This window comes from Drosophila eugracilis, unplaced genomic scaffold (assembly GCF_018153835.1).
Source record: "Drosophila eugracilis isolate 14026-0451.02 unplaced genomic scaffold, ASM1815383v1 contig_367, whole genome shotgun sequence".
NCBI lineage: Eukaryota > Metazoa > Arthropoda > Insecta > Diptera > Drosophilidae > Drosophila > Drosophila eugracilis.
Genome location: NW_024573224.1, coordinates 1,101,161 through 1,362,514, shown reverse-complemented (window position 1 = coordinate 1,362,514; position 261,354 = coordinate 1,101,161). Strand labels below are relative to the sequence as shown.

Here is a 261,354-nt window from a genome sequence, read left to right as displayed (position 1 = left end):
CTACCAGTTTTCCATGTAACAAAAGGGAAGGGGTGTGTGTTGCAAAGGCGGGGGAAAAGCGAGCTGCAAATGAATTGGACCTGAAACGCGTGTAGCCGTGCGATACCCGGACGGACTTGGACGTGGCACGGACATGAAGCGCCCCAAACATGCAACAAAATTTATGCCAAGCTTTAATGAAAGCCAGACCGAAGAGGGGGCATGGGGGAAGACTTTTGGTCAGAACAGGAGATACAACACTCCCAGCGAACGGCTGACCACTGACCAATAGCAAGGCAGCTGCTTCAAAGACTGACTCCACCTCAAAATGGGGACCAGCATTGTGTGGCACCCGAAACGGGTTTCCCGTTGCAACTTGCCCCTTGTCGGCCTGCAGCGGCGTCCTGCTGATTTCCCGGCCTGATAGCCGCCGCGACAACCATGACAACCGAAAAGCCCCGCTCCTGCCCAGCTGGAGGCCAGGCCCCCGGTCTGGTTTGTGCTCCGATTGTGGCTCTGATTCCGGGGTGTGGCGTGCCGAGGTTGTGGGCTGGGGCAGAAGCCGCCAGTCTGTCCCAGCAGGGTCAAAAGTGGTAGAATTTGTAATGGTGGCCAAGAAAGAACTGCTGGCTAACAGCAGGGGCGCTCCCAAAAAAGGGTTTAACATCTTGACATCTTCAGACTTCGAAAAAGTTAAATTATTTTTCATTTTCCTTTCTTATTTTAGGTAAGAATTAATGTAAAGTTTATGCATTTACTTTAAAGATTAATAAAAAGGTGAGATCATAGATATGAGATTCCTAAGCCTTAGGACTAACATTATAAATCCCAGAAAGCTAATCTAAAAGATCTCCTTTTTTACAGAACATCGAATCCCCTTTAACCTTGTTCAACTCCACCCTTGACCTGTCCCTCTTTGTGGCGCTTGAAAAGTGGGCTGTGGCTTAAGACCGAAGTTCTCCTGCGACTCCGATTCCGACTCCTTCTCCTTGAGATGGCTGCATGGCAGTGCTTTTGGCTCCTTCTGTGCCTTCTCGTGGACTCTTATCCACGGCACTGCCATTGCAATTAATTTTGGCATTTTGACATTTACGCTTTTTGTTGGCCATGGCTGTGGCTGTTGTTGGAACTGTGACTGTGGCTCTTGTTGTGGCTGTGGTTCCTGGCCACTATCTCAAGCATACGCACATACATTTTTGTTCAGGTATGCTGGCGCTCGATAACGAGACATTTTGCCTATACAATTTCGAGCGGAATTTTCTCACGTTAAAGGGTCCACAGAAAGCGGCGCCAGTTGTGGCAAAGGGACTCGATCGAAGGAAGCCAACCTTAATTGCAACTGGTTGGGACCACTTTTGAGGCAGCATTTGAAATATTTTCCCCCTCTCCAGCATGGTTCGATAAACTAATGAAAAGCCCTGCAGGATTCTCGCAGTCGCTTAATTGAGGAGAATGCCAGTCATAGATTTCTTTACCCGGTTTCGATATGAGCGATGCTCTCAGTAAGTGGGTGCCATACATTGTAATTATTATGGCCAATATGGAGGAGACTCTACCACTTTATTTTTGTGTCGGATATGGAGGTGGCGCCTGCCAACAAAGTTGTTAAGTCTTGAGTTGGTCGTAAAGTTTATCTCTTATTAAAACATCGTCTTGGTGAATGATCTTAACATTAATGACACTATGAAAGACTATGTAAGTATTGCCATTATTGACTTATAGCTATCTTTATAGTGGAAATAAGCACTTGTTTTTGCATAGTTACCATCATTAAATGTTTGTTTTTTAGACTATAAATCCTTTTTTTTTGGAAAGAATATTTAGGTGACTAATTTTGAACTTTAGAAAAAACCAAATCAAATGAATGAATGAATCATGATTAATGAAATCATTATGAAACATCAAATTACAATGTTCTTTCTGTAAATAATGTTAAAAATATTAGTCAAAAGTTAAAATCATCTCCTTGTTGATCCCAAAACACACTCCCATAACAGCAAAACAATCGTTCAAATGCAAATCTCCCTTCGACATAAACAAAACCAAGCAGATATCAATAATTATTCCAATTGAATGCACTCGAGTGCTGGCCCAGAGAGGGGCCAAGTCTGCGGGGGATTACAATATCACAAAGTGGCCTAGCTGTTCCAGCCAAGATCATGATCAAGACTGGAAGACAGGAGGAGTGCCCCTGGTGACATTTAAAAGCTGCAAGTGCATTAGTGTGAAACAAGGTTCGAGGCGCCGTCTAAATTACAGTCAGAGGAGAGTCATCATGATCGCGATCAAGTACCATTTTCAACGCTTCCTTTGGCGCCACATTTCTGAGCTCCGGCAACCCTTTTTCCCATCTCATTTCGCCCAAGTTGCATTTCGTGATGCAAATGCGATGATGGCCAAGTGAGATGGAGTGGAGAAGCGGTCAGGCAAAGTCTGCAGCTCTGGGCGATAAGGAACGACACAGAAATATGCGGAGGAGATGGGACTGCAACTTCTATCCAGAACTCTTTTTGGGCTTCATCTTTTCGTTCTCTGCTCTTTTTTTTTTCCTCCTCGATAAGCGCCGCATCTTCAATCTTCTTCCAGGCGGCGTCTGCAGCAAGAGACAGGGAAGATAGTCTGAGAGAGAGAGGCCCATCATCATCATCATCATCATCTGTGATATGTTATACCTTATACCTTATATATGTATATATGTATTTGTGGATCTGAATGTGGATGCGGCGTATCCATTAGCTGCGTCGCCATCTCGCAACGGAGAGCAAAGATAATGTGATTTCGGGTCCGAGCCGAAAACCGAAATGGAACGAGACGCGCGTGAGTTGTGATAAGGGCTCCGAGACAAGGGAATACCTTAACCCACATCCATCCCCCATTCCCTCAGATCCACATCCATAACCATATCCATTCCCCTGTCTGTGCGGCGCTCTTTCAAGAGCAATCGCATTTTGTCTTTCGTGTGAATTCTTGGAATTTCGATATTTTTTCCTAGAACTTCAAAACGAAGCGGTTAAGTCGAGGGCTGCTGCTGCTGTTGCAGCTCTTGTGACGTCACTGGAACGTTGGGTGTGTCTTTTGTTTTGGGATTATGGTGGTGTCTCGGAAGAATGGATGTCAGAGAGTGGGGAATTGGTATTGGTAATAGCAAATTGAGAACCAATTACTGGATAACTTTACAAATTAGAGAAAGTTAAAAAGAGAAAACAATTGGAATAAACTAAGAATTAAATCCAAGACATATAACTTATTTTGTTAAGATACCTTTCTAAAACTAGAAGGATCAAATTGATTAAGTTCTGATATATAAAGTTCCCTTCAGATATCATATCAACTCGAAATTCAAATCCTATTAATCAGTTCCTTTTATTTAGAAAGCTTAAATATATGGCTAACTAATAGAAACCATTTATTGTGTAGTATAATCTGGCTGTTTTAGATCTCCTAAGCTTTGGCCAAAACAAATGATACTGGCATTCGTTCCCGATCTTAGGGTTGCCTTGGCTTCTCTCCCAATCCCCCGAATAAACCCTCTTTACGGACTTGCAGTTGCCTGGCGGCGTCCGACTATCGGCTTTTATCTATTTTAACTGCGAGTTGTTAAAGCGCATTTTCGTGTCGTTTGTCGATTTGTAATGCCAGCCATGAAGATGACGCTGACGATGATGATGGTAGCTTGCGGCCCAGGGAAGATGCATATACCCAGAGCCAGAGCCAACCCGCGACTGCGGTCGGACTTTGAAGTTGGCTAAGTGGCGCCTCGGACCCGGTTTAGGGCATATTTTTTTTCGGGCTCTCGATCCAGTTTCAGTTCGAGGCGGGTTCAAGAGGCCGCCGTGCTAGGTGGTCAACGCTGGCTAATTAAATGCACAGGGAGTGGGAGAGTTGACAGTTTCGAGTTTATGTTGGCTTTTATACCCCCACCGAATGACCCTGCCCTGGCCTGTACTCTATCTGCATCATATATGTTTGCAGTGAAAGAAAAGAAGTTTGGTTTATCATTTTCATGTCAATGTGATAAGTGAACTACGAAGAATTGGAACTGATTTTTCTTTATCATAGCTAAGTATACATCTTTCTTTACAGTATCTTCAGAGATCATTTAACATCACATTTTCTTTTTGTGTAACAAAAAGTAACAATCGTTACTTAACTGTTATTGGACATGAGCAAATGCGCGTTCGCCTTGGCCAATTGCAATTAACTTAATAGAAATTCAAATGCATGCAAGGCTCCGGAGATTAGCGGATCGTTTTCTCGAATCCCCTCCACCTCCCCAGCCAATCCCTCAGTTCTTGCGACGTTGTACGTCTGTCATAATTCCAGCGATAATGTCAGAGCGTTGCAACTTGTATAGTAAGTGTGCCAGGAGATCAGGCAAAAGGGGAGTGCGGCGTGGTGGCATCTGAAAAATGGCGCTCGCTGTCGTATCTTGTTGCCTGTCACATTGAATTATTATTTTACGGACTCGTTACCCCTCTACCCCTGCTAACCAAGCACTTGGCCAAGAAAATTGGAAATGGAACAGGTTGGTCGCTAATGTTTTAATTCGCTGCTGCAGAGGATGTGCCGCAGTGGCCACAGGTGCGGCAGCAATTAGTGCTACGCTTATTATGGATTGCAGAGTTATTAAAGCATAAATACAATTGCGATTCCGATATACTTTATGTGTCTGATGGGTCTAATTAAAATGTGTATGCAGTAGCAGCTCTTTGCCGCTCGTCTGTCCAGGAAACGCTCAGCACAAATGTAGGAAATGTGTTTTTACATGCTTTAGGAAAAATTCCGCTATTTTTGCGAGAAAATACATTTTCCATTTTTAAATTCGAATACATAAGTAAATTAATAAAGAGCTTGAAATTGTATTATTTTCCATATTTTAACCATTTTTAGCCTTTTTCTGACTGAAATATTTTTTTAACGAGAAAAATGAGAAAAAAGTTTTTAACAACATTTGGTATACTTATTATCGGGTTTTAAAGCTATAAATTGGTCAAAACAAGACGAACAGCTTTAGGAAAGACAGTTTTGAGTAGGTAACAATCCAAACTAACGATCTGTTAGGCTTTACAGATGAATTTGGGAAAATCATTTTTGGCCAATTTTTTGCATTTTTTAAGCGACACCATCATCTTTGAGAAAAATTGTGAAAATTGTCACTTTTAGGCTTGAATGCAGATCGATTAAGAATTAAAAAACATGCCTAACGAGGTATTACATTCCATATTTGGACAAGTATAGACTTAGTTATGGTCATTTTTGGGGGAAATAGGAAGAAAGCAAATTTAGCATTTTCGATAAGGGGTAACATCATCTTTTTTTGTAAAAAATGTTCAAAAATTGACATTTTAAACTGTGAATGCAGTTCGACTAGGGATGAGAAAAAAAACTCAACGTGATATGGCATTCCACATTCGGACTATTATTGGCTTAGTTATAGGCATAATACTGAGACTTCGAGGAGAAAATCTGAGAAAACTAATTTTCGCATTTTGGATAAGGGCTTAACATCATCTTTTTTTGTTAAAAATGGCCAAAAAATTACATTTTCAACTTTGAATGCAGATTTACTAAGAATTAAAAAACAAGCTCAACGAGGTATTGCATTGGATATTCGGGCCATTATTGGCCTAGTTATGGGCATAATACTGAGATTTTGAGGAGATAATCTTAGATAACCCATTTTCCATCTTTTTTTTTTTAAAATGAGCAAAATTTTACATTTTAAACTGTGAATGCAGCTCGACTAGGAATTAAAATACAAAATCAACGAGGTATTACATTCCATATTTGGACCATTTATATCATCATTTTTTAGGTAGGGTTAAAAATGTGTTTTTTTCAGGTTTAAGTGCAGATTTATAATAAATTAAAACACAAACTCAACGAGATTGAGCTTAACACCTAACGAATTTACCTATGCCTAAAGTTCAATACTCACATCTTTTTTGGCCTTTTGGCTTTTCTTTCTTTACCCCTAAAAATAGAGCTCCACGAGTCCGTACCATTTCGTTTAGATCCGTTGGAAACCATTCCATTCCACTTGCACAACTTGACGCTGCACATAATTTTTGCCAACACATTCCATAGCTGCCGGGTGCTGGGGCCGCCGTCTCATTACTCATTCGCACCCCAGCCTGAAAGGCACAACCACAGGTACAACTTTTGAGCCACCAGACTCTCCTCCAGAGCCGCAACTTCGCTGGGTCTCGGTAAACTTGGAGCGCCGGCCAGAGCGAACGCTAATAAAAGCGGTCGTAAAACAAGTTTGCCTAATTGATCGAGCGTACGCCAAAAACAAAAAAGAAGGCTCTTTCGGACAAAGGCTGTGGATGGTGGATGGTGGAGATCCCAAAGCCGAGGCGTTAACTTGGGGGAACTGGACTCCATCTTCGGGCCGTGGGGCATTTTTGCCATACCATACCATACCATACCGTACTGTCGAAACCGCCGAAAGGAGATCAAAGACAGCGGCTGCAGGCGGTGGCGTTACTCGGCGGCGGCGTTGTGCGTCGGACAGGCTTTTAAGCGATGACACCAAATCGCTATTTAGACACTGCTCCAGGGATCCTCGGATCTCGGATCTCGGATCCGTTTCGTTCCGTTCCGAGGCCTTTGCCTTTTTGCCTTTAGCAACTTGTTAAGATTTTATGGTCTCGCGCTGTGGTCTGTGGAGGTCATTAAAATTAATTTGGATCAATTTGGTTGGCTGCCAAATTGTTGACAATGAAATATAACGAGCTCCGGCGAGGTCTTTCGCGTCCTGGTAAAGCCATCAAAGTCCCCGAGTGTCTTGCGTTTACAACTTATTTATTTTGTTGAATTTAAAAAGAGATGCTTAAACATACAAAATCGTAGACTTCATTATGGGCTCTTGTGCTGTCTTTTAACTAAACTATATATATAGTACAGCGATCTGAACCTAAGTAGTTGGCACAAATCATTTCAAACTAGTTGCTGTAAGCAGTTGACTAAAAAGGAGGAAGACGTTTAAGTATCTTGGCTATTGGAAACCCATTAAGTCTTCCTCTAACTGGGACATTGGTCTTGGCTCTATATATATATATATATATATATATATTGATATATCTAAGAATAGGGCTTAAATAAATATTTTGGCAACTTTGACATTTTGGTTAGGTTAACTTTAGATTACTTTAGTTCGTAGTTAAGTAAGGATTATCTTAGTTATTCGATGATCTCTCTGGGAGTCCAGTGCGCGTGATGACGCTGGGGGTCAGTTCACTGTTGGAACTTCGACCGCTTTCGATGGTGGGTACTCTGTGGGATATAATCCACCATGATTAGAATTTCTGATAGAATCTGGAAGGATCTTTAACTTACGGTTGAACGATCTGACGGTTTATCGCCACAACGCTTGGCAGGTGAGGCGACTGGCTCTGGGGAGTCGATTGTTGGCTGTAGGGCGAGTGACTCTCGCCGGTCACGTGGTGACGAGCGGACATGTTGAGGGTACCGTCGGAGGTTGGTGGTGCCGAAGTGTTCAGCGAAATGGCCACACCCCGCTGGCCACCTGACGGACCCGTCGTCGACATATCATGCAGCTCCGGACTGGCATTCTGCTGGCTACTCATCATGGTGATTGGCACCTGGGAGGGATAGAGCGGATTGTTCGCCATCAGGGTGACTCCTTGGGACATGCCTGGCGTTGGAAATAGGAACAAGCCAAGAGTTGGGATTAGTTTTTTAACTCTACCACCAGATTTATCAGCTGAGCCTTCCTAGCTTCTGATAGGAATACTTACTTGGCAGCGGTGCCCGATGAATGGGAGCTCCTCCATTGTTCTTTGGCTTCCGCTTCCGCTTCTGGATGCCCTCCTTCTTCATCGAAAGCGGGCGATTCATGTTGTGCAGCTTGAAGTACAGCCCGCATGCGTTGCACACGGGATTGCCCTCGTTGTTGCGACGCCAAAGCGTTGTCGAGTTGGTCTGGCAGTTGGCGCAGGTTACCCCGTTGCGTCGATTGTTGGGTGCAACGGCTGCCTTGGGCTTGGCCTGGCGCTGGGGCATGCGCGGTACTCTCATATAGGGTGAGCATTGGTGGCAGAAATACTCATTACCTTTGCGGGCTAAAGGTCCGTTGCAATTATCGCACTTGATGTCGTGGTTGGGTGACGAGGTGGACGAGGCAGACACCAAACTTCCATCATACTGGCCAATGCTGCTGGCGGCTGACCAGTGGGCAGCGGGCACGTTACCCGCTGCATAATCATCAATAACCTGCGGATGAAAGTTGGTCTGTGGAGCATAAAGAAGTTCAGTTAGATAGGCAACATAGGTTTGGGATTAATCTTTACTTACAAAGGACACATTCTGGTACTCTGGCGGTGCGGGAGATGGCCACATGTCGATGGCATTGCCGCCGTCGTTGAATGCTATCGTCTGGAAAGTGGCTGGTCCAGCCTGGCGCAGTTGATTTATACCAGTTTCGGACTTGGTCAGGAACTGCCCGGTGCCCGGAACACTATAGATGGTGTTGCCCTGCTGCAACGCGGCCGGATAGCTGTTGCTGGTGAAGCTGTGGTTGGGCGGGAAGGGGGTGTAGGCGTTGCCCAGATCGGCGTAAGTCTTGGCCTCGTTGACTTGAACACTCCCATCCACCACTGGTGCATCGTAGTACAGACTCGAAGTGGATGTCTCCGGTCCTGCAGTGGTGAATCGCCCATCCTCCGTGACGAAGCGAACGGTGCCGCCATGAGAACTTGTGGCTAGGTGGACACCTTGGGCTGCCGCCGCTGCTACCACTGCGGCGGCTGCCTGATTAACCTGGTGGTGTTGGTGCTGCTGATGCTGCTGGTGCTGATGGTGCTGCTGCTGCTGATGATGCAGTGCCTCCGCTGCATTGCTTATCACAATGGTCTCGCCATAGCTACCGCCATTGGGCGTTGGACATTGCTGCTGCTGCTGGAGTTGTTGCTGCTGTTGCTGTGACTCTCCCGATGTCTCACCCTTTTCGATAGTTTCGATTTTAATGGCAGCCACATCATCGCCGGGGCAGATAAGCTGTCCGGAGGAATAGGTATATATGGTACCCGGTGGTGCTCCGGCGGCATTTCCCACCTGTTCCTGCAACTCTGCATTTCGTGGCGCCATCTGCACGTAGTGGGTAGCTCCGGGCGAGTGATGAGCACTGCGCTGGAACTCAATGTGACTATCCGGAGCAGATCCCGAGCTAGCGTTGCTGGCGTTTGTGCTGGGCTCACCCTCGCGAACTTCGTTCAGTTCACTGAAATTGTTTATGAATTTAGTATAGCAAGGCAAGAGGGAACAGTAAGCATTTTAGATATATATCTGATAGATATACTATATAGAATATCCGCAGGGTTACTAATCATACTTACAGAGTGCCCGCTGTGGTGAGAATGCGCGCGCGCTGAATGCGCGGCACCACGTACTGCTCTTCTGGTTCACTGACACCCGCCTGGCTTGTCTGCACTACCACGCCCACCGATGTTGCTGGCTGCTGTTCCTGTTGCTCCTCCAGATTGCCGGACAGCTGCTCGGCCCCGTTGCTAGCCTCAAGCTTAATCTTGTCCAGCAATTGAAGTTCCTGCTTGGTCAGAGCCGACTGCTGTTGCTGCTGTTGCAATTGTTGCTGCTGCTGCTGCTGCTGTTGTTGCTGCTGCTGCTGCGTTGTCTGCTGTTCCATCTGCAATGAGCAAGCGACAAGTGTTGAATGTTATATTTCGCTCGGCTTGCCACAAAAGTGTGGCTCCAGTTCCGGCCGACGCAGTGCGAACTGGCCGCCTCGATTTCCGCCACAAAAGTCAACAAGACGCAAGCCCCGGGCCAAGATGACTGAGTCGGACTTCAAAGGGGCCCGCCCGCTCTCGGCTCACAGCTCAATTTGTCGCCTACAACCATAAAGTACCAGAAACAGCAACAGAAACTGAAACGTCAATGGAGACGGGCTTGAAGACGACCCACTCCTCCTCTGCCTGCCTTTCTGCCGCTCAGTGTCAACATTGTCGAACACATTTTTCACTTTTATTCCATTTCATTTCCCCGCAGAAGAAGTATTTACTCACAGAACCCTAAACCCAGAGCGGTGTCTTGGTTTCGTTTTCAGTTTTTTGTTTTTTTTTTTGGTTGTGTATTTGGGTTTTTTCTTTGGTTTTTGGCGGAAATTAAAGTTGGCCATAAAATCGCTTTGCTTTCCCCGTCGTACGTCAGTCCGCTTGGGTTTATGACCTCATTCCGTTGGGGGTGGCACTTCCACTTCCACTTCCCATTCCCATTCTACGCCCCTTTCCCGTCCTCAAACTTATGTCAACACATTCGATCGTCACTGTCACCTGATTCACGATGCGGCCCCGGGCGGAATTTGACGCCAGTCCGCTCTTGACAAGTGCCATATAGCTGGGAGGCTTTCAGGTGGGTTTCACCTTTACTATAGCTATAAATATATTTTTATATAGTGTGTGCGTGTGAGTGTATGTCGGTGTGTAACCAATATGTTCAATGAACACACCACTGGGGAAATCCAAAGCAATATTCAAGGATGGCAGGCCATCAAGTTGGGTTTACCAATTGCGTTTAATTTATGAAGCAAACTTCATGAAAATATTCTTTAAAATGGAAAATCAAACACACTTTTATTGGAATAATAAAAAATATATTTTATATTTAACTAGTTGACTCAATTCGATGTACAATAAATCTAATGATACTTCTATAACACTCTGATTCTGTCATTTTATGTTTTTCTAAAGATCATAAGAAGAAATTAAATGAAATGTTATTCCCCTTGTTAGATCAATAAGTCTTACAAGAAAACTCACAAGAGAACTCACCTCTAAGAACCCTAATTACTTATTTGCTTTCCCTTAAATAATATTTGATTCATTTTACGCAGAACTTTTGGGTGACTTGCCACAAATGATTGATACATTTTATGGGTAGATACAAGCTAAGGCCAACCTGTGATTCATAAAAATAAGTTGACAAGTCATAAAAATGAAAAATTACCAAGTACAAAGTTTAACTATCTTTTTGGAAGAGCTTAAAAGAGTTCTATGGAAAATCCAAATCACTATATAGACTTCCAATGATACTATGCGAAGCTTGTCATCGTCTTTGGGCAAAGTTCAAAGGAATTCCCTGGATGGGAAGAGACCAAGATAATGTGGTGCAAACGTCACTTTGACAATCGGCTGGCCAAATGCAGATAAACCCGACTTTGAGTGTGTATATATAGCAGTACGATAGGTATGCCCCCATGCACGTGCCATGTACCGCAAAAAAGTTAAGATACTACGGCCGAACGATACGGACAATATCTTATCCGGGCGCTATCAATGTACATAATCAGCTGCTACTGCTACTGCTGCTGCTGCTGGGCCTGAGTCTGAGAGGTCATGGTTGGTATCCCCCAACCCAGTACCCAGTTCCCCCAGTTCCACCTTCAGCTACGTCATCAATAGGGACAGATAAATCCAAGAATTACAATAAGTTGGGCAAGACTCGGGCTGTTTGTCAGTCGCCTCGAGAAGTATGGCATGTGCTATTTGCTTGGCTTAGTCAAGACCCATTGCGAGGGTGTGGAGTCAGTCCACTCGACTTATGAATGAAATCTCCCCAGTCACACCCACAGTCACATACAAATGCTCCGACTTTATCTATATAAACAAAAGATATTGGCTATATATAATCGCACCTCGTTTCACTTTCGTTGAGCTTGGGTTTGTGGTTAAGTCAATTTCCAAAGGCAACCCAACGGTTAGTAACTTTCAATGTTGCGTTTATGTAATTTGAATGCTAAAGAATTTATATATATTTATTTGATTTAGTAACAGTTTGAAGATCTTTATAACCATTATTTTTTTTTCAATTTATGTTTGTGAAAAGAAGTTCAGCTTTTAGGTGATGTAAGGCAAGGCGTTTTACGCACAAAAACCATTCAGTATTAAAGATGAATTCTGCATTGTAGCAACTTATTTGTTAAAAAATTTTATTTATATTCAAAATATCTTACATTTATATTACATAAACAGAATAAAAAGATCTGCCAATAGTTAAAATAAAACATAGTTATCTTATTATATAAACTCAACCCATTCCCAAAACCCCAAAAGAGCCTCTTTACTCTTTCTTTCTATCAGTCATTAGAAGATTCTCCGATTAATTAAAAGTCCATTGCAGTTGGCTAATGAAAGTGAGATAAGCTGCCAGCTGCATTTACAGCTCTATTAAAGGGCCATCAATCGCAACCTTCGCCCCCCGTCCTATCTCGGCCATCAACTGTCAACTGGCGACGCGTGTCTAATAAAAGTATCTCCAAAAGCAACTGCAACTGCAACAACTATCGATGCCGCCATTGAGAGCAACTGTTAACGAACTGAGTTTCCATTGGCTGGCTGGCCAACTTCCGGCACGGGCAAAGTAACCCCCAGATGGGCCAAGGGTTGGCAATCGGCCGGTTCATTCATGAAACCACCCCAAAAACCCAAAAAAGGATAGGCTCGAGACAGGGATAAGAACCAGGTCTAGAGCCAGGACCAAAGCGAGGTGATAAGATTGACATAAATTTCACATTATCCGTGCCGAAAACTGTCCTTTTTTTTCATGAATGAAGTAGAAGCAGAAGTTGAAGTCGGCGGCTAGCGTGTTTCAAATTTTATTTTTGTCAAAGGTATTTTGACGCCACCTCCGATCGCAGCTGAATTTGGGCCTCATAAAGATTAGCCATCTTTCCACATTTAACTTGGTTTCTTATTTTGTTGCCTCATTCTCGTTTCCTTAATGGTTTCGGTTTTTCTTTTTCTTTAAGAGCAGATACAAAAATAAGTGTCGCAGTTTTGCCGCTGCATCCCACAGATGACTCATTATAAATCTATTTGGCTTATCGCGTGACGCGGCGCTGGGTAATCTGGCTAAGAAAAATCACTGTCGCTTACGGAAAATCCTTTTTTGATTTTAAATTAAATTAAATTACTTCCCTCAACTGTTTTGTAGCTCTTTAAATTCCATTAATTAATAAATTAATATTTATTTGCGTTTTTCTACTGATCTATAAACTTGATCCGTCTGCTTTTTATGGCCCTATATGGCCTGTCTATTTAGCTTAATGAACTTGTGTGAGAAAACGTTAAAAACTTTTATGATCTTGTCTCTTCAACAAAGTTGAAATGATAGATAGGCTTATAGAGATCTCGTAAATTGAGCCTTAAAAAGGTATTTAAATGTGTTTAAAAGAGTTCCCGTTTAGTTGCTTGATTTTTAAACGATTTTTTGATGTTTTTACATTAGCTTGAGGCAGCAAAAGCAAACTAAAAATATTTAACCACTTAAAATAGAAATCACTTAACCATTTTTTAACACACTTTTTGATTTTGAATTTTTAGATTTTTTCTGTTACCCACCTTCAGCTGCATTTTCAAACTCGTTGAGATAGTTTTGCAGACCATCAAACAGAATTCTTCTTTTTGGGTTTCTTCCGGCGTTTTATCTAAGTTTGGTTTTTATCACTTGATTTCCAAGTTCTGTTGTGTTTCGTATCTTTTTTTTTTGTTTTTAAGAAGCTATCACATGCACGATGTGTCCAGGTGTTGGGACCACTTCTTGAATGAATCTCGGCAGCGGGTAAACTGGCGCGAAAAATGCGAAATAGGAACTTTTGTGGGTGATCTAACTCTGTCATTCGAGGAGCAAATCGAGGTTGTGGCCCGCGCGCAACCTTTAGCGGTAAGCAGTGATACGAAAAAGTGCTACTATTTTCTTTTTTTGATTCGAGACCAACTCGACTCTGACGATGGTACTGGGCTCTGGTCTGTGGTCTGTGGTCTCTGGGCTCGGAACACTGAACACTGAACGCCTAACAGTGCGATGACAACAACGACGACGACGCAATGCGGTGTCTGGCGCGAGTTTGCCGCCCAATTAGTTTACCCACACTGATGCACAAACAGCACCTCTGCGGTTGGGCGGACCCACACCTGTGTGGGTGTACGATCCTGTCCGTGTGCGCCATCGTTATGATTTATTCTATGGTATTGGTTATCTTATCGCCTCATATGCGATAAGGTGTGATCATAGTGTTGGTGTCTTGGATGCGATAAGTATCCGTGAGATACAAATTGCGCCTGCGTGCTCGGCGACGTTGTTCCGATTTTTCTCTACCCTCTTTACTCTATATTACTCTCTATACTCTCTTTTCGTACTCGAATATTACGAGGTCCCGAAGAGTGGCGTCAAGAGACCCACCGCAGGCCGGCATAGTTCTGCCAGCCCCACACGTTTGATACCATTTCGTACCCCGATCTTCAGCTCACCACCCCGCCAGCTATTTGTCAATTGTGCAATTTAGTCTAGCGCATTTTCTAATTGCACTCATAAAACACTTTTCTGGCAAACTAATAAACACGACCAACGTTAGTCAACGTCAACAGAATATCATCGGATCCGGCGGGCTTGGGTCCGGGTCTGGAAAGTGGGTCCGGGCATGGGCACGGGTACGGGCCTTTTGCCTGGAGACTTTATATGACCCCACCGAACACTACATTCGCTTGAATGTGGGTTGCTTTGACAACTCGACTGCTTCGTTCCACTTCACAATCGACTCTCGAGTGTTGAAACTAATGAATGTCGGAGGCGAAGGCGAAGGCGGAGGGCAGGGACACACGTGGTCGAGGATCAGGTGCTGCGAATGTATATTGCAAAACCCCTGAAATGTCACCAGCCAGGAAAAGATTGAGTTTGAAGTGGCTGCCTGATTGGAGTGCTCGATGGGTGATCTGATACATTTTTCAACCTGTCTGTTACAGAAATGTACTTTGTAAGCAAGAGGCTCGGTGAATAAGTCAATAATGTTTAACTTTGTAGTTTCAAAAACCATTCTGGGGAAAATCGAAGGATTTTCTATAATTCAGACTAATATCAGCCGCAAATCTAAAGAAATACACCACAAAGTAAACGTATATTTGATTTTCTTACAAAGTTTACCCTTTATTTTCATTTTCTCATACCAATCTAACATTTCTGTACATTAATCTTTAATAATTTTCAAAGAAATCCAAGATAAATTGGGTATTTCAGCGAAATTCCTTCATCTACTTGCATACCCACAGCTTTCACTCCTTGGAAGAGGGGCAATCTGTAAGCTAGCCACATATCTTGGACACCCAACCAAGTTGGCCCAGCAAATCATAAATTGTTTATAGTTAAAGTCATAAAACAAGCAGATATATGACGGCCATTAACATGCACAATCCCCTCTTGGAGTTGTGGCTTATAATACGCCACAATTACGAGGCAACTTTCCGCTCCTCGAATGAATGGAAATGAAAATCGCTTGGTGGTGGCCGCGATAATTTTAATTGTTGCAACTCATGTGGTGCATAAATCATGGAGCAAATCTTAAGAGCAAAACCGGCAGACAAAAAGTATCTAATAGTAGCTGCTGCTGCGTGTCGCGAAATATCTTTGCAGTGATTAATCACTCAAAAAACTGACAGCAATGCCAGTTTCGATCTCTGAGCGTTGCCTAACAAATGGCGCTACATGAATTCAACATTACAGGCGATTAATGCGAGACCTGAGAGGACTTTGGTCTTCAGTTCGGGTTCCATAGGAAACTCGATCCTCTGGAGGGGAGAGGACTGAAACTGAGTCATCTATAGGTGGTTTCTTTTTGTAGTTGGCCTGGCAGAGCCGGGCAATTAATACCCTAATTGATGGCACCGCCGCACCTAGCTTTAGGCGCTTTACCAGCGAATTTACGACCCTAAGACGCAAGACTTAGGGGCGGCAAAACAGACAGAGTCTTAAGATTGCTGACCATGGCGTATCGTGCATTGGAATCGGTACACCCTTCAACTTGTCCACATCCGTGCAGTTTCAAGTGGCGGAGCAATGCCAATGTGGAGCACAAGGCAAACCAAAACCAAGAACCCGAAGCCAAAAAGTTATCTACTTTCAAGTGTTCTCGGGCCCGTTGACAGTATCACCGATCTTTGCCCGGAATGACGCTATGGAATTTAATTTATATATATATATATATTGTATACCATTCTCTTCTTGTTTTGTTGGAAAAATAATAATAATAATATTTTTTTTATATTTTTTGTTTGGCGGCGCAAAAGGGTTGCTCTGATAAGGAAAATATAAGAACACTTTGGAAATTAAACGTCCCAGGGCCAACAAAGGCGTGCGCCATAGTTTTAATTATAGCCAGCAGCAGGGGTGCGATCCGATCTGAGTCCAAGACCCGCTAGCCCCTCTTCTATGGATGATCCAACCCCGACGTCGAAACGTTGCCCAATCCCTGCCAGTCCGCAATGGCGTGGCTCAATCGAATAAAAATGAAATGGAGATGGAAATGGAAATGGAAAATGGAAATGGAAGTGCTGTTATGGCTGCATTCTGCGCTTTTCGACCAAACCAGCAAATTGGGTTCAAGTAAATTCTATTAACCCGCCGGCGGGGTCATAAATCATCCGGCGAAGGCACGCTACCGACATTTCGGACATGAGTTATGAAAATGGAACTGCGCACTCCGCATTGCCGGGTGATGGGCCAAGTGGCGTTCCAAATCGATGAGGAACTGGCGGAGGAGCAGGAGGTTGGATATGGCAAAAGGAGCTGGCTAAAACAGTTAAGCTTTCTTTGTTTACGCTCCGTGGAGTTGACACTTGGTTAACGAATGTTCGTTCTTATATTTATGGATTGGATACTCGGACAGTGATGTATCTTTCGGATGAGTCAGGGGAAAGTTGCGATATCAGAGAAGAAAGGATGGATATAACGAAGAAGCTCCACATATCACATTAATGGTATGAGATATGAGAGTATGAAGATAATTAAATGATCTTCAAATAATATATTTCCGTTTTCAGTAATAGTCCAAAAATCTTAAATCTCCAAATGGCTGTTCAATCTATCAAATCTTTTACTTTTAAAAAGCTGGAACTGTTAAAATTGACTTATTCCTGTTTTAAAGATGATTCCACATCAGCTTTATGATGTTATAAATAAGAAGTAATGTAAGTTTTGAAATATATATAGTATATATCCCATACAGGTTCCCCAAGTGCATAACCACTTGCGATTGGCAGTGGCAGCGTCTTCAGTGCGAAGTTCTCGCGTTTGTTGAGTATACGCACCTTTGTTTGCCAATGGGGCCTGGCTATGACTCATCATCATTATAACTGGCAATCCATAATAATCCATGAGAGGTGCTGCTGCTGCTGGGCATTGTTTTGGCATGGCCAATGTGGTGGGACGTGGGACGTGGGGCAACCACAAAACAGCAACAGCAACAGCAACGACATCGACGCCATTAACGTTAACAATCATGGCTACTGGGGTTGATTGGGATCGCCACTTGGAGTGGGTACCTCGGGTCTGAGTACGGTTATGGTTACGGGTACGGGTATGGGTATGGATTTGGGTTTGGTTTTTTTTCTTTTGGTTTTTGGGTAGGTAGCTGGTTAACTGACGACTCCAGCGACCCCAAAACGCATACAAACATTATTTATTACTTATGAGCGCTGACATTTTGTTGTTTTGGCTTAACTGGAACCTCGAACGAACGTTGTTTTTGTCAACTTGCGATTTAGCCATGAGAAATTTATGGCTAGACTTTCGTTGCCACCGATTTGGATCGAAAATAACGTAAGGCCGAGATACACGATGTTACTTTTCCGCGGCTGCTCGAGGAAATGCTCCTAGGGAATTGGAAACTCCGGTGGGTGTTGCACACCCTCCGATTGCTCCTATCAACCAAAGCGATTTTTCCTATCGTCGGCGCCTCTAATACGGCCATGTATACCCACCTATGTGCTGTACATAGCGGGACATATCGAATATCTGAGAATAGATAGTGGCCTTAGATAAGTTAACGTATCTTAACAGAGATTTCGACTACCCCCCAACACGGCATTCCGAGATATCCCTAAACATTGTGGCAGGCCCCCCAACGGATCGAAATCGTAAGTCAATCGGTGGCGGCTACTTAACCTACTCATACTCCGACTCCTCGTCTTGGACAAACATCCGAATGGGTCTGGGGAAATTTGCTTAACCGATAATGAGAACTCTATCTGTGACGTCGCCAATTCCTTTAGGGGATTGGGGGATGGGGACATGGTTGACCCAGCTAGATAAAAGTATCTAATCTTGGCTTTTTAGCGATACACGACCACCAATGCCGCCGTATTTATAAGATAATGAAGATTTGCTATCAATTGGGAAGTTGTTGTTAGTGTTGTTTGGCGTTCCTGATATTGCCGTTGGTAGGATATCGGTATCAGTTTGGGGTATCTGCAGCCAGTTAAGGTACCCACTTCCAGTTTAGGTCGGGGTTCTGGGTATGGGTATGGTTCTGGTGTTCTGGTGTTCTGTTTCTGGTTCTGCGCCTGGGCATGGCTCTCTCTCGCGGTCTGTATCAGTATATCAGTGTTTGAACTGATAATGTCCCAAGATAATAAGCGATAATAATTTGAATTTTTCAGTAATTCCTTAAGTTTGGACGACCAGCGGCATGGAATCTAATCACAGTTGGTGAGTGTAACTGGGATTTTCAACATGGAAACATTGCGCGTCCGTCGGGTCTGTCGTCCGCTTTTCATTTAAGGATACCAATCTGTGAAAATGTGATGTGTTACTCAAACTAAGACAAAACTGAAATGAATCTCATTAATGGATTACCAGTTATCCCCATAAAGTGTATTTAACTAAGGCAGCCGTTTATGTAAGTGCTGCCAATGAAAAATTGTTCTTTTTGCTGTGCGTTTCGGGAATTGAAAATTTGATCTTTGGCTCATCGATAAGATACTGGCTAGGCCCTGTGTATAAATTCCAACTGCCAAAGCAGCGCTCAAGTAACACTTGAGAAAGCGAAAGTCAACTTTGGAAGTTAATTAACGATCCGCTGATTAGATTAGAATATGCTTATTAACTAACACTCCGGGTCGGTATCAACCCAACCAAAAAAGTACCTCAAAATAATTTCCAAGAAATCGCCAAAAACGCCATGAAGTGCAGTTTTTTTCGGACCAAAACCAATTCCTATCGATCTTATCCATTTCGCTGATCGTCTACCAAGGAAGTTTGTGTTTTTTTTCACTGAAAGTTTAAATCATAAATTCGTGACATTCTTTTTTCATTTTTGAATTGTTGTTTCTGATGAGGTGGTGGTGCTGCTTCTTGCTCGTTTTCATTATCTTAAGTACACATTCTGAGGTACAAACGTCAGTTGGGCGATAAGGCCAGCAAGAGCAACGTAACCACCCGAGGAAGACATCAAAAAAGCAGTCAAGTCAACAACAAACAGAAAAGAACAGAGGGGCAATGGCGGGGGGAATGGACTGTTCTAAATGCAATCTGTTTGCGCAACTCACAACCTGAACTGAACCCGTATAAGGGTATACCTACCTAGCCAGAAATCGGGGAATTTTCAGCATTTTCACGCTAAATAAATCAGGCAAATGTCAAACATTTAATTAGGTGCACCGCAGCCAAGGAAAGTGAATAAGGAAACAAGCAATTCTTATACAGAATATAATATATAGTAGTATGGTATATAGCATATAGCATAGAGTATATAGAGTTACAGAACTCAGGTGAGCTGCCTTGGAACTTGGGTTTCTGCATATGGTAAATACCATTATCAAATCATATTATCTTATTTATAAGCATTATCGTGCCACAGATACAGATTGCCTATCTATGGAATGGGCATGTAAAAAAATCATATATACTCAGATATCTTACCGAGTGTGGTTATTTCGTTGCTGGCACAGTAAGTTTTGCACTTTCCATTAAAACGCGCTCCGTTCTCAGTCAAATCGTGTAGCAATTATAAAATAAAATTATAATCATAATAATAATGCATTATGGCATTGAATGGAGAGCAGCCAGATCGTAAAGTGACTAACCAGAAAAGTGTGTGAGCAAAAAAAAAACAAGAAACGCTTCTAATAAAAAAATAGAGCCATAAAGTGTCGAGCGTCAGGCCTAACATGAACTCATCGTAAATTACGGACAACAAGTGTGTGTACTAAAAACGTAAAAAACTGAGGATACATCTATATATATATATATACTTGTATATATCATCAAACAAAAGGACTGAGAATAAAGCCCATTGTGAATTTGTGACAGCTTTAATGGTCGTATATACAGTTTGTGACCTAAGTGCCTTACGTAAAGGAAGTCACGGGCTAAGCCCTAGTGAAATTTCGGAAGCTGATTAAGTATATCCCGCTTCCGATTTTTTAATATTCTATATCTCCTTGGTGTAACTCGGTACCAGTCTTCAGAAATTCTGTGATATGACATTAGTCAACATGCGTAGCAATTTCTGAAGATATATTTTAAGAACTTTATCATATTTCTTGGAATTTCGAAACTTTGGTTGCCGGCGAAGTCTCAAAAAATCTTTTCAGAGCTTTTGATAAATGCTTATGTAAGAATTATATTATAAAATATTAAACGATTTTTCAGAAAAAGAGGTTTATACGCATCTGATTTGCGCATAATATCCATTTATGGTCATTATATATATCTAGCCTAGTTTATGAACAAATAACCAAGTTATTTACTAGCAGCAAACATCAAGTCTGAGCTCTTATAAAATGAGAGTCAACAAATTCAGTCTAATGATCACCAAACAATGATTCAAAGTTGCCAGGGCTTAGCAAATTAAGGTTAATTGAATATTATTTGCGAGTTTGGTTACTTAGAGGCCACAATTTCATATCAGATTTATAAATTTATTGGGTAATTCATATAAGAAACGAATAGTTTTAAAGTGAAAAAAGAAAGATTTCAATGGTAGTTGAAAATTGGGTTAAAAACCATGTGAAAACATTTGAAATTTGTACAGAAAGATTCAAAATATAAACATTGAAAGACTTTATCTTATCGTTCATGATTTGATATCGTGCAAGACAAGGCTATGTGGCTGGCATTATCATTCCATTATTTGCCCAAAGCTCTGATAGTGGAAACCTGACCCGGCGCCAAAAAAAACTAGCAATCTCTAGAGTGAAAGTTTGCGAATAGACCTGAGCAACGACCGATTAGGCTGGAAAATGCAGATAGTATCCGTAATTATCAAAAGAAAGGTTTCAGTGCCCAAAATATTTATCAAGGGGAATATTTTCATTTGAATGGACTTCGTTTCGTGGCTAATCGAGAGCGGTATCAATCAAATTTACTGAACGGAGCCTCCTGCTCAGAGCCACTTGAACGGTGCACGAGCCGTTTTCAGCCAAAGGCCCTCGCGACATGCGGCACTTTTGTACAGTCACGTAGCCAGGCGGGGCTGCCAACCACCAACCAACACCCACAGCTAACCCAACAGCCCACCTCAGACCCTCCCTGGTGGATCCCCACCCTCGACAAAAGAGCAAACAACCCTGGCAATAAACAAAAACTGTTTTGCCACAGAAAATGACTTTCAGATTTTGTTGCTGTTGTCGTTTTGTAACGCGTGACTCCCATAAAAAATCAACAGCAACCAACGTTCGGAAAGTTTATTAAAAAAGAAATAGAGCGAAAAAAAAGAAGAATATAAATAGAGCGAGAGGGTTAAGGAGAGGGAGGACCCAGGGAGTGACAGGGACAGAGACAGAGCGGAGGGGACTCAGCAATGCGACGTTATCTTATCACTGAAAATGTCGCTTTCGTAAATGGCGGCGCACAAAATAATATAATACACACATACACATCCCCCCAAACCTCCCACCTCACCTCCTACAGATACACACAGGCACTCTGCTACATTGTTTTGTTCCTGTCAGTAATTGTACAATTCTAGAGTGGCCCAGAGTAGGTGGCACCTGAGTTCGATTTTTCATTTGGTTAAACACTTTTAAAGATTTCTTTATTTTTGTAAATATTTTTAATATAGCAATAAAATATGGTGTTCTTGAATCTACAGAGGTGTTTTATTTTATATGGAACTTGAATTAACAGTTAATATATGTGGGCACTTTTTCTTTTAGTTAAATAAAAAATATATAACATGTACCTATATTATGTTTAGGAGTACCTATGATGTCATGATATCAGGATGATTATTGCTTCCATTAAGAACACTTACTACACCTTTCAATTTAAACAACCTCTCAAGTTATTGGCTAATTTTATTTTTATAGTATATAATAAGTTCATCACTCTTTCTTTATTTATTCATATATATATATTTAAATTTTAATACTTTTTACATAATTTATCGAATTTTTTAACAATTACTTTTTTCTAGCCATCTAGCCTCATTTCTAGAGCTAGAAGCTCTTTTTTTCTCTTTATCTTTATATATATATATATATATATTGAATATTTATAAATATTTTTTTTAAATTATATATAATAATATTTAATTATATATTTATTGGAGAGATATTTAATATTAAAGATAAGCACCCTCAAATTTAATAAATAACAACAAACTCAACAAATTAAAACCCTTATATAATAACGTTTTTTAAATGTCTAATATTAAAGAAATAAAATCACGTCAAAACATACATCAGTGATGACAAATTGGCTATGAAAAATGAGTTTAAAAAAAAATTGTATTGACAAGTTTTAAGCTTACAAGAAAACAAACATTTTCTGTAATAATTATTTCTTGAAAAAAATGAATACACTTTATACTAACTAGTCTAATTGGTTAAATTGGTTTTTCTACATAATAGTTCGCATGTAGATAAATACGGCAACTTATACGCTCTGTGAAAACAGAGGAACCTATTTTTACTTGACGTGTAATGTTCAAATCTACAGCATTTTCATGTGAGCCAATATGGAAGGCAACAATTTAAGTGCATACTTTTAGGCATTTCAGATCAATATGCCATTTAAGCACTTACCAACACTGAAAAGCAAAATCAAACTAAATAAGATTCCTCATACGCCCCGTAGCTGAACTTAGCTATTTTTGTTTAATATTTTAATTAATTAACTCTCTTTTTATGTGCAAACTTTTAAGCATTTTAGATCAATATGAAATTGACGCAACTAACAACACTGAAAAGCAGACACGACTTAAATCGCATCATGCATACGCCCTGTTGTTTAAGCTAAAAACTCACTTTTGAAACATTTCAGGGACAATTGTCTTTTATTCACTCAAAAGAAATAAAATTAATATTGCAAAGATGATGTAAAAAGTTGTACGAAACTAAAACTTAAATTGCTTTAAATATTTATCGATAATTTTATAAAAAATAATATATAAATTACTAACTAAATTGCATGAGATTATTGGTTACATCGATTTGAATTGTTTTTTGTTGCTTTTTATCATTGTTTGCTGGCTTACCTAAAAGTATTAAGCTAATAACTAATTGGAATTTGATTATTGGAAATCTCAAAAGGTAATTCGATTTGATAACAAATTTAAATGAATAATCTTATAGCCTAGGATCTGAATTGATTTTATGCTTTTGGCATTTTGCTAATAATTAAACTAATTGCGAATAACAAAATTTCGAGTAGTGGCCCATTTAGATTCGCCAAAATAATGGAAATGTCAATCGACTTAAAACTTATTTACAACTAATGATTCGATTCGTTAGAGTTTAGATAGTCGAGGGTTCTTTGAGAACGGCTCTTGGTATACAGGCTATAAATTCTTTGGAGCTATGAGATTTATGTAACAACAGAATCTTTGGTCATGGCAACAGGAGCAGCCGACTGCTCAGCGTGTCCCGTCTACTCCATCTTCACCACCGTTTCCCGATCCACTCCGAACTTGTGCATGGCATAGTTGGCCACATGCTGCTGCTCATGCTGGCCCAACAAGGCAGCTGTCTGCTGCTGCTGCTGAAGTTGTTGTTGCTGCTGCTGGTGTCTTTGGAAGGCGGCCAGCTCGTAGTGCTCGTCCAGCGAGGCCGATCGGCTGAGCATTATCTCTCCATGTTGATGATGTGGATGCCCCTGCTGCTGTTGCTGTGGCGGTTGATCGATTTGCTCCATCTTAATGAGTGCAGGCTGCTCGTCCTCTTCCGGCGTTAAGTAATATGGCGGTGAAGCTCTTGTAGACTGGCCAAGACCCAGCTGATGATAGGGATTCTGCAGACTAATAATGTTGCTGTGGGTCAGAGACGATAATGTGCTCGATGCCGTGGTCGGTGTTGAGGTGATCATAAGTCCCGCCGACGCTGTGGAGCAATTGGCCTGGGAGGTGAGCGACAAGGCCTCCGTCTTGATCACCGCCGCTGCTGCCGCCGCAGCTGCTGCTGCCACCGCCGTAATCGGGCTCGGTAGCAGGTGGGCCAGCAACTGGTGGTCGCTGGTGGAGCCGCTGCTGCTGCTGTTGCTCAGTTGCTGAGCTTGCAGATATTTCTGTATAATTTTTGTGTTATTCTCATTGCTAATATTGTTGTTGTTGTTGTTGTTGTTGTTGAATAGTGAGCTGTTATTGTTGTTATTGTGGAGCTGGTGAGTAGGCGATGGAGTGTTATAGATGGATGTGGGCGTGCTGGGTGAGTGCTGCATGCTGCAAGATTGCTGCTGCTGCTGATGTTGTTGCTGCTGCTGCTGCTGCTGCATATTGAGGGGCGACAGTTGGTAGTTGGAGCTGGGCGACATGTCCAGTCCAGAGCAGAGCTGCTGCTGCTGCTGCTGCTGCTGTTGTTGGTGGTGCTGCTGATGTGGATGTGTCTGATGCTGATGTGATGTGGCTGATGGCGACAATGAGGAGGAACCCATGCTATGGGGCGAGCTTGCCGCCGATGAGTGTTGATCAGCCATTAGCAACTGCTGCTGGTACTGGTATGAGTTGTATGGTTTCATATCAAGTTGTGGTTTCAAATCTAACCAGGTGAGGCGGGGGAACAAAGAGAAAGCAAACATCACGAATTAGGCATGCACACGGGATGGCAAGGTAACCGAAACTCACCTTCATTCACATCCATTTGGCTGCTGTCCATGCCCAGGCTAACATTGTGGCAACTGGTGCCCATCGATCCGCTTTCGAGGGTGGCATTCAAAGCGTTCTTCAACTTCTTGGACTTTTCGCTCTTTGTTCCCTTTGGCTTGCGCTTGCGTTTCTGCAATAGTTAATACTAATTAATATTTCTAATCAAATCAAATTAAGAAATACAAACTTACCTGTATGGTGTCCTTTTTCATGGTCAGCGGTCGTGGCACGCTGTGAAGCTTATAGTACAGACCGCAGGCATTGCAGACGGGATCTCCCTGAGGGTTGCGGCGCCACAGTGATGTATGGTTAGTGAGGCAGTTGGAGCAGGATAGTCCGACTCGCTTCGAGGCGCTCTACAGGTGGCGTGATAAATACAATGGATTAGTCAGTGAGAATGGGATGCACTCGGTTAGCAATAGCTTTTCGTGTGGAACAAACGTTTTCTATGGCAACTCTGTGGCCAAGGATTTACGGGTTTTCTGGGTTAGTTAAGATGAAGGTTAGCATTGATTCTGGGGCTAGGTTAGTGGCTCTACTCGGTCTACTTGATCTTCGCTGTTAGTCAATTGACGTTTTTAAGGGGTTTCGGTTGGTCAGGTTGGGTTTTGGTTTTTGGTTTTGGTTTCGGTAACGGTAATTAATGGGCGACCTACCAAGCGTCTCGAATTGGCGCGACTAACTTGCTCGTCGAGCGTCGTCGCTGCAGTCGCTGCCGTTCCCGACGCCACCGCCGAAGTCGCCGAGGTTGCATTTGAGCCTGGACAGGAGCCGTAGGCTTGCGAGCTGGCGGCACCAGTCGTGTTGGCCTTACTACGGCCACCGCCGCCCACATTAAATGAGTTGGTTTTATAGAAATCCCCGCCTGATTCAGCGGCCACTGGAATTGAGCAATCAGAATGTTGTTTGTTGTAATACACAAGAATTGGTTTTTTGGATGTCATTTTTTCCATTCTTTTGATTTGTTTTTTTGGTTTTTGTTTTCGCATATTAAACTAATTGGCATTTCATAATAAATAATAAATTCAATTAATTTTTTCACTCTCTTGGAGCCTTTGAAGGGAGCGGGGAGAGACGGGGCGGTGGTGCTGAGGCTGGCGGATGCGGATTTCTATAACTTTTCTTAAACTTCTTTTTTCTTTTTTTTGTTTCGTTTACCCACTAAACAACAACACAGAGTTCGCTGACACAGAAATTTTGTTCCACACAAAAGCGTTTTTGATTGGTTAGTAATAATTGCTGGTAGTTGTGATTTTGTTGTGATTTTTGTTTTAGACATTTACCAATCTTCTAGGCTGTTTAATTAGGGGTCGATTCATGCCGTTCATTTTCATGTACAAGCCGCAGGCATTGCACAAATAGTGTCCCGTGTTATCGCGTCGCCATAATGGGGTTGAAATCGCACCACAATTGACACATTCTCGCCCCTCAGAGAAATAATCGGCATCGAATAATGCTTCAAAGATTGACATAGAAATATCGGAATAAGTCATAAGGTTTTTGCTAAGTGTTTTTTTTTCGTATTTGGTTTTGGTTTTCAATTGTTTTTGCACTTTTTTTTTTTTGGTTTGTTGGTTTTGGTTTTTGTGTGTGTGTTTTTTAAATTTAAGATTGTATTTCTATGGGTTTTGGCTTTTGTGGTGTTTTTCTTGTTGGTTTGATTTTATCTCAAGAGTTGAAATAAAATTAATTGAATTTATTATAGAGACTTATGGCTTAAAAATAAGTATATAAATATGGTATAAGTAATGTAGAGCAACAGCTGCTTGCAGTTGGCCAGCATTTCCTGACCCAGTTTGCTCAGGTTATGCAAATAAGCCCAGCCAGCGATGGGTTCCCTTCTCGCCTGCTGTGTGTGTGAAGTTCTACCTAAAACCCTCTCCGTTTTGTGGCAAACAAAAACGGAAAGGATCGCGGTTTGTGTTTGCTTCTTGATTTTTGGTTTTTCGTTTTTGGTGAGTAAACTCAGAAAGTTTGCTTATGTCCTAGTCTAGACTAATTCATGGTGGAAACTTACATGCTGTCAACGATGCCGATGCGGATAGGTAGGCAGGATCTACGCGACCTGTGGTTCCATCTACTGCCGCAGCGGCTGCTGCATTTGCCGCCGAAATGGCCCTTCCATTCCGTATCACATTGGTGACCACCCCAGCTCCAACTCCGACGCCCAACTGAGGCTGTCCAGATGCAGTGGGAAGGTAACTCATTTGATCGAACCAGGTTTCGTTCTATAAGAAAGTTAGGTTAGTTAGTTGGGAGCAAGGGGGAATCCTTGACTAAGGGCAACACTCACCTGACCGCGGTAATTCGTCATCGGAGCGTAACGTTCGGCGCCACTGACCGAGCCATTGGCCACGCCGCTGGCATAGCTGCCGGCGATCCTCTGGAAGGCTGGCAAAGTGCCGCCGCCCCCACCGCCACTGTGGCTACTCCTCGGCGATCCATAGCCGTCCTCCAAGGAGCTATTATGTCCATTGACCGCTGCCGTGGCTGCCACCACCGCCGCCGCTGTGGCCGACGAGGAACTTGAATGGTGCAGACCCACTGGCCCCGGACTGCTGCTGCTAGAGTTGTGGTGATGCTGATGATGGTGTTGCTGCTGTTGCTGCAGTTGTTGTTGCTGGTGTTGCTGATGCTGCTGCTGCTGCTGCTGTTGCTGGTGGTGCTGCTGCTGGAGGTGGGCATGCGTCTGGTTGGGCGACTGCATGCCGTACTGAATCCCATTGGCAGTCTGGGTGAGCAACGATCCAGCATAAACAGAGCTGTAATATAAGTGAGGATATGGATTTAGTTTTTGGTTTTAAAAACTATTCTCAAGTTTTATAACTTATTTTGTATAATTTGTAAATCTAAATAACTACTTTTAAATTTAATTACCTATAGCAATAGTTCTTTAAATACATATTATTGTAATTCGAAAAGAACATTTTAAAAATCTTTATTAATTTCTCGGAAGGAAAAAAAAACTTTTTACGCGTTTAAAAACGCTAGACGCACAATCGCGCGCGTTTCTGAAGCGTTTTTAACCGCTGCTTCTGTTAGGATCGCTGTTAAAGCCGCACTGTCACTGTTAGGAAAACGAGACGCTATTAACATTTCCTGGCTATTGTTTACTTTACAAGACTGAGTTGTTTTCGCTGAGGACGGACCACCAGCGTCCAGTTTTTGGCATGTTTGCAGTTGAGCCTGTGCGGGTGTGGCCATAAAACTTTTAATTAAAGAATAAAACTGTTTGCTGATTTTTTTACCAGAAAAAAAAGGGTTTACCAACAGTAGCCTGGGCAAATATTTTTGCCAAGACCCGAAAAAAACCTTTCAATAAACAAAATTTGGGAAGAATCAAAGTGCCGCGAAGGCAGAAGTTTGTTTTGGGACAGCGATCTTGGCACTGGATTTGAGATCAAATCTTGAGATTTTGGAGCTTTCGTTATCACAAGTGCACACTTTAAACATCCGCCAACTAGCTTAGCAGCTACACACTCAACAGGAAAGTCCCCTTTTTCGGACAAGGAAATGATCTAAATCATTTAATAAATCTCCAATGTCTAGTACAACCATTTTAGTACAATTATTAATATTTATTTAAACAGCAACACAGGAAACACACAGAAGTGCTGGGATCAGCTTAGCCTAAGCGTTTTCATTTTCGTTTTGATTTATTTCTATTTCAGTTTTCAGTTTTATTTCGGGCTTAGTTCTCCGGAGGAAACTGGTGAACTGATGACGGCAGTCAGAGACGGAGATGGAGACCGAGACTGAGACTGAGACCGAGAAGAAAGCACAACCGAATCGGGGCACGCGCGTTTGCATAATGACTTGAGTCGGGTTTAGTTTTATGCCAATGCAGTTGCAGTTGCCGTTGTTGCCGCCGCCGCTGCTGCTGCTGCTGTTGATGCACTTGCTCTTGTTGCAGTTATTGTTGGCCCACAGAAATCTCACACACACAAAGCGATTAAGTGTCAGAATAAACTTAACCCAAAAAAAAGTACGATATCTTCTTATATGCATTCAATTATCTAACAAACGGCTTGCAAATAAGTTGCTCTTTGTTGCCAGAATTTATATGGCCAAGTCTTCCAGCTAGATGCTCACGCTCTCGTGATAACAGCGCCAGTCGTATATTCAGTTCGAGATGCCCTATAGCTATGACTATAGTATATATGGCTGAATTATATAGGAAGTCTGAGTGACAACAAAAAATGCACGACAACGATATAATTTTATCACCGCCGCAGTTCATTTCTGTTCTGTTGTTTGTTGCAGCTGAGTATTTTGCGTTGACTTCTTGTTTTTCACATAGCTATAGGTGTGTGTGAGTATGGCTAAAATGGCATGTGATCTGGCCAGCAGCGTGATATCTTCTTCTGGTTTCTTGCTGCCACAAAAGCGAAACTGACCAAAAAGTCACATACGAAATGCAGAGCACCATCATCCGCCGCCACCAGATGATCTCAACATCGACTCTCAACGCTGTTCTGTTACCAGATATTTCTACATATTTCCGTCTATGCGAAACCATCAAAAGATGATGGGAAAGATGAGGAAAATTATTGGGTAAAATGGAAATCAAGTAATGATATGAGGTAAATATCATTTATAACTTTTGTTTACCTTTCAAAACTCAAAGCTTTTGGCTGTTTCTCACTTGACTTCATACATTTCAACTTAATGTGCATTCATGCCTGTTTTCGGATGCATATGCAAAACACGTTTCCAATTTAAATAACAACATAGGAACAACAAATAAAATAGTAAAACAATCAAGTGCTCAGCAAAAAAAAGTAGAAAAGTGAATTACCAAATAAAAAATAGAGTTAAGTAAACTGATATGTACAATGTGCGGGTGCGTTGGGTTGACTGCCTCCAACCGATGGTTGGAGAACCGCTCTCCTTAACCCTTCAAAGGTGTAAGTTTAACTCGGGGCTTGCTGAGTCAGCTGCGGCTACCCTGAGCTCGGAAAAAATAGAAGTCTTGGCAAGCATTTGAGGCTGTTTCTCTGTGTCGGAGTTTCGGTTTCGTTCGAGGGTTTCTATGTCACGGGATGGCTTTGGGTTACCCCAGCTCCCAAACAGTCACACACTCGAAAGGTATCCTCACCACCAAGCAATAGAGCTTGCAACCGAATACCCAAAACAAGCTAGAAAAATGCGCTACAATTGCAATTTGCATTTTCATTTCTTTTTTTATTTTGGGCTCCTAAAAAAGTCGCCGAGTTTCGACTGCTCGATAAAATGCGGGTCACGCCCCCTTTTTTTTGGCTTGGCAGTTAAGAGTTGCCTTCGTTTGTGGCACGTGCTGGTCCCAAGCCAAATGTGGCAACAACCTGGACACGTGCAGTATTGGCCATCTAATGCTGGTCGAAAGGAAAAACTTAGTCAACCATTTCGAATTCTCCTGCATCTGTTGGGAAAGTTGGTGGTTCTGGTTGGGCTAAGATCCCTAACGGGAAAACTCATGACTCATGAAAAGCCATGCGTCAATAATTAAGACATTGCATATTCTTGTTTACGAAATTCGACCGGCAAATTGTATATTTCTTTTTGCTGAGTTTCGAGCTTTCAGATGATTTCTTGGGGGAAGGCAGGCACAGGCGACTCTGCAAATGCCAAGTGCAAAACTCTTTTTTATTTATTTTCTCGCATTGTTTACTTGGACCTCGGACAAGGTTAGTGTTATTAATAGAAGCCGAACACGTTGAGAAGCGTATCGGAAAGATGACAAGATACAAGTTGTGAAAAGATAAGGAAACGAAGCAGCAATATTTATAATAATAAACTTTGAAGAGAATAGGGTTCGAAAACTTATAAGACTTACGTTATACCTATTAGAACTCTTTAAAAATATAGAGATATGAATTTCAAACATCTTCTGCCAAAATAACTTTTTGATATTTTGTTAAAATAAAAGTTAACCATCAGTCCTGCCCTTCTAAAGCACATCCAAGTGAAGGCGTCATGCCCGGAATGCTCTTCCCATGAGACATCTGCGATGGGCCAACAACTGTGTTTTGTTTATGTTTTTTGTTGTCCCGCTGGAAACACATTCTTCGAGCTGAACTAACTAACTAGCTAGATGAAAGTGGAACAGATTTTTGCATTCCACATATTGAGTAAACCACCTGAGAATGCCATAATGCCATAACCATAACCGACTGTATTTCGGTTTTCGGTTTTTGGGAGAGAGGCGGAGTAAACGGAGACCAATGCCTGAGCTTTGGAACAATGAGGCATAATTGTGGGGGCTTCTGTTGGTCCGGTTCGTCACTCCGCCCGAGAAATCGCGCCAAGGCGGGAAGAAATATGAATCAGCCGGCGCGATTCTCTGTTAGGTGATCGCTGATCGTTGATCGGTGCTCCGATCATGACTTTTAACGGTGTCGCCAAGCGAGCGAAAGGCACGTGCGATCGACCGCTTCGTGATAGTGAGCTCATTACTCCGCGGCAAGACTCACCTGTTCTGCAAACTGGCGTTGAGCTGGGGGGCACCGAAATAGGTGTCGTTCTCCGGCGAGAGGCTTTCACGTTGGGTGGCGCTGGTTAGCTGGGTGAAGCTTTGCAGGGTGGATAGAGCATGTGAGGACGACGGTGAATCCCCGCCAGCTGAACTGGTTGAGTTGTTGTGGTGATGGTGATGCTGTTGCTGTTGCTGGTGGTAAAGTTGTTGTTGTTGCTGTTGCAGCAGTTGCTGCTGCTGTTGGTGAAGTTGTTCGTGGGTGATGGCATATTGACTGGAGTCCTTTAAAGGTTGCAGATCAGAAACTGAGGTCAGCACATGGTAGTTGTTACTGTGACCGTCCTCGAAGCACTCGTCCTTTAGCGTGTCCTGGATAACCTCGTCAATGTTCGACGTTGTTCCTTGGGCCGCTGCTGCAGCTGCTGCCGCCGCAGCTATTTGTTCGTGACATGCAGCGCCTCCGGGGTAAAGGCTGTACATCGTAAAGGTGTTCCGCATTATGGAATCCGTGCTGGCGTATGGCTCGTAGAGCTGGGCGGGTGGATGACTGGCCGGATATTGAAAGTGTCCAAAAAACTGATGCGAGGCTGCTGCTGCCGCCGCTGCTGCTGCCGCTGATCCGCTGGTTAGGTCATAGGCCAGCCAACTGGCTTGATGTTGCTGCTGGGCTTGATGTTGGTGATGTTGTTCCTGCTGATGTTGGTTAATCAATTGCTGGCTGAGAAACTGTTGCTGTTGTTCGTAGATTTGGTTGTTGTGGTGTTGCAGTTGCTGTTGTTGTTGTTGTTGTTGTTGTTGTTGTTGTTGTTGCTGCTGATGCTGCTGCTCAAGTTGCTGATCCTCAGACTGATGCGCATAGTTGATCACTTTGATTTTATTATCAACACTTTCACTCGCGTCGTTCTGCGGCTGATTATTATTATTATTATTTATCGCACTTGGATCGTCATCGATCGCTGCTGCAGATGTTGCCGCCGTGTCGTTTGGTGTTACTGTTGGTATTGCTAATGCTGAAGCTGTTGATGTTGCTGTCGCCGACGCGTTTTCTGTACTAACCGCTTGCCTTGCTGTTTCGCTGACAACTGAAGTGTGAGCCTGCGAGCGCGCGGACTCAAGTGTCGATAAATTCGCTGCGGCGGGCGTTGCTGCCTCAGTCGGCGTCGCTGCTTCGCCGTTCTCCGTTTCGATCGCTATTGCCGTCTCTTTCGTTGCTGCATTTGATCCTGTTGCTGTTGCTGCAGCATTTGCAGTTGCTGCGGCTGTTGCTGTTGCCGCCACTGTTGCTGTTCGTCCTGACTGCCTCTTGTTGTTGTTGGACTTGGCCGTACGGATCTTACTATCCGCCGCATTCGTTAGCAAACTACCGCCACCCGCCTTGGCCCCCGATCCCGATCCCAATGCCGATGCCGCCACCGCACCCCCGGCCGCCTTTTCCTTAGGCTTAGTTGTTTTCGTCATGATTCCCCGGCACTCCACACGATTTTCCGGATTCTCCGCCGCAATCCACGTACGTGTCCGTATCCGGCGCGATTTTCACACAAACTGATTTGATTTGAACGGCCTGAGCTTCGAAATCCGAAATACGGAACAGCAGAGCAACAAAAACAAAAAAGCTCATTAAAATTGTTTTTTTTTAGAAAACCAAATCCCAGCGAGCATCCTCTCTCCTCTCGTCATCTCCGTCCATTGATTACAGTTGTGTTTGCTCCACATGCCGTTACACGAGCACCACTCGAAATCATAATCACAAGTGGCTACACAGAAATAAAACATTTTAAATTGGATTTTAAAAGGGTTTAATAATACTATCATTTTCACATCAATTTTATATTATATATTGCCATTTTAATAATAATTAAAATATAGGCCATTAAAAATAATTACGTTTTACAAAGAATTTCTCTGTTTTTGAGCATTTATAAAAATCCATCTGTTTTTTATAATTATTAATTTATTTTTTGAAAATAAATTGTTTTCAGTGTTCGTCTTTAATATTTCGAAATGTTCGATCCCGAGCTCCAAGCTCTCCCACTCTTTCTCTCCATCTCTCTTTTAGGGAGCCCTCTCTTTGGCTCCTCTCTTCCTTCGCTGCTTCGTTGGCTTTGCATTTGTATTGTGCCTCGCCTGGTTCTGCTGTTGATGCCTGCCTTATCGCACTTATTGCCTTCGCCTGGTGTTGCTCGCTCGCTGCCTCTCACTCTCGCCAATGCCCCTAAATGCTGCTTGCCTGCTTTTAGCTACGCCTCTCACTACACCAACAGCAACAACAATAGGCATTGAAAGTGGGAGGAGGGGTTGATGGGGCAGGCCGAGGTAGAGGCCATGCCGGATTGGTGTTGTTGTTGCCGCGACCTCAACTGTTGCTCGATTGGTGTTGTTGTGGTCGCTGTTGTTGTGGTTGGCTGACTTGCGATCGCCAACAAAGTACACACTAAATCTGGAAAATATATATGTATAAAAAAATAAAATAATATTAAGTAAAGTTTAAAATACTACTAAGCCAATTTCAAAAGAATTCAGAGAATTCTCCTACTCTCAACACTCAAAATAAATTCTAAGGATTGAAAATAAACATGAACTAAAATAAAGTAATTAAAATAAACCCTGGTTATTTTGAATATTTTGAAACAGAATTTGAGTATTACAATTTGTTCAAGAGATAACCATACCAAAACTAATTAGTTTATAAAAAAAAGTATAAGGTCACATTTAAATAAATAAAAAAGCTATTAGGAGGTGACTTTTAATACAAGATTAAATAATACAACAAAATATAATTGTGTCAAACTGAAAGCAAATGATAACAAACATTTATGTTGAATAAACTATTGAAACTGATTTCTTATTTGATTGATATATTTTTTATTAAATAATTAAACAAAAGCCAGTTTTGAAATTAATCTACTATCAGGTCATGATAATTAAATTTGAAATATTATTACACTTGATAAAGTGAACTAAATCGAAATACCACTTTTCCCTATTAATTTCGTCGTGGCTAATAATCTCAATACTCTTCATGGTTATTTCTCCTAATGAAACGTAAAATTTACACATAAATCAGATCTTCTTATGAGTGAACTAATATACAAATTTTTCTAAAATTTGAAAATAACATGCGTATAGGAACGGGGAGCCTCAAAACCCAGACACACTTTCATGCCTATCGCGAGGACGCGAGCATTAAAATCCAGCCGAGACGCGTGTAGAATTTCAGAATCGGGGCAAAGGACACAACCCGCGGCGAGTCAAGTGAATGCTGGAGCCAAGTCGTGAGAAAAATCGAAGAGAAAGACTTTCCCCTGGACTCCGTCTCGACTTTGGATCTTTGGCTGCGTTGCCTTTTGCAAATTACCGAGACGTCGCGCCAAAATATATATTCAAAAACCGATCGTAAAATCATGTACTTGAGCTGAGCTCTAATGGCTGATTAAAAAATTGTTACATTTGAACCAGGACGAGTCGTAAAACTATTTTCGAGTGGGATCTTGGGAGGCTCGGTCGGTGTTTTTATGGCATTTTTATCGTCATTTGAATAGGCGGCACCAACGATCTGTTTGGACATTTTGAGAACATTTTAACGATCGTTGATCAATTGAAAAAGTAGGCGACACTCAAGTGTTTCGGCTCCAAAATCCAATTTAAAATGGTTTGTATGTTTGTACGAGTACGACACGAGTACTCATGCATAGACATTAATAAATCGCATAACCTTTGTGGGCACTAAAACCAAATAAGTATATGTTATTAAATATACGAAAAATCAAAGCTGATAAGGTGCTCTTGGGATCGGTTTTGAAGCGGACTGAAATGGGGGAATTAAGCCGGACCTTTCCCTAGACACATGGGGACTGAGGTTGACGCCTCTCCGAACATCGCTCGCCTCGTTTTATATTATTTTTTCATTTATAAATTTGTTGGCCTGCGGTTGCTCCAACACTCTTGATCGAAAACGAACATATTTCCATTTTTTCTAACAAAGCAAAAACAAGTATTTCGAAATGTTCAATTCGAGCTCATTTGCTGCCTGTGCCTGGGATCCATAATGGAACTTTAACCTTGAAATTATTAATTGCCAAGTTTGAAAAACCGGCACAGACGTCACAAGGGTGATCGACTGAATATAACACGCGATTCCCGCATGTCCAGAACCTAAATCAAAATCAAAAACAAAGTATTCCAAATTCATTAATTTAAAAAACTTAACTTTTAAGCATATCTATAAATGTTGTAGGAATATTCCAAGATGCGTCTTCTAAAATTTCACTACAGTACGGAGTAACATAAGAAGTGTCTTTCTTTTGCCTGTAAAAATTCTTTAAATTATCCTTAAATAACGTATCTCTGAATATGAAATTCCTTACATATAGATTCTTATGAGTTTCTTATGTACTTTTGAACAAAGTTAGTTTAGTACTTCCACTCATGAAACTTTCTCACACTTGACACTTGAATTCACCTACTTGTACCCCCACTCGAGTTCACCCTCTATCCCTGTGACCCCAAGCTACCAATGTTATGCCTAGTTAGCTCCGATAAGTCGGGACTCTATAAACGAAATGCATTGAGTACAAATGCAAATAACGGTAAGCGGCCTCAAAAACCCCGACTTTAATACTGGAATACGCATTATAATATGAGTCAGGGCTGAGTGCTCCGCCTGGCTGAAAGTTCTGAAGATCGGCCAGTCTGGGTGTTTACGGCGTAGTTTCAGGGGTGCAGAGGAGTGTCAACACACATAAAGATTTTGCTGCAGAAGAAGATTTCTCCCAAACCTATAAATCATCCAACGATCCATGGCGTTGCTATGCTAATGATGTGATTTATTACAAGTCCTCGAGGAAAAAGGATAATCTTGTGGGTCTGCTGCGGGCAAGGAGGTGCCCTGTTTCACACTCGATCTCCGATGCTCAATGGGCCGTGGCTTAGTTCTTCGGTTTTGTGAGGGTAAAACATATCGAATGTTCATTGTTTATGGCGAAAAGTCGTTTAATAAGTTTTATATACTCGTAGTACTCAGAACATTAGTAAAACCACTGAGGGCCAATTCAAATAGAACTCTCTTATTTGTATATCCCACGAGACCACAGCGAAACGAACGCGTACCCACAAAATATATAGGGATTTGTGGAACAAAGTTTGGCTTAAAACTATTTTGACATGTTTATGGTACCCGAAAATGGGTTGCCTCGGGGCAGGTTCCCCGCTCCACTCCCCTCAAACAAGTGTCGACTGTGGCGAGTGTCTTCTCACATATCAGGACGATCATCATCCATGGTTTTCTTTTTTCTCGGTGCCGATGTATTTATGCATTTTTAATATTTTCGTGTACATCACGGCCATAAATATTGCACTGGTAATACAATACGCCACGGATCCATTTCACGGAGAGCTCTTAGTTGAGTGCGTACTATCCCTATCTTTGGATACAAGTCGTTTGACTCCTTAAGCGCCAATTATCAGCATCGTTATGTGGTAGGCATTCGAATAAAATTTCTACAATAAACCGAAGACAAACCCTTCGTTGCGGCATCCAATTCAAGTGGCATGCGGCCCGGTCTCTCTTATCAAAACCCATTAAATGGCCATTGAGAACATGTCTTTAACACTCTTTTAATGCAACAATAACCAACTCAATTGTTTCTGCTTATCTGGCAGATGCTGGGCATCGATATGAAACTGGGAAAACTCAAACTTTTGCCTTTGACATTGACAAAATGTTAAATTAAAGTACTAAAATATTTATTCGGATTATGAGTAATAGAACTTAAAATAGAGAACCCATTTCTCATCAAGCACTCCAATGCTTTAAAAGAAAACCTCGTGTTGCTCATATGCCATAAATTAGTAAAGTAATTTTCCAATTTTATGCAAATAGAATGTACATGGCTTAATTATCCAATTTGTAAAGTCAACACACTGGCACATGTGACGTTGTATTGAGTAAGCAATCACTTAGGCCATCATTAGGTAATATGGCCAGAAGGATATGGATGCAGAAACATATTTCCTGCACGTTTGCGGCGGCTGTGAAAAGTTTTTCCCACAGGCGGACAAACAAAAAACAGCAATTGAACCTATTTAAATAGACTTTTGTATTGGAAACTGTCAAGAAGCCACGATTAAGCCGCACTGATCAGTGCTAATCGGCCGGCCAAGCCACAGACGGCTGCCATTTGCCCGCTCAGGTAGGATTCCCATCTCCGGTGAACCAGGTAAGATAGTTGGCCAAGGTAAACAAGACAAAATGGCAAACACGCGCCGACACGATACAAATTGATCGTGACAAAGGGATGGGGAAGACGGGACTGTGGACACTCAAGGGATGTGGTTGCCGTTGTTATTGTTATTGCCGCATCTCGTGCTCACTTGGGTTTTTGTCCTTTCGGACGTCCTTTCGCTCTCTTCGGCCCAAGCAAATAAACAACATTATGAATTTGTTTTCGCTGACAACGTCAGGGAAAATATTGTCCCTTCCTTTTGTTGGGTTATACTCGTATAATTTTTGGAAAATATGTTTTTACTTTTCGTCGTTAGGCACGTTAGGTATCAACGTGGCGCTGGCGCTTTATAATTAGGGCGTCCACTTGAGAGATATTTAGGAAATCGCATTTTTTTGATGATTTTTTAATGGTTTGCCTGAGTGACACTCCCAGTAGGTGGGCTGCTAATGGGGAGGCAATATGAATGAGAGGTTAAAATCTCTTTAAGCCATATCCTTACATATTCAAGAATCTAATAACTATACGAGTATCATAAGTTTTTCAAGAATTTTACATTCAGAAACTATGGCAGCTTTAAATAAGTCGATAAGTTTTCTTCAGAGACTTTTATAACTACAAATTAGAACCAGGACAAGAATTAAATTTAAATATACAACATTATGTCTAGTTTATGATAAACCTAAAAGAACCCCATAAGGGTCAAATGTATGTACGCAAGAGATCGGTTGCAATTACCTTATACAAATGGGTTCCCTGGGAATTTATCAATCAGATAAATGGAATTCCCCCATTAAAAACCAATCCCAAATAGATGAGAAACTAGAGCATTTCCATTCATGAAAAGAATGGCGAATGAATCAGCACTTGGGAATTTCCCAGACCATAGCCAAAATTTATGAATGGAAAAACGGACAGTCCAGCCAAGTCCTAAACTCATTAATTTTTATGCGGCAAACAAATGCGGACAGTGAAAGTAAGGTTGGTTGGTTGGGTAATTAAAGTTCGGCTATTTAGAACAATGCAAGTCGGAACGATGACGGGGCACGGGTCTGGAAATGGGATTGGGATTGGGTTTGGGTATAGGGACTGAGACTGGGACTGGGCATATCCTGTCAAACACACATTACGATGCGAGGTGGACAGGTAAGCGACAACCAACGACCGGCAACAGGTACCTCATTGAAGACCCAGTTAAGAGACACGCGCGCGGATACAGCTCATCCTCTGCAACTCTCTGTTTATATGGAGTAGGTGCGGTTTTTCCTAGACTTTGGCGCACTCTGTGGGATGTGGATATGTGTACAGAACGTACAGGGAACTGGGACTCAAACTCGAACTGAAATTGGGAACAGGGAAAGGAACAGGGACTGGGACGTGGCCAGAGCAATTAACAATTAAGACAAACACGAGTGTCTTGTATCTTGTCTTTGGCCGATTGTTGTTTGCCGTGCATTTTGTTTGCGTTTCGGAATTTCACAAAAATTCCTTTTATACTACAATTTTAATGTTTAATGACTGTATGTGACTGTCCGTCCGTCTGGTTGTTTGTCCTCGTTTTGGTTTTGGTTTTCGTTTTATTTTTTTTGCGGTGTTTGTCGTCGCGGTTTCCTCCATGGTACCCCAAATGTAGAGCCCGTCGTCTGTTTGCAGATGCATTTCGCTTATAGAGATGCACGTGTCAGTGGGTAGTGTGGACACCCTTCAGGCTTTCCTTGGAAAATCACTGCCTGAACAGCAAAAGGCAATTGTCGGTTAAATGCGAGAATTTGCTTGCCTATAATATGTATGATTCTTGTTTTCTTTGTTTTTTGTTTTATTTTCTATATAATTAATTTTCAATATGGCTGACCTATGGCAGGAAGTCATGAGTGTGTATAAATTTATGGGTATACAGTATATAGTATAAAGCCGCACTACATTTATTTCTTTTGTTTTGGAATTCTTTTCTTAAATGCTTATTTTTCTTGAATAAGTATTTCTTTTTATTTTTTTCCCTCCCGACATACATATATATGTACAGTATATGTTGTTGTTGTTGTAATGGGGTCTGTTGATAAGGCCGTCGTTGTTGTCGTCGCCGCAACTCAACGACCGCAGAGGCAAATTGTAGGATCCAAGCCAAGTGGCGCGGTGGAAGCGGTACTAAGGAACGAGCTCCAGCATTTGCCTCGCATTTTGTTTTTCTGCCGTTCCAACCGCTATATATGTATATATATATATATATATATATATATATATATAGACATGGGCACAATTTAAATTGTATATGGAAAAGTACATATATGGCCACTTGTTGGGTGACACTGCCTGGAGCTGAAAGGCAATGCCCCACCCCTCACGATGGACGGGACCCAGAGTTTTGTGCTTTTTGGGTTCGTTGATCGTCATGCTGGTTTCATGTAATCGTCATAATTTTCCCTACTTTTCCTTTTTCTCTCTCTCTCTCTCTCAGTCTTCCTTTACTTGGCTGCATTTTGTTTATCTTTTTTGGTTAAGTTACTCTATGTATATGCCTTGGAAGTTGGGAATAACCATTGGACCAAGGTTTTAGATTTTGTTTTTTAGTTATTTCTAAAATTACTTACATATATCCTAAGCGTTCTTCAACGCATTCCAAAAATTACTGCTGGCACATACCAAATGATGACTATTAATGAGTAATTTCTGTGACTTATTCATATTTACATTTATATTTTGTTTTTTTAGTTATGACAAACTAAATTAAGTACAACCTATGCCAAAATGCCACCAATTCGAGTCTCGAGAACTTACCAAAATGATCCCCGGGCAGATTCCCATGAATTCCAGAAATTGGGTGTTCTGATCCGTTGCGCTCATTATGAGGGGCGTTGGGCACATGTGGTTTACATCGATGATGACCGAACCACGGGCATCTGGCGATCCCATGCGCTAAGCAAGCGTTAAATTTCGGTTTCGATACTGACCGGATTTCGAGGGGGCGTTAACCCGGCAAATGAAAGTGTCACACAGGTCACGCCGACGGATCACAACTCTTTCGAGGAACAATGAGGCTGAGGCGAACGGCATTCCCAAGCGCCCGACTGCCGATTATGTTGGTTAAACTCACGTCGCTTTTGTGGTTAAACACACATTTAAAGGATTTCCCTTGCGCCGGCGCAACTTTCCTATGCGTTTTTTTCTCTTTTCCTTTCCAGACTAAATGGGTTTTCTTTGGTTTCACGCCCAACAGATCACTGTGATAATCGCCTGGCACGACCACCACTCACGAAACCGCACCGGTGTGCTGGATGGGATGGGAGTGGACCCGACCGGACCCGCATCCGAGCTCCGACCTACTACTACAACTTTTCAAATGCTACTCGGCCCGGAGCCACCCAAAGCAATGCGAGTAAAATATTCTTGATTAAAACTTATCAGAGCACAATTCATATCACCTTTTCAAAAACGCAACAACAGCAAAGTAACGATTGTACTTATTATCGGCAACGCAACCGTCGAACTCATTGCGCCGTGTACTCGACGTATACTTTGGCGTAGTTTGGCTGTCGCCGGTTCTCCGCTGATTGGACGCCGACCAAGATATGGCTATCTGAGCCGGGCCCGATTCCCAGCCCCACAGACGCCACCACCTTCATTCCCATGTGGCTCCCGCCACACACGGGAGCGAGCAGGACGCCACCGGGCACAGATAGAGCGAGAGGCAGCTAAGGCGATACCAAAACACGATTTGATTAAGTTGCATCACGCGCTGGTCGCGCGACTATCCTTATCGGGGCAACTCTCCGACTTGGCGAGTACTCATATGTATATGAATCCGCCCGAGTCCTTATCATCTGGTCTGGTTTGGCCAGATTTTGATTTGGTGACGACAACATCGAGAATCCAACCCGATTACCACTATCGCTGGTATTAAGTTTCTTATTAACAGGAGGTAATCGTCGACCCAGAATGGTCATACGATAGTAGAGGTACCTTATTCCCTTTGGGAGAAAGTGATCTGCAAATAGTTTGAAACCTAATTTTTTAAATTCACTTAACAACTCAAAGGGGGTTTTTCTTTCTAACTTGCAAAATTGAAGATTTTAAATAAGTTAATTTTATTTACTTTTAAATCATTTTCATTTAATCTTTAAGGAATAACAACAATATGTAATCGGACAATATTATAAAGAAACCGAATCAACTTCTGAAAATCAAATTTATATTTCCAACACCTCCAACACCTCTGGCACCTCTTTTTCTAAGGAACTGATAGTGAGGTTTAGCAAACGACCTTGTCTATCTCTCTTAACCCTATTTATCTGGCTCACTCCCCTGGCAATGAATTCAAACAGCACAACTAAAACGCAAAAAATATAAACAACATGCGCCAGGAAAACGCCAAAGAGTCTGGTTTGCTTTAAAAAAAAAAGTGTCAAAAAAAACGATAAAAAAGTGTCGAGGAATTCCTCTAAAATAACAAAATGCCGGTTCTTATGACGTCATGCGGATTGATAACACAATCAAGAAACAATAACAAAAAGCAAAGAACAAACATATTGCAAACAGAAACATTGATAAAACTAAACGAATCAGAAACGAGGAGCGGGTGACGAGGCGAAAACAATGCTGGTGAGATAAGGAGGTAAATAACCTGGTGGAAAACTTTAAGTCGGCGCCGGGCGACGGGCTGAGGAAGATCCGACCCAGCGAGTAGGAGGAGTAGAAGGAGGAGGTGCCCCTTACCACAGGGTGCGGGTCACCAATGCGGGGAGGAGCGAATAGAGGAGAAATACCGATAAGGATGCAAGGGTGCGGGTGCTGGCCTGGGCTGCCAGTTATCAGCAGCAACAGCAGTAGCAAAGTCCGGAAGATGCCTTGTGGTCAAAAGATAAAAGGCCAGAGTAAGTGGGCGAGAAGAAACATAATGCACTGGGAAAAATATATTCAATTTTTTGATTTTAAAACTGGATGATCATAAGGATTGAAATCAAAGATCAAATCATATAATTTTGTTCTCTTGAATTGTTGGAAGGAAAAGTTTGTTTGTTATTTAGAAGTAATTGAATGTTTTCTCACAGTGATATGCAGCGGGAGAAAAATCTTAGCTTATCTGGTTCTGACTCGACTCGGCTCGGCTTTTGCTTTTGTTTTGTTTGAGCTGGGCCTTTAAATACAACATAATAATGGCCATTTAAATGGAATTCTTATAATAAAAAAAAGGGGAAGTCGGGCATAACTACAAGCCAGAGATAAGGCTATCCTGTGCCACGCACCGAATCATTCTTAAGCTGGCAGGGATCATTGTTTTGGAATATTGAAACACAGCCTTCATTACGATCGGGTCGCGTTTAGCGCCCCGAGTAGACATAAATAATATGGGTGCTATATGTACTATATGCCATAATCCATAGCCATTTCATCGTGACTGAGCAGAGATAAGCCCGGGATTCGTATGAAACAAAACCGAACGAAACGAAATTGAAAAATAAATCGTGTATGATGTGTGGTAAGAGGTCAACTAACTATATTTACTAGCTGAGGCACTCTTAATGGCCTGACACCACTGATAGCCCCATCAAATTTCAAGGTACTTGGGTCACAGCAGAGTAAACTCAAATGAGGACAACCGAAAATATTCCAAGCTGTCCTCTGATAAATTAGACACTAAATCGATTTCAACTGATCAGATAAGTTGTGACAGTATGAACACATTAGTCAATAAAATGAATTTAGATGGGAGAGGAAAGCAAACATTCGATAAGAGTAAAATTAGGTGTCTTATTGTGAGAGCCAGAAGAAAATATTTACTAAACAAACTGTGCACTCAAACCATAATTCTGTTTGGCAAACATTTGTATTGACCATAGCTGATAAGAATTGATCGGAACAATGGGCGACTATTTAGGACCAACATATTTTGAATTTTGAATAATGGTCTCTGCACTTTTTCGTCAAAGGATCTTTCCCTTAGAAATCTTGTCAGATTTTCAGATTCCATAATTTTCATTGAGCCGCAAAGTATGCATCACTATTTGCTACAATTCACATTCAGAACGCTTACTTCGTATTTTCGGAATAGGACTCCTAAAACATTCCGATCGGATTGAATTCTCTAATAAGAAATAATTATAAACTTAACATATCTTTTAGATTTTTAATTCAATCTTTGGGTTATTTTTCAAACTCAGCTGATTCATTAATAATTCAAGCTATCATTAATTTTTTAACTTTTTTATTTTAAATTTCTAAACTCTTCTTTTTGCGATTATAAAGGAACAGAGGGCAATTGAAATTTTCAACTTAGCCTAAAACTGGAAGTCTTGGAGTGGGAAGCAGTAGTCTACTTTTTCAGTGCCTGCACAAAGTTGCCAAGATCGTATTCCTCCTCGTATTGATTCTCAGACCACAGTTCCGGTAGGTTTTCGATTATGGTGTTCATGGACATGCCACCCGACGCTGCTCCGGTTGTCGCTGCTGAACCAGAAACTGCGCCCTGATCTTTGCCTCCGTTGAAAAGGTCAAAGATTTGCGAAGTGCCCATAGTCTGAAGAGATGCATTTTCCGCGCTCACCACAGTGTTGGCGGTGAGTATCTTGAACTTCTGCAGACCCATGATCTTTTCCTCCAGCGAGTTGCGCGTGATCAGCCGGTAAACATTAACCACTTTCTTCTGACCGATTCGATGGGCTCGATCCATAGCCTGCAGATCCTTCATAGGGTTCCAATCGTGCTCCACAAAGATGACAGTATCAGCACCAGTTAAATTGAGACCAAGACCACCAACCTACACAAAGAGATACAAATTTAAAATGTGTTCGAAACTTAAGAAGTATTCCAATGCTAACCAAAGTAGTTAGCAGCAACACATCGATGCTGGGATCGCTGTTAAAGTTGTTGACTATATCCTGGCGCTGGGAAGCGGGCACACTGCCATCTAGCCGCAGATATGTTACACTGGGCAGATGTCGACGGAGTAAATCGTGTTCTACAATGTCCAGCATTGCCTTCAGTTGGCAAAAGATCAGTGCTCTATGCTGGCTCACCGATTCAGTCTGCACACCAATGCCGCAGTCTAGGAGAAGTTGCCTGTTGAAAGAAATAAAACATTTTTAAGTAAAAAAAATAAACATAAAGTTAAAAAATATACTTACTTCAGTGCCGGCAGCTTAGCCGAATGCTCAATGTCGTCCAATGAGCTGTTCGAGAGCGCCAACTGACTGGCCACCTTAGTGAGCTCCTCGGACTGACGCAGAACCAGCTTGGGATGGTTGCACACGTTCTGCAGGTAGCGAAGTGCTTGGAAAATGTGCGTCTTGGCGCTGAGATTCTCCGTCACTATGGCTGGCGTCGACGAGTCGCCCAGCTTGTCCAAACAGTCTTTCAGGTGCTTATTGCTAAAGTCTTCGTAGAGGCGAAGCTGGAGCGGACTCAGTTCACAAAGAAGATCCTGGGTAATCTTAGGCGGCAAGTCTTTCAGCACATCCTCCTTAACGCGGCGCAACAGGAAGGGCAGGACTTGGCGATGCAGAGCTTCCATGGCTAGCACACCGGCTTCTTGTTCCTTTGCCGAACTCTTTGCATCCCTAGAAGCCAGGATGGGGCGGGAGAAGCGTTGCACAAACTGCTTTTCGGTTCCTAAGAAACCTGGCATAAGGAAGTCAAACAAGGACCACAACTCCAGCACATTGTTTTGGATGGGCGTGCCGGACAGAATCAGTCTGTGGTTGGCTTTCAGTCGCTTGATGGCCTTAGAGCTCTTTGTCTTGCCGTTCTTAATGATATGTCCCTCGTCTAAGACGCAATAGTTAAAGTGTATGCCGCTAAAGAAGTCTATGTCCTTGCGTACAGTGTCGTAGGAGGCAACCACCAAGTTGCAGCTCGTTCCAATTTCACTTCTTAGTTTCTCCCTTCCCACGGGGAATCCATAGTAGTGCAGAGGACGCAAAACGGATCCTTGATCGAGGAATTTCTCTACCTCGTACACCCAATGACCAGTCAGAGTTGGCGGGCAAATGACAAGACTAGGCAGATTGGACAAATTGGCTGATTGTCGGTGCATATGGTCTCCGGCAAGGATACAAATGGTTTGTAGGGTTTTTCCCAAACCCATGTCGTCGCAGAGGATGCCGTGGAGATTGTACTTGTTCAGGAACCACAGCCAGTTGATGCCGGCTTGTTGGTAGCAGCGTAGATCTACACTTATTGGTACCGGCACCTGGTAATTGGGAATGCTCTTTGGGTTAAAAAGGTAGTCCAGGAATTCGCGGTCTCGAGTCTTGCGCGCCTGCAGCGGCTCGCTCTTCAGTTGCTCCGCCTTTCCGTCCAGTGGCATTAGCTGAATGAGATTGGCAAAACAGTGGGTGGAGAGCAGTCGTACAGATTCGTCCGGATCGCTCATCGCTCCTAAAAGAGGCACTACTAACAGCACGATGTAGGGCACAACTTTGATTTGCAAGCGGCTAACTACTCGTTCAATAGCTTCCACTGCTCCTTGACGCTCTATAAGCTGCTCAATTTTCCCAAGTAGCGGTAACAAATCGTGTACCACAAACTGCATAGTCTGGCAGGCATCGATCTCGGCCAAAACGGCAATGCAGCGGGCGGCCATGTGACGAACTGCCTTAAGAGGATGACAAACGATGAAGCCAAGGTGTGGCAGCAGGCCGAACATTTGTGGATGTAGTGCAGCATGAAGATGAGGGGCGGCTGTCTCTATCAGTTGCAGAGAACTAATAAGCTCATTGCATGCCCCTAAATCTGGCAGGACGCATCCCAATTGCCAATCAAACGTTTCCTTTACGAACTGCTCAACCTTGCCAAACATCAGTTGCTGGAAAACAGCCACCTTGTCCACGATGTGTTCTTTGAAAGTGCTGCACAGTTTCTCTATGGCACATGCTGCTCCTAGTCTCTGTATGCGACATTGCTTCGCCTCCGCCTCTTTTGCTTGCTGTGCCTTTAGCTCAACGTGAGCAGAAGTGGCAGGTGAAATTAAGATTTCACCAGCTGGCGGTCGTCCAGGCCCACGACTAGGTGTAGTTATTGTGGGAGTTATTGCTCCCGCTCCGGCTACAGCTACTCCTCCACCGCTTCGGGTGTTAGTAGGTTGCACTGCCTGTTGAAGTGCGAGTGTTAGGATGCCGTAGTAAACACAACTGTTAGTGACTTCAGACGATGGTGGTGTCTGCTTAAGAGTCTGGAGTGGCTTAACCTGTAGGCATTTTGACAGAGAATTATAAACCTGGTTTAGAATTCGGATTTTTTAACTTACCAGTTTGGGTGTGTACTCTGGGTCGCTTCTCAGCAACGTACAAAGATTGTTCAGGATCTTGCTATTTGGACTAGGGTTTCTATCACAGACCTGATCCATAAGATGGACCAGGAACTCGGCAGACAGCTGCTGCAATTGGAGGCACTGCTCCCGCTTAATGGACTCCATCAAAGGCTTAACCACCGGATTCAACTTCTCGGGCAGGCAGTGCAGAGCGCATATGGCGCCAGCAAGTGCTGCCTGGGCACTAACATGGTAGGCGCTTTGCTCGCTGGTTGTCTGCTGGTAGGATGCCTGAAGGCTACGTCGCCGCTCCTCCAGCATGTCTAAAAGCTTTGGTTTGAGGGGATAAATACGCAGATTTTCGCTCAACGTAGTGGCCACCGCTTCAATTTGATCCAGGGTGAGAATCTTGGCGTTATTGAAGTCGTTAATCGGTATTTTGTTTTGCTTTAGTGTAGCGATGAAATCTTGTGCTTCTTGCAGTAGTCGGGTCAGCGAGATGGCCACCTCATCGTAATAGACGTACTCGCTCACACACTGGTGTAACTTTTCCTGCAGATTGGGCGGTCCCGGACGCACTGGCTCATCTTCCAGAGCCCAAAATGCAATTATCAACCCACACACGATTCTCTGGACGGCAGAGTGGGCATTTAGATGGCCCAACAGGACTTTCGTATAACATTCCGTGGGGCTCTCTGTTTGCGGGGTGTACACGACTCCCGGAGCTGGCTGCACCAGGTAATGTGAGAGCGCTCCAAGCGCACGCGACGAACAGATCCGAGCTCGCATAAAGTTCGCCTCTCGTAGTTCTAGTGGCGTGGCCTCGCTACCACCCAAATAAAGCTTAAGTGAGGCATTTGAGTGTGCTAGAATAGCTCCGCCCAGATCGTCTCCTATGCGTGGCGTTCGTTTCCTCGAGGCGCTTCCTGGTGTACTCGAGTCTCCACAGGCTCTGATCAGCACTGCCGCGTCAAAAGCGAGCCTGGGTGGCTGCATTGATAGGCAAATCCAGGAGGACACAAACGGACAGGCAGCATGTAAGAGGGCACCTAAATCCGCATGCTCGATAAGATTGGACCACACCTGACGAGCCAGTGCTTGGATATCCGCCTGCGGCTCGACTAGAATACGCTGATATATGTGGCGCAGCGCCTGCTGCAGCAATTGCCACTTCCAGTCACTAACTCCAAAGTTAAGTTTCATCTGCTCATTCTTTTCCTCTTTAACTTGATCCTCATCTTTGGGCTCCGATTTCACCTTATCCGCACTTGTTAGTGTAATCAGTGTCTTTAGCGTTGATCTACGCACTGAACTGGTGCTGTGAGAAAGGAAAGGCCACAGTCGCGGCACCAGATTGGCCATTGGCTCCATCTCCACCCAGCTAGCGGCTTTTGGCAAACATAAAATGGCCGCCAGCAATCCCATGAAACTGTTACATGCAGAGGTGAGTTCATCTTGATCCAAAAGCAGGTCCCACAACATCTTTACGATGGAGGACACTTGTGCTGGATTTAATAGCTTTGGAAGCCAGGAAGACACTGGAATCAGGGTAGATGCAGCCACTGCTCCGACATCATCCACCGAGTCCAGAAGACCGATGAGTATGTTTGAGATTGACTGCGGCAGATAGATGGGCAAGAGCTCCTCACGCACCACAAACACATACTTTAGACCAAGTAGTCCACCATGCCGCACCTCCCATTCGTTTTTGTGCTGAATGAGCTGGAGCAGGATGTCCACGATTCTTTGCACCTTGGACGCCTGAATCTCTTTGACAAGGGTACCCAGCACTTGAGCGCAGGTTTCACGCACTGGTGCCACCACCTGATCCGAAACAAAGTCCCCGAATCTGTCCAGACAAAGTACACAGAGCAGGCGCAACGCGGCATCTTCCAGCCAGCGGCTATGCGCTTCGTCCATCTGTTCGCGACTCTGTTGTACCGCCTTTCCCGCTCCTTGGGCATGCTGGTTGATCAGTTCCCTTAGAGCTGTCGCCGCTCCGTGGCGCACCTCCCATTTGGCGTGAAAGAGATCGATGAAAAGGCGTGAGCAGAAGTTCTCCAATGGCCAGGAGACGGCATCCACCCAAGTGCCTGTGGCATCTGGCACAGCCGCTGAAAAATGAAAAAGTCCGAAATTAATAAGGTTCTATTAAAAACCCTAATAAAAAAAAAATAACTTTTGACCAGGCATGCAAATTTTCACAATCAAGTCTTGCTAATAAAGCACTTCATTTTATAATTATTAGTTATCTGGTTTATGGAAATTTTTTAATTAAAAACTTTACCCCGTGAGCCCAGTTAACCCCTCTATACTGAGACTAGTATTAAAAAGTTGTAAGTAAAAGCACTCACCATTCAAACTGTAAAAGATTTCCTGCCGCTCCGTTGCCTTCAGCTTCTTCTTTTCCGGCTCATCCAGTGAAGTAAGTGACGAGGTTCCATTGTTGCTGTGATTACTGCCCGTACTGTGGTTGCTATTGGAGTTTCGGCGGCTGCAAGTCGGTGTGACTACAGATGCAGAGGCGACTGTGTTTTGACGGGCCTTTCGCTTTGCTCGATTCATCTCACGGCAGCTTAGTTGAGCCTGCCCAGATCCGTTCGCCGCTGGCTTTATGTTGAGTATGTGTTCCACAGGAAGCTTTTCGGCGTTAATGTTATAACTGCTCCCACTCCTCGCAAGCGCAACGTCCTCGTCGGTTATCATATCGGTAAGATTTACGCCGAGTTTGGCGGCCGTGGTCAAGCCCAATTTGTCGTTGAGCACTGCCCGTTGTCGACTAAGGCGGCTGGCGAGACTTCTCTCCTCGTCCCCTCCGCCACTAGCTGGCTGTTCCTCCTGTACATCGAACTCATTGCCTTCTGAGCCGATGAGGCGGGCGCCTTTATGCAGGATCTGCTGCAGATCAAACTCATCAAAGCTAAGCAATCGTTCGCTGGCCGTCGTTGAGTTGGACCCACTTGACTGGCAGCTATCCTCTTCAGCTGCAGCTGCAGCTGTGGCAGCATCACTTCCAGAGCGCTCCTTCTTGGGTATCACCTGCAGTTCCGGCTGCCAAGGCGGTACTTGCTTCAGTATGGCCTCAACAGTCTGCGCCGCTGCTATCCTTGTCTCCCAAGACGTACTGTGCAGGTAACCCACCAGACGATTTAGCAGGGCATGGAGTTCATGTGGATAGAGCTTCTGGACCTCACCGATCTGTTTGGCGGCAGTTTGGCGAGTGGCAGCTGTAGACCCGGTCTCAAGTAGAATAAAAAGTCGGTCAAGTCTGCAAAGGATATTATTATTATTACAATATAATCCATGATTTAAGTGATTTAACTTACCTAGATGTCATTATACAATGGTAATTTGTGATACTCTTTGTGATCCGTCGATCTATAAAATCGTACTACTCTAAGTAACTAATCTGTAAAAAATAAAGGGAATTTTATTAATTGAGTTGTATTCATAAAATTACTAATATATTTTTATTGTATTCCCCGCTTACACTAACATATATAACATCGATTATGCAATCCGAGTGCGTCAGAAAAAATACCTAACAAGTCGATATATCTGTATCTCGAAACTAATTGATAATAGAATTTAGCGAATAAATTTCTGGGAATGCTGTCTCCATAACTTAAACTTAATAAATATTAATCACCGTATCAAATAATTTAATATTATTTCTCTGTGACCAAAGAAAAGATACAACAAAAAAACCAATAACCTTCTATTTTTTATGTTCGCCGTTTCAGATAAAGTTTTATTTTGTGACAGATAGACCTTACACTTTGAAACAAATACAAGTTTTGTTTTCTATTGTAAAGAAACTTCACTATAGTGCAAGTACCATGACAACCATACATCCGTTTTCTAGACTTTTGTATAGTGTTACTTAATACTCACAGTTAACTAAGATTAAACAATTAAGCAAGGTTAATTGTTCAAGCAAGTAGATTTACAGAACTGATCTGAATTTCTGGGAAGCCTATTATTAAGATTCCTCCGACTATTATTAGTACATTTCCCCAGTTGCTAAGCCGTGACGCACTCTAATGTAGAATGACCGCATAGCTTAGGCCAAACGTCTGTCACAATCTCGAAATTTAGCCTCTTCCAGTGCGAGCCAATCGACCAATAAACCCTGGACACGTGGTCAAAGAAGGCGAAAGACATGGAACCAATGGGTTGGGTAGGATTTCCTGGGGAGCAATATTGAGCCCGGTAGCCAAGTGGGGTTGGGCTGTGTGTAAATTGAGTCACTCAACGTGAATGGCGAATAATGACTTCGTTGTGGCCACCGAGGCGTTCTTAACAGCTTAGAGCAGAACGTGACAATTGAGCAAATTACGGCATTTCCATATTCTCCTCCGGACTAGTGCAACCGTATTACGTACGAATCGCCACAGGAATCGTTTTTAGAGAGCCCCGTTAACCTCTATTATAAGTTATATGGAGATTAACGATACTTCAAATTGACACATACTTTTACTCTCGAAGGTTGTTTGTTTGTAGGACTCTTATCAATGCAACGTGTTGCGGGTGATAAGAAATGTGCAAAAATCACAGTTCACTGAACCAAGGCAAAGAATTACGATTCATGAATATATTTACGCTTAGAATGGAACAATAACGAGATACGCCATGAGTCTTCGAGGCACGTGCAAATTTATTGACAATGTTTATCCATAAGTAATCAAGCCAATAAAAACACTCAAAAACTTACAGAAATAACAAAGAAATAATATTAGCAACGACGTAAAAGTCATAATGAAATCGTTTGTACATATGGCATGTCGCATGGATTTGTCCGACCAACCATAAAGTCAATTTATCGGCGACAAATCTGCTGTACTTCGTATTGTCAGCGACCTTGTCGTAGCCACCCACCAATCCATCCACTTATCGGGGAGGGGGACCGAATTGAGATTGTGATTGGGTTGCCATGGATTCAATTCAGGAAAATGCCCCGCTGGCTGAGTAATTAAATTCCCATTAGATGAACATCGACTGAAAGCAATCGCAATCATTGATTTTACCCAGTGTTGTGTGTCGCGCATTTATTTATTTATACTTCATTTTCATCGAACGATAAGCCATGAATGTGTACACTTTTTTATTATCACCAATGGCACTCGTAAAATTTCGATTAGATGGGGCGAAAAGTGTTTCGAGTATTTTGTGGCAAGTTCTGCGAGCTTTTATTTTGTTATTTTTAGAAGCTGGTATTGTACAGATTAAAACGGGCCTGACGGAAATGCTGGGTCATTTGTTTACACTAAAGATAAGGCTCGGCCATTTAGCTGTGCCATATTGCTTGATCATCGAATACGAAATTTTGTGGCAAGTGCTAAAATTAATGTTACAAATAATAAATTTTGTATTTTTTTAAAACGAAAGATAAGCTATTTATTCGGTTTCTAGTATTACTAATAGCTTTCCACTTTTATTGTAGGTGGATTTGTTTAAAATGTCACAAGTTTAGCCGATAATCCATCCACTTATTCACTATCTACATTCCTAGAAATCGATTGTTGTTTTGAAATTTTATAGAATAAATACAAACTCAAGCAAATACTTTGGGCAATACCGAATTGTTTAAATTCAATTCGTCGAATTATGTAGTCATCTTCACAAATGTTGAGCTGAAAAGTGACATATTTCGGCATTATTCCGCACCATATGTGTTTGAGCTGCACAGTTCAATATTTGCACGACATTTGGATAATATTGTGACAGATGTTCCTGCATATTTCGCACAATGTGCAGCAGCGATCTGAATCGAATTAATGGAGCCGAATGATAAACAACGAGGTGTTTCATTTTAGCAGCATCATCGCCTCACAGCAGTCAAGTTCGGCAAGTAAACTTTGAATATTCAAATGTTCTCAAAAGAAACTGTGACAAATGTCGCTGATGTTGCGAACTGCAAGAAAATGGCAAATGCAAAAAAAAAAAAAAAAAAAATAAAAAACTTAAAAAAAAAAAAAAAAAAGCTGAAAAGGCCGAGCTCCACCGTTTGAAACTAGTTCAGGTGCCCTACCCCAAGTTGTTGGTAGCGAAAGAGAGAGGGAGGCGGCGACTGCAGTCGATTACGGCAGCGGACCATAAATAAACACAGGTGCTTGTATCGCCTGGCATTGCCGTACACATAGAGAAATAAATAGGTGTTCATTTAAATATGTTAATGCTTAAATTTATATTTATATTTTAAATTACGGTATAACAAATTGCCAGTATAACAAATTTATTAGTCCAATAAGATATGCAAAACAATCCAAGCCCAACAATTTGTTTCTTTCTGTGTAACAAACGTACCGTAATGTGGACGTGGACAACGCATGGAGGGATTATTGTTAAATGCCACCCACTGAAATTGGAAAAAGAGCCCGATGAATGAACAAATGGACGACACAAATAGCGGCTGGCGAATTGAGCAATGTGCTGCGACTAAAAATACGCGCACTAGAACGGACTGCCAAAAAGAGAGAGAATGTATGCGAAAGACAATGAGCTAGTAATTGGCCAGGTTTTTGTTGTTTTCGCCTAAGGATTTCCGCTGTTTTGCTGCGTTGGCGTTCTCTTCACTCTCTCTCCGTCTTGCTTCTCTCTTATCAACAAACAGTGTGCCCCTTGGCCCCGCTCTCTCACTCTCTCATGCACACGCAAGCGGAAGCGATAAGTGCCTGCCATATAAAATACTTTTGCAATCGAGGATAAGAGTTTTTGGGTCCCTTCAATTCCCATTTCCGATCCCCTTTCCTGAATATTATATCACCCACCTTTGGCAATGGTTGCTCTTTCTTCCTCTTCGCCACTACTCTCTCCTTCGCGATGCGGCAGCAGTCAGCTTTTGCGGGGTGCCCACTCACAATTCAACTCATGCGCTCTGCATTTTCTAATTGAATTGTTTGCTCTAAAACTGTACAATCGATGCTGCGTTACTATGGCCGTGCGTATGAGTATGTGTGTATGTGTGTTTTGGCCAAGGGAAGGGGGCAGTCAGCAGCGTCACAAATCAATCCAATCGCCTTCCCACTCACGCACCATTGAATTTTTCTTTTTCACGCACACTGGCACACGCGGCGAACACACTCATAGGAGACCCCGGTGTGGCGAATTACGGTAAAATGCGGCAATTGTCGATCGTGGGCGTGGGCAGTCAATGTTTTAACTTAACACTGGGCTTCACGCTGATGCAAACACACTCCGACCGCACAATATTTCTAAGTTTTCGATTCCCAGCAGCCATGTTAGCGCGATGGAGTCGCATTTATATGTGCGGCCTGACTATCATGGTGCATACGGTTTTTAGGCGGCGCGAGCGGGATGCCGATAGTAGTTAGAGCGAGAGGGCTATGGAACACACTGGGATAATGTGACCAGAGCTTGCAGCTAAAATATTAGGGTTAATTTCCCTATAATATCTTGATTCGACTGGGTCGTATAACATTCACATAACATCATAATATCTGTAGCATTCTGATGATAGTTGTGGTAATCATGAATAATCACATATACTTGAAAATAAGTAAAAAAAAAAGGTGTTAAATTTAATACTAAATGGGTCAATAAATTATTACTATAAAATTTGTACGTTTAAATGAATAGAAAAAGTGTAAAAAAGGTATTACATTACAATTAATCGATGGGAACACGGTAAACATCAAAATGCGCACATTTCTGGAAACAACGATAGTATCAAATAGAAATCGATTGTAGATTGTATTCCATCTCTATTTTATCTGCCCAGCGTTTATTGGCTTTTGTTGGCGTGGAAAAGTGAAAATATAATTGACAAAAAGCCTTTTAAAGTTCCGCACTATGAATTCACTGGGTCCTAAGAAGGACGGAAGTCCGAATATAGACTTTTTTCAGTCGCCGGAGACGTTGCAGGGCTTCGAATCTATTCGGCAGTGGCTGCAGAAGAATTGCAAGAAGGTGCGTACCAACAACAACGCCGCCGCAAACAAAAATGGCGCTGCCTGATGTTGAGAAAAAAAACGCTTTAATGATATACGTATTTCTTGCAGTACTTGGCCCACAGCTCGGAACCCATCACGAAGGAGTCCTTAGCCCAACTGCTCATCCATTTTCTTCAATATGTGGAAGCGAAGTTGGGAAAGAATTCAGCAGAGCCACCGGCGACCAGAATTCCGGTTAGTATTGGTGTGTCTGTGTGTGGGTGCGCAGTACAGGGTGCCCCATGTTGCGTGTGTACACGTAAATATTAACCCTATGGTGGATAAAGAGCATCATTAATGCTAGGAAGTAAATGGTTTTAGCTAATGCATCTTAATTTTTGCCTCCGCAGATGCGCTGCTTTCTAGACTTCAAGAGCGGCGGAGGCCTGTGCATCATCTTTTCGACCATGTTCCGTTTTCGGGCCGAGCAACGCGGGAAGAAGTTCGATTTCTCTATTGGCAAGAATCCTACGCGTAAGGATCCCAACATTCAGCTGCTGATTGAGATCGAGCAAGCGCTGGTGGAGGCCGATTTGTATCGCATACCGTATATCTACATCCGACCGGAGATCGAGAAGGGCTTCGAAGGAAAACTGCGCGAGATTCTCGACAACCGACGGGTTGAGATAGTCTCAGACGAGGAGGATGCCACCCATATTGTCTATCCTGTCGTGGATCCTCATCCAGATGAATATGCTCGTCCAATTTTTAAGCGTGGCGGCCATGTGATGTTGCACTGGTACTATTTCCCGGAGTCCTATGATTCTTGGGCTGTTAACAACTTCGATTTGCCGGATCACATTCCGGAGAATCCCGAGTCCCCGGCGGAGCGCTGGAGAGTATCTGCCTCCTGGATCGTGGATCTGGAACAGTACAATGAGTGGATGGCTGAGGAGGACTACGAGGTGGACGAGCAAGGAAAGAAGAAAACGCACAAGCAGCGCATGTCCATTGACGACATCATGTCCTTCGGCGACGAAAAAAAGAAGCCTGCTGCCAGCTCTGGGGGCGGTAAGCAAAAGAGGCGCCGTTCACCTTCGCCAGCCACATCAACGTCCACCTCGAAGCCGGGAAAACGTAAGAGATCCCCTGCTGTGGTGCACAAGAAGTCGCGAAATGAAGATGACGACGAAGATCTGACCCGCGATCTAGATGATCCGCCGGTCGAACCAAACGTCCAGGAGGTGCATAAGGCCAACGCCGCCCTACAGTCCACAGCCAGTCCAGCTCCGGGCGGAAAGTCCCGTGGGGACAACGACATGATGCCTATTAAGGGTAAGTTTTATCATTATCCTAGCATATGAATGTATAACTAATATCTACCTTCTGATTAGGTGGCACTATGACCGATTTAGATGATGAAATGACAGGAGGAAGCGCTGCTCAAGCCATGTCTACTGGAGATGGAGATAACTCGCAGACAGGCAAGACCAGTGATAATAGCAACACTCAAGAATTCTCTTCATCTGCCAAAGAGGATATGGAGGATAATGTTACTGAGCAGACGCACCATATTATTGTGCCCTCTTACTCAGCTTGGTTTGATTACAACTCCATTCATGTGATCGAGAAACGTGCTATGCCGGAATTCTTCAACAGCAAGAATAAGTCCAAGACGCCAGAGATCTACATGGCTTACAGAAACTTTATGATAGACACCTACAGGTAAGATGATACTCTACTTTTTTATCTGTTGAGAGTATAGCTAATGTTTTTGATCAATTTCAGGCTCAATCCGACGGAGTACTTAACAAGCACCGCCTGCAGGCGCAACCTCGCCGGAGATGTGTGCGCCATCATGCGGGTGCATGCCTTCTTGGAGCAGTGGGGCCTGATTAACTATCAGATCGATGCAGATCTGCGACCCACTCCAATGGGGCCGCCTCCAACGTCGCACTTCCACATTCTTTCGGACACACCGTCAGGCTTACAGTCTATAAATCCTCAAAAGACGCAGCAGCCGTCGGCGGCAAAGACGCTGTTAGATTTGGACAAGAAGCCGTTGGGCAAGGATGGTGGCTTGGAGCTCGGAGATAAAGGTGGTCTGGCTGGTATTAAGACAGAGGCTTTGGAGAACGGTGGGTCTGCCGGTGGATTAAGTTCTGGGGTAAGCCAGTTTGGTTTAAAGCTAGATCAATACGCCAAGAAGCCGGCGGCTATGAGAAACCGAACGGCGGCCAGCATGGCTCGGGAGTGGACCGATCAGGAAACACTGCTGCTGCTCGAAGGCCTAGAGATGCACAAGGACGATTGGAACAAAGTGTGCGAGCACGTAGGCTCTCGCACCCAAGACGAATGCATCCTGCATTTCCTTCGGCTTCCCATTGAGGACCCCTATCTTGAGGATGATGGTGGCTTCCTAGGTCCCTTGGGATGTCAACCCATTCCTTTTAGCAAGAGCGGCAATCCAATTATGTCCACCGTGGCATTCCTCGCATCTGTGGTCGATCCTCGAGTGGCTGCTGCTGCTGCCAAGGCTGCCATGGAAGAATTTGCAGCCATTAAGGTAATTTAATGTTGGATATCTAAGCATTACCATGAATTAATTTAAAATATGTACGCTTTAGGATGAGGTGCCCGCTACGATTATGGATAACCACATGAAAAACGTGGAGAAGGCCTCCGCAGGCGGTAAATTCAATCCAAACTTTGGATTGGCCAACAGTGGGATAGCAGGAACCGGAAACGACAAGGAGGATGAGGAGGGCAAGGAAGGAGGCGCCTCTGCGTCCGCTGGCGGCTCTGATGAGGAAATGAAGGATCTGAACAAAAAAGACGGTAAGAGAAAACTAGAACGTATAGTTAAGGTGGTTTTGAAGGATGTCGGTTGATGGAATCGTCGAAAATTGTAATTTCAAGCAGTTTGTTTGTGACCGATATCTAGCGTAAACATTTAATTATTTGTTGGTTTCGCATTTGTTTGTTTTGTTGAACTCTTGTGTTGCTTTCATTCAAAATTCCCAATGTGTTCTCCATTTGGCACTGTATTCGTATATTGTTTCGTTTTTGTGTTGCGCCCAATCTACCAAACTCACATCAACACCACAACCACCAAATAACAAACAACAACCACAGACGATGCCAAGTCCAAAGACAAAACAAAATCGGATAAAACCGACACGAACACAGACTCGAGTTCCACATCATCATCAGCGACAGGCAACACCAACAACACCGACAAGAAATCAAAGGAGTCGTCCGGCTCCTCGCCTTTGGGCGACAAGTCAGCCACCAAGTCAGACAAATCAAACAAATCCTCACCCACAGAAACAGCAGCATCCGCCAGTGGAGGCGATGTGGACATCAAAACGGAGGACAGCAGTGGCGATGGCGAGACGAAGGACGGCACCGAGGCTAAGGAGGGATCGGGACCTGGCACAGGACCAGGAGCTGTGGCCAAGGATGGAACGTTTAGTGAGAACAATATGCAGACGGCAGCAGCGGCAGCCTTAGCATCGGCAGCCGTTAAGGCAAAACACCTGGCTGCCCTGGAAGAGCGCAAAATCAAGTCACTGGTTGCGCTGCTTGTCGAGACACAGATGAAGAAGCTCGAAATCAAGTTGCGTCACTTTGAGGAGCTAGAGGCCACCATGGAGCGAGAGCGCGAAGGGTTGGAGTATCAGCGACAGCAGCTGATCACAGAGCGCCAGCAGTTCCACCTGGAGCAGCTGAAGGCGGCCGAGTTCCGGGCGCGGCAGCAAGCGCATCACCGCCTCCAGCAGGAGCTTCAAGGTCAAGCGGCCGCTGGGTCCATGATATTGCAACAGCAACATCAGTTACCACAACCACAACAACAGCAGCCGCAGCAGCAACAGCAATCATTGCCACCGCATCCACACCTGCCGCAGCAGCAACAACTGCCTCCACATCCGCACCAGTTGCCGCCGCAGTCACAACCGCTGGCGGGTCCCACTGCCCAACACCAGCCGCTGCCACCGCACATAGCCGGATCCGTAGCTCCGCCGCCCAACGGTGCTCCCTTTGCAGCGCCGCCCATTGCTCTCGCCGGTGGACCACCGCCTGGCGCTCCCACGGCTATCGTTACGAATCCAAGCGACCAATCCGGACCAGCAGCAGCGGGAGCGGCGCAATCTCAGGCACCGACACCAATGGGTAAGAACACTATATACAACATTTAATTCCATATGGTATATACTCATTTAATACCTTTCTTAGATACTACCCCGCCGAGCAGCGGTCCAGTGTCAGATGGCGGCGGACCACCGGGATCAGCGATGGCTCCATCAGGCAGCATTCCTCCAGCGAGCACTGCTCCCGTCGCCGGTGTAGCTCCTCCTTCTTAACTCTTACTTTTAAGTCAGAAAACGTTAAAGTAACTAGCTCTAAGTCGTACGCTCTCAGTATGTATTATGTATACTCCACTCTAAGCCCAAATCTTGTGTTTAATCTGAGAAGATGCCCTACATCTTGACGCGTCTCCAGTTTTGTGTAAGTTTCGTTTCCTGTCCGGTCGCGTTAATAAGCAATTGCACAAATATTTTGAACCAAGTTTCAAAGCCACAAAAATGGCATTCAATAAAAATCTATTTAAACAAAAAAAATGTTGGTAGTTATTATTTTATTTCAAGAAAATTCTTTTAATTCTTAATTTGTTAAAAATCAAAAATTGATTCTTAAACTTAGATTTCTTTGCGGTCGAAGTTTAATTGAGCAGTCTGATAATTTACAAAGAGTTTTCAGCAGCTTAGGAAATCTTAACGTATATTATAGGGTAGCTGCGTAAAATGCAGCCAAGTAATTAATGCAATATCTCTTTAAGATCACTGAAAGCAAGTACGCCGTCTTAGAATATTAGGTCTCTTGATTGCTCTCAGTTCGCTGCTGGAGGCAGCACGCTTTATGTTGGGTGAGCTTTGCTTGGGCAGAGGGGATGGAGGAAGACTGGAGCAGGGTCCACCTTGGCACACCTTGGGCGGTGGTGGCGAAGATATGCTTATGTTCTCTCGCATGCTCCTCTTGTTGAGAGGTATATCCATCAGAACCCCTATAGTCCCGTTGGATTGTTGCAGTGACTTTCGGGATTGTTCACAATCCAGTTGACGACCATAGCTAGCCATGCTCTTGACATACACAGTATTGTAGAAACGGATGATATCAGCGGTTTGACCCACGCCCAAATTGACTTCTCGATACACGTCTCTATGAGCGTACGGCTGGCGGCGATAATGCTGGATAATCATACTAAAGGTTAGGTGAAGCTTCTCAAGTCGGACATGCATATGAATGGCACACAGTAGGAGTTGATCTAGATGACGATTACGAAGCAGCCGGCCACCCTCCAAAGTAAAGGAGTACTCTGCCAGGTGCCAGATATGCGGAAAGGAATCAACAAGGCAAAGGCTCTGACAGAGGAGCAGCAGTCGCCGGTTGGCCAGCCCGTAGAACTTTCGCAGGCAGATGCCTGCTCCTGTTGAATTGTTCTCCTTACCTTCCACTTCAGACTGGACAGCTTGGTAAACGGGCATGTCGTGCCCCAAATCCCACCAAAATTGTGAGCTTTTGCGGAAAATCAACGATCCCAGGCACTTCTCTTCGACCACATGAAGGTGTTTAATCAGCTCTCTACCCAGAAAGCCCTGATCGTGGCGCACCATCAGCTCCAGGATCTTTTGAAATTCGTAGGCGTCCAAAGAGTAACAGTCTAGGATAAAGGGAAACCTAAAGCCATCTTCTTGTTCGTCGTAAATGTGAAGAGACAGTTCCAAACAGCAGGCTAAGAGTGTGGCGGTTAATGTGCGCTGCTTTAGTAACTGACTAATCTTTAGTTTTGGTTTTAGAGCCAGCTCCGGGGCCAAAATCTTCTGTAGAAATGTATAGTAAAGACCTCTGGCCAAGCAAATTCGTTTTTGAGCCGCTTCTGCACTCAAGTAGTCCTTGGCGGCATCGATAAAAGTTTGATCCATTTTATGCAGGGTCTTATTTACGTATTTAACAACCTGATTTTCATCTTCGCCTCTTTGCAAGGCTTTCACTAAGCAGGGTGAAAGGCTTTGTGGTAAATCGTGGTCTAGAAATTTTTTATGAGGTGAGGAGTAGGTTGGAAGTGGGCTTAAATGAAAATCCCTCTTGCGACACTTTGCTTCTTCGAAGCAGAGCAGCACTCGTTCGTCCATTTCACTTATGTCAGCTATGTGGTTGGTGTACTTGCGGTTTAGATTTGCTAGATTGATATCCAACATTCCCCCCTTAATGATTTCTCTGATGTGGGTGTCGTCTCCCACCAGGCTTTGGTCCATAAACAGAAGCATCAGGGACTTGTGGAAAAACGCATCTTTCATCTGCTTCACACCCTTTATCGGAAGCTCAGGAATCAATGTTCCCAGAGCTTCTACAGCGGTATATTTGTTCAAGAAGCTGTGGTCGAAGTCATCGTTGTCCCACCCCTTGGGGACGCCAGTAAAATCACGGCGAATCACTTCAGATTGGGGCACCTCCAGAGCGTTTACAAAAAGAAGATCCATGCTGCAGACGAGAACTTGACAGCCATTAACAAGGTTCGAAGTAGCAAATCCCGGAGACTCGTTTCGGATGACCAGGAAGAGAAGCCAACCGAACTCATAGAGCTTTTGATAGTGGGTCACGGCATCCGTGTCGGATTTCTCTCCGGGCTGAGTAAACAGACTGTGGAAGATGTGGTTGTAATGTCGCAATAGGGTCAAAGTGATGCCCAGTCGGCGACGTAGCTCTTCAATCTCCAACTGAAAGGATTTATCGTTCTGGGCCAGCCAGTTCCAGTGCTCCATACGTCGTAGAAATTGTGACACATTTACTTTAAAGCTACACAACAGGCGGGTTAGTGACAAGTTCCAGCAGCTGTTTTTGTTCAGCGTATCATTCGCCTCGTTAGTGGTACTTTGGGACTCCTCCCTGATATCCCTTAACTTCTCCCGCTGCAGTTCACTGTAGACTGCACAACATAGCCACTCTTGGACATCTCCATCACTGGTAGACAGACCACCGGAGTCATCTATTTGTCGGTATGTTGCCAGAGCACTCTGCTGAATCCGTGAATCCAGCTCCAACTGCTCACAACTGGCGTAAAAGCGCCTCATCAGCGTTTCCGCCTCTCCTTCCACTTCGCTTATGTTCATTGATGGAGAATTGTTTATATTTACTTCTGTGCTCTCTTTTGTTTGTTTATATTCTGTCACAGTTTTCGTTTATTCCTGTTTTGACTGTACAAAATGCAAATTTCCGAAAGGCGCGAACGATTTCGATTGCCGCATACCTCACCGCCATTGTTATCGAATGTCAGCCCTGGCAGGAATTCTGCATTCGCTTAGGCATATCGATAGTAACAAAAGATAGTTGATCATTAACCCACTAATACAATTAATCAATAAATTAAATTTTTTTATATTTAAAATTTACATTTACAGTAGTAATGTTATTCAGATTGAAAAATTTAGATCAACTAAAAATTGTTGTATAATATAATTATGTAAGAGATTTATCATAAAAATTTAATAATAAACGAAGAACTTGAATGTTAAATTTATTTCCACAGATGTAATCACGCATGATATCACAAATATTTTAAAACTGATTATTTCTTAGTTATTATTAACGATAACAACCTTCGACACCCTGTGGTCATCGGAGGGTTAAAAGTTTATTGTTTGTTTACAAAATGTTGCAATCAAATCGGGTCCTACAAAAAGAGCAGACTCAACTCTACATTATTCAAAAGAAATTAGAGCGAGTGCTCCCCGTCATCCAAGAGACATTAAACTCATTAAAGGTGGTAACGATAGCCTTATTTCTATAACAGAATAGTATAATTTTGTGTTGCACAGGTTGAGGAACTGCATCTTAAGTCACAAGTGCTAGGAATGCAGAACACATCGAAGGAATCCTCTCCTGGAATAGATACTCTTAATATAGATCTGACGGAGCAAAACCAAGCCACAACTGTAATGGACTCTCAGCAAATCAATAGCCAGCAAATTGACCTGGGCATGTTCAACCAACTGAGAAAATTCGACGAGGAAACTGACTCGGACTAAAAATTTTTATTATGAGTAGCATCTTGGCCCGTACATAACCAGACCGTGAACATTAGGGGACTTAAATAATAAATACAGTACAGTACATATAGTAAGTTCATATTCGGATTAAATTTCCGCATCTGAAGGGTTTGTGGGGAAAACTAAACTACTAAAGCTATGCGCTACGGACCCGGTATTGATCTCTTGATTAATCCTGATCTTCGGAGGATTCTGCTGAACTGTCGGCTCGTTTTTTCTTCCTCTGGGACGCCCCATCGCTGCTGTCGCTGTCGGAGGAGGTTCCACTGCTACTGGAACCAGAGGAACTCCCCCCTTCGTCTTCTGACTCTGAACTGGAGCTGCTAGAGTCCGAACCAGATGAAGAGTCCGATTCGCTGCTACTGTCTGAGCTGTCCGACGAGCTTGATGAGGATGAGGAGCTCTTGCTGGTCTTTCGCTTTCGTCGGACCTTTTTTCCACCTGGCGGGGCTACTTCCAGCTGCTCCTCTACCTGGTTCTTGGGCGTCTCTGCCTCTTTTTGAGCCAAATGCTTGCTCAATTGCTTGGTGCGGGAGCTACGGTGGACGTATTTCCGTTTCTCCTTACACTCGTAGCTCCAATGTCCAATTTGAAGGCACTTTTGGCAGCGAATTCCTTTAGGAAAGTCAGCAGCTAGCTTGGCGTCCCTGTGGGCATAGAAATCAAAGGTTAGGATCAAAAGCCGGCTAGGTTCCTTAACAAACGGCCTCACCTCTTCTTCTGCGCCAATTTGCGGGCTGCAAGGCCCACTAAGGTCATCTTGAAGCACTCGAGTAGTCGGTTTTGGGAGGAAATCTTGATGTGGGTGAATACCAACGTGGCCGGGTGGAAAAGCTGGGAAAAATGAGTATCAAAAATGTTTTTTACAATTTTTTTCGTCACATTAGTGATGGACTGGCAAACTGTATTCCGCTAATCGACTGCCGGTGGGAACCCTATTGTTATCGTTTATCGACACCTAGCAGCTGCTTGCCTAATTTTTGTCTACCTGGTTTTCGTTTAAATGTATGAATTTTTGACTCATTAAGCCTAAGGCCACCGTGCATTATGCTCGGTTATAAAAAAAATAAAATTTAAATACCAGCTGACACCTAAATCACATAACATCGACTAGCACTTTGCCTAGGCAAACAATAACAAAGCACGGTGCTGACTAAGCGGCGAAAGTGGTTGCAACAAAGTCCAATTACTATCATTCGGTAAGGGTCACTGCAGGTTATTGGCTGATCAATAATTAAGGTTTCATTAGCAGTATTCCATGGTATCCAGCGCGGTGGTGCCACAGGCGAGCGGACGCCTTGTGCCTCCCGAAGAACTGGCCATGCAGGGCCTAACTAAGCAGCTGTACAAATCCCGCCTCTTTCGCGGTTATTACCTGGAGCGCTGCTTTGTAGAGCAGGTTGGCGACTACCGGGACGTGGTGGTGCTGCAGCGTAGCGAACGTGAGCTGGAGAAGATGCTGCATACTAGTGCTGACCAGCTGCAAAGGTTTTACCGACGTTTTGTACCCAATATGTGGGTGGGTATCACCAGCGGCAGTTATGGAAGCTATAAACACACACCAGATCCAGGTCAACTGGAGACCTGCATCTGGACGGAGACCAGTGACTTGGCTTTCGGAGAGTATTGGTTTAGCATCAAGACTTTGCGATTCCGGGACCAGGAAATCCAGTTCAAACTGAAGATGGTCCGACCTGTAGAGGCTGAACCAATTGCCACACCAAGGAGATCACTATCCTTAAACAGGAGTAGCACCACCAAAGCGATCACAGCGGGTGAAGGTTCCACTAAAACGGTCGAAGTGACGGAACAACTACAGCTTGGCCTCAACGATTTCCTGATCGTGCTACAGCAGTGGGGAGATGGAGTAAAACAAACCGTTTACGACTTCATGGCCAACGATGTCAACAAGAGAAACATATTGAGCACCATTCGGTTTCTAGGTCTGCTTATCTTCTCTGCTTTGGGTGGAGCAGTCGTAGCCCTTCGGTTCTTGGGCATCTTTACTGTGCGCTTTCTGTTTGAGCTCAGCCGCTTCACACACACGGTCACGCCAATTGTGTTTAAGCTAATCGAGTTTCTAAACAAGATTGTAGGGGCTTTCTTCATCTTACTCACCATGATTTGGAAGGACCTAGTCAATCGTGGTCAGCCGGTATTAAAGCAGCAGCAACTGGAGGCGAGTAGCCGATTCAAGAGCATCCAATACGAACGTTCCGAGCCTCACCGAAGAAGTCCTCGGTAGTGACCCGTATCCAAGAACAATCTACCTAGCTAAATATGTGTAATTAGTGCGGGGTGGAAGGGCAACTTTAAATCATTGAAATTGTGTTACTAGCCGTAAGAAAACCGACGCCAATCCCAAATCCCGCTTCAAGTTTGAAGGTATTTGCTCCGCAAATATGAGGGCACCTATGAGATTTCCCGATTTTAACCAAACTGCAATATTGTAAATTATTTAATTGGCATGCCGTTGGCACACAATCGCGTGCTTATTAACGTCCATTGTTAATTCATTGTGTATTGTTCAAAAGTTTGTTTTATTTAACCCGTTTAGTGTTAGATCCTGTAATTTATGTATGGAAAATTATTGTGAATAAATTGAATGCAATATGCGAAAATCGAAATGAAAGAAGTTGTGGTTTCGTTAGTTTTAATAGTTATACACTTTCCCTTTATTACTTTAGTTGATTTTAATCTCGTTAAATTGTTCTCATATATATTTTTATTATGTATATACTCGTATGTGTTCATGCTGTTGTTGTTGTCTTCGGTCTGTCATCAAACTTTACACAAAATGTTTTATTTATTTTCCGTTTGCTGTGCTTAGTTTTCAGGGTGCTCTCTCTGGTCAGAGAAACTCCACGTTCTGCGCTTGGTTTTACATTGAGTGGAAAATGTTTTATGGCATATGGTATATCAAGGAGTGTCTCTGCCTCTTGCTGACTATTTTCTTGCAACCGTAGGGTGCTACGGGGGCATCCTCTTGGGTCTAAATAGTATCAATCATTAAACAACTAAATTATACTTTGTTTTTTGTTTTTTTTTTGGGTTTTCCGTTTCGGGGGTGATATACTTTAATTAGTACATATACATATATTTTATTTCATTTTGCAATGTTATATTAATGGAATGCTGCTCAACAAACTTTGCTCATAAACATTAATTTAATTGTTTTACTTTCGGTTCGGTTTAATAATAAACTGTTTTGCAGACAATAAAAAATGTGTTTCTATGTGAGAGATAATGCAGGATTGTTTGATATATCTTTTTGGGGGGGATTCGGTGAGGATTGGGATCTTCGGGGTTGGGTTTTGTTCTGCCTTGTAAAATACATATGTTGTCAACATCATTACATTATCATTAATTGTTAATATTTATTGTTATTATTAGTTCGGTTTATGCACTAATTTGCTTGTCATTGTGTCGCCAACATGTTTAAAAACGCACAAAGTAAATATAAATTTTAAAATTTCTTTAGTTTATCATATTCCATGCCGTTTCGTGTAAATACATTTCATTTGTTTTTAAAAGTAAATGTACAATATACAGTTTAATGTCATAACTTTTACTTTTTTACTTTTGTTTCCTTGTGTTTTTTTTTTTTTTTGTGTGTTAGATATATTTTGTCACTGCTAACAAATAATTATACATTCATAGCATTTCTCATATAACGTTTTGTCTGCAGAAAATAATTTTATTTTGGTTTTATTAACAATTAGTTAGACATTTAGAGCAAAAACATTGATAATATAGAATTTGTTTTGTTTTTAGTTTATGCATAAAAATTTGTCTAGTGAAATATATATAAATATATATATGTGTATATATTTGTTTCAAAGGTTTTGAACTGCTTATTGTTTATAATTGCATTTACTTTTCATCATTTGTTATTTGTAATTTATTAATTGCGTTTTTAGTTTCTTGATCTTTCAAGTCCAATTTCAGAATATTATTGTTTTGGCATTTTGTTTTTAGTTTCGTTCAAGGAAGTTTCGTGTTTTCGTTTTCTCGTTTTAGTGGAACAGCAAGGTGAGAGAGTTAGTTGTTTAGAAAAGATCCTAAAGAAGTTTGATTCGAACTAAAAATGTTCGGAAAAGAAAACTTGTTGGCGCGCCTTAAATTGAGCTAAACAATTGGTATTTTATTTTATATGCATTGTTATTTATTTTTCAACGTGTTTCTTTAAGCATCAATTAATGATAATTTATTCAATGTTTAATATATTTTTGTTTGTTTTGGTTTTCACTATAAACTATAAACTATCGAGGGAGAAATAATACATTTGAATGTTATTTTTTTGCTCTCAATTAATGGAATTACTAGGTTTTATTTCGCTTGTATTTCAATTTTGCAAGTTTCTAAAAAAAGAGCATTTTTGAGGATTTTTTTCAACTCAAATTTTGTTAAACTTTAATGGTTTTTCTTTGAGTGTTTCGTATCTTTACATATTTTATATCTATATTTTTATTATAATAATTTTTACACATTAAATTCAAATGCATTAATTTATCTGTATATATATATATATGTGTATATATATTTATATATAATTTATTTATAAATATAAATAACAAAATTTCCCTTTGAAGCTTGTTTTTGTTTACTCAATTTTAGTCACTATATTGAAATATGATCTGCATCATCTATAGCATTAGCCAGTTTTCTCGTTTAGCCTGCATTCATAGTTTTGTGTCTATATAAGTACTTATTGATAGGTTATACTGACTGCCAGATCTCGGATTTCGTGTGCTGAACAATTGGCAAGTAATACCGACGACTCCCTCCTCTACTCCTCCTCTCTACCGCTGCCACTCGGTGTGTCAACCAAATAAAATATAATATATAATAGATACATTTGAATACCAGATTGGCTGGGGATTCTTTTCCTTTTTTTTTTTTACTTTAGGTTAAAACTTTAAGGTTGAATTAAATCGTTTTCTTTTGCTTTTAGTGTCTTATATCATGTCGGAAGGTAACTGAATAAAACGCTTTGCTTTGTGACCAATATTTGAGAGGATGTGTGTGTGTAGTAATGGGTTATTGGGAGGGGATATAGTATCTTAACCAACTTTTCCAATAGGCCACCCCAAGGCAAGGCCACTGGGATATGTCTGGGATTGTGGAGCACCGGCACTAGAAGAGCGCTGGAACTGGGACCTCGTCTCATGGATAGCCCAACATCGTGCGCTTTAGGCACTTCAAAGTTCTGTGGTTTCAAATATTGTATTTTGTTGTTGTATTTGAATTATTTTATAACAATAATTAGGGTAATCAATCAAGGAGGAAACAAGTTTGGAAAGGAATGAAAAGAAAGATAAAGTAAAGATAGTTATAAACTTAGAGCCAACTTAGAAGAAACTACGATATAAGCTCTTAATTACTTTAAATCATCGGTATCCTCAATTAAATCGGCGTACTCCTCCCAATCGTTGTTAGTCGAGCGTGTGCGCAAGTTAGATATTGTCGGTTCATCCTCATCCGCCTCCGCGTCGTCATCGCCGCCGCTGCTGGTCTGCCTGCCTTTTTTGTGTCCTCCTCCTCCAGTGCCACCTTCGTCAACCACCTCGTAGTCCTTGAGTTCAGCTTCCAGATCCTTTTCCCATTGTTCCTCTGGCAAAAGATGGAGCAACAAGCAGAATATCGATTAGAATTTGCGTGGCTTAGCAGCGTCGTAACGGATATCTGCTTATATAAGGATATAATAGGTTTAGCATACATGGTTTACACATATCGTATATATATATATATATATAAAAATATATAATAGGTATATAGGTTTAGTATCAAAGGTGTCTAGGCAAGCATTTGAATTGTGGTTAGGTGACCATCCCAAGCAAGTACATGGTTTTTTCTCAGTTCAATCATCATCGCTTACGTTTACCTTTGGCTAGTCTCTGGGCATATAGCTAAGACATAGATTTTCACACACTGTAATACGTTTGGGTATTCGCACCGTAACTGAATAATAGCCGTCTACAAAAATAGTTTTAAAAATTTCGTTTATTTCTTTTTTTGTTTTGTTATTTTTACTTAGTCGAATTAAGAAAGTCAAACCAATATTTATGAGTTAGATAAGGGTAGGTACACCATTTTCAGTCTAGCACTAATTAACGGATAGCGTGCACCCAAAGGTTACCCAGTCCATGACTTGCTTGTAGTCCCGGAACACCAATTTGTGTTTAGGTTTATTATTGTTGTTTCACACTCCATCAATTAACACAAAATGTTTACAACGAAAATCATAGTCTGTGTGTATTTACAGCATTTACGCATAAAAAGCAAGCAAACTGAATAGTTGAATTATGCCTATTTACACACCTATTAATCGACGAAGCTTGCCAAATATAAGTTTTGTCTATAAGCTGGCAAACAAAAGGTTATTTTTTAATATCAATTAACTTAAAATGCCATGTAAAGATAGAGAGAAACAGGGGAAAGAAACTGAGTCATCTGCGGCATCTTGAGTTTTTTACTTTTTAGCCAGAGATTTTCAATACTTTTTAAATTCTTTTTTTTGTTCATTGATTTTGTGTGGTGAGTTGGTCCAAAAAAAAAGTAGTTCGACTTTATTGGTTTAGAAAAAGTGATCCCCAATTTGTTTTTTATATATTTTGTGCAGTATAAAAAGCATATAGTTTTTTGGTTTTTTTTTTTTGGAAAAGAAGCGCCAAATGTTCATAAAAGGTTTCTTTCTTCTTGCCCTCAGCTGGTTTTTGTTTTTCTTTTTATCCACCGCACGCACATCAATGAAAACTATAATGGAAATGCTAAAACTAAAAATCAAGCTTTGTTTTTCGACTAAGTCTACTAATTAATTTACACACACACATATACTCGAACTAAGACATACACAACGATTAGATAGACACAGACAGGAGCGTAGAGGGAGAAATGATTGAAATTGCAACTACTTTTGGATTGTAGGATAATATTTACATACAATATTGCTGAACGGAAACGTTATGCAATTGAAAACCAACATGGAAACCAAAAAATATCACAACTAAAACGTTGTTGCAATTTGTAAAATATTTCACTTTTTTGTTTTTGTTTTTTTTTTTTTGCTTTTATTCAACCAACAATTTCTAACTTACCACACAAAATTTTGTTTTTCGGTTTTTTGTCATTTTTAGTAACATTTTTTGGGGTTTTCTTTCTTCGGTTTATATAAATAATGCGTTTTCTGGGTTTCAACTCAAATTTTCATTGTTGTCAAGTGAATATCTTTATAGGTATTTATATAATTTTGTTTGTTGTAGTACTTTTTTGTTTTTGTTTTTGTTTCGCTTAACAATTTCTTTTCTTTCTTGTGGGCAATTTTGTAGTATTCTTTTTGTTTTTTCATTTTTTGTATAATTTTGTTCTTGTTTATTTTGTTAGTTGTATGTTTTTTTTTTTTGCATTTTCAAAATTTAGATTTATCATTTTGTTTTGTTTTTGTTTTAATCCATTCAATCTTCTGCAAGATGATTCGTAAATAAATCAAGAAATACATGAAGAAAAATAAATGTTTTTGTTAAAAATGTTTTCCCATACAAATTTCATCATCAAATAGTCATGGTAATAATACTTTTTGGAAAATTTCGTGTATTGCTAGGAGAGGAGGTTCATTTTTGTGTCGCTGCCAGTTTGGAATATAATATATATTTCTTTTTTTTTTTTTTTTTTTTTTTTTTAAAGTTTAAACATGGTGGAGAAATGTGTAAAAGTAAAAGGCAAAATCATATAGTTGGATCGAAGGAGAGAGGAGGTTAACGAAAATTACATCTAGCTAATTTTGGTTTTTAAAAGAAATGAACTTGAATTGCAAATTGAATAAAAAGGAGCACGAAATTGCAAAGAGAGAGAGAGCGAAAGTTGTATCAATAGGATATATGTTAGTATATAAGAATTTCTTGATCAGTTTGGTCATACTCAACTTGTTTGAAATTTGGTTTGTGGCTTTTAAACTCTTTCTTAAACTGTTTGTTATTCGATACTTATGCTTGAAATCAAATTATATGCCATATGATACATATATATATATAGTATATATTATATTTTGTAATTTGCTAAATGGCAAACGAAACTTTTGAGTCGAGTTTGAGTTCGAGTTTGGTTTAATCCAGGATATAAATATTTATATTCGTTTATATAATTTATAATACTCTTGTTATCCATTAGTTGCTTTACTTCTATATTTATTTATTATGTGATTCGGTTTATTGGTTTAATAGTACTTTCAATTGATAGATTCGCTTTAGTAATTAAATGCCAGAGCTTGAGTTGGTCGTCGTATATTTATATAGATAATAAGTAAAAACGATTTTCATACAAAATGTAATTTACACAAAAGAAAGAAACAGAGCAGAGGAGAAAAAAGAGAATTGTTTCGGTTTTTACACTTGATTTGTACACACATTTTTGTTTGTTTGTTTGTTTGTTTTTTAGAATGTTTGTTCTGTTTTTTTTTTGTATAACAAAAAACTATAGATACGAGTATATTTACTTTCATGTGTGGCTTTGTTTGCAAAATAGATTATATGAGAGATGTTAGGAAATCAAAAAACAACGCGACTCAGACCAGAGACATTATTTTGTGTTCAAATGGCAATGAGTGCTGCTTGATTGATAGAACCCTAGAAACTAGATGAATACAGAGCTAAAAGCTAGCTCGCTGACTAAGCAATATTAACTATAGATCGTACACTTGAGGTTTTCTTATGTCTTGGCATGTGGCAGGTGTATGAATGAATGTGTCGTGTTAACCAGAACACCAATGAAATTCCGTTTGATCAATTTCATATGGGCCAATGTATGTACAAATAATGTTAGTCTTAAACTCAACAAACATAAAAATAACTCACACAATCATAACAAAACTAATATAAAAACTAAAATAAATAAGAATGTCTTACCATCAGTCGTGGCTAGGGCCTGCTGGGTCATGCTATCGATGCCCAACTTGCGCATGCCGTCTTGGATCTCAGCCAAGTCCGATTCGCTGGAGGCCTGGAAGTCGTCCGAAACGAATTCCGATTCAGAGATCTTCTGGCCCAGCTCTTTGCCGGCAGAACGAGCCTTCGACTTGGTGGCAGCCACATCATCGGACTCCCCAACCTTTGGCTCTATCACGGCCTTCGGCTGCTCGGCAATGGCTTTCAGACTTGAATCGCTCTTGGCTGGTTCGGCAGTCTTCGATTTGCTCTCTTTAGTGGCCACTTCATTGGCTGATCATTGGTTTTTTCGAATCAATATCAAATGGTCAAAGTTCGTTTTCACAATGGAATTTCGTGTTTGGAAATCATAAAAATAATAAAATAATATAATTAATTAACTAAAACGAGGAAATTTAGTAAGTAAAACGATTTGAAGTGAGGCGCTGGGCGGCTGGCGACATTCGTGGAGCGATTTTCAAATTGAGCTTCGAGACGCGATTGAGATGAGCGTTGTCAAGGATAGTGAGTTAGAACCGAAAATCAGGACTCGAGTCCTCGACGGTATAAGCCAGTGCAGGTGGTGGGTGGGGGGACGGTTACAAATCAAAGAGTTCAAATTCAACTTAAGACTTGAGCATACTCTTAGGCGGTGTAGTACAGACGCTAGCCAAGTTAGTTAGTTCGAGACTCGAGAGATAGTAGGTATGTTTAAGGAGTTAGAGAGTTATAGAAGAGAGAGCGAGAGAACGGAAAACTTTTGATAGCTAGCGTGTGTGAAAAGGACTAAGAGGAAATCATAAGTTAAACAGGCGCGTGTGGCTAAAGTGAACAAAAAAAAATGAAAGACTTAGACTTAGAGAAAGATAGACAGAGTTCGTTGGCAGATAGAGATATAGGTACAGATACAGGTATAAGATTGATAGATAGATAGATAGATAGAGAGAGAGAGAGAGAGATAGAGAGCGCGCGAGTAACGAGTGTGAGTGTTTGGTGAGCGAGACAGTCTGTTTATCCTGCATTTTCATTGCATTAACTATTTTCCAGAGCTTTCATCGAGGGGAAGGAGCTACAACCAACTTACCATCTTCGCCGCTGGAGGCCTGACCGACGCCATCGGCGCCCAGAGTTCCCAACTCGGCGGCCTGGATGATCAGTGAGACGCGGTAGAAGTAATTCCGCCAGAAGTTCTCCTCAGTGATGCTGTTGGTAATATATTAATTAGCAAATTACTCATGGATATAGGATGAAGCACTGTACTCACATCTTGGGCACCAGCTCGAATCGCATCGTCTCGAGCGCCTTGTCCTCGGCCATAATGGCTATGGCCGTGGGATAGGCGGTGTCGTAGCTAAACTCAAAGTCCACGCCGGCGGGCGGGGCGCGTACAAAGTTGCGTCGATCCTGTGACAGGCCCAGAATCTCCTCCTTGATCTTGGCCTCATTGGCATGTCCAATCCAGGGTGCTGCACCATTGCCCACACCACCTTGACCCTTGATGAAGGCTTCTTGCTCCTTGTTGAACGAGTCGAGAATGGTCTAAAAATATTCGCAAATTAAATAAGTTCTCACTTCCTTAAAGCAAGCAGTGAACTCACATTATCCTTGACTGTTTCCTTGATTTTGCTGCCAGCCTTGCTGATGGCCGATGACAAGAAGGACCCAAAGTGCTTGGCCTGCTGTGTTACTTTTGTGGTAACTGTCGGATACATTCAAATCAGGATGCGATAAGTTTTTTAGTCCACCAACGGCAATCAACCCAGAAGAGGGTTTTGCTACCAAATTGAAACTAAACTAAACTAGACTACAAAGCAAACGTTTTACTAGAAGGGGGAGAGGGGAATTGAGTGCGGGATTTCTGGGTTGCTTGAAACTACTTGTAACTCGGGGTTAGTAACCTGTCACCGCTTTCTATCTCAATCTTTTTGAATTGGCAATTTGAGTTGACATTGATTCGACATTTAGCACAATGTGTTTGAAGTTGTCTCTTGTAATTTGGTTACCAATCAAAGTGTGACACGTACTTTTGACTTCATCGCCCTTACCCTGTCCGATTTGACCCTCGTCGCCGGTGGGTGTGCCACCGCCCGATGCAGGATGCGAGTCGGCGCCCTCCGTGGCGCTGCAGTTATGTAATTTTTAAGGGAAGAAAAAAAGAAAACAGTGATGGTGAATAGTTTTGTCATTTCAATTTCGTTAGTGTAATCATATAGTTATTGTGTTAAGCTCGAAGATAAATTCATGCAGCAAGCAGCAAGCCAAAAAAACATACTAAGAAAATACACTGAAAAACATTTATAATATTTAATAAATATTTACTAAATGAGGTAATCATGCATTAACAGCAATTAAGCGTGCAACATTTGAAATATCAAATTCTTTCTGTTCTGTCTCTCTTAACCAAGGATCTAGTTCTCAATATTAAACTGCAAAAACCATGAACTTTTGAGGCTTCTTAATCTTTTGATGTATTTCAGTTAAATTCCTTTCTTGTACTCTCCTTTAAACTTAATATTGGATTATTCTTAAAACGCTTATGTATATTTACACGTATTCATGTTTTTGTATACAGCTATTGATTTATATTGTATTATTTTCAGTTTGATTCGTGAATGCAAAATGGTATGATCGAATCTCATATGAATGTCAGGATGAATGATGCCGAAAAACGGATACTACAGGGGGAACCAAATAAAAATGACAGAGAAATCAAGAAGTAAATACCAAATGGGAGGCAGCACACTTAGAAGTCATGCAAGGACTAATTATCATCATCATGAATTCATACTGTTCCCAATTCAGGGATTCTTTTCAGTTGGTCCTTGAGAAAGACAGACACTTAGCAAACAGGGGAAGGCTGGGAAACTTAGCTGCTACAAATAATTATTAAACAAGGCCAGGAAAACGAAAAAAAATACACAGAAGGAGAGCTACACAGCAAAAAACAGCGAGATGAACTTGGTTTTTAGGGAAAAGGGAAATGATAATGACACTGATAATGATCGAAATAATGACAATGATACACATCTACCAACAACAATTAGGGTTGAGCTTGTCATATCTACTGTACGTAGCCAAAGGACTTGATTTCCAGATAGTTTTTTTTTTTGGTGGGTTTTGACTCGGTTTCCTTGACCTGGTTCGATGGGCCGCTCAATAATGATGGAATCTGATACTTTGGGCAAATATTTAACTAGAGTAAATGAAGATTTAACATTTTGTTCTTTTTGATTTCGACGCGTTTGACAAATTAATAGAAATGAAATATGTTCTTTGAAAGCTTAGAAAGGATATAGATGGAACGGCTTAATGTATGTTGTATGGCTTATGTGTTTGGTGTTTAAGAAGAATACTATTCAGTGGTTCAATATAGTCAAATGGTTTTGTACTTGATCATGAGCTGAATGAAATGAGTTATGGTAATTTCAGTTTTTGATTTTTATATTATTTTTACCAAAAATTGTGTCCATTTTTAGGGTCGGAATGATGGGAAACTTACCTTTCATATTAAGTGGAGTAACTATTTTCCATTTTCAGATATTTCTTAATAACTTTGTAAACTGATTAAAATCAAGAAACTTTAAATATCTTCCAACTCTCTAAAAGGGACAAAATTTTGTGTTTGTTTTTTTAAGCCAATTTCAGGTCTTCTTCCTTGATATATACAAAAACGTTGAACCGATTTTAAAATGTTGTATTTTGTTTAACAGATGGAAAAGATAGATAGGGTTTGGAGTTAAACAGAGTTTATAGAGAGACAGAGATCATATTTTTTGATTTGTACAATAAGTTATTAATATGTGAAAAAGTGAAACTTGAACCAGCACAAGAAAAATCGTGTAGATTAAATAAATAGGTAAGTATAAATATATATTGGTTAAGTGGAAATGCGCAACAATATCAGAAACTAAATGTATGAAAGAAAACGAGTTTCCTTTTGATGTTGAGTATATAGGCAAATTGTAAAATAGTTATAATATAGTTCTTAGAGAAACTCGTGTGTATATTGGTTAGTATTTAAGTAAATTTTGTGGAAAAGGCTTCAACTTTCGGTTAGGCAAACTAATTGTAAATAAAACCAAGGAAAACTTAAGCCTCAGCTCGTGTTCTTTCCTTTCGGAGGAGAAAAACTTTTTGGCATACGACTTGAAACAAAAGGCAACCGAAAAAGTTGAACACAAAAGGCTAAAAACCAAAACAAAAACTTCGGATGGCTCAAACGGAGGTTAACCGAAGACGAAACTAAAGTACAAACGCGCTTCTCATCTTCATTTCATAAATTTTATGGTTTTTTTTTTTTTAGCGGCTGCTTCGTATATAATTCCGTCATTGTCAAGCTGGCACCCATACCTAATATACCTCGACTTGTCGTCATCCTCGCCACCACTCACGGCTCCACTGGCAGCAGCACCTCCCTCTCCGACGGCTCCTTCGGCGCCCTCGGCTCCTTCAGCTCCTCCGGCTTTGCGAAGTCCCGGAATCGATGGTATCGACGGCATTGCTGGCATTGCTGGCATCGATGGCATCGATGGCATAGCTGGCATCGACGGTATCGAAGCGTTTCCCAACCAACCCTTGGCACTGCCCAACCATCCGCTGCAAAAAGAGCAAAAAAAAAAAAAATGAATGAAAATGAAACAAAAGGCAAGCATTAGTTGGGGGAGTTAGGGGGTCCTTAGTCCTTAGTCCTTGGCGATTGAGTGACTGACTGACAAAATGACAATCAATCTTTGCCCTAATTTGACAATATTCAATGCTTGCATGTGGGTGGCGCTGGATAAGGGCCTGATAAAAATCTATAATGTACTATGTCAAACAATAAGCGGGCGCCTCCACTTGTCAGCCGCTCGTGCTTACACATACATATAAAGGCTACCATACAGGGTGACAACTAATTGATTTCCTTGGCGATACTTTATTTACTCACTGGGCAACAGTTTTATCAATATATTTTCAGATATATATTGCTGTTTGTGGTTAGGTTTATAAATGGTGGGTAATTCGTTGGGTTTTCTTAAGTTCCATTTAAGAATAACTTTTGGAAGATTTTTTCTATAATTTCCTTTTCAATTTTAATTATTAAACTAACAAAACCTGCAAGAAGCACCCTTTTTTGAAATCTTTCCTATTGCGTTGATAGTCCTGTGCGATTCATTGAACCATTTTTACACTGTCATAAATAAAATCCCGCTGACAAGCCCATTGGATACGTGACAGCCCTACTGACTACATGTGGTGTGCTTGTTTGGGAGGAGGCATTGTGACCAGAATGCCATTGGAGATGGCTTTGCCATACACATCATAGCTCCAGGGCGGCGCTGTGTCAATCACTAAAACAGCACAACAAAGATGGAAACTGAAAGTAAATCAAAGCAAAAAAAACAAACAAAACAATCGATGTTGGAATGCTGTCCCGTGTGCCTAGGAAGACTTCGTCGGCAGGTAAAGACACCGTGCGGGCACACCTTCTGCAAGAGCTGCCTGTGCAAGGTCTACAAACAGAGCCCGGCCCAGTCGTGTCCCCTATGCCGGGCACCTTTGGAGTACTACATTGTAAGTTTATAAATCAAATTTTGGTAATAAGATAAAGGTTAAATGCAGTTTAACATTTTTTTTTAACTTTTCAGAGCAAAAGAAAAAGCCCAGTAAAACTAGTATTTTTTTCATAGTCAAGTTCAGATTGAGTTTAATTTTTTTGTTTTGTTTCGTTAGCTGTTTTAAATTTGTTAAAGTTTTGTTTGTTTTTATAATTATTTAAATCGTTAGTCAGTTACCAAGTTAGACATCAATGAGATTACATTTGTAGAATTTCCCAAAGTTTATTATTACTTTTGATTTGTTCTTAGAAAATCGCGAAAAATAGAGAAAAAAACTAAATTGGAATTGCAGAAAACGTTTTCATGTTTTAGGAAATCGAAAATGTGATAAAATAGCTTGACTTGAGCCTTGAGGGTCTTATTCAGCCAAGTACAACAATCGATTGGAGACTCGTCCTCGCCCTCTTCCCATTTTTTTCTTCTTCGCTTTTCTCGCTCAAATATTCCATGCACATATTGCAATATTGAATGCTCTCGGCCTGCGGCGGTACAAGGAGCAGGGAATTGACGCGGAATGAGAGGAAGGACACGCCCCCTCTGTGCCTAGGATATAGATGATATGGTACTGCACATATAGCACGCGCACATTCCCGCTAAGAAAAAAAATCAAGCTCAGCTATGAGGGGATATAGAAAAAAACTCTCAGTGACAAGCAAAGGATTTCAATCGCTCGAGTAATGCGACTTCACTTATATATATATATTCATATACTATATCTATATCTTCAGATCCATATGCATTATGCTTCATTATGACAGGGCAAGGCCAGCGAAATAGTGGACAGGCATTGCGCATACGCCCCGTTCTGTGTGAGTGCTCAGCGATGCGGAATCAGAGCAGCAGTAAAAAATCGCAGCCGTAAATCGATTAAAACTGCAGTCAAAAGCTATTACATTTTTTTGCTGCTTTTCCTTTATGTTTTTTTCACAACTGCACTTAATTGTGGGGGGAAATTAAATTTTTACCCAAGTGGGTCAAGAGATTAAGGGAGCATATGTCGAGCCATATCAAGCATACGCCATGTTGGCCAGCCCAATTAGGGAGCAAACTCAATGGCAAAGTTATTGCATATCGGTGTATATATACACTCCAGCAATGGCTATTGCCTTGCCCATGGAGCTTATCATTAGCAATTGGCCGGAGTCCAAGGGATCCTTCTCTCTTTTTTTTTTCCTCTGGACTTCCCTTTTGTGATTTATGTCTTCGTCATTGGTTAACAGAATGAGAAGGTTGAGGGGTTGGAGAGAGGCTGGCTTTTACGCAGTTCTGCTGACCTGACAGCGACAGCAGCGGCGGCGGCAACAGTTTCCGTTCTTATTTATGGCTCCAAGGATTCCCATTTGGGCATTGCATAACTTAGCACAAGCAAACCGATAAGTGGTTGGACATTCACTTGAGAGATGGGCTCCTTAAAGGGCTCACTCATCTACTTCCTGCGGAATTACCTTGCCCTCTCGCTATGAAGTGAATATCATAAATTTCCATCTACTCTTTTATTATTATATGGTACGCATTCACGCATCGACTTTCTGCTGTTTTTTAACCATTCTTGTTTTTTGCTGCAAACTTTTTCTTTTTTTTTTGTCTTCCCGCCAGATTTTTGCCGTGAAAAGTTTTAATTATAAAAGTTTGGGCAAACGCTGCGGCAAACACATAGAACAAGAAATACGACATGCCGCAATGCCAGAAATCAGCAGAAACAAAAGGAGTGAAGTGAATTTTCTATGCCGGAGGCTGACCTCAATTCTCCAGACATCTTCATCATAAATCCAGAGGGTAAACAAGGCCAGTGAAAACTAATTAATTGGCTTTTCTGGCGCCGGCAATCGATTTCAGTTATGGCCATAAGACAATTCCTGATGCAGGCTCTCAATATGGCATTATTTTTAGTTGGGTAAACAAGTGCAAGGTTCGTAAGGTCTTTAATCAAATTGTATAAAATTAATTGAGATTCTCTATTCTACAGATATCAGAAACATTTCTCTTTTAAGCAGAATGCAGTGAAATGCCTTGCTTTGGAAATCTGCAAACATGTGGAATATGCAAACAGCAAAACGTATTCAATTACAGTGATGCAACGATAGAAAGGACCAGAAAATATTTCACATTTTAACACATAAATTTGTTGCATATTTTGCCTTTTAGAATTTTGCAGAACATATTTTTCAGAATTTTTGCTCTTCGAAATATTATTTTTTTTCGTTGCAACAATGTCATGGAGTCATGGTGCGATACCCTTCGAAAAACTGTATGACAAAACAACGACCAACGCACATGGCACTTATGTAAATTGCAGCCTGTCAGGGAGCAGAGATGTGGGTGGCTTTGGGAAGGAGAGAAGAAGGTTTCCACTGCAATTGCAACTGCAAATGGAGAAGTGCAAATGTGGCAGAAAAAAAAAGAAAAGAGCAGGGAAAGCTGGGGGTGGGGATTTGGGTGTTTGTGTGCTTGCCACCAAGCTTGACACTTTCGAACCCCCTTTAGAAACCCCCCTTGAGCCCCGAAATGCTCTGATGCGAAAATTGCATTGTCAGCTTAGAATGGCGTCAACTGTTGCAGTTGCTCCATTTGGTCGCGTACACTTTTTCCTACTCTCTCAACGAATTGGCCATTTAAGCTGTTGTAGCTGCCTGCTAATTGGAGTACTATGAAGTAGAGTCAGCCGTTTTACCCCCTTTAACTCGCAAGCCTAATTGGATTGAGATTTTGTTGGCGCCAAGCGGAGATTTATCCAGTTTCAAAGGTTCTGAATCGGAACAAGACACGCAACACGGCCAGAACTGAAGGGCCAATAACTAAAGACCATGGCAACACAATCCGTTGTCATGTTGAGCCCTCCATCTTCCCCCACTGCCTGTTATCTTCCCTTTCTGTTACACAATGGCCGTGTATTTAAAGATAATGCTTATAGGAAATTTATTACATTCGCTGGGAGGGGAAGGGAAAAGGCAAAAGAAAGTAAAGCTAAATGCGTGTATAAAGCAAAAATAAATGATACCCGGCTAAAGGCACCTGCTGAGCTTCCATTCTTATCCCCCCTCTCTCTCCAGTTGCCGTCAAAGAATCTCCGCCATCATCATTTTCATCAGTAACCCCCAGCAAGGCAGGCTTACTCTTAAGGGGGAGCTATATCAGTAGTAACGCTGACTTTTGGTAATAATAATTAGTCTGTAGGAACATAAATCTGGAAATAACTTCTAGTTTTTGAGCTATTTCATTTATAATTAGGGATTTTCATAAAATTTTAAAAGTCCGGATTAACTATATGATCTTATATTAAGTGAAAATAAAGTGTAGGTATACCAGAAATAGCTTTTAGTTTGATTTTTGCTAACCAACTGCAACAAAGAAATATGGTTAAAAGTATAGCATACTATTTGGGGCACTGAATATTTTTAAGTTTTTTCATCCAAGATGGTAAAAAACTTGAAATTTATTTAAATGATCTCAGCTGAAAGTTTTTATTTAAAATACTTCTAAACCTACCCTCGCCATTTAGCAAATGCCACATTCTGTCAGAGGCGCAACAGCCAACAAAGTAACGCCGAGAAAAATCCACATTTGACAAATTACCAGCAAGCAGGTAAACAGAAGGCGGATAAGCCTGCTCCTGAAAAGCGAGACAGGAAAACAGCCACTGGCGGGAAATTGGTAGCATGGCAGATCACGGATGTAGGGATATAAGGATGCAAGAGCACAGCGGGCGGACCATCTACATAATCATGGCCATGTGTGTAGCTATTAATAAAAGATGAACGCAACATTAAACGCCGGCATAAACGTGAGTCATCCATCCATCGACACGATTACCCGCCTCGTTCTGGGCATCGCCTTATTTACGATTTGGCCATGTGACATTTGACTTTTCATGCTTAGCAGATTTCTATTTTCATATCGCATTTTCAAATTGCTTTTATTTTTCGTCCCACATTTGTTTATTTACTTTGCGAGTTTTTTTTTTTGTTTTCAATTAAAGTGAACTGAACAAACATAAATATCTGGCTGAAAGTGCGCTATCAAATATTCATGGAAAGCACCAGGCCGAGGCAAAATGCCGAGCATTAATTATTCAAAGCGAAAATTGATGAACAAACTGGCTAACAGAGATTGAAACTCGTTGGTGCCTTGAATTGGCTCAATCAGCGGAATCAAGCCGAAGGGGAGATTGGTAATTCATTGCCAAATCCGTTTGCCCACAAAGGCGGCGAAAATAAATCAACATTGAGCTGATTATAAAGTCTGACCTTTTTGGTATATAACAGCAGATCCCGCCCTGAAATTTAGTTTGTTTACCATAATTACATGTACTTGTCCCCACGGGACTTGCAATGGCAAATAACAGTTTGGTATTTGCACGCCACCATAAACTCTAATAGTTGCCAACGTTTGGACATAATCATACTTGTATAATTAAGCGCCCAGACCACAGTTCCGCCGTCGTATAAACCACTTAATATGATTGCCTAATGGCTGTCGCAGTTACCGTGGCTTAAACATTAAGGGAAAACGACAACCTAAGCCATATCCATTTAAAAGGACGACAACGATAAGCTTGGAAATACGACAAAGATCCATAATCATCAAAGCGAAGTCGAGGGAAAGCTGTTTGAGTAGGAGCAACATAAAAGTATTACGATTAGGTGAGAGATTCAACACTTTAACGTTTTAAGTAGAGTTCCGAAATGAAACTGAAATGCCCCTCTCTCAGGGGCAAGATAATCAAGATGAGCAAGGTTAATTAGACTGAAAGTTGACGGCTCGGGTCTAAAAATAGGAAAGATGGAAAGAAGAAAACCCCAGTTCTGCATGCAACTGACAGGTGGACCGACAGGTGTGTATACCCAGCTCTTCGAAATTCCTTTTCGTTTCAGTTTCTGGGTCTGCAAGACATCTCTCATTTGCAGGAACACGCACGTTTGCGGAAAATGCCAATTGTGGCCGCTTTGGATTTCCATTTTGATTGCCACAACAAAGAGTATTGGATTTTGAATGGAAAGTGGTACAACGAAGTGTAGCCAAATGGGGAAATATATATCCTTGAATGCTCATCCTATAGCATTATGGTGAAACCATTTAGATTTATCAGAAAGGATAATACTTTCTAACATAAATTGTTAAATTTAAAGCAATTAAATTAGATAAACTTGTTATACTAAACTAAAAAGGAATGAAATTTAATATCCTCATGAGAACTCAGCTATCAGCTTTAAACTTGATACAAAAGCTTTGTTATTTTTTCCAATATTTTTTTTTGGGTAAGCTATCAATGCTGTGAGATGTTTTCTTTTCTCCTCTCCTTGAAAAATATAGATTTCAGAGGATGTCAGAGGCACTTTTTCAATGGCCAGAAACACAAGAGCTCTAGCAACAGAAGTGTGGGTTTTGATTGAAATTTTGTTATAAATAGAAGACAGTCAAACAATTGTCCTTCCTCAATGGCAGGATATCCCTTTTGGCTCGTGATTAACCGTTTCGTGCAACGATTTCGGGTTATACACACATTTATTTATAGCCATCGCTGACCCTATCCGATTTTAATGAGAATGACGACACAGCCCCTGAAAATGATAAACATCCCAGGGCAAAGGTTTTCGGGACAATTGTTGCCAGGGGGCTTTGGCTCCTGGACTGCAATGTCTTTCGCTCAATCAAAAAGTGTATTTTGGGGGTGTGGTATATGTGTGTGTTTGATGGCCAAAAAGGACCAGAGGACGGCCCAAAGGGCGCACGGCGGAAATAAACTGGTAGCAAAAAGGTGCAAAGTGTTGGGAATTTTATGCGCATTAATTATACGCAGCAAGAGCACGCCCCGAAAATGCAAATGAATTATTTAGCTTGATATTTAAGCTGATTGAGATGAATTAACTTGAAATGAATATCAAAGGAAGGGGTGGTGGGCGTCGGACCAAACAAATGGCAACTTAATGCTCAACACGTGGGCGACCATTTACGGTTGCGACTCGAGTTTCCCACGGCGATTGGTGTTTGCCAGCAGCTTTGCCAACCTGCATTTTGTTACAACACCACCAAAGGACCCGCGAGTCCTGTCGAATGTGTCACTATACATGGATACTACAACACATGTGAGTGTGTGGGTATTACATCGTTGGCTCACTTAAACTTTCACAGCCAGCGGGCAAGCAATTTGTGTGAGTATTTGACTTCCCTCGGCGATTATGGTTGAAGCCCTTTGCTTATTTTCTGTGCCCCTTCAGCTTTATACCATTTGGTGGGTTAAATGGGCGTGGACACGGCTCAGTTTGAGAAAAAGTTTCTGTGTTAATGATTTTACGACTGCGAGGCAAAGTTTTCCTCTTACGGCCTTGCAAAAATTACAACTAAAAAAGGTAACTACCATAGTTTTGTGTTTGCTGGCTCAAGGAGTTGGATAATGGCTTCTAATTAGGTTTAAGTACGAAAGTATAAAAGTAATAATAATACAAAAAATACAAACGAAATGAACTTACGTGGCTTCGGTGACTAAAGAATCAACCAGGGAAGATGACTTGGGAAGTCTAAAAGGAAATTATAAAAGTACAAAGCAAAAATAAATAAAAATATAAGTAATGAAATGAAATCAAAGAAGGGTCTTCAATTAAGTAAATTAAATGAAAACAGTCTAAGTAAATAAATCGATTTTAGCTTGAGACTGGTATTTTCTGTTACCCATTGAGTCTGCTTAGCAAACACTAATAAATTCATTTAATTTCCTCCTTCCGTTTTCTTACAACATTTTCTTTGGGTATTTGGTTCGTTGCCGGGATAATTACCTGCAAAAAGAATGAAAAGTTTTCAAAAGTTAATGAAGATGTATATCGCCAGCGATTTTGTATGTGTTAGGCAAATTAATTAGATAATTTCGTGTTGGGCCAGGCCAGGCCAGACCCAAAGCAAAGCAGGCACAAAAGGCCTGCGAAACGCCCATCCAAAACTAAAATGCTTCCTGACCTGACCCTCTAATTAAGCCGAAGGATATGATTACAAATGCGAAACAGGACCGGGCGCCCAACATGAAAGCAAAAGAAAAGGCCAAAGTTCACGCTCAAGCGGACCCACTGGGCCATACCGTACATTCATACATACATATATATATAGAGACTCGTAAATCTCAAGCTGAGCGAAGAAAAACAATTTCTTAACATAAATCAACTCAACGGGGGAATTGTGAGTAGATGTTTTCCTTTATTTTTGCTGATATTTATGTAGCAATTTACAGACAAGGACAGCCACGTATTGATAAACAATACGAATCGAATTGTCTCGTATCGAATTGCAGGTAGCCAACCGATGGTGAAACTTTCAAATCGAAAAGTAATGCAAATCGTGCTCTGACCTTGACCCAATGAAAATGCCACACGGTAGCCGCGCGGCAGCCCGTGTCCTGTGATACAAACCCTACTGAATGGCAAAACAACAGTATTCGTTTGGCGTACAACTTACAAAGGGCAACCAAGATAAAAGTCTAAGCTGGCACACATCGCGTATACGTAATGTAACAAAATGCATGCAGCAAGGTCAGTGGGAATGTACTGGTGGGTGGGTGGTGGGTTTTTACGAATGGAGCGACAATGTTGGGGAGTGGCCATGCGTAATTTATGCCAACCGATTCCGCACGACAACAACAACAACAACATCATTGGCAAATGAAAATTTTATTCAATTAGGCGAAGCTCTACGTTATATCTAGGCACCCCTTTTTCGCAGCCCAGCAACTTGTTTATGGCAAAACAGCAACAAGGATCGTCAACTTCTACAGGCACTAGCAACCAGCAAGCAGCTGCCTTCATCAGTTTCCTTGGTGCGTCCTTTTTACATAACATGGCATTCATTATAAGGCTAATTAAGTATACGCCATGTTGTGAGCTCCGCCACTCAATGCAGCGTGCTGCACTGTTTGCATTTGTATTTGCTGTTCTTGTGGCAAAGCCAATACTTGGGGAACATATGGCTGGAGCATTAGTTTTGACGAGGTTACGCCTGCGACTGATGAGATAATAATGGTTTATTGCGCTCGATAAATACGGCAAAAACAGGCACGTCCTTCGAGTTGAACAGGGATAAAGTTGATTGCAGCGACCATATGGACAAATTAATGATTACGAATAATGGAATACACAGAAATATTTATAAGGATATGGGCTAATAAAAAGGATAATTTGATTGCAATTCGGAATCAAGAACCTTCTTAAACGAAGGAAAATCTAATACTAACACAACTTAACAGAAAGATGGGTATATAAAAGCTAATGTCTCAAAGAAATCAATAAAAATATTAACCCAATAGTCGTTCTAAGAAATACAGCCCCAGTAAGTAGGCAACAGTTTTCGGTACCATCTTGACTTGGCAGCAAATGTTGCTCATACGCCGCGTAATCCCAACTGCTGCAGCCTGCGTTGAAGCATCCAAGGACTGCGCCACGATGCAGCAACGTGTTGACCTTTAGCACACTTTCCGCAGCAATCCCTCTCACTGTCACTCCGCCTCCCCCCTTTCTTCACCCTCTGTTAATTGTTATGCAGGCGAAACTGTGTTCGTTTCGTTGCTGTTGTGACTTGGCATATTTCATTACTCAATTACAAAGCAAACTGTTTGAAGAGCCAGAGTCAAATGGAAGGACTAAGCCGTTTGCGATTTTCAATTAACGGCCAAGTTGCACAACCCACGTTCACACATACACACACACATATTTCGATGTGCTGAGTCACAGATGAATGAATGAATGAATTGCAGCACTCACAAAACACTCACACCAAGCTGATTTAATGAAAGATGCAATATGGCAGGATGAGTTGACCCTGATCTAATGCAAAAGGGCCACAACAGGCTGAGGTCGTCATTTAATTAAGAAATGCTTTGACTCCGGTATGTCAATCCAGCAAGTGGAAATACCTCCTATTTATCCACTTTCCTGGCCAATACACATACATAAAAGACAAATCGATATTCCCCTAAAGAAAAATGTACTCCTGCTGCTGGTTAAAATCATTCAAGCCATAAAATGCTTCATGAAATAGTGGTAGGTGGTGAGACTGGAAGGCAAGACTTTAATTTCGCATGGGAAACTTTGACAGCCATTTCTAGATAAAGTCAGAAACCTTTTAAGAAAGCCGTTGGGCATGAAAATTGGGTAAGTAAAAGGTTTTCCTGTCACGTACAGCCCCAGCCAACATGGCAAATGTGTGAATTTTCACTTAAAGGATTGCGTTGTATGTATCGGTCGTGTTGGATGCTGCGAAAGGGGCAAAATAACATTGGATAATGTCATTAGCAGTAAAGTTGAGTAATTTTGTTTATTGAAAAGCCGCGAGGGAAAGTTTCAAGGATACTGCCACCCTTGGTGAAACTTGATTACAATCGTCCAAATCACAAGCCATGCTCATTAAAAGTTATATTATTCCTCCAAGAAAGGTCCCCCGAAATTGGATTAAAGTCAAAGTAAGCCATGGAGTTGGCTAAACCCAAAAAAAGAGTTGAAATGTCAGTTTTGTTAGCCGCTGCTGCTACTTGCTGGTGTTCCATTTAAATTGCAAATTGTGCGACGTAGAAAAACGTGGCCCAAAAACCATGGCCACAAGCCATTCTCGGAGAAGTCCTGTTAGAGCCTGTTGTTGACAGAATTAATTGCGCACGTTAACGTCGTCGCCTCGCGGGTGGCGGCATCCGAAACCGAAACGAAAATTGAATTCGATGCGACGTGGCTGCCAAAGGAGCACAAGCATCCGGCTGTTGCAGCATCCACCAGCTGAAATTGAATTACGCGAGCATACTAGCCCCAGTAAACACATTTTTGCCTTTTTCCAGCCACAGAATTGCATTAGGCGAACGGAAAACAAAAGCCACACAGAGTTAAGGCTCTTCGATAAAGGGTCGAAATTGATGCCCAGAGACAATGAGTGGGTGTCCTGTCCGTTTCGAAACGACGAACCAGCAGATGGCTCTTCTCCTCGGCTACCTACACTCTCGCCATTACGTATACGCCCCGTCATTGTGATTAGGCAAGAGCCCGAAAAAAGCCCAGACATAAATTTCAACTACAGAGCCAGGCCAGAAATTTATGAACCACAGCGCAAAACAAAATGGCCGCCCTGAAAGCTTGGGGCTATGTGTTTTACACTCGACCAAATCATCATCACACACCCCATCGGAATGGAGGAGGCCAGAGGGAGAGTGGCAACCAGTCAGCCCAGACACATGAGCAATTGGGACTGGCTTTTAAAACTGGCAACTGAGCTGCCATTAACGCAATGCAAATACAACCCTCCTAACCTCTCTGATTCCCTCCCCACGCCTTTGGCTTATCAAACGGTGATGTTTTCTGCTTTTGCTTTTCTGTATTATTACTTTTTTTTTGGTGTTGTTGGTTGGCATTTTATAGAGCGTGCCAGTTTTATGTAAATTTTAAATATTACTCAAGAGGCGGTTTATTTGCTGGAACCATTGGCTTTATGACTGTGACTGACAGGACCCCACCAGCAGGGATCATGGGGGAACGATGTGTGATATCTACAGCCATTTGCATAGTTGGATAAGCACCGTGGATGTGCACTTAATGGGGCTACAAAATAGCGTAGATAGGCGAGGATTAAATCTTAAATCGTAGTAAAAAATCATTTGCACATGAAGTAAGATTATTACAGATTCATTTAGTAATTATATAGTTCAAGGATATCTGCAATGTCCTGAAACCAATTCCCCAAAGAGATCTTTCCAAGAGGAAGCCACATTTAGTTTCACAAACACACTATTTAAAGTACTTGACAAGTAGAAACCAAGTTATTTAAGTTCCGACTTGCCATTCGCACAGCGGTATTCATAAATATAGGGATGCCAGCCTTGCTGACATCCACGAAAGTTTTTGGCAGAGCATTTCTCATGCTGCGAGGACAAGCGAGGAAATAGAAACAAAGCACGTAGTCTGGGCTGCCGTTTTTACGATACGCCGTAATTTGCTACTTTGACGCAAGTCCTGGGAGTTCTACTGGCACGGAGGATGCGGGGTCGATGGGTTCGGTTTTATGTGTGTGCGTGCTGCGGCCCACACACAGAGAGAGTCCCTCGCTTCCTGTTCTTGGGATGGGAAGATGGCATCCTCCTGGCCTTCTCCTCTGACTGTTGCATCGTTTGTTGCCATTACTGGCTGCCTGGCCCTGTCACTTCCGCGCTCCGTTAATATTTATGTTTTGCCAGCGCTTGTCTTGGCTCTTAACGCGACTTTATCATCGTCTGCGTCTGCAGCAGGCCCAGCAAGTTGGCAACATTATCGTGTGAAGGGCTCAAACAGAACACAAAAACTTTCGCCAGTGACTGGCCTTCCGGTTGCCTCGCTTTAGGTTGTCTTCCGGCCGTGCACTTTCCCCCGTCCTGCGGACATTCAATTTATCTTTATTCCAGGCAAAAGGCAAACTGCTAACATATGTTTCCCTCCCAGTTTCCTATATATTTCCATATGTTCTCGCCGTGTCCTGATTTCATTGGGCTTTAAATCGACCTGGCGTATCATCTGCATCGTTCGCACCTTTGGGCCAACATTTGAGGGGTCATTTTACGACCAGCATTACATTTTATTTTTCTTTTTTTTTATTTTACTCCTGCGTGTGTGAGGCCATAAAAATCCGTTTGGCAAGACCTTTGGCCCACTTTGCTTTTGGGGCATAATTGACCGCCAATTGGTGTGGCAGAAGTGGAACGGACAGTGCCAACGTGTCGAGGTCGAAAGGTGCATCTATAAAATTGGTGTTAAGTTGATTGGGCATTTTGATGGCCTCTGATTAGCAATGGAGTCACTGGGTGGCCAATTAGGTATATTTCCAAGCTGGCCAGAGTCCTTAGATAGGGAAAGGTAATGGGTTCACCAAAAGGGCAGACTTATGATGTTAAAAACTAGCTCAAGTCAATTAAAAACCAACTAAGTTAAATCCTTTTTGAAACTCCAAAATCAAACTAAATTCTAAAAACTGCCGTGAGGCACGAATCATAAACCAACCCTTGCCATTTTATTCCCTTTGCTGTGTGGGCGTGAGAAATTCCCTGGGCAGCAATTAGGAAACTGAAAAACTCGTGACAAACACTTAATTTGCATAAAAATTACTATATTTATATGGGCCCGAATGATTCAGCACGAAACAAATGCCCAAAGCTATAAATATTAATTTGTGGTGCAAACAATAAACACAGAGAGGTAGCCAGCCGCAGCAGAGAAGCAGAAAAGATTCAAGCACAGTATAAATTGAATTAAATGCGACAGCTGAAAAACAAGAAGAAAAAATACAGAAAACAAATAGTTTCGGGACACCGAGGGCCCACCCATGGCGCAGGCGGCAATTAAGGTCCTGCCGAAGGGAGACCAAAATGAAATTGCACCGCATTTGGGCGGAGGAGCTCTGACCACAGAGATTGTTGCTTTTGGCCTGGCCAGGACAGGGACGTTAATTTGGCTGGCAAAACGGCAAATGGCAAATGGCGAATGGCGAATGTCAAATGGCGAGCTGTTGGACAAGGCATCGTTAGCACCCACGCGATGTCCTGACCAAATGGCGATATGTCCGGCGGTGTCCTGCTTTGACATGAAATTTTAATACCGCCTTTAAATTTAAGTAGCCTGCGAGGTTTTTGCATTCGGCTTGGCAGGGTTTCAATTAGATTCTCCCCCCCCTCTCTCTCTCTCTTATTTATATTTATATTACTTTTTTTTATCCTTATATCCTTGGGAAATGTGTTTCAAGAGGCCAAATGTCGCGTCGATAAATTTGTGTCGGTTTTCCTTTTGGCTAGCTCGCATTTATTTATTTATTTTGAGGCCATTGCTTTGATTTTATTATGTTTGCCGTCTCCACGTGGGCGGGCAACCCACATTTGATTTGGTTTCTTTTCGTTGGACTCTGGGACCCAAATGTAATATTTATATAATTTTCATAGAAACTTCTTTGGAAGCAAGATTTGTATTTGCATATAGAAAGCATATTTCAATCATGCCAAGACCCAGCGACATGTGCAAATATTTGTTTCTTAACTTTTGTTTGCCCTCGCTTGTTGTTTTGTTAATGATGACCCGAATAGAATGGCAACTTTTTGTTGTCGTTGTTGTTGCTGTAGTCCGCAATCAAAAGTTGCTGTTATTGTTGTTGGCGAGTAAATTGTGTCAAGCGGCGTTAAAAATGCATCGCGTACTTTTCAGGAGCGCCTTCTCGACGTTTGTCCTGCTTGTTTGCCAAGCAATTTGGGCCCAAGATGAAACAGTTCTTACTCTTTTTATTTCGCCCTGCATTTCTCTTTTTCATTTCTTTTTATTTTGGCATAATTTTAGCAACAAAGGCGGCAAGGGCACGCACACAGACACACAAAATAGCAGAGAGCAAGTGCAAATAGTGTAAATGTCCTTGAAAGCGCCAACAACTTTGGCCCTGGCGCTGGCGAAAAACTGAGGGAAAAATCAGAAGCGAGAAAAAAAAAACGGAGCGAGGAAATGCATGTACACAGGTGCAGATTTGTAGGGTTTACAAAGATGAGGGTGACGGTGCATTTGGTAATTACTCCATCCAGCATAGCTCACTTTTTCGGAGGCTGGTTGGCCCGTAATGGAACCCTAATCGATTTTGGCCACAATTTGGGCTAGAAACCAACGCTATGGCTGCCGCATAATGAGCATCTCGTATGCATGGCAGCGAAAATTGAATAAATTAATTCATTGAAAATTATAGAGATTTAGCGTTGATTGGCAAGTAGAGGAAATGGAAATGGCGATGTCGATGGCGATGGCAGGAAGACAGGCGAAAAGACAGGCAACAAGCCAGCATACACGTTTTCTGAATGCACAATTATTAAATAGGCTGACAAAAGGACAACAAGGGGCGGGCGGGTATGAGGTGGCATACTAAATCCTCTAGAGCGGGCGACATGGCGTCGTTTTTACTCGTTTTGGCCACATCACATGTGCACATTTCGCAGAGAGCGTAGCATAGAGTCGTCGTCGTCGTTTCGGGCTCTCTCGTATCGATCCGCAAAACGAGCAAAAGTCAACTGGAAACTGGAAAGCAACCACCAAAAGGAACACATCCTTCCTGCCTCCTTGCCTCTTAGTTGGCCCTCCGAATCCTCCACCTCCTTCCTCTTTCTCCTCCTTTTGGCCAACATTGGTGACAGTTTTTCGCACACAGAAAGCTGGTCAAAAAACCGAGTGTACGAGTGCTGTAGGAGAAGGGAAGGCAGTCGGAGGGACAGCAGCAGCAAACTCGAATGACTCAACATTTTGTGGTTATGCAGGAGCCACGTGCAAATTATTTCATTGAAATCCACAAAGAAGAAAAAAGAAAAGAAATACAAAATAAAAACGAGATACAAAAAGAAAGCAACACGAAGAGCTGGTCCAACTCGTCAATGTCAATTGATAGTGAAAGGACTAGTGGAGGGGTGGGGAGGGAGAAAGGCGGAGCCGTTGAATAGGCGTGACACATCACGGTCTTGGCTTTCAAAGACAAAGACAACGACACCAGCTGTTGGCAGCTGGTTGGAAAAACGTGCCCCGGATTGACATCCTGGCCAACCCAGCGCCACACACTCGCTCAATTAAATATGAATGCGCGAAATTAAGTAAAAAAAAAACAAGGGCATTATTTGACTTTGGCTTGTCTAGAGGATTAGCCAGCAACTTGTGGCATTAACAGGCCATCACACCGAGCTTAACTTGTCTAAAAAATCAAACGAATAATTGGATTTTACTTTCATTTGTCTCCGTTAAAGGTTATATGTTGCTGGCCAGGAGCGGAAAGCCAAAGACACCACGTACCATTGTTTACACTCTTATGGCAGAAAAGAAGCTAAACTGAATTTTTGGGTGCGGACTGTTTGCCAGAGATTGATGAAGTGCTCGGAAAAAGCAAGGCAGAGAAAGGTCAAATGATACGGAGAGGGCAAAAAGAAATAGGCCAATACAATCATTCATTTTCAGCGAAGAAAAAAACGAAGAACAAACTTGTAAACTTTGGTTCTTTTCCGTTTTTTGACAGTTCAAGGGTTTTCATTTGGTCAACCAAAGAGAATGACATTATTGGTCATCAAAAAGAATGCTTAAAAATAGAATTAAAGTATTTAAAAACGGAAAGCAATCTTAAGAACAACTGAGGACTAAAAAAAGAGTATATTAGGTGAACCGGATTTAGGATACCATTTAGAATTGAAATTCTTCGGGGTATAAAACCAATTTAAATTAATAGAAAAGCCATTAAATTCGGCGAGGAAACACCACTGTGCACGTCTCAATTCGCAATTCCACGAAACATCAATCCAAAATCGTTTTAGCCAATTTTCCTTGCATTTTCAAATTGAAATTGCTTGCCATAAAAGTTTAGGGAAATAAATCAACTCCAAACGGAGTCATATATATATATAGGATATATATATAAGGGAGCGAAATTATCGGGCATTTGGTTTGCAGTTTAAGCAATTATGTTCAGTCACGTGAGCGCGTGCGGAATGCAATGAAGAATGCAGGATAACCGGAGTGTGCCAAAACTATGATGAATGTGGCGTGGAAAAGCGATTGGGGGAAAAGGCCGGAGCACCGCCGGGCAAAATGTTAAAAGGTACAAATAGCAAGGTCACATTGGCACGCCATGTTCAGGTCGCCAGAAGTCAGGATTTGGGAGTCACAGTCACGGAAGACTAGAAAGATGGGCGAAGGATTACCGTCGCAAGGGAAATTTTTAATTTACACTCACCTTTTGCCAGCTTCCTCGCCCTCGAGTCCTTCACCACCGGCGGCGGCAGCTGCCTCCGGATCGACGGCAGATGAGGCCGTGGCCTCCAATGATGTGGAGGCAGCGGCTGCTGGTGCCGCTGCGGCCGCCTCTCCTGTGGGCGCGGGTACATCCTCGTCGCCAGCGCCTCCTTTAACGGCGCCCACCAGCGAGGTGAATTGATTTGTTAGGCCCGAAAACATGTTGGCTTGCTATTACTGCTCCTGCAGCTCCTGCTGATTCTCTCAAGGATTAGTGGTGGTGTGTCCTGCCCAAGAAAAACGTGCGCACGTTCAACGCTCTCTGACGATTCTCGCTTTCTCTTTCTCGGCTCTCACTGATGGAACACTGCTCTCCCGCTCCTTGCGCTCCAAAACTTGTACTACACTGGGCAGAGGCTGAGATATAATATCCCGTAATGGGTTTTCCTTTCTTTCAGTGTTCCGTTCGCACCACAGAAGTTTCACTTTCAACGCTCGGCGTTATGTAAATTCTCGCATTTAACTTGGAATTTGAAATTTGCACGCTGCAAGATGATGTTGGCCAGATGTTGAGATGGAAGGGAAAAGAATGGTTTTTTGTTTTATTGCAACTTTGGCGAGGCGGTGGGGAAAATCAATAAAACGGACTGGGAAATAGCGTGGCTATTGGGCACAATTACACGATAAATACTCTGCGATTCGATCGATTTTCCACATGGACACACGCCACGCTCGAGTTTTTTTCTTTTTGGTTTTTCTATTAGCTTTTTTTGTTTGCTATTTGCACAACTTAAGTAATTTGAGTCGCAGCCAATTACCACTTGAGCTTTTCTCTGCCAACTGGGGTTTTTATCTTTTTTTTTTTGGATTTTTGTTTGTTGCCAGGAGACTGGATTCTCTACTGCCCACTTCGAAGGTCCTCTGAAAACTGACGGAGCAGCGGAATGTCGATGGCTCAAATACCGAGCTGGAGTGTCGTCTTCGTATTCTCTCTCGGATTCTTAGATTCTTGTTTTCTCCCTGGAAAACTGGAGACCACCCCCTACTCCGCGTCGCTGGGTTATTGCTATTGCGATTTTCGTGGGTGGTGGTGGTGGTTTCTATTCTCCTTTGTCCGCTGGAATGCGCATGTGTGTTTTGGCGTCGTTGGCTGGCGCAATATTAGACAAACAATTGACACGTCTAAAGAAACAACAACTGCGCACCAGTAAAGATTATTTTTGGTTTGCTTTTTAAACAGTGCTACCCATCGAACAGCTGACAGCTGGCGGTCGATAGCAGCACCACCCCGTCTATCGATAAATTGGCTTAGAACTAGCTTACAGCAGCTGATTTTAAAATGAATTTCAAATTTGTTATGTTAATTTCCCAATTGGAAAAGTCTATTTCAGCATCATTTTACGGTAGAAATACGTTATTAATGTCCCTTAGATATTTAATGGAAGCCGCATTGAAACTCGCTAGTTTCATTACAAAAATTAGATTACAATCCATATCATGTTCGTAAACTTCTATTTACATCAACAGACTTTCATTTTTTGTACTTAACAAATAGTTTTTAAATCAATTAACAGCTAATTAGTTCGATGGGAGGCAATATGGATACTCAACGTCGCTGCCGCGCCCTGCTTTGTGGCTCCTCCTCTGTCGCTTCCGCCGTTTCCTGCTTCGGTTGCCGGGGCTGCTGGGCCTTAATTTCATGGTCAAGTCGCTCCTTTGCTCGGAAAACCTTTGACTGGATATAGAAGGATCCACCGTTCGATCGTTCATTCACCTGGAACAAGTGTTCGTAGTTTTTGATAATGGCTTCCACATTCTTGGGATCGTCCACGTTTAAGATCTGCTTGGCCTCCTCTAGCGTCATGCCTGCAAAGTAGAAATGGGTGTAAGTACCGGGATATCATCAATGCTTACGAGCAAGACTTACCTGTACGCAGGTTGGACTCGGCGCTCTTGTCGCCCTGCTTTCCGCCGCCCGCACGTCGTGCCGCCTCCTGGGATGCAGCGATCTCCTGACGCAGAGCCTTGGTGAAGGCTCTCCCGACCGCCTGAGCGCCTAAAACGATGATTTGGGCGATATACTTTGCCATGGCGACGTGAGCTGGTTTCTTGTACTGCTCGGCTCGAACGTAAAATCTGAGGCACTCTGTGTAGATTACAGCTGAATTTTGGGGCCTTAAAAACGTGTCTTTCAAATTACGCAACAGCTGAACGGCCACCGGTGATCCAACTGGATTGTTCTATAGTTGCCGGTCAGAAGAAATTACCACACCGCGTTTAGCAAAAAATTTGGATTAATTTTTTTTAATATTAGTTAGATAAAATGAATTTTTAATTTATAACCAGGCGATTTACCTGGCGGCGAAAAGCAAGCGAAACAGCTGATTGGTTGGGGATGGTACATTACCTTCTTCGATAGCTATCGATAGGTTTCATTGGGAAAATATAGCTATTTTGTAATCTATCTCTTTGTTCCTAGAAACTATCGACAGTTGTATCTGTCAGTTATCTTTTTTAAAATTTCAAAATTAAGCTAGTTTAGCAGATGCCTCTCGAGCCCAAGTGGTATAAGGCTTACGAACGATTGCTACGTAAGCACTATGATGACCAGAATCAGGTGGTTCTCCTGCAGCGGCAACTGCGTCATTTTCAGTCCAAGAGGGATCGCCTGCAGAATCAAATTGAACAGGAGAGTAAGGGCATGGACGTCTGGATGAATATGATGGAAACCCTGCGTCGTGGAGTGGAGCGTTTCCAGAAAAATAAGCACCTTCTCTCACCTCAGAAGCACAAGCAACTGCGACGTATAATCCGCCAGATACCGCTCAATACGTTGGAGGAGCGTGTGCGTCTGATGGAAGTGTCAGAGAAGTTAATGCCCAAACCGTGTGAGGAAGCAACCACTGCAATTACTAAGGAAGAAAAACCCTCGTTCAAGTATTCCGTTCCGCATCAGAAGCGCTGTAATCCCAAGACTCAAGCCTCAGTTGATAAACGACTATCGAGGATCCAAGCTGATTTGCAAGACCTGTGCGGTATTCATGAAAAAACCACCGGCGTAATTGCAGACATTCGCTCTTTAATGGCCACCATCAACTATTTGGATCGGGGTCAGTGCACCAATATTAAGATTATTCCTTATAGGAATATGTCGAAAGACCGTGAACCAGCCATGAAAGCCACCATCAAATTAGATCGCTTACGAAAAACCAAGACCAAGAACCACTACACTCGGGAACTCATGGACATTCGTCCGCAGTACATCCTTGACCATGTGCCGCAACTAAAGCTCAGCATATTTGATATTCCGAAGAGTAGGTCCAAGAAACTGCACTAAACGGCTTCTGGTGGGGACAATAATTTATTACGTCAAGAATTAGTCTACTTAAACATAGTCTACTTTAACATGTTCTATGCTACGCTAATCCTGTCCAGCTTCCGTTCGATATATACAATTTACAATAACAACTAAACTCCTTGATCATCTCTTAGCGGAAATGGGAAACTGCCTCTTTCTGTGGCAAGTTGGTGGCAAAGATTGCAAAGAGAGTTTTTAAATGGCAAAGATTGCAAAGAGAGTTTTTAAATTAAAATATTTTCACTTTCTTTTAGTGGATGATCAAGGGTTTGGTTCCCAAAAGTGGCACTTCATAATTTTTTGTCTCCCGACTCCGGGGACTTATTAAGACTCCTTATGCCCATAAATTCCTTCATTTTGTGCAGTTGTTACTATCAACAATATCTGCTCTTATGGCCTGCCTCTGTGCTTTGTGGTGTCTTATTCCAAAAGGGTAATCTTAACAGAATCCCGGATTGGTGTGCTCGATGATGCAGCGCTTGCAGTACTTCTTGACTGCCCGGTAGCCCTCGATGGATACCGGGCAGTCCTGGATATTCAGTTGCTGTAGTCCGCGGCAGTAGTAGGCGATGCACTGCACCCCGCGATCCGTAATCATGTCGCAGCTGCGTAGGCTGAGCTTCTTTAGGTTTGGACAGCTCTCGGCAAGAGCTCGAAGACCCGCATCGCTGACATCGCATTTTCCAATATCCAAGGCTCTCAGCCGAGGACAGGAACGTGCCAAAACCGTAATAGAGTCGTCGCTCACAGCCTCACATCCCCGGGCATTCAGATACCGCAGCTTATAGCACCGCCTGGCGATGACTTTTAGCCCAGCATCCGAAACGCGTTCACATTTGGCCACGGAAAGGTAGCGAAGTGCAGCTCCCAGCTTCGCCAACTCGTATAGGCCAAAGTCGGTGATATTCAGGCAGTCGGACACGCTCAGCTCCTTCAGCGAAACGCAAAAACTGGGCACGAACTTTAGACCCGCATCTATTTGGATGTGGATGATAGAAGTTAGTTATATTAAACCATAAATTTAGTACTCCCAAACTCACCCGTAATTTGTATGCAGCGTCGCAGATAAAGATACACCAGCTGGGGACAGTTCTTGACCACGATCTTCAGGCCCATGTCATCGATGGCCATGCAGTCCGTAAGGTCAAGATACTGAAGCAGAAGGCGGCGAGGGGGCTCCATGTGGGGATTGGGATTAATGCTGCTCACCTGGCTGCAGCCTTTAGGAAGGTAACATTAATAAATGAATATTTATTTATTATAACCAGTTATAGGATCATCTGCTTACCCGTCACATCTAAGTGCTGCAGATTACTGCACTTGGTCAGAGCCTCGACCAGTGCCTGATTCGAGATGCCCACACAGGTCTGAAGTTGAAGGTGGGTTAACTCTGGACAACGGCGAGTTAGAAGCTGGAGTCCTTTGTCCGAGATGCGGCAGCCATCGGCGAGCATCACACGCTCCACTTCTGGACAGGCGCCATTACAACTCTGGCCGCACAGCTGCCGGAAGATCATCTTCAGGATCTTGTCGCCATTTAGGTGTTCACCTCGCAGCGAAATCACCTTCCAAAGGATGGGCCGCCAAGCGAGATGCTCGAATCTTCGACAAACTCTCGCAACGTTGCAAAGCTCGCAGCTGTCTAGCCAGGAGAAGATCCGGACGACGGCCTCGTCAGGCAGACGGTCAAAGAGCGGACCGCAACGAAAGGGACCCTTGCGGTTCCATGGAGGCGGTCCAATGGCTGTGACAGGACCACCTCCTCCAACTCCATTGCTGGATACTCCTCTTCTCGGAGTTGTCGTTGGAGTACTGCTAGCCATAATCCCCGCTCCACTGGCCGTGGTGGTGCTGGTCACGTTTCCCGCCACGCCACTTGAATGGTGACCCGTTGGCGAGGGTGAGACCAGAGTGGCATAACCCTGATCCAAACTGGGTGAAAATCTGCCTAGATTGCATAGACCATCCGACAGGCTCTGGCCTTTGGAGTGCAGGTGATTGGAGTTTGAGCTCCTGTTTAGCAGATAGCGATCCGAGCCACTCGTCTCGCTGGGACTGGAGGTGCGCGGATGGTGAAGGCGTTCTGAGTAATACAGATTTAAGATTATAATTTTTGTTTAATAAGAACCTTTCTGTAAGGATCACCAACCTGCTAGTCGCTCGTTTCCGCTGCCGCTGCTGTAATCCTCTAGGTAGTATCGCTCGTTTTGGTACTGACTCGCCTCGGCGCCCAAGGGAAGAGCTCGCAGAGCATTGCCGAGATACAGGGACTCCATCTTCTTGTCCAGCAGGTACTGGGCTCCATTGCTGCCGCCACCATTGCTGCTAAGTACAGTGGGTACACTGCACCGGCCACCTTGGGCACGTCTTCGTCCACCTGCTCCACCACTCCCACTGCCCGTTCCACCACCTCCCGCATTATTGTCACTGGAATCTTCTGTATCCGCACTGTTGCCGTGCATCCAACTAGGTCGCTGGGTTCCGAATTGCAGGACATGCTCCAGGGTCAGGAAGTTTCTTGGCTGGGGAACTGGAGCTACATTTCTGGAGGCTGGTGCCGGCAGTTCAGGGGACTTCTTCGCATGCCTTCCTACAGAAGCCGTTGAATGGGCTCCATAGCTGCCCTGTTCCGGTCGCGAGTGGCGACCTCTGAGCTCAAAGGTGGCCGCTTTCTGTTGTACCATATGGAGCACTGCTGCAGCCGCTGCTGTCGAGGATCCCGCAGTCTGTTCGCTGGGTGGCGTAGAACTGCGCGAGGCCAGTGTCTCAACATCAATGCCGGGATTCGGTGATTTGCGGGACATCATTTTGTAAGCCTGCGGATCCAGTGGACTGGAGCTAAGCGGATGCGGATGGTGGTAGTGGTCCCGCACTGCATTGCTGTTGCGACCCAATGAGGCTAGTGGACACTCCAGGTCGCTGCTGCGACGGCTGCTCGTCTTGTGCGACATGGTTTGGTCCTTTGCGAGGGATTTTGTGTCTCAGTTAGAAGCCTCTAGAATGGCGCAAAGTTCTGTAAGAGAAATGGATATCACTATAAATGAGAGTCTTAAATTTCTTAAATTTTTAAGCTTTAGTTAAAAGGAAAATAAATAACCGAAGAACTATTTAAAGCTATTTCAATTTTCAAGATCATTTTCTTATAAATAAATATTTCCTAAAATGTCATTTCTCGCTATATGAGCGACACCTTTTAAAGATTGCCCAATTTATAAACCTTTAAAGACTCCAATAAAATTAATGAAAAATTTGCAATAAAATAGTATTAATTATGGAATTTGCTTATATCTTTTATACCAAAAAAGTCAAAACAAAAGCTTATTGAGCCAAAAAGAGAGACTGTGTCGCAGACTTGGCCAAATGGAATTCAAATCTGCGATGGCCATGGGAACACGGAATGCCTGGTGGATGTGTGTGGGTAGCCTTTTGTGGGTCTGCATGCCATTCGCAATTATTAGTGGAAAAAGCAGCGATGGGGAGTCATAACTGGGAGTCATAAAATATCTACATATATATATATAGATATATATTTATAGATATTTCTAACCGAACCACTCCTCCGAAACTTTACTGCAGCTGACCTTTCAAATCCAGCATCCATGTTGTGGGTGAAATGAGTTGGGGATTGTTGGAATTATCGGTTGTCGGCAAACAAATCGTTCTGCTCACGTATATATTTTCACAATTAATAAGGGGATCGCCCACGCCACAAACAAATCATTGGTTAGCCTTTTTTTTTTGTTTATTATTATGTTTTTTTTGGCCGCCTTATAGGTGTACGGTTATATCTTTTATTTTTGGCCACACGTATGCTGTCATTTCCATTGAGCCGCGGCTTCAGGGCTTCTCCATTCATTGTTGTTGTCCCGGAACCAGTTTGGTTTTTCACCGGAGTGGGGGCACAATGTTGGGATGAGGAAGAGGCTGCGTCTGTGGCTGCAGAAGGCGTGGGCTGGCTGGTGGCCATCCGCAATTTGGCCTAACCTTAAGACCTTAAATTAAGCCGAAAGTAACCCAATTCGGAAAGTTGGGAACAAGAGAGATGTCTTTGGCAGAAGCCATAACCGTTCTCTGGCTTTGAATAATTTACTCGCCACAGCTAAGCTATCTAAATAGAAGAAATAACTATAAATTTATTTCAAATTTTCGTGGCATTTCTGGGTGGGGCCACGGTTTTGGGAACACACCTACGGACTACAACAAAAAGTTGGGGCATAGATCTTGGGACGAGTAAATCAAAAGCTACTCACAAGTGGAGCTTAGCTTTATTTTTGTTTTTGTCTTTATTGTAATCAAATTTGAAATTAATTTTGTGATTTTTGTGTTGTATCATTTCTGGCCTCGCCATAAATAAACACAAATAGACAGCAATAATAACACGCGGGTCTCTAGCACTTTTGGGCAACCGACAGAAATATGTCTTGTCATTTGGCTTATGGCAGCTGATTAATCTTAGCCATCTCCGAAACTGAAACCAAACCCATACGAAAAACCAAAAAACCGAATCGGAATTGGACTTGGAATCTGAATCTGAATCCGATGTGAAGTGGAGCCGCCGCCGCCTGTCGCCTGTCGCGCCTCATATGGAATGTCGCTCAACTGGTTCGAAATCCCCAACGAAAAATCTCCCCAAGAAAGAAAGGAAAATGCTACGAGAGCCAGAGAGATCACTTCACTCCGCCTCGAGAGGGGCATTTGATTTTTACCTAGACCATGGCCAGCCGTTGCCATAATTCACAATAGTTGGACAATAAATAATTAATAAAGCACGCTGGCTCAGTGGTGTGTGGACAAAAGTGTCAAATGGTTCATTGGGCAACACAGCATGGAATTTGCATAAATTTACATGCAAATCTAATTCATTTTGTTTGTTTTGTTCTACGAAGGGCTTGAAATATCATTAGTAACGCATTAGATCTTGTAAACAGCCCACAGAGCTTGTAAAGTTCTTGTTGGCCAACACTTTAAGCCTAGATTAAGATTAAGACATAGTCTAAAGTCAAGGAGAAAGTTGCCTTTTTTTATATTGGTAATATATTTGATATTATTGAACGAGCATTTATCTAAACATGGGTAGTAACTTTTTATTTGTTTACTCAAATTACCTTACAAAATACTCTCACAATAAAATTAATTATCTCGTTTACCTTCATATTTATTATATTTTTATTGACTGAGAATTTACGATGCGTGAATATATATTTTCTTTACATTTTATTTAACTTAAATGAGCATTATCGTTTAACTTTTATTACCGCTTAGATTTGCATGTCCTCGCAATTAAGTTGAAATCGCGGCTTACCTTCATATCTGTCGAGTTGCTCCATCAATTGCTGCTCAATTAAGCCGCATATATATTTCACAATTTTTATTGGCCAAATAAAAAAGTTAAAAACAAAGTAAAAGCAACAACAACAAAAGCATTCAGCTAAGGCCAAGCTCTTGTCGGACATCTAGTGGAAACTGGTCTAGGTCCGTGTATCTATCTATCTCGATCTGTGTTTATGTTCCTATCTCTATCTTTATGCCCCTTGTCCAAGCCAAGCCATGCCAAGCCTCTTCAACTGAGCTCAACGAGCACATAAAATATGACAACAACAAGTACTAATTATTTAATATGCTTAATGAGCAAATGTCGCCATGCTGGTGCCCACGGTGCACTCAAAACTCCAAGTCAAACAAGGCAAGACTACTCCGCTGGCACATTGGGAAAAATATGAAAAAGTTATTAAAGTTATTAAATAAATGATTGAGGTAACTAATGGCTAAGAGGCGTTTACGGTGCGGGATTAACAAATAAAAATTAATGGGCTAGGCCTTTTAAAACCACTTCTTTATCATAATAATCTTATTAAGAGATGAAGAAGTGATTTTAAAATCTTATTAGTGCTATCATGTCTTATTAGTTAGCACTGCTTGTTAGTTAACTATGTGAAAAGGTTAACTAATATGCGTTATATAGATTCCAAATAATCCTAATAAAATTGTGATGATTTTTATTACCTAAATTATATTTTTCATTTTGCTTATAAGCTATGAGAAATGCCAAAATCCTGCAATTATTTCTCTCTTTTTATCAAATAAAATAGTAAAACGAATTGTTAAACACTTTAATAATATAATAATGCTAAAAAATAGGCACTTTAGCTTTATTTTCTTCACCTCTGTAATTACTTTTTTCTCCCAACAAACTCTTCATAAATCCCATTCGACAAAGGCACACTGTGCGCTGTGTCAAACTAATAACTGCTATTTTCAGCGTTTGTGTGTGGCGACTGTTGTCTGCACATGGTTGAAATCTAACGCCAAACGGCAACAACAACAACATCAGCACCAGCGGCAAACACCAACAACAACGGCAACATCTTGGCGCCACGGACAGCGGGCACCTTTTGGCCTCCATGGCTCGGCATGCTGAGCGCCTGGCCCCAAGTCTTGGCCCAAAGCCACGGTTTCCTCTGTATGCCTATGTATGTGTGTGGCTACCGTTTTCCTCTAACAGCAATTGCCGCTCTGTGGGTTGGCTTTTTGCATAGTGTCAATTTTGATTTAGCAAAACGTTGATGTTGCTGCTGTTGTGGCTGCTGCTGTTGCGGTTGCTGTTGCTTTTGCTATTGCAATTGTTGCTGCGGCTCCATTGGGTTGTCAGCGCACCCGCCTAACACCTCCTGGGCAAATAGACACCCACTCGTGGCCTGCCTAGAAAGTGGGTGGCGCTGACAAGTTTTACAACAACAACAAAAAATAAGAGACAAGAAAAAAAAAAAAAAAATAAACTTAAGTCATAAAAAATATTTCTTGCGCATGCCAGCAAAAAATAAAATAAAAATGGGCGCAGCTTCAACTTGATTTTCTCAGCGATTTCACAGAAAATGCAATTAGCTCGCCTTGCCTTAACTTACTTAAGTCTCATTTATTAGTTTGTATTTGATTCAGATCTTTGTTCTTTTTAAAAGCCATCATCACTGGCTGCCAAATTAATTGGCGCGACCTGTTGGGTTAGGCAAATTTTGCGACACTGGGCTTGGGTATTAAAGTTGTTGCCATTCCTGGCTCCACCATAAAAGATGAACCTTTGGCATCTCTGGGATGTAGAGTTGTAGAACCAATGGCGCAGGTAGGCCTTTCCTTTGCCTTGATCTAGCTCATGAAGGCATCTGCGTTTGACTAAAATCACATTTGAGATGGATTTTAAAATGTGATTTTCTATAACTTTGAGGTAAAATCACACTTACTTGAAAGACTTTGGCTTAGGAAGAGCACTAACAGAATCAGGAGACAAGAAATCTTTAACAGCATGGCGAAATGATGGAAACTAACATGAAGACACAGCTATTGAAAGCTTTTATAGCCTTAAAAATTCTTTCCCAACTATAAAGCAATATTAAATCAGCTGTCTTAAAGCAAACTATATTGGTAAACCTAAAGTTCGGATGATAAACAAATATTTTGTTAGTTGTTTATTTGAAATCATCTGCTATGAATTTGAAACTGCTTTTTGGGCATTTAGTAAAGGTAAAGCAGAGGGAAAAATGAGGCAACTGCAGATGTAAAATAGATAATAACGATTAATAACGACTTAAGGCATAAGTTGATGTGTTAAAAAGTTGTATATTTATTTAAACAAAATGTACATTTTTAACCCTATTACTGTGTTTTGAAGCTAATAAGGAGGAACATACCTATAAGTTTCTGGGTTTTAATACTGAGCTAAGCACTTTAGAGAGCTATAAGTAATAACTTTAAATATTTTTTATCATATATGTAATTTTCACAAACAATTCAACTTGCATTGCCACCAACTGGCAAAGTTATTTGCATTGCCATTTCCTCTAACACGTCTTCCATAGAACCTAAATTGTTGGCAAGCTTTCATATTTCTATTATAGTACCAGCGAGTACTCTGAAACGATCCTTTTCCAGTATTCTGAGGCAAAAGACATATAGCTTTACCTAAGTTGAATCATTTAATGTTGAATGAAAATACATGTTAAAATATATTTTATGCTGCTCTACTTACAACTGCTAGTGTGAGGTGTAAAGACCATTAAGATCAGTCCAAGATATAGCCATTTGACTAGCATGATTTATGTGGGATTCCGTTGCAAGTTGATAAATGCAAAAGGTACGAATCTTAATCAGCTTTTATAGGCAAATTAATATGCCAAACGAAAGCCGCCAGTTAAATACGCTATAAAAGGCAACACGTTAACGAGGCATTTGTATTTAAACATTATTTGTATTCATCGGTTAAGGTAATTTTATGCGGGAATATATCTTTTTTACTTAATAACCCATTAAGCTGAGCTAACATCACTGCTTACTGCCAACAGCCTACTAAAAAATTCCCAAATTTATTTACTCAATGCCAATTAGGCGCTGCTTAAATATTTATTTGAACACATTTAATTTGGCACAACAACTGCCAACCGTTCACTTCAGTTAAATGAACTCCGATTCGGTGGCTCCTCGTGTTTTGATGTTGTTTCTATGCAAATAACCGATGAAAAGAATTGAAAGTTGACACAGTTCACAAAGAATTCGAAATGTTTTGCGAAAAGAGGGGAGAATGTGTTTCTTTGTATTGGATTATTAAATATGTATAGGCGGCGTTTTGAAATGATATTTATATATTGTTCAGCGTCTGCATATGTAAATAGGCATTCATTATAAGAGTTAAATAGGCCGTAGATGGGAAGCTGGTGAAAGAGATTGATCTGGTAGAAAGTATCGGATGAAGAGGGTATTTGAATTAATTAGAGCATTCATCTTGACTTCGACTTCGAGCTATGCGATATCTGCGGATATATCTCTGCCCCGCTGGTAACTGTAAATTATTGGAATTTTGTATCAATTTGTAGATTCTGCAATCTCAATTACTTTGGCAAAAACAGAAAAAAGAACGCACAAAAAACTTTCTCAGGAAGCTGCTCACTGACTGTGGAAAAACTTGTTTAGATTTCCACTTGGCCATCGCTCATTTTTTGTTCACCGCTGATTGATCTGATAAAGCAAAAAAGTTTTTAATATATATATAGAAAGATAGATATAAATTGATTTCTTGACGTTCTACGCTGTAACCATCAAAATTGGACTTGACTGCTCTCGAAATTTCCTTAATGGTTTTGTGCCATTTCTTTCGTCATTATCTGTAACTAAGAAGAAATTTCACCGAAACCCATTAAAGAAGAACGCGCAGATTTTTAGTCGAGCTAATTAAACCGAATCTTATATAATGAACCGTGAACACAGGTACAACATTCGTGGCGATTGAAACATTGAGACTGCCATCAATCAAAGGCAGATTCTTGGCCAGCAACTCATACTCGACTCGAGCATAATTCAAATTCCACACCGAACCAGTTCGTTGCCTGAGTCTTTTGTTTTGCCTCCAATGCCACTTAAACATTAACTTTTGGCAGCAACTGTGCTTAAAGCAAGGCTTAAGATGAAATTAAACAGGCAGAGGCAGCCAGCCTGGGCCAAATAAATCACAAAATGAGACCCAGAAAGTAAGGCGAGCTCATTGCAAATTACATGCTGCTCCAGAGGCACACCGTTGACGTTGACGTTGGCCAACACAATTGCGGACGTGAATGATGGCACCGTGGCTAATACCACGGATCACCAAGATCACCAGATCGCCAAGATCCCCCCAAATCCGAAACACATAAATCCAGGCCAAGTCAAAGTCCAATAAAAATGTCGAGCAAATGCAAAAAGCGACAAATGCTTGACGGACCAAATGTCAGAGTTAATTTATCTAAAAGAGTTGCCCGACTTATTTTTTTTTCTTTTGCGGAAAAAGACAGACAGGCCTGGTTTTGGCTCAAAGCCAAAAAGAGACAGAGACAGAGACAGATAGAGAGAGAGAGAGAGATTGGGGAAAATTTTAATTAAGACAAAATATTTGAAATTCTGTGCAAGACAACGAGGTCTCTCTAACAAGAAGCCAACAATTTGCCGCGCGCAATTTTTCAAATTACATTTCATTAAAGAGAAAGAGCGAGAGAGAGAGAGATGGAGAGAAAGAGACATGTCCATGATAGAGTGATAAGTGCAAGAGAAAAGCACCGTTTTGCCTCCGACTGTTGGCCACTTTTCACTCGGGGAATCCGGTGAGAAAGAGAACGAAACAGGTTATGTCTCTCTCTCTGGTGGCCCGCATAACCAAAAGCCAAAAAAAAACGACGCCCGCATATATTGTCTATCGGGTATTTTTGCCATCTAATATGCTACACATAAATTGTTTAACAAATTTCATTTAAAAGTTCAGCCTGCAATGCCCTGCGACAACAACAGCAGCAACAACAATTGCAACTACAAACTAAAGCAGCAACTATGTCAGTCACTCGGCAACATTGCCAACTAGCTAGTAGAAACAACATTCCAGCTAGCCCCCCTTCTTAGCCCACCTGTACCCTGTACCCCTCCACCATCTCCTTCTTCTCCTTTTCCACCAGGTAATCGTCAAGCTCGTAACTAGCTGCAGCTACAAGTTGCCGTTTCTAATACAAAACTGTCGCTTGTGGCGTGAGAGACTGCAAATGCGACTGCAACTCCGAGCTCTCTTGGCCACGATTCGCGGCCAGCTTTGGCTTTAACAAAAAACAAAAAAAAAAGCGAAGAAAAATGAAAATAAAGGTAAAAATAAATAATAAAAAATACGTCGCATTGCATTTTAGTATTTGCTGATTGCGCTGTTGCAAGAGCTATGAAATCATACAAACAGACACATAAATACCCCCACTCACGACGGCGGGCGGGGAGAGACGTACAATAAAGTTGCGGACAAGAAAGGAAAGTCGATTAGCCGGGGGGAAACAACGAATTGGAAATACCCTAGGTAGGAGGAGGGAAACTACTATCTGAGAAATGTAAAATAGAAGTTTTTTCATTTAAATTTAGTTAAGATCTAGATCCCTTAATGAAAATACTTGTAAATAGATAGTTACTATAGCCATGCCTACATCAACCTATTAGCTCAGAAGATCATGTAATTTTGCTGAATGCAAAGAAGAGGACATCATAATACCGAAACGGACACACTTTGTGAAAGAAATAGATAAGTCCATCCTATTCAAAACTGTTAAACGTTTAAAATAACTTAAATAATAATTAATATTATTTGTAAGCAAAAGAAAAATTTCAAGACTCTCTCGCTAGTTAATGTAACCCAACCAACAGACTTCAAAATATAAAAATACGAAATAAATAAGGTAAAAACTGTTGAAAATCTCATGAAATCGGCGAGTGGCTTTTCCATGTCGGCAACGAATGCGACGGCGGCAGCCTTTTGGCTTGAAAGCTTTTTGGCTTTGATTGGGGCTGCGGGCCATGGCTGAGATGTTGGTCTGTTGGACTGCTGGACCGCCGGATTGTGGATTGCATTGGCTCTCCAAGTGGCCAAGTGGTTGGCCTGTCATTGCAATGCGCATATGTTGACATTTTTGTTTTTTTTTTCTTTTTTTTATAATAGGAAATATTTGAAATTGTTGGTAAATGCACGAGTAAGCGGGCGATCTTTAACCGCTTTCGATTCGATTCGACTTTGCCGCCGCTGGCTGAGAAAGTGTGCGATCTGAAGACAAATGCCAAAATGTTGTGATATCAAATGACCAATTTGTAATCATTTAACATGCAGAAATTACAAGGGTTAAGAGGCAGAGATATAATAAATTCATCAGCTTGTTTCGGGTTGGGAATATATCTATATATATATATGAGTTCCAGCTAACCGAACTACAGGGGCAAACCCTCGGGCACTTTGCTAATGATGTGAAGAACCGAAAACATTTGGCCAACACGTGTGCCAAAGAGCTCTACCTCCAGCTCAACAGCAATGAAATTATCTATACATCTATCTCTCTATTGGTGTACTATGTAATTCCAGGAAAAATATGAATATGGGTATTATCGCTGTGGAAAAAGGAAAGTCGTTCTGCGGATAATTGCCAGGCGTTAGATGAGTGTACGAGTTTATGTGTGTGTGTGTGTGAGGATGAAATTCAATCAGTTGGCCATAAACATATCCGTTGCAGCAACTCCTAGTTGAGTTAATGACCAGTCGAGAGATCCCGACTTCCTCTACGTGTATAATTTGCATGCAACCACTTCGTCGAGAGGGTGTATCTCCATCTCCATCTCCATCTGGAGATCTGCATCGGTGGTTGTAACGTTGCATCGCGAACGAGTTATATGCCAAAGTGGTGCAGCAGCCAAAAGCAACAACAACGACAACAACAACAACAACAACAATAAATATATATCTCCAAAGGTGTGATTTTAATGTGACAACTTTTGCAACTGGTTTGGGGTCGAGGGTTTTCCACTTCTTTTTCGTTTTTCTTTTTTCTTTTCTTTTTTTTTTTACCGAGGTGTCACAGGGAATGGGCGTTCGAATAATTCCATTAAACTTTTACGATCGTGCAATATTAATAAAGAAAACTAAAGAATATATATGCCTAAGAAGCCATACAGTAAGACAGAGCAATAGAGAGAGACGGCTAGGCAGAGAACGAAAGAGAGAGAGAGAGAGAGAACCTGAAAACCTGAATCTCGAATTGCAATTTAATAAGTTGTGATCGCCAGCTCTACCTTGATGATTATACAGGTAACTCCCTTTGGGTTCTCATTTATGCATCGCATAGCACTTTGTTTATTTGGCAGTTTTTGCAGCTTCATTTAATTTCCATTTATTTTCTCTGTTATTCCACTCAGCTAAGCCACTAACACTAACACATACACAAACACTCTTTTCTCTACTTTATTTTCATTGCAGGTCGCTCGAGAGTGTGTGCGTAATGATCTTTCACTGTGGCTCTTTGTGTTATCTTTTTTGCGCTCACTGACTCACGGCACCAACACTAGTGCAGACACTCACAGACACACACGTAGGACACGTAGGCACGCAACGCAGAGCGGCGCCTGGAGATTCGGTTTGGTCCGCTTCAACGACACCGGGACACACGTGCACCTCGAACCGTCGACAGGTAAATGGCAACTGAATGCAAAGTCCGCAGAGTCTGGTGGCCATTGATCATGGCACAGGCGAAAGAGAGTAACATGCTCTCTTGAGCATGGCAGAAATCCACCTCAAGTGGTGAGAGAGTGGTGAGCATTGCCAGGAGGAAAAAGAAAAGACTTAGGCAACGAACTTCTTGAATTTAAAAAATCGGAAATTTTAATCCTTTTTTTTTGAAAAGTAAATAAAAAACTTCATTTCAATTAATTTATATTATGTTTAAGGAAATGTACTTTAACAAATAAAAAATATTAATTTTAATGCACAACTGGTCTTTAAAAAAATGTTAAATACTTTCAAAGAATTTAAAAAAAATCCAAAATCCTATTTTTATGCTGAATTATTATAATTTCATTAGGTTTTTAAGGCAAAAAGCTTTAAAGTCTTACAAGTTATTTTTCAACTTAACAAATAACAGTATTATTAGAGAGCAAGACAAGCTCACCATAATTTTTTAAAAATATTCACCTCATTGCCAAACTCCTGGCTCTCTTTACTGCTCCCCGTCCCGCTAACAATCCACCACCTGTTGAATATGTTGTGCTACTTTAACGTTTTTGTTGCTTTGCTGCTGTGCTCGCAAAAATATTTCCACCATGGCATAACTAACTATGCCTGTGGGCCAAACTGGCATACAAGAAGAGAACCCTCCGAGAGAGAGAGAGAGTCATCAAGATTCCAGCTCGCAAATCTTAAAACAAAAAAAGGCTTAAGAGCATGACCAAGTGAGTGCTTGCGTGTGTGTGTCTGTGTGTAAGTGAGCTGGATTACAGGCGCGCATGCGCAGCGCACGCCTCTCGCCCTCTCCCTTCCTCTTTTGTTTGCAATGGAATTTCTTTCTTTTCATAAACATGTTTTCTGGCCGCTGTTGTTGGCTTATTACAGCATTTAAGAGGCAAAAAGAGCGAGGGGAGATCAATGGTATAGGGGATCGGGCACACACTAAGCCCAAGTGGCATGAAACAAGTTCAGCGCTCGACTTCGACTTCCACATCGACTTCGCCTTCGACAGCTCAGTTTTCGGTCCGCTCTCGGCCTGCTGCGTTTTAGCCAGCCCAGCTCTTAACTTCTTCTTGAATGACTGCGGCGCAGGAATGCAGTGTTGTAAATAGCTAAGGCCGCAGCGACTGCAAGCGGTCCCCGCCACATTGTTGTTGGGCGCAGAATCAGAGCAAGTCGGAGGACGACCGGGCCAACAGATCGCGACAACGATCACAGCGGAGAGGCTAAGGCTGCAGTTTTGCACTGAACAAAATCTTTAAAATATTTTAAAAACATAAAACTATGCATAAAACTCTATTTGATATGTTAAAAGATTTGATTTTCCAGATGCTCATAATTATTTAAGTAGCTTAAAGATACCTTAAGATATCTTGCAGAGTCCTTAGAAATCTTTAGAGTTAAGGATCTCAAACTTCAAATTCAGGCTGTTCACACTTCAAAATGCTCTTATTTGAAATTCAATTTTTCCCAGTGCAGCTGTTGAAGTTGCTGCTGCCAGAGCTGGAGCAATGAAAATTGCTGAGAGCGCCCCGAGGGCTTCCAACTTGGATTGGGACTGGACATGGTTCGGGTTCGGGTCTCTTGCCGCTGCTCTTGACCACGATCGATAAGGCGCTCGCACACACACGGCCACTTCAGAGACTGGGTTCGTGTAGGTTATGTTTATGAATTGTCTTGCAGATTTTTGCACACGGAATTATGCGTTTATCTCAGAGGGTTAATTTCGCTGGCTGCTGCTGTTGCTGTTGTTCTTGCTGGTCTTATTGTTGCTGTTATTGCTGCTGCTGCTGTTTTCCATAGCCTGGGTAATTAAATCGCAAGAAGCTGATAATATATATGGAAAAGGGCACTCAAAGTGTGCAGGAAAATGGTTTATTTTTGCAATCTTTTTTTTTTTTTTTTTTTTGGCCAAAAGGGTTTCTGGCTCTGTCGCTGCAATTGCTGTTGTAGCTGTTGCTGCTGTTGCTGCGGCTGCTGCTGTGCATTTGCCCGCTAGGATATTATTCATGATAACAGAGATTGCATTGATTGATTGTGTGGCTGCACTTGGGATGGGTTTGCCTCGGATCGCCTGATCAGGCTTTGAGAGCTTGTACGGAAGGCCAAAGGAAGTAGAGAGGGGAGGGCATGGGGTCGCGGGGTTGGTGGGAGCTGTTGCATCGACGGCTACCGAGCCTGAGTTATTTGGGCTATTAAATGTCTGTGATTTGGCCATAAGTTATAGGAACATCGACAATCAATTGTTGGCGAGTCTAGGCGGTTACCACATGTGGCACTAGCTGGCCCCTGGCAACGGAATTCTGAAATTTAATAGCCTTCAAAAGGAATTCGGTAAGAGTGCTCACTGAAGGTTATTCATATTGAAAGTATTGATACTGAGCTGAAAGGTGTTTATATTTTTGGAGGTATATAAACAGCAATGTAGTATCAGTAAAAGGTAAAGCTTTTACGGCTGCCAACATTTCGTTGCAAGCCCCGCTTTTCAGACAATAAAACTAGCATTCTCACTTCTGACACTTTGACCTTGTTACCCCGATTTAAATATTAATCGTCCCTAATTAAATTACTCAACTTAAGAGCGAGTAAGGGATATAGTAACTTCAAACTATATATAACTGCAGACATAAACCTAGATAGCAGCCCTTAAAATATGCAATGAAAACGTTTTTGGCCTCGATTCGCAGCCGAAAGACAAGCCCAAAGTTGAACAACCCAGAAGAAGAGCAGAGGAGGGGGGTGCCTATGTATATGACCAAATATTGGCACAAATGAGCGTGTCTCCAGTGCATTGACGAGTCCCCCTGTCTTGGGTATCGATCAAACAGGTGACGAACCAATACCGGAGAGATTCCAGGACTTGCCCCCTATCGAATCGCTGTGCTGCCATGGAGACAATTGCATTGCAGCGAGGGAAATGCTAATGGGAGTGTTTTGGAATCTCGCTGACAGGGCACGACGTGGCACCAAACCCATTACCAAGGCACACTAAACCATATACCATATGGAGTTGGGGGGATTTTTCGTGGATCCATTGGGGTCCAACCGAGTCTATAAAAGCTCTGACTTGTGTTTGCGGCCGTTTCAGTTTAACTTCATCGCGTCGTCGTCCTGTCGTCCTGTCGCTCACTCTTTCGCAGAAACAAAGAAACAATTAAAGTGCAGAACCGCAAGGCGGAAGGAAGTGCATACCACAAGTGATTCCCCTGCTCCCGAACTGAGTTGCATGTTGGATTGTGCCACAAAAACTTTTAGCCAAGTTACCCCAACTCTACCTCTTACCTCCTTCATGCCCCTCTCTGTGTAAAATGAAAGCAGACAACTTCTTCAAGTACGGCGCCCCTTTGTACCAACCGAAAAGTACCCGGAGCCACTCGCACTTGCAGAACCAACCGCAAGCCCACACCGGCAACATCGGCCATCTGACATCGTCCTCGCTTTTGACGAGTGACGACCTGCGTCATCTCACCCAGCAGCGTTCCACAGGATATTCGGACAGGGAGAGCATTGCCAGCGTTAGCAGTGCGGGTGGTCGGATTAAGCGGCGATCGAGGTAATCCTTCGGCCAGCAGAAGGTCAGGGTTTGGAAAGTCGAAACTTTCAAACTGTCTTGAGATGTTGCAAGAAGTTTTTGTCTTTGCTAAGTTGTTTCTTTAGAAGCTGACAGAAACAGTTTATCTCAAGATGTAGTTGTGGAAAACAAAGCAATTATATAACATTGTAAGGGTGCAATGAGAGAGAATAAAAGAAAGTTATTTGTAGGAATTTATAAACTCAAAGAAGGAGCTACTATTCAGTAAAATTATTACGAATTTGTGTAAATTTTTAAATCGTTTAAATTGTTGTCTTTTAGTTAATCAACTTTAAAGTAGACATTTTTAAAGCTTTCGTTGATGGAATTCAAATTATCTTTTAATATAAGTTTTTTATTTTTCATTTATTATGATGTTGCCTAACCATCCTAGTAAGTGATTTTGACTCAACCTAGAAAATCAAGGAACAAAATATGATTTTTACTTCCTTATTAGAAAATCCTCTACCAATCAATTTTTTGATACCACACATATTCCCGGTTTAGTAGATAGTTTTTCAGGAGTTCCACACTTACGAAATTACGAATGTAATCATAGCATGGGGTGGCCAGGATTTAACAACCCCTGGCCAAGGTGTTAGCTCAACCGTGACGCATATAGTCGCCCACAAGAGCAGAGGGTTAAAACTGTATTTTGGCCAACCTGTCGTCCTGGCAACAACTGACACTGCAACACCAACTCCAATTGTCACCCCAAAAGGAACAGCCTCAGTTTGGCTTTTTTCGTTGCGGGTTCAGTTCCATTTTCCATTTCAGTTGCTCAGCAACTCCGTTTTCTAGTCAAAATTCTGTGTAAAAATGTGATCTTAGATATGTGTTGTCCTCCTCTTTCTTCCCTGTAATATTTTTAGAAACTTCCCGATGAAGTCCTCGAAAGGGGGCATCAGCAAGAAGAGCAAGACCATGGATTATACCAACTATGCCTACAACGAGGCAGTGGGTAGGCTGAAGGTAATGCTGGCCGACAACTCCTACGTGGCACCCAAATTGGGAGGGGGTGTGTCTTCCTATTTGCGCAACTTCAACGAGGATTCCGGGGACAACTTCTCCGACAACCTATCGGTGGGTTGGATTATTTGAGGGATTAGAAAGAGTTCTTAAATTTCATTTTCCTGTAGGTTATTGAGCGTCCCGTCTTCTCGGACATTTCCAAGTACTTGTCGCCCAGCCAGAAGTCGCGGATTACCTCTTATCGTCCGAAGAAGAACTATACCTCAGGGTATCTCTCGGCTTCCAAGGAGAATCTAGCTTCCACTCCCGCTCTCTACCCGAGCACTTCGGTTCCGGCTGCTCCTCTTCCCGCGGACAGTGTCCCAGCTCCTGTGGAGATCTTCAGCTTCATTGAGAAGCAAGAGGACTATATCGAGCAGCTGGAAAAGGAGTCCAAGTACTGTCGCAATGAGCTGACCAATCTGCTGGGTAAAGTCAAGGATGTGATCAATGAGAATGAGCAGCTAACGGAGAATGCTCGATCTGAGTTGGTGGCTCTGGGTTCGGGGAAGACTCAGCCACCAATAAACACCACTAGTCCTTCCTCGGATAGTGACGAGCACTTGGTGTTCGCCAGTGGACGAAAGACACCATCGACTCCGAGGAAGAGTGCCTGCAAAGGACAAGTTCAGAGTCCTCGCTATGCAAGTGCCCCAAATATCGTTTACGAGGCTAGGATCAGCGAACTGGAAGCCGAGTTGATGCAGGCCAGCATCGATCTGAGACGTCTGCGCACCGAAAACGAGGAGCTCAAGCGGAAACTGGCCCACACGGATCCTCTGTCAACGGTGGCCACCCTAACTGGAGGTTCTAATTGCGATTTGCATCGCAAGCAGCTAGAGAGCCTGCAGCAGGATAAGGCGACTCTGGAAGAAAGTGTTCGCCATTTACAAAGGCTTCTAGACGAGGCCAAGGCCCAGAGTCAGGGAAGTGCCTCCTCCAAGCGCTACATCAGCGATTTGGTGCAGATGGAGCGCTCTCAGGCTGAGCTAGAGGTGCGCCATCTCCGGGATGAACTGGATCGCCAGCATGAGCGAGTCAGGGAACTGCAGCATGAGATGGCCAGGCGGTTGGCCGAGGAGCGGGCCAGTGCCGAGAGGCGTTACAACAGCCAGGTGGATCAGCTGGGCGGGGATCTCAGTTGCCAGTGGGAGCAGGTGGCCAAGCTACAGTTGGATCTGGAGCGCCAAAAGCGCTATGAAACCGATCTCAAGCGGGATGTGGCCAGTCGCAATTCTCAGATCGAAGAGCTTAAAATGGAGCTAAGAGCCAATAGAACCACCTTCCTGGCGGACATGGCTCAGGTGAATGCGGAGAAGCAATCCCTGGAGCAGGATATAACCTCGTTGCGTCTGCAATTAGATCGGGCTGCCAGGGAGACCAAAACAGAGGCAGCTCGTCTGACTGCTGAGATAAACTCGCTGAGGCAGCGACTGGATCGTGGGGATGCAGATCTCCTTCACTCCAAGAGGGAGGTATTGCGGCTCAACGATGAGATAGCCAATCTAGAGAAGGAGGTGAGTGGATCATGCATTAAAGATTCTTATAATAAGTAACTTAACTTAATGTCTTAATTTGGCAGCTTGCTTATGGGGAGCTAAAGAATGAGATACGACCCACCAAAAAGGACCTGGACAAGCGAATCTCTGAGATGCAGGATAAGCATGGTAAGTGCAGGATAATAACACCTTTACTGGATCACTTTTATCTTTCCACACCTATCACTATCCCCTCTTCACCTATCACTATCCCCTTCTATAAACTCTGGTTAAGCTATTGATGCTCCTATTGTGTTCTGCGTGTGTGTAAAACAAGACCAAAAATCCAAGATATCCCGAAGATTCGAACTCAAAATTATCTACAGAGAAATGTTCAATAGTTTATCCATGAGTTTTGTTCTGTAGCGCGTTGCATTAACTCCCATTCCAATATATATCTATAAAATATATAACTAAACCGTTGAATGTCTGTTTGTAGCGGGTACGGTTAATGAGCTTGAGGAAATGATAACATCTCAGAAGCAACTCATGGATAAACTGACGAACGAGTGTAAGACCTTAACGGGCAAATTAGAGGATACGACCTACAAGCACAAGTAATTATGATCAAATATTAACTAATCACCAAGCAAAAATGAAAATCTAGCTTTTAGAAAATCATTCAATATGATATTCGTAGTTTAATATTTAAGAGTTATAATATTCAAAGTTTAGTTATTCACTTTAATATACAAAAAATAACCAAAAAACACTATAAAATGGTATGTGAATATTCGATTGAAAGTCTGTTGACATATGGAAACCACCGCACAGCGCAATATGAAATTCAAGGCCAAAGACCAAAGTTTTCCCACCAGTATATACCGAACACCAATTTTCTTTTCCGAGATTCGTTCCACACCAAAGCAAAAGCAAAATAACAAAAAAAAAAAAAAAATCATAAACATCTCGACCTAGCCTGAGACTGGGATTAACACGCTGTACTTGTACTTCTTCAAACCTTTCTTTCGCTGCCTGCCTGCCACGCAATTTTCATGGTAATTAGAACCAATTTGCGATCTTGCGATGCCAACAACAACAACAACAAGCGAGCCTTTGACCACAACAACAATATCAGCTCCTACAACAATAAAAGAAAGCGCAAACGAGTTCATTTTGCTGCCTGATTTGGAACTGACCGATTTTACAGAAGATGTGGTGGCTGCTGCTGATGTTGCTGCTACCACGGCCGATGTTGCTGCTGTCGATGCTGGCGATGAGATCCTGCAGAATATTATCAGAAGCAATGAGCGTTTGGCCAAGGAGCTGGCCAAAATGCCGCCGCTTCCCAAGATTTCCAGCTATAAGAAGCCCAGAAGCAGAACGGAGATATCAGCACCAACAGCAGCAGTAGCAACACCAGCGACAGCAGCAACATCAAAGACCAAATGCTTTTGCCCCAGTTTCATGCGACACAGACACGAGCATGAACACATCCACACGTTGCGCAGGCGCAGCAGCAGCAGCATCAGCCACAGTGAGACGAGTGCTGCATGTTGCCGCAGTCGTAACGGCAATAGGCCAACAGCAACATCAGCGGCGACAGCAGCAACATCGGCCAGCAAAGCGCGTACACAAACCATGCACAGCAAGAGCATGCAATGTCACGGCCACGAACCCACCCTAGACACGCACCACCAACACGAGCACCATCGCACCGCCAGCAACATCACCGCCGAGCAGCAGCATCATCCTGGCTGCTGTCATCCATGCAAAACGGAGCCGTTGCCCTGGCTGCAACAGCATCTAGTTTTGAATCAAACCCTCAGTAGTACCACTGCCTGTCAGCCCACCTGTCAAGTGCAACATTTGACGGTGGATGCTGGTGGCATGGCAGCAACATCAGCAGATGCAACATCCCCTGCCTGTAGAGGTCCTGGCAGCAATGCCTTGAGTGCCAGCATTAAGCCTAAAGTGTACTTTGAGCAACTGCTGCGGCGAGATGGTTGCCACAAGAAACCACGCCCTCCAGTCAAAGTGGACGTCAATGTGCGACTGGTGCCCAAACAGCCTAAGCAGCCAAAGGTCACCCATTCGCTGAATGAGACGTTCATCAAGGAGGTGGACGAAGTGGCTCAGGCCCTGAATGAAACCTTTGTCAAGGAAACATCGCCGGAATTGGCACAGATCGATGAGCAGCTGGCGGAACTGGAGAACGATCGAGAGCAGGAGGATCACGATGAGGAGGACGAAGAGCAGGAGCAGGCCACCAAGCTTTGATAGTGTTTTTTTTAAGCCACAAAGTAGTCTTAAGTTTAAGGTATATGCTTAGAGAAGATCTATGTCGGGTAATCAAAAATGAATCATTTCGAATATTTTTCATCAGTTTTATCTCAACAAAACACTTGAAACTTTTTATAATGTTCATCACTAGTCACATTCATTTTAGATAGATATAATTTAATCTTAAATTTCTTGAGTTAGATTTTTAGTTTTCCTGATTTAAGTTGACATATTTTCTGTTTTTGAAAAACTACAGTCTAGAGAAGCAGCAGCTACGAGCCACAAACGAGCAGCTGATGTCACGCCTCAGACAAATCTGGGGCAAATACAAATCACAGCTGAAAGTGCACCAAGGATCCCCGGAGCTGAGCTCCGAGGACATGCGAGACGAGCACCCATTAGAATCCTTGACGGTAATTGTATCTTTCAGTACTTAACTAACATATTTCTCCCTCTTTCTCTCTTCCATCTGCTTGTCTCTCTATCTTTATCTTTCTCTAAATCTATATCTTTACGATCTTAAAGAGAGGAAATATCTGCTTTACAATCGAATCTAGAATATCTATCCAATCGCATGTTGAGTAATGAGGAGCATATGAGTAAATTAGATAGCTCACCACATGATTATACTAGCTTAGTTCCTGGAAAAGGTAAATTCCCCATTAGGTTACTTAGCCAAGTAGAGCACTTCCAAAACTCACACACAAAGTCCTTGATTCTAAACTGATTCCATTACCCTCACCATCAGAACCGGAAGCTGAAGTCAAGGAGGCGGATCTCCCCGAGAAAGACCATTAGACCACACTTTTCCACTTTCACACTAATTGCATTCGATTGGCGAGCCACTCTAATCAAAATTCTTGTACTCACACAGCCGCTTACGACTACCAGGCAGCGACATATGGCACCCCAATCGAACCCATACAAAGCACCCCACAACAACCACACAACAGCGCCACCGACGATGACTACACGTCCGGAGGGCTTGGCCTGGCCGATGGAGCAACTGCCTCAGCCGCAGCCACAACAGCAGCCAGTATTGCCGCTGGAGCAGCTGCAGCTGGAGCAGTCACAGGAGCAACAACAGCGGGCACAGGACGCAAGAGCAGTATCGCCGACTATGGACTCCAGGATAACGATGACGAGAATCTCAAGGACAACCTTGGCCTGGGCGAAAAGCAGCAGCAACAACAGCAAGACCTGGACAGGCAACGGGAGCGGGAAGAACGTGACCGGGAGCTCCAGCAACTCCGCGAACAGCGCGAGAAACGCGAAAGGGAACGCGAGCGGGAGCGGGAACGTGAGCAGGCCGAGCAGCAGCAGCAGGCGGAGCAGCAGCAGTCTCAGCAACAACAACAACCGCTGGCCGATAGCACAATTGCAAATGCAGGCAGCGCCAATCTGGCCGCCTACAACACCGACTACAGTGCCTACGACCAGCAGCAGTACGATGCCAGTGCCTATGATCCCAACGCTTATGGCCAGCAGCCATACGAGGGACAACAGTACGACTATGGGGATTCCGGAGCCGGCTATGATTATGGAGCAACGGACTATGGACAGTCTGGATACCAGTATGACGCCACGCCAGGAGGCACCACAGCCGCTCAGCCACAGTCCCAATCCCAGTATCAAGCACCAGCTGCCCCCCAGCGAGTGGCCACGGACTACAACAGATCTCCACCACCGTTGGCAGCGGCGACAGCGGGCATCACGTCCCCGCCAGCAACAGGAGCACCCGGAACAGCAGCAGCAACACCAGCAACAGCAGCCGGATCAACCGTTTCCGGAACGGGCCGACCACAATCGCGCCCGGGCGGTGGAACTGTGGGGTCAGCAGCTGCTGCTGGAACAGTCGCCGGCGGAAAATCCGCTGTGCCACAACAGCCTGCCGCGTCAGCCGCCGGCAAGAAGTAGCTGGAGCCCCGACTGCGAGGATCGTCTGACGCTGGAGTGCTCCATTAGTAGTCCCAGCCTGATGCGCTCATCCAACGATGAGACCTGCTCGGAGCTAGCCGATCTCAGCGAAACATTCTTGATCTTAGCCGACGCTTCAGAGACGGAGAGCTTGTCCCCGGCACACACTACCATCATTACGGCCAGAAGATCAAGTGCTCCGGCGGTGGTCCAGCAAACGGACATTGCCAACGAGACAGTCATCATCGAGCGCCATCTAGATGCCCACGGATAGGGGTCAGCACCGAGTTCTCCAGCAAAAGTTTCTTCAGTCAACATACGTACGTTCTACTCATGTGTTCCAGGATTAATCAAGCAAAGGAAATTCATGTTTTTTAACTAATAAAAGAATTAGAAATCAAATTTGCAACTTTTATTTGACTTTTAAGAACTCTAAATGGCTAAGTAAGGGGCCCTTAAAAAGAGTTTTTCTCTCTAGTAATACTAATTTAAAAATGGTTTGGGAGTTTATGTATAAAAACTATATTAGTTAAGTTAAAAACTGAAGGTTAGTTGAAGTTTAAGGAAAGAAATCCACTACGAAGCCTCTTTAATAACTGCAAAGACTTAAACGTCATAATCACTTTAGTTCTCTGCTGTAATAATTGACTTTTCCTCTTGCTTAATTTCCGCCAGTAATAACTATTAATGTTAGAACTAATAAACAAGTTCATGACGGTAAGGTTAAGAGCTTTGGGCCACGCTATCCTGTCAAAACAAGCAAAATGATAGGCAGACGGACAATATTCATGTCCTGACTGACATGCTCCTCGATTGATGGAGACAACTTGGTAAAGCACTTATAAAGTGCCAAAATGAACTTGACTTTGAGTTTGGAGGTTAGCCTTTTGCTGTTTTCGATGAGGTAGCACTGCCGTCACGAATGTAACTACTTTTATTGAGTTTTGGGAATTATTTGGGGGAAATGCGATGATCTAGGAGCTGTCGGGATAGGCGGTGGCTATCAGGCGCATGCCATTCCATTTCCATGCGAAAGAGACAATTGTGGCAGAGGCATGTCCCAACTGAAGGTGACAGGGTTCCTCGTCCGCCGTGGTCAGGAAGCAGGCGGTGTAGAGGGACATCTCCAACTCCGGGGAGGTGCCCACAAAAAGGCCATTAACTGGCTTCTTGAGATTGTGAAACGTATGCCGCAGGCTTAGAACCATTTGGTTGGGCTAAACAAGGATAACCAAGAAGAGATGTAGGATTCCTCCAACTTAATGCCTTTAAAGACTAACCTTTCCCATTTCCTTGTGGCTCAGCCATCCCTTGTAGTCCACATTGCCACGCTGCTCCTGGTCTGCAAAGTATATCCAATTGTGCAGTCCCAGAACTTTCTGATCCCTAATCTCTGCCATGAAGACGTGCTCGAAACTGGAACTGCTCACGATACCCTTCCCCCTGGAGTAAGGAGTAAACCAAAGCTCCTGCAGCAGTTGCAACTGATCATCATATTCGATGCTCACAATATCTAGAGGGGAGTAGATGGAAGTTACTTCGGTGACTTATCTAAAACCCAAACTTACTTACCCTTATTTACCAGATAGCGCATGGTCAGCTTCATAACCCGCGTGTTCATCACGGCTCTGAGGAAATCATGCTGCTCCTGGACGTGCTCAGGAGTGGGATGCTCAGCTACGGCCACATCTAGTTCATAGTTGTCGAAGAGCCGCATGAGAAGGGCAGTTGTAGAGTTGCCATCTTTGGCCAGCAAATCCTGATGGAGTTCAAAGAGACTAAAATGTGGGAAAATTCTCCATTTTATCCAACTTTATCAACATATTAATTAGCTTATTGCTTACTTTTTAGGGGCTTTATCATCATGAGCACCGGATGTGGTCTTCCCCTGGAGATTTACTTTGTATAAGTACGGACTGACCTCGGTCTCCTCCGCGTAAAGGTTCTTGGAGAGGGTCAAGACGTCATCGGGCGTCTTGGGCAGCGGTTTGCTGTGGAAGTACTCTGAGAGAGAAACGATTAATCTTTCTCTTGAAAATGACAACTAAGAGAGTCTACTCACCGTAGAAGTGCCAACTCAAGATGCCAATGGTGATCAGCAGGCCTACGATCACGAATCTCTTGAGCTTCTGGCATTTGGCGCTGTCGATGTTGCTGCTGTTGTTTGTTTGCTGCTGCACTGCGTCCATTATGATTATAATTATCTAATAACAATTAGTCAAACATTTGTTTTTCCGCCTTTGTTTGTGCTTCGCCCCGTGTTTTCACTGTTTATCTTTAGCTGAAAATTTTGCTCTGATCGAGTTTTATCTGCTCATTCGGACCGAATGCCTCTGTGGCTAAAAAGCCACTGAGCGGTTTTGCCCAAATGGCGATCCCACTGCTCATATATGCTGAATAAATGTATAGCTGACCCGAAATTGGATAAATTACTCTCCCGCTCTTTGACTTTTGATTCTCTGGGGGATCATCTGTTGTTTGTTTTGGCTCAGGAGCGGATTCACTGGGCCCCGAATGTTATTTACATGTTTGCCAAAGCTTAGGTTGCAACAAATATTATGTAATATTCTAGCATATGGTAATATTTGGTGGGGCATGGTTATGGTTATGAAAATGGTTAGTTAAAGATAGAAGGAGTTCATGGAGTTAACATGGAATTATTATCCGTTATGGTAACCATTGTAATGGAATAACTATAACCACTAATAAAACTAAAATAACCAATGAAAGATAATAAACAAGTTTAGTTTATTTTATTGTTTTTGTATAAAGATATTTTAAATTTTAATCAAAATTCCTCTTTAATTTAAAGAAACCCAAACTGCTTACGAACTGCTTTAAGAACATATGGCTGGCAAGCAAAAATCATTAATAATTACGAACAACGTGACTGGAATCGGTCATTGGAGAGCAGTTAAACAAATAATTTAATCACGCAATTAACAATTTGTTTGTTTCACCAAATATCTCATCATTTGTATTGACGTCTCGACTGCCATATAATTACTACCAAATCGGGTCTAAACCATACAGCAAAAAAAGAGTAAACCTTCAACAGGAAACGATGACGTGATTGGAAAAAATTAACAAATAAATTGTGAACAAAATATTGTATAATTGCATAGTTAAAAGTGCGAAATTTGCACAAGGCATGACGTTTATTTTTATAACAACAACATGTTAGATTTTTTATTATCTGGACTGCAGTTTAATTATACCCAAAATGGGTTATAAATAATAATCAGACACCACAGGGAGAGGGAGAGGTGATAAGAAGTATTTTTATATTTACAATTAAAAACAAAGTAAATTATAATTTCATTATGTATATTTTTGTTGCTTGAGCATGCAAAGCTTAAATTAAGGCTTGCGGAAACTTCTTTAAATAAAAGAAGGGCAAACAACTTGACACGAAGAAATGTAGTTTGTTTGAAATTTATTAAAGTTTGTTGTTTGAGTATTTACTGTCTATAATAAACTCTTGATAAAAACTATTAATTACTAGCAGAATGTTGATTTTTTCTATACATATTTACATTTTGCGGGTAGACAATTGGAATTTTATTTGTTTAGTTCTTCTAAGTTAAGCCTTTTGTTTGTTTTGTTTTGATCATCAAATATTTGCATCTCCTAAACATTGATTATCAATATCTAGATTTAAGATTTTAGATCTCTGATTTAAGTACAGTAAACTAAGCTAAAATATTCGTATTATAAGAAACAAAAATTGCGGAAAAAAATATTTAAAGGTTCCCTTTCCACAAACATTTTTCTAAAAATTTTAAAAACCAATTTAATTCGTATCAAGAGCGATGTGCAGCAAGCATTTATGTAAAATTAAATACATTTATTATAAAAAATAACATTTCTATATTGAAACTTTCTGATTTTTCTATATTTAAAAATTTAATAGAAAATAGAATAAATCGGCTAAGCTCTTCTTTAGCCTTCCTAATATATTCTGATACTGATTTCAACTAATTTTTTTCTTGATAAGATCATTATCAATGACTTGAAACATCAACTCTCACGCAATATTGGCCTTGTCTTGGGAAATAGAAAAACAATCGCATACTTTCACCCGAGTTGACCCCATGTTTCCAATCGGCCCTCACCAATCGAGGTGCTTCGGTTTCTAGAAGATAGTAAACGAAGATTAACAGTTCGGCAACTTTTGCTGCTTCGTTTTTTGTGTTAATTTAGAAACTGGTGTTGTTGCCGCTGCTGTTCGGAAATCTTTTATAAGGCCCTGACTGTCCAGAAATTGTACTCAGTTCAAATTTTAACAGCGTCGTGTGCACAGTTGCCCAGCTTCTATTAAATATTGTGAGTGTCTATAGAAATCTAGTGTTCTATCGTATTTGAAAATGCAAATATTATTAATTGAGTTGATTACATTTATAAACGATCTTTGCTTACGAAACCCATTCATACGAGACAATAATAAACAAGCTGTGTGTGGTGTAATATTTGAATGGAACTGATATTGTTTGCAGTATATTAATAGAGTTTGTTTGTTTGTTTTCGGTATTAAGTTGAGGATTTTGTTTAGTTAGAGATAGGGAAAAAGTTGTTTTAAAAATAGTCAAAGTCGGTTGGAATGTCTATTGATAATGTAAAGCGCAGAATTATAAGTATATATTGCAAAACCTTCCATTTGATAAGTAATATAGTACATATTATTAACTACAAAAAAACCAAAAAAAATATAAAATACACTGTTAGTGATAAGAAATTTGGTTGTCAGGTGATTTCTTAATAATGTAAAAGATAGCCAAATTTAAATATATGTTTTCAAATTTAAAGAGATATGGAAAATTTTAATATTTTTCCTTAACGACAAAAATTAAATACATGTTTAGATTCTTTAAAGCTTAAAACAATTTTCTATTTTCAAACAAAGCCCTTGCCCAACGGGTTTCTAAGCTTTCCGTAGTTCAAAGCTTATGCTCTTGAGAGCTAGCATTGTGGGAGCCAACATAACGCTCTTCTTCAACGGAAGGTCCACAGGTGTCACTGGTTTTTATAGTATTTGGCTAGTCAGTTCAATAGCTGTTTTCCTTTTTTGAACATATTATAAGTTATAAAACCTTATAGGAAGACTACCTATAAGTTAGCCTAAGATCTGATATGAATATCAACTATTTTCCTGGCAGGTGACAAACCTCGAACCCCCTTAAACTACGCACCTGAGCCCGCTCTCGCTCTCTTTCGTTGACAGCTTTTGCTCCGCTAGATTTTTGGCGGGCGAATCTCTCGCCAATCTTTGCCGGCAGAGAGGGAGAGAGAGAGAGATAGTAAGAGTGAGAGTATGAAATCTGTGAATTCGCTCCACTGAATTGGCTCCCACAATTTTTGCCCGCGCTCAGTTTTCGACCTGAACGCAACGTGTGCGGTTCTATCAAGCCATCGAAAAAGATTTGAACACTTTTACGGTTCGGTTTTCGGTTCGCAAAAACGGCACAAAAACCCATCAAGTTCGCCAATCAAAAAAATAGTAAACAAACAACAGTAAAAGCGGAAATAAAATATATATATTTATTATATATATATAAACAAATAACAATAGTAGTGTAAAGCTAGCGGAATTATGAAAGAATTGGGTGAATAAAAAACGCACACGCTTAACGAACTGTAAATACGCGCTATCTTCCCCATCGAAAACGCTCAACAGGCAACAGCTGATTAAAACGCTCTTTCTGTGCGTTTTCTTTTTTATTTTTTTGTTCCTAACTTTGTATATAGATTAACCTTTTTTTAGTTTCGATTTCATTGGACTTTTGATTTTATTTTTCGTATTGCCAGCCATAAAAAAGAGCCGCACATCAGCGGACTTGGAATTTATGGATTTCTGTGGTGTCCTTGCAAACAAGTGTCGCCTCTGGCAGGACCAGATTGTTATTGTTGTTTTTTGTGATTACCATTTGTTGTTCTTGTTATTATTGTTGTTGTTGTGGCAGTCATTATCCTTAATGCCCGTGATGAGAACAAGAGTGTGTGCATCTGTGTGAGTGGCTGTATGTGTGCGTGTTCAGCAAGGCATTATGGCTTTAAAGACAATTTAAGAGGCTTGAAAGAGTTTGAATTTTTAGTCAATAGGAAGGCTTTAGTTTAAGCTGATTTAGGACAACTTATCTTAAACGATCTCGCTATCTTTATTTGACTTTAATCTGATTATTTTTCTGAAAATCAAGCAATAAATAGTTAGCAAATATAAGCCATTACTAGTAATCAATACAGTCTTAGCAGATTCTACAAAAATAGAAAAGTTCTAGTTCATGTTTTTCTTTTTTAAGCCCTAAAGGTTTTCCTGGTAAAATCAAAAACCAATAACAAATATTTCCCATATTAAAAGTTCACATTTCATGCCTCTTCGTAAACTTTTATATCAGAGTCCAATTTATCAAAATTCAACTCTCCCAGCCCAGAACTTCCGCAAGCCTTTTGAAAATTGTTTTAAAGTTGTTATAAACCAGCCTCGTATTTCGACACACACACTTCACAGCACTTCTCATCTGCCACTTGGCAACCGACAGAATGTTGTTTTTGAGTTCTATAAAATAAATTCACATAGCGAGCTGGGGAGGGGTGGGAGGTGAAAGGAGACAGAGGCGGAATTGCAACCAAATCCATAGCGACACTTGAGTGGCAGCATCACAAAACAAATACACACGTACACACTTCGCTCACTCGCACTGAAACACACAGTCCTGTAGCAGGCACTTTGGCAACACCTGACCTGCCACCAGCCCACCTGCCACGCCTACCCTACCTGTTTCAATCTACCACCCAATGCCCCCTTCTACAATGCTCCGAACCCGGCTGACTGTCTAGTAGCTGTCCATCAAGTTTGCCTTAATTTAATTAAGCGCTCAATGTCCTTACTGGCAACACTCTCTCATTCGCACTCACAATAGCAGAGAACACAGAGAGAAAAATCTTATTAAAATTGAGATTCAGATTTTATCATCATTTTATCATTTTAACTTACTTTTATAGCTGGAAACTTCTTTATTTTAAAAAGTCATGAAAAACTTTTAAAAGAGGTCAAAACACATTTTTGGAGACTTCAGATATCTCCATGGGCTGCCAAAAAGTATGCTATGATAGTAGTTGATTTCGAATTAGGAAATATCTGTTTTTCGAGGTCCATTAAAAATGATGATAACTTTACACTAAATTAGGAATTAAGGTATTCATAAATTTTTCTTCTTTTTCCATTTAATTACCATCCGAATTTCTCTTAGTGCCGTACCACAAGGCAACCCTTGATTTGTTGCTGCCTTTTTTCACTCTTGACTGCAGCAGACACTCACACTCGTGTGACTACCCAACACTCACACACTCATACACACACACACCAGTGGCCAGCACTTATACAGTTACAGGCCCAGACTTGAACCGCAAAAGCCACAGGCCATTTTGGCATGAAGGATATTACAAAACGCACACAGACGCGCACATCCTGGCATATGTATGCCAGTGTATTGGTGCTCCCCGAAGGGGTCTTCTAGACAAGGTTACTGAGAGATGGCAAATTTTTTTTTTATATTAGAATCTTTGCCTGCACCACCCATTGACCACCCACAGGCCCCCACTTTTCCTAGCAAAAAGCAACAATAACATGGTGGCCACCTGCTGCGGCTGCACTTGAGTCCATTTTCCTGTTTTCGTTTTTTCTTCTTCTTCTTTTTTCTGTATCATATCTATTCCGTTTTGTTTGTCTGTCAGTTTGTGAATTTTTAATAAACTTTTGTATTTACTTTTTAGAAAAAAAAAGAAACTTTTCTTTGGCCGACTGCTGTTTTTGTTGTTTCCCTCGCGAGGGAAATGCCTTTGTCATGGCAGTAAAAGAAGAAAAGTCAACTGAAGAAAGCTAAATACTTTATTTATTATTCATCAAATTCCGCTTGTTAAATGCCAATTTTCCAGTCCTTCTCATAAATATTTATTTCCCACGTGCGGTTTGCATGGAAATTTGGTTTTCCTCTTCTCCCTTTTTTTTTTTGCTCAATTTGTATGTCACACGAAAATATTTGTTTAACAATTCATAAATAAATGAAATTATATTTGATTTTATTTTTCGACAAAATCATTTTTTGGTCTGCATATTATATGGGCGCTCTTGCTGTTTACATTTCCGCTTTTTTTTTTTTTTGTGTCTCGTTCAGAGAATTCTCCCACAATCTTTCTCATTTTAAATAGCTCTCCGTGGAACGCAGGGGCATGATAATTTTTGCAAGCGAAAGCCAGCCACAAAGCTGGGCAGGGATTGGGGGTCAACTCGGGGCAGGTCGAGGGCAGGGGTAGGGTCAGCTAATGAACTCGAGAGCTAGCCATGCAGACTGGCAGGCACACTTAGGGATGGCAATGGGTTACATAAACAAAGCGGTAGTTGGAAATATATAGAAAAATGTAAGGATAATACCTACAAAGAGGTCAAGAAAATAATGTTAAAGGGTTTTTAAAGGGTTTTTAGTAAGGAAAATGGTTTTTGATTTACTGATTGGGATTAAGATACCTATATACCTAAAATATAAATTAAAATTTCCATCAATATACATTAATTTATATAAAAAGTAACTTTCACGATACCATCTCCAACCCATGGTAGTGCTAAATAATGTATGAGTAAGTTGCCTTTTCAGTTTTTGGGGGGGAGGAAGGTGTATTGGGCTTTTGCTTCGGCTAAACTGACAGACGTTAATTTGAGCTTGGATATAATGATCATAATAATGATGATGTTAGCTTTGCTTTTGTTGTTCGACGGCGAAGGCATTGACTTTTAGCACGTGCTGTGCGCTTATTTATATAAGCCACTGTTTGTTGTTTTGATTTTTGTTTGTGCCCCACAGCACGTTGAGATGCATTGTAAAACTGTCAATTACAATTAGAGCGAAAAGAGAGAGGCCGCAACAAATTGAGTTAATTTTATTTCCCTTTTTTTCCTTCTATTTTTTTAGCTTAAAAAGCCGCAAAGAGAGAGAGAGAGCCAAAGGTTAAGAGAGAGAGTTTAAGAGTGAAAAGCTGACCAAAACGGAGCATAAACATGAACAGCGATGAGGTGCAACTGATCAAGAAGACCTGGGAAATCCCCGTGGCAACACCTACAGATTCTGGAGCGGCGATACTAACGCAGTTCTTCAAAAGCTATCCGTCCAACTTGGAGAAGTTCCCCTTCCGTGATGTTCCACTGGAGGAGCTAAGTGTGAGTTTTAGATCATAAATAAACTTTAAATTAGTTTGAAGATTTATTTGGTTCTGATTTTTATAGGGAAATCCTCGTTTCCGAGCGCATGCCGGCAGGATCATTCGAGTATTTGACGAGTCCATCCAGGTTCTGGGGCAAGATGGTGATCTGGAGAAGCTGGACGAGATCTGGACCAAAGTGGCCGTTAGTCATATACCACGAACCATTTCCAAGGAGTCGTACACTGTAAGTTACTGAATTAAGTTAGAAAGTATATATATTAATTTAAACTTTTTCTAAATTTAGCAACTGAAAGGCGTTATCCTGGATGTCCTGACCGCCGCCTGCAGTCTGGACGAGAGTCAAGCGGCCACGTGGGCCAAGTTGGTGGACCATGTCTATGGCATAATATTCAAGGCGATCGACGACGATGGCAATGCCAAGTAGATGGGGCATCAGCAGAAGATGCAGCTCTGGAATCCGAGGCAATTGGATGCAACTGATGCCGGCGGTGGCACTTGCAACACATGCACAGCTTATGTAGTTCTAAGTAATTGATAAATGTTAGCTATTCTCGTTTTGTAATAATGAATGCGAATGTCCAAAAGCAAAAATGTCTGCGTAGAGCTACTCAAACACACACTCGCACACCCTACAAACACACACACGAACACACACAAACACCCGCACTTGCATTGCTCTGTAAAGCTTTAACCCATTGTCAGCCTTAAGCACTTGATAACAAAGGATTAAATGAAATCAGCAAAGGAGAAATAAGAAAGCTTATGAATAAAATCCAGTTTGAAATCATATTCTTGTTCATGTTAATTTGTTATTTAAGTTTAGAAAAGAGTTTCATGGTGTATTATCTTCTTAATTTGTAAGAAAACGGGATGATTAGTAATCTGAAATATTTGTAAGTCTTCCTTTCTTAGATTTCTTTTCCATTCTTATAATGTTAAGAACATTCCACATCTGCCATTAGAACTTGCCCACTTAGGGCCAGCAAAACCAAAGAGCTTGTCAGTTCGCTTGAAATCATAATTATAATAATTGTCCACTCACTCATAACTGGGACAGCGCAGAAAGCATTTAAGCACACTTGAAAACCATTTCCGCACATGATTTTCCGCTGCCACAGCTCATGCTAAAAGTTGGGCAAACAATTGCAAACATCGTTCAGCTGCGGTCCCGCTGAAAATGCTATTAATTTCGGTGGATTTAAAAGCACATATGAGAGGGGGAAAATGCTGAAAAGCTGCTACTGTTTTAGCCGAAAGTGCGTGTTCCGGGCCAAAACAATGTGCATGGTGACATTGCGTATACGCCATGGAGAGCAAATGCAAAAAAGGGCATTAAGGAAAACGTTAACAAATCGCAATATAAAACAAAGCAAATGTTAAGTATCCTCAGCTAAAAATGGTTGAAAGAAAAACCCATTAAAGAAAAAATTACTTTTTCAAGCAGAGCAGTGAGTTTTTTCACACTTTAAAGACTCCAATTTGGGGCGGGGATTTTCAAACCTTTCCACCAATTGTCTTCGACTCTAGATAACAGAGCTTGGCCAGCTAACAGAGAGAATGTTATGAGGGACTGTTATCAGACTGTCTTGTTATCATTGGTGAAATGTTGAGAGCATTGGTGAAATGTTCCACCAAAATGCCATCGACGCGAGCTTTTCCATAGTTTGGCCAATAATGAAGAACAAAAAATAACAAAGTGAACAGTTTACCAAAGCGACCGCGAATTTCAGTTCAATTCGGGCAACGCGCGCGCTGAGAAGTGGGCGAGGAAAATTCTTATTTTCAACGGGTTATAAACCTCTCGCGATATATTTGGTGATATTTTTGTTTTAGATTTTTCGACTGCAAAATATATATATAGTATTTTTCGGTGTGTTTTCTTCGTGCCTTGCACAAAACTAATGTCGAAAAATGTGTCTGCCATTAAGCGTATGAATATGAAATAAATTTGAATATATTGGGAAACCAAATTGATCCCCATGAAAAACCCATGAATAGTTTTTAAAACTCTCAAAGAGAAAGAGCACATAGTGCACTGTGAAAGGAACACAAAAATTTGTGAAAAGAAAATCTAAGGTATTTGAAATATTCCCGACAAAGGACAAGGTGAGCTGGCAACTTAGATTTTCCCCCCTTTTAGAAGCTTGTCACAGGCATTCCGGACATTCATCGACAAGTCTTTATAAGCTCTTACCCAACAGAGGCTCTTGCCTCCTTTCGGATTAGAGACACGCCCACACGGCAATATTTCATGCAAATTCACTTCCTCACACCCTGCCTTCTCATCGCATCTTATGATGATAAAAGCAAATGATTGCAAAACAGCATTTGGCCCCAGGGTAAATATTACAAAGTGCCTTTCACCCTAGTTGCGAAATTAAAATAAAATACCTAGATGTAAATTCCCATCGGGTTGTGGCAAAATAGACAAAGTAACTTGCAACTTTGAGAGATGGGGGTAACCGGCCCAGTTGACTTTGTTCGACACACATCGAGTTCTGTTATTATTAAATTTGCATAAATCATTGAAGCGGATTCTTTTCAGCTTCGTTGAATGAGGATTTCTGCAACAGCAGAAAATGGAATTTAATGCCCAGGGGCATTAAATCTAAACTTTGTGGGTTTTGGTAGAGGGAGAGAAACTATGAATTTCTGATTGGATTACCAGCCTAGAGGTGTCAGCTTAGAAAAATCCTTAACAGCTGAAGTTTTGTATAGCTTAAAGCGGGCACTTTATGCCAAGAAAAAGAAATCCCCTTAGTGTTTCTTTTCTATGAATAATATTTCTATAAATTCAGCAAGATATATTTAAACCTATTTAGTCTTACTACAATGGGCGACCTTCCTTTTAGTGCAGCTCCAGTAAATCAAGAAAACTATTTCATTGTCATGGTCAGTGGCTCTACAAATTCAATTTTCTTCGCTTGGCGAAAATATCAATTATCCTTCTCTCTTTTCACTGTTGAATTTTTTTGTGCGACTGGCAGACTCCTTCCTGTATAAACAGCAAACTTGGCTTTTAAGCCATATTTAACATATATTTGCAGCACTATTTGCCAGAACACCCCCTGCTGAGCGATGCTGTGAAGTAGGCAGCACTTAGTAAATCAAACACAACCCGGCGTATACACAATACTGCCTAGGGCTGGGCTAGACTCTACTACTGGTCACACCTCCTCCTCCTCCTCTTCTTCTGGCATATGTGCTAGGGTTATAGTGAGTAGAGCGATAATGTAAATATTCATTAATCAATTGGTAAGCCAACACCCGAACAAATATGAACATGATTCTGGCAAAAGGGTTAGGCTAACGAAAATACACCAAACTTTTCCACCGCCCGAAAATTGGTTACGTTACTTATGGTTAAGCAGCTCACAGAGATTGTTTTTCCAATAAGTTGAGAAAAACTAGTTTGCGTTAGTTTCTAAATTGTTCCGACGCTATGTGTGGTGAGAAGGAAAGTTCTGGAAGACAATTAACTTGGCTAGCGACTTGATTTTTGAGACACTACAGAAACCTTGGTATATTTGTTAAGTTTTTGTTTCAGTTTTTGCTCCTTTAAATACCAAGGTTTATGGGCGCCACAATTTTCAGGATTATTATACGACGTTATATTGGAACCGACACTTAAATGCTTTCAAAATTAATTAAAACTATTAAAGCAGAGATTTAATTACGGTTCATTAAACTGCAGGCGGTGGATGGCCAGCATTGATTTCAGGAATTTAACACGCATGCAAGGACACCACACATGCTCGTGGCAAGGATATTTACAATTTATCGAGGGCAGGCCAAACTCAAACAGCAACGGGGTCAGAGTTTAAGCCTTATTTATCTGCCCCGTGTCTAGACCATAAACCAAAGGGTCAGAGTCGAATGGGTTTCCAGACTTTATTTTTAATTTAACCTTGCTCGTTGATAACCCACTAGGCTGTCTAAATTTAATTGAATTTAAACAGGGATTAAAAATTCATAAATAATATAAATTTAGCATAGCTAAAGCCCTTCGGTTTAGCCGATGACAAATGGACATTTAAGTTGCATGCAAATGTTGGAGATCTAAAACCGATTTATATATTTTTTTTTGAATTTCTATTAAAAAAAAAAGAAGCCAGACAATGGAGAGATATTAAAATTTGTGGGCCTGGCAACTGGATGTCCATATGGACATAAACATATATATAGAGAGTATATAGTGGAATATCGTGTAGGAATATCTGTTTATTATAGACTTTTCCGTAATCTTATCGAGCAGGGCAGGCGGCAGACGGTAGAAAAGCGGCTTGATTGGACATTAAAAATAAACAAAAGCCTATAAATAGACCAAAAAAAAAAGGCCCAATCGTAGACGGTTTGTCTTCCGACAGCGACCGCGGTTCATTACCATTCGATTGCCGAGTCTGTTTGCCAAAGGTTATATATTCGCCATAAAACAAAGTTGGTAGAAAACTTAACACTGATTGATATTGAACATAAAACTTGTGAAGTGGCTTAGTGTTAAGTGCGACAACTAATTGAGTGTTCTAATCGATGGGTGACTATTCGTACTCAATGGCATTGAGTAACATTGAGTAACTTGAGCTAAAAATAGTTATTGCCTTTCGCTGAGTGAGTGACATAACAATAAGCTTAGTAATCCTTGATTTGGTTATGAATTCGTCATTTCATTTTTCCTTCAAATATCATTTAATTAACTTAAATATTTAAGTTGTTTTTTTTTGCGTACATCTCCTGTCAAATTCAAGGTTACTTCTTTTGGTATTTCTGAAAAACAAATTCGATTTAAATTGGCACAGCTTCCTAGAAGTTCTTGCACACTTCCGGACATTATTATTCTGCCATAAACCATCAAAAACTTGCCAACTTTTTGACATTAGGATTGGCCCAAGCAAGCGAATTTCGAAGGTCTCCTATACTAGTATTTGTCATCTTTTTATACAACTTTCTTTTTCTTTCTTCAGCTTAAGGCTGGCTTAAGGTTTTATGACAAAATAGGTTGCCTACTTTAAGGGTTTAAGGAAATACCACAAAATAGTTGAAAATGCAGGACAGAAAATCCTTTGAAAATCCTTTATTTTCTTTTAAGCAAGTCGAATGCCGCTACGAGTTCAACCTTGTTCAACATAATTATTGAATATTTATCTTTCATATTAAAACCCCTTACATTTTAAAACCCACAATGAGGAATTTTCTTGGTCAACAAGTTTGTTTTTCGGCTCACACTTACAGCACGAATGCAAAACCGAAAATCACAACGATTTGTACTTGTTTGCTTTACACGTTGAGTGCCGCTGCCTGATAAAACCAAAAACAACACACAAAAATTACGGAAAAGCATGAATAAAACTACCTACTCTGTATGTGTGTGTGTCTGTGTGTCTGAATGTCGGGGGCTTAGTGCGGCCGTAGGGCTTATTGGCCAGGCTCCGGGCCAAAAGCACCGTGAGTGGCAAAAGGCTAGGAGTCCGCATATGATTGATTCGCCCCGACCGTCCGACTCCGTGACTTTCGGGCGGGGCAATCTTAATCAGTCAGTGCTCAGTGCTCAGTTGGCTAAAAATAAACTGACGTTCGGCTGAAGACCTGGGCCTCGAACTGATAAGACCCGCCGATGATGTCCATGCCAATTTGTTAATAATACTTCTCTTCTTTTTTATTTTTTTGATTTGCTGCAAAAATATTTACTCGGTTGCTATTTCTGGACTTCTATCAATGCAAATAATGTGCTTCAGTATGATTGATGTTGGTACTTTCGGGTTTCCCCCGTCTTGGCTCCTTCGATCCATATACATGTACATATATATAGTTGATATATATTTCGATCACTGATATCGCTATGGCAGGCACATGACCCACAATCGCGCTGGCATTTGGCATTTGGCATTCGATTTTCTGGATTGTCATCGGTCGGGTGATGAATTCTTATTAATTGCCGACAGCTCCGATTGGAGTTCCGCGGTGTTTGCGCTAAGCGATACGAACCGGCGGCTTCCCCGTTCCATCATCATCTACATCATCATCATCGTCGTCGCCGGGTCGCTTCGGGGGTTTTCCACGCACAATCGAACAATCGGCGTATACGCAATCTTTCAAGTTCAGCCTACACACGGCACTTTATCGGGGAAAAAGATAAAATGTTCTTGTCTGCTTCGTCTGGGGGAATACGAAAATAGTAAACTGTCTCTTCTTTGGTGGTCTTTTTAATATATATCCGGTAGTGATGGTATATAAAATTTATATATATTTCACTCTTTGACCGACTTTTATATACCTTTTCTCTCTATAAAGTAGCTTTAACTTTGATCAATTTCATAATAGAAATGTTATCAGCTTAGCAAAAAAAAAAATATAATAAAATACTTGAAACAAAATTAACTTCATTTAATAACATTTTAACAAAGATTGCGATTACTAGAACCGATTTGTTTATGATTTATGGTCTTCTCCTTTATCTACTCACTTAAAAAACTAAAAAAATAAATTCAAGATCTAAGGCAAGTACATCAGTTTCCCGATCAAAGTTCATCTTAAAAGAGTTCTTAATGATTAGCTATTTTGGCAAACCGCATGACTAACTGAAACGACTCGTCGCGATACTCGGCAATCATAAGTTTCCCGCTTGTCACGATTAGATTAGGAATCGGCGAACGTTTAACTAGACTTGGCAGCATGTTGACTACCATTTGACACGTTTTTTTTTGTTTTTTTCTTTAACTTTTATTTTTGTATTTGTTTTTCTGTTGCTTGTTTTTCGGTTAGTTTGTCACCTTGATGACGTTTTAATAGATTGCAAGCGGTCTCGAAATCGTGACGTTGAAACTTTAAATCGTTCAAGTGGTTAATTTGTTCGAGATTTCCATGAATATTCCACTGGGTTGTATACTCCCCTTCATTCCATTCTTATCATTTAGTACTTACTCCCATGCAATCCGCTAGCAATTCCAGGTAAATTGCCATAAACAACAGGTGCCATGGTGTCACTTATCTATTGCATCGCCATCGATGGAAATTGAGGCAAATTATTGGCCACCAGAAGCAGTGAGGTAGTGAGTCAGCACCATAACACCGAATCATAAAACCCACCAACAATTCATTCACCAAAATAATGCTGTTAAAGTGTTGTTATATGGTGAGGATCGTAAATAACTAATATATATACATATATATCGAATAGGAGGTTTTGCATTTTAGTTGTTGTTTACTTTGGAGACAGTGGGAAGTCACCATTGCAGTTCAATGAAAGATAAAGTTTGTTATTTTCTTTACTATCACTAAAGTCCGTATCTAATTGAGACACTGATAGCCGGAATGGAAAATAAAGAAATTTATGACTGGCAAATACCTTTTGATTTTTATGGCTTGGGATCTTTAGATTTGATAAAAGTGCAAATCGTTTGTTAATTGATATAGATTTGGCAGGGGGATATAAGCTACTTCTTTCTTTAAAGCAGAATCTATCTTAACCCATGTCACATTAACAAGAGTTTCCCATTAAACCAGCAGCCCATTTCATTCCTCTGCATCACACTCATTAGCCCCCCCCTTGGGTTGCTCATTAAAACTTCAATAATTTATGTATCCTCGAGGAGCAAGGAAGGGAACTGCTAATGACTTCAATCACTTGATTCGCACCATCCGCAGGAGGAACTCAGCAACTGTGCAACAGCAACATGCAACGACCAAACTTCGGCTCAATTATGCGCTCAATCAAAGCAACTTAATTACCCCAGAGTTCGCAGGCAAACACACAGAGAGAGAGAGAGAGAGAGAGGAACAGAAATAGAAACCACAATCACAGAATATTCTTCGAACAGAGAGCTGCGACTATGCAAATTTGTGAAACCAATTCACGGAGACAAATTGGTAAACAAAATGACGCTGAACGCGTGTCTGGCGAAACATCCGATTTGATTCAGAAAGTTCTCCTTCTGAGAGCAATGGGAAACAGTATCCCAATTAATAGATCTGTTTGCCAGCTCCAAATGCTACTTCTGTTCATCATACTTGGCCTGTTTCTTGGCCCAAAGGATTGCCTGGCCAATTGCCGTGATGAGCCAGCCAGGGAATGTGAGGCAATTTGCGATGCTAGTGGCAGGAACTGCTCTATACGGGCTTTGGTCCTGCTGCCCGATGACAACATGTATCAGGCTTCGTTGCCCCGGGTCCTGCCTATCCTTAAAGTGGCCGAGCAGCAAATCCGGGCTAAGGCTTTGATACCACCACACATCGATTTTGAGTGGCTGGCCCATGACACCAAGTGCGATGCATCATTGGGTGTCATCAAGGCCATGGACGGCATTATTAAACAGTGCGCCCAAGTGATCTTTGGACCTGTTTGCGATTACTCATTAGGTAAGTTCAGAAAATGAATACTAATTTCTTTGTTTATAATAAATATAACAATATTTCTGATATTTTCCTTTTTTTCCAGCCGCTGTCAGCCGTATAACCAAGTACTTTAATAGCCAGGGAACCCCTCTAATCTCGGTCGGTGGATCCACCTATGACTTTGAGCAGAAGAAAACGGATTGTAACGACGAGTTCTACATGCTCCTGCGAACGGGAATGCTCAGTTTCGAGACCATTTCCGAGCTGACAATCAACGTTATGAAGCGGTGAGTGCCAAATATGTGATACCCTTAAGCCATGTCAGCTTATCAAGGATTCTTGCAGACACAATTGGTCGCATTCCATCTTCTACTACGAACGAGATGGCCAGCGAAGTGTGGCTGGAATGCACACCTGCTTCCTGATGATGAAATCCTTGGGAAAACAAATGCGTAATGAGAACATGACATTCGCCCAGTTTCCACTCGAGCCCAACTTGACAAATCGCACGGAGGAAATGCGCCGAGAAATTGGCAATAAACATGCAAGTAAGTTTCTTAACAGGAGGTTTCCCTGTTAACTTTAAGTAACATAGCTGTTAACAGAGTAGTTTCACCAACGATTTAGTTGGGACTACAACAGCCAAGTAAGGGCATTGCACGATTGAAACTTTGCTAAGGTAGCTTTTGTAGTGGTCACCGTGGCGTATGCTTAATGTTTTGTAAAGGATAATTTTTATATTATTCGCTTTAATTAGGCGGTAATAAGTACAATTAAAAAATACATTAAAATTCCGGTGATGTGAAGGGGATTTTTACAAACTTATAATGGCAGGAAAAAATATTTAAGGACTTATTTGATAAGTTTATGAAATTCGTTCTTTATATCTTAAAAATTATAAGACTTATGGTTATGAAATAGCTTTCAACTTACTAAAAGATATTATTTCAAAAGTTCATAAAACTTCCACAAATCTACAAACCTCACCTCGCTCGAGCTAAACATAAACAAACCCCTCTGCACCGCCCAAAACACCCAGAAAGCTTTATGACCATGCCACGTGCAGCTTGCCACATCAGCTGTTTGTTGACCAAAAAAGCCGGTTGCACACAGATTCGAATTGTTCGACTTCGAAACGAGAACGACTACCAACCAAATCGTGTCGGGCCTTGGCGCCAGAAGCCGGTGATAAACCGTCAAGTGAACAACAGCAAAAGGCGGATGAAACCGGAAACGGCAAACGACACTTAAAGTGAAAGTGAGACGAACTTGACGTGTGTAACAAATGGAAACTAAAGTGCAAAGTGAAAGTAATGATTGATGGATTTATGGAACAATACAAATCAAAATACAGCGAAAGGAAATAAAATAAATTATAAAAGAGCAATATAATGAATAATTCGATGCATATGGCAGAGGGCGAGCGTTGGTCCGCTTGACAAGCCAAAGCTGCACTTTTTGATAAATGATCGGTGATTGTGTGAACAATAGCTGGAAGATGGGAAGAAGGGTTCAAGAAGGTTTATCCACCTTCCTTTATATATCTTTCAATTAAAAATATGTGGAATTTTGCTGGGCTTAAAAAAGGGGTCTCTCGGCAATCCTTATTGGTTTCCCAACTGGTTAACTTCAACATTTATTTGACTTTTAAGGCATCGCATTATGATAAATAATTTCATCCAAACACGTCTCTGCTATGAAAAATCTCTCCCCAGCAGCAGACTTATTTTTCTTTTTGAACAAAAGATTCTTGGCTTCTTCGCTCATTGTCATGCAGGAAACGTCTCCTATTTTGGCGGCTCTTAGCTGCCATTTCGGGATGCCTCCTGCCTGGCAATTGCAACTTGGCACATGTCCGTGCAACCAGCTGCTGCCAAGATATTTACAACCGCAGGCGGCCAAAAAAAAGAAGAACAATTAAAATGTTGCTAGACCCGCAAACATTTTTCCCAGAATGTGTGGTATTTTGGCATCAAACTGGTGAAGCCGCGAAAGCTTAAAGAAACTATGGAACTATATCACCTAACATTAAGCGGGTTGCAAATCACATTTTGAATGCAATTTCTTTGGCTTTGAAAACTAGCTTTTAACTCTGGAAAATTTGTGCTCCCAAAAGAGGAAAGTCCCAGACGCAACCTCGCTTTTATGGCTGCCATTTTTATTGTTAATCCTGCCGAGGCACACAGGACTCTCTGACTTTGACTCTCGTCCATCACAAAATTTAACTAACAAACTTTTTAGAACAAGAGTAAGCGAGTCATAAATTTGCATATGTTGGCAGTTATTCTCAACGGTAGAAGCCAAGTCTAGCCAACGATTAATGTGGTAATTTCGGGCAATTTATTTTGTTGGCACAAAAAACTTAAACGAAACATTTTTGCCTCTCAAGCAAAACACAATCTTTGCCTTGTTTATGCAACTTTTATTATCCTTCAATAAGGAACAAAAAAATATAACCCCTTGAAAAATCTAAACAATACACCAACAACACAAAGAGCTCACATTTTCGGCCAAAATTTCGTTTATTTATTCGCAAGCAGGAAATGAAAACAAAGTGGGAGTGCAACCTTGTGGGGGAATTGCACGGATTGGCAGGCAGATGGAAAATTTTGATTGCCATTGCAAGGCGGTGCGGAGAATCCCCAGCTCAAGGAGGCCCAGTGCAAGCTCCACATGCAAATGGGGCTCAGAGAGAGAGAGTGCGAAATTGCATGGCTGCTAAGTGCATTTGCAATTAGCCATGACATAGAGCTTAGATTGCTGGCCGAAACAAAATCAAATTAGTACGAAATCGATTTGAAATCAAAATCTATTTACGATTATGAAAAACCTTCTAATTCTAGCGGAAAATGCATTTTCATTTTTCCAAACAATCAAATTAACGTTCACCAATTAGAATTTCCGCAGCTTAAAAACTGGAAAATGTTTTACCATTTTTTATGCAGTTCCACGTGTGACTTGTAGCTGTGAATTAAAAACTTTTTGCTGCTGTTGCAAGTTGTTCGACATTTTTGGCTTCACGCATTCACACACACACACACACACACATTCTTTCACACGTTCACACGACACTCAGCCACAAAAAGTTGAGTACATGTGTGGCTAACCAACACGCAGACAACCAGCTCACACCTATTAAGCCCACCTCACATTTCACGTGCATAAGCCATTTCCATTGCAGTTGGTCTAAAAGCCAAAACCTGTTAACAGTTAACAACAGCTGAATGACAAATTATGGGAATGGGTCAGCTGCCTCGATTAATCTGGATTTGTTTTGGCCTCAGCAATCAGTTCAGACTTGCTCTCTTCCTAGCCAGTCTTATTGCCAAGTTTTGCCGACTTATGACACGAACAACTTTTGGCCAAGTTGTCAGCGGGGTTTGTTGGAAAAAACAATTAGTTAAGGAACACTTTCCACTCTGCCCGAATGAGTTTCCTCAAGGAGATGATTAAAAGTGGAAAATGCAGCTGGTGACTAAAAGCTATTTTGAATGTCATTTTGCGAAAGTTTTGTAGATTTAGTCAGGAAATTCTTCTACCATATACTTATTTACAAATATTACACCAATAAAACCCAAAAGAAAAGTTCTAAAAACAAGACAGTAATTCCCTAATTGTTCCCCAGAAAATCCAAGACATCGTCATCGTAAATATCGTAAGCAGCTTACAGGCAACTGAGAAGCTTGAACTGTCGGAAAAGCAAAGTGAGCAACCTAACAGAAAAACAGTAAAAGAAAAGTCAATAGGAAAAAACGTTCGACAAAGTGTAAAACAAATGTTTGCACCAAAGATGTATATATGAGGGAAAATTGAAGGGACAAAAGGAGAGACCTTGTCATGGCATTTGCTGCACACACCTTCTGTGAAAAAGGGATATGGGTAATGTGCCGTGCAAAATGCCAAAGACTTTCTAGGCAGATTGTGAGTAATACTCGTAGGTAAGCCGACATGGATGTCATTTGCAAAAATGTCCTAGTCACAGCTGAAAAAGTGAATCCAGTCAAATCCACCACACTAAAAAGAGGTAACCAAAAATGTTGCATACTTTCCGGCTTAGAGTGCATATGACAGGTGATTATTTACATAAATGAGAGTTTTTAATATCTTTACTAGTTAAGGTTATTTTTAAAGAGGTAACCCCTTTTAAATAAAAAAGAAGAAACTGAAAGCTGAAACTGAAAGAGATACTTATAGCTAGCAAATAGAGAAATGCAAATTTTCCTCGTTTTTGTAGGCGATTTTCCCATTGCTTTGAACAGAAACACACACACGCCAAAGAAAATCGTTTAGAAAATGCTTTGAGGACATTAAATAAACAAAATAAATAAGTATTTTTCTGCTGCTGATGGCGCCTTTTGGCTGCAATTTTTGTTGATAACTTCTTGTATGCTTTCTTTCCTCTCTCTCTCCAATAAATACAAATCTCAGCCAGAGGCATAGAAGAAAGCCAACAAACTAGTTTCTTTTGAACCTTTGGTATACGAGTACATTGGCAGAAGTTCAAGTATTTATCGATTTAATGAATTTCGCACATGCTTACTCAACGAAGTTGAGAAAAATGAATGAATTTCAATGGTTTGGCAGTGAGAAGAACAAAACATTTAGTTTCTGGCCGCAGCTTGGTGTACTTGTAATGTTTTTAAATAAATTTCATTTACTGCTGCCTGGGCCAGATAGCGGAAAAGAGAGAGCAACGAAAGTTTTAGTGTTATGACTGCGACGGCCATTTGTTTGTTGTTGACATTCTTGCCCAACAACTTTATGTTCTTTACTCTATATATGGGGGATTCCCCCTGACAAAAAAAGCATTTCCATGCACAAACCACAACTTCCTACTGAATATTTCATTACATAAATACAAAATACGAAGGATTACATTTAATCATTTATGTTTACACTTTTTTATAATTTATTTATATAATATTACGCGCAAACCCCCTCAATTGCTAACACTTTTTTCTATATAATTAAGTGCACAATCAGCGGGAATAAATCAAAAAGAGTGCGAAAACATCAGTAAATGGTGCATACGATGCAATTAATTTACCATGAGCTGTGTTTCCTTGGTAAAAGTGAAGCAGAAAAAACAAAAACTGGGTTGTAGAAAAGAGAAAAAAACCTTAAATGTTGTCTGCTAATGTACCATGGGTAAACACATTTCACATTTCCTATTTTCCACTCTCTCTATTTCCACCCGTGTCCATGCTCCTTTGACAAATGAAAATTGCACTGAGCTGTAAACAAACAAAAATAGTTGCGTGTCACGTAGCGAGAATTTTCTGTTTGCCGCTGTGCAATTTGTCGATTGTTGCTGTCCGGGATTACGCATACGCCACATTGGTTTAGTTTGGGGCAATGGCAATTGAGTGAAAAATAAGACACATAGACCCTAAGCGAAACGTGAGGGAATTGATTGAAAGGGGAGTTGGTAGATTAGAGGGTTTACAAAAACGTTTAATTTAATTATTTTGATGAACTAATGTTCAGGGGATGTGATTGAAAAGTGTTAAAAATTCAAAAATAAATTATTCATATGCGCTGAAAACTATACTACATATATTGATACTTTTTCATTTTCCCTGAATACTTTGCTGCCAATATTACATTATCCTTTATTTTTCTTAAAAAAAATGTCTATTTTTTGTCAAAAAACTATAAATATTACCTCCAGTTCAACATTCATTAGTTAATAGACCCTTCTCTGTAAAGGGCTAGAACAAACCCATTCGCATTAGCCGAATGTTGCTATTCCCCCCTATATTTTTTTCCCCTTGTTTCGCTGTCACTAGACAAATATGAAAATTGCCATCCTGGCCATGCAATTAAGTAAAATAACAAGCTTTCGATTTTAGGTCTGCCCGCCCTACTGTGGCGCTTGTTAACCCTGTTTAGTTTCCGTTCCGTTCCGTTTGGTCTTTTGTTTTTGTTTTGTTTGGTTTACCGGCTATGCCATGCGCTTTCATTGTGTCAGTGAGCAACTGGCTCCGCTCTAGTCTCCCATTGAAGCTATCTGCCGGTGCTTTATGCACTTTACCATCATCATCCACCAGCCCACATCCCTTCGCCCTTGTTAACATGGGACACAGCGCCGCGTTACAAGTTTTTCCAGAGCAAGCCGCCTCCGGAAGTTGGGACAACGGGGCAGCGGGACAGCGGGACATTCAGTTAGCAGGAGTGGCGGGCGGTCATGCATGAAAAAAACGTGGCCACAACTTGACGTTGGTCGTAAAAGCCTTTTCGCCGCGATTGTGTTTGCCTGGGTGGGGTCAAAAATTAGTTGAGTTTGCAATTGGTTGGCCAGAGAAAATGTAAAGCCATAAAAAAGGTTTAACGAGTGCTAAGTCATAAGTTAAGACTTTAAAGTAATTGAAAATGATTTAATATTTTTCGTGAAATATTTCCTTGAGCAGAAAACTCGTTTAATAACAACTTAAACTGTAAGTTCTTCATCATAATTTAATTTCCATTGCCTTAGTTTCCCATCTTACAAACCCCTTAGTATTCCTTCAAGAAGTAGAAAGAATGCAAATTATTTTTTAATTGCCCTGTTCGGCCGCAGATGTCTTACCACTTTCCCTCGCTTTTCCCACAGAGTTTCTCATTTTGCTGGGAAACCATAGAAACTGATTTCATGACCACTTCATTACTTTTGGCGCGCCAGAGACCAAACTCAATTAACATGCCCCAGCCAAGGACCAGAATCTTCCCAGCCCCTCTTATTCATTTTAAAGATTTTAAATCTCGCGCTTGCTGACTCTATTTGAATAATCGAATTGCTTACGAATTGCCTTGGCTGGCACTTATCATCCCCCCCATCCCCCGCTGAGAGAGACTTTTCAGCCAACAAAGAAAGTGTCTGAGTCTGGCTTTCCACTGTCTGCGGTTCGTTGTGAGCGCGAAATTTATATGCCACTTAAATGCATTTTTGTGCCTAGAGTGCCATGAAATGCGTTGCATTTCCGCTTCCATTCTTTACGGCCGCTCGTTGCCTTCTTTCTGCTAGTATTGCCTTTATTTACTTGGCTTTGGCATCAGCTTGCAGTCCCCAACCAGGTCGGATAGCATGAAAACACAAAAAAACAGAACACTCAACTGCTCACATGTACAGCGGAAGGCAAAATAATAGGATTTAAATGGTTATGAAAGAGTTAAAATGAATTTTAGGAAGTTATAGTTTAAAAAAGTTAAAGTTAATTCTTAAATTTCTGAATTTTATAGAATTTTTCTATACTAGGATAGCACTACAACATGTCCTTATATCTATACATTCTCATTTATTTTACTGACATTTCTTAATTGCAAAGAAAATTTATGTTTCCCCAAAGAAAAATAAAAATATTTTACTAAAATATAAATTTATTTTGATCTTCAGGAAAACAAAAGCAAGCTCTTAGTTTAATTTATCCATTATTTCAAGAAAAATATTGCATCATAAATTATATTCCTTAATTTTTAATCCATCCCTGTACTAATATTTTATACCCAACTGTAGGACAGCAAAGGGGAAATCTTGCCTTGCCCCTGCAAGTATGCAATAAAACTGCGTTCAATGTAATTTATTATTTTGGGGGCCACTTTCCGAGGAATCCCTTCTTTGTTCGGGCATTACTCAGCCGTCTGGTTAAATTTCAACTTAAATTTTTTTATTCCATAAAAAATCAAGAGTGCTTTCCATTTAGCACCTTTCACTATAAACGTTCGTTTCATTTTTAATGCCATTTGCCATTGCCATTGCACAAGAACAAAGCGACAGTTATGCTGATAATTTTTACCACGGATTTTCGCACCATTTCACATGTCAATTTCATATATATATCTATATATATAAAAGAAGAATCGTTTATTTTTACGGTAGCGCAGGACTTGCGTCTGTCAGCATATGCTAAGCTGTCCGGTTGTCAGCTAGCGGAAAATTGTATTTTCATCTGTCTAGCGAAATGGTAAAAATCGTGACTGAAAAACCGAGGGAAAAGAAAACGAAAACGAATAAAAAATCAAATGAAATTCAGTTGAAATTTGAAACAATCAAACCATTAAATGAAGCTCTTATCTGTAGAAGTGTGTGCCGGAAACTTTGGCAGCTCTTGGCAAAAACTTTTGGCCAACGTAAAAATGCAAGAATCTTTGAAGGAATGCTGAGCACTCAACTAATTGTGTTTGCCAGCACTTTGCTGACTGGAAAATGGGATTAAGTCTTACAAATATTTGCTGAAAAATTTGCAAACTCGAACAAAGTTTATTGACAGCTTCATTTTCATACCTAATTTATTTCTTCTCTCAAAATCCCCCTTTTTTGTTTGTTACTTTTGTAATTTTCCTGCCTGAAATAACTGATTTTGTTCCAGCTCAACTGGCACTTTGGGTGCAAATTAAACGTTAAGGTGGCAACTGTCAGATAAAAGACCACCCCCACACCCAGACGCCCAGCTGATGGGGTGTTAAATTGGAAATAAAGTTTCCATTTTAATGCATACAATTAGAATCGCTGAGTGAAAAGCCATGTTCGCAGCTGATTATCCGGTTAAAGCCAGCGAAAAGTTTCACGTTTTCATTTAATTTTCCTCTTTACGCTGTAAATAAATTTAGTTCAGTTGGTGCCACACACACACACACACCTACACTTGTATGTGGCATCCTTAAAGGAAACTCCATCTAATAAAAATGAAAAACATTTACAATTTAGCATTTATTATTTGGCGTCCTCAAACTGAGACTCGGTTATGAATTACATTGTGCACCGCTCGTAGCTGCTGCCATGTTGTGGCAACAAAAGTTCCAGCTGCATGCAACCAACCGCTGGCGTAGCACACTGTAAACCTCATTAACTGGCAACACAATAGGCTGCCCCATCCTGCTTCATAGCACCACCACCACCACTTCTGGGCAAACAGGACGGCATGCATGTATGCAAATTAGTTTACCTCGGTGCAGTTCTAATCATTTTTTACGAGACAAAATTAAATACAAATTGTACCATTTTACCGCCGAATAACACACCGGACATGTTTATTGTGTGTCCCGCGAGTGTAGATAGTAACTAAAATAAAGTTTGTTTTGTTGCAGGGAAGGGCTTAGTTTTGGGGGGATTAATTAAATCCTAACTTCCCTTTGGTTTCTGTCAGCATGAAAGTTTGTGTTTAAAGATGGAATTTTATGATATATAATATTCGGAGATTTATTTAAGTCCAAGTTTATGGCAAATAACATTAATATCTTTTCTAACATCAAACCAAAATGTCATCTGTGGAATTTTCTAATATACAAAAATTACATTCAAGCCTCATTTCCCTCCAACTGCATTCCAAAATTGTCCTGCCAAGATGAACGATGACCCCATGATTGCCAAGACAAAATCATATTTATGGTATAACAAAAAAAAAGAGCAGAGAAAGACCAAGAGTAGCTAAAATCGAAAATAAATTTGTGCCAATTTTCCCAGAGTACTCCCCCCCCCCAATGGAATGCAATATAATACCAAGTCTTTGACATTTAATACACCAATGAACTGCATGCGTAGAACGGGGATTGCTTTAATTATGTATAAATAAATGTATGTTTACCGAAAACAAGGCTATCAATGTGACACACAAGGACCCCATGACCGATTTGAACCCATATGCGCCTTTATCAATTATTGATATATCGAACATCACACATCAAACTAAACCCGAAGCTTGGGCTTTTGCTTCTTTTGTCGGAAAATGCGGGTGGCAACCTACATAAATGCAAGTGTTCAAAGGCGCTCCTTGGTTGGGTTGGATTTTGTAAAGGGAATTAGGCTGCACTGAGGAAGGTAAAACATTTTATTCTTCCTGCTGTATCACCATAATCTGTGTTAGTTAGTTTTCATTCTACCAAAGACATTAAAGAGACTTTAAATGGTTTTGCTTAAATAAAATAAAAAAGCTTGCTGGACTTATTTTCTTTTCACATTTCCGCTGTCCTAATCGCATTTAAAATAACCACCTAAAACCCACCCTTTAGCACCTTTTAAAGCTATTAATATTGCACATTCTTTTTATAAGCAATCTCTGCAGTTTATCCCCTTAAATTCTACTTGCTTTAAAGTTATGTTTTTCACAAATTGTATAAGCCAAAAACTTTCAGACATTTCCTGTTTTGCTGCCAATTATCAAATTAAAACGAAATCAGACACAAATTGCACATAAATTATATAATTGCATGTTCTTTTTAGCGCATATTTCACTGCCTTTTTTTTCACCAATCAAAAACAGCCACGAAATGCAAATGGAAAGGCAATCATAAAAATGGTTTAACATACTTTTCGGCTGTTCGCCTTGCTTTCCGTATGTAATTTGCACCCGCAAAAGTATTTTTTCCTTACGAGGTCATCATATAACCACAAACTTCTCTGAAGCTGAACAAAAATTTAATAACATTTGCGAAAAGTTTTACAAAAATATTTACAATACAGATTCACCTAAGCGTTGAGTTTAAAAACAAGGTAATTGCTTTTTTTTCCTGTGGCTTTTGATAGCCTAAACTAAAATCACATTTTAATCTACTTTCGCCCACTAGAGATATTTTTCACTCTTCCATTTTAACCACAGTAAAGAAAATGGAAAACATTTTTGCATCCTCTTTCAATTTGCCGGACTAATTAATTGCCTAGGCAAGGTATAAACGAGAAAACTTTTGGTTTGCTAGCGAGTGTAGATGAGTTTTTCAATAATTTCATGCTCCTTGGGGCACTGCGGTACGGTTGGAATCGTTAAAGTGGCCAAACTATAAATTGCCAGGACCCTTCAACGAGACGGAGAAAGAGGTGACTCTCTCTCTCTCTCTCTCTCTCTCTGTGTATGTGGTTGGTGGTGTCATGGCCGAACTGCCTGTCAGCCGGCCGCAGTGCATCATTAACAGCACTGAGCTGGGTAATAATGCCGACAACAGATGTGGCCATCGCTCAGTCCTACCATCTGAGACCAGAATCAAATTTGGCAAAACTAACGAAGTGTAAATTCACTTTACAGAAAACTGAGTAAGAGTTCATGGAGAAATTGATGGAGTTGTAAGGAGTTCTCTGAGTTTATTTGTTGTTAAAGGAAAACCACTAAATTTTGGGATTTATTTATGTTTTGTTTCCTTCCAAGTCCTTAAAAGTCAGTACAAGTTGATCTTTACCTAAGAACAAAGATCCTTTCTGGCAAAAACCCACCTAAAATTATAGCCAAACTTTATCCTTACCCCAATTAAGAATTCTGCCGCCTGTACAGGGTATTAGAAAGTCATATTTTAAAGCCATTTTCGGGGGCTTTGGCTATAGTTTGCAATGCTGATATGCGGTTGGCACAGTGGCAACTGCCACCAACCACACAGACAAGCTGACACAACTGACACACACTCCCACAGGCACACCCACATAAAGCTAAGCTGGAAAACAGTCACACCCACGAGTGAAAAGCGGCAAAGGAAGCGATAGGGATAAAGTGACAGAAAGAGAAAGATAGAGAGAGAGAGAGAGAGAGAGAGAAAGAGAGAGTAAGGAAATGATAGAGAATTCACTTTGTGTAGACTTTGCCGGATGATTGCGCCTAAGGATGCACTGAATTTTTCCTTCGAATTTCCAACGACTTCGACGGAGCCAAAGTTTTGATACCAAAGCCGCCCATCTTCACAACATTAGGTAGGTTGGTGCCCCGGAAAAGTTTTCGTAAACTTTACATAAAAGGACGAGGCAACCTTTTGGCTTTCCAACATGCAAATAGAATTAATTATAAATTTCTACCATTGTTTCGCTTTTACTATCCAATATATAGTGGTTTTTTTTAGCTCGTTAAGCTCTTTCGAAAAGGCTCTCAAGTATGCTGTAATTACGTGGCAAAGTAACCGGATATTTACGGAACTTAACGAAGTCTAATAATACTAATTGAACAAAGGATGCAAAGGAAGTTGCCACCTGGTAACTGGCACTTTCGAGTGCCAGTTTGAGTTTGAACTTAATTGCTGGAACAATTAAATCAGAAAAAAAAAAAAGGAAACACACGCATACATCTGTCTGGTCTGTCATATGCAGGATTTCACACACATGCCGGGAGTTGTGGTGGTGTATATTCGTAGAACAATTGCTCTAAACATAGCCAAACACTCGTACATTTGCTGCGATAAAATGTGTGTTAGACATCGACTTGTATAAGAGTTGTTTGTGAGATTTTCCAAGTCCTGCTGCCTGGCCCCCAACTTATTGCTGCAACGAACGAACTGTGGAATCCCTTTGATTCCATTTATTGAAAGGGCAAAGGAATCACATATTTGATTGGATCTCAACTGGGGTTATATAGGTTAGATAGATTAGTTTACATTGGCCTTTTGTTGCTAGGCAAATGGGGATTTTGATTTTGTAACTTACAAACTTGCTCTTATTAGGAGTAAGTTTTTCCATTTGACCTTTCGTTTTTGGGCATTTTGGATGCATATTTTTGTCATTTTATTCCTTTTTCTAAGATGAATTTATCTCTCGTTAATTTATCCATTTTTCATAGCATACCTTTAAGGGCGTACTAGATTACTTTCAAGGATAATTCCCTCTTAAGAAGGGTATTTGATATTCATTCATGCTTTCATTCACCCTCCTATCCTTATAGACATTCCGGAACCTGTTTGTTGTTTTCATTTACAGTCATTGCTCGAAGCTTTACGCCCACACAACGACACGCGTTGAACGCACACACACACACACTTTCATTCACATTCGCATTTAAACAGTGCCACAGGCATGCCGCATATTGAGTTACAGGCAACGCGGCGTATGAGCAATGCAATAAGCCGGAAAGCGAAGGAAATAGCCAGAGCATTAACTCTTTTCATTTATTAATTTCAATAAGAATAATGCTTAAAGAATCGATTCAATTTCCCTACAATGTTTACCTTCTGCCTTTGGACAGAAGTGCTATAGTGGGTACCTCCCCTCCCGTGTCTCGTGTCCCATGCCCCTTAAGCCAGTCATTGTGCCCTTTTTTTTCTGGCCGTGTCCTTGTCCAGAGCAATCAACATTGGCATTCTTCAGCTTGCCCTTTCAGCTCAATGCCATTCACGCAGGACTCTTCATTCTTTTCCTTTTTTTCGTTGCATCCTTTCTTTGTCGACGGCAGCCATTTCCATTCGCCGGAAGGAGCTGGGACAGACGGACGACATCAGTGGACATCCAGGGAATGCTTAACATTTTTACCATGCAACTTCATTTGACTCATTTGCGCTTTATTGACAATTTATATGGATTGCCAAGCACCGCGCTGAAAGCCTGCATCAGCGTCAATGAAATGTTAATGTAAGAGTCCTTGCTGAATATAAAGATGAGCGCGCCGCCAAGTGGCTGGCAAAAATGAATAGGAATTTAATTTCATTTCAATTTCAAAAGAGCAGGCTAAAAGCCCCCGTTGAGGAAAATCGATTTAACGAAGCCGACTTAAGACGTCGCCTATCCAATCAGCCAGCCATGTAACCATCCATCAATACCATCAATCGAGAGTCAAACTAATAGATTTCCTTTTGATAGCCTTCAGCTGCTTATCTTTTCAGCTAGGCTAACAAAACAATCCGTTCCACAGCCTAAACCGGAAATTGACGAAGCTCAGTTGCATTGAAATTCATGCGTGGCCGGAAAAATCTAATTTATGAGTACCACCCAGAAAGGGCTGAGTGTCGCAATTGGTTATGCACAAAGCCATCCTCATCTGTGTCCTATATTCCTCCATGCACCAGCTGCTGCTTTAACCCCCCGTAAATTGCTGGCACTACTAACTTGAATGTATGGCAAACAATTATGAAAAATAGAGGAAAAACCCTCTCCTTTACGCTCAAACAACAAAAGATGTACCATAGACATAGATAAAGTGATGGGGCAACAAGTGCATTTCATTCAACGACTCTTACAACATCTCTCACGCCCGAAAATTCTGTCTCATCCCAGTGATTTATTAAGTTCAAGTGCTAGAAATGGTAGTGCCTAGAAAAAGGGAAGTGGAAAACTGTAGAGATAAAACTGAAATATGAAAACTGGCGACCGTGGCAACTCTGTCTCCAACACTTTAACCGTACCACGCTGCGTATGCGTATTATCCAGCCACCCCATGTATGCGTATGTAATCTAAGCCAAAACAGAATAGAAGCAGGGACTAGAACCATCAGCAGCAGGATGAAATGGACAGGGTCGAAGGACAGCAGACGGGTGTATCTGGTCCGTAGTTGAAATTCAAATTGGATTTGCGAATGTAATGGACAACAGGCTGGAATATATGCAGAGTCCAGTGAGAATTCCTGACGAAGAGGCAGGCACAGGCTTTTAGGTTGAACACATGCCTGCTCCCAAGACTCAACGTTGATTATGATTTATTATTCATCTGCGATCGAAAAGTAGTCATGAATTGGTTTTTTTAAGTAATACAATAGCAGGCTAAAGAAGGTTATGGGAGCAGAAAGGTTAGATTTTGCAGCTTCACGGGGGTGAAACAAGAATTCTTAATTTCTTATGGTTGCTTATAAAGGATATTAACATGATTTCGATCAAGAGAATTAATATAAGCTTGGGATTAGGATTCTGTTTTGAAAGTAACAAAGTGTATGGAATCTTAAATCTTAAGAAGTTTTAATAGTCTTAACCACATTTTCACGGACAAATCTTTAATATAATGATTTCGAATTTCAAAAATCTTCATTTATTGAAACTATAAAATCTGAAAAAAGTACAAACAGCATAGAAAATTTCTTAAAAACAATGAATTTTGAATAAACAAATATTTCTAAAATAAAAAACCATTTTTAAAAGGTTCTAAAAATATTTTAATATTTCCGTATTTCTTTATTAAGGATTAAAAGGATTTTTCCTTAGTTTTTTTTTTCACAAAAAACAAAAACAAAACAAGTTTAAAGTCAAAAAATTCGCCTCTTTAATACATAAAAAGTACTGCAGATCATGTACACAGCAGCCGGCGTCGCTGCCTCTGTCGCAGTTCTGCCACAGTCACCGCCAACTTCTCAGTCCGTCGGACCACAACGGCGGAATCGGCGACGAGCGCCTGCGATTTGGAATCGGGCATTCAGTTCGGTTTGGCGAGTCGAGCGTGTGCGAAGCGCTCAGAAAATTGCGCACCGAAAAGACGACGACGGACGACGGGAAAGCTCTCAGAAGACGCGCGTTTTCCAAATCCGCAAATACTCAGTTTCTAAAGAGCCAACGGCTTTTGGTTTTTTCGAGTGCATAATAATTATTTTCAACTGTATGCTCAATGATATTGGCTTGCCAATAGCAGCTGTAAAAATAACAAAAATAAAAAACTCGCGATAAGATAAAAAACGCATAATTAAAAGTAAATAATAACGAAAGACACACTTTGGATCTTGAGAAATGTGCAGCGAAAGAAAACAAAAAACAAGCTAAAAATAAACATTTAAAAATACAAAAAAAAATAAATAAAATAAAAAGTGAAATTGAAATGAAAAATTGTTGGTTTGGCGACCAAGTGAATTGAAGTGCTTAACCCATGTTCACAATTAACACTTGATCATATTAATGTTAATCAAAAGGCAACAAATGAGCAGCAAAAACCACCTTCCGGGCCTAACCACAATCGATTCTACTTTGATTTGTTTTGCCAATATTTATGGAATTTGCATTCATTTATTTGTCATTTTCGATTTGTTTACCATTTCAGTTTACTATGTACCCAAACACAAACACTTTTCTGATTAATGGCACAAGCTTGCCCACAAGCTAAACACAAAATTTTCTATATGATTTATCCATGGCGAAATGCTCTCTTTAATGAATGGAGTTTCCAGTAATTGAATCAAATTTAATTGCCACTTTGAACTAGAATTTCAGTTCAGTTTGGCTTAAGTTTGTGCAAATTTAAATTGTTTTTCCTTTGATTTGTTTGCTTTTTTTTCTTAATGTTTGCTGTTGTCTCCCAAGCAAACAAAATACTTAGCCAGTAGCCAGATTTCAGATTTTAGATACCAGTCGCAGTAGCCAAACGTGTTTGCTGTTTTTTTTTTTTATGTTTTTTTTCCAACCTGCATTTTATATTTGGTTTAGGTACTTTACGGGTTTCGTTTTTCTGTACATTTAATTGCTCGGACACCAGCAGTATTTAAAGCGTCAACTGTTAAGCCGGGATATTGCATTTATGGTAGGGAAGACTGTGTATTCCCAAAAAACAAACCAAAAGGAAAACCACTCTCTGACAAAGAACCATGCGAAGTGCAAAAACTATTAAAACCATCGATATGGGTGAACTCACATCTCCAGAGGATTGGTATCCAGTGGGGCAGGGAGTTTGCTCTGCTGGCTAACTGGGGAGTGTTGACAGACGGCCTGAACTTCCAATACAATTGTTTTCAATTTTTGGTGGCTGATGTGCAGATATTTGAAAATTGTCTTTGCCTGTCAGTTTTTCTAACAGTCTAAATGGTCGAAAATGAAAACAAAAACTCCTAAAAGATTTAGCACACGCTTTTTGAGTAGATCAAAAAACTAAAGCAGACCAAAAATATATATTATATAAGCCTTTAATGAACTGCTCTTAATGATAGGTTCATTATTCCTGTTTCAAAAACTATCATTAAGTAGTTAACTATTAGAAGCTAACATATAGTTAGAAACTGAAATTAAAAATAAAATGAAATCTATAATTTTAATCGAACTTTAAAGCAAGAGCATCTCCTCTCCACTCTCCACACTGGCATTTCCTTTCAATGTTATTCGATTTCTAAATGGAATATTCAACATAGCCTGCATTTTGTTTTCATTTTCACACTTTTTGTTATGTTTTCCCTTTTCCCCCGTTTTTTCCATTTTCAAAGCATTTAAAAAAAGAGAGTAAACATTCTACATAAATATTTCTAAAAAAAAAAGAACACAAATTTCCTTGTAAATAGAACACTTTCCGTGGGCAATCGAATGAGCAATTGCAATATGCAATTAAAACGCCTACGAAAGGCGGACTTGATTTATGCTCAGCGTGTCAGTTTGTTGCGACACTCTGTCACCTGTCTCAGGTGTCTGGGTTGTCTGAGGTGAATCAAAGCATGTTAATGGCTAATTCCGTTGATTGATAATCACAGCGTTGTGATGTAAATGAGCACAGTAATTGCTTAGTTATTTTTGATCTTTAAGATCAGAACATCCTAATAATTAAATATGGCTTTGCCTAATTCTTGAGAACAATTCCATGACAATTACGTTGCCGATTACCTAACCCATGAGTATTACGCGTCGTTCAATTGTGTTTTCATTTTCCTCAAGTACGGCTATAAATAAAAAAAGTACTCATATGCAGCTCAAATTACTGGCAAACAGGAAAAAAAAAAAAAAAAACCAAAAACAAAAACCAAAACAACAGAATCAGCTTGGCCAGCAGAAAAAGCAAAAACCAATCGAAATAAAGAACCAAAACAAAAATATTAGCCAACAAATAAAGAGAGTAGTAATGACCGCGAAGAAGGCTATTAAGAAGTGATAAAAATCGACTTATTAATACCCTAATACCCCATTTTTCCAATAATTAATATAAGGCAATTAGAAAACTGGTTTCCCCACCGACAAAAACTAAAAATTAAAAACCAAAAAACTTCCAAACATGAATGTATGCTTAATATTAGGTCGATGAATGATCCATAAATAAGCATCAGAACTAATTAGTTAATTAACTAAATGATCGATTTAATGACAGTTAACGGTTTCAAATTGCCAGAAAGGGGAAACAAATCCACGTCGGTTTATTTGCATAGTTTCAGCTCTGAAAAGTAATTAAGCAACATGACCAAGTCGATGACAGCAGAAATGCTATAGGTGGGGAGGTAGATCGGGGGAATACAATATATATATATATATATATATGATCCAAAAATAGCCACAACAAAACGACAGGTGACGTTTGACTGGCTGGCCAAGTTGACCAGTTAAACAACCTATTAATAAAGCGTGAACTTCATTAGTCAGAGGCGAGAGAAACAAATAAGTGAATTAGCATAAGCCGATGAACAGCTGGATAGATGGATGGTCGATGCCCAACGCGGCTTTAGGCCAACGAAATGGGCGAATTGTAAATTAAAACATCATAAATCATTCGGCTTGATCAGTATGGGGGCTCAGAGGGCTAACGGAACTACAAAACTATTCAGACACGTAGAGAAAAGGTGATGAGAACTAAGAAATTTGGGAAAACATCTTTAAGTAGGAATATGGAGCTTTTCTCCTTACTCACCATAACACATCATAGATCATCTAACTCCCATCTTAATATTAATATTTGATATCCAATCAACTCCCCTACATTTTCTCTCTCTGCATCGATTGCTACCTGATTGAACGATGATATTAGGGGCAGGGGCAACTCGCAAACAGCTGGAAGTCGAGGGGTTCGCTTGGTTAATCCACGGCACGTGTAGACTCTTAAAGACCCAAAAAAAAACTCAAATCCATAGCGTACAAAATTGAAAAGCCAAAACAAAAATAATCAAAATGTTAGCTACAAAAAAAATATAAAGCCTTATTTGTACGACAATATAAAATTGCTTGGAATAAAACACTCTCCATCTCTGTCCTCTGTAAATGCCCCTTTCTCCACTCCGAAATTCACAGGGAGATCGTCAGCTCAAGTCTCCAATTGACCCATATTTCTTGTCAAATTTTTATTTGGCATTTGATGGAACGTTGACTGGCGCTGTCAGCCTTGAGAATTGGAGTTACAAAGGTCTTTTAGATATAACCATTTTTTATGGTATCTCTAAAGCAGCTTCTTTAACTTTAAATCTTAGAAGAAGAGATCTGACTTTACTGCTTGGAGTGCCGCAAATTATAACAAAAAAAAGTTAATCCCAAATAGTAAAAAATGTATATAGAAAAACCACAGCCAAAGGGCATCATTACGAAGCTTTAATAATTTTTTCATATATCTTTCTCTAAGGCGAATCGCATTGTGTCCACTCTTTCTTCTCCGCATTGTATTTATTACCATTGTTCGTTTTTTGTCTTAGACACTGTTTTTTTTTTTTGCTACATTTGAATGCCTTGGAGGGCTCTTTTTGTCTGGGTCTATTTTTAGATTTATAAAAAACATATATAACTCCATGGCTATAGAGACATTCGAAAGAAGTTTAATGAACGGATGATGCCGTGATGATAATCGCCGGCGAATGGGAAAATTGGTCAAGAGTTAACCGAACTTGAGCTGAGACCAGGAACTGTCCCCAATAAAGCGATTGAGGTTTTATAATGTCGAATCATTCTGACTCTTCATTTCCTCTCAACAAAGCAATTCTTTACGTTCCTTACTTACTTTCCTAATTGCCGTTAAATTTGCAACGAATTTGATGTTTTGGAAAATCTAGGGGAACATATATGCTTAACGATTTTGTAATATTCAACCGCAAAAAAATAATCCACTCTCGGAATACGTGTCATCGGCAGCAGAAACAGCAACACCAACAGCAACAAGCCGCACAGGTGAAGGTCAAAAGAATTTTAAATACCGCACTTCCAGTGTATTTTTAGCCCTTTTGTTTTTAAATGCGTTGTCAGCTTGAAGTGGGTTTAAAAAATAAAAAAAAAAAAAAACACAAATTATACTTTGTTTACGACTCTCAATCAATTATTTTGTGTATTTTGTAAACACAAAGTTCAAGCCACAAAAAGATGTCATACGGGTTTGTTTAACCTGAAATATATTTTTTATATTTTTTTTCATCTTAATAAGCAAATTCTGTTGAATTAGAAACTCCAATGGTTTCAGTTTTGTATCAATTAATTTATGGTTCTATATGACTTTTGAATTATGAGTACATTTTGTGCGGACTTTCTAGGCCTAATAAATATTTGCATAAATTTTATAACCTTTTGATTAGAAGTTTCTCATCTAAAAATAGCCAAAGAGCCTTTTGTTACTTTCTTTACAAAGGCCAAACGTTATTCGTAGATCTTTTCAATAGATGATTTCTTTGACCTAAGATACTTGATATTCAAATTCAAATTAAAAGAAAATTTAACCAAAAAAAAAAGAGAGTTGGTATGAAAAAACCCTTCGATTGTTTTCGTTTTGGTTATTTGCATGGCCACACAAGTGTTTTTACAGGAAAATTTTTGCAATGTGGCTTGTTCACGGGTTGCATTTTAAAATTTAAAAATACATATAGTAAATATTATTTTGAATTTTCGGGGCAAGCCATTCAATGGCCATCTGCTGCGGCTGTTCATATATGTGCTCAAGCGTAAAGCATCTTGCGAATGCTTCAATAATTCTGAAGAGACAATAAATAAATTCCAACCAACAAAATGTCCTGCTGTAAAAAGTGCTAATTAAAATCGATTGAGAATAAACAAAAAAAAAAAAAAAAATAAGGGTGAACATGTACATGATGGACGAACCAGTTTGCTAATGAAAACTCCGAGACGGATAATTAAATTTGAACAATCGTCGGTGATTAATAAAAATTAAACAAAAACGTGCAATTAATAAACGAAAAATGTTCAATTTACCTCAGGTTTTTGCTGCAAAATGAATTAAAGGAAAGAGCCGAGTGTCAAAAAATAAAAACAAAAGTGTTTTAAAAAACATACGCATAAATAATGCGATCAAAATCAGTGACAAAGATCAACGCTTGACAAACACGACAACGATAAGAAGAAAAAAAATTCCAAAATAAAAACCAAACCGCCAGGGAGGACTCCTCTCCTCCGTCCGAGATGCCACAAGCTGGCCAAGGACTGAGCCTGCTCCTTATTCTGTGCCTGCTTCAGGGTCTCCTGTTTCCCTGGAGTGCTGCCTGGTTCTACGATGCCGAGTCCGTGGGCGGAGTGGCCAGCATGGGCGCCGGATCCGATGAGCATAGCTTCAAGACCCCGGAAACCAAAAACTCTCACAAATCTCAAAGCACAGAGCTCGTTCAGCACTTTCCCAGTATCCCGATGACGGATCATCGACATCTGGGTGCTCGAAGGCAGTTGGTTTTCGTGGCTTTACTCCCTTCTGTAGAGTCGGATAACAAGAACGACTGCATCATGCCCAAGGTTTTGCCTGTGCTGGAGCTGGGCATCAGGCATGTTCAGCGGTTGGGCTTTGTGGGTGGCACTCACTTCGACATCCAGCTGATATCAAGAGACACCTTTTGCTCTTCTAAATATGGACCCATTGGCTTCTTTGAGATCTACACTCAATGGGCGGAGGTGAATGCTGTCTTTGGTCTTCCCTGCGAGTACGTCTTGGCCCCCATTTCGCGGTACGCCGATGTCTGGCAAGTTCCCGTCCTCACCACCGGCGGCAATGCCAAGGAGTTTAATAAGAAGTCCGAGAGTTACTCCACCCTCACCCGTCTCAAAGGTGCCCAGGTTAATAATCTTGGCAATGTGGTCCGGGCTATCCTGAACAGCTTTAATTGGACGAGAACCGCGTTGATTTATCAGAATGAGAACGCCAAGGTCAAGGGCAACTCGGTGTGCTTCCTCTGCCTGGCCGCCATTCATGACACTATCGAGGAGCACTCCGTCTACCAATTGGGATTCGACACCTCTACGTGGACCAAGGCGGACATCACGCGGATGCTAAAGAATGTCGCCATGCAGACGAGAAGTAAGTCAATGATGGGAGTTAGAAAGTTGTTTTTGGGTGGAAAGTGGAAATAGGAAAATCCTTTTTTATCTTTAATTTGAATTTACATGAATTTTAAAACTCTTTCAAAAGTTTTTGTTGTGAATTTACAAATGAATCTTAGACTTTTATAAAAAGAAAGAAGATGCTTGAAATGGCCAAACTAAAGACTAAAATAAAGTACTTTTTGACTTACATTTAATTTGCATATTCTTTCACTCAAGAGAAATATTTGCAACTGCCATCGGCAACATTTTGAAAGCAAATTTAATATTAATAGTTTTTTAATTGATAAGAATTCCGAGAAACACAATTTCAACCTTATTTGCAAATTAGATGTGTGTAATAAAGATCTCAGGGAAACCTTGGCGTCTCCGCTGGCCATCCGATGCAATTGCAAATGCCAATGCATTTTAGCATGCAACCAACCCTGAACTTTGCGACCTCATTGCGTGCAGCATTGAGAGCGAAATCGATCTAATTATATTCGGCAAATGTGACAGGGAGAAGTTCAAGAAACCAAAGCGATAGGAAATAGAGGGGTTGTGTGAATAAATAAATTCGATTTTATTTATAGGCAGACCATTGGCCATGTACCATGGGGCGTATGAGCAATGTTTACAGTTAGCTATTTAACGCGGGGGAAATGTGAAATTTGATGAATTGACTGCTGTCAGAGAATCAATGTTGTTAATTAACTCATCTCAGATTGGCAACCGAGGCAGTTATAAAGCCATCAACTGTCGCGGACACCAAATATCAAGCATACGCAGCGTATGTCCGATCGAATGCCATTGTTTAATTACAGCTCATTTAATTTCATTTATTGGCAATTAACACAGTAAACAATTACATTCGTTATGCATATGAGTCGCAGTTCGATTCGCAGTTCTATGCTAATTGAATTTTAATGGGAAAAATGGTAGAAAAAAAAAGGTAGCGGGCCAAAGTTGGCCCAAACACTAGCAATGGACTAGGGAATACGCTAGCTAAAGTGACTAAACGAATGGGATTTTAATTGTTATGAATGGGCATTAAAAATGTAGGAAAATCCAATTTAAACACAAACTAAAGCTAAGCATATAAATTCTGAAACCACAGCAAAAAGCTGGCGACAAATCTGATAAATTTTATCGAATTTAATGGCTTTTTAAATAACACATAATGATGGATTTTTTGTGCCTAGAATTTTAATGGAATATTATTTTCGGGTTTGCCGACAAAGAAAGTAGAATTTTTGATTATGACAACATCTAACAATAGAACTCGGTTCAAGGGCAGAGCAGTAATAATACTTTCTCTTTGAAGATCCAAAAAAAAACGATCACTCATTTTTCAAATAAATCTGTACGTGATTTGGTTATCTTATTAATCTCATGATTTATTGTCAATCGAATTCCTCGCATTTGGGATTGAATTTACAGCACAGGAAATTTCATTCTTAAATTGAAATTTACTTTTGAGTTTGTTATAAATTATTTGCTTTGTAATTTGATATCTTCCTGTAATCATTGTTAACTCAGATGGCCTTTTTATTGCCTTAACCAAATTTATATTGCCCTGCCAATTGATTTATTATTTAATTTAAGTCAACAAAAGATCTTTTATAGCATTTATGCTGAATGACACCATATTTATTGGTAATAAAAATCAGATGTCAAACACAAAAAAAAAAACAAAAACATCTCGAAATGAGTCAAGTGACAGCTCGGAAGTCAACAACGGCCAAAAATGCATATGCAATATTTAAACGCAGGAAAGAAAATAAAAATTGTATAATTAAATCAAGTCAATTGCACGTTTTTGCTCTGAACTTGAAATCGTCTTGGTCCGTTTGTCTTCTATTCATTTTCCGAGTAATTAAATTTCCGAGAGAAAAGGCAAAAAGATGACGTAGAAAATTAAGTTGAGAGGCAAAACAAAATTGCTGTTGATTGTCTTATGTGTGTTTGGCCTCATATGCTGGCTATCAATAGAGGCAAGGGATTTCACAATTAATGTGGCAAGCATTTGTTTGCAACATATATTTGACAGGCAAATACGGCAGCAGCCAATTTGCATATCATGCTCTCCTGCACCACACGTCGTATACGCAATTACATTTGTCAGCTTATGGGCTTATGGAATGCAACATGAACATTTATTTATAAGTAGCACTGACAATGCAATTTGTAATTGATAAAATTAAACATGAACTTTACAAGGTTGAGGAATCAAATTTCAGATTTTTGGTTTGTTTATAATTGCCTAAATGGGTTTGTTTGTCTTTACATTAAGGAGTGATCTGAAAACCAGGTTTAAATTCCTGATTCGCTCGATTAAATATTCATGAAATATAAAATATTTATTTATGATGACACATCTAGTCTCAGCTTGATTAGATACTCTATATATGTCACAATTTAAATACTAAGTTGAGCTGCAAAATTTGTAGAGATTCCATTCTCTTCTACTCTATGGCATATCGAAAGCATTCTCAAGCATACTGTCAAACACATATCAACTTGAAACTGAAACTGAAGCACCATTAAGATCTTTTGGTTTTAATTTAAGAAACAATGTGTTTTCGGTGTGTGCTTCCCTTTTTCGGAATTACGTTTTGCCCTGGCACTGACGTCAAGGGAACTGACATGCTTACAAGTCTCATTTTTGAGTCGGGCGAGAGAAGCTCGACAACTTTTTAATAAATTAATACATTTTTAATGACTGCCGCTGCTGCTCTGCTAGCTTCCAGTAAAAAGACGAAAATACATTTAACTTTTTTCCATCTCGTTTTAATTGTTATTATATATATATTATATATATTTTTTTTTTTGCAGTTGTCATAATGTGCGCCGATCCGCAGTCGATACGTCAAATTATGCTGACAGCCGAGGAGTTGAATATGATCGATAGCGGCGAATATGTTTTCATCAATATTGAATTATTTTCGCGGTGAGTATCTCAACACTAAACAAATGTATGAATTACTTAACAAAGACACACACACTCTTACACACACTCATTTATGGCAATTGCCAAACAATTTGCTGCCTTTCACTTTGATCAAAAATGGTGGAAAAAATCCACGCGCGCTCTCGATATTTCGATAGAAAAAAACAAAAATAATAATATTCTTTACAAACTGCGCATGAGCAGCATTAGTCAAGGTTGTTAATGTTATGAAATGTACCAAGCAAAGCGATCTTTATAAATAGCTTCTGCATTTACCTCACAAGAGTCTAACTATTTTTAAATTGAGGAAATTCCATATTTCGGCATATGACTTGGCTCGATCGATTAAAGCCAGTCAACCAACCTCTGTTCTCTGTTCTCTGAACAATGGACGACAAGCAAAGTGCTCACTACTCACTACTCACTAGACCTCGACTTCGAGCCATATTTATTATGATTATCCCACAAACATTAGTGCTGAGTAATGCCCCAGCTTCTTTGTTCCAACCAAAGAGAACTTCCAGCCAGCTCTTTGTTTGACCCCCCTTGATAGAGGTTTTTTTCAACTAAGGAAAATTTAAGTTTTTCTTGCTGAATTTTCATAGATTTTAATTGCATTCAAGTTATATTTGCATGTGCATTTAATGCACTCTAATCGCTCGACCTTCATGACACTCGCAATCAATGGAAAAATGCTGCGTATATATGTATATAATATAATGTGTATATAAACTAATCTATATACTAGTGCAGCAAGGCGTGTGTAAATGCCGGTATATGCATTGGATTAGCTAATCAATTTCCTGCTTGCAAAAGCTCAAAGTAAACAGACTGAAAGATAATTAACCTATTATTAGAATCCCTTTTGATTTATTGCAATGATTTGTAACTGTCATTAATTGGTCTTCGGGTTTTTGGACTTATTGATATTAATTATGATTTAATCTTATATAAGATATATACTTAAAAGTTAATAAGAAAGTACGTTTATAAGGATATAGTTAAAGTTAAAATATAGATACCATAACATTCGTTTTTAATGCTACTTCCTGATAGTACTTATTTCTCATAACAAAACTATTCATTCATAAACCTATCATTAAATCAAGAATCTCTTGGAAACCCACAGCTGACGTCTATATACTACAGTTAATATAGCTTAGTCCATAATCAATATTTTTAAATGCCAGTAGCCGCTAACATTGAAGAGTGAACCGGGTGAGACACATGCGAAGCCCAGATGATAACAGGGTTTGGATTCCGGGGACGGGCTAGGCTAATGAATTCCAAATGCATTTACATGAAATCAAACTGAAAAGTGGCAGTATGTGTGGATCCGCACACTTTACAATTCTATTTATAAACAATTTATGACGCATATCAATAGCTGGTAATAAACTTAAACCATAGGCGGGACAAAGGCGAATTCTAATGGCATTGATAAGAACTAGAAAAAAAAAAAATAACTGAAAAAAAATCTGAAAATTATCAAAAAGAAATGATTAAAAATAAAAGGGCCAACTGTATAATCGGTAAATATAGTTATTTATAAGGCATGCAGTGGTAAAAAAGTAAACTTGAAATCAACCGAGAAAAACTTTCATGTACATGATCTGAGAATTCGTGATTCAAATTCAGTTTAACCTTTGAAAAGCCTACACAATCGCCACATTATGATACAAAGACTGATTTAATTTTTCATTATTTTTACTCTGCAGGGTTCAATATCTGACATCACAGCCCTGGTACGATAAGAACGATACGGATTTGAATAATGAGCGGGCCCAGAAGGCCTACACCGCCATGTTGACCGTGACTCCCAAACAGCCGAACGACAACGAATACACCCGGGTCTCCAATGAGGTGAGTGGTGGTATGGCCATTGGGAAAAGAAGCTGGTAGTTGGGGAGCTAGTAACTGGAAAAGCTGGGAAGCTGATGGTGTATGGTATGCTTGCATTTGCATGGAAATGGATGTGGAAGCCAATTTGAAAATTTTTGCAGATTTCTTTTGTATTTTTTTTTTTTTTGCACCCTTTTCGGCTCCATCCTCATGCATACTCAATTCCGTTGCACGTTCCCTCTTAGCCGCAGCCTATTTTGCATGGCAACAGGCAACGGTAGCAGGGCAGCAGGGGCAAAAGGGGCTTGGAACTGTAAACATTTTTCTGTTGATACATGGTAAATTTGCAACAAACAAAGCCGACAACACCTGAGAGCATTTACTGGCCAACGAAGAGCCCTCGAAAAGCTGGTGCCAGACACCTGAAAACCGAATGAATTTGCTGTTGCAATTACTGATAAGCACTGGCAGGCAATCCATGGAGGTGGCCAACTCTAAAGAGGCTTCTTTAGACTGCAGTCCGTCCGGCTAATGACACTCGGCTCTTCACGAATCTGTTGGCTACTTAGTCAGTGGAGAGAAGGAGATGAGAAAGTGCACACGAGAAATGTTGATGATGGTTCTCGGTTTTGCAGGCTCTTATGAAAGTTAGCACGTTGTAAGCCGATATACGAGATACAAATATGAGATATATCTTAAGTAAAAAAGCAAAGAGAGCTTAGTGTAGGGGATAGTATAAGCCAATCCTAAGTAACGATGGTTACTTTGGATGATTCTGATATGGAACTATGGTTCTATTGCAGATTTTGTAAGAATAAACTTCGTTTCGAAAGAGATTTAATCAAATTAAAGTTTCTTCAAGTGCATTCATCTGCCAATAGTTGACAGAACTCAGGTGGCCACCTGGCTTACAATCCATTCACATTCCCTATCGCCAGCCTTTAAGGATTGCAGCTTAAATCGTCGGCTTTCTTGGCAGAAAACTTACGCTCCACGTACATTTGCAACCGCAGCTCCGGCCAAATCCCGGCATCGCCGCTTGTCAAAGGAGAATGGCGAGCGAAATCCGCCAGTGGCACATTGGAGTGCGGTGTGCAATAATTTCCACATGGATTGTGATAAAACGTCCAAGACCAGGACCAGGCGTCTTCCTTCCGTCTGCTCCCTCTGCACCGTTCCGAACGAGCGAACGCGTAATTGAATTTTCACGGGGGCCAAAGCAATTAAAGAGGAAAAGCGTTAGGAAAGCGAAGGGAAATAGAAGCCCCTCGGCGACACATAGAATAGGATTGGGAAAAAGGGAAAAGAAAAGTGGGGGAAGAGTCAACTGCCAGCTGAAGGAAGATTAATGTGTCGCGATTTGCCCGTTTTGCCATTTACAGATCAAAGCCATTGCTGCGGAGAAATACAATTACACATTCAGCGACAACGAGCCCATTTCGGCATTCGTCACCTCCTTCTTCGACGGAGTCCTACTCTATGCCAATGCCCTCAACGAGAGCATCCGGGAGGATCCCACCATGCTGACACGACCTATTAACGGCACCGACATGGTGCGACGCATGTGGAATCGCAGCTTCACTGGCATCACCGGTAACGTGACCATCGATGCCAATGGGGATAGACTTTCTGCCTACTCACTGCTGGACATGAATCCTACTACTGGCAGATTCGAGATCGTCGCTCATTTCCTGCACAACCGGCTGGAGTTTGAGGCCAACAAGGAGATTCACTGGGCGGGTGACCGAGAGGAGGCGCCATCAGATCGACCCACTTGTGGCTACGATGGTGCCTTGTGTCCCGATAATTGTAAGTATTTATCATATAATTTTTATAAGTCGTAAGAATCGTATCACCTAACCAAAATCTGATAATCTCCACTCAAACCTATATTTTAGCCCTGCCCGGCTATGCCATCCTATCGATTGTCCTGGGAACCATGGTGGTCGTAATGGCCGTGTGCTTCTTCTTTGGCTATCGTCACTACATTGCTGAGGCAGAGATCAACTCGATGAGCTGGAAGGTGTCACTAGAGGACGTAATGTTCCGAGATGCAGCCGAGCGTGGGCTGCGCGGATCCTTCCACTCGCTGGTTAAGCAAAGTTCTCAGCTAACTCTAATGTCCGAGGACATGGTGTCCATCAACGGAGACCGGCAAATCTTCATCCCTGTTGGCATGTTCCGTAAAAGCAAGGTTGCCATCAAACCGGTGGAGGTGGAAAATGTCCAGGCGCTTCTTACGCGCAATTTAATGCTAGAACTAAAGCGGATGAAGGACCTGCAACACGACCATTTGGTCAAGTTCTATGGTGCCTGTTTGGACCAGAGACGCAGCTTCCTGCTTACCGAGTACTGCCCCAAGGGATCGCTGCAGGATATACTCGAGAACGAGCAGTTCCAGTTGGACTGGATGTTCCGACTGTCCCTAATGCACGACATCGTTCGTGGCATGCAGTTTCTACACAGCTCCGACATTCGCTCCCACGGCAACCTAAAGTCCTCCAACTGTGTGGTGGACTCCCGGTTCGTGCTCAAGATCACCGACTTTGGACTGCACAGCCTGCGGCGGACAAGATTCGACCTGGAAAGCGACGGTGGCAATTGCAATAGCCACGCCTACTGGAGCAGTAAGTAGTCAAAGTTGGCAGCTAAGTTCAGTGCACTTGCAGAAAATGTTGGTTAACAAATCTTAATTTATTAAAATCTCAGAAAACAATCACCTGTGAAACAAAATCCATAAAAAATATCTCAACTATAAAACTTTTTTTTCTCTGTGCAGAACTCTTGTGGACTGCCCCCGAACTGCTGCGGGTGGAGCACAATCGAGCGCCCGAGGGAACCCAGAAGGGTGACGTCTACGCCTTTGGAATCATTGTTCACGAGATAACCACTCGACAAGGTCCCTTCTACCTGGGCAGATGTGCGTACGAGAAGTCGCCACAAGGTATGCTATGCAAGTGTTTCTCATCCTTAAACCACGTCTTTCCCTTCTCCATCTGCATCCTTCGAATGTCCTTACGCTTGGCCGTTTTCATGTTGCGGCTGATTTTCTCTGTGCGGAATTTTAATGCCAGATTTTTGCACATGTTGCGGTTATTCGGTCCGTCAGTTGGCCACTCGGGTAGTGCTGCCTGTGATTGTAGGCAAAGGAGAAGGCCTAAATTAGCACTGGATGTGTCTGTAGTGTCTGCATTCGAATGAGTGGAAGCCATCACTTAACTTATATCTCTCATTTAAAGCGTGGAAACAACAAAAACAAGTAGTTCTCGTTTCGGCAACTGATTTAATTTAACTTCCGGTATTTAAAGTCATTTCAATACAACGAAAAACCAAAACTTTAATCCCTATCCTGTTTATTGTGTAAAGTTCATCAACTCGATGGCTTTTTGAACTGAAGGCCAACTTCAAGACTCTCGCCGATTTCAATTGGCGCCTAAAACTTGCTCTTCGAGCTGGCACTTGACGAATTCATCAAATTAGGCCGTGCCTGGGCTAAGCGAATCAGACTCGCCCTTTCAGCGAAGCCACTTGTCAGCCGCAGGATGCAACTTTGGCAACTGGCAACTGGCACTTGTCGAGAGTTGTGTCTGCAGACGAATTTAATTGCGGTGCAGGCGGTGCTGGCATTGGAAATCGAAATCAAAGTGCAGGCTGGTCGAAAAAGTTGATGCGCCCGCTCTGGGGCGCAAAAGGCAAATCACGAACTCTTCTTGCGGTGTGGCACGTCCTGGCAGCTGGAATCGTGGGCGAGGTCCCAGCCGCAGCTGAAGGGCAGCAGGGACCACCAGCCGGGTATCTTTTTCTTGTTCCTGCTTCTACTTTTATCATTCCCTTCGCTGGCTGGCTTGCCTTTTTTGCTTGGTGTCCTGCAATTCTTAACCTTTTTGCTGGGTATCTTGCAATCCTTGTCCTTTTTGCCAGGTTTACTTTCTACCTTGATGCTAGGAACGCCAGTTGTCTCTTGCCAGGCTTCATAGCATTGCCTCTGTTGAATTTCCAACTTCCGCAGCCATTCGATACGTGATCTTTCCCAGCCTGTCTGGGCAATAGTTGAAGGTGGCATCTTTTCCCGGCACCCGAACACTACTTCGGCATCGGTGGGCTCTGAAATGCAGTCCATCCCACCGCACTGTCGTCTCTTCGATCTGGAGGTCTTCTTTTTTGGTCCGTTGGAAATGTTCCAAAGTAAATCCGCGAGTTGGTTCTTGGTCAGCTGTTCCTTTCGACGGCTGATGAGCTGCATCAGTAGCTCATGCTGGTTACATGGCTTCAACTCTTGTGGTTTCGGATTCTTGGCATGCACAAGCAAACTGAGCAGTTCCAGGCAGTCTTGCTTGGTGGACATTTCGGTTGTAGTGTTTAAGTGTCCGCGTCCAGAGTTCGCCTACCCAATAGCTCCTTATCTGGTGTTGACATTAATGTTCTATGACAAAACTACACTACACACGATGAATTTACATTACAAAATGAAATCTGAATAGGAGACTTATTCAAGGGTATCTCTTTTCTCTTTTGATCAGAAATTATTGAACTGGTTAAGGGATATCATCCGATGAGAATGCAGAAACCATTCCGACCGGAACTCGAACCGAATGGCGATACAAAGGCGGACATAAATGGTATCATCCGTCGCTGCTGGGCGGAAGACCCTGCCGAGCGTCCGGACTTCAACACTCTGAAGTCCATGATTCGCAGGTTTAATAAGTAAGTGGGACTAACAAAATCCATCAAATTCTTTACTTATTTTCCTTTCCCACAGAGACAACGAGACGGGCAACATTGTGGACAACCTGCTAAAACGCATGGAGCTGTACGCCAACAATCTGGAGGAACTGGTGGAGGAGCGCACTCAGGACTACCACGAGGAAAAGAAGAAATGCGAGAAGCTACTGTACCAACTCCTGCCCCAGAGTGTGGCTGCACAGCTCATTAGCGGACAGCCGGTGGTGGCAGAGACCTTTGACCAGGTGACGATCTACTTTAGTGACATTGTGGGCTTCACAGCCATCTCTGCGGAAAGCACGCCCATGCAGGTGGTGCAGTTCCTGAACGACCTGTACACCTGTTTCGATTCCATTGTGGAGAACTTCGATGTTTATAAAGTGGAAACGATTGGAGATGCCTACATGGTTGTTTCTGGACTACCCATTCGAAATGGCAACCAGCATGCCCGGGAGATAGCGCGTTTGGCACTGGCTCTCCTGGAAGCAGTGCACAACTTCCGGATACACCACCGCCCAGAGGATCGACTGAAGTTAAGGATAGGACTGCATACAGGAGCCTGTGTCGCTGGAGTGGTGGGTCTAAAGATGCCACGCTACTGCCTCTTTGGCGATACTGTAAACACTGCCTCTCGCATGGAGTCCAATGGAGAGGCACTGAAGATCCACATAAGTGAAACCACCAAGGCGGCACTGGACGAGTTCGGCACCTTTGTGACAACCCGTCGAGGCTTTGTACCCATGAAGGGCAAGGGTGAGATGCTAACCTATTGGTTAGAGGGCGAAGTGCCCCGTCCTGACTCCCTGATTTCGCCCAGCAAATTAATGCTCACCCGACGCTCCTCACTGAAACAGCCACAGCGCAGCCAGTCACATCACCTGCACAAGCAGTACTCCGAACTAGTGGTGGCTTCGCCACCACCTCAGTTACCACCACCAGCGATCGCCCTGCCGCCGCCACCGCCGCCGTCCAAGGATTCGCCCAATCTCCGCGTCAAACGCAAGATAAGCTCCAGTTCGCCCAAGCTGAATGGCGGGGGCTTTGACTATCACAAGACTGAGAACCTCTATCTGGATGCAGCTGCTGCTCAGAGAACCTGTGACATCTACAGCAGCCGGAGCTTACGCGATATGGAGGAGACCTCCGACAGCTGGGAACTGGCCCACTTCCGGCTGCCGCTGAGCGGAGCACTCAAGAGCCATCATCACCTCAATAACAACAATAGCCACGGCTATGTGCACTCGAATTCCAGCTCCAATCTGAGCGGCATTCTGCAGCCACCGCCACTGGGTGGCCAACGGAGCCGACTGAAACCGTCGCCCACGATCTCAACGCTGCTGACGGGCGCCAGGAATGAGGGCAATACCTCTCCAGGCCCCGAAACGGCCAGCATGGGCAGTGGCCAGCTGAGGATTAAGTTCGCCGAAGGCGACGAAGCTCCACTGCTGCCCACACCGGCACCACCACCTGCACCTGCACCTGCTCCGATTCCACCGCTGGTGACTGCTAGTCCGCAGCGGAGCAGCAGTGGCCAGAACATTCCGGCGGACAGCAACCACTACGGCTTCCTAGTGAAAAGCTACAAGCAGCAGTGTCCACCGGTGGCGGGAAGTGCCGTCACCCAGCCACTGCTGGCTAAGATCAACTCATAGCTGTATGCGGGGGAGACGACTCCCTCTCCACTGTAATCATATGCATATTAAATGTACTTGTTTGTGATAATAAGTTAAACCCAAGTTGAACAAGTTAGTGGTTAGTCGTTAGTCGACCGAATCAAATTCGAAATTCGTACGGGAACTCTTCTAAAATGTTTCGTAGTTTTTAATCGCCCTTTCCCCCTTACTCATAAGTAGCGAATTTTACATGTTAACAAACCTCAAAAACAAAAAACACTCGATGTAAATAGCAATTTACAACCAATCAATTTGTTCCTTGTGCTTTGAATATTCACTCTCTACAAACTCAGACAATTAGCTTAAAGTAGATATTACCTAAAGATAAGCGTAGACACTTTGTGAAAATTTCTTATATGTAAAGTATTAGACGAACATGAATATTTATTTTGAAAATTGACGAATAAAGAAATCTATATAAAATATATATATATATTCAAATGTAATTCAGAAATATGGCTTGTATATTTAAAGGGGTTCATTATGGTTAAAGATTTTATAATTTTAAACTTATTCTGTATTCTGGAAAAAAAAATAAAATTCTTCGAAAATTAAAATAGATAAGAACGTGATTTCAAATTCATAGTGTGCGCCAAACCCAAAATCAGGGATGGAAGGCAATATGACCGTGTTTCAAAATTAATATGTTCAAGTATAATAAAAGTATAACTTTAGCCAATTAATTAAGTATGTTTCAAAGATCAAAATATTTACACAAAATTGTTATTTTCTATTTGAATAACAAATGATAACAATAATACCTATGATAAACAAATAAGTTTAAACTTACCCGCTTTCCACTCTCCAGAAGTATTTTGAGTCCAACAAAAGACAGCCACACTGAGCCCTTTGGCTAAGATTATTTATGTTGATCATTGAGTGGGCCGGAGTTGTACAACAGTTTTTCCGTTAATTGAGTTATCATCCGGCACGTTGCTGATACAGTGTTTCCTCTATAACGTGACTTTTATAGCGGGTAAGAGGGAAATGAAATCCACATGGACTCATTGAGCATACTCAACATTGCATAATTTAGCATAGCCAATGGGCTGGATGAATTGCAATTTCCATGGCTCCAAAGACGGATTTCTTGGTGCCGTGCTGTAAAAGATCTAACTTTAATATAATTAACACATCGCAGTTTGCACACCGCTTACCTAGTGGCAAAAATCCCCTTTGGGGGCGTCTGATAATTCGGGTGAATAATTGCAAAATTGGTGCCGCTCGCCCCATATAACAAAGCAATTGTGTTCACCGAGCTGTTTCAGTCACAGCTCCACTTTATCTTTCACGTTTCTATCAGAGCTTATCGTTCCGTAATTGTTTTTCCCGCCGCCAACTAGGAAACCGGAGAATACACCATGTTGTACTGCCCGCCCAACGTGACCCTCAGCGAGGTATGGACGCAGCATGGCATCTCGCATTGCTTCATGGACACAGTGGGTCCATCCGTATACGGTGGATTTCTACTGATTTTTGGTTGCATCCAGCTGGTGATGTACAGAAAGTATGCCACTCGGATTACGGATCCCACGCAAATTTCCAAATCGAGGTTGTTTGCCCTGCAACTGTTCCTTTTGCTACTGCTCCCAGTTTTAGCAGCACTACGATTCCTGATGAACGCACGTATTTATCCCGATAGTGCGGTGTACGGGTATATGGTAAGTATAATAATTTCCCTTGTAAAAATAATACTGACTCACTTTTTTCTCCAGATACTGTCTACATGCATCGTGTGCTTCTCCTACCCCTTCAGCATCTGTTTGATACTCAAGGAGCGGTATTACCAGCTACCCTCGATGCCCACCCGTGGACATGGCCTCATTCTGTTACTCTTCTGGACACTAGCCTTCATCAACGAATCGCTAGCCTTCATAAATCTGCGCCACGAGGACTGGTGGTTCCACCTGAAAACGTAAGTAATGAGATCTATAAGAAAAAGAGTTTATATTAACTATTTTACTTCATCCAGAAACAAGGATCAAATTGAAATGGGCCTGTTTGTCACCCGGTTCTTGTGCTCCCTGCTCATCTTTGTTTTGGGTCTAAAGGCACCTGGCATCATGGCTCCATACAATCCCCATCAACGGCTAGACGATTCCTCCGGTGAATCGCAGGGAAATGTGCAGACAGGATCAGCTTTTAGAAATGGCTGGCGTAAACTGCGCACCGTCTTTCCGTATCTATGGCCCAGAAAGAATATTGTTCTGCAGATAGCCGTCATCGTTTGCATTATACTTTTGCTGGCCGGTCGAGTCATAAAGCTGTTTTTGCCGATTTATCGCAAGAAGTTGGGTAGGTCATGGTTCTCAGGGGCATTAAGTTGAGTAATTCAATGCTAATCTTCTGTCTTCACAGTGGACAGTCTTACCATTGCGCCAATCCTCTTCCGATGGGACTTTGTGCTGATCTATGTAGCCTTGTCATTCCTCCAGGGAGGCGGCACTGGCAGCATGGGATTGTTTAATAACCTCCGCACCTTCCTCTGGATACGTGTTCAACAGTACACGACTCGCGAGATTGAGATCGAACTATTCCGGCATCTACACCAGCTTTCGCTGAGATGGCACTTGCAGAGGAAAACAGGCGAGGTGCTGCGTGTCATGGATCGCGGAACGGATTCCATTAACAACCTTCTCAACTACATTGTCTTCTCTATTGCACCCACAATTCTGGATCTTCTCGTTGCAGTGGCTTACTTTATATACGCCTTCAATTGGTGGTTCGGCTTGATCGTATTCCTCACCATGTTTCTGTATATAGGTAAGGAAAATAATCAGATTGTTCATTACTCACTTCTATAAGAGCCACAACATTTAAGTTTATATACGTAAAAAATACTCAAATCGAAACCTACACTTCTATTTTACAGCCTCTACCATTGCAATCACCGAGTGGCGAACCAAATACCAGAGGAGGATGAATCTGGCGGACAACGAGCAGCGTGCTCGTAGCGTAGATTCCCTACTGAATTTCGAGACTGTCAAGTACTACGGAGCGGAGCACTATGAGGTGGACTGCTACAGGGAGGCCATTCTCAAGTACCAAAAGGAAGAGTTTCTTTCCATGCTGACCCTCAACATGCTGAACACGGCCCAGAATATTATTCTGTGCCTGGGATTACTGGCCGGATCATTGCTCTGTGTATACTTGGTGGTTCACCATCAAACTCTCACTGTGGGCGACTTCGTACTCTTCTCCACGTACCTCATGGAGCTGTACATGCCATTAAATTGGTTTGGCACCTACTACAGGGCCATCCAAAAGAACTTTGTGGATATGGAAAACATGTTTGATCTGCTCCGAGAGGAGGAAGAGATTGTGGATGCGCCAGGCTCTTCGCCGCTCCTTACTGCTGGCGGTGGTATCGAGTTTTCTAATGTCACCTTTGGCTATTCACCGGAGAAGTTGGTGCTACGTAACGTGAGCTTCTCTGTGCCCGCAGGAAAGACGGTAGCTATTGTGGGACCCTCTGGAGCTGGCAAGAGCACTATCATGCGGCTGCTTTTCCGCTTCTACGATGTGCAGACTGGAGCTATCCTGATTGACGGACAGAATATTAAGCTTGTGCAGCAACAGAGTCTGCGAAAGGCAATTGGCGTGGTGCCGCAGGATACGGTCCTATTCAACAACACAATTTTCTACAACATTGAATATGCCAAGTTGGGTGCCTCAGACGAAGCTGTTTATGAGGCTGCTCGCGCCGCAGATATCCACGAAAGAATCCTTAGTTTCCCGGACAGCTATGAGACGAAGGTGGGCGAGCGGGGACTGCGACTCAGTGGAGGCGAGAAACAGCGAGTGGCCATCGCCAGAACGCTTCTTAAGGCACCCATCATTGTCCTTCTGGACGAAGCCACTTCCGCTTTGGACACTCACACAGAGCGAAATATTCAAGCTGCTTTAGCTCGGGTCTGCGCTAATCGTACCACCATTATTGTGGCCCACCGTCTGTCCACCGTCATCCATGCGGACGAGATCCTTGTGCTGCAGCAGGGAAGTATTGCGGAGCGGGGCAGGCACGAAGAGCTCATACTGCGAGAAGACGGAATCTATGCGGACATGTGGCAGCAACAGCTAAAGAATCTAGATACCGATCAGAGTGGTGGAGGCTCCGATAACGGAGATTCTGGTTCAGAGAAACGTAACACAGGAGGTGCTGGACCAAGTGGTGCTGGAACGAGTGGTGCCCACTTCAGGCCAGGACATGCTCATGGGGGAGCACGCTAGCCTTAAGAGACGCGAACAATTTTTTGTTATTCCTGATTCCATGTGATTTGTGGTATATTGTTATACGTATAAGCAGTTCGTCAAAGTCTAAGTTCGTTTATAAGTAACCTTATACGCTACTCTTATACTAATAAATAACGTAGATTTTTATAGACAATCCCGTGGCAGCTTAAGTGTGTTGCAAGTAATAATTTTGATTGTGTCTGGTACCAAATAAATATCGCAGCATAGTGTATTTCTATTCTAGTATTTGTACTACTTTTATTTTATTTATACTTGGGAAAGGCTTTGTTAATCCTATATTATAGATTCAAAAGTTATAGTAATATATATTTGAGGTAACTTAGGCTTATTACCCAAATCATAAATATTAAGATATTTTCATAATGAGAGTATTTTCAATATTTCTGAAACCAGAGGGCTGATTTGTGCGAGTGTAAGGTTCTGATTTCTGATATCAGCAAAAATCTATTTATAGGACATACCTTAAGAGTAGTTTCAACCGATTTTAAGAGAGAACCAAGCTGCTCTTTGCAACAAATGGTGCTTATCATAAGGGAACCTCCAGCAAGGCCAACCATCCGGCTGTCAAGCCCGATCGCAGCCTCAGTCCGAGTTTTGTTCGCGAACCGAGAAGACGCAAACTGTGATCCGGGGCTTAGACCGAGTTGGCGATAAAGGAAGAATAGCGGCGTCTTCTTTGAAAAATATCTGATAATACACAGTCGCGCTAATATATAGTATATATATATATATTATATATATATATATATATATACTTATTGCCTGATATTACAAAACACACAAACCGTTGCGCGAAGTGGAAAAACGTCGGAAAATCTGTGAGAAAACGAGTGCCACGACCTCGGAAGGAAGCAGCAGGCCATGAGGCGACTTAAGTGTTCCGTGTTAGTGTGTACGTGAGAAAGTAGCCTAGTTGATAATGTGAACTATATCAGAAACTAATATAAGAACATGACGTAATGGTTCATTGACGAGCGCGCATCAAAAAATGAACCGCAGAGCAACATTGATTAAAGTGTTTTGCGATCATTCATATATGTCTATATATTATATATACACATGTACTTTTAGTATATATAAGAAAAAAAATTAATTGATAATTGAAGAGTTTATTGCCCATCGCCGGGAATGCGACATAGCGCAAGATGGGTGATGGTGCTCGTGGGGCAGTGAAGCATGCATTGAATTGAAGTTCAATTTCCACATTTATCTATCTATCTGGCAGATCTTTTCCTGATCTTCGACGCCGGCCATGCCTTCAGCATCATTGGCCTTAACAAACAGATGCTCTACGAGTACGTGGGCAATGTCCTAGTGGGTGCAAAGCCCCAGGACGAAGGAAATCAGGCGCCACCTACCACCGGATGGATAGTGCGAGGCAAGCTCACACTTCAGCGTCAAAGTAACCTGGTCTTGGCTGCAGCGGTGAGTTGTCTGGAAACAGTTCCATCTTAAAAAATACATTTGAAACATTTCCTAAATGTTTTGCTTGATCTCTCCGACCTGGTCGATGATTAATTTCATTCCGTTTGGTATATTTTTGTTTATAGAAAAAAAACTGGTATGCCTTACAATCACATTATATACACGAGTTTTCATATATAGCTAGACTCATACATAAATCAATTGAGAATCAGTGAAAAAATCAAATCAATTTATTGATTTCATTATCAATATATACGATCCAATCGTCGCTTTCTATAGCCCCATACCCCATTTGCAGCGATTTCTTCTCAGCCGCCGCAGACGAAGAAGAATTCGCAGATGAATTAAAGACAATTTAACCTTTCACAGAGCGAGTCAAGAAGAGCAAAGCAAAGTGCCCACAATAAACTGAACTCGGCTGTGAACTTCTTTCATTGAGCCCCCACAGATAATGCCAATACACACATGCTTACACATTCCCTTCCTCCCTTCGTTAATCAGCTCTGACTGAGATCAACTCTAGGAGTAGCCCTCGCTTATCAGGCATCTAAGCATGTGTCCGCCATATGAAAGGCGATCTGACTAATTTCTGTTTGCCGGATATACCGTGTCATGACTTATCAGCCGGTTTGGTTGGGCTCGACCCTAGTCAAAGATCGGAGATTTCAGCATTATTGCAGGGCTTTCCCGGCTAATCGCCAGCTGTGCTCTCTCCTCTCTCTCTCTATTTTTAGCTGGTCATCGACGATGTAACGTTGAACAATTCCGGCGAGAAGTTCTTGCAAAATAAGGAGATGTACCCGCCCTACAAACCCTTCAAGATCGCCCTCACCCCGGATGGCGACATCTCGCATGTGGTCTTCAAGGAGGGTGATCCGATTTGGAGCATGAACTTCAAGCGGGCCATCGCTTCGGTACTGCAGTTCCAGATGAAGTCCAACGGCGCCTTTGTCGTAGATGAGGTGAGTTTATAGGTCTCTGGATTTAATAAGAAAAATTAACCTTTTCCATAAAAAATCACTTTAATAACTTTCATTTCCTGTAAAAGCTGGGAATTCACGGCACCTGTCGGACGGAGTACTTTGTGTCCAACAGGACCAACTACATCTCCATCCGCAAAACGCCGGAGGTGAAAACCTGCAGGCCATACTCGGAGGCGGTGCACACCACCAGGAGCAATGTGCCGCCGAACACATGTGAATTTGATCACCAGAAAAGTGTCATAATTGGCAACGAGGCCATTTACGGAATGAAACCACACAACGAGACGGGATATTTTTTGAGCAAGGCCCATGCCAAGGGCACCACCCTGATCCATACATTCGAGTCCACGGGAGAGGCACAGTTCATCAACTCAGAGCTGCTGCTCAACTTTCTGAACGAGACACCAATCGATAATCCCATTGATATTGAAACATCAATGGCAGCAGAGCCCTCTAATCTGGAACTACAGCTTCTGGATCCAAGCGATCCAACTGGCGGACGAAGTCCTCAGCAGCAGGAGACGCTGATTGCCCAGGCTGGCACACTTCTGGACAGTTTGGCCGAGGGCCTCGAGACTACGGAATTCAAATTTTCCGAACCCTATGACTCTACTCTTTCCGATGTGATAAAGCTTCTAAGCGAGTTGAACTTTGACTCATTGGCAAAGCTCTACCGGGAAGTGGACATCGGCACTTCGTATCGCCAGGAGACTATCCGCAACATCTTTCACGAAATCATTCCCCGCATCGGAACCAAAGCCTCAGTTTTCCTCACCCACCACTTGGTGCAGCAAAAGTTGACAAAGCCGCAAATCGCTGTGCAACTGCTAATACCCATGCCCTTCCACATTTTCGAGCTCTCAGCGGAATTGTTGGACAGATGCGAGGACTTCCTCAATATCGGACCGGATCGCCCGGATGTCAGGCAGGCCGCTATCCTTAGCTTTGCCACACTCGTCCATAACGTCTATGTGGCCAAAGGCATCGACAAAGAGAGATTCGAGTCGTATGTGCAGAAGTACTTTAATGCCTATCTAAGTAAGTTACTTTCATTATTAATCTGTAATTAATAAACTCGAGAAATTTCATATAAAACTTCAAATTTTAAACTATTTTCCATCTAATTTGCCTTTTGCAACACAGCCGACCGCGACTTCGACCAGAAAATGTTGCATTTACAGGGTTTAAACAACTTGCAACTGGGAAACGTGGCTAACTATTTAGAGCCCATCGTTCAGGATCCCAATGAGCATGAGGACCTCAAGTTCCAGGCAGCCTGGACGACTTTAGCACTGGCAGATCGCCGCGCGGAACGCATATATGAGATCTATTGGCCGATCTTCGAATCACGAAACGCCAGCCTTGAACTTCGCGTGGCCGCCGTTACGCTACTATTGATTTCTAATCCCACGGCTGCCCGTTTAATCAGTATCCATCGCATCATTCAGAGCGAGACAGATCCTCACATGATCAACTACTACAGAACGACAGTGACGAGCATCTCGGAAACGACATATCCCTGCTATCAGCACCTGTAAGTCATTGCCGTCACTTACCTCGACAATCCAAGTATAATATTCCATCTTCCAGGCGCCGACTGTTATCCTACATGCATCGCCATCTGCCTCCAAAGCCCGAGTCACGCTACTGGGTCACCGGCAACTACATCTTCGACTACCGCGACTCCAAGTTCGGAATCGGAGCAATGCTTCAGGTGTTCCTTGTAGGCGATCCCAAGTCAGACATGCCCGTAGTGGCCTTCTTTAAATTCGACACCGAGGCTTTAGGCAAGTTCACAGGACAGCTGGCGGTAAGTACATCGACTGGATTTGCTAGAAAATAGATATTTACATTAAATTCATGAATAAAATTTGAAATAATTTTTGTTTTTTTAATATATACCCTTTTCCAGCTTTATGTAAAAGTACGTGGGTTGCCCGATACCATCCTAAACAAGATGACGTCGCGCAATGGCACCGAACCGTTCACTTTTAAGAGCATCAAAACGCTTCTCGCCATGCTGCAGGCTCCAATCGTCAACACAAAGGATTTGCACCTAGAATTCATTCTCCAAATGGAGGGTAAGACAGTGCTATCCTACTACCTCAATCAGCGGATGTTCCAGCAACTGACATATGACAACAGTGAGTAGGGTACCTTCTTATTATCAATAAATTATAATTCGTATACTCAAACTTTTCCGTAGTTCTGGAGCGAATGCAGCAGATCATCCGGACAGACAGCCACATCAACTTTCAGACAGTTCGTTGGCCGTTCATGAATCGCTACACGGTGCCCACCGTGCTGGGTACCTCTTCCGATGTCCTGCTGCAGACCACCGTTCTCACATCGCTTCGTGGTAATATCACAGAGCAGCGGAATCAGCCCATAACCAAGCACACCCTGGAGATCGATGCACGCTATTCATCGTACGCCTCGGTGCGCAGCCGCAGCTATAATCCTTTCCTGAACTTGGACCACGAAATCAACCGAGAGCAAGGCTTCCTGATCTACATCCCCTTCAGTAGCGAGCTGCAGCTCAACGAGAGTGACAGCAAGTGCAAGCGCTATTCCTTTTCGCGGCCCCAGAACCTGACCAGCGGACTGTCCTTCAAGTCGCGTGCGGTGACTAAGACTAGGGGTTTGATTACCAAGTCAGCAACGGCACCTTTTGAAGAGATCATGGTGCCGGAAAGTCGAAAAGATGTGTTTCAGCTCTTGAATTATCCAATACCTGATTTGGGAGTGCATCTCACCATGAGCACGAATCTTAACGAGCTTATCAAGTACCGGGGGATGCTGTTGAAGTCCGAGTTTACAGAGAAGTGGGTTCCGTGCCTCAAATTACATTTGCCTCTTAACTAATGATATCTTTAATTGCAGTGGATTCTCCGGCAATATGGTGGTAACAGCATTAATGTATATATTTGGCTTCACCCAGCTGAGCTCCATTCATCTGGGCCACGATCGCAACTTTACGATGCTGATGTACAACGAAAAGACCACCAGAGTAAGACAAATAATCTACCTAATAATATTTAAACTAATTTCCGAATTCCACTTAGATTGAGGGGAACTTCTGTACTGAAGATGTGCTACAAACATCGGACCTTAAGGGCAAGCAGATTGGTCTAACGCTGGAGCACACAGACCAAGTGGACGAATCGCATGCTACGAATGGATCACAGGTTGATGCTCTCCACAGGTGGAACATAACCCTGGATGTACAGGCTTCAACTAAATCCAACTGGTTTAAGTTGACTGGCCAGATTCAGCGAAATTCAAAGGATGACGAGGACGACTGGAAGGTGAGTGATTGTCAGGGACTACGGGACAAATTTATTTAACCAAAGATACGTTGCTCCTGTTTCTCTTATCGTCTGTGTATGTGTTTCTGAGTATTGTTGTATGGTGAAATGAATTGCTATTTGGACTGTCAAAATTCGGTATTTCGGTGTTTCGTTTCTAACCCTCCTGTCCGGCTATTTCGAGTTCTTCCTCGGCATTGATTAAAGCCACAACGCCATCCTGCAGTGTTTTGACCAGCTCGAACTCTGTGAATCCAAGCTTCCGCTTATTGGAAATGTCCATGACACCATCTTCCACAGTGGAAAGTTCGCCACCATCGGTGCTGCGTACCTGCAGCTGAAGCTCTTCGGCGAGAGCGAGAAGACGGTCAGGGTCCTTGCTGAGCAGCGGCAAACGGACGTGGACCGAGGCTCGCAGACTGGTGCCCAAATTCGTGGGGCAGGCCGTTAAGTTTCCGTAACGCGGATGGCGAGCAAAGGTCAGGGTCTTCTCCAGCTCTGATAGACCGTTCACAAGGCGATTGTAAACATCCCCCAAATCGCCACACTGCGCCATAGACATAATGTGAACGTGGTCCTGACGATTCACCCAGATTAAGAAAGTCTCAGCGGGATTATGGTAGACACCGCGACCTGTCGGCCAAAAACGATAGCAGCCAGCTGTGGTCAGCTGCTCATCTCCTCGTTGAAATAGTATATGTCGCTTCACCATCTCTGCTTGGGTTTCGGCATCGATGTCCGCCATCGTAAGGTAAGAGCCTATCAACTCGCCATCCATTGTCTCCGTTGCCGAACGCACCTTCTCCTCCACTTCGATAAACTGTTTCTCGGTGAGTTTAGGGAAGAATGGTAAACCCTCGATATTGCGGGCCAATCTAATACGAGCGGACAGAATGTACTTGCGCTCCGGATCCAAGTTTTCGATCTCGTCAACGTTGCCAAAGTCTGGATCCTTTTGTAGCACATCACTCTCGTTATCCATTTGGCCATGATAGTCCTTAATGATTGGATCAAAGAGCTTGTTAAAGACATCGTAGCTGTCTGCATCCGCAGCATAGATGCCGACCGGCTTATCGTGATGCTGAAATCCAGCAACTGCGCAATCGTATAGATATGCGTCCACTGGTGCCGGAGTAGTGACCAGCATGTACTCTTCCAACAACTCAGGCGTGAGGTATTTGCGAAGCAGTGAGTTGACATTCTCCTCATCATCAATGAGGGATTTGTAGCCTTCAACAGTAAGCTCTTGATACTCCTCCGGTGACTTTTTGCTGTTCGATTAAAAAGTAAACTTTTTTAATGATTTTCACTTAAATTTCTAAATTTCCCAAAAACTTACATTTGACCGCGTAGTCGTTCAAGTTCCTGCTCCAATTTGGAGATGTGCGTCTTGGCCTCCTCAAGATCGTTTTTCATTACATCGTACTGGGCATCATCCGGGCAACTCTCGCACATGAACTTGCGCACAAAGCGAATGGCGTCCTCTGGTTTGTTCTGCTCTTCGTACAGTTTGATCAGTGCCTTGCTTAGGGCATCGATGACCCCGGCACGCTCCAAATACTTTCGATATTGCACTCGTTTCGATTCGATCTGGGGCAAAACCAGAATATCCCTTTTGAACCAATCGAATTTGGAATTCATTCACCACTTACCGAAGTCATTTTGCAATTTGTCCGAGCGAGATTCAAGCAAACATAAATTTATAAACGTAACGCAAAGTAAATGCTCTCGATGGCAGGACCGAAAATGATTAATCGATTTATCTGATTTTTAGCGCGTTCTTACAAAATAAAAGAAAAATTGAATTTTTGTTCCCAAAAATTGACGACAGGAGAAATTCGTCCGAACAGTAGCGTAACTGGCTGCCTTCTACTGAGCTCCCTCAGAGTCGTATTGATCAAACGAGGCGACTTATGCCGCCAGGCCTGCCTGCCACTAGTCCGCTTGCCAGGCTCGGTTCTCCGTCTCGATTCCGAGACGCAAACAACCAACGAATGTGGGCCAACAATTGCGGCAACTGCTCGAGTGGTTGGTTGGTTGGATGGTTAGGAGTGGGTGGATGGCTTTCGTTTCATTTCGGTCTGTGTAATAAAGTGGTACGCAGGCACAGACGGAAGGGAAAAAAGTGGGTGGTACAGTCAGTCAGGATGTGTGTTAGCCCGCTAATCGTTGCCGCAGTTGTTGTGGCTCTGTTGTCTACTGTTTCGTCATGGTAATTTGTCCCATTCCACACGGCTGGAGCCTCCACTGAACAGCTGAACACACAATGTCTTGGCTCTACGCTGGTGGACAACGGTGTAACTAGATAAAGCTTACAGGGTGTCACGCCTGCCGCTCAATGAGAGCACTTGACTCGTACCAAGACTCAAGTCGTCTGTTGACTTGTCAGGTTCATCGTTATATACAAAACCAGTCAGGTCTTGGTAGAAAATAAATGAAATTAGTACTTTGACTTTCATGTATGGTTTAAATTAAATTTTAAATTTAAATTTAAACTAAACATTTTTTCTATATCCATAAACTAGTTTTTAAAGTTCCGATTTTAAAAGTTATTCTAAATAGTTCCTAGCGCACAAAATCATAATATTAAACTTAATTCAACAAAAAATTGTAAAATATATAATTGTACTTACCACTATTACCGATACTGTACGTTGCAACTCATTAGCATTATTTCCTTAGGCCTGCACTAAGTTGACCTATGAACCACTGGTGTTCACCAAACGACCTCACACCCTGAATGGCAATGTGTTGTTCGGACTGGCTTCGGAGGAGAGTGAGTGCCCGGAGAAGGGTTCCACGGTGCAGTTTGCAGCTAGAGCTGGTGTAAGTATAAATGCTGAGACGGGAAACCAAGTGGATTTCGTGGAAATCTAACATTTTCCTCATTGCAGCCATCGGAGCACGCTCGTGCCTTCCTGCGTTCCGACAGGATCTCACTGACGGACACTGACTTCTGCCCCAAGGAAGTACTCAAGTTCTCACCTATCCCCACGTCCAAGTATTGCAAGCGCAGCAACTTTGAGAACTTCACCTCGATCACGCAATATGACATGGACCTGAAATTTAATAATGTAAGAATTTTATATATATAACTTATTTTAATAGCCAATCAACTCACCATTATATTTTTTAGATGCCCGCCTGGTTTGAGCTATGGTCAAATCGTCTTGACCACCTGGTCTCCGCATTATCCGCAGATAAAGTTGATAGTCTGCATATGAGTCAGGAGATCAATATATCCATGCATACGCCGCAAGACCAATTCAGGTTGGCAGTGGAAGTTAATGGGGTTAAGTGGCGTTTCCACCAGATCCCGTTTTTGTACAAGCTGGACTCCAAGTTCGATGCCTCCCACGAACTCACCTACGATTCAGGACTTAAACGTTCCTGCTCGGTAATTAATGGCATAGTGAATACCTTCGATGATTATCTAATCAAACTCAGAGAGATTGCGGTGCGTGCTGATTGCCTTACCCTGCTGGTGGCAGACTGTTCGCCGTTGCCTAAGATGGCCATCTTTGTTACGCCATCCCCAGCCCAGCAACCGAACAGCAACTACGGACTACGCGTCCACATCGGTCCGAGCTACTTTAATTTTAATGCCCGCACGGACAATAGCAGTCATCCTTCGGATGAGCCTGTGATTATTTATCTCAACCAGGACCAAACGCCGCATGATGTGCGTCAAAAACCTTACCAGTGGCCTCCCGAGACTAGTGACTACGACTTTCGGTAAGTAAGCTGAAGGCTGTGTAACATAAAATTGTTTTAACCATTCCATTTTCAGCGTGGAGCTGAACGAGCAAAACATTTTGATCGTGGAATGCAAACAGTTGGCTTCGACCATCCAGTTTGATCTGTATAACATTATGAACTTTGAGATATACGGCGTTTATAAGCACCAGATGTGTGGGCTGTGCAGCAAGCCCCTCAATACCATGCAGAACTATACGATATGCGAGCTGGAGTCGAGCAATCCGACCACACCTGTTCCACTGCAGAAATCCTCCGATATAGTAGTTGCTTAAATTTAATATGTGAGTTTATTCTAAAATAAAAAAAGAGCCCAGCAATGAGAGAACATGCAAATCCCAGGGCTTGGGTTTTTACCTATTTAAGTTCAATAGTTTTTGCTTGGTATTAAGATGGAATATTTACCTTATTTTTTGTCCTATACATCGAGTGGAGTTCATATCCTTATATTTAATAATATAACGATATAGAAGTTAAGAAAAGTTATAATTAACAGGTTACAAAGTGTAATTATAAGAAATGAGATCATTTAAAATTACAGAAAAATGGGTCGATACAGTGTTTTTAATTTGGTCACAGAAGCAAACATTAAAGAAATGCTACATGAAATAGTATTTAATAAAATTTGATTTGTGACCTTTTTGTAAGTTATTCTTTTTGAGTGTTAATACAACAACATTACTCTCGTCAATATTATATTATATTATGATTATGTTTCTTCTGATAGTCAATTTGTTTTTCACGATCGCGATGCTGTTGAGTGAGCAAATGCATACGAAGTTGAGAAACTGATTCCAACAATTGGTTGCACAGCTTACAAGTCATCGGAATTAAAGTGCCTTCACTGGAATTATAAATGAAATTCAAAATTTGATCTTCTAAATAGATTTGGAATCTTACAAAGTACGCCATTCGTACAACTTCTTGCAGTTCTCCACTAATTGCATCAATTGATCAAAATCCTCCTCTACAAGCTCAGGAACAGTGTGCATTGGGAATATGGCCCTCTTGCCGAAAGGCTCTGGCTGCTTTGACAACATATCGCTTTTTTCCCATACGTAATCGGAGTTGCTCGCATTTTGTTCGATATAGCTGCGATCCTTGCTCAATAGCCTTTAAGGAAGATTTTAAAGTTATTTTAGTCTAGTTTATCTATAGTTGCAGTTTACTTACCAAATAGTCAAGCTGATCAGCTGTGTATAAATAGAAACACGTTCATTAGCACTAACCGCTGGAGAGTTCTCGTCTTTAAAGTTGAAAAAGAACCTATCTATCAAATAGCGCATTTGATTGATCTAAAATACAATTGTTGAAGCAAAATTAAATATAAATTCCTTTAATAAAGAGTCCTTACCAAAATCACATCATCTTCGAGAATGTTGACGTCCAAATTAATTACCATATCGTGCTCTTCAAAATAAGACTCATTGGTTTCAGGGTCAAAACCCAGACCCGCCAATATAGACACATACTTGGAGCCATATTTATTGCATTTGAGTTGCATTGTGGGACAGAATAGCATTACCATAAGTGCACCAAATCCGTGTATGTTGGGCATTAGAGTAGTTCCACGAGCATTCAGGATATGACCATCGGGACTCTCCACGGTAGCATGGGCCACAATCATCTGATCATGATGATCTTGTGGATCTGCGTCCAGGAGAACAGCATTTACAGAAGCACTATCTATTTTTACTGATTTCAACAAGCCTACACGAGTGGTGGAATGCATGGCAGACTCTAAAGGACTGTAGGGTCCCTTCAACATAACGATAGTGTTGCATTTATCCAGTGGCGGCGGTGGCAGATCTAGATCTTGGGGTAGTTGACAGGACCGCAGATATTCCTCATTGACTTGCTGACGCTCGGCTGAGGTTGAGTAGCGAGCAGATTCTTGTTTGCGCAGCCGAAAGTCATGATCCTGTCGAGACATAAAATCTTCATCTGCCCGACGAGCCAGCTTCAGCTCTACGAGCTTGTCGTTAAGTAAGCCCTCACTCGTGCGAATGAAAACAGCTGCCACATTATTTAACAGCGAATACACATCTATATCAATGCGGCCTAAATTTGCCATCGAGTTAAGCATATCATTAGCCGCGGCATGCCAACGGTTATTGGTGCTGACTACTATGGAGGGCTGAACAAGAGCCAGCCTGCACTCGAACACACGTGGTGGCAGATCGAAGAACTGCCCGAACAGCTCTTCCGGCATCAAACGCAACAGTTCCATGGGAAGCACGGCAATGTCTCCGTAGTCAATATAACGAACATAAAATCTGGATTTTCGACTGTTCTGGTTTTCGGGTCGGATCACTGTGGCACGCTGAAAATGATTATTCCGCTTGGCCAAAAGCATCATGCCCTTCCCTATGACTTCTGCGTTAAAAACTCGTCTTCGCAGATGTTGAGGAACATTAAAAATTTCTGACATATTGCGTATGCACTCGGCGAAAGATTGAGGCTGGAAATAAAACTTGCCACAGTTAACAATCTGTAAATGGTAAGAACAATTATAAAAAACATATAGAGTTTGCGGTCTAACCAACATACGCAAGTTATCAACCCCGTAATAGTCTTGTCATAGACAGATGGTAAAGCGAGGAGCTCAACGTTTAAGGTCCTGGCGGGTGGGATCCAACAACCATCTATTATATCTCCAATCTTTTGCTGTTTTACGTAGTCAAAAAACTTATTCTGTCTGAAATTAGTAAAATGAAAGCCTTAATTGGTAGTTGGAATCATAAAAGTGTAAAGAGCTCACTCCATTATTCGTATTGGACGTTGCATGCGATCTAGTCTCATTCTGACCGCTTTGTAGACTTCACTTTTGATCCTACCCGAGACATTTATAAAACTGGAAATGTTCGTATTGCAATCATCATCCTTGAATGTGACGAAAACTTTCTGAGAACCGTGTTGAAAGGTAACATCGATGTTTTCCGATGAGATCTTGGCCTCGCTAAATAGATCCTTGATTTGCCTAGTGTACAGTTCGCCCATATAGCCGGGTTTGAAGTTGGTGAAGTATACAGTACGGCAGGGATCGTGTCCAGATATTACTTGGTACATATCGCGACCTGGTTCTTCATTCGATCCTTTTGATCGCATGAAATAATTTGGGTAGAAAGCACCAGCGATAATCACCTTGAGGATGATAACTTTTTGATTATCACTCAACTTCTGGCTAGGATCAATTGAAAATGGCATCAGTCCTAGTTTTTTGCATCGTACCCGTAGCTCTTGCACAAGCAGATGCATTTCCTTAAGCGATCTCAAGGAGACGTGGAAACGCTTCGCCCAGCGTATAGCAGATTCCTGCACTTGGCCATCTTCCACCATGTTCAAATATGTCTGACATAAAAGGTTATTTATAATTGAAGTTTTCAGTATTGGATCCAAACACTTACGAGATAAACGCGCCAAATGGCCAACAAGTCAGAGCCCGATCCATCGGCAAATATGTAGTGCATCCAGAATGAGTCTGATCCTTTCTGCCTACCACATTCGTTCACATATAAGCCACGCATAGATAAGCCGGCAGCTACAGAAACTTATTTAAGTTAAAGGAGCCTCATCCCTTCTTTGACACTCACCTATGATAATTACTTCTTCTAGTAAGTTAAATACATAACCCAATATAATGAAACGGGACAGATATGTGTCCAACGGTAACCGAGACATGATGGTGCCCCAGTAGGTTATGTCGCCATCCAATACGTTGTAGACGCCATCGACAGTTGGGAACAATGCACCTACCTCCTTTAATAGCAGAATTGTATTTTGTATGTCTTCGAGATTTGGAGGCGAAAGAGCCAGAGCCAATAGATCAACTGGTGAGTCCATTTCAAGCTCTTTAGCCCTGAGCACCGACATATGCAAGGGCTGACGCAACATTTCTGGTACTCCAAACTCTGACATAACCCTCTGATAAAATGATTTATTAACCATCCGATAGACACGTCCACTTCGAAGGCGTCCAACGCGTCCAGCTCGCTGGCGGCAATTAGCTCTAGAGGCCCAGGATAAACGTAAAGAACTGAAGTTGGTGGCTGTATCGGTGATCAGTACTTTGGTAAGACAGAAATCAATAACATAGGACACATCTGGCACGGTGATGGAGCTCTCTGCTATGTTAGTCGTCAGAATGATCTTTCTAAAACCGTTAGGCGGAGACCGGAACACATCCCGTTGATTCTCCGGGGTCATCAGGGAAAAGCAGCGCACAACGAAAACCTTAATGTTCTGGCTGGAATGGGACGATAAATCAAGATATCAACACGCGAAAGAATTCCATAAATAGTCCTTGACAGGATTCAAATCTCACATTAAATAAAAAACAAATTTAGCTTACTCATTTTGCAATATAGAAGTAATGTGTTCTTCCATGTTGTCAATCTCGAAGACACCGGGCAGAAAGACGAGAACAGCTCCATGGCGCTTAGCTTCGTCGTAGCTCTGTTGCGACTGATTTGCACACTCTCGTTCCATATTATCAATAACAAGTAGGATTTTTACTGCTGCCCTGTAGCCTTCGTCTGTGATGCGTGGAATATACTGATCTTCATCTTCTTGTTTCCACATAATACTGCCCAAGTGGTCACGGTAAAACTTCTCGATTGAGTATTTACGTCCATAACTGGCGGCGATCACCGGTGGAATAGAGTTCTTGGTGGTAAAATAATCACATAGTTCCTTGGCATCGATCGTGGCCGACATTAGGATAATCTTTACATGGCGCGAGTTTGTGGCTAACAGACGCCTGACAACGATAAGCAGAAAGTCCATGTCCTGATCCCTTTCGTGCACTTCGTCCAGCACAATGTGAGTGTAGTGGGTTAGCGTCTTGTTATGTATCAGATTGTTGAGCAAGACTCCGGTAGTGCAGTAAAGAAGCCGAGTGTCCTCCAGAGTTGCTGGGCGGTGCAGTCCCACCTGGTAGCTGCATACAGTGTCCGGCTGCCATTGGCGTTCCTGACACACCCTATTAGCCATGGATATGGCAGCTATGCGTCGAGGCTGAGTTACCACAATGTTGCAGTATTGGCCGCTCTTAACGGCCTCGTCCAAAATATATTGGGGTACCTAGTAGACGAAAAAATATACATTTTCTTTCATTCTTATATATTTTATAATTTATATTTTCTATATTTTCCTTATATAGTTTTTATTGCTATAGATAGTCTTCAATCTATATTTTTGTTTTTTTTACTAAGCTTTGAAATGTATTAATAAAAGTCATACTATTAAAAATAACCGGTTCCCGCGTCTTTTTAAAAAGCTTTCGATATTAAAGAAAACAATATCGACACTAACTGTTATCGATAGTTTCTTAATAGTGCTGTGAAATCCGCCAACCGGCGAATCTGATTGTTTACATTTTGAGACCTGCTTTGATCTGTTTTGGAATGCGCAGATATATTTTAAGTAAGTTAGACCGACAATGGAATTAAATATATACGACGATTGCTGGGAGCTGGTGCAACGATTCCAGCGATTGGTAAAAGATGGCGAAAACTGCGAGTTCGAGGTGTTTTGCAATTGCTGGCGGGAAATGCAACTGCAGCATCTCTTCACTGCCCAGACAAACCACATCGAGGTTATAGCCACCACACTGGCAGCCCTACATGTGGCCAAGCGGTTGTCTTGCTCCCGTCGCACCACTGGAGACCTTTTCGCAGCATCCCGTTCCCAAAGAATTGGAGGATTCTATCTACTTTATGTGATTTACTATAAACAGCCTACCCGTAACTTCGTTAAGATCGAAGTCTCACCGCGCACATGGCAGGAACTCACCGACTATGCACTGCAGTTGCGCAAGGAAAGTCCAGAAAAGAAGGATACCCAGCAAGTGGCCTACATGTTGTGGCGTCTCGTCCAAGAGCAGGCTTTTCGCTACACAGCGCTAGACTATTGCCAAGGATTGGACAACTTGGTGGACTACGACCGTCTAGAGGTAATTGCAGGTGCCAACAGACAAAGGCAGAGTGCCTTGATGCAAAAGCAACAGCGTTCCAATAACGTTAGTCTAACCTACGAACTGGAAGGTCTGCGAGAACTAGACCAGGCCGGTCAGCCTCTGTGTGATCTGGAGTCCGCTTATAATGCACAAAAGGAAAAACTTGCTGGTCAGGAGCTGGCTCTGCCGCCCACACAAATTTTTAGTCAACTCCGTACAGTCTTTGCCGAAATACAAAGTTTACTTGGAGCTACTGCAGATGAACGACCAACCACTTCCGCAAGCAATCAGTTAGAGGTGCGTCAAAGGGTACGAAATAAGGCTATGTACGGCGTTGAGACAAGGGAGCCTCAGCACCAGCCGGAAGAACTGGAAGTGGAGCTGGAGGTCAATGAGGCGTATCAAAGGAGGATGTCGTCAGCCACAGTATTCAAACAGAAGTTACCAGATGATGTACAAAGAGAGTATGACAATGCCTATGATTGCAGTGACGACGAGGAAGATGAGGCGGAGGAAAACGAAGTCACAAAGGAGGAGGTTCAAGGACATATGTTGGAACTTAGTTAACTCCCATAACTTAAATCAATTTTGATTTATTAAATTGAAATATTGTTTGAATAAAAATAACGAAATTAACAGGGTTTTAATTGCACTACTATGAAGATTTTATCCTTTTTAGCTGTATATAACTGCCGGTTGGAAAATTGACGGTGTGGCAACACTTACCTGCGTAGTTTTTCCGCATCCTGTTTCGCCTTTAAGGATAACGACAGGATGAGCTTTGACGGCCGCCAAAATCTCCTCCCGTTTTGCATAAATCGGAAGATTTTTGTCGCGATTCAGATTAAACGTGTACTTTTTGTAATACTCCTCATCCGGTCGGATATTGAACTCTTCTCCCTCATCGTCCGAATCCAAGTCGTCATTGCTACGATTTCTTTTACTTTCAGGGCATTCGTCGCGCAGAGTCTGCATCATATTACAAGTAAACAAACAAAAGTGCTGATACACACTTTAATTTCTTACCCTATTGAGACGATGCTTTTCCTTGGCCACGATTTTATGAACATATTCAGTACCGATCACATCACGCTTTACCGCTTTCGATTCAGTAGATTCCACTGCTTTCTTGTTAGGATTACTAATAGAACCCTGCGGAGCAACCTCGCGCTTAAATTCTTTAGAGAAATCGAAGAAATCCATCACCTCCTGATCCATATTTTATTTTAATTTCTTTAGGAATATGTATAGCAAACTTTTACAACCCGCGTCGTTTCCGAACTGAAACGGTAAATTGTAGTGGTGGGACTTTTGGCCTCAAAGGTGGTAAAGTCGAAAAATATTTTTAATTATGATTTGGTTGTAATCGATGTTGGTGCAAGAAGCTTTACATTAATGGTATTCATATAGTAGTAATAAAAATGTAATGATTTATTTTTATTATTAAAGGATATCCATATTTATTAATTATTATCAATTATTAGATATAAACATGTTATTATATGCATAAACTGCCAGAAATAATGTTATCAAACTTTATTTTTAAAAGATTGAGAATATCGAATATACGGACTATCGAACCTTGGCCAGCTCTAATTTGGTTCTGACAAATTCAATAGCAAAACAACTTTTTGGCGATTTTAGTTTATTTTTGGCCGCAAACATGTCGCTAACAATGCGAATTTTCACCGCGTCGCGCAATGGTAGGTGGCAAACAATACCCTCACCTCGCGATACGCGAAAAACTTAAACTTTCCCAGGAAATCTTTGTCTCTGTGAGGTTATGTAAGCTTATGTCATAGCAAAACAAAGGACTAAATGAGCTCAATTCAGGATTCTTATTGCTTAGACCGTTTCAATTTAATTTAAAAATGACTTTCCTACAGGTCAGCGCATGTTTGGGAGCCAAGGAGCCCGTCTGCTGGCCCAGCGAACAGAACCTAAAGACATTGTCGAGGTTCCCAAGGGATATGTATATGTAAACAACAAGGAGCTGAGTATGGAGTTTGCCGACATTACAGATCGTGCTGCCTCCACTATGTTCTTTGGTGAACTCTTCCGTGGATTCGCTGTCACCCTGGCGCACATCTTCAAGGAGCCGGCTACCATCAACTATCCATTTGAAAAGGGACCTCTGAGCCCAAGATTCCGCGGCGAACATGCCCTACGACGTTATCCCAGTGGAGAGGAGCGTTGCATCGCATGCAAGCTGTGCGAAGCCATCTGTCCCGCCCAGGCAATTACCATCGAAGCTGAGGAGCGCGCCGATGGCAGCAGACGCACCACGCGCTATGATATCGACATGACCAAGTGTATCTACTGTGGATTCTGTCAGGTGAGGAAGTGATTGGCTGCACTAATTAGTTCCTGTTCACTAATGGCGTTTATTTATCCTCTGCAGGAGGCTTGTCCCGTTGATGCCATTGTTGAAGGACCCAACTTCGAATTCTCCACGGAGACACACGAGGAGCTGCTCTACAACAAGGAGAAGCTGCTCTGCAACGGCGACAAGTGGGAGTCCGAAATTGCTTCCAACTTGCAGGCCGATCATCTCTATCGTTAAAGTTGCTTGTACCCCTTAGAATTCCTTGTTTAGTACGATTTTCCAATTAAAGATCGTTGCTGTGGCTGCGTCTTAATCGAATTGCTTGTTGTAAGGAGATATATGAAGTAACAGGAAGAATACAGATTACTTCCTAATGAAACGTTTTAATTGCTTAATCGGAACTGGTCAGAAAGTGGAATAAATTACTTTTGTAACCTCATAAAAATACCGTTTAAAGAGATTACATTTAATCTGACTAAGAAGTTTATTTAATAAACTGAGTAATATTTAGTATACATACTTTCAAATTTCCAAGTGATTACAGTGAAACTTTTTGATTATTTATCTTTCCATTTTGATTAGAATTAGTAGTGCCAAAAACTTCTTAAAGCTGTCCAGTTGTTAGAAAACAAAGTTTTAAATACGTAGCTTGGAGTTTAATCCACTTTAAACAGACTTTGTAAAAACAATTCACATAATTTATTTAAAACAGAAAATCTTAGGGATTTAAATAATTTATAATTGTAAAAGAATTAATAGTGACAATTTGGCAGTGACACTAAAAAATAGGATCCCGTCTGCGAGTAAATCCCAATTTCAAAGCATTTTTACCAGTCGGTCAACAAAATATGGATATTCGAGTAAGATTTTTATTGTCCCGGTCCAGCCAGGCTCTTCTCCATGAACTTCTTTTTGGCAAAGCATGTCCACCATTTGTTAGGCTTGCCGTCCTCGGTGCTAAAGACCTTCTCCAATACACGGTTTCCGGTTTCATGACGCAATTGCAGGAGGTACTGGCGCATCAGATCCGCATCCTGGGCAGTTTGCGGCTTGGCATAGACGGCGTTCAGGGGAAAACCGGCGTCGCCGGGAATGTCAAACTTAGAGATGGCCAGGCTGTACATGTCCTGCTGCCCTTGAGCCTTACTAGTTGACCGATTGAGCTTCTTCAGGCACTCGGTAATGTAGAGTGTCACATAGATAAGCACACGATCCACATCGGACTGATAAAGGAAAACACATGACAGTTAATACCCTTGAGTGAGATGTATCTTTTCCTCTATACACTGCAGCCATACAGACTAGTCAAGGATTATAATCACTACACTGATCCTAGTACCTCGATCTCACCTTGATTTCGTATGTCCGAAAGAAGACATTCGCTTTGAAGAAGTACAGTGACTCATCGATGATGTCGCTCTCAACATTTGCACTGGGCGCTGGTCCGCGCACCTGGGTCCTCAACGGCAGGATGGCCAAGTTACCAACCTGCTGGCGCACTTCTTTGATTTGTGAGTGGTAGGCCTTAAAGTGTTCAAAAATTAGATAAATTGCATTTTTCGGAAAGTGCTACCTGGCAGGGGGTAACAAGAGCAGGTGAAAATCCGATATATATCTCAAGGATACAAATTGAACTGGCTATTGCACGGAGCTATATACTTACCGGCATGTTTAATTGTACAAAATCCCAGTTTCTAATTAACGTTTTTAAATTATTATGATTTTTTCAATACAAAAAGAAAACAATTTGTAGGCGTCCACTATTTATGAAATTTCCACCCCTGACTTATCGATAATTCGGATAGATAGCCTCGTTTTAGTATTTTATTTTCAGCACGGTCATACTCTATTGCAATCGGCGCAATATTTACAACTTTAAAGAAAAATAATCAAAAATCTATAATTTTTTAAATATTAAGTTGAATCTTTAAAAAAACTCAAACTGTTTAACAATAAACTTTTCCTGTCAGAATTAAAACATCAAATGTTTAACAAACTTAATTTCCGTAAAAGGAAGACAAAAATTTTCGATGTGTGCGCGCCCTTAAAAGGAGTAGATTTGGATTTCACTTTCTATGGATCAAAGTAAAAACTTTATTCAGAACGTGGGCAATATCTCTGGCCAACTGAATATCAGACAATTGGAAAGATCTGCTATGGCCTACAAGCGGCTGTGCTTTGAATTGGAGTCAATAAACAGTCCACAACCGACTCCATCCATTGCTCCACCTTCTCCTCCTCTGACCCCTATCACCACTCAGGGGCTTCGAGCAAGTGCATCGGAATTTGTGCCACAAGTGCCGCTCAACAGCGACAGAATTCCGACCGATATGGAGAATGAACAAGATGAGTACTCGGATGATGATGGCTACGATGTTGAACGCGCCATGAGAGCTGTGAGTATAGAGGAGAAATAATACTTCATAAATTTAAATAACTTTTCTTTCAGCCCAAGCCCGCAATCTATGGCCTTCGGTATTACAATAATCACTATGATTCCGAGGATGTGAGTGAGAATCACTTAGAGGCGGAAAAGAAGAGAAAGTTTAGCTATAGGGCTCCAAAGTTCCGCCCAAATCAACCATCTGGGCGTCCTCTAAAAACTGAATCAAGTTCAGTATCCGCTACGCCCGCGGAATTTTCCAATGGACAGCCGCATTTTAAAGGACCCTATATGCCACTCCTGCAGCATCGTATCGCCAATGCTGAGGCTTACGGGCTTATCAGGGGTCCCAACGAACGGAACAGTCTGCTTCTAGAAGACATGGTTAAGCAGCTGGCCCGTCTAGAACACTGTCCCTTCAATCTTAATTCGCTTTTTCGGGGCAGAAGCCCACAGAACAACTCATCATAGATAGCCTAGTATTCTCAATTAAATTTGAAGAGTTTCTTAATAAAAGAAGGCGCTGAATTAGTCGTCGAATTGCTATTCAGATCTATCAGTAGTTATTTATCGTTATTTAGCTAAAAAATAAAAAAATGGGTAAAAAGAATAATAAGTACAAATCGGTGACACCCCAAAAGAGTGTTTCGGTCGTAAGTTTTAAAAGTTAGCTGAAGTTCATACAACATTATTTCCTCTATAGACTGAAACCAAAAAAGAAACCGAAACTCCCAGCGCTGATGAAATAAAGGTCGTTGAACCGAAACGTCCTGATCTTAAGGAACTTTCTAATGAGATGGCTAAAAAGCACATTGATCAAATGTCAGCTCTTTCTACAATGCCACTGCGTTTGGATCACCAAATCAGATCCATTAAGACCCTTCAACAGGAGCTCTTCAAGCTTCATCTGGAGCAGATGACCCTTCTGGACGGCTGCACAGATTTCCTTCTGGAACTGGACGCCGTGCATCCGACTAATGATCTCGAGATGAAGATTGTCCTGGAGACATTTTCCGAAGTCAGGACCAAGTTATCTGAAGTGTTCGAGCATTTCCTACCTGCTCAATTGGACTTGCTAAAGCACGAAACGAAGCTCTTGCAGATTTCCAACCAGTTGTTGACCAAGTAACTTAGTAATCATTGTTTATTACAATACAAGAATAAACAAAGGTATAAATTGTATTAGGCAAATCAAACTCATATAATTCTGGACTTATGTAATGTCGGTATTTTTGGTGCAACATTTTAAAAAATCCGTTAAATTTCGATTGCTTTTTCAGAAATAATCTATCGATAGATTCTTTTCCGTATCAGAAAATTACCATCGCTATATAGTAGCGCGAACAATTTTAAACTTTTTGTGACTAAAATGAATCCACCGCCTTCACGGGGACGCGCCCCATCTAGATTTGTGCGTGGGCGTGGTCGTGGAGGAGGCCCTTACCGTCCGTACTTCTACTTTCGCCGCAATGGACGTGTGATCCCAGCCCGTGGCAATCGACAGCCAAACAGGGAAGAATCTGGAGCACCTGGCGGTTCTGGTGATGATCCGCCTGCAAAGCCGACAACCCAGAGGTTGGAACCGCACAACCAGTAAACGAGGACGCGATGTCCACTTGGACTGCAGCTTTCTGCGTCCTGAGAATTATGCTGCTCCCGAGGATGGACTTCAGGTTCCGAGCATTGCGGTGGACAATCCACGAGCTCATTCCGGTTGGCGGCTTTACTTTCTACGCGATAACTACGAGGAGGGCAATGAACTGGCAAGGAGGATTATGGCCGTGTCGGCACATTACCAACGCAATCCTCACAACTACGATTTTATGATGATTCGTGATCGGGGATTCTTTCCCCTGCTCGCCCTGACCATTTTGTCAGATGTCCAGCTAATGGAGGCTTGGCCTAGTTTGTCCGATGATATCAGAGAGCACCCTCTTCGCACGCTGGCCACCCTATCTTTGGCCATGCATACGGTGGTGGTGAACCACGTCCTAGATTGCAATGATTCCTCGGCTAGTGTAGTCTCCACTCCGGAACAGTATATTCCACCAACTACACGGCTACGCAAAATCTACGTGCGACCGATAGACTTTGTGAAAGTAGATAATATGGAAGGAATCACCCACTCCCGCGTGGACACTTTGCTCTCAATCCGCGGAACTGTGACCAGTGTAGGAGAGCCCAGCTACAGCTTGACTTGGCAGGCTTTTCGCTGCAGCCGCTGCCAGATGGAGATCGCTATGCGCCAACGAGGAACATTTCAGCCACGCCCTTACCAATGCAAACGATCTGAATGCGTGGCGAGGGATGAGTTTCTGCCGCTTCGTAACTCTCCATACACTCGGCTTTCAATCAGGCAGATCATTCGCCTTGAGGAGTCCAGTCTGACTTCAGTCCATGATTTCGAAAGCAGCGTCGCTGGGGAAATTGATGTAGAACTGCGACACGATCTGGTAGATTCTATAAGAGTTGGCCAAGAAGTCATTATAGCCGGAGTACTTAAGCTGCAGGAACTGGGCGAGGATACATCAGCAGGAGATGCTTCCAATCAGATGCAGGCCTATCTCAAGGCAGTCAGCATTCAGGATGCTGCTGGCATTAAGCGGGAATTTAGCGATCGCGACTTGGAAGCCATTGCCATGATCAATGCGGAATCCAATTCCTTCAAGCTCCTTGTGCAATCCATTGCCCCGGAGGTTTATGGACATGAGCTTCCCAAGGCCGCCTGTTTGCTATCCCTTCTCGGAGGTAAAGGGGCAGAAGATGAAGCCATCAATATTCTCCTGGTGGGCGATCCTGGTATCGGCAAGACCAAGATCCTCCAAAGCTGTGCTCAGATCACAGAACGCGGTGCCCACGTAAGTGGAAAGCGAGGGACCCAATCAGCCCAGCAATTGGGAGTGACCTTCGTTGGAAGGAACAAACGCGTCCTCCAAGCAGGTGCATTGATGACGGCTGGAGGAGGCGGGCACTGCACACTGGATGATGTGGACAAGCTTGCCTCCAAGCAGGCAGTACTATTGCAGTGCCTACAATCGGGAGAAATGAACATTCCACTGCCTGGAGCCTTCGCATCGTTCCCAACACAACCAACAGTAATAGCCTGCGCAAACCCCCAAAGAGGACAGTACGATGAGGGTCGTTACCTCCTGCAGAATATCAATATTACTCCAGCCCTGCTTCGTAAATTTCATCTGGTCTACGTATTACTAGACAAGCCCTCCGAGCGGGACATGTCTCTGACTGCCCATGTAAGGGCTCTCCATGCTGGTGCCAAAAAGCGGGCTAGGATTGCAGCGCGGTATGCTATGAAACCCAAGATGAGCGATTCCATGTGCGAGGCCACCTTTCATGTGCCGGGGACAGGAGAAAAAGACTCTATAAAAACGGAGGATGACAATGACAGCGTTATGCAGCAAGATTACGATTTGGACAAGCGGCTGGAACTCTTGCCAGAGGATAGCGACATGGACCTGCTGCCACCCATTCTGATCAAGAAGTTTTTGGCTTATGCCCGCCAGGAAGTGAGTCCGCTCCTGAACGAGGAGGCCAGCAATGCTATTTTAAGATTCTTTCTGGAGCTGCAAGGAAGCAGCGGGCAAGATGAAGGCGATCATAGCCAGATTGGAGCAGGGTGAGTAAATTTTTTTTTTTGGTGTGGGTTTAAGTTATGTTCTTTATTCTAGTTATATTTAATCTATAAGTTAAGTTATTGAGCTATCTCATTAGCTTAAGGAAAGAGGAGACGGGAAGCTCCAAAAAGATGGCAAGCAGGAAGGAGCACAGGTAGGACATAGTCACCGTAAAGAAGATGAAGGCGAACTGTGGATAGAAAAGTATTGAAAATAATGCAGTAAATTGTTTAAAAAGTAAAAGGTCACTCACCATCATGCCAGTGCCAAAGTAGATTGGTTCCCGCACCGTGGCTATGACTATCCTAGCCACAAATAGATGCACGATAAAGGCTCCATAGGTGAGGCGTCCCATAATACGGAAAATTGGCAGACAGGCAAATTTTCGGAAGATCCCTGATGGAAGGTAAAACCATATAATAGGATATCCTTAAAAACTGTCTTAACCAATACTCACAACCCACTTTGCTGGCCATGCCCACAATGAAGATTCCTAGGCCAAAGCCCCAGATATTTCGCTGCAGGCCGGCATACAGAGCTCCCCAAATCGCAGATGGAGATACGTAATAGTGCTGGAAGATGGGATGAGCGCTGAACAGCCAAAGGATACCCACCGGGATGAGGGTGAACCAGAGTAGCTGGAAACTCTTCAGTTCTCGTAGCTTATATTGTTTAAGGGCCAACTGATCGTAGACCAAAGCAGCCAAGATTCCACAGAAATAGCAACCGAAGTTCATCAAGGACGAAGTGTAAAACTCGGTAAACTGACGATCTCCGATAAAGGAATCCTTCTGGGTTCTGTTTAACGCATAAGTTAGAATGATCAACTATAACTAAATGAAGCATCCAAATTACTTACTGTGGTGTTGGTATAAAAATGGGATAGTAGTCCATGGCATACGTGAGCACCATCGGAATGGCCACGAATAGAGCTAAAATGCCAGCATACAGATGCTTGCTCCATCTAGCAAACCGGTGACCCAGCATCAGCAGCACCAAACTAAGCACAAAGGAATGAGTGTCCGCTGCCAAATACCAACCTTGGAGCAGGCACTTTAGGAAGAGAATGTGGATTTTAACTGGGATTACCTTAATCATTGGTCAAATCACGTACCCGCTCATCCGTTCGCACGAAATTGTTGATGTATAAAAGATTGGTCCACCAGTTGCGTCTACAGGCCAGCTGCTCCCGCTCAAAGATGTGTCTCCACAATGGACCACCGGCATTCTCGAAGTAAACTCCGCTCATGAGCAGGACAAAGGCATACGGAATGGTCAACCGGATGTACCGAAAGATATTAAACTTAACAAAAAGCTGAGCATACTGGCCGAAACTCCAAGTTTCCTTTTTGGATTGTATAGCACGAGAAACGGCCAACCAGTTGATGGTCAACAACAAGCCACTAATCACAAAAAAGGTTACTGTAATCAGTGAACCCGAAACGAGTAAGGTGCCCGCTGCAGTGTGAAGCAATCGCTCCGGGTCCTGAGGGTTACTAATGGCGCTCTCATATATCACCCAGTTAGTATGCGCAAAAATCACCATAAACATGGCAAAGAACTTGAAGCAGTCAAGGAATCTTAACTCGCGTCCGATCTTCCCAGTTGGCTCCTGATTGAGGCGATACCAATTGCGTGCCACCGAAAAAGTGAGCAGCACCTGTTGGGCGGTACTCTTGGGTGGAGTTTTGTAGTGATCCCGTTCCTTAAGCATTTTGTCATGACGCCCACGTTTTAGGTGCAGATCCACTAGACTTCCCAGGCAGGCCAGAACCAAAAGGGCTCCAAGGATCCCATAGAAGGTCAGGTTCCAAGCATCTAGAAAGGAGATAGATGGTTATATAAGGTATGGTTCTTTGCCTTATATACTCACCATCTTCCACCTGATGTCCTGCATCATCACAATACTCCACAACGCTCTTGGCCAGCACCCCGAAACCACGACTCTGCAGCCGCCAATTTAAGCAGGCATTCGTCAATCGCTGATGCCGCTGGCGATTTGTGCCTTCCATCGAGAACAAGTCCAGATACACATTCACCTGCCAAATAAAAACGACCATGGGGGGATCGTTAAAAATACAAAAATGTCAACGTCAGGCCCTTGGCCTTGAAAGAAATGAGTGTGATTTGAGTTTGATGGAATTGGATCGGATTTCGCTGTTTCGCCGCCCATTTCCATTTTTGGCCAACGCCTAAGTCAATACAAAAGCTTTGTTTAATCAGCAATCGTAAATGCATTTTGATGGCGACTGCATCAATGGCATCGCCACACCATTCCCATCATCTCTCATCTGCCAGCTCCCATTACCCAGCCATCCGATGTTTAATCAGCGGATTTTCCGGCTGTAATTTATGCAATATTTATAGGTAATGAAGATAGAGATCACGCATTTAGCCAGAGGCGTCAGCGAAAGGTGCCCTATCAATGAAACATTTCATGTTTATTCTGGGAATTTACTTTTGTCTCGAAGAGCCCTTGAAATTTAAACACTTTCAAAAAACAGCAAACGTGTTTATAAAGACTAAAATATGTTTTAAAATAACTACTCAAATGTTGTAACTTTTTTATAGGTTTTTAAATTAATCAATAATTATAGCTTTAAGATATAAGATTCCGCTTCCTTTCCTTCCGAGAATGTATAACTCATAATTAAAAAAAAATCTGTATAAAAACCTAAAATCCCCCCAAGCTACGCCACTGTTCAGTTAATCTGCGGCTCACGTTAAACGCGAGTTGAATAAACTTTGGCGTTGTTATCCCGGCTTCTGTGTCCGATGATTGTTGATTGACCATTACGGCCGACGCCTCGGCCAGAGAGATGGGTTTTGAAATATCTGCATCTGGTCAATAGCATGTTTGAAGATTGAATTAAATCGATCGTTAGCCGCAGCTGAATCGATCCCAATGAGGTGACACCTTCGTGTGGCCTTACCTTCGCATTTTCCGACAGCAAGCCGGCTTGCAGAGCATCCAGTTCACTTTTATCCAACCCGGCCAGAGAAGCCTCACATTCGCGCAGGCAAAGGCCAAAGTAAAGCTGCTTGTGATCAAAATGATGGCGATCGTACTGCGAAATCTCAGTAATAGCCCGCCAGGCAGCCACCGACTCATTTGGCTGAACTTCCGCCCGGACAAAACAGTATGTAGACCCCTGGCCGTCAAACTCCTGGAGGCAGCGATCATAGTCATCCAAGTCGTAAAGCGGCGGCATCTCGTAGAACTGCGTCACTGCAAGGCGGAAGGGAAAGAACAGATCGAGAAACATCATGAGGAATCAGTCGGATGAATCAGCTCATTAAGTGAGAAACTAGTTTCTAGACTGGGCAGATCCTTTTTCGCTAGAACTACAATCCCGGGTTCAATGGACAGTGTTAACTCAAGTGAAAGGAAACTTGTTTCCTTTGGACGAACTTGAACTTGTTTTGCATTTGCTTTGCTGCATCTTCATCTCTATTCCGATTGAATCGAATAACCAAATATACAAATGTAAATATTGTAATTGTTTTGCCTTTTTTTTTTTGCTGGTCAAGTGAGTGCCTCAATCTCTTGTCAAATTCCAGACACTTTGGCTGAGTTAATTGTTTGTCAAAATACTGCTCCGTCATCGAAGTCTCGAGAGGTTTTTGAGCCACCAATTTGGGAGGGGAACTTTTACCACAGAACACGCAAGTGGGAGGCACAGGTGCATATTAGGGTAATACTACCTTTGGCAAAGTGTTCTATAGGTTCTATAGTTATATCGATTGACAAGCATAACATGCAATCTGAACAAATGTCACTGCATAATGGATTATGTGATTTTTTTTTCTATTTTAACGGTTTAGAACTTCCCCGGTTAGCAATAGGAAACACGAAAAACGCTTATTCAAGATAAATTAATCATAGACTTTACATGATTTGTGGTTTTAACCACAATTTGTAAATTATACTTACTAATCCGTGTTCTATCTACAAGTATAGAGGCAAATATTAGCATATTTAATATTTGACTACAAATTTAATAGTCATATTTCATAAATTTGACTATTTGAATTTATAAACATTTGACTGCAACTTATTGTTATAAAACTCTTTCTTATTCAACAACTATCAGAATTTTTTTATAGGGTCATAAATCAAATTAGTACCGAATATAAATCCTGAATATTGATTATTAGGTGTTAAAAAAGATATCAACTTACTGTTCAATTGAAAGCATTGCGCAGCCGTAAAAATCGTCGTTAATATCACGATGTGTAGCATCATCGTGGGATGAATGTATCGAATCGCTGCAATCGTAATGCACCCTCTAATTGATTGACTTTGAAAAGACTCTTGGCACTTTCGTCACTCAAACTCCAATCAAATGCAACGCCAGCGCACCAATAACAATAAGAAGCGGAATTTCATCAACGCGACGCGACTCGAAATAAATGAAGTAAAACAAAGCAGATGACCAGACCCAGGGGCTTCTGCTGCCTGGCCAATGCCAATGTTAGGAAATGCACTTTTGGCCTAAACTCAGCCAATCCAATATAAACCGGAGCCGAACCGATCTGCCAGCTAATGAACCGTTTGCGCCAACGTGCGAGCCGAGAATGAAACGCGGCCCAAACAGATGCGTGCCGTTATGGCCTATGGATGAGTTGAGGGCTCGCTGCCTCAGCCTCAGTTTCAGTCTCTGCCGTTGCAGTTGCTGTAATGATCGGTTTCAAAACTTCCCTCGAGAAATGCGTTGGTTTCCGAAAATCAAAACAAAAATGAAAAGGCAAAACGCGTTGGAACATGTTCGATGCTGGGCACTTAGTCGCCCACATCCAACTGATTTATGTTTACATTTTGGGGTTTCGGCCAAGCTAGCAGTTATAAGGCATGATGTTACAACCATCTGGGCCTATGATTACCAAAATTGTTCTTTGGCAAAACAAGTTTTAGGCAAATATGGATTTATGTAGATTATCAAACTTCTGAATAGAACTGTTTACCACGACGTAAATGATGACGAAAACAAGATGCGAAATTAATTAGGGTTCAAGAAGATGGGGCCGACCCAAGGCCTAAGGCGCTAGTTTAAATAAACTTGGCTGAAATAGCTAAGAATATGCCAAAAGGGAAATCAAAAGATTCAAGCAACAAACTTGCTTTCCAAATTTGGGAAAGGAAACTTTTTAAGGAACTATAAGGTTAACTTTGTTTCACGTGTACGATTTATTAATTATGTTTTTGGTTATCTTTTTTAGAATAATTTTCTTCTTAATGACATCATACTTAAAGAAAATTCTTAAAATTTAGTAATCTTTTAATCCCATTTCAGACAACTCCTTGGTCTTATTCACCTGTCCCAGGCACGTGCTCGTCTGGACTTGTCCCACGTGGTCAGTACCCAGCACGTGCGCGATGTGATCGCCCTGCTGACCGAAAGCATCACCCAGACCAGCCTCAAGGCGGACTCTAGAGGATCCGAAGTTCGCAGAGGTGGTGGTGGAGGTGGTAAAAGCGCTCAGCTGCGCAATTTTGTGCACTTGTTACAAAAACGCTCGGCGGCTTTGGGACGGCGAATCTTTGAGTTCGATGAGCTGAAGGAGATCGGAACGCGAGCTGGCATCTTGACCGGCTTCAATCAGCTGGTGGAAATGGCCAACTTGGGCGGCTATTTGCTCATGAAGGGCGCAAACATGTACGAAGTGGTTCCGGACTGAGGGCAAGCGACAAATTAGCGAATCAATATTTGACTAGTGTCTGTGGATTTCTTTCCTGTTAACTAGTTAAGTGGGTACTAAAATAACAGGGGACTTAGGTTAAAATAAAAATAGGTATTACGGAAATGATGGTTTTGGTTGAGATTTCAATGTTAAATATTTAAAAGTTGTAATTGAATACCCAAAAATTTGTTTCTTTAAATCAATTTTTATAACCAACAAACGAAACATACTTTAGGGAGCTTATTAATTTAGTTTCGTAGCTACACTGAGTGTTAAAAGTATTTCTGCTTATATGAGTTTCCTTTAAGAAATCGAAGATTCAACTTAGCTTAATATATTTCCTATATGTACATATATCAATAGAGGAAATCATATAACAAAAAGTTATTCCAACCAAAACAAAACAAACTTTTCATAATTGGTTTCATTTAATACTTTATTTCCTTGTATCCATAAAATTAGATATAATGAATAAGTTTTTATAAATAAATACACAAAACAGTTGTATCCGTTAGAAGTGATCCATTGATCTTTGCTTTTCTCTTACGTTCTGGATTTAAAGTTCTAAAGTTTATGTCTTGTTTGCTTTGAATGCTTTGTTTCTGTAGTCAGTAGTAACTATTTGAATGACCCTCGTATACGTCATGTATACCAGAGCTGAGAGGGAGACTTAGGTCTAAGTGGTTTTTATCGGTTATTAGAGCTATTTTTTACCGTGCCTGGAAATCCTAATCGACTATTTACAATATTGCTAGTGAATGTAATGTAATATTTGGCTTATATCTTTTTTTTGCTACCCCACTACGTTGCTCATTTAAAACTTATATCCTACATACACTTGCTGTGTATATATATTTAGGGATTTTACAATCGAGATATTTCTGTATTTTGGTTAGTTGAGATTTAGATCTAGGATTGGTTACAGATTAATTGAGATTAATAATACATGCCAATTTTGCAATCGTTTTAGGCTAATCAGTCTAAACAAATCGATGCGAACGCCAATCGCGCAAACTAAAACCAAAATTTATCTAATTTTCTGTCTAAATATTTCCATCTAAAATGAAGCTAGTCCTTAATCTAAGCTATATCATTTCCATAGTGCGGTTTAGTTCAAGATTATTGCACAAATGTTTTAATAATGAGGGACTGGCTAACCGGAATGCATTGCCCAGGGCAGTCGAGTTGCTTAGTTTTGGCCTATTGCATTAAGTCATGATGTAGGTTTGTTTATGTTTGGGTGGGTCGAATAATACTTAAAATAAACTATGGATTCTACAAATCTAACAATTATCTATGGCTAACTCTAAGCATATTTTCACTTGGATCAAATTGGTCTTAAAGATTTTAAACTAGCCTCATTTTTTCTTAAGCTTTAACCTAGCAAACCAGCGATCAATCAGTAAGACAAATTTGCTTAGAATTATTCATAAACCTTCATTCTATATGAATCAACAAAAAAAAAACCTAACCACCCTGTTTTATGATTATAACTATGTCGTGTGCTTTGTACTTTCAAAACTGTTGGAGACAGAGAGTGTAGACGTGACGAGAACTAAATAAAGCTGAAAACTTTGCACTTGGCGTTTACCACTAACTATTAGAACTAAACCACAAATAAATATAGTAAATATTTCCGCTAGATAGTCTGTGACGACCTTACACCTCCGAGCGGAATGTAAGGTTGAAGGTTCGCAGCTCCATGGGTTCCAGACTGACTTCAGCCAGAGACCGTATGTGAAAGCTTTCCTTTGACGGTTTCTGCTCCGTCCCCGTCAAACTGGTTGCCTCGATTGTGTGTAGTGTAAGGCGACCCAACTGAACGTTGCCCAATCCCTTGCTGGATAGGGGACATACTGACTCCATGGATAATTCCCTGCCAGCGCTAACACTGCAGTCGAAGCCTTGACGATGCAATACTAGCAGCGCCGAGGCGGACGGAAACAGCTGCAGCTCCGGATCGGATAGGGTACGCAGGGTAGTCAGGTGAACGTCGCAGGGTAGCGCTCCTTTAGGTAAAAGCCTAACCAAAGGCAACAGGGCGGCGGTCAGTTCTGGTTGCTCCAGACTGCTAACGAAGTAGAGATTCGGCGGGTAACGCAGGTTGTTGGCCAGATGTTGGGCCTGTTGGCTGAGAACCTTGTAACTGGGTGGCTGGGTAACATGCTGACCACCAGGTAGGTCCTCTACAAGCAGCCAGAACTTGTGGCGCGTAAGTCGGCTGTCCACGACGCCTTCGCCCATTCCACGGTAATCGTCATACAGTGTTCGTCTGTCCAGCATGACCTCCAGCTGGCCTGGCTCATAACTAGCCACTCCTTGAGCATGAGTGGTTAGCAGGGTAAGACGTAGTCGAGAGTCTTGGATAAACGCGCCCGAAGTGATGGGAAAGTAATTGCCTTCGATTCCGATAGCCGGTACCTTGATGCGTCTAAATAAATGGAGGACAAATTTAGTTAGTGGTTTCTTGGTTTTTCCTGCTTTTCTCAACTTACTCATGATACTGGAAGCCATTCTGATCACTGTAGAAGACAGGCAACTCGGGCATGGTTGCCGTATCTGATGGTTCCTTCAGCGGATCCCGCTGCTGCGGCACTTGAGCAATATTATCGATGTTAGTCACCAGCCGCATAAACAGCTCAGTCTCCCGATTTTTGGGTGGCGGCTCAAAGTCTATATCGTTTTCCACATATATTGCGGCATCGAGGTGTGTCCGCGTGTTGAAGATTCGCACTGTGTGAGCTAAAAAGGGTCCATAGATGACGGTCACGTCACTGGCTATTGGACCTGAGGTGATGATGATGCGCATATCAGTGTAGCCCTCAAGCACTTCTTTCTCCGCCTCGCTTTGCTCGGGATCGGTTTTGAAAAGATAAGCACCCGAGTGGAACTGGGCACTGCGATATGCGGCGAACTTGATATTGCACTGAAGAGGCTTGAGTAGCTCCTTTTTTTGGTTTTTGCGCGTGATGGTCTTGAGGAAACCGCTCTTCTCGTCGAACAGCAGACGCATGTGGGGGTTTTCCAACTGAATGTCGCCTATGGGTGATATTTTATACATAAGTTAAGTTTTCTTACGTAATTCATTTTATTAGAAACTCACCCTCCGGCTTGCCATGTGCCTGGAAAACAGGAGCTGGCAAGGCTTCGGTTTCCTCCGCTGGACTCACAGCTGCTGTCGTCGTTTCCGTGCAGTCCTCACAGTAGATGGTGGCTATGTTCCGCTTGAAGTTAACTTCGTCTACTTGGACCCGATACGTGGTAAGAGACAAAGGCTCCAGTTCAGCCACGAACATTACTTCGAATTGACGGGTCGAGGTGCGAATACGTCCCACTGTACCAGAGACAGAGGTGCCCAAGCCCTGTTCGTAGGTATCCGTGATATTCCATACCGGATTGATCTGAATGTGATTCAATTCCACGCCCTTATCGTTAAGTATCTTTACATTGGGATGCTGGACACGGAGCGTAACGATTTCTAACCGCTTCTGAGCCAACGAATTGTAAAGGACAAAGCTGCCCACTGATCCTGTGGAAGCTGAGCCACCAGCTCCTCCCTCGCCCGCCGAAACAGTGGGCGTTGAATCGTCGCCATTGGCCATTTGAATGGGCATCTTTCTGGGAAGCTTATTGAAGTTATCTCGCTCGAATTCGCTGAGTAGAAAGCCATGGTTTCGAGGCTGTCCCTTCTGCAGAAGGAGCTCCAAGCAGGACTCCTGCATTTTAACCATGTTCTGGGTGCTCTCAAACAGGCGCATAGCATAATCCCGCATCACTGCTGCCTTTGAGGTACCAGTGATAGCATCGTGATGCTGAAAGAGTCCCAGATTCCGTCTGGCATTAATAATCAGCTCGTAGTTCTTCTCATAAATCTTGATCGCATTCTCCCGCTTCGCCTGGCGAGCAGTGTTGTATGCCAGGGTAAAGACGATCTCTGCGGAACGCAGCTGGTGCTCCAGCTCCGAGCTTAGCAGTTTATAGAAGGGACGTGTTGTAAAGTAACCCGACCAGTAAGCTGGTCTGCCTTCCGAGAAAATATCTGAGTACACAAAGAAATCACCCTTGAAGCTTGGAAAACCAGGAGTACGATCCTTCATGCGCTCCTTGATGGCCTCGAAGTAGTCACTGGGAGTGCCAAATCGGATATCCGCGTTATAAAGTCGTTTATTGGCCATGATGTGATCTATAAGCTTCTTGTAGTTCTGATACTGCTGATCCACTTCACGGTCCTTGTTGTACCGAAAGTCATCGCCCACCGGGATAAGAGCCACGTTGTGTGGAAAAAGTGAGGCAGTTCTGGAATATTGTTCCAGCAGCAGCTGCGCTTTGGACTCCAGATTGTCGTCAGTGATGAATTGAGCCTTCACCGAGTACTCTGTGTACTCTCCGGGAATCTTGCGGAAGTCAAAGTTTAGGCAGATAAAGGGATGAGGGCCACAGGAACCCTTTATCGAGTAAATATCGAAAGGCATGTTATGGGTAAGCAGACTGCCAGTTTCACTATCCTTTCCATTTCTACTCCTCCAATACGGCTTCCAGATGAAGTCACCCGACTGCTGACGGGCAAACCACTGTTTCCAGGCGTAGTGAATCCGCTGGATGATGGTACCCTCGAAATTTGCTCCAGATAGCAGATACGGCACCGTACTGCCATGACCAAATGGATCTATAGACCATCCTACTTTTGGTGTCACATTCAGGTTGTTCTTCAGCCACTGGTGACCTTCGATAAGCTGATCCAGCATCGGATAAATATGGACATTCGCCTCGTCCGTCATCACCCATCCACCGGTGGTGATCTCAATGCGTCCAGCGTCAATCAGTCGCTTCAGAGCTCGTTGTTTGGTGGGATGCGCCTGATCCCACCACAGTTGCAGGAAACTGATCTCCGACCAAATGAAGGTCATGTCTGTGTACTCCTGCATCTTGGTAACCAGCAGGTTGAGGATCTGCCGCGAGTCCGACTGGAAGTAGTTAGTGAAAGTCTTTAACCATCCAGGATCATTATGGGAGTGCGGGACCACTATGATCTTCAGTGGTGGCCGCTGTTTGTCCTTTTTCTGCGCATCAAAGCGCTCTTCGAATCCACGATCCCAGTACTCCTTTGAGCGCATCCATTCCGGCTGGAAGAGGAGATACTTTTAATCAGGTTTCTTAAGAGGATTGCATTCTGTCTTCTTACCTGAAAGTCGAACCTACTGTGTTCCTCGCTGGCAGTTATATTCGTGTTGCTCTGGATCAGTTCGTAGCACTTGTCACCCCAATTGCTGTTGGCGTACACCTCCTCTGGTTGCAGTTCTGGTGCCTCTGATGTTTCCACCGCCTTTGTTTCAGAGGATCTCTTTTGATTCGAGACGACCGCAGTGTGCTGTTTCTGTTGATGTATCATTGAGGATGAGCCTCCTCCCACACTGAAACCGGATAAAGCATTGAATGGTGATCCTCGTATCGCCACCGAAGGAGCACCCGTCTCGGAAATGGGCGCCGGATTGGGCTGCCCAATGGAGATGTAGTAGAGGCAGAGGAGGATCGTGACGAACGCCGATAGTAGACCGATGCAACGCGCCGATCCGCGGCGAAAGAGCTTGAACGACATCCTGGTTAGTGGATTGCGTTTGCTTGTTCCCGGCTGGGAATCCCCGGGACGATCTGGCTGCTGGGCTTCTTCTTTTTCCTTATTTAAACTATGTTCTACATCTGGAAATTGGAAGAATGATTTAAATTGGGTTTTTAATTTCTTTTAAAATAAAATAAAAACCCATTCTGAGTTCTTGAATATTCTCAATATTTCAAAATATTATAACTTTCATGCGCCCCTTTTATTTATCTGCATCGTTTTTAATCCAAAATAACTATCATTTAAGCCGTTTATGCATGCAAAACACACAAAAACTCGTAAATTCTCCTGCATCCATTCCAATTCATTCTTAATCCGGCATCTGATTTTATTTTTTCCGGACTAATCCTGTCTGGGCTGTCCTTGCCGCAAGAGTGTTTGAATATTTTATGCGGAAGAGGGCAGGAAGTTTAGTAGAGAATTTAATTAAACCAAAACAAGGACAAAGGAGGGTGCAAGTGCCTGGGGCCTGGTGTAAAGAATGCATAAATGCTTCTCAGGGATAAGGAAAATTCTAAGCAAGGACCAGGAAATGTGCTATAAAACTGAATTGATTAAAATTAAACGAAAAATCATTTCCCTTTAACCATAGAAATATAAATTCTGGAACTAAAAGTGTGTGATGTAACCTTCTATGGTCCCTGTTTAAGTTCAAAGTTCAGGCTAGCAACGTCAGCACATCACAAATACCCAAACACGCAAGTCAAACTAACTAAACGAACTATGCAAAACTGAAAACTCAATCAAAAACTCTTCACATGTTCGCAGAACTTTGCGCAATGATGAAATTATTGCATAGTTTGCCACAAACTTTCATACATGATGGAGGAGCTCAAAAACCATGGCCAATAGCCCCCCATGGCGGCCTAACAAATTAATAGACAAGACAAAAAGGCTGGAAAAACAAATGAACGAACGAGTTTCCACTACAGCACATGATTTATTCACTTTTATTTGCCAATGGCCATAATTTAGGTTTTTTCTTCCCTTTTTTGTATTTCTGTTCGACACGCAGAGAAAACATTATCTCCTGCCAACTGAACGTTGAATTCAATTTAATTAAAATTTAAAAGCATTTAAGGTCCGTCGAGCAGCAGCATCGTTGCAGGCTTGCAGCTCCATTCAAATGTTTCACTTGGCTAGCACATGGGGCAGGGGCAGGGGCGTCGCTATAGGGGAGCTAGCTCTATGCTAATCAGCGGGCATTAACTGATGTTGCCACAAGCCACCACCTGTCACCCAGTGTAGCCACCGTTGTTGCCCCGCTCACATAACCCTCCTCAAACCAACTCTTATGGTAATTTAAGCGTTTTCCCTACCCCGCGTCCCAAGTGCCTCATTCATTTCTCCACTTTTGCCCCCCCCCGCACAGGGAAATGTGGCAAATGTGCTATAAAAAAGAAAAAAAGAAGAAATTACTGAGAAACCAAAGCTTAAGCTCTCTTGAAATGCACAAAGGGGAAAAGATGCTACAGATTCTGGGGGAGCCAAGCACTTTGAGATCTCTGATACTGGAAAAACTTCTCTTTGCCCAACAATTCCCAACAAAGTTTGCCTCAATTATTTCAATTAGTCGAATATTTTCACTTCCTTCCGACCAAGGAGCTAAATAACTTCCTGTGAAAGGAAACCGACGAAGGCAAGCGTCAACTGCTTGGGGCAGCTCGTCCTTGACCCCCATCAAAAGATTTCGTCATCAAATTTATCCTGAAGAAATGCACAGGAAAAATTTAAGTCGTTCTAAGACATTGATAAGAAAATGTCCTCAGTGGAGGAAGAAAAATTTTGTTACTAAATTTTATAACCAAACACTTTAATATTTATTGACAGAATGTCTTTTTTAATCCTCATAAAATATAGAATTAAATGTACATTTTTGATCATAATATTCCCTTGTTTTCCCTGTGTAACCAACTAAGAAAGTCATCTTTTCTGCTGTCATCACGAATGTTGGCAACAGTTTTCTGGCAAATTTGATTCCATTGCAAATTGCACTTTGTCAACCTTTTTGTGAGTTCCTCGAATGGATGACAACCTTCATCTGGGAGTCAACACGTACGTATAGCATCCTTCGGTTTCCTTTGACGTGTTAGACTTCTTCATTTTTTTTGTGGCTGCCTTTCCGTCACTTTTCTCCTTCTGCACAATATAATTTCAAGTTGGAAAATCATTTTGTTTTTTTTCGTTTTTTTTCCCCTTAGCTCTTTTCCTGTCTCCCGATTGTGGGTGTGCGTGTTTGTCTGTTTTTCTATCCGTCCTTGTATACACCAGAAAACCCAACTCAAAAAGTCAGCTTTGCTGCAAGTCCCTAGTTCCAGTCGTCCATGCCCTTTTTTGCCCTGCTGTTTTCTTTGCCCCTTTGCGCCCATTGAAAACCCTCTGAAGGAGCTTAATTTCGTTTGGAGTTGCAACTTGAGGCGCCCATGTGAATGTTTTCAATGCAAATGGATATTTGTGCTACCCTGTGTGATAAATCTAAGGGTATATGGGTTATTCTTCCTTAATATGTGTTGGTTATCTTGGATTCTTTAAACTAAAAACCATTCTAAATCCGAACTAACCATCAACTAAGTACATTCACTACAGTTGTTCGAGACAAACACTATTGGAATGTTTTAATACCAAGCCAATACGAGGTATCTGCTAGTCTCATCACTTCCCCCCAATAGTATTTACGTTTTGCCATGATGTATTGGTTAGTTCGGTTGCTTTTCTTTGTGCTCTTGCCAACCAAATTTGTAGTTATGTAGTTTTGTGTATGGAAAACTTTTCTGAAAGCCCTCCGAATCAATTGTTAACTTTGCTGTTAGCTATTTTCCTCATTTTATGGGTGGGCGTAGAAGTTTCGTATTGAATTGAATAACACAATTTCATAATACTTTTTTCAAATTGAATTTTAGTTTACAAACTTTCCTACAATTGAAAAAGGGAAACAAATCATTCGCCTTTTTTGTCTTCTACTATTACAAGAATATAATCACAGTTGCGACACCTGTAAAGGCCAGAAATAATCAGAGAAATCATTTCCTTTTAATTAAAACTTTCTGGCAAAAAGTTAATTGAAAGTCATTGCAATCACCTAAGGAATTTTAAAAGAAGGCCAGGCCAAGAAAGAAACGCCAGACAGAAGGCAGAAGTGTGAACGTAAATTCAGTTCAAAAATGGTAAACGTTGGAGGGCCGAAAACAACAAGAACAATAGTTTGCATAAATGGCACGGAAATTGCAGCTGCAGCTGAAGGCAAAAATGGACAAAAAAAACATTTCCCGAGCCCCTCAACAAACTTAAAACGGTTAAAAAACTGTTTTCTTAGCGGCAAACGCAAAAAGTTCCCCAAAAAATAACCAGCAAAAAATGAAAAGGGAGAAATTAAGTTCAACAAGCCAATGTTTTTATACCCTTTAAAGGTTTTTATATAACTTGAAGTGATCAGTTTGAGTTATGGTTACTATAGGTTATATCTCTAGGATAATGGTTTTTAACTTAGTAAATGCAATGCCTACTTTATCAGCTGTTTTATTCAAAAGTTTTTAAAAAGTTTAAAGAGACAAATATGAAAACCTTAAAAATACCCTGCAGTTTGTCACATTTACAAACTACTTTACAAACTTATATTACCCTTATCAAAGAGTATGGAAACACAAATTTCAACTCTGACTTTGGACTTTGGGAGTGGCAGCTGAGCTTCCCTTTGCTCCCTTTTTTTGCCGATGTCAGAGAATATGGGCAATGCCAGCTTCAGCGAGGGCAAGGAGTTTAGTCGGGTCCCAAGAACTTTACAAAGAGTTCATGCTTTTTTAATTAAAGAAACTAACGTTGCACCCAAAAGGGGGAACACAAAGATGGGGGAAAGGGTGAACAACCAGTTATGGCAATTTTCCGGAGCAGATGAGCATGAGTAATGCGCCGGTTAAGCCGCCAGTAGAGCGTGTGGGTTTGGCATGTGCCCACCATATAATCGTATGAGACTTACAAAAAAAAAAAAAAAAAGAAGAAATTTCAACAAATAACTTGAGACCATCCGGGCCAAGTTGGGCCAAACTATGGTCGGGTCATTAGCATAGTCAGCGAAGCAAAAAACCAAAAAACAGGCCCAAGAATTATGAGAATTATTTGGTGGGGGCGACATATGGAGGGCAATTACCACAGGAAGTTGTCAAGATCTAGGAAAAGATTTAACAGAACTGTGATTATAATTGTTCTAGTTTTCATTTTGTGTTTTATAATTGCATTTTAATGTAAATTAGAGGCCTACTTTGTCTGGGCTAAGAAGCTGTTGCCTTGTTTATTTTAATTATGGTAAGAATATGAAAATGTTCTTTGGAAATTTTCTTGGAAGTAGGTAATTGCCTTTCACCAGTCTAATAATCTGCTACAACTATCAATTAAAGTTATTACAATATTACTCATAATGGTTATTGGTTTGGGATACTTTCCATATGCCAAGTTAATATGCTTTCTTAACTAAAACTGTTATTGTTCCGCCTTAAAATTACTTTAAATATCCAACCATGGCAAACAAAAATATCACCTCTCTGTTAGAGAACTCATTAAAACCTACCCGTTGCTTTCTCCTTAAGATTTATGCTTTTACATTTTATGTTTTACAACCCATAAAACAAAGTCGCTCCCCACATATCACACCTTTTTACCTGCAACTCAGCCACCGCCCCCCGACAAACCACAATTCAGGAAAATGGAACCAAAACAAAAACAAAAAAAAACTTTGAAAAAAAGAACTCCCGCTGTATTAAGGCCCTCATGTCAATGGCAAGCCAACGAAGCGAGCCAGGAAATTTTTGAGGGGGCTGAGGGGGTGGTGCCGTTAGACAAGCAGAACTTGCAAGCCAGCCCGTCGAATTCACAGTTACTCACTTATGCAGCTACGCCATTCGTGACATATGGACAAATAGGACAACAAAAACATTACAGTCTGTCCCCATAAACTTGGCCAAAAGCACGAGCCAGCCGGACCATAAAGGGATTGTTTGGATTGTGGTAAGAGGCGAAAAACAGCGGGAGTAGCGCCAATGTTGATTAAATGTCAACAGGAAAAAAAAAAAGAAAACTAAGCAATCTATAACCATATATACGGTATACCACAACCATAACATCGGGTCTCCATAATTCCCACAGGAACTGGAGACTGGAGACCCTCTTAAGTAGTCGTAATAGAAAGTTGCTCTTCGATCGCTATGGTTTATTTTCTCTAGCGGTTTCGGTTATTAAGCAATCAAAACTAATTTGCTAATATCTGCAATTGATTGGGGCAAAACAGCAACAAAGTGGCCCACAGAAAGACAGATAAACAGATCCGTCGAAAGCTCTTCCGTTCCGGCCACTTAAACACTAATCTAATGAACCATGGTAACATATTTCGCCAATTAAGTGAGTCCAATTGATTTGCCACTAATTACAGCCATCTCTCTAAGCGCACTAGGTAGATTGTGCCAATCAAATCGATTGCAGAGGCAAATAAAATAATATTATTTTCTGGGTTGACAGATACCGCGATTATATTTCCAATGTTGTCATCAGCATAAAGTAAATTGTAATGATTTTTGGTATTCCTTTTTAATGATTTGGACAGGTATTACATATTTCGTTTAAAGCTTTTTAGCTCAAAAACATCTATTTGATCTCCAACTTATATACCTTTCCTGTTTATGCCTCTGTTTAACAGACCCATAGCTTTCCTTTAAGCCACCATTCTAGCAATTTAAGAACCTATTTGTACCCTTACCCCTTATATTAGTTTATTGATATGGCTTGGACTAAGACCTTAATGCCGAAAGCTATAAAATGCTTTAGATGCTGACAAAGCACAAGTCGCCTCATAAAATGTGCGTCTTCTTTTACCCGGAACGTGAGACTTTTTACATTGTGCGGAAGGTTTCTTGGCATTTGTGTTGGTTTTTTGCTTTGTTTGGCGAAATGTACGCAGTGAAAAATGAAATGAAAATTAATTCTTATTTTTTTGTTTTTTTTTTCACACCGTGGCCAAGACAAAAGGAAAACAAAGTGGAGACGGGAGGCGTCTTGGGGAGGATGGCGAACAATAACAACGTTTATGGCTTTGATTATGAAATTTTCCGTTTCAATTTCATGGAGCTAAACGGTGGGAAAAGACTCACTCGCATTCGGTAATGTAATGTATATGTAACAGGTTTACAGTTACCGATCCATAGCTTCCATATAAGTTAGTAAATATGGCTTAGATCCCCATATTGTGGGAACTTTTGAGTCAGCTGGAACCTCAAGTGGTTTGACACCATTCGCTTCCAAAGATCCAGATACGGTCTTGATGTGAAATGGGTCCAACCTAACCGTATTGTCTCCCATTTGTTTATCCAACAAAATAAAAGTTCTGACTCACTGTTGGTTTAAAGTGTTAACTAATTGGGAGCTGGAAGGTAATGAGGCCAAACAAAGCGGATTTCCTTCAAATTACTAAGAATTTTCGTAGCCTCTTAAAGTTCTTTTCTGGTTACTTTTAATTGAGTTTGGAACTTTCTGCTTGGGCATACCATCAATACTCTTTAAACTCTTTTTCCATTAATTTTTCCTTTCCAAATAATATCTTTTATTACCACATTTAAATCCCAACATGATTAATGATAATGCTTATTAATGGCAGGACTTTTTTTGGGCTCATTAAAATGGTGTTTAAAGTTATGGCTTTTAGCCATTTTTGCAATTGAAAATGCATTTATGTGTTATGAATAAATTAATGCTTAAAATGCATTTTTAAACATTCTAAACGTGTGTCCTGTTTGTAATTGAATTTAACACCATTATTATTTTAGTATTAACTCAAATAAATAAGAACAACATTTATGATAATTGGGTTTTATGTCCCACTGAAATGGTGTTTGAACTAATGACTTCTAAACGGAGAGAAAATAACTAACTTTTTCTCAAATAAAATGCAGTTACAGAAAACAGTTAATTTTTTACCTTTAAATGCAAACCCAAAAACCTAACAATTTGCAATGGAAAATGCATTTATGAATTATTTATCACAAATGAGTAGACTTGCAGAATTAATAGTTCTGTTTTCTAATTTTAAAATGTTAAGCAAATACTTTAACTGCATGCTAACTCACGTATCAATTTCTGTTTCTTATTAACTGTTTTCCAAACGAATGCCATGGTGGCTCGTTAGCAACTGGGTCACAAATTACTGGCTAAACAAAAACAGAATTCAATGTCCAATGATTGGGCCAAAGATGACCATTTAAGCCCAGAGCCGGTTCTGCACTATTTAGCCAAAAAAAAACAAAACGCAAGCTTAGAACTTTAGCTAGCTTTTCTGCCCGCTAACCAAGTGTAACTGTGGCCAAAGCCAAATGACACAGGGCCAACAACAGACCGTGGCTAACTGGTCTCCGATAATAATCGAACATCCATCCGGAACATCCATCAACGACGTGTCCCATACGTTTTGGCCAATTCATGGCGCGTTCCTCACTCTTTTTTTTTTTTGTCACGCATCATTAGCCAGCCGGCTGGGTAATATGGCGTTCCATGGGGATTCGATCTCCATGTCGGGGAGGATCGTATATGATTACTTTGTGCGAGTCGGTTTATGCGGTAAAGCGATACGATTGCATGATGACATGACATCGGAATAACCAAAAACCTGCCACCGGAAAATTGACAGCACGCCATCCGCAAATCGGGCAGAGGGAAATTTGAGTATGAACTAATGAAAATAAATAATAACCGCATGGCGTTGGCGTTGGAGTTGGAGTAGGAGTTGGTGTTGGAGTTGGAGTCGAAGTCGGATTGGAAGTAGAGAGCATTACCCGACTCTTGTCTTTGTTGGGGGTCGTTCAATTCAGCTAATTTTAGTGCCACGAAACGAAAAAAAAATATATTTCTCTGGGAAATCGATATATGAGCTGACTAAAGCGACTGGCCGGGAATCTAAAAGAGAGAATGATCCCAGTCGTGTGGAAGTAACTTGAGTCTTAGAAGGAAATTTTATATATCAACGATTGCTTGGTGGATCATGAATAATGGAGACATCATTTGCTGAGAATGTAAACAAAATTCAATCAAAAGAAGTGCTGATTAAGATAAATCCTTAGGCAGTTCTTTGGAAAGTATTTTGTATGGAAAATCTCTTAAAAAATAAATTTATAACAAAAAGAAAGATAAATAGTAATGCTTTTTCATCATAAAACAAGTTTCTGGTTCATAAAACTGATAAACATGTCAAGGAAAAAAACATGTCTAGATGGTCTAACTAGATACTAACAAGAAGTAGCACAGTTTATAATCGTGTCCTTCCATTTCTCATGGTTGGACCTTAAAATAAACTGCAATTTACATGTCTATTACATAAACTTACATTACCAACTTACACACAAAAAAGGGGATGGCAAAAAACGCGTCCTTTCGTCCTGGTGCGGAACAAGGACAAAACACATAAATCAGCGCCAGCCACACAGACACACCACACGGCCAGGCTAAAACGTTGGACTAAAAGTTTTTCCTTGTTTCACTCACAATGCAAAAAGAAAGAGGAAATGAAAAGTTTCCACCTTTTTTCCTTTCCTTCCCTTTTTTTTTTTGCTTAATTTAAATGAATGCACATCGAATTGAATCCTTTATTGGCTCTGAATGGAATACTCGTAATTAGAGACAAAGCTACAAAGCCATTGTTGACCTTTCACTCTGATTTGCTGTAACAATCTCCCCCTCCCCATCCAGTCTTGTATCCTTTCAATTTATTTGTATTTTTCCACTCGCGTTGTCCTTGCCGGCGAACAAAAAAGAAAAAACGATCAAATGGTAGAGCAGTCAGGGAGGAGCTCGCTCGACGCACCCGCTACCAAGGACCAAAAACAACTGAATGCCACACGAAGCGAGGAGCCCGCAGGAAACCGGGTTCTCTTCTCCGCTGGAATTCGGTTTTTGCGCTCGGGTCACCTCGGCTCGTTAGCAGCCGGCAATTGCAGCGGCAACACCAGCTACATATCCAGCTCCCCCTCCAGTGGAGGTCCCTTCACCAGTGCTGCACGCCTGGATATACTATTTATACATTAGGAATATGATAAAGTGTTGTTGAAAATATGAAAAATAAGGATTTGAAAGATGAAGAAATATAAACTAAGCAGATATGTTAGATTAAGTCAGTAAGTAGAGTGCTTTATAGTCAAAACCCAAACTTTATCCTGACGTTTATTGGTTTACTAAGTGATGTAAAAACTAAAATAAATAATAAATAAAAACTCCAAGATATATAATAATTAGTTCACTAGGAAATACTACTTTATTTGAACGAAATTTAATTACAAATTAACTAAAAGGTTGGACTTTATTTAACTACTTTTATTCATCTAACAAATATAGAAACAGCTGCTGCTGCCCACTACATTGTAGCTAAAACATTGTAACTGGCTGCGTTTTCATTCTAGTGGCCAGGTATGGCTTTAGTATTTGCTTTGTCGGCGCCGTCAACATCAGAGTCATGTGACTATATGCCGCCCCCTCACTTGCCAAATCCCCAACGCCCCCCATTCCCCCATCCCAGCACCTGCCACTTGCACGCTCCCCTTTGGATGCCTTGGAATGCGGAGGTGTCCGCCAATTCCCCCTTACCTTTTTCTCATCTTGGCTAGCAGCAGCAGCAGCAGCAGCTGGAATTACTTTTGTTTTACAACTGGTTGAGGTGGGAAGCATCAACTGGGATTCCCGATGGTTCCTTGTTTGTCAAAAGGAAGAAATTGCTTTAGGTTGTTGCTTTTTTGTCAAGTGCTGACAGCTGTACTTATTAATTATTTCTCTTGCTTCTTACGATTATTTGCAGAAAGAATCCCGGGCTGAAGGAAAAATGTGATTACTTTCAAGGAAAATGTTTCACTATGGCATCTTTCTAACTTTATTAGTTTTTGTATAATATTAAAGATTTTATTTGATATTTTCAAGCTTTTCTTTTTATCTCACAGTTTGTCTGAGTTCTTTACTACATCTGAAATCATTTTTCCATTTCCTTTTAGTTCAATGTAATTTTTCTCATTTCAGTTGGTAATTTGTAATTCTTAAACTATGAGAAAGTTTTCTCCCACGCTTGCTTTTACTAGTCTTTCCTTTCATTCGAGCATTTTTACAGCTCCTTAAAGGAATTTTATATGCCAGGCATTTCCACCATCTTTCATAGCATTTTATTTTACACATTGCATTTTCCTTTATTTGTTGTAAAGTTCTTGAACGTCGTTGGCTATTTGTGAACCTTTTTTGGTTCCTTTACAGCCACAACGTGGAAATCTTTACTTTGGCCTTAATCTGCGAACTTGTTTTAGGTGCCAAGTCCTGTCCATAATTAGGAAAAGGAAAGAACACCTTATTCGCCTTAATGTACTAGGGATTAATAGCTTTAAAAAAACTAATTAAAGTTTTCCTAATTCAAAGTCATAAACCTTTTCACACTTCAAACTATTCCCCCTTTTTTTATACATTTAAAGAATTTTTTATTTACACAAAAAATTCACCAACTTGTAATAGTTTCTGTTAAAATTCTTTGAGTATGGCTTTTATTTCAGCCTCTGGAGTGGACTAACCCTCAATGGCTTTTCTGCATTTTTTCTCAGCCGATTGCCAGCAAGCAATTAACTTTGAAAAATGCCTGGAAACAAGTGGCAAGGAGGAGCAGGTTAAGGATGAAGCTTGGTGGGCAGATCCCTGATGGCTGATGACTGATGGACGAGATGGGCAGGTGGGGAAAGTGTGGAAAAGTGGGAAGAAGAGTGCATCACGAGTGGCTGACTGGGCTGGCAGCTTCAAGTGGCGAATAAGCTTCCCTAAACGGGACCGAAACAAAGGAACCCGGGCAGAACACTAGAGAATTCTCCTCTCCAAGTAATCCCAGTAACTTCTAGCCATTTTGAGCTGGCGAAAGTGGTGGGGGGGAAGGTCGTTGTTTATCGATTGCCAAGTAAAAGCAGCCATAAAAGATGATGGCAAAGACCAAGGAGAATGGAGAACAAAACAGAGACAGAAAGAGAGCAATCGAAAATTGGCACAGGCCCTTGAAAAAAAGTTGGTTGCTTGTTGTTGTCTTCTGTTTGTTGTTGTCTTCTGTTTGTTGTTGTCTTCTGTTTGTTGTTGTCTTCTGTTTGTTGTTTAACATACATAAGCCCACGCAAATGAAACGGCGACGACGAACGACGACCGACGAAGTATCAGCACAAAGACGATGATGATAATTATGATGATGGCCACGAAGGACGGAGCAAGTGCAAGTGAAGGAATTAGCAGGAAGACCAGACTCATGAAGGGAAACCAAACGTCTGCAATTAAGATAAAAGTCTGCCAGAAATAATTCAGATAAGTTTTTATACATTTCCTAAAAACATTTAGTTTTGTTGTTTCTTAGGTTTTCAAGTTGATAAGCCCTCTAATCACTGGCATATTATTCAGTTTCTAGAGAATGTCTTTATCTCAAATAATTTAAAAAACATTTTGTTTACTATAAACTAAGTCAGAAGCCATTATAAATATTTAATCTATAAAAATATGTTACTTGACTCAAGGACTTTAAAAAACAAACAGTTGATAAGTTACATGACAAGTTACCCACGATAAATACTAACTAACTACTTATTGCAAACTGGCATGCCAAATTTGATCCTGATATAATAATCATAACCCTTTTAAACATTTTTATTCTGATTTTTCACCGTACAAATTTAACTGCAAAAAGCTGTCTGTAAACTTTTAATTCGTTGTGTATATTGATAACTTTTTCAGGCTACCTCCCTCAGAAAAGTTTAAATTTTGAATGGATCAGAACATCTGCTTATCGAAACTCCCCCCGAGAGTCCCTGTTTTATCGCCCCATCTACTGGTCTTTTGCCTTTTGCATTTTACGGCCTGCCAAATGGCCATCTGGCATCCGTTTGCCAACCGATTGAGGGCAGAGATTCGGAAACCCTCTTGGTCTCGGTCGGAAAGGAAAGACCGGGTGAAAGGCGGAACGTTGTCAAGCATCGAAAATGCGGACCGGACTGCGGGGCTGACTCATTGAACCACAAGATGAATACAAAGATGCCAAATCAACTCGAACGAGTTACTGCCGGTGCCTGGTGGTTGTCGGTTGATGGTTGGTGGCTAAATTCCCCCTCACTTGCCCACTTGCCCACTTGGTTTTCGGTTTTCGGGTCAATTGCATCCCGGCTTGTTGGCAGCACTCTCGAAGCCAAAGCGACATTTGAGTTCTGCACTCGGCCTAAACGTGCAACGAGTAAGCTCCAATGGAAAACTCATTCCGGCCAAGTGCGTGCAGCGTTTGTCAAATTGCCAGTCAGGCCATGGAGAGCGTTTTCCCGTTTCTGGGCACCCAATTCTCCTCATCCTCTGATCCTCTCCATTCCATAGCCCCGAGCGACAGTTGACAAAACCAGACTTCACAATGCCAGCAACAATAACATTAACAACCGCAACATTTGTAATGGAAATTCCTGCATTGAAATCTCGTTTCATTTCGTTTAGCCGCAGTTACGGTTTTGTTTTGGCTGATACTCTCCTTAAACTAGAAGGTATAACACATTTTCAAACCCATCTTTAATTAACAGCTCTATTATAAAATGATATTTCATCCATTAGTTGACATAAAAACAAAATGCATTAGAACCTGTTTTAGAGTGCAAAACTTGTTTATTATGCAACACTTTTTAATTGCATATCATTGCAATCTAACTTGGTTTTTCTGATAGTTCAATATGGGAACGTGGAATTAAGTTATGTTAAAACTCATCTTGTATTTCTGTATAAAAATGCATGATGCTTTGAGAAAGTATAGTTCAGTATAAACTTTAATAGATTAAGCTCTGTGAAAGCAAAGAGTAGATTAATTTCAATGTAAAATCCATTTCAGATTCTTCAGAATATTCATTCATTATAAATAATAAGTGTAAAATCAAATTCTAAATAATCGTAATTAATAATCAATAAGGGTATTCAAAGTTCCAGAATGCCTGTACTTGGCCTTCCTTCCTCACTTTTTTGTTGGTTTAATTTTTTTGTGGTTGGTATTTGATTTTTTTTTTTTTGCCAGCTGTTGACTGCAAGTGCCACTGGCTTTGTTGCTTTTATTGGTGTTTTTTCTGGCCTTTTTGCAGCTTTTGTTGATGCTGTAACTGTTGCGGTTCCGTCAACGACAACGTCATCATCCCCGGACGTCTAGCACCCTGGAGATGTCAATGAACCCAACCAGGTCTCCAATATCCAAAAGGAGCCAGCCGACACTAAAACTTTTGCAACTCCATTGGCCACCACTTGACCACCAACGATGACGACGAGGGCGGGCTAACAATTTTAGGCCATTACTTTTGATGAGCGATCGATTGTTATGATTATGGAAGAATTTTTGCCCACTGCAGCTTTTCCCTGACAGCGAAATGGGCTGCTCATGCAAATGAGTTGAACGATTCTCGAAATGTGTTTGGCATTCCCAAATAACACACAACCTAATGCTTTAAAATTGCAAATTAGCAAAAAACAATCAGAGACGAATAGAGTCAACAGCATGAGAACCTGGGTTCTGGAATCCCGTGCTTATGTTCGTGCCCAGGCAGATCTCTATCGACTAGTGCGAATAACTAAATTCAACGCGACACGCAAAGAAATAAAACCTCACTTAAAATGGATTTAGTACCTGTCCAAAAGCAACTAAGAATAGAGAAAAACAAAATAATTTAATAGCAAGGCCATAAAAGTTAGGAAAAGAACAAATTTAAATCAATAAGTGGATTGTTTTGGTTTAAGGCCTAGATATGTATATATCATTATAAAATGTCATAGTAAAATCTTGATTCATAAAGGTATAGAAAGTGTTGAGTAACTGTCTTAGGCTTGCATGTTTAAAACAACTAAAAAAATAACTCAATTTAAGGCCAAAAAGATCTAACAATGAAGTGCTGACAGGCTGACATTTGTTTTTAAAATTAGCACAGCATTCTAAATATTTAATTAAAACAAGAGTAAAGCAGTGACTGTAAAGTGAGAGTAAAGTGAGACCAATGGCTTCTAATTAGCACTTTGCTGTTGTGGAAATAACAGCCGTGCGAAAATCCAATGTTTGAAACAAACAACAGACCCTAAATCCAGATAGTTAGATTAGAAGGGGGTCTCCATAAAGTGTGGATGGTAAAAAGCAGAATAGAAAGCGCCCCTCGGCCGGGAGAATACAACAACAATAACGAGAAAAAAGTGAAACGGACACCACACAACAATGAAAAAATCAATTTAAATTGAATTATACAATGCCAGGCAGCAGCAGCACACGGCGAACTCAAATAAAAGCGAATTGCAGGGGCACAACAAAAGTAAAAATAACACCATAACCAAAACGAGATGCTTAAACGGGTTTAACGCTCCTCTTTCGAAGATCTATATTATATGGCATATATATGTGTACATATATCAGATGAAACGATTCTCAATGAATGAAAACATAAGTTGGGAATCGAGTATGGGCTAAATAAAGATGGGCCGCGGCATAAATTAAAGATCCCCATGTCTCTGCAATTTTGTAACACTTTGTCTGCGGGTTCTTATGTTGATTTTATTTATAACCAATCCCAATGCGAATCGAGTGCAGAATCGGTCTAGACGGATAATTTAATTGGACCCCGTACCCAGAGACAAAAAACATCCCAATTTTCTTTGTTTGGTAAATGTCTGAGAAATCCGGTTTTTCATTTTTTTTTTTTTTTGTGGACAGGGTAAACAGACGCTTTGGGGGGTGGTTTATTTATATATTGATTGTTGCAGGTCCTACAAATCACCGCTTTAGTTTCTCACCATTTGTTGAACTCTAATTTTGTTAATAACTTTTCGTGTTTCCTTTAACTCCCACGCACACATACATCGTCTCGTCGAAGAGTATCAATTTTCCCGTAATCCTTTATAAACAGACACACACACACGTGCACTTACACCCGCGCAAAAACAATTTAAGTCTTCTAATAAAAGTACTAAACCAAATATGTGAAATAAGTTTGATATATTGAGCTAATTGCTTTAACTAACACTTGACTTGATCAAGGATTCTCGTCGTTGCGAATCAATAAAATGCGACAAATGCGACAATGTTGTTTTGGGATAAAATAAAAACGTCCGCTACCCAACCGAACGATTTGAATTTCTTTTGCAGACTGGTCGTTGCATTTCAGTGTGCTGTATTACATTCTTTATTCTGGCTTTTTTGAGGTATTTTTCTTGAGCGCAAGCGCGGTCACACATTTCTGTAGGTAAAAGTTCGGATAAAGCGCCAATGCGGCTGAGAATGTAAACTCAATGCGCGATTCCGAAAATTGGTCAAAAAATTCGTAATTTCGGAGTACAATCTTTGTAATTTTTACAACTTCAGTTAATATTTATTCATGACTTCTAACTGCTTAAGCTAAAAATTTAGTTACGTGCATACGAATATCCTTGAGCTTAACTGTCAAGAATCTTACAATCTTTTTATCGCCTAATCATGGAATTCATAATGCGATTAGTCAGTTTTATTGGAGTTGACGGTGCCGACATAAATATAACTACCGTAAGAACAGTTTAATTTACATAATTAATAACAAAAACAATGCTAAGGAAACTCAATTTCCAAAATTAAAAACAATTTTAATTATACTCTTTGCCATTTAAACTAGTTCGAGTCCTAGTATCAAGTTCGAGTTAAGCATTAATAAACATATTGTTCTTAAACATAAGAAAAATTATTTCTTTATTTATTAACTCTCCGGCGTGATAAAATTATAATAAAGCGCACAAGATTTAAAATTACAACCCCATTTTCTGTTCTACGATTTCTTTCTAATACAAAACTTACTTTCTTATTTTGCTGTCTCTTTCACCCAATCTCATTCGATAAGCATTCGATACATCGAGATGGCTGATAGTCAAATTTAAAGTTTAAGTAAGAAATGTTATAAATGTAAATGCAACTTCAAAATATAATAGAATTTGTGTAAAATTATGGAAAAATCTATGAAGTAAAGTGCAATCGGATTCGATACTTATCGGTAACGTTTATTTGCAGTGCCACCTATCGGTAACGTTCAATTGCTGGAATACGAGCAACATCAATCTGAGTGCCATTTAAATTTCCAAGTACTCCGCCGTCTAATCCTCGTAAAAGAACCCACCCGGAATGGGGTTCACGGGTCGTATCATCATTCGCGAGTTTTTTGGTTTAGCCGTCCCGGTACGCCAATTCGCCCAAATGATTGCTGGACTAGCTCTCTGGTGCAGACCAAGTTCTCCATTTAGATTGGACTTGGTACAACGATCGAACCACCAACCTCCGCCATAGTCCTCGGCACAGGTGGAATCTGCGGATGTGGTGGTTTCCATCCGCCGATCATAGGTGCTGAAGTCCATCAGATTGTGCTGTCCCAGAACATCTGGCAACGAACCCCGGAAGTCACCTTCTACCGAAATTTGGTAGCTGTAGCTTTCACTGTCCAACCGAAAAAGTGAATACTCCGCCAAATCCATCGGTTCCTGCTCCTCCCACAATTCCACTCTTAGTTCATGATCGTCGCGATAGAGAATCTTGTGCGTGAACTCGTTGCCAAACCAAAAGTCTTGGGACAAATTCCCAAAACCCGCGCGATACTCGTCCCAGCTACGATTAAAGTTCTCTATGGGATTGATTGTGCCATCTCTGTTCTGGATCACCGTCCAAGCTGGGCCATCAGTCGCGAAGGCACAATAGCGCTCATACAAATCGCGCTGGACTTCATTTCTCTCAGGAACCAGAAACCTATAGACGCCATCCACCCGAACATCTTGATCCAGTTCATAGCAATCCGATTTAGCCGGCTGATAAAAGTCTATAAAGGATTTCCTGGTAAGTTTAAAGATTTCAGTTTATTAAGCAACACAACTTACCAACTTTCGAGGTGTTCTGAACTTCGGGAACATCCTGAACGAGAGATGTGTTTAGGGAGGTTTCCAGAAGCCTCGAGCTCATTTTCATAATTTGCCCTTCCAGTTCCTCTAATTTCTGGACTATATTCTCCTTTTGGTTTACTCTCTCAAGCAATATATTTAGGCGCCCCGATAGTTCTGTTAGGGAATCTCCTTTAGAGGAGAATCCGTCCTGAGCATGCACATCCGCATCAGAAAGAAAGGCCACCTTTCGCAGCACTCGATGAAGATTAATCTCCAATCCTTTAATCCTAAGGGTCTGTCTATCCAAAGTCTTTCTAATCAAGATAATCTCCTCCAAAGATTTTAAGCCAATATCAGACTTTTTAATCCGAATTAGAGTGTCAGTGCCTCCCAGAAAAACAGAGCACCAGGCCATCAGGAATATCAATGAAAACTTCTTCAAAGGGAGAAGACTTTAAAATAAGAAAACCAACCGATCTGTTGTGCACTCTTACCATCATGTCAATTCCAAGTTCAATCGCCAACTAATGAAGTCAAGCTAGAAAAATTCCGACACACATGTTGTCAAAAGTCCGCCATCTGTTATGGGCCCATTAGATCATTTTTTGACGCTCCATTTGAGTCATTTTTAAGAATATATAATTCTGTATTTTTGCGGTCCTTAGTTAATCTTCACATTTCTGTTGTATTTCTTTTCAAGTTTTAACGAATGAATCTGGATTCTAGCTTTGCGGTGAAACATACGCAGTAGATAGTAAAAAACGAAGTTAGAATAAACATTTCTACGGGCATAGCCGCACTAGGTTTGCTTATGGTTTTTGTTTTTGTTTGTTTTTTTTTTTAAGTTTTTAATTGCTACAATTAGCCACTAACTTTAAAGGTAGAAATGAAAACGCCTAAGCAACTAAAATACATATACATACATTTATCAATCGATCGTTTTTCACATACCGCCTTAAAATTCCTCTCTCTCTCTCTCTCTTTATACATTTACAGTTGATAAACTTTTTAAAATATAAGAAATACAAGCCTAGAGCCAGCTGAATATTTGTTAGGCTAAAGGCTAAGGGGTAAGCTTGTTCAATTTACAGATAATCGCTTGGTTTTGTTTAGTTGTTATATCATTTGTGTGCAGGTGCGAATACATTTCAAATCTTCTGCTAACTGCTCTCTTGGCATTTACATCTTTATGTATGCATATAGTATATTTAAATGTGTGTTTTCTTGTTTATATATATTTATATTTATATTAAGATTAGCTTAATATTTTATCAATAGCACACTTTGGCTTGAAGCCCAAGTGGGTTTGTTGTTTCTGTTTAATCGCCGACCGCTGACCACTTTTCAAACCGAACGCACCCACCACGCTGGCACAGCTTGGTGAGCACGTTGACGACCGCCGATTAGTTTACATTATCAGTAACTGCTTAGCTCTATGTTTTTAGCTTTTATATTTACATTGATTATTTCAAGAGTTTCGCTTCTGCTTCGTTTGTTGTGTATTTTTGAGTTTTGCTTATCTGTGTTTTTTTTTTCTTGTGGTCTCGTAGAACTAAATAACTTAGACGATTGCTTAGCGTATGCAATGCTGTTTTGTGAGTGCAAACCAATCCGTTTAAAACAAATTAAAATTTTTGCTCTGCTCCGGCTGATTTGTGTTGTTGTGTTATGGGGCTTAAAATTGACAAATCGTTTAAAAAGACTTAAAATCACGAAAACGAAAGTTATTTGCTTTGGGTTTTGGTCTTAGATACGTCTGCTGCGAACGCCATCCGTCCGGGTCTTCCACTCCGGATCATTGGGATCGTCGTCCTCAAAAGGATCATCGGCCATATCCTCCTCAAGCGCATCTGGATCACCCAGATAGGCATCGATCGCAGCATCGTACATATCCTGTTCGCCATCCGGGGTCGACTGCTCCTCATCGTCCAGCGGCGCCAGATGATGCTTGGGATAATCATCGTCCTCTTCCTCCAGCAGTATATTCTCCTCCTCTGGCTCGGAAATCACTTCTTCTCTTACGCCATCGGTTCCTTTTGTCTTCGCTGCTGCAGGATGGCCATTGATCTGGCCATTTAACTGACCATTCAGCTTGATCTTAGACTTGCTGCTACGGCGACTGCTGCTACCTCCAGTAGAGCTATTTCCATCACAGTTCGAAGATATTGACTTGCTCTTAGCACGCTTTGAGCCGGACATCGATCTCGGAGTCGCGTAGGTTTCGGCCAACATTCGCTGGTAGACCTCGTCGGAGAGCGGAAAGTTCAAAGGCTCAAAAGGCGACGGCAGCACCACATAATTCTGTTTATAAAATAAAGTTAAAATTAGGAATAGTTAATTTATTTTATTCAACTTAGGTACAAAATTAAAAGAATTCTCTATGACTTACCTCCCGCAAATCGGGCGTGGTACTGCGGCGTTCAACCTGCTCCTTGAGCTTGCTGGATGTAGTCCGACGACGGGCTTGTCGTGCATGTCCGCCCACCAGCAGCTCGCCGCTGTCGTTGAACCCATCTAGTGGATGAGCCAACGGCGAGGGAATGCTTTCGTTGTCGTGTCCAATACCCCCTAGGTGAGGAGCTGGTGAGGCGGGATCCGGTGTGTTGGCGCCACTCGATTCCGCACGACTGTCGATACGTCTATTCGCACGGGATCTGGTGCTCCAGGGAAACTTGAGGAAGGTCTCGAAGCGGCGACGCTCCTCGAGAAGAGCACGTTGATGTCGCAAAATGAACGCCTCATCCGAGAGATCTTCTTCGCCATGCTCTTCCTCTTCCTCATTATCCCGGGCTTCTGGTGGCAGCAGCTGAACGACCTGTCCATTAACAGCGGACTTTGTGATTTCGTCGACTTGGGTTTCTAGCTTAGGCCGCTTGGAAAGTGGTGGATCCGTGGTTGGCTGAGCTGTGTCCTCCGGCTTTTCGGCAGTTTTGTCATTTAGATTTTTAGACAAATTCCCGTTGAGCTTGGGTTTGATCCCCTTTTCCTTCGGCTCCTTTTCCTTCTTTTCCGTATTGAGAATTTCTACAGCCTTAGTTTCATCCTTTTTTGCGTTACCGTTTACCAGTCCATTTTTATTATTATTGTTGTTTGTATTATTATTGTTATTGTGCTTGACTGCTTGCTTCTCTCTTAAACCATTAACCTTTGGAGGCTGCTCTTGGGGTTGCTCTAGTTGTTGTGAAGGCGGTTGGGGTTTAGGTACCTCCTCTGACGTTGATGCGGCACTGCCATTGCTAAGTTTACACTCCGCTGACTCATCCGACGAATGTTTTGCCTTATCATTATCACTGTCCACAATGCGCCACCTATAAGCAAAGATAGGAAGGTGATTACAATATATGCTGTTAATTGTTTGATTCTACAGATAATGATAAAACATTTCCTTAGACTTCATTATATATAGTTATAGTTATACTTACTTGGGTATGGGTATTTCCTTGTAGGGAAGGATTTCCATTTTCGACTGTGCTAACATGCTGTAGGGTATTACAATGTTATTGATGTCGTAGATGGGACGAACGCGACGCTCCGAGGTTCTGCAAGGGAAGAACAGAAAAACAAAGTAAGCCATTTTCTCATATCATCTATTTTGACAAAGGTTTAAAGCAACGGTTTACACTCAAGTTAATGAAGTTCTAGAACCAAAAACCCCTTCAATTAATTAACCCGTAAGCAAACTCATTCTTACCTCTCGTTTCGATGGCTGTGGGTGGGTGAGGAGTTGCGGCGACTCCTGCTTTGCTCCCCCCACTGATCCCCGTAGCCGTTGAGTTGATGGTTGTTAATGTTGCTGCCGTGTGGATGCTGCTGCTGTGTGGAATTGCTGCTGCTGTTTGTGGATTTTCGTGACTTCTTAGCGCCGCTGTGTGTCGAGATCGAGGTTGAGGAGGGACTGTGGTGGCGTTGTTGTTGGCGTTGGCGAGAGTCTGGCCACAGCGAGCTGGAATTGTTCGCTCCAATTGGGTGCTGTGGTTGTGGTTGCCTCTTGCCCTTGGCCGCTGCTGATGTTGAGTTAAATCCATGATTTGAATGCGGAACAGGGACGAAACGGAGACAAGAACGGAATGGCAAAATAAAACAATTGGTGGAGGAGTTTTATCGTTGTTGGTGGTGGTGGTGGTGTTGTGGAATTTCGTGTTTTGGTTGATCGATGCAAAGAAAAAGAAGAAGAAGAGATGCAAAAGATTGTTGTTGTTTTATGTTAATAACAATTATCGAATTTCGTCATGTTTACAATAATTTACTGTTGGCCACAAGTGGCGTTGTAGTAGGCGTAGTAGAAGAAGAAGTAGTAGCAGTACCAGTACCGTTTCCGCTATCCCCTCCCCCGACGCCTCCGCTTCCACCTGATGATCCTCCTGCAGCAGCTGCTTTGGCTCCGCTGCCAGCCTCCTTATTTGAGTTGTTGTTTCGCTCCTTGCGCCGTATATAACGCCGCTTGACCGCATCACCCGGCCGTCGGTTGCCCGCCTGTCCGCCAATTCCACCAGCGGCTAGCGTCTCGCGTTCCGCCTTCCACATAGCCTTGATAATGGCCTTGGCTTGGCTGCGCATGACGCGATACTGCCAGTCCGTCTGTCGGGCAACAGCCTCCAAGTGCACAGACTGGCTAACATCTGCAAAAAAAAGAATAATAACATGGATAAGATAAAGTTCAAAATCCATTTTGGTTTTCACCTAATCCGATTTTTGACTACATATTTTTTAAGACTTTCTTTTTAAATAATATAAATGAATATCTAAATATTATATATATATATTTTTTTTTAATGAAATTAGCCAATGAATGAATTTATAAAAATAATTATTTAATCTCATGTAAAAAGAAATATTTAAGGGTGAAAACCAAAAAGGTACATTTAGTGGAATTTCCCACTCACCCCTGGTGAAACTTAGCACGGGATGGTAGCCAGCATCGAGCAGTGCAACTCGGTTGGCCGGCATCATCGTCTCGACGAGATCCCGAGGCGCTGTGGGATCTGTTCGGCCCGTGCACAAGGTGCATGGCACCTGCGGCCATTGGCAGCCACACTTGATGTTGCTGGGACGCGCAGCCTTTTTGGAAATCGTGTGCATATTCGTGGTCTGGAAGAGTTTACGCTTTCGGAACTCGGACAGCACCAATGGTCGGGCTCGACTGCAGAGATAATCGGATGATGGCTCCTCTTTGTTACCATTTGCAGGCGGTGGCAGCGATGGTGAAGTCTTGGCTGTGGCCTCTAGCTGAACTTCGCCCTTGGACTGTGTTAACTCCATAAAGAGATCACTGTGCTGTCGGATCTTCATCTCCAGGTCGGTCAACTGCGAGCAGAGCCACGACCAGCGCAAGGCTATTTGTGCCCGATCTCTCGAGTATCGCCAAACAGCGCGACGAGTACTGGAAAAAATGGAATTTGTAAAACATAAATTTATTGTTTTATAAATTAATGATGCAATTTTTTGTTGAGAAGCTTTTGATAAGGTAAAATAATAATTATATTAAATCATCCAAGACAACTATCAAAATATTATTTAATGTGACTGTCAAAACCAAATAATTTCAAACCAAGTTGTTATATGGAAGGAACTCCAAAATATATACTATTTCGCTCCCAATTTATCGGAAAGAATTATATCGAAAGAACTTATCTTATATAAGGCTGACAAGCTAAAATCTCACAAAACAGAAACGAAACACAGTTTTGACTGTATCTACAGTTTATCAGGAATTTAGTAATATTATTGCTGTACTCACATGGATAGCGATTGCTGCTGGGTGTTGTTATAGGTTACCATCTCGTCAGCAGACTCTCCACCAGAACTTGACTCCGTAGCATCCGAATCAATGGCGTTCTGGACTTCTCGCAGCTCTGTGTGTAGCAAACCGGCCACATGGGTGAGTTCACTTGTCACATAGGTGTCGTAATTGGGCACAATGTCATCCGCACGCGGTGTGTTTGTCTCCGTTGTGGATCCCGTCGTGCCTGCTGCCAGTCCAGACGCTCCACCTGCTGACGAAGAAGCTGTGGTTCCCGTTGCCATCGTAGGATCAAATTGATTCTTTCGCGGACGCTTAGTGGGCAGCACTGAGCTATTGGAGCTGTTGTACCAACTGGAGGAAGGCGCAATGGTAGCCGAGCTTCCGGTGGCCGTGTGGCAGATTTGCTGTTGTCGGGCCGCCGTTGCTATATGCCGAATAACATTGCTCATCTGGCTAGCAGGCAATGGGTGTTTGTTCTGCTCCTCCCAGAAGTTAATGCCTGGACGTCCGGATACGATCGATAGGACGGTGGCTTCCTGTTCGGACAGGGTGGCACTTCTTGCCGGAATGGGAGCCTTATGGGAACTGCGGGCAGACCACTCTAAAATGCCAGCCACCTCTTCGCTGGTGTGGCGGCACATGGCACGCGCTTGTTGCTTACGCAACCTACGTAGCATATAGTCGATTCTGCGCGCTATCAAGTGTTGAACCTTCTCCAGCTCATCATGAACTTCCTGCCAGGGTTTCTGCTCATGCTTGACAATCACATTCGACTGGGAAATGTTGCTATTGCCACTGGCCAGGATGTCGCTGTGGCCAGTGCAACCTGGCTTCACGTCCGGCATCTCAATCACATTTTCAAGAGCAGCTGCTGGCAGAGGCGCTGACGGTGGCGCCTCTTCCCATACTTCGTCGAAGAACTCACAGATGGCATCGGGATTGACATGGCCGCCATCAAATGTCTTCAAAGCCTTAAGCACCTCCTCAATGTCCGGATCATCTAGCCCAGGGCCGGCATTTCCGAATTTAAGGAAATTAATAGAACTAGAGGTGCTTTGCGGTGTCATCTGTTGAAGAGGCTGCTGCTGGGTTCTCGTCGACTGCGGGGAATCCAGCTGAGCATTGAGTGACTGCTGCTGTGGCTTGCTGGGCGTGCTTGGCGTCTCCTGTACCGGTGGTGGAACAGGAGGTGCCACAGGATTCTCCTCGGCCACTACACTGGCATTGCCATCCAGTTGGCTGAGACGCTCTAAAACAGTAAGCCAAAACAAAGTAACATTTAATATAGACGTTTCATTTTGAATAACCCCATTGACCTACCCTCTATGTTATCTGTTTCTATCTTAGTCTCCTCCGCTGAAGATATCGGTGTATCTCCCGGTAAACCGCTCCCAGAATTTGCAGAGCTGGTAGCCACGGCCATTACCGAGGAAGGAGTGGCCAGTTCCTTGCCCAGACTCACATCGGGCAAGGTTTTCCTCAGGCATATCTCCGCGGAGATGGTATCCTCCAAGTTGATGGTCAGGTCCGCCAGCAGTTGGGCCGTGGAATTGTCCTTGGGAGTGGAGCTGTGGCAGGTGGATGTGCTGCTGCTGTTGTTGTTGTGCTCCACGGTTGAAGTGGAAGCCACCGGTGCATCCGTCGTGGGATTCGGCGTACCGCTGCTGTGCGGAGTGGGGGCTGTGCTCAAACCCATTGGATCATTATTGGCTTTAATGACGCCGGACCTCCTTTTGTTATTGATTGCTGGTGATGATCGCTGCTGCGACGGAACGGCTACAGAGGCCGCCGCGGTTGATGAGCGTGTGACTCTTGTGGTGGCCGTAGCCGGCGTGGGAGTTGCCGGCTTTTTGGCCCCTCCGATCGCTCCTCCAACTCCTCCGCTTTCCGAGGAGCTGCGGGCCGAGGGCGAGGCTGTGCTGGTTAGCTTCTCCTTTGGACTTAGTGGCTCGGCTGTGAGCGCTGGGGCCATCGTTCTGATGCTAATGCGTCGACCGGCTTTTGCGGCATTTGGTCCGCGCGACTCCTAGGGTATCTCGATGCTAATCCTGTCGAGAATTCGAAAAACGGTTAATTATTTCGACAAAACGACAGGCAATTCAACGTTTGGAAAACAAACAAAAGGCACACTATACGGTTTTTTGAATTATCTCGACAGACTGCTGCGTTATCGAGTAAAAATATACTATTTTGTGTACTTTTTCTTTTTATCTCGGTTGAGGCTCCCGCCTCTCAAAGAATTTAAAAATTGGAATCGTTTTGTCTTTTCCGGCGTGTTATGTATATATGCTACATTTATATACACGCACACACATATTGCTACGCTCAGAGAGCCAATGAGAGTGAGAGAGAGGTCAGAACGCGCGCTATTGCACACCATGATGCGCAATAAAAAAAACTGTATAGAACTCGCACAAACACACACGCACAGGCAGGCAGACTACTTTACATACTGACGAAATCATTGCGTTTGCTCTCGAAAATCACAATTTTTTCATCATCTGTTGGCGGGAAATTGCCGCTTAAGCCTCCATGTCTTTATGTAATTCCGTTTATTGAGTTTTTCCACCACAATAAGAAAAACCAAACGGAAACCCGCGCCTTTACACACAAACACACACTCAAGCACACGCACACGTGCAATTGTGTGCTCCACTATTTTCAGTTATTTACACAATCACATTTATTGTATTCCACATGTCTGCATTCGAATTTCCGATTTGAAAATCGGTTAAATGTGCTGTGAACTTCATATTTTGGTTCAGACTCGAGCAAAAGGCAGTAGAAAAAGATTTTCAGCGCGAAAGTACTCGTACTCACTAACACCTTCACACACTGACGGGAGGCAGGCAGCACGCAAGAATTTTAAATTGCTTAAAAATTAAGTAGTATTTTGTTCGTTATACGCACTATTCGGCCGTTCCGCGAAAAATGTCGCACAATTGGTAAAAACTTTTGCTTACACAATGGCGTGACTCGCACTGGGGGAATTACGGTACGGTTCTAGCTTCACGGATTCTTTTCCTCATTTATTTTTTTCATTGCTTTTACTGCCCTGCTACGCTTTTGGCAAAACGACGTGTATCGAAGCTGTACTCTACTCTTTTCTGTGCCAGACCAAAGTGCGCTGTCGCCTAGACGGCTGTCTCGCTCTCTCATGTGCACCGCCTATGGCGATGGCTCAGCACAGGGCCGTATGTGCGAGCGGGACGGCCAGTGGGCATGGCTGTATGGCAGAGCTGCAGAACTACCGATTGGTATTGTAACATATCGAGTAGGTACTAATTAAGTCAGTATCGATATTATTTTGTTTAAATTGTATTTTCGTATTACAAATAAAAAAGGAAAATCATACCCATTGTTGTTATTCATAGTTTTTATAAGAAGCGCAGATTATCGAACTAGTGGAGTGGTTTACCGCATTAATGAACACTGAGCAAATATCCGAATAACTTCATTACATAATAATGAAACAGAAAGTAATTTTTGAGCCATAAACGATTCCTTTTAATTTAAAATAATAATTCAAATTGGCGCTCAACATATTGTGATAGATTTTGTTTGCATTATTGATATGGCAACGTTGAGCGGCGGGCTGCTACCATAAAATACAGCCCTGTTTTTTTTTTTTTTGTTTTTGTTTTGGGAATACATTTGTTTTGGTTTTTAGTAATTAATAATTTAGCCTCCATTTGCTGGGTTGATGAACCATTTTTAACGTTTAATATCGAAAGAAGTAAACGAATACGTTTCAATTTCCTTGGCTGGAGTAAACTCTGCCTTTGAAATCTTCGAGCTGGGGCTTCCTTTGGTTTCAAGCCAATGCTTCCTGCACATAGTTTGGATATAAAGATTATTTTGCATAAGCCATGGGATATATGAGATTTACATTTCGTTTAGCTCGGCTAGAGGAGCTTCCAGTTGTCCCTTTACCGTTCCATCCCGCGTATTCATACACCAGCCCCTAACACCAAGATTATTGGCCGTCTGTTCCGTGTACTAGAACACAGGGAGTTCAAATCTTTTAGTTTTTTTTTTCAAACGAAATAGGCATCTGTGCACTTACCTTGCGAAAGAAGACACCTGTAACAGTAAATTTAGCGTAGTTAAATAAAAAAGATCGAAAAGATCAGCAAACAAGCTTACCCTGCACTCGTCCAAATACCTCAAAATTGCAGGCAAACAATTGCTTGACAGCGTTTGATCCTGCCATTATTCCGTTGGTATCCGATTTTCGCAGTACTTTTGAACTATCAGCTCCTGTATAATTAAGTAGAGTTAGTAAAAACAAAGCTCTGACAACCAAAATAGAATTATTATAAAATAGTGTCATGGTGACCAGGGCGCCAAAAGAAAACCAGGGTTGCTTACTAAATACCAAAATGTATGGGCTCGTATCAGTGACACAAACCATTTAGCGAATATTCAAAACAATTTTCATCGATATCGTCAGTGGTTATCTGTAACCGAATCTAACCGTTAGAATTCGTCGGCGGACGCGTTCGCCAAATATTTTCGCTTTTAAATTTCTCAAAAAAATACAATTTAAAAGTCAGTAAGTATGGTTATTAAATTGATAAATGTTTGATTTAACTAATTTTACTACTTAACAATAATGCTAGGCAGCAAAAATGTCTGAAATTAGGAAACGGGCTGGCGGGCAACTTGCGAATTCAGTTGCTGTAAAAGTTACAAAGAAAAGTACAGTCGTTGACCCGCGGAGTAGTGAAATCCCAATGGACGCCAAAACTCAACTGGTTTCTAAAAATTCATCCCAACTCCACAATGATTTTAAGAAGAAAACGATCCAAAATGTCTCCCCCTGCGAGACGCCAAAAATGTTCGCGCCAAAAGTTATGCCCCTCGAAGAAACCCCGAAAAAACCCACTACCCCCACCCACCCCTTGGACCAACCAAAAAGAAAGATCAAAAAATTTCCCAACAATCCGGAGAAATTATGGAAAGACGTCCAAAAGTTGTCTCCCGGTACTGGGAGATTATTAGATGACTTCATGAAGCAACATAACAACTCACTCTCAGATCTGAAAAGGAAAGACTTGATCTTAAGCAAGAAAATGCAAACTATTACCATGGAATCTTTGCAGAAAAATACGGAAAATATTAACCTTAAAGAGAAGTAAGACTTTTAAGACAGTTTTTCCCGTAATTAACACTCTGCTTTAGGTTGTCTAACATGGAGCGGGAGCTGACCCTTTTAAAGAAGGACATTTTGGAGCAGCAAGAAAAGAATGCAGAGAGCATTAAAAAGTACATGGAAATCAGCAAAAAGTACACTCATTGTGAGAAAAACTATGACAATGAGCTTGAAATCATTAAAGTGTGTGCGGAGAAGAAAAACACAGAGCTTAAAGCTGCCCAATCTCGAATTGCTCAACTGGATCGCGAGGTAAAAAAAATTGCTACTAGGACAGATCAAAAGACTCTCATAATATATCTTTTTACAGCTGAAGAATATGGAAGAAACCAATCGCGAACTATCTTCCGCACTCGGCAAATGTAATACGGAATTGGAGCAGTCCCTAGTGACCAACAGTCAGATCTTGGAGCATTGTACTGGAATCACGGGGTCATACGAATCCCTAAGGCTACAATTTGAAGATGTAACTGCACAAAAAGAATTATGCGAGGTAGGACTATTGGTTTTTGATACCTAGTTACAAGGAGCTTTACTGATTTATTTGTCCAACAGGCAAACTTCCTACAGCTGAGCACCGAGCTTAATGCAAAAGTGCTTACCTGCGCCGAACTTCAAGATCGCGTTAAACAGCTACCCATTGAAGCCAATAAGGTTTTGTCGGAAGTCCAAAATAAATTGGAAAGCAAAGAATTACTCTATCAGGAGCAGCAACGATTGACGGATCAGGCTACAAAAGACCTCGAACTAGCCCGAAACGAGATAAATACTTATAAAACTCACATAGACCAAATGGAAGTAACCAATGCTTCCCTCAAAGACGAACTTACCAAAATGACGGCTAAATTAAACGAGCTAGTTGATATCAACGAGAGTTATTATAAAGAATTAGCTGAAGCGAAGTTTGCGCACTCTCAAGAAATGAACAAGCAAGCTGTGTCTCACGAGGTAGGTCCAATGTCATAAAAAAGTGTTCCCTTATAATAAGTATTTTTTCTGTGATAGAACGCTCTCCGAGATCTAAAAGGTCTATTGAACAAGGCTTCCCTTGACTATAAAAAGCTAAAGAACAGCAATGATGCACTACGAAAGGAAAACCTACAACAGGTCACTCAACTTCAAGGCCAGCTTAAGGAATTAGAGTTGCAGTGCAACAATCAGAAGGAGATAATAAAAACTAAAGCCGATGAACTTCAGAAGAAAACTGAACTTTTTGAAGAAGAATTGAAAGGACAGAAGGAACAGCTATATCATCAAATTCAAGACAAGACAACTGAGTTTGAAAGTGAAGCTCAGCGCAGCGCAGTTGAAATTCAAACACTTAAAGCTGCCCTAGGGCAAAAGGATGAAATGCTGACAGCTCAGCAAGAGAAGTTTCAAGTTCTGATGAATGACCATGATAACCTACAGCATATCATAGTCGATCTTCAGGCCGATAAGGAAGAAATCGACAATGAATACTCCACTTCAAAGTTAAGATTCACCCAAGAGTTAGAGTCACAAAAGGATAACCTAATGGTATGATAAAAATTACAAATACGAGAGTTTCTAAAATATAATTAACATAATTAATGTTTAAATCATTTATAGAAAAAGATATCTGAATTGGAGCTGGAAGTTAACGTTAAAGCAACAAAATTGATTGAACTGGAACGCGAAAAGAACGTAAGTCTATTAGGGCTGTTATTATTTTTAAAACCTTTTTTCTGATACCTTTTAAACCTTTTATCCAACAGAATGAAATGGCTGTACTCCAATTCAAAATGAATCGAATTAACAGTCTAATCGACCAACCAGTGAGCACAATATCTAAAATACAAGATTCCCATGGACCGTCCAATACTCAAGGCTCAATAAATAAGGTTCAACCGAAAATGTCCGAAGGCGTCGCGGGCCCTTCCAAAAAGCGCACTGTGCGTCGACATCAAATTTCTTCAATACATGGGTCAGACTTTGAAACCGAAGACGAAATGCCTGTAAGTAGTTATTAATTAATATTAGTCTTAATTCTTATTTTAACATATTGTTACAGATTGTAAATCAAAATGTGAGCTCCAAACGGGCCAAAATGTCTGCGGTCGTTAAGCCACAAAATGGGGATGTGTTCGACATGTTAAAGAAAACTACTTAATTAAGCCAACTTAATTAGCCAAGTATAACTTTCTAATAATACTACAAAACAGAATACTAAGTTCATTTTTAAAAATGAATTAAGAATTTTCTAAATCACATTTCATGTATATTTGTAGATTTCTTTAGTAACTTGCCAGGATTTTGCAAGATATTGTCAAGAATATGATTTCTTCTTTATTATCTTCCATTAATTTTTAATTGTTAATCTATAAAATTGTTAAACTATTAAACTAAATCCTTATAACCACCTAAAAATGTTGAATTAAAAGTCAATCATTTTATTATTTACCGAAACGAAGTATCAGTTTTTAATAGGTAACATCTTTGCCCTCGCTTCAGGGAAACACTAAACAGATTTTGAAAGGATACCAAAAATAAAAACACGTAAAAACAATGCGCGGGCGCATAAACTAAGTTTTGATGATCTTTATCAGATGATCCACGTCAGCTGAATCCACTTCGGCGTCCGCTTCTAACCCGGATTGCTCCATTATCTTCTTGGTGCCACTGCCCACGGCAATCAACTTTCGATCCTTCAGCGAAACGTTGTACTTCCCAAAGAACTCCAAGGAACTACGGACACTAGAGGGTCCGAAGAACACAATCGTCTCCAATCGCTTGAACTTGAGGGCATGTCGCATCTGATTAATAAACTCCGGGTGCGACTGACTCTCGTACACCTCGCAGGCATCCACTCGAAATCCTTGGGCAACCAAACGGAGACGCAGTGTCTGCCCAACGCCATTGCCACAGGGCATTAGTAAAGGCAGATCTCTCTTGGGTCCAAAAGTCTCAACGATCAGATCGCACAGATTATTTGCATTTACAGCGTGATCGCCCAGAGTTATTAGATTCTGCAATGTAAACCAAGCCGAGCTGTGGGTGTTCTTTCCCAGAGAATAATTGTGCAAGGCACGCCAGCAACTTGGAAGGGGCGCCTTTTCGAGAGCCTCGCTAACAGCCTGGACACATCGAGGTGTTGCAAAGATAATCCCAGCATACTTGTGGGGTTCCAGCAGTTTCGCCTGTAATTGCTTCAGATTCTTGAACACAAAATGCGTTGGAGCAATGAATATAGGATCCAGATTATGACTGCGCAAAGCTGAACCATAAAAGTCACTGGAGGATGGGACCTTAAGCAGTATAACCGGTCGCTTTACGCGATCTCCCATGGCTCAAAAGAAATTTATTCGGAGTAAACTAAGAAAGGAAAAATTTGATAATCTGCTTTAAGCGTTTGATTTATGGAGCGTTTGAATTGTAACGGAATTCAACAAGCAATGCCTAAAAAAAAAAAACTGAAAACTATCGCCGCGCATATACAAAATCGATTTTCAAATAGGTTGTTTAAAAACTTTAAAGATTGGGAAGTTTTCCTAATGCTGATATGAACCGATAGGTTAAATCGCAAAAGAGATTATATCTATTTCCAATTTCATTTCCCATTCCAACCTTACTTAAAAACTACTCAGTACTTTCTGGAATGTTATCACAAGCATTTTGCATCGCAATAATTTATAATTTTTACACATTTATATGGAAAACAAGTGAGTTAGAGACATAAACCAAGCAATCGTAAAAGTAGAAAGTACAACAATAAATTTAAATCCGTCTAGACAGCGCCCATTTGCAGAATGGGCGTGAATAGTTTGTATGCCTTTTCGATGAACTGCACGGCAGATAGCATTTCGGAGAAGAATGTACTGACGCGGGCCTTGGCTTCTTCCGGTTCCGGTTTGCTGCTCAGAACGGCAGCGTAACGGTGACTAAGTCCTTGGAGGTGACCATTAAACTGCTGGCAGAGATTGACCACGCCGTCCACTTCGTTGGCAGTGCTGTGATGTGGTTTTACCAGCAACAGCTCGGCGATCTTGTGCAGTTTGCACACCTCGAGGGCGCATGCTTCGCTCAGGGCGTGGATGCTTTTAGCATAAGCCTGCTCCAGATCGCTGGAAGTTGCTTCTTCCGAGCTTAGCCAATCAAGGGACTGTGTCCAGTGTCTGTAAGATACGTTTATGTTTAAAAGAATCTAATTTGCCTTGAGAATAAAGCTACCCACTTAGCTATATCCTCAAACTGAATTCCCAGCTCGGCGTCCTTAATGGTGGCAGCCAGTCGCTCGCTCAATTCCTCCGCTTCGTAATCGCCCTCGCTCTCCACATCCAGATCTTCCAGTTCCAGCAGCTCCTTCACCTCATTTATGGTCTCTTGCAGTTCAGCAAGGGCACTGCCACTGACAGCATCCAAGAGCGTGTCTAGCTTGAGGCGGGATTCCTTGGACAGGATCTCCAATGCCTCGAAATGCACTAGGCCGCAGTAGTGCTCGAACAAGACCTCGAATCGCAGTTGAGCCTTCTGCCTCTCCAACTGCAGCTGCTGCAGGGATTGCTCCATTTGGTCGGCATCTTTCTTCGCCTCCAAAAGAACGGCACTAAGATTGGGTGAGTTGGTCTCCAGGCCGAGAAGTTTTCTCTTGTTCATAAGCTTAGGATCGTTATCCTGCAGGATGGTCATAGTCTTCTTGCCAATGCCTTCCAGTGTGTCTAGCCCAGTGTTTAGAACCTTGGTCCCGAGATTGGTGACGAAACCGAGGCCAAATCCTGCATTTTCATTTTCATCTTCGATTGGTTCCTCAGGAGTCTGTTCCTTTTCCTCTGGTGAATCCCTGGCAGCCTTTTCCGCCTTTTCGGCTACATTAATACGAGCTAGTTCCTCGGGATCGGGCACACCTATGATCTGATTCAGACCCTGGTTAACTTGTGTGGTTATCGTTCCCAGTCCTTCTGTGGCGGTGCTCAGAACAGAACTAAGTTTTCCACCCCACAGACCCCAGGACGATGAGGCGGGCGTCGTGGCTGGAGGAGCTCCTGGAGATCCCAACTTTTCTTGATTTTCCACTACTGCTTTTGCGTCGTTTCTGCTCGAGACTTTCTCCTCCGGCTGTTGTTCCTTCTCAACATGAACGAACTTGTCCTCGTCATCACCCCAGTCGTCCCAGTTATCGTCCTCATCACTTTGAGCCCAGTCGTTACTGGCATCGTCATCCTTTTTCGGATTTTTAGCCATTATTTGTTTGTTTGAGCTCCACGTAGAAGTTTAGAATTTGCTTGCTCCCAGGGGGTGGGCTGCCAACTCGCTGTGGAGAAACCAGCTGTTAATCTAGGGCCTGCCAACTCGCTGCTTAATCGATAACTTTGGCGCGCTTATCGAAATTTGAAATTCAAGTTTTTAATATTAGTTAATTAATAATTGTTGACATAGTGTTAGAAGATGTTTATACTTTGCTATTTTTTATATTTTTTTTTTTATTAATATTGTAGCATAAATACAAGTTAAAATAAGAAATAAGTGAACTGAATTGTTATTAATAACTACATATCGTTATCAGGGTTGTACCTATGTATGTGTGTCATTAAGGTATTTCCCGGCATTAAGTTAATAAAATCGAATGATTCTTAAAGCAATATGAATTTATGTAAAATTTCAATATTTTTAAACTTGCCCCTTATGCTCTGTAAATGTATAAACATATGTTGCCATTGAATCGTTTGACTTTTGCTCTTATTAGGAAACCATAAATAATTTGTACTGCCCAAATTCCTTGGCCAGGCTTCATGCACACCACTCCATCGTGACACCCACATATGTACGCTCAAACCCACATACACACACACTGTTGTCAATGCATACAAATTGAATTGATATTAGTTTGTGAAATATTTAAGCTGCCAAATGCCAAACAAATGTGTGGAGTGTGTGCGTGTGTGTACGTGTGCAGAGCTTTGCCCCTACTTAGGCACCTGTTTTTCCCAGTTTTCCATGTAAATTCCACTTTTTCATGGGCCTTCGTTTGTTTCTTATTGCGATGAGATGGGAATTTGTATTCTAATTTTCAAATAAAATGCAAACATTATTGTTTTGTCCTTTTGTGGATAATTCGAACTTTGTTTCTTTGGGTTTCTTATTGTAGTTGTTGGCACAAAGAAAATGGCAAATTATCCTAACAACTTTATTACTTCATTGACATGGGATTTGATTGTTTGTTATTGGATTTATTTTATATTTTCTTACATTTTTAATATTTTGACAAGCTGATATGTAATAAAAGTTAACTTAATTAAGCATATAAATTTAAGAAAAGGTTTTTTGGTATATTTTCTTAGTCGTTTTAGTTCTATTCAATGTCAACGTGTTTCTTGGCAAACTTTCTGGTTTTTGCCAAAATTGTCCCACATCTAACTGGGCTCATAAATTAGAAAATCACACAAGCACGTATACAAATGAATGTTCATCAGGCCAAAAACCGAAAAGTTTTCCTAGCTGAGCTAACCAGCATATAAATTTGACAGCAACGTTGAAGCAGCGCAAAATTAACAAACCAACACAATTTGCTTTACGCACACTAACACAGTCGCTACCACACACTCGCACACACACACCTTTCGCATAAACATGGAATTTTCATAAACTTGCAGCACACTTTTAGTCAGCCGCTGCCACAGAGTTTTCCAGCAAGAAGGAACCACACAAATATTTCGTCAAGCCAGGAAATTTATCTTCCGTGGGAGAGAGCACTATCTTCCTCCGTGATATGAGTAATTTTTTAATTAAAATCTTCAAAAAAAAAAAATGTGTAGTTCCTTTTCCGCAGAAACCAAATAACCGCTAAAATGTGAGTTAAGAAATAAAATACCTTTGTATGCCATTGCATTTCTCAGTGAAATTGCCTTAAAATGGCGCTGTTAACTCAAACCATCTCACTTGAGGGTGGTAATTGCATGATCTGTGTCTTGTCTGGGCCAAAAATGAAAAGTAAAATTTGCCAGCAGATAGGTTAACATGTGGGTAGGATAAATTAGCATTGACAGTTGTCTGGAAATTTTAAGAAGGGGTGTGAAATTTCGGGGGAAAACTTAGGTTGGGAAATCACTAATCACTATGATGATGAGAAATCGTGAAAAGGAAATTGTTTCTTAATTAAGCAAGTTTATTGCTATTTTACAGCATTCCTTTGTCTATCTTAAATGTTGATTCTTAAATTTGAATAGATTTCTGAGGCATGAGGAATGGTCCCTAACCTTGATTTCTTATACCCAGTCCCTGCTCTTTGATCCTGCCCTTGGCTATCTCCATTATGTTCAACAATTTTCTCTATCTCATGTACAAAATGAAATCCACGTTGTAACCAAAAATACAAACATACAATCTATTGGCAATGTATTGATGAAATTAAACCTGGAAATTTGTTTTAACTATGGGCAAACATGAGAAAAGTGGGCCAGGTTGTTTGGAAGCCCGAGGAGATGGCAACATTGATGAGACTCCTTCACAAAAACGCTCACACACATCTGTCAACTAGCATCTTTGTCAGCCAACTAATATCTGTAGAGGAGCTACATACGTTGCTGTGACACCCAAATCTGCTTCACCCTACCAGTTTCTATCCCAGGACAACAATGTTATTGATACCTCTGCCAAAACCCCGAACAAACAAGAGAACCCTTTTGGCAAGTTCCCTCGAGCATATTGTCTCAGTGTCTCCGTGTGTCTGTTCAAATTTTATTCCCATCGACTTGATGTTTCTTTGTGAAGAGTTTTGCCATTGACAATAAACCAAACTTCCAGCTGTTTATTAACATGTTTCTCAGTCAATATATATATATACCCATCTACATCTATAAGTATATATATGTATATATACATTCAATGCCAAATTGATGTTACTGTGATGAGATGGTTGAAGGGGTGAGGCAAAGTGATGGAATCCGGACCCGGAACACATATCTCTGTCCTACAAGTATCGCTTTACAAGTGGAAAAATTCCTTTAGGCCAAAGTGTGCATTAAGAAGATTGTTTTACTATTGTTGTAAGACACCCAAAACGCACACATTTATCTATACTTATAAATACCAACGCCCTCACGAAGATACTTTAACTACATGAATAATGAAAGTACTGAGAGAAAATGAGGCAACTAAAAGGTGAAAAAAGAAATTTATAAAAGTACCTAAAAGTATGCAATAATATATTGAATGTCAGAGGGGAAGACTTTCGTTTTCTTACAAAAAAACATATTTAAATATTTTATTGATTCAGAGTTACAAATTTTGCCCAGTGCAGCCGCACGAAACTTGCCCACAGGCGAATGCTTCTTGTTCTTCTCGTCCTTCGTCCCTCGTCCTGCTTCCTGCCACTTCGCCCATTTTCTTCTTCGGCATCTAGAACAGCTTCCTTGCTGTTGTCATTCCACTCAACAAAAGGATTCAAATTTCATTAAATCTCATACAAAAGTATCAAAATGCCATTGTTGTCATGGTGCTACCCACTCACACACACACACTATACACAAACACACACACACACACACTGCAAGGACCTTCGCTGTAACTTACACAGACACATTTGAGAAACTGGGACTGGAAGGCTTGACGTCTTTAGCTATTGGTAACTGCTTTCACTTTGGGCCTTTCATTCGATTTACGTTTGAAGTTACCCCCATATGTGCCCATGTTTGCCTAGGAGGCGTGTCCTGATCGCTATCAGCTGTAATGGAAAACTTAATAGACAAGCGTCGGAAATAAACTCGGAAAGGACTTTTCAGACCTGCTACGTTAATCGCAGCAATTGCACTCGTTTTGATTGCCTTTACCTTCTTTAGATAATCCCCAGAAAATCAGATATTACTCGCAATACTGTGATATTTATGATCTGATTAAATTGGTTTGTGGGAAATCACACCTGTCGGTGTGGCATTAATACTTATTGAGGGGCTGTAAGCTTATTACTTTCAGTCCACTCGGTCGTAGTTTTGGGAAAATAGTTTGCTACCACAACTCGATTAAGCCAACTGTAAGTATCTGTCCCACTGGAAGGAGTAACTTTATAAACAGGTTTCATATTTTACCCTATTAGGTTCTTCTTATGTATTAAAATTTCACTAAAATGTTATCCTAACATCCTTTATTTTGGTTTACCATTAATACATTAATCAAAAATTAATTGCTTAGTTTATCTATTGGGTTATATGCATCCCTAACTATATGGTTTTTGAGGAAAACTGGCTGTGTGGTAATCAGACTTTTCCACTCCAAGGAAAAACCCAAGCCAACGTGTCTCTTTATCGTTACAACTTTTTTTTTCGGAGAAAGGCAAACTTTTCAAATTGCTTTCGCATTAAAAATCACTAAAATGCGTTTTCCGCTTCACTGCAACCAGGTCGTTATGTGGCACACTGTACATATTACGTATACGTATATATATACACACCCTGTGTGTGTTGGCTTACTTCAAGTGTCATTAAGTTTTCGGTGATCACCCCTGTCCTCAATATTCGGTTTCTTTCAGTTTTCGTCAAGTCATCAAGGTTTGGTCTCTCACAAAAGTTTAACATCCCGCCCTCTCAATAACTGCCTGTGTGTGTGTGTGTGTGTGTGGGCGTGGCCTTTCGGATTAAACATTTATATGGTGACTAAAGGAAGAAGCCACAGGATGATAGTCGAAACTTGGCCACAATAAAATTGCTGTAAACAATGTGGGCCAACCGAACAAATTTTCATAAGCTCTACCCAGGCAGCCCTTCATCCTTCGACCTCGAATAAAACCGCAAATCATTGGCCAGTCCTCTAGGATTTTAGTCCAGATAACTGACCAGAAATATTACACATACGCCATGTGAGCTTTATCGGACGAGGAGGCAATTTATTTTCTATGGCTTGCCAGGCATTTGGAAGTTTATAATTTTTGAAATTTACTTAAATTTAGAGCTGTTGCTTGGTGTTGTTTGTCGTAACAGAGATTAAGCTCGATTAGGTTTTAAATGAGATTAAATTTAGGTTTAGTAATGGAACTAAAATTTAGATATATTTATTTTTGATTGTGGTATTAGATTGCACATTTAATTTGATTGATTTCTTTATTTGAACTTACATATTTAAGAGCAGTTTAAAGAACTTTGGCTTAAGGTGATGTATCTTTGATGTATAACCCAGTCAGGTCTACTGAAAAACCTTGAAATAATCCACAGATTTCCTCAGCAATCCTTTCGAATTGTTCTTCAATCTTTCGTCGTTTGACAATCATTACTGCTTTGAATCCCATAAGAAATCACGTTCCGGGCGGTTTGCAAATGTCAACGAGAAGAACGAAATGATGCCACCAATGCCACGCATGCCACTAATGAGGCTCGTTAGCGTGGTCATCCAGCTGGCTTCCCCTTTTCTACCCACATGAACCCCTTCGCCCATTCATATACACAAGTTCACATCCACATCCCATGTCCACATCAACATCCACCCACATCGACTCATTCGGCGGGTAATGTATGCAACAAGCCGAATTGTACAAATGTACGAGTACCAGGCAAATCGATAAAGTAATTTGGCCCAAAATTCTTCCCTCCCCTTACCATTTCGCGAACATTTGGCCACATAATTTTGTTTGGCAGAGCAGCACGTAGCCGATGACTGAGTGACTGAGAGAGAGAGAGAGGGAAGCCCGGGGAACGACTACGGATTCGGATGGGTTCGCCTAATTGCAGCACCATCTTGCGGTTATGCGTTCTACGTGCGTTTGTCGCACGTCTGGCTAATTAAAATTGCATTTTTCGTACCCTGAGCACAGGTTATTGATATGATGGGAGGATATATATCCTTGTATATCTATATATATATATATGGACAGACATGGATACTGCACAAATACGTACATTGGTTTGACGTGGCACCAGTTGGTCATCGTTGATGCTGGTCAGTGTAAGTGTCTTCTGCGGGTTTGATGAAGTGGCTCTGGTTTATGGTGATGGGAAAAAAAAAAGTTATATTAGGGGATAAATATTTTGAACAGAAAGGAAAGGATATGTAAGAAAAATGTATATAATTAAGAGGGTTATTTAAATAGGTAAAGTAAGTAAGGTAAAACCTGTTAAATTTTCTTGATTAAACTTTTTTCATGAAATATATTAAAAATTTCTAACAAACTCTTCATCTTTAAACCTTTTACAGTTTTTTAAAGCATTTAAACAGATTTTCCACACTCACTCAACCCATTTATCTCCTTAAATGAAAGCCTTTCTCTGTGGACGCTTACAGCCTTTCACCATCTGCATAAAATCAATCAAATTTACTGGATAACTTAAAAGGGTCAGGGACCTCCGACATCCCCAATAGGCCTAATTAATTGATTGAAGACGTCGTCACTGGTATTGGCGTTGCTTTGGTTTCGGTCACCATCTACTACTCAGGGGTCACAGTTGCAACTGTCATAATATTGACTCATTGCCGTTGTAATTAATGGTGTTAAGACTCGCACGCCATTTTAATGCAATCGAATTGACAGGCGGCATCCGTTTTGCGTCGACTGCATTTCCCTCCCATTGAGCCATCGTCTGGGGGATATTGATTTCAATTATAATGATGTAACACACACACAATGAAAGTTGAACCTCCTCATCGACCGACATTTCGGTTACTGCGCCCCACCGCCCGAACAACCCAGAGTTGGCCCCAAAGGCATGTTAACTAATTGTTAACCTTCTGGTTTGTGTTTCGAATATTAAATAGAAGAACGAACGAGTTTCCCACAGGAAAGTCCAGCAGCAGTCATTAATTCAACAGCTAGGGAGTCAAATTCTAATGGCTGAAATATCGATGAAGTGGAGAGTTCGCTCTTTAAATGGGTAACAGATGTGACGAGGCAGTTGAGTAAACTTAATTAGGAAATTTCCTGATTTTATTCCAAAATGTATAGTTTATTGTCTGAAATAGTCAAAGAATCTAGCACAAGACTACAAATTTACCAAGAATCTGAACATATCAATAATCATCAAAGCTATCATCGCTTTCCAAATCGATTTTGCCTATGTGAGTTTCTGGGCATTTGGGTTTGGAGACAGCCAACACCGTTTCATCATCCGATTTAGAGCTACTTTTGCATTGAACTTGCAATCTTCTGGGGGATTTCCAATTAGACTTTTTGGAACCTTCTTTCTTGTCGCCCACAGAAGCGTTATCACCACATCCTATCTTGGAGGAACTTGGAATATTATCGGAATTAGCTTCCCGCTCATATTGCCTGAATAGACTCTCTGCCAGATTTTGTTTGGCATCATAGGGACCTTCTTCGCCATGGCCAGGAGCATATTTACCCTCTGCCGGCAGATCATCAATGAAAAATTGCCTATCTGGAATATCCTTATAGGCATCACTGTCCTCCGACTCCTCTTCGCTGTAATCTGTTTCCAGGATATCAGATTCAGAGCTATCTATGATAACCTTTGATTCCTCTTTCTGGATGGATCGAGGTGGTGGTGAAGGCTTCTTGGGAGTAATGGGTACCCTCATCCGTTCATTGCTAATGAGTTTTCGATTGTTTTGGATTAGTTTGTTTGGTTTGTTATCTTTTTGAGTTTGTCGAACTTCTAGTTCCTTCTTCAACTTGCAGCATTTTTGTGGCTTGGAATTGACAGGATCTGGAAGGTTAATCACCTTTTTGGCACCAACTTTATCTGTCTTGATCCAATCTCGCATTATAAGTTGAGCCAAAAGAGGAAGATCCTTAGATTCGGGTGTGATTGAAAGACTTTTCTCTATTTCACTGCGATTGGCCAGAGTCTCACCCGTTTCCATGCGAAATGTTTCCAGGGTGTGCTTATAGCCAAACCAATGAAAGAACTCCATAACCAGTTGGTTTATTAACCTGATCAGGCTTCGATCTTGAGATAGTTTGGTTGCACTGGATGCTCTACCCATTAAGGGTTGAGTTTTGGATCCTTCCAACTGACCCCGCATTATCTTAAGGATCTTAACGTGCATCTCACTTCGCAGGACAGCCATGGCTCCAGTTTTCTCCAACTCACTTTTGATGTTCTCCTCTACCATTTGCTCATAGGCAGCCTCTAATTTAATCTCATCCGAACTCATGTTTCTCAACTTTCTTACACAAATTTAAAGAATCTAAATAATAAATTTATAAATTTCACTTGTCCTTGGCAATTTGTGTACGTTCAATTTGAGTTTGTGTACTGCTGTGGGCAGATGTTGGATTTTCATTTAAGCCATTTTTCACACAGCCTCCTGAATATCAGAGTTCGTTCTAATTCATTTGGCCTGTGGCCAGGTTTTCCTTCTAAAGTCTGCAAAGTTTATTTCACTTCTTTTACTGGCCAAATCAGTTCAACTCGTTAATCATGCAGATAACCTTGAGGTTTCTGGCCAGTCTGTGCATATATTAGCCATTAGTTAAGGCTTGGCATTTGGATGTGATTTTTATTTGAACGTTTTGTACATTTTTTGAGGAGGTGTTTTGATAGGAAAAAAAGCTATTATAAATGTCAAAATTCTTCAACAATTCATTTTATTTAAGCTTATTAAACACACCTTAAGATATACCTTAAATTACTGCTTGCCTAAGGTTATCCTTGGCTTAGTAAGAGCCTTTAAGTGCTACAAGGATAATCAGGCAAATTAATACTTCTATAAGAACTGGAAAAAGGCTCAAGGAGAAATTTGTAGAAAGACGAAATATATACAAAACTTTATCAGGATCAACTTCAGGGGGGGGTGTCGTTTTTTTCTTTTCTGGGGGTGGCAAAGAATTTTTCTTTTCATTTATTTGTAGGTGCTGGGGAAAAAGTTTGCTCAGCAATTGAGCCAAAGAAATATTTAATAACTATTTTCTTGCTGGTTGCTTTTTTTTTTCGAACTTGTTGGAAAAACTTCTCTTTGCATTTGCTTTTAATTTTTGTAATGGAATTGTTAAGAGCGGATAGCCAGGCAGAGGAGGAGGGTTAGTCACAGGGAGCAGCTGATTTATAGTCAGCCAAAAGTTTTTTGAGTACAAAAATTCATCGGTGAAAAATGCCAGCCGCATTTGGCCTTAAAGTTTCCAAACTCCCTGGCTCTTGTTTAAATATTTGTCCAACTAATTAGCAAAAGTGTTGGCAAAATAACAAAAAAAATTTGGAAGATATATATATATCTATATATTTTAAGCTCAATGCTGCGCCATTTCCGGTTTATCTCTCAGCTAAATTTTGTTGGTTGTAAAAGCAAAAGCAAAGCCAATTAGGCAAAATGGCTGCGACACATTTCCGCTGGTTTGCTGAGCCATCGCCATCGCCATTGCCAGTTAAGTGATGCCGGGGTCAAGACCTGACCTGCCCTGTTATGGCCTTAAATAGGATTGGAAGTGATACTTTTTGCTGAACAGATTTCTAAAGTTATTCTTTGTTTGATTTTTTCTTATAAAAATAGGAAGGGGAAGGAAGGAGTTTTGTTTAACTATGAAGGAAAAATATATTTTTATACTTTTTTAGATCTTTTTTTATAATTTTTAAGTTTGTTCTTTATTTTTTAGTTATTAAAAGTAAGCAGTTAAGTTTAAGTCAGCAGTTTGTAGGCTAATTTTTCCATCTAGCGAATTCCTTTTCATTTCTAAAAGGTTTTCCTATGCATTTTTTTTTAATTTTACCTTTTTAATTTGTTTTTAATATTTATTATTTATATTCCTTAACTTCCAAAGAGCATTCAAAGTTTGTTAATTCCCTAGAAAAGGCTTTCCCTTTGCTATTATCATTCGAGTATTGTTGTTATTGCTGTGACACTTTCGCATTTTGCTAATCGCATTAATTATGCGTTTCTCTGATTTGCTGCTGGGCCTCCGTTTCAGTTGCTGTTAGAGTTTCAGGGACTGAATGTGTATCCTTTGGGCCTGCAGGCAACGAAATGGCCAACAAATTGAACAAAAGCAAACTGCAGGCAAAGAAAAAGCTGGCTGGCTGGCTGGCTGACTATAGGGGCCAATGGAGGAATACTTACTGTACTGGAGGTGGAGGCCACTTTTCAAGCATAATTGCCTCTCAAGGGAATTAAATTGAGCGAAGAATTTCGTTGGCAGCGCGTCAGAGGCAACAAAAGATGAAGACTGGATTTTATTTCATTAATTATCAATTAGTTTTCGAAAGTTCTTCCCTCTGATTTATTAAGTGGACAGTGGCTGAGTCCTCGAAGGCTGGCATAACTTTTCGAAATTCCAGCCACAATTTGCTTGATAAAATTCCTCTTAAATTAATTAGCCAAAGTGTTTTGTGTTGTGTGTGTTAGCCGCAAATTAATCAGTAATCAAGACAATTCCATACAAATTAGTATCCTTTTTCAGCTCTCAAAAGCTTAAACTTCTAATCAAATGAGATTTCAAAATCAATTTTCATTTTTGACTTTTGTTTTTGCGGCTAACCAAATTATCTTTGATTATTTAAATTGGTTAGCAGTTTGGCTTAAATTCACTTAAGTTTCATAGCCCCTGACAGCTGTCCACAAGTGACAAGTTCTCAAGTTAATCTTGTAAATAATTGATTTAAAATCTTTCTTTCTTCACAAAACTGCATTTCGCATGTAATAGAGCTTAATAAAATATTTAATTAATTGAATTATTTAAAACTATTAATGTGCTTCCGTATGGTTTTGATCATGGCCTCAGCCTGTGAGTTGGATGAGTCCCGCAAAATGCCAATAACCTCTGAGATGCCACCACCAGGACGTCCTCTTTGGGCTTTGGTACACAAGGCAAAGAGAACGCCAGCACAGGCTCCTCTTTTGCCCTCCCAATTCTCAGGACTGGGATCGAGTCTATAACAAGAAATTATACTTAATCTTTACGTTTTTATCATTAACTAAAGGGTGGCCCATGAAAGATTTGCGTTTTAAAATGAAAATATTAATATTTCCCAATTTTCTTCGAGCATAATCTTAACCATTTCGTAAACCGCAAACCTTCTACTAAATATCTGTCACATTGACAATGACATTCAAAATGTTAAAGTCAAAATTATCGATAGTTCAAAAAGCAAACGCTACATGGGCCACCCTGTAGTTCTACTTACTTTTCCAACATATCAAAAGCTTTGGCTGCCACCCAGAACTCAGCACATTTATAACACTCATTAGCTATCAATTGCAAAAGAATAAAAGCCTCGGCATTGGTATCTCTAGTAATGAAAACATTCCAAGCCAACTCCGGATGACCACAGTGAATGTGACACTTGGCCAGGATCATGCAGTAGGTATGCTGATTCTTAATATCCATGTCACTGATCTGCATGAGCAGCTCCTCTGCCTCTTTGTAATAGCCTGTGGCGCATTTTGCTTGTGCAAAATTATAGTTAAAAACATCATCATTAACAAAGTAACTCCTAATGGAGTTCATGTAGACTAGAACCTCCTCAAACTGTTCGTAGAGGAAAAAGGCAGAGGCCATACTTTGACGACCAGGAATCGTATCACATTCTGTGGCCGAACTTCCCACCAAATGAAGATTCTGCTGGGCTGTCTTGATGTGTTCTTTCTGGAAAGGAAATAAAATTACCAATAAACCTAAATTATGTAATAGAGATATCTTTACCGATCCCAATTGCTGACCCAGTGCAGCATGAACCACACCCTTGAGTATGTACTCATGCGGCGATGTTGGCTGAAGTTCCTTCATCAGAGCATGGGCCTCTTGGACATCTCCTTGCTTGAGATAATATATAGCCAGATTAAGACGAGCCTCGGGAATGATATTTAGCAGTCCTGGTAGAACACGCAAAGCACCTTCACCATTCCGGAAAACAACCAAGTTATGACGCAGAAGATCTGCACCAAAAGTGCCATTATCAGCAATATTCTTGATTTCCTGCTCGGCCACACGACCGTTGAATAAGCGAAAGCGATTGCAGGCTTTCAAGTTGATGGCAATGGTGCTATCGCCATGCTGACTCAGATATACATCTAAGACCTCCTGGGACATGTCATAATAGTCCAACTTATAGAAACACAAAGCCAAGTAGACATTTATGGCCTGATAGTCCTTGTTGTCCACCAAAACCCGTTTATACACATCGATGGCCTCCTGATAATGAGCACGCATATAGTGCATAGAAGCCAGGCTGAGCTGTTGCTCTAGGCTAGGGGAATCCTGCATCTCCTCCTGCAGCTGACTCCACTCCGCTTCGTTGCCCAGCTTGTGGGCCAAATGGAAGAGGAGCCGCTTCTTCAGTGGGTTTTCCACAGCATTTTCCATCAGTTGCTGGGCGTCCTCGTATAAGCCCAAGTAGAACATGCAAACGGCCAGGTTGAGTTCCAATTTGCCATCCGGATTCGTGGAGCTCAGCTGAATGGTCTTGTATTGGGCCAGAGCCTGGTGGTAGTCACCCAAATGGAAATTGCAAAAGGCAATCCATTGATCAACTTGACTTTGCTTGGGTCCATGGGCGCCCTCCTCCTCGTCCTCTTCGTCGTTGGCGTACTAGAATGGGTTAATTATGTTTTAAAATTTATTTATATTACTGTTTTTAGGGGTTAAATATTTTATAAAAGAATCTATAAAGGTTTAGTCTAAAAATAAATCAAATTTCGCACTTTTTTGGGCAGCAGAAAAGTTATTAACCAAGTTATAAGCCCTTTTTCAGACTTAAACTGATAAATGCCGTTAATAAAAATCTTAAAAATTCACGTCACTAATCTAATAATGACTAATAAAAGCGGGGTATACTAAAAGTAAAAACAAAATGCAAAAATTAGCTAATCAAAAAACAAGTCTCAGCAAGCTGCAGATACTAAACAGGTCGAAACTTAGCATACATAGCAAGTTGATATTTTATCAACTAACTAATTTTATGCTTTAAGGTAGCACAAAGTCAGTTATCAATAAAAACTCCATCAAAAAAAAACTATATCTTAATTCATGGTTTCAACTTCAAAACTCTTTAATTTAATCCAATGGGCATTTGATGAAAAGTCTTTCAAGAAACCAATGCCCAGCCAATCAATAACGTAAATCGATTAATGTATTCGGACTAAGAGATGCAAAATTATACGCGTCATTAATTAATAAGTAATTCAGAAACGAGTCTAGGCCAACACGAATGGCTATGAAACGGGTATAAAAGAAGCTGGCATCTAGTCAGATTGCTTAGTGATCTCCTACCATGAAGTTCTTGGCCCTGTTTGTGTTTTTGTTAATCGCTTTGTTTGCCGTTAAAGCAGATCCTCTATCGCCTTCGTTCCTGCAATGTCTCGATGAAATAAGTGATCCGGAACTTTGTGAGAACTTCAAGGATCAGTTTCCCGAAGAGGCCCCAGCAGTACCTGTCGATTTATATACACAGGCAGATAATTCTGGATAATTTCTGCTTAATTTACTTTCACTTTTGTTTGATTGATTTACGATAGAAAAACCCGAAATGGAGCTAAATAATTTATTGAGCTGAAGGTGGAGAACAGCTCTGTGGATTTACTAGTTAAATGAATAAAAAATTTCAATTTTATTTTTGCTGTTCGATTTGTTTCTGTTTCTTCTCACATCTGGAGTCGATTTGGCACCGCTTAACCTGTTATCAAACATTTTAGTTGATCAACAAAATACATAAACTAAACTTCACGTGTCCGTCTCTGTTCTCAAACTAATTTAGTGAACTGTTTCTTTGGAATTTCTATCAAGGAAAATACTTTTCTTAAAGTGATCTTACAAAGATTGAAAACTAGTCTTTGGAACTTAAAAAATGTAAATTAGTTTTAGCTGAAGTTAAACATTTCCTTTTGCCGACCAACCTTATTTAGAACCAAACTACTCCTTACCTCCAGAAACGCCCTGGCACCCGTATAGTCCCGCTTGATAATGAAATCCTCCAGAGAGGCCGGTGCCGGGGTCTTTCTCACCTGCCTGCCGACTCCAAGTCCACTGCCCGCACCTCCGCTGGCGTTCCTCGAGCTTGCCGAGTCGGTCTTTCCGCGCGACAATATCTAAGCAAGAGCAGAAGAATCTCTAGAGTATCTGACAACATTTTCCAGTCACATTTCTTACCATTTTTTTGTTTTTTTTCAAGGGATTTTCACTTCTTTACGCCTTGGTATCTGCTGCGTGTTTTGGATTTTCTGTGTTTTGCATTTTCTGTTTTCAACCTGGAAACGCTTGGTTACGGTCGCTTGGCAACCTACATAGCGTCGATAAAGCAGTTCGAGCATGCCTCACTGCGTCCAGAAAGAGCCGTCCTCATGAATTTTCTGTTGTTGCAACCCTATGCGTGTCGTTACTTTCAACTGTAACTGTGAGGAGAAACCAACTGTTGAGCCGGTGGGGTAGTTACCCTTAAGTCGGAGGGTATCTTATTCACTTGTCCAGCTGAGGATGTCCTGATACCTTGTTATATTTGCTTATTTAAGGGATTATTTTTTCTTCATTTCATTGATAACTATTGTAGGTCAAACTACGAGGTGTGTTCAAAAAGTAAGGTGACTCTTCAAATTTCGCGAATTTCAAATTTTTCGATTATCGATTTTTTTGTTTTGTTATATTGGTACACTCTTCCCTAACATCTGTACCAAGTTTCAATGGAACATCCTCTTTTGTTTGGTTGTGAGAGGCGTAAAGTTACAAGTTGTTTTGCGAGCTCGGCGATTTTTTGCTATCGAAAAATATGGATCAAAGGATTTGGATTTTTTGGCCAAAAACAACACCACAATAATGCCTCAGCCACCATATTCACCGGATTTGGCCCCATGTAACTTTTTCTTGTTCCCAAAACTGAAGATAATCGAAAAATTTGAAAAATTTGAAATTTGAAAAGTCACCTTACTTTTTGAACACACCTCGTATAACTTCTAAAAGGTTTCGATAATCGAAAAATTTGAAATTCGCGAAATTTGAAGAGTCACCTTACTTTTTGAACACACCTCGTACTTGACATAAGTTATTAAGAGTTTAAATCATAGTTAAGACCTTTAAATTTGAGTTTTCTTTGATTTTTAAAACCATTTTTCTAATGCCTAGCCTTCTTGCCACTTCAAGAGTATTTGCTGCTCGCTTATAGCTTGCAACAAATGGCACATATTCCTTCTTGTTCCCTAGAATATCATCTGCCGTAAGAAGACTTTGGTCAGATTGTGGCATACAACAACTGTCAGGGAACCAAGGTAGACTTATGGCACGCATTGTTGACACAGTTCCACCCCTTCCCCTACTCTGCCCTGAACTGATGTTTTTGCATTTTGCATTTGCATTTTCATTTTGCCATTTTCTTTATTTATAAGACGCACACGAATCATAAATATGCATCCTGCCTCTAGCTAGAAATGCATGCGTCAATCCAGACGCCTCGTCGCATGTGGCATATACTTTAGAAATTCTTCGTATTTTTCCTCAACTCAGCTGACACTGCATAATGGCCCACAAGCAAACTGTATTCGATTGATGGACATGACTAAGGAATTTTGTTATTCCAAAGCAAATTCGAATGCCATCAAGTGGAAAAACAAGTGGAAAATAACAACAATCAAAGTTGTGAAAAATATTCTGAAATTGTAAATATTGCTTGAGAATAGAAAATATGTGTATCTACTTTTAAACTTATTATTATTGGATTTTTAAATTATTTTTAAATTGAATTTTTAATGGTAATTTAAGTAAATGAGACAAAACTTCTTCTTTTTTAAAGATCTTAATTGGTTGCGTAAGTTTTACAGGGTGGCCCATGTAGCGTTTGCCTTTTGAACTATCGATAATTTGGACTTTGACATTTCGATTGTCATTGTCATTGTGACAGATATTTATTAGAAGGTTTGCGGTTTACGAAATGGTTAAGTTTACGGTCGAAGACAATTGGAAAATATTGACATTTTTATAGCGATTTTAAAAAGAAAATCTTGCGTGGGCCATCCTATAGTTTCTTTCTAACTCAAAGGCCTTACAGTTAACCTAATCCCTGTACATACATAGTAAAAAACCCTACTAAACCACAACCGCAAGTACCACTGACTGAATCACAAGCAAAAAATCTGTAACCAAAACCAATTGAAAATAAAAATGCGGATAAAAGATGAAGAACAATCTGTTTCCTGAGTACAATAAAACAAGATAAAGCATAATGCCAAGCACCAACAACATGGCAAACAAATTTACTTTCAACTTGAAACATTCCTTATATATATCTATAGATATATATATATATATATATTACCATCTGGCAGGGAGACTCATTCGGTGTGCGCGCCTTTGTTTATGCTACACTTTATTGCGCTTTTGCAATTTCGCGTTTCCGTTTCCCGTCAAATCAGCCATAAAAAACGTAAAGCAAATCTGGGAGTCACGACCCCGCCCAGCTGGATGCTTTTGGTCTTGGTCTTGGTCTTGATCCTGGTCCTGCTTCTGCTCCTTGAAGGCGCCTATTACATTTCGCAGTCGAATAAACAATGCCAACATCATTTGCACCTCCTTCATTATGGGCTTGCCTCGTTATTTGTCAAACAAATAAACAGCAGGCAATGGAAATGCCAGTACACTCAAGAAAATAATAAAAGATTAAAATTTAGAAGAAAAATTTTGGTAAAATAAGTTTTAAAATTGATTTTTCAGGAATTTTGCTATATTTTTTTTGAGTTAAAAATATATTTTCTTTATTATTTTTCCCCAATTTTTCCTCCCAGTGTACGTGATAGGGATTTTTGGGGACATGGCTGGAAAACAGAAGACATGCCAGTCACTGTTACGTGCAATTGTCTCTCTCGCTTGGGCCCATGATTTTCCATCATTATCATGGAGAGCTGTTCGTGTTTACAATTTTTCCTCAGCTCTTCGGCTCTCCTTTCTCCATTTTGCTTTTCCCATTTTCCCCACTGTGACAATTTATTGTCATCTTCTCCTCAATGTCGAGTGTGTATGCTCGTTTTGTTTTGTTTATACACTTTCGTATTTGCATTGCCTTCTGTTCTCTGAGTTTTCTTTTTTCTTTTTTTTTTGTGTTTTTCCTTCGGACTGGATTTTTTTCTAAAGAAAATTGCGAACTTGCGAAATGAAGTGCAAAATTCAAACGGAAATTGAAACGGCAATGACAGAGTCAACTTGAGTTGAGTTTGTTTCTCCCTTTTTTGGGCTCCTTGGGTTTCTCTATTTTTTTTGTATTCCTATTTTTATCCTTCTTTTTTTTCCTCTTAACATCTTAGGGCTTGGACTTTGGGCCTTAGCCGAAGGACTTTTGGGCACATGTTGCCTCTCCTGCAGTTGCATATATAAATATTTCCTCACAATGAAGTTGAGAAAATGGCGATTTTCTCAAGCGTAAACTAAACACTTGAAATGCGAAAATAAATAAAAATGGACATCTTGGCGAATTTATTGGTCATGATGATGATCATCATCATGCCTCACCAATGTTGAATGCCACTGAAGCATGCATAATAATGGGGCAGTGAACTTTTGTGACTCCAAATTGGGTTCTGGTCAAGGGTGAACAGCGAGTGAAATGAAGTTTAACTTTTCTCCTGATGCATCGTTGACTGTTTTCAAATAGTTGAAAGTTTTTCAATGGATTTTTCCATCAACTTGATTTTTCAACCTTGACTGCACAGGCGCTAAACTATCGAAAAAGCACCACTTTCTCTGACCAAAAATCAATTCGTTAGCCGAATAGAGAGGGAAATTGCAAATATAAACTCGAATATATATATATAGATATAGGCAAAGAAATCGGACAACTGTTGTTTGCAATTAGAAGCAAATAAACTAAATTGTTTCGTGGTTCGTAGCTTTTGGACATTTTCAAATTTGTTCGGCACACACACACACAGAAAACTCACTAACATTCGCGGATTTGCTCTTCATTTTTGCGGCAATCGCATTATTGGTGAATGTGTGAAATGTTTTTGGCTAACAGCTCAGCTCTTGGCCGTAGCGATTCTACACGATTTGGCGCATTTACATATTTTAATTAAAACATAAATTCTGCATTTTGGCCATCTAGTTGGGATAGTATACTATCGTTTGCATGCGAAAAGCCAGTGAGAGTGTTATATTAGAGAGCTGTGGACTCGATTGATTAGTGATGCCGCAAAAGTGGTCACTGTGATTCAATTTGGCATTGTTTTGGCTTTCAACTGTGGATGGATAGGCCGAAAAGTCACTATTTTTGGATAATTAAGATGTGTTTCAGTTGATTTCAGTTCATTTTTTGAGTAGATTTTGGGTTTAAGTGTGCATGAAAGTAGTTTAAAGGTTAATAAATGGATTCAAGTTGAAAATTAGGTGAATTTTTGTTGGGTTTTGTTATAAAGAAATGGTTTAAAATTTATAGAGGATGATATATATCAATATAGATGCAATTTTTCTTCATAAAACCAAAAAAGTTTAAATTTTTCATAGAAGAAACACAGTGACTTTTCACACTCTCCCAAACTTCCACTGATATTCCTTCCAGTTGATGTTCAATCACCGTCTCACTTCCAGTCCCATCTCTTTGACTCGTTCGATGCTTCTGCATGCCTTTGGTTATTTTAATAAATATTTCAACAGCCACACGCACATCACAACTACACACACACACACACAAGAAGGCAGCACGTGGGTAGCGCATAGTTTACTATCTACTAAATATTTAAACGCAGCGTCAGATCGTAAAAGCAAAATGTATGCAAAGTGCATGTCGAGCAGCCATCGAGGTGAGCTGTAAAAAAATCCAAGGCAAGTTACTTGCTCAAATGAAACAAGGAAAAAAAAAGGTTAGAAAAAGGTAAAAAAAAGAGGTAAAAAAAGAGGTAAAAATAAATAAAGCTAGAAGAGCCAAGCAGCCATGGCGAAAAGCTACAATATTGAATAAAGTTAGTACCCGGCGGTCTGTTGCGCCTCATCGTGTTCAGTTTGTATATATATAAAGTCTAGATAATATATATATATATATTTTTCTATTTACCTTTTACCTTATAGTATAACTTCTTGTGTTAGTTTTTGTATTAGAATTTTTTATATATTTTTTAGCTGCTGCTTTGTCTCATTTACATTTTTAATAATTAAAATAATTCCTTAAACTTATAAAAAATATTTATTACTTAAAAGCAAAGTAGTTCCTTCTCCTGATATCTATACAGACCTCTTGCACTGCCTTTTCCCCTTGAATATAACTTTTGTAGCCAGAATTTCCCTTGGCAAGTTTAAAATGAACGCTTATCGTCGGCGGCAGTCTTGCAGCGAAAAGTAACGCATCGATGGCAATGCAAACACGGCACATGGCAGCGGGACAAAATTTCTTAATTTCAGCCTGGTACCCATTTCAGTCCACCACCACCACCAACTCCTCCTCCCCACATCTCGATTTCCAGCCAGGACAC

The 261,354-nt window shown here is 41.4% G+C and overlaps 42 protein-coding genes across 83 annotated transcripts; 19 read left to right on the top strand and 23 right to left on the bottom strand.

The window, feature by feature from the left end:
* Positions 1–6,774: 6,774 nt before the first annotated feature.
* On the bottom strand, positions 6,775–13,889 carry LOC108116368 (box A-binding factor). 2 transcript variants are annotated; one of them, XM_017228201.2, is made up of 6 exons: positions 13,359–13,889; positions 9,339–9,646; positions 8,299–9,223; positions 7,743–8,235; positions 7,321–7,663; positions 6,775–7,257 (listed from the first exon to the last, which is right to left on the bottom strand). In XM_017228201.2, exons 1-6 carry the CDS (start codon positions 13,401–13,403, stop codon positions 7,161–7,163), a joined length of 2,211 nt encoding a protein of 736 aa, XP_017083690.1. In that variant the 5' UTR covers positions 13,404–13,889; the 3' UTR covers positions 6,775–7,160. The 2 variants fall into 2 exon arrangements, with proteins under 2 accessions (XP_017083690.1, XP_017083691.1); XM_017228202.2 differs by having other exon boundaries at positions 6,776–7,257; positions 7,321–7,639; positions 13,359–13,887.
* Positions 13,890–23,046: 9,157 nt separating this feature from the next.
* On the bottom strand, positions 23,047–32,872 carry LOC108116366 (box A-binding factor). Of its 4 annotated transcripts, none has more exons than XM_017228198.2 (7): positions 31,321–32,871; positions 27,162–27,630; positions 26,886–27,096; positions 26,152–26,324; positions 25,060–25,224; positions 24,848–24,998; positions 23,047–24,761 (listed from the first exon to the last, which is right to left on the bottom strand). In XM_017228198.2, the coding sequence occupies exons 1-7, from the start codon at positions 32,778–32,780 to the stop codon at positions 23,659–23,661; spliced, it is 3,732 nt and encodes a 1,243-aa protein (XP_017083687.2). In that variant the 5' UTR covers positions 32,781–32,871; the 3' UTR covers positions 23,047–23,658. The 4 variants fall into 4 exon arrangements, with proteins under 4 accessions (XP_017083687.2, XP_017083686.2, XP_017083688.2 ...); XM_017228197.2 differs by lacking the exon at positions 26,152–26,324 and adding an exon at positions 25,525–25,748; XM_017228199.2 differs by lacking the exon at positions 26,152–26,324 and adding an exon at positions 25,525–25,748 and having other exon boundaries at positions 23,922–24,291.
* Positions 32,873–43,725: 10,853 nt separating this feature from the next.
* On the bottom strand, positions 43,726–54,101 carry LOC108116314 (TATA-binding protein-associated factor 172). Its single transcript, XM_017228104.2, has 7 exons — positions 53,555–54,101; positions 50,111–50,193; positions 49,139–50,052; positions 46,782–48,898; positions 44,662–46,721; positions 44,356–44,596; positions 43,726–44,294 (listed from the first exon to the last, which is right to left on the bottom strand). Exons 2-7 carry the CDS (start codon positions 50,119–50,121, stop codon positions 43,851–43,853), a joined length of 5,787 nt encoding a protein of 1,928 aa, XP_017083593.2. The 5' UTR covers positions 50,122–50,193; positions 53,555–54,101; the 3' UTR covers positions 43,726–43,850.
* A 389-nt stretch (positions 54,102–54,490) lies between these two features.
* On the top strand, positions 54,491–59,298 carry LOC108116315 (SWI/SNF complex subunit SMARCC2). 2 transcript variants are annotated; one of them, XM_017228106.2, is made up of 8 exons: positions 54,491–54,713; positions 54,806–54,931; positions 55,087–56,011; positions 56,071–56,401; positions 56,465–57,242; positions 57,304–57,514; positions 58,004–58,849; positions 58,913–59,298. In XM_017228106.2, exons 1-8 carry the CDS (start codon positions 54,597–54,599, stop codon positions 59,038–59,040), a joined length of 3,462 nt encoding a protein of 1,153 aa, XP_017083595.2. In that variant the 5' UTR covers positions 54,491–54,596; the 3' UTR covers positions 59,041–59,298. The 2 variants fall into 2 exon arrangements, with proteins under 2 accessions (XP_017083595.2, XP_017083594.2); XM_017228105.2 differs by having other exon boundaries at positions 57,812–58,849.
* Positions 59,299–59,346: 48 nt separating this feature from the next.
* On the bottom strand, positions 59,347–61,989 carry LOC108116316 (retinoblastoma family protein). Its single transcript, XM_017228107.2, has one exon. The coding sequence runs from the start codon at positions 61,846–61,848 to the stop codon at positions 59,518–59,520; it is 2,331 nt and encodes a 776-aa protein (XP_017083596.2). The 5' UTR covers positions 61,849–61,989; the 3' UTR covers positions 59,347–59,517.
* A 294-nt stretch (positions 61,990–62,283) lies between these two features.
* Positions 62,284–62,850, top strand: LOC108116322. The gene is made up of 2 exons (XM_017228129.2): positions 62,284–62,498; positions 62,554–62,850. The coding sequence occupies exons 1-2, from the start codon at positions 62,388–62,390 to the stop codon at positions 62,761–62,763; spliced, it is 321 nt and encodes a 106-aa protein (XP_017083618.1). The 5' UTR covers positions 62,284–62,387; the 3' UTR covers positions 62,764–62,850.
* Positions 62,755–63,682, bottom strand: LOC108116320 (zinc finger CCHC domain-containing protein 10). Its single transcript, XM_017228127.2, has 2 exons — positions 63,497–63,682; positions 62,755–63,431 (listed from the first exon to the last, which is right to left on the bottom strand). The coding sequence occupies exons 1-2, from the start codon at positions 63,541–63,543 to the stop codon at positions 62,954–62,956; spliced, it is 525 nt and encodes a 174-aa protein (XP_017083616.2). The 5' UTR covers positions 63,544–63,682; the 3' UTR covers positions 62,755–62,953.
* Positions 63,683–63,729: 47 nt separating this feature from the next.
* LOC108116319 lies at positions 63,730–65,411 on the top strand. Of its 2 annotated transcripts, none has more exons than XM_017228125.2 (2): positions 63,730–63,983; positions 64,037–65,411. In XM_017228125.2, exon 2 carries the CDS (start codon positions 64,043–64,045, stop codon positions 65,027–65,029), a length of 987 nt encoding a protein of 328 aa, XP_017083614.1. In that variant the 5' UTR covers positions 63,730–63,983; positions 64,037–64,042; the 3' UTR covers positions 65,030–65,411. The 2 variants fall into 2 exon arrangements, with proteins under 2 accessions (XP_017083614.1, XP_017083615.1); XM_017228126.2 differs by having other exon boundaries at positions 64,034–65,411.
* Positions 65,412–65,426: 15 nt separating this feature from the next.
* On the bottom strand, positions 65,427–94,263 carry LOC108116317 (synapse-associated protein of 47 kDa). Of its 18 annotated transcripts, none has more exons than XM_017228109.2 (11): positions 93,693–94,262; positions 93,014–93,557; positions 83,767–83,814; positions 76,053–76,298; positions 73,727–73,824; positions 73,301–73,401; positions 72,967–73,241; positions 72,787–72,905; positions 71,685–71,996; positions 68,169–68,397; positions 65,427–67,993 (listed from the first exon to the last, which is right to left on the bottom strand). In XM_017228109.2, the coding sequence occupies exons 2-11, from the start codon at positions 93,232–93,234 to the stop codon at positions 67,951–67,953; spliced, it is 1,692 nt and encodes a 563-aa protein (XP_017083598.1). In that variant the 5' UTR covers positions 93,235–93,557; positions 93,693–94,262; the 3' UTR covers positions 65,427–67,950. The 18 variants fall into 18 exon arrangements, 16 of the variants coding, with proteins under 16 accessions (XP_017083598.1, XP_017083597.1, XP_017083599.1 ...); XM_017228108.2 differs by having other exon boundaries at positions 93,831–94,261; XM_017228110.2 differs by having other exon boundaries at positions 76,062–76,298; positions 93,014–94,262.
* Positions 76,343–77,780, top strand: LOC121530182 (E3 ubiquitin-protein ligase TRIM68). The gene is made up of 2 exons (XM_041818787.1): positions 76,343–77,255; positions 77,330–77,780. Exons 1-2 carry the CDS (start codon positions 77,052–77,054, stop codon positions 77,369–77,371), a joined length of 246 nt encoding a protein of 81 aa, XP_041674721.1. The 5' UTR covers positions 76,343–77,051; the 3' UTR covers positions 77,372–77,780.
* On the top strand, positions 77,633–77,807 carry LOC121530183 (the record flags this gene model as incomplete). Its single annotated transcript, XM_041818788.1, is given in 3 exon segments — positions 77,633–77,710; positions 77,713–77,775; positions 77,778–77,807. Coding segments are annotated over 3 exon segments (171 nt in total), but the record flags the coding sequence as incomplete, so codon positions are not given.
* A 244-nt stretch (positions 94,264–94,507) lies between the features above and the next one.
* LOC108116321 (mitochondrial import inner membrane translocase subunit Tim16) lies at positions 94,508–95,439 on the bottom strand. The gene is made up of 3 exons (XM_017228128.2): positions 95,368–95,439; positions 94,940–95,252; positions 94,508–94,878 (listed from the first exon to the last, which is right to left on the bottom strand). Exons 2-3 carry the CDS (start codon positions 95,100–95,102, stop codon positions 94,619–94,621), a joined length of 423 nt encoding a protein of 140 aa, XP_017083617.1. The 5' UTR covers positions 95,103–95,252; positions 95,368–95,439; the 3' UTR covers positions 94,508–94,618.
* Positions 95,440–95,509: 70 nt separating this feature from the next.
* On the top strand, positions 95,510–96,549 carry LOC108116474. The gene has a single exon (XM_017228405.2). It carries the CDS (start codon positions 95,558–95,560, stop codon positions 96,347–96,349), a length of 792 nt encoding a protein of 263 aa, XP_017083894.1. The 5' UTR covers positions 95,510–95,557; the 3' UTR covers positions 96,350–96,549.
* A 29-nt stretch (positions 96,550–96,578) lies between these two features.
* Positions 96,579–109,393, bottom strand: LOC108116473 (F-box/LRR-repeat protein 7). Its single transcript, XM_017228404.2, has 5 exons — positions 108,968–109,393; positions 98,520–99,383; positions 97,659–98,453; positions 97,411–97,590; positions 96,579–97,345 (listed from the first exon to the last, which is right to left on the bottom strand). Exons 2-5 carry the CDS (start codon positions 99,319–99,321, stop codon positions 96,810–96,812), a joined length of 2,313 nt encoding a protein of 770 aa, XP_017083893.1. The 5' UTR covers positions 99,322–99,383; positions 108,968–109,393; the 3' UTR covers positions 96,579–96,809.
* LOC108116476 (kappaPI-actitoxin-Avd3b) lies at positions 103,214–103,944 on the bottom strand. The gene is made up of 2 exons (XM_017228406.2): positions 103,606–103,944; positions 103,214–103,537 (listed from the first exon to the last, which is right to left on the bottom strand). The coding sequence occupies exons 1-2, from the start codon at positions 103,667–103,669 to the stop codon at positions 103,320–103,322; spliced, it is 282 nt and encodes a 93-aa protein (XP_017083895.2). The 5' UTR covers positions 103,670–103,944; the 3' UTR covers positions 103,214–103,319.
* Positions 109,394–112,499: 3,106 nt separating the features above from the next.
* On the top strand, positions 112,500–120,034 carry LOC108116436 (serologically defined colon cancer antigen 8 homolog). Of its 7 annotated transcripts, XM_017228341.2 has the most exons (8): positions 112,500–112,947; positions 113,838–114,048; positions 114,105–115,493; positions 115,559–115,643; positions 115,954–116,071; positions 118,263–118,387; positions 118,612–119,372; positions 119,464–120,034. In XM_017228341.2, exons 1-8 carry the CDS (start codon positions 112,703–112,705, stop codon positions 119,926–119,928), a joined length of 3,399 nt encoding a protein of 1,132 aa, XP_017083830.2. In that variant the 5' UTR covers positions 112,500–112,702; the 3' UTR covers positions 119,929–120,034. The 7 variants fall into 7 exon arrangements, 6 of the variants coding, with proteins under 6 accessions (XP_017083830.2, XP_017083825.2, XP_017083826.2 ...); XM_017228336.2 differs by lacking the exon at positions 118,263–118,387 and adding an exon at positions 117,994–118,150 and having other exon boundaries at positions 118,612–120,034; XM_017228337.2 differs by having other exon boundaries at positions 118,612–119,757.
* Positions 120,035–120,051: 17 nt separating this feature from the next.
* LOC108116437 (poly(U)-specific endoribonuclease homolog) lies at positions 120,052–122,018 on the bottom strand. The gene is made up of 5 exons (XM_017228342.2): positions 121,717–122,018; positions 121,499–121,658; positions 121,227–121,432; positions 120,935–121,167; positions 120,052–120,871 (listed from the first exon to the last, which is right to left on the bottom strand). Exons 1-5 carry the CDS (start codon positions 121,841–121,843, stop codon positions 120,629–120,631), a joined length of 969 nt encoding a protein of 322 aa, XP_017083831.1. The 5' UTR covers positions 121,844–122,018; the 3' UTR covers positions 120,052–120,628.
* A 1,915-nt stretch (positions 122,019–123,933) lies between these two features.
* On the top strand, positions 123,934–129,656 carry LOC108116438 (globin CTT-VI). 2 transcript variants are annotated; one of them, XM_017228344.2, is made up of 4 exons: positions 123,934–123,980; positions 128,618–128,862; positions 128,929–129,090; positions 129,151–129,656. In XM_017228344.2, the coding sequence occupies exons 2-4, from the start codon at positions 128,704–128,706 to the stop codon at positions 129,289–129,291; spliced, it is 462 nt and encodes a 153-aa protein (XP_017083833.1). In that variant the 5' UTR covers positions 123,934–123,980; positions 128,618–128,703; the 3' UTR covers positions 129,292–129,656. The 2 variants fall into 2 exon arrangements, with proteins under 2 accessions (XP_017083833.1, XP_017083834.1); XM_017228345.2 differs by lacking the exon at positions 123,934–123,980 and adding an exon at positions 125,201–125,355.
* Positions 129,657–136,652: 6,996 nt separating this feature from the next.
* Positions 136,653–137,866, top strand: LOC121530181 (atrial natriuretic peptide receptor 3). The gene is made up of 3 exons (XM_041818773.1): positions 136,653–137,219; positions 137,299–137,482; positions 137,541–137,866. The coding sequence occupies exons 1-3, from the start codon at positions 136,694–136,696 to the stop codon at positions 137,773–137,775; spliced, it is 945 nt and encodes a 314-aa protein (XP_041674707.1). The 5' UTR covers positions 136,653–136,693; the 3' UTR covers positions 137,776–137,866.
* Positions 137,867–152,129: 14,263 nt separating this feature from the next.
* On the top strand, positions 152,130–170,392 carry LOC108116418 (atrial natriuretic peptide receptor 1). Its single transcript, XM_017228305.2, has 9 exons — positions 152,130–152,428; positions 157,692–158,776; positions 161,614–161,728; positions 163,447–163,591; positions 164,953–165,379; positions 165,469–166,197; positions 166,350–166,514; positions 168,091–168,274; positions 168,330–170,392. Exons 2-9 carry the CDS (start codon positions 157,894–157,896, stop codon positions 169,942–169,944), a joined length of 4,263 nt encoding a protein of 1,420 aa, XP_017083794.2. The 5' UTR covers positions 152,130–152,428; positions 157,692–157,893; the 3' UTR covers positions 169,945–170,392.
* On the bottom strand, positions 166,834–168,038 carry LOC108116419. Its single transcript, XM_017228306.2, has one exon. It carries the CDS (start codon positions 167,913–167,915, stop codon positions 167,268–167,270), a length of 648 nt encoding a protein of 215 aa, XP_017083795.2. The 5' UTR covers positions 167,916–168,038; the 3' UTR covers positions 166,834–167,267.
* A 410-nt stretch (positions 170,393–170,802) lies between the features above and the next one.
* On the top strand, positions 170,803–174,444 carry LOC108116487 (ATP-binding cassette sub-family B member 6, mitochondrial). Its single transcript, XM_017228419.2, has 6 exons — positions 170,803–170,941; positions 171,309–171,626; positions 171,681–171,880; positions 171,938–172,260; positions 172,324–172,728; positions 172,838–174,444. The coding sequence occupies exons 2-6, from the start codon at positions 171,327–171,329 to the stop codon at positions 174,193–174,195; spliced, it is 2,586 nt and encodes an 861-aa protein (XP_017083908.1). The 5' UTR covers positions 170,803–170,941; positions 171,309–171,326; the 3' UTR covers positions 174,196–174,444.
* Positions 174,445–174,977: 533 nt separating this feature from the next.
* Positions 174,978–184,056, top strand: LOC108116410. The gene is made up of 14 exons (XM_017228294.2): positions 174,978–175,111; positions 175,445–175,644; positions 176,379–176,606; positions 176,693–177,665; positions 177,771–178,161; positions 178,218–178,437; positions 178,540–178,771; positions 178,834–179,452; positions 179,511–179,637; positions 179,693–179,935; positions 182,618–182,761; positions 182,830–183,009; positions 183,072–183,670; positions 183,726–184,056. The coding sequence occupies exons 1-14, from the start codon at positions 175,081–175,083 to the stop codon at positions 183,964–183,966; spliced, it is 4,428 nt and encodes a 1,475-aa protein (XP_017083783.2). The 5' UTR covers positions 174,978–175,080; the 3' UTR covers positions 183,967–184,056.
* Positions 179,930–181,810, bottom strand: LOC108116412 (arginine kinase). The gene is made up of 3 exons (XM_017228296.2): positions 181,588–181,810; positions 181,275–181,525; positions 179,930–181,206 (listed from the first exon to the last, which is right to left on the bottom strand). The coding sequence occupies exons 1-3, from the start codon at positions 181,594–181,596 to the stop codon at positions 180,093–180,095; spliced, it is 1,374 nt and encodes a 457-aa protein (XP_017083785.1). The 5' UTR covers positions 181,597–181,810; the 3' UTR covers positions 179,930–180,092.
* A 74-nt stretch (positions 184,057–184,130) lies between the features above and the next one.
* Positions 184,131–190,920, bottom strand: LOC108116411 (probable ATP-dependent RNA helicase spindle-E). Its single transcript, XM_017228295.2, has 11 exons — positions 190,674–190,920; positions 190,374–190,616; positions 188,043–188,773; positions 187,285–187,937; positions 187,099–187,232; positions 186,453–187,042; positions 186,242–186,389; positions 185,046–186,182; positions 184,865–184,986; positions 184,592–184,804; positions 184,131–184,535 (listed from the first exon to the last, which is right to left on the bottom strand). The coding sequence occupies exons 1-11, from the start codon at positions 190,863–190,865 to the stop codon at positions 184,385–184,387; spliced, it is 4,314 nt and encodes a 1,437-aa protein (XP_017083784.2). The 5' UTR covers positions 190,866–190,920; the 3' UTR covers positions 184,131–184,384.
* On the top strand, positions 189,075–190,282 carry LOC108116413. The gene has a single exon (XM_017228297.2). The coding sequence runs from the start codon at positions 189,132–189,134 to the stop codon at positions 190,212–190,214; it is 1,083 nt and encodes a 360-aa protein (XP_017083786.1). The 5' UTR covers positions 189,075–189,131; the 3' UTR covers positions 190,215–190,282.
* Positions 190,921–191,227: 307 nt separating the features above from the next.
* LOC108116499 (NADH dehydrogenase (ubiquinone) 23 kDa subunit) lies at positions 191,228–192,291 on the top strand. The gene is made up of 3 exons (XM_017228431.2): positions 191,228–191,350; positions 191,534–191,982; positions 192,049–192,291. The coding sequence occupies exons 1-3, from the start codon at positions 191,311–191,313 to the stop codon at positions 192,208–192,210; spliced, it is 651 nt and encodes a 216-aa protein (XP_017083920.1). The 5' UTR covers positions 191,228–191,310; the 3' UTR covers positions 192,211–192,291.
* A 147-nt stretch (positions 192,292–192,438) lies between these two features.
* On the bottom strand, positions 192,439–193,764 carry LOC108116500 (actin-related protein 2/3 complex subunit 3). Its single transcript, XM_017228433.2, has 3 exons — positions 193,637–193,764; positions 193,324–193,497; positions 192,439–193,196 (listed from the first exon to the last, which is right to left on the bottom strand). The coding sequence occupies exons 1-3, from the start codon at positions 193,640–193,642 to the stop codon at positions 192,843–192,845; spliced, it is 534 nt and encodes a 177-aa protein (XP_017083922.1). The 5' UTR covers positions 193,643–193,764; the 3' UTR covers positions 192,439–192,842.
* A 190-nt stretch (positions 193,765–193,954) lies between these two features.
* On the top strand, positions 193,955–194,906 carry LOC108116294. The gene is made up of 2 exons (XM_017228082.2): positions 193,955–194,369; positions 194,423–194,906. The coding sequence occupies exons 1-2, from the start codon at positions 194,049–194,051 to the stop codon at positions 194,825–194,827; spliced, it is 726 nt and encodes a 241-aa protein (XP_017083571.2). The 5' UTR covers positions 193,955–194,048; the 3' UTR covers positions 194,828–194,906.
* Positions 194,885–195,522, top strand: LOC108116295. 2 transcript variants are annotated; one of them, XM_017228083.2, is made up of 2 exons: positions 194,885–195,009; positions 195,060–195,522. In XM_017228083.2, the coding sequence occupies exons 1-2, from the start codon at positions 194,953–194,955 to the stop codon at positions 195,483–195,485; spliced, it is 483 nt and encodes a 160-aa protein (XP_017083572.2). In that variant the 5' UTR covers positions 194,885–194,952; the 3' UTR covers positions 195,486–195,522. The 2 variants fall into 2 exon arrangements, with proteins under 2 accessions (XP_017083572.2, XP_017083573.2); XM_017228084.2 differs by having other exon boundaries at positions 194,891–195,006.
* Positions 195,523–195,700: 178 nt separating this feature from the next.
* Positions 195,701–204,191, top strand: LOC108116391 (DNA replication licensing factor REC). The gene is given in 3 exon segments (XM_017228253.2): positions 195,701–195,914; positions 195,916–197,990; positions 203,283–204,191. Coding segments are annotated over 3 exon segments (2,649 nt in total). The 5' UTR covers positions 195,701–195,725; the 3' UTR covers positions 203,668–204,191.
* LOC108116392 (nose resistant to fluoxetine protein 6) lies at positions 198,019–202,591 on the bottom strand. The gene is made up of 8 exons (XM_017228254.2): positions 202,171–202,591; positions 200,922–201,217; positions 199,862–200,027; positions 199,103–199,806; positions 198,848–199,041; positions 198,446–198,786; positions 198,242–198,384; positions 198,019–198,178 (listed from the first exon to the last, which is right to left on the bottom strand). Exons 1-8 carry the CDS (start codon positions 202,232–202,234, stop codon positions 198,074–198,076), a joined length of 2,013 nt encoding a protein of 670 aa, XP_017083743.1. The 5' UTR covers positions 202,235–202,591; the 3' UTR covers positions 198,019–198,073.
* On the bottom strand, positions 204,089–224,680 carry LOC108116390 (alpha-mannosidase 2). The gene is made up of 5 exons (XM_017228252.2): positions 224,099–224,680; positions 208,853–209,367; positions 206,774–208,793; positions 206,166–206,709; positions 204,089–206,101 (listed from the first exon to the last, which is right to left on the bottom strand). The coding sequence occupies exons 2-5, from the start codon at positions 209,264–209,266 to the stop codon at positions 205,330–205,332; spliced, it is 3,750 nt and encodes a 1,249-aa protein (XP_017083741.2). The 5' UTR covers positions 209,267–209,367; positions 224,099–224,680; the 3' UTR covers positions 204,089–205,329.
* Positions 224,681–225,011: 331 nt separating this feature from the next.
* Positions 225,012–226,802, bottom strand: LOC108116380 (techylectin-5A). Its single transcript, XM_017228234.2, has 3 exons — positions 226,690–226,802; positions 226,193–226,631; positions 225,012–226,134 (listed from the first exon to the last, which is right to left on the bottom strand). The coding sequence occupies exons 1-3, from the start codon at positions 226,693–226,695 to the stop codon at positions 225,422–225,424; spliced, it is 1,158 nt and encodes a 385-aa protein (XP_017083723.1). The 5' UTR covers positions 226,696–226,802; the 3' UTR covers positions 225,012–225,421.
* On the top strand, positions 226,080–239,241 carry LOC108116379 (COP1-interactive protein 1). 2 transcript variants are annotated; one of them, XM_017228232.2, is made up of 9 exons: positions 226,080–226,151; positions 236,561–237,075; positions 237,123–237,345; positions 237,404–237,586; positions 237,649–238,041; positions 238,099–238,611; positions 238,684–238,758; positions 238,830–239,069; positions 239,126–239,241. In XM_017228232.2, the coding sequence occupies exons 2-9, from the start codon at positions 236,570–236,572 to the stop codon at positions 239,222–239,224; spliced, it is 2,232 nt and encodes a 743-aa protein (XP_017083721.2). In that variant the 5' UTR covers positions 226,080–226,151; positions 236,561–236,569; the 3' UTR covers positions 239,225–239,241. The 2 variants fall into 2 exon arrangements, with proteins under 2 accessions (XP_017083721.2, XP_017083722.2); XM_017228233.2 differs by lacking the exon at positions 226,080–226,151 and adding an exon at positions 236,374–236,493.
* Positions 226,818–235,118, bottom strand: LOC108116378 (flocculation protein FLO11). Of its 10 annotated transcripts, none has more exons than XM_041818790.1 (9): positions 234,849–235,111; positions 233,259–233,986; positions 231,933–233,187; positions 231,079–231,575; positions 230,443–230,814; positions 229,887–230,199; positions 229,618–229,734; positions 228,585–229,503; positions 226,818–228,496 (listed from the first exon to the last, which is right to left on the bottom strand). In XM_041818790.1, the coding sequence occupies exons 2-9, from the start codon at positions 233,908–233,910 to the stop codon at positions 227,942–227,944; spliced, it is 4,680 nt and encodes a 1,559-aa protein (XP_041674724.1). In that variant the 5' UTR covers positions 233,911–233,986; positions 234,849–235,111; the 3' UTR covers positions 226,818–227,941. The 10 variants fall into 10 exon arrangements, with proteins under 10 accessions (XP_041674724.1, XP_017083710.2, XP_017083713.2 ...); XM_017228221.2 differs by having other exon boundaries at positions 234,902–235,111; XM_017228224.2 differs by having other exon boundaries at positions 229,887–230,196; positions 234,902–235,111.
* On the bottom strand, positions 235,367–236,294 carry LOC108116381 (acylphosphatase-2). Its single transcript, XM_017228235.2, has 4 exons — positions 236,085–236,294; positions 236,005–236,021; positions 235,828–235,937; positions 235,367–235,767 (listed from the first exon to the last, which is right to left on the bottom strand). The coding sequence occupies exons 1-4, from the start codon at positions 236,269–236,271 to the stop codon at positions 235,653–235,655; spliced, it is 429 nt and encodes a 142-aa protein (XP_017083724.1). The 5' UTR covers positions 236,272–236,294; the 3' UTR covers positions 235,367–235,652.
* LOC108116303 (uroporphyrinogen-III synthase) lies at positions 239,237–240,484 on the bottom strand. Its single transcript, XM_017228093.2, has one exon. It carries the CDS (start codon positions 240,396–240,398, stop codon positions 239,637–239,639), a length of 762 nt encoding a protein of 253 aa, XP_017083582.1. The 5' UTR covers positions 240,399–240,484; the 3' UTR covers positions 239,237–239,636.
* Positions 240,485–240,705: 221 nt separating this feature from the next.
* On the bottom strand, positions 240,706–242,349 carry LOC108116519 (protein FAM114A2). The gene is made up of 2 exons (XM_017228457.2): positions 241,286–242,349; positions 240,706–241,226 (listed from the first exon to the last, which is right to left on the bottom strand). The coding sequence occupies exons 1-2, from the start codon at positions 242,290–242,292 to the stop codon at positions 240,839–240,841; spliced, it is 1,395 nt and encodes a 464-aa protein (XP_017083946.2). The 5' UTR covers positions 242,293–242,349; the 3' UTR covers positions 240,706–240,838.
* Positions 242,350–248,926: 6,577 nt separating this feature from the next.
* On the bottom strand, positions 248,927–250,369 carry LOC108116286. The gene has a single exon (XM_017228072.2). The coding sequence runs from the start codon at positions 250,141–250,143 to the stop codon at positions 249,037–249,039; it is 1,107 nt and encodes a 368-aa protein (XP_017083561.2). The 5' UTR covers positions 250,144–250,369; the 3' UTR covers positions 248,927–249,036.
* Positions 250,370–251,998: 1,629 nt separating this feature from the next.
* LOC108116253 (intraflagellar transport protein 56) lies at positions 251,999–256,224 on the bottom strand. The gene is made up of 5 exons (XM_041818688.1): positions 256,198–256,224; positions 255,838–256,002; positions 253,622–254,506; positions 253,104–253,564; positions 251,999–252,849 (listed from the first exon to the last, which is right to left on the bottom strand). Exons 1-5 carry the CDS (start codon positions 256,222–256,224, stop codon positions 252,651–252,653), a joined length of 1,737 nt encoding a protein of 578 aa, XP_041674622.1. The 3' UTR covers positions 251,999–252,650.
* On the top strand, positions 255,091–255,527 carry LOC121530176. Its single transcript, XM_041818706.1, has one exon. The coding sequence runs from the start codon at positions 255,189–255,191 to the stop codon at positions 255,384–255,386; it is 198 nt and encodes a 65-aa protein (XP_041674640.1). The 5' UTR covers positions 255,091–255,188; the 3' UTR covers positions 255,387–255,527.
* Positions 256,225–261,354: the final 5,130 nt, after the last annotated feature.

Bases quoted from the DNA above. Each gene is read 5' to 3' on its own strand.
- LOC108116419 (XM_017228306.2), bottom strand. From the start codon at position 167,915: ATGTCCACCAAGCAAGACTGCCTGGAACTGCTCAGTTTGCTTGTGCAT.
- LOC108116392 (XM_017228254.2), bottom strand. From the start codon at position 202,234: ATGATGCTACACATCGTGATATTAACGACGATTTTTACGGCTGCGCAA. The intron at 200,028-200,921 runs GTAAGGCCACAC...TTTATTTGGCAG, and splicing joins TGCTGTCGGAAAATGCGAAG to GTGAATGTGTATCTGGACTT. The intron at 199,807-199,861 runs GTGAGTATATAA...TCTCCTTTCTAG, and splicing joins AGGACATCAGGTGGAAGATG to ATGCTTGGAACCTGACCTTC.
- LOC108116412 (XM_017228296.2), bottom strand. The intron at 181,207-181,274 runs GTAAGTTTTTGG...TTAATCGAACAG, and splicing joins GAACGACTACGCGGTCAAAT to CAAAAAGTCACCGGAGGAGT.
- LOC108116321 (XM_017228128.2), bottom strand. From the start codon at position 95,102: ATGGCAAAGTATATCGCCCAAATCATCGTTTTAGGCGCTCAGGCGGTC. The intron at 94,879-94,939 runs GTAAGTCTTGCT...TCTACTTTGCAG, and splicing joins CGAGTCCAACCTGCGTACAG to GCATGACGCTAGAGGAGGCC.
- LOC108116411 (XM_017228295.2), bottom strand. From the start codon at position 190,865: ATGGATCAGGAGGTGATGGATTTCTTCGATTTCTCTAAAGAATTTAAG. The intron at 187,043-187,098 runs GTAAGTGTTTGG...CTTTTATGTCAG, and splicing joins CCATTTGGCGCGTTTATCTC to ACATATTTGAACATGGTGGA. The intron at 184,987-185,045 runs GTAAGGACTCTT...ATTGTATTTTAG, and splicing joins TCGAAGATGATGTGATTTTG to ATCAATCAAATGCGCTATTT.
- LOC108116314 (XM_017228104.2), bottom strand. The intron at 46,722-46,781 runs GTAAGTTAAAAA...AAATGCCTACAG, and splicing joins CAGAGTACACACCCAAACTG to GTTAAGCCACTCCAGACTCT. The intron at 44,597-44,661 runs GTAAGTATATTT...TTCTTTCAACAG, and splicing joins GCTAAGCTGCCGGCACTGAA to GCAACTTCTCCTAGACTGCG.
- LOC108116303 (XM_017228093.2), bottom strand. From the start codon at position 240,398: ATGGGAGATCGCGTAAAGCGACCGGTTATACTGCTTAAGGTCCCATCC.
- LOC108116319 (XM_017228125.2), top strand. From the start codon at position 64,043: ATGGTATCCAGCGCGGTGGTGCCACAGGCGAGCGGACGCCTTGTGCCT.
- LOC108116366 (XM_017228197.2), bottom strand. From the start codon at position 32,780: ATGACGAAAACAACTAAGCCTAAGGAAAAGGCGGCCGGGGGTGCGGTG. The intron at 27,631-31,320 runs GTGAGTCTTGCC...CTTATATTACAG, and splicing joins AACGCCAGTTTGCAGAACAG to CTCTGTTTATGCTGGATCGT. The intron at 27,097-27,161 runs GTGAGTGTTGCC...ACTTTCTTATAG, and splicing joins TGACGAATTACCGCGGTCAG to AACGAAACCTGGTTCGATCA.
- LOC121530181 (XM_041818773.1), top strand. From the start codon at position 136,694: ATGCAAATTTGTGAAACCAATTCACGGAGACAAATTGGTAAACAAAAT. The intron at 137,220-137,298 runs GTAAGTTCAGAA...CTTTTTTTCCAG, and splicing joins TGTTTGCGATTACTCATTAG to CCGCTGTCAGCCGTATAACC. The intron at 137,483-137,540 runs GTGAGTGCCAAA...GGATTCTTGCAG, and splicing joins ACAATCAACGTTATGAAGCG to ACACAATTGGTCGCATTCCA.
- LOC121530182 (XM_041818787.1), top strand. From the start codon at position 77,052: ATGGAAACTGAAAGTAAATCAAAGCAAAAAAAACAAACAAAACAATCG. The intron at 77,256-77,329 runs GTAAGTTTATAA...TTAACTTTTCAG, and splicing joins CACCTTTGGAGTACTACATT to AGCAAAAGAAAAAGCCCAGT.
- LOC108116294 (XM_017228082.2), top strand. From the start codon at position 194,049: ATGGATCAAAGTAAAAACTTTATTCAGAACGTGGGCAATATCTCTGGC. The intron at 194,370-194,422 runs GTGAGTATAGAG...CTTTTCTTTCAG, and splicing joins TTGAACGCGCCATGAGAGCT to CCCAAGCCCGCAATCTATGG.
- LOC108116286 (XM_017228072.2), bottom strand. From the start codon at position 250,143: ATGAGTTCGGATGAGATTAAATTAGAGGCTGCCTATGAGCAAATGGTA.
- LOC108116317 (XM_017228109.2), bottom strand. From the start codon at position 93,234: ATGTTTTCGGGCCTAACAAATCAATTCACCTCGCTGGTGGGCGCCGTT. The intron at 73,825-76,052 runs GTATGGGTGCCA...ACATAACTGCAG, and splicing joins GACAAGTCGAGGTATATTAG to CGCCACGGAGGGCGCCGACT. The intron at 68,398-71,684 runs GTAAGACATTCT...ATCTTTTGCCAG, and splicing joins GGCCCTAGCCACGACTGATG to AGGAACAATGGGAAAAGGAT.
- LOC108116413 (XM_017228297.2), top strand. From the start codon at position 189,132: ATGGAATTAAATATATACGACGATTGCTGGGAGCTGGTGCAACGATTC.
- LOC108116381 (XM_017228235.2), bottom strand. From the start codon at position 236,271: ATGACACTATTTTATAATAATTCTATTTTGGTTGTCAGAGCTTTGTTT. The intron at 235,768-235,827 runs GTAAATCTCATA...AACTATGTGCAG, and splicing joins CTAGCCGAGCTAAACGAAAT to GAAGCATTGGCTTGAAACCA.
- LOC108116410 (XM_017228294.2), top strand. From the start codon at position 175,081: ATGAGGCGACTTAAGTGTTCCGTGTTAGTGT. The intron at 178,162-178,217 runs GTAAGTCATTGC...TCCATCTTCCAG, and splicing joins TATCCCTGCTATCAGCACCT to GCGCCGACTGTTATCCTACA. The intron at 179,638-179,692 runs GTAAGACAAATA...AATTCCACTTAG, and splicing joins ACAACGAAAAGACCACCAGA to ATTGAGGGGAACTTCTGTAC.
- LOC121530176 (XM_041818706.1), top strand. From the start codon at position 255,189: ATGAAGTTCTTGGCCCTGTTTGTGTTTTTGTTAATCGCTTTGTTTGCC.
- LOC108116473 (XM_017228404.2), bottom strand. From the start codon at position 99,321: ATGTCGCACAAGACGAGCAGCCGTCGCAGCAGCGACCTGGAGTGTCCA. The intron at 97,591-97,658 runs GTAAGCAGATGA...ACCTTCCTAAAG, and splicing joins GCAGCACTTAGATGTGACGG to GCTGCAGCCAGGTGAGCAGC. The intron at 97,346-97,410 runs GTGAGTTTGGGA...ACATCCAAATAG, and splicing joins ACGCTGCATACAAATTACGG to ATGCGGGTCTAAAGTTCGTG.
- LOC108116380 (XM_017228234.2), bottom strand. The intron at 226,135-226,192 runs GTAAGTTGTGTT...AATCCTTTATAG, and splicing joins TCAGAACACCTCGAAAGTTG to ACTTTTATCAGCCGGCTAAA.
- LOC108116320 (XM_017228127.2), bottom strand. From the start codon at position 63,543: ATGACCTTAGTGGGCCTTGCAGCCCGCAAATTGGCGCAGAAGAAGAG. The intron at 63,432-63,496 runs GTGAGGCCGTTT...CTATGCCCACAG, and splicing joins AAATTGGCGCAGAAGAAGAG to GGACGCCAAGCTAGCTGCTG.
- LOC108116295 (XM_017228083.2), top strand. From the start codon at position 194,953: ATGGGTAAAAAGAATAATAAGTACAAATCGGTGACACCCCAAAAGAGT. The intron at 195,010-195,059 runs GTAAGTTTTAAA...TTTCCTCTATAG, and splicing joins CCCAAAAGAGTGTTTCGGTC to ACTGAAACCAAAAAAGAAAC.
- LOC108116368 (XM_017228201.2), bottom strand. From the start codon at position 13,403: ATGGTCTGCAAAACTATCTCAACGAGTTTGAAAATGCAGCTGAAG. The intron at 8,236-8,298 runs GTAAGTAAAGAT...TATGCTCCACAG, and splicing joins AGTACCAGAATGTGTCCTTT to ACCAACTTTCATCCGCAGGT. The intron at 7,258-7,320 runs GTAAGTTAAAGA...TATATCCCACAG, and splicing joins AACCGTCAGATCGTTCAACC to AGTACCCACCATCGAAAGCG.
- LOC108116379 (XM_017228232.2), top strand. From the start codon at position 236,570: ATGTCTGAAATTAGGAAACGGGCTGGCGGGCAACTTGCGAATTCAGTT. The intron at 237,076-237,122 runs GTAAGACTTTTA...ACTCTGCTTTAG, and splicing joins AATATTAACCTTAAAGAGAA to GTTGTCTAACATGGAGCGGG. The intron at 237,346-237,403 runs GTAAAAAAAATT...ATCTTTTTACAG, and splicing joins TTGCTCAACTGGATCGCGAG to CTGAAGAATATGGAAGAAAC.
- LOC108116316 (XM_017228107.2), bottom strand. From the start codon at position 61,848: ATGAACATAAGCGAAGTGGAAGGAGAGGCGGAAACGCTGATGAGGCGC.
- LOC108116487 (XM_017228419.2), top strand. From the start codon at position 171,327: ATGTTGTACTGCCCGCCCAACGTGACCCTCAGCGAGGTATGGACGCAG. The intron at 171,627-171,680 runs GTAAGTATAATA...TTTTTTCTCCAG, and splicing joins GTGCGGTGTACGGGTATATG to ATACTGTCTACATGCATCGT. The intron at 171,881-171,937 runs GTAAGTAATGAG...TACTTCATCCAG, and splicing joins TGGTGGTTCCACCTGAAAAC to AAACAAGGATCAAATTGAAA.
- LOC108116436 (XM_017228336.2), top strand. From the start codon at position 112,703: ATGAAAGCAGACAACTTCTTCAAGTACGGCGCCCCTTTGTACCAACCG. The intron at 114,049-114,104 runs GTGGGTTGGATT...ATTTTCCTGTAG, and splicing joins ACTTCTCCGACAACCTATCG to GTTATTGAGCGTCCCGTCTT. The intron at 115,494-115,558 runs GTGAGTGGATCA...TTAATTTGGCAG, and splicing joins TAGCCAATCTAGAGAAGGAG to CTTGCTTATGGGGAGCTAAA.
- LOC108116519 (XM_017228457.2), bottom strand. From the start codon at position 242,292: ATGGCTAAAAATCCGAAAAAGGATGACGATGCCAGTAACGACTGGGCT. The intron at 241,227-241,285 runs GTGGGTAGCTTT...CGTATCTTACAG, and splicing joins CAGTTTGAGGATATAGCTAA to ACACTGGACACAGTCCCTTG.
- LOC108116322 (XM_017228129.2), top strand. From the start codon at position 62,388: ATGTTGCAATCAAATCGGGTCCTACAAAAAGAGCAGACTCAACTCTAC. The intron at 62,499-62,553 runs GTGGTAACGATA...TGTGTTGCACAG, and splicing joins AGACATTAAACTCATTAAAG to GTTGAGGAACTGCATCTTAA.
- LOC108116499 (XM_017228431.2), top strand. From the start codon at position 191,311: ATGTCGCTAACAATGCGAATTTTCACCGCGTCGCGCAATG. The intron at 191,351-191,533 runs GTAGGTGGCAAA...ACTTTCCTACAG, and splicing joins TTTCACCGCGTCGCGCAATG to GTCAGCGCATGTTTGGGAGC. The intron at 191,983-192,048 runs GTGAGGAAGTGA...TATCCTCTGCAG, and splicing joins TCTACTGTGGATTCTGTCAG to GAGGCTTGTCCCGTTGATGC.
- LOC108116474 (XM_017228405.2), top strand. From the start codon at position 95,558: ATGCCTCTCGAGCCCAAGTGGTATAAGGCTTACGAACGATTGCTACGT.
- LOC108116390 (XM_017228252.2), bottom strand. From the start codon at position 209,266: ATGTCGTTCAAGCTCTTTCGCCGCGGATCGGCGCGTTGCATCGGTCTA. The intron at 208,794-208,852 runs GTAAGAAGACAG...CTCCTCTTCCAG, and splicing joins ACAGTAGGTTCGACTTTCAG to CCGGAATGGATGCGCTCAAA. The intron at 206,710-206,773 runs GTGAGTTTCTAA...TATCACCCATAG, and splicing joins GGCACATGGCAAGCCGGAGG to GCGACATTCAGTTGGAAAAC.
- LOC108116418 (XM_017228305.2), top strand. From the start codon at position 157,894: ATGCCACAAGCTGGCCAAGGACTGAGCCTGCTCCTTATTCTGTGCCTG. The intron at 158,777-161,613 runs GTAAGTCAATGA...TTTTTTTTGCAG, and splicing joins TGTCGCCATGCAGACGAGAA to TTGTCATAATGTGCGCCGAT. The intron at 165,380-165,468 runs GTAAGTATTTAT...CCTATATTTTAG, and splicing joins TGCCTTGTGTCCCGATAATT to CCCTGCCCGGCTATGCCATC.
- LOC108116437 (XM_017228342.2), bottom strand. From the start codon at position 121,843: ATGGACGCAGTGCAGCAGCAAACAAACAACAGCAGCAACATCGACAGC. The intron at 121,433-121,498 runs GTAAGCAATAAG...CCCACATTTTAG, and splicing joins GATGATAAAGCCCCTAAAAA to TCTCTTTGAACTCCATCAGG. The intron at 121,168-121,226 runs GTAAGTAAGTTT...ACTCCCCTCTAG, and splicing joins GCGCTATCTGGTAAATAAGG to ATATTGTGAGCATCGAATAT.
- LOC108116253 (XM_041818688.1), bottom strand. From the start codon at position 256,224: ATGCTCGAACTGCTTTATCGACGCTAT. The intron at 254,507-255,837 runs GTAAGGAGTAGT...AACCCATTCTAG, and splicing joins GTGCCAGGGCGTTTCTGGAG to TACGCCAACGACGAAGAGGA. The intron at 253,565-253,621 runs GTAAAGATATCT...TTTCCTTTCCAG, and splicing joins TGGGTCAGCAATTGGGATCG to AAAGAACACATCAAGACAGC.
- LOC108116476 (XM_017228406.2), bottom strand. From the start codon at position 103,669: ATGCTGTTAAAGATTTCTTGTCTCCTGATTCTGTTAGTGCTCTTCCTA. The intron at 103,538-103,605 runs GTAAGTGTGATT...ATGTGATTTTAG, and splicing joins CCTAAGCCAAAGTCTTTCAA to TCAAACGCAGATGCCTTCAT.
- LOC108116500 (XM_017228433.2), bottom strand. The intron at 193,197-193,323 runs GTGAGATCGAGG...TTCCTTTATCAG, and splicing joins TTCGGACATACGAAATCAAG to TCCGATGTGGATCGTGTGCT.
- LOC108116378 (XM_041818790.1), bottom strand. From the start codon at position 233,910: ATGGCCCCAGCGCTCACAGCCGAGCCACTAAGTCCAAAGGAGAAGCTA. The intron at 230,200-230,442 runs GTAAATTATTGT...ACTCAACATCAG, and splicing joins AACGCCACTTGTGGCCAACA to CAGCGGCCAAGGGCAAGAGG. The intron at 228,497-228,584 runs GTAAGTCATAGA...TTTTATAAACAG, and splicing joins CCACGCCCGATTTGCGGGAG to AATTATGTGGTGCTGCCGTC.
- LOC108116438 (XM_017228344.2), top strand. From the start codon at position 128,704: ATGAACAGCGATGAGGTGCAACTGATCAAGAAGACCTGGGAAATCCCC. The intron at 128,863-128,928 runs GTGAGTTTTAGA...TGATTTTTATAG, and splicing joins TTCCACTGGAGGAGCTAAGT to GGAAATCCTCGTTTCCGAGC. The intron at 129,091-129,150 runs GTAAGTTACTGA...TTCTAAATTTAG, and splicing joins TTTCCAAGGAGTCGTACACT to CAACTGAAAGGCGTTATCCT.
- LOC108116315 (XM_017228105.2), top strand. From the start codon at position 54,597: ATGAATTCACTGGGTCCTAAGAAGGACGGAAGTCCGAATATAGACTTT. The intron at 54,714-54,805 runs GTGCGTACCAAC...TATTTCTTGCAG, and splicing joins TGCAGAAGAATTGCAAGAAG to TACTTGGCCCACAGCTCGGA. The intron at 57,515-57,811 runs GTAAGAGAAAAC...CAACAACCACAG, and splicing joins GGATCTGAACAAAAAAGACG to ACGATGCCAAGTCCAAAGAC.